The sequence below is a fragment of the Megascapheus bottae genome, chromosome 1, assembly GCF_031878675.1.
Source record: "Megascapheus bottae isolate mThoBot1 chromosome 1, mThoBot2.hap1, whole genome shotgun sequence".
NCBI classification, from domain to species: domain Eukaryota; kingdom Metazoa; phylum Chordata; class Mammalia; order Rodentia; family Geomyidae; genus Megascapheus; species Megascapheus bottae.
The window spans coordinates 29473583-29744059 of record NC_143509.1 but is presented as its reverse complement, the minus strand read 5'-3'; the positions used below and the strand labels follow the sequence as shown (position 1 = coordinate 29744059).

General features: G+C 58.9%; 17 protein-coding genes across 23 annotated transcripts in view; 10 read left to right on the top strand and 7 right to left on the bottom strand.

Annotated features, from left to right (window-relative positions):
* Zfr2 (zinc finger RNA binding protein 2) overlaps window positions 1-28266 on the top strand; it is a 31535-nt gene extending 3269 nt beyond the window's left edge. The window contains exons 3-18 of the mRNA XM_090341561.1: window positions 11025-11120; window positions 11625-11947; window positions 14453-14626; window positions 15713-15950; window positions 17445-17689; window positions 18727-18846; window positions 19808-19950; window positions 20437-20569; window positions 20775-20965; window positions 21747-21906; window positions 22846-22984; window positions 23266-23363; window positions 23690-23785; window positions 24482-24593; window positions 25236-25333; window positions 27844-28266. Of these exons, the coding sequence (XP_090197687.1) occupies window positions 11048-11120; window positions 11625-11947; window positions 14453-14626; window positions 15713-15950; window positions 17445-17689; window positions 18727-18846; window positions 19808-19950; window positions 20437-20569; window positions 20775-20965; window positions 21747-21906; window positions 22846-22984; window positions 23266-23363; window positions 23690-23785; window positions 24482-24593; window positions 25236-25333; window positions 27844-28041 (2541 nt within the window). The 5' untranslated portion in view covers window positions 11025-11047 and the 3' untranslated portion in view covers window positions 28042-28266. The remainder of the gene's footprint in view (window positions 1-11024; window positions 11121-11624; window positions 11948-14452; window positions 14627-15712; window positions 15951-17444; window positions 17690-18726; window positions 18847-19807; window positions 19951-20436; window positions 20570-20774; window positions 20966-21746; window positions 21907-22845; window positions 22985-23265; window positions 23364-23689; window positions 23786-24481; window positions 24594-25235; window positions 25334-27843) is intronic.
* A 5756-nt stretch (window positions 28267-34022) lies between these two features.
* On the top strand, window positions 34023-41657 carry Matk (megakaryocyte-associated tyrosine kinase). Its single transcript, XM_090341547.1, has 13 exons — window positions 34023-34221; window positions 35243-35301; window positions 35576-35689; window positions 35799-35914; window positions 36007-36226; window positions 36502-36595; window positions 37581-37646; window positions 39183-39282; window positions 39370-39454; window positions 40367-40440; window positions 40543-40738; window positions 41057-41143; window positions 41223-41657. Exons 2-13 carry the CDS (start codon window positions 35293-35295, stop codon window positions 41460-41462), a joined length of 1401 nt encoding a protein of 466 aa, XP_090197673.1. The 5' UTR covers window positions 34023-34221; window positions 35243-35292; the 3' UTR covers window positions 41463-41657.
* Window positions 41658-47525: 5868 nt separating this feature from the next.
* On the bottom strand, window positions 47526-49830 carry Mrpl54 (mitochondrial ribosomal protein L54). Its single transcript, XM_090329604.1, has 3 exons — window positions 49677-49830; window positions 48436-48598; window positions 47526-47800 (listed from the first exon to the last, which is right to left on the bottom strand). The coding sequence occupies exons 1-3, from the start codon at window positions 49792-49794 to the stop codon at window positions 47668-47670; spliced, it is 414 nt and encodes a 137-aa protein (XP_090185730.1). The 5' UTR covers window positions 49795-49830; the 3' UTR covers window positions 47526-47667.
* A 1118-nt stretch (window positions 49831-50948) lies between these two features.
* Apba3 (amyloid beta precursor protein binding family A member 3) lies at window positions 50949-56205 on the top strand. Its single transcript, XM_090341521.1, has 11 exons — window positions 50949-51069; window positions 51433-51963; window positions 52054-52093; window positions 53344-53489; window positions 53571-53657; window positions 53735-53896; window positions 54365-54538; window positions 54633-54845; window positions 54928-55047; window positions 55138-55278; window positions 56036-56205. The coding sequence occupies exons 2-11, from the start codon at window positions 51460-51462 to the stop codon at window positions 56105-56107; spliced, it is 1659 nt and encodes a 552-aa protein (XP_090197647.1). The 5' UTR covers window positions 50949-51069; window positions 51433-51459; the 3' UTR covers window positions 56108-56205.
* Window positions 56206-56551: 346 nt separating this feature from the next.
* On the bottom strand, window positions 56552-76689 carry Tjp3 (tight junction protein 3). The gene is made up of 21 exons (XM_090341532.1): window positions 76637-76689; window positions 68458-68514; window positions 68256-68365; window positions 67379-67481; window positions 66503-66830; window positions 65307-65410; window positions 63817-63976; window positions 63565-63676; window positions 62421-62479; window positions 62179-62245; window positions 61787-61943; window positions 61145-61253; window positions 60802-61033; window positions 60257-60468; window positions 59272-59367; window positions 58633-58703; window positions 58089-58299; window positions 57916-58016; window positions 57171-57401; window positions 57009-57055; window positions 56552-56672 (listed from the first exon to the last, which is right to left on the bottom strand). Exons 2-21 carry the CDS (start codon window positions 68503-68505, stop codon window positions 56570-56572), a joined length of 2661 nt encoding a protein of 886 aa, XP_090197658.1. The 5' UTR covers window positions 68506-68514; window positions 76637-76689; the 3' UTR covers window positions 56552-56569.
* A 4620-nt stretch (window positions 76690-81309) lies between these two features.
* Window positions 81310-115489, top strand: Pip5k1c (phosphatidylinositol-4-phosphate 5-kinase type 1 gamma). 3 transcript variants are annotated; one of them, XM_090341487.1, is made up of 19 exons: window positions 81310-81482; window positions 94844-94875; window positions 95627-95719; window positions 97501-97631; window positions 98474-98591; window positions 100371-100523; window positions 100781-101080; window positions 102295-102500; window positions 103649-103732; window positions 103977-104025; window positions 106204-106288; window positions 106664-106825; window positions 106973-107111; window positions 107378-107410; window positions 107736-107840; window positions 109206-109308; window positions 110117-110194; window positions 112759-112842; window positions 113072-115489. In XM_090341487.1, the coding sequence occupies exons 1-19, from the start codon at window positions 81389-81391 to the stop codon at window positions 113072-113074; spliced, it is 2052 nt and encodes a 683-aa protein (XP_090197613.1). In that variant the 5' UTR covers window positions 81310-81388; the 3' UTR covers window positions 113075-115489. The 3 variants fall into 3 exon arrangements, with proteins under 3 accessions (XP_090197613.1, XP_090197624.1, XP_090197633.1); XM_090341498.1 differs by lacking the exon at window positions 110117-110194; XM_090341507.1 differs by lacking the exons at window positions 110117-110194; window positions 112759-112842.
* Window positions 115490-119873: 4384 nt separating this feature from the next.
* On the top strand, window positions 119874-127165 carry Cactin (cactin, spliceosome C complex subunit). The gene is made up of 9 exons (XM_090341476.1): window positions 119874-120082; window positions 121952-122420; window positions 123350-123445; window positions 123694-123839; window positions 124151-124313; window positions 124415-124529; window positions 125044-125236; window positions 125840-125962; window positions 126039-127165. Exons 1-9 carry the CDS (start codon window positions 119910-119912, stop codon window positions 126829-126831), a joined length of 2271 nt encoding a protein of 756 aa, XP_090197602.1. The 5' UTR covers window positions 119874-119909; the 3' UTR covers window positions 126832-127165.
* A 1764-nt stretch (window positions 127166-128929) lies between these two features.
* Window positions 128930-135619, top strand: Tbxa2r (thromboxane A2 receptor). The gene is made up of 3 exons (XM_090329484.1): window positions 128930-129111; window positions 132681-133546; window positions 135135-135619. Exons 2-3 carry the CDS (start codon window positions 132767-132769, stop codon window positions 135387-135389), a joined length of 1035 nt encoding a protein of 344 aa, XP_090185610.1. The 5' UTR covers window positions 128930-129111; window positions 132681-132766; the 3' UTR covers window positions 135390-135619.
* A 2659-nt stretch (window positions 135620-138278) lies between these two features.
* On the bottom strand, window positions 138279-141403 carry Gipc3 (GIPC PDZ domain containing family member 3). The gene is made up of 6 exons (XM_090329037.1): window positions 141194-141403; window positions 140896-141081; window positions 140537-140717; window positions 139057-139199; window positions 138621-138702; window positions 138279-138509 (listed from the first exon to the last, which is right to left on the bottom strand). The coding sequence occupies exons 1-6, from the start codon at window positions 141401-141403 to the stop codon at window positions 138358-138360; spliced, it is 954 nt and encodes a 317-aa protein (XP_090185163.1). The 3' UTR covers window positions 138279-138357.
* Window positions 141404-145841: 4438 nt separating this feature from the next.
* On the bottom strand, window positions 145842-150584 carry Hmg20b (high mobility group 20B). Of its 2 annotated transcripts, none has more exons than XM_090341455.1 (10): window positions 150511-150584; window positions 150160-150216; window positions 149736-149844; window positions 148882-149085; window positions 147724-147844; window positions 147512-147558; window positions 147252-147324; window positions 146892-147107; window positions 146382-146514; window positions 145842-146251 (listed from the first exon to the last, which is right to left on the bottom strand). In XM_090341455.1, the coding sequence occupies exons 2-10, from the start codon at window positions 150195-150197 to the stop codon at window positions 146239-146241; spliced, it is 954 nt and encodes a 317-aa protein (XP_090197581.1). In that variant the 5' UTR covers window positions 150198-150216; window positions 150511-150584; the 3' UTR covers window positions 145842-146238. The 2 variants fall into 2 exon arrangements, with proteins under 2 accessions (XP_090197581.1, XP_090197590.1); XM_090341464.1 differs by having other exon boundaries at window positions 150533-150567.
* Window positions 150585-161526: 10942 nt separating this feature from the next.
* On the top strand, window positions 161527-167091 carry Mfsd12 (major facilitator superfamily domain containing 12). The gene is made up of 10 exons (XM_090341429.1): window positions 161527-161929; window positions 163635-163845; window positions 164744-164891; window positions 164976-165155; window positions 165356-165448; window positions 165530-165622; window positions 165881-166051; window positions 166144-166238; window positions 166778-166908; window positions 166998-167091. The coding sequence occupies exons 1-10, from the start codon at window positions 161629-161631 to the stop codon at window positions 167018-167020; spliced, it is 1446 nt and encodes a 481-aa protein (XP_090197555.1). The 5' UTR covers window positions 161527-161628; the 3' UTR covers window positions 167021-167091.
* A 10-nt stretch (window positions 167092-167101) lies between these two features.
* On the bottom strand, window positions 167102-171335 carry Tektip1 (tektin bundle interacting protein 1). Its single transcript, XM_090341441.1, has 4 exons — window positions 168890-171335; window positions 167659-167897; window positions 167418-167543; window positions 167102-167301 (listed from the first exon to the last, which is right to left on the bottom strand). Exons 1-4 carry the CDS (start codon window positions 168970-168972, stop codon window positions 167123-167125), a joined length of 627 nt encoding a protein of 208 aa, XP_090197567.1. The 5' UTR covers window positions 168973-171335; the 3' UTR covers window positions 167102-167122.
* Fzr1 (fizzy and cell division cycle 20 related 1) lies at window positions 171335-185759 on the bottom strand. The gene is made up of 13 exons (XM_090341419.1): window positions 185538-185759; window positions 174956-175062; window positions 174606-174731; window positions 174460-174523; window positions 174248-174375; window positions 173981-174063; window positions 173574-173757; window positions 173140-173205; window positions 172579-172681; window positions 172302-172486; window positions 171968-172201; window positions 171782-171886; window positions 171335-171544 (listed from the first exon to the last, which is right to left on the bottom strand). Exons 2-13 carry the CDS (start codon window positions 175022-175024, stop codon window positions 171335-171337), a joined length of 1557 nt encoding a protein of 518 aa, XP_090197545.1. The 5' UTR covers window positions 175025-175062; window positions 185538-185759.
* Window positions 185760-193551: 7792 nt separating this feature from the next.
* Window positions 193552-199384, top strand: Dohh (deoxyhypusine hydroxylase). Its single transcript, XM_090341407.1, has 5 exons — window positions 193552-193722; window positions 194647-194962; window positions 197338-197414; window positions 198659-198899; window positions 199015-199384. Exons 2-5 carry the CDS (start codon window positions 194689-194691, stop codon window positions 199350-199352), a joined length of 930 nt encoding a protein of 309 aa, XP_090197533.1. The 5' UTR covers window positions 193552-193722; window positions 194647-194688; the 3' UTR covers window positions 199353-199384.
* Window positions 199385-201154: 1770 nt separating this feature from the next.
* Window positions 201155-202539, top strand: Smim44 (small integral membrane protein 44). Its single transcript, XM_090341393.1, has 2 exons — window positions 201155-202001; window positions 202140-202539. The coding sequence occupies exons 1-2, from the start codon at window positions 201707-201709 to the stop codon at window positions 202376-202378; spliced, it is 534 nt and encodes a 177-aa protein (XP_090197519.1). The 5' UTR covers window positions 201155-201706; the 3' UTR covers window positions 202379-202539.
* Window positions 202540-204114: 1575 nt separating this feature from the next.
* On the top strand, window positions 204115-206564 carry Smim24 (small integral membrane protein 24). The gene is made up of 4 exons (XM_090329384.1): window positions 204115-204253; window positions 204761-204872; window positions 205175-205234; window positions 206322-206564. Exons 1-4 carry the CDS (start codon window positions 204187-204189, stop codon window positions 206455-206457), a joined length of 375 nt encoding a protein of 124 aa, XP_090185510.1. The 5' UTR covers window positions 204115-204186; the 3' UTR covers window positions 206458-206564.
* Window positions 206565-215821: 9257 nt separating this feature from the next.
* Window positions 215822-260146, bottom strand: Nfic (nuclear factor I C). 4 transcript variants are annotated; one of them, XM_090341371.1, is made up of 10 exons: window positions 260090-260146; window positions 247717-248248; window positions 229471-229542; window positions 227014-227088; window positions 225858-225981; window positions 225182-225306; window positions 222059-222184; window positions 220905-221089; window positions 218829-218895; window positions 215851-215937 (listed from the first exon to the last, which is right to left on the bottom strand). In XM_090341371.1, exons 1-9 carry the CDS (start codon window positions 260090-260092, stop codon window positions 218845-218847), a joined length of 1293 nt encoding a protein of 430 aa, XP_090197497.1. In that variant the 5' UTR covers window positions 260093-260146; the 3' UTR covers window positions 215851-215937; window positions 218829-218844. The 4 variants fall into 4 exon arrangements, with proteins under 4 accessions (XP_090197505.1, XP_090197497.1, XP_090197478.1 ...); XM_090341352.1 differs by lacking the exon at window positions 260090-260146 and adding an exon at window positions 254847-254955; XM_090341362.1 differs by lacking the exon at window positions 260090-260146 and adding an exon at window positions 254847-254955 and having other exon boundaries at window positions 225182-225303.
* Between the last annotated feature and the right edge of the window lie 10331 nt (window positions 260147-270477).

The window sequence follows — 270477 nt, the reverse complement described above, 5'->3', positions numbered from 1 at the left end:
GCAGAGGCTTCTTTTGGTACTGAAAGATAGGTGATCTTTTGATACTTAGATTTCCAGCTGACATTGTGATCTGGCCTGCCTCTGGATGAAGGGTAGTGGGTAGATAAGTAGCTGAAGGAAGGTTCCTGAAGGAAGGAGTTGTTAGTTTGAAAAGATCTGGTTGAGATTTCTCTCGTTCCTGAGATTCCTGGGGGGAAAAAATCTTGTTTTCACCTGAATTTTTTTCTTGGACTCAATGTTTGTGAGTGTGAATGTGTGTATGTGTGTGTGTGTGTGTGTGTGCATGCATTCCTGTTATTTTTTGAAAGCAGTATCCAGTTGAAGTCAGTTATAATCCAGGTATGTGTAAAACCAAAGAGAAGAAAGAAACCTTTGTTCTATGCAAATGAGTGCCTGTCGTTCTTCCTGGCCTTGTCTAAGGCATCTCGCTGCCCATCTGCCCCTGAGACTCCACACTTGGTTTCCTTCCAAGCCTTGTCCACAGTCCAGGTGTGACAGGCCCTCTGGGGGCAGGTGATGGCTTATCCCCCCAAAACAGCCCTCCCTACCCCCTCCCCAGGGGCGACCCTCCCTAAAGGAGTCTTTCTTCCCTGGGCCTCCATGTTCTAGGAATTGGAGGACTATGTGAACCTGATGTCCTACCACCTTTACAATCTAACCTAGATGATGTGCCCAGGAAAGCCTGACTCCCTCTCATCCATTCTGACCAAAAACCCATCCAGAACCTTCCAGAACCGGGCCCAAAGCCAAGGACACAGGTAGGACAAGTGAGTGCGCATGCGCAGGGACAGTGCAGAGTGCGCCTCTCCTCAGCCAATAGGAGTTGCAGGTCCCCAGCTCCCTCCCCCGTGGGGCCCCAACCAGGCTCTTGTTGCCATGGAGACAGCAGCCTCCTCACTGACGCAGTGCAGCGCTGCCCACTCCCTAGCAACAAGTTTGCGCAGCCTCAGGCGCTCGCTCATTGGCTGGGAGGTTTGCAGAGGAGGGCCAGCTCCCCCGCCAGCCAAATGCAGTGATGACATCGCAGATGCAGCTATGCTAAGATGGACATGGAGACCCTCCCCATGCCCCTCCGCCCCCCAGGGAGGGATGTGGAGTCTCCTCTGGGGGGCGAATGACTCACACACTAGAGGATAGATGTTAAGGTGTGAGGCTTGTACAGCAATCCACAGTTGTCCCCCAGGCCCGGGGCATCTGACTGGACTCCAGGCCCTCTCCTGCCCTTCCTTGTCCTTGAAGACTGGGGGGGGGGGGACGACTCTGCCTCGGGGTGGCAGCTGGCCTTCCAGATCCGAGGCTCCTGACCTTGTCTCCCCAGCTAACCCCAGACCCATGCTCCTACCACCCATCTTGGGCAGCCCACAAAGCCTGAAACACTTGCTCTGGGGACAGCTTCCTCCGGCCAGTGACATTCCCTCCCCCTCCCTCCTCCCCCACCCCCTCCTTCCTCCCCCACCACCTCCTTCTTCCCTCCCTCAGGGCAACTCCCATCATACTCTCCATATTCAGAACTCTCCCGGCTCCTCCCGTAGTTCCTGCAGTCTGCCCCACCCCACCCCACCACCTGCCTCTAATCTCCACACCTTCAGACCGACGGACACAGACGGACGCCATCTACACACCAGATGCAGAAGGCAAGGCGTTCTGTGACTTCCTAGAGAGAAACCATCCAGAAAAGATTAACCCGTAAGCTAGTAGCATAGTTTTAGATCCCAGGGGAGAGAGACAAATGCCAGGAAGCATGATTTGGGGGAGGGGGGGCAGACTTTGTCTCTCTCTTCAGCTGGCCTGAGGCAAGCAGGACCCCCCATAGCACTGGGCACGGTGGAGCAGAGCTGTTTGCCTCAGGGTAGCCAGAAAGCAGAGAGACAAAAATGCCAGGGACCAGATAGACTCTCAGCATCCTGCCCCAAGGAAATCCATCCAGCTGGACCCCACACCTGAGTCAGCACGACCTCCTAACAGCCGCCAGGTGACATCCCAGCAGCCTGTCCATCAGCCAACTCCCAGCCCTGGGGGTGCATGGCTGCCTCAGCTGCCAGCCACACCCTGTCCCTTGTGAGGCTCCAGCTCAGATGTAGCAAAGGGACCCAGGGGTCAGGGCAACTTGAAAGAGCAGACATTTCTTTCCTGGCATCTCTGAAAGCTGAGGCCCAAGGTCAGGGTGTGGCTGGAGCTAGTTTCTCTGGCAGCTGCTCTCTAGGGTTTGCAAATGGCCCCTGGGGATTGGTGAGAGGCCAGCCCCTGCAAAAGTCCTCCACTGGACAGAAACCGCAGGCCTTCTTGCCGTGTGCAACAGCCTGGGGCCAGCCCCCAGCCCATGAGCTCATTTGTCCCCCACCCCCTCCTTTGTAGACCCGGTCTAGCTAGACGTAATGGCACCTACGTCATCCCAGCCCTTGGGAGGCAGAGGCGAAGGGACCTAGAGTTCCAGGCCGGCTGGGGTACCACAGTGAGACCCTGCCACAAACCAAGCAGGTGTGGCTCACACCTGTAATCCTAGCTACTGAAAAGGCTGAGAGCAGGGTTTGAAACCATCCTGGTTAGGAAAAACTAAGACTCTCTACAATAAAGCACCAAAACAAAGAAAAAAGCACTAGCCTTGAGGAAAGAAGCTCAGGGACAGTACCCAGACCCTGAGTTCAAGCTCCAGGACTGATACCCATCTCCAGATGCACTCACCCTGGGGTGAGTATACCAATATGTGACTTTATGAGGGACATAACTCAGTGAACACAGCACCCTAGAACGGACCACGTCTTCTCCCACACACCCACATGGCCTCCACTTACTGGGAAAAAGTCCGGATCTGAGCCACACCCTGCCCACAGACTTGGCCGTAGGAGGGCCACACGAGTTGCGTCCTTCTGCCTTTTGGCTGGTGTGAACCGTGCTGCCGTGACGTGGAATGCGTGGGCTGCCACGCCCTGGTTGTCAGTGTCCCTCCGTAGAAACCGGGGTCACTGGTTCACCACTGATCTCCTGAGGAACTGCCAGGCGGAACCACAGCTGCTGGACCATTTTACATCGCTGGGGGTTTCTTTCTGAGGTGATGACTGTTCCAAAATGACTGTGACTGTGATTGTACCACTCGGCAAATGTACTCAACTCCTTGTCACGCCTTAAGTAGTTGAATTGATGGGGTGTAAATTAGATCTCAATAAAAATGTTAGGGACCAGATTTGGTGTGTACCCCTGTGATCCCAGCAATCCAGGCAGAAGCAGGAGGAGAGCATGTGTAAGGGCAGCATGGGCTGTATAGGGAGACCCTGCCTTGAAAATAAAGAGAGAAGCCGGGCATGGTGGCTCACGCCTGTAATCCTAGCTACTCAGGATCTGAGGATCACTGTTCAAAGCCAGCCCGAGCACTAAAGTCCATGAGACACCTCCAATTAACCACTAGAAAACCAGCAGTGGCACCGTGGCTCAAGGGGTAGGGTGGTAGCCTTAAGCTGAAGAGCTCAGGGACAACACCCAGGCCCAGAGTTCAAGCCCCATGACCAATAACAAGAAAAAAAAATACAATAATGCCTATAAAATCCTTCCACTGAAATCACTTAAGGCTGTATTTTTCTATGAAGTTGGATTGTTCTCAGGCAGTGGTGGCTCATGCCTGCAATCCTAGCTGAATGGGAGATTGGAGGATTGTGATTTGAAGCCAGCTAGGGGGCAGAGGACTTTATGACTCCATCTCAACCATTAATTGGGCAAGCATTAATTGGTGCATCACTGTTAATTGGTGATGCATACCTGCCATTCCAGCTCTTAAGATAAAATATAAATAGAAGGATGGTGGCCCAGGAGCACACCCAAGTTGGAGAAGGGTGAAGGCAACCTATCTTAATAAGGGCCGGGAGTTTGGCCTAGTGGTAGAGTGCTCACCTAGCTTGCATGAAGCCCTGGGTTCAATTCCAGGTACCACATACATAGAAAAAGCCAGAAGTGGTGCTGTGTCTCAAGTGGCAGAGTGCTAGCCTTGAGCAAAATAAAGTCCAAGGACAGTGCCCAGGCCCTGAGTTCAAGCCCCAGGACTAGCAAAAAAAAAAAAATTCAGGGGCTGGGAGTTTGGCCTAGTGATAGAGTGCTTGCCTAGCATGCACAAATACCCAGGTTCGATTCCTCAGTACCACATACGTAGAAAAAAGCCGGAAGTAGTGGCTCAAGTGGTAGAGCACTAGCCTTGAGAAAAGCCCAAGGACAGTGCTCAGGCCCTGAGATCATGCCCAGGACTGGCAAGAAAAAAAAAATCAGCAATACAGAGCTGGATTTGCTTAGCAAATGTGAAGCCTATTACTACCAATCAGGAAAAAAGGAGGAGGCTGGGTGCCAATGGCTCATGCCTATAACCTCAAGAGGCTGAGATCTGGGGATCCTAGTTCAAAACCAGCCCAAGCAAAGAAGTCCCCGAGACTCTTATCTCCAGTGAACCATCAAAAACCCAATAATAGAGCTGTGGCTCAAAGTGGTAGCTAGCCTTGGGGGGGGGGGGAACCCTGGGGACAGTGGACAGTGCTCAGGCCCTGAGTTCAATCCCCAGTACTGGCAAAATAGGAGGAAGAAGAGGAACTAGATGAGAGTTTCTCTGAGACTGGAGGCTGCTCAGTGGTGAGCACTTGCCCTGCATTCCATCCCCAGCACTGAAAAAATCATTCATTCGTGTCAAGCCTGGCCAATGAGGCATGCAAATGCAAGAGTGCTGGGAGTTGTCTCCTGTTTTCTGCAGGAAGAAAGACTTAGGGTGCAGCTGGTCTCCCCCAAGTTGCCATGGTTGTCATTGTGTTCCTTCCAGTGCTTGGGAGTCTCCATCCTTGAAGCTAACCCCAAGATGGACAGGGTGAGCCACAGACTCCCCCCCAAAAAAAATTTTTCACAGTCACTTTTGCCCACCAGAAAACCTGAAGTAGCGCGGTGGCTCAAAGTGGTAGAGTATCATCCTTGAGTGAAAAAGCTCGGGGACAGTGCCCAGGCCCTGAGTTCAAGCCATGTTCAACAAAAAGAAAAGGAAAACTCTCAAACCGGTTGAAATTATGTTTTAGAAAATAGAAGCCGGGCGAGGTGGCTCACGCCTGTCATCCTAGCTTCTCAGGAGGCTGAGATCTGAGGATTGTGGTTCAAAGCCAGCCCGGGCACTAAAGTCTGTAAGACTTTTATCTCCAATCAACCACCAGAAAATGGGATGTGGGGCTGTGGCTCAAGTGGTAGGATGATAGCCTTGAGCTGAAGAGCTCAGGGACAGCACCCAAGCCCAGAGTTCCAGCCCCATGACTGATCCAGGCATTTGTGGCTCACACTTGGTCATCTTGGTGCTCAGGATGCTGACATCTGAGGATCAAGGTTCGAAACCACTTTTGGTAGGAAGGTCTGTGAGACTTATCTCCAGTAAATCACCAAAAGGCTGGAAATGGGAGCATGGTTCAAGTGGTAGAGCACCAGCCGTGAGCAGGAGAACACAAGGTAAAAATGGGGAGGCCCTGAGTTCAGAGCACCACAAAGCCAGTAGTCCTGGCTACTTGAAAGGCAAAGAGCAAGGATCAAAGTTCAAAGCTAATCCGGGCACAGTGGTTTACGACTCCCAGGCCCAGAGTTCAAGCCTCACAACCAACAGAAAAAGTTCAAAGCTAGCCTGGACAGAAAAGTTTGTGAGACTCCATCTCAACTTATGGCTGGGCTTTGATACCTGCACCTTTACATCCCAGCTACAGAAGAAGCACGGGGAGAAAGATGAAACTCCAGCCTGGCCTAGGAATAAGGCTAGATGAAAATAACAAATATAAGGCAGGTACTGGTGGTTCACAGCTACTCGGGAAGCTGAGATCTGAGGATCCCAGTTGAAAGCCAGCCAGGCAGGAAAGCCTATGTCTTTGTCTTATCTCCATTAACCACCAGGGGGAAAATGAAAACAAAAAGTGGCACTGTGGCTCAAATGGCAGAGCGCTAGCCTTGAGGAAAAAGAGCTCAGGGACAGCCCCCAAGCCGTGAGTTCAAGCCCCACAACTACCACCACCACCAGCAACAAAAAAAAAGTATAGCAGGCTCTTTTTTGAGGGGAAGCGAACAGTGAATAAAGGTGAATATAATCCAAATTAGCTGGTTTGCATCAATCAAAGCAATGAAACCGGTCGAAACTGTATTTTAGGAAGTAGAAGCCGGGTGTGGTAGCTCACGCCTCTCACCCTAGCTACCCAAGAGGCTGAGATCTGAGGATCATTGTTCGAAGCCAGCCCGGGCACTAAAAACCGTGAGACTCTGATCTCCAGTTAACCACTAGAAAACCAGAAGTGGTGCTGTGGCTCAGGGGTTGAGCGGTAGCCTTGAGCTGAAGAGCTCAGGGACAGCGCCCAGGCCCAGAGGTAGGGCAGAAGCCTTGAGCTGAAGAGCTCAGGGACAGTGCCCAGGCCCAGAGATCAAGCCCCATGACCAACACAGAGAGAGAATAGAGACAGTAAGAGAGAGATGGAGGGGGGAATTGACCCAGATACATTGTCCGCACACCGGGAATTGTCACAATACAGCCCCTCTTATACAATTAATGTATATTAGTAAAGCATTTTAATTAACATAATCCAAAACTGAAAAGCGTGGCAGAATGCGTTCAAACTGCAGTACCACCAAAAATAAAATACTTGTGTCCCCTGCCTCTGTGTCGGCTGCAGCAGCCGTGGAGAACCAATGTGACAATCAGAATTAAACTTTTTTTTTTCCCCCAAATGTATTGGCTGTGGCTGTCCCGTCCTCCACCCCACCCCCAGTGCTGGAGATGAGCCAAAGACATCCATGCACTAGCAAAAGCTCACCCTTGAGGCACACCTAAGCCTCCAACCATTTCCTTTGTAATTTTTTTTTGTTTATTGAGATAGATCTATGTAGCCCAGGCTGGTCTGGGACTCACAGTCTCTATGTTTGTGGAGGATGACAGGTACACACACACACACACACACACACACAAAGCCTTGAGTCTATCAGACTGACACTTTTGAGGAGCAGAGCATAAATCTCAGCCATGGCTGACCAGAGGATTTCCGCCTCTGCAGCAGGCAGGCACCTATTTTCCCTGGGTAAAAAAATTAACCATCTTGGCCCTGTACCAATGATTCACGCCTGTCATCCTAGCTACTCAGAAGGCTGAGATCTGAGGATTACAGTTCAAAGCCAGCTCAGGCAGGAAAGCCCATGCAAGTCTTATCTCCAGTGAACCCCTAGAAAACCAGAAGTGGCGCTGTGGCTCAAGTGGTAGAGCGGTAGCCTTGAGCTGAAGAGCTCGGGGACAGCGCCCAGGCCCAGAGTTCAAGCCTCATGACCATCCAAAAATAATAACCATCTTAATGCCACAGGGTGGCCTCCGGGGTATATGTCCCTCACCCCCAACCACACACTCATGCACGCACGCACGCACGCACGCACGCACGCACGGTCACCTCAGAGCTGCTGGCTCCGTGAGTGGCCTGAGGCTGACTGTGAAACAGGTACACCTCCACATGCACACGTGCACGCGCACACACGCCAGGGCCTGGCAAGTGACCAGGGAGCCAAGGCCACTGGGAGACGGGGAGGGGACTGTGGTTCTCCCAGCTGGGCCGTGGGAGGGTTGTGAGCAGGAAGAAGACAGGGAGGCTCTGGCTTCCGGAGGACTTCCTGTGGCTGCCAGAAGGATGTAGGGATGCCAGTGAGGAGAACGGGAGTCCAGCCTGGCCCCTAGCCAGGGAGAGTGGTGTTCCATGGGTGGCTCTACCCGGGTTCCTCCATGGCCTGTCTGTCCATGGTGGTCCCCTGCCCGGCATAGCACTAGCCAGATGGCCTGCCATTTTCCAGCTCTTCCTCACTGGGGTGGAGCAATAGCACTGTGGCCACTGAAGTTCCCAGGTGTCTCAAGTGTGCCAAGGACAAACAGGTGGCTATCTAGGGCCCAGCCACAATGTCACCCCTGTAATCAGCCTCCACTGCCCCAGATTCCCACCTATCCATTCAGCCCACCCGAGATCCAAAATAGTCCTACAGCGAGGAGCAGATGGCTCATGCCTGTAATCCCAGCTACACAGGAGACGGAAGTAGACGTGTCTCAGTCCCAGTCCGGCCCCAAGAGAAAATGTGAGAACCCAATCTGGGGTGGGGGATTAAAAAAAAAAAAGCAAAATGGGGGCTTAGGGTCATGGTTCAAGTGGGAGAGTGCCTGCCTGAGGCCCTGAGTTCTAACCATAGTACCACCAAAAAAAAGAAAATGTGTTTTAAGTTACAGGTGTGCTGAGTGTACAGTTTGCATCCTTGTTCCCTACATGCTACAATGTAGCAGCTATTTCCATAGCACTGACTTTGTATCAGGATTCTCCTGGTCTAGAGATGGAAGACTCTTGGCAAGCCATGTTGGAGGGGGGACTGGAGTACCTTTGTATCCCAATTCCACTGCCATGGCACACACACACACACACACACACACACACACACACACACACACACACACACACACGGGGGGGGGGGGGTGCTGTCCCCATGATCCAGATTGGTAATGATAATCTTTTCTCATGCTTTTCTTGGCGAGTGTTCTGTCCAGTGCTACCACTGGGGTGGCCAACAGCCAATCCAGCCATGCCGAAGTCAAAAGATCCGGGTCTGAATCGGCCCCTCCATGGGACTTGAATCTCAGGTCTTCCGGGGAGGGCCTTGTGTTTCGGGCAGTGGGATGGGAAGTCTGGTGCCTGCTGTCCAGATGATGAAGGTGATGGGGACAAAGGTGTCACACTGGACCAGACAGGCCTGGCTCAGAGCCAGCTGATCTCCTGGAAATACTGACAATTGGGTGTACCAATTTTTTTCTTTAAGAAAAAAGAAATTGTCGGGCCGGGAGTTTGGCCTAGTGGTTAAAGTGCTTGCCTAGCATGCATGAAGACCAAAGTGCTTGCCTAGCATGCATGAAGACCCGGGTTCGATTCCTCGGTACCACATACATAGAAAAAAGCCAGAAGTGGTGCTGAGGCTCAAGTGGTAGAGCTCTAGCCTTGAGAAAGTCCAAGGACAGTGCTCAGGCCCTGAGCTCAAGCCCAGGACTGGCAATAAAAAAAAAAAAGAAAAAGAAATTGTCAGGTGCTGCTGGCTCACGCCTGTCATCCTAGCTACTCCAGAGGCTAAGATCTGAGGATTGCGGTTCAAAGCCAGCCTGGGCACTAAAGTCTGTGAGATTCTTGTGTCTAATGAACCACCAGAAAACCAGAAGTGGTGCTATGGCTCCAGGGGTAGAGCGCTAGCCTTGAGCAAAGGAGCTCAGGGACAGCACCCAGGCCCCAAGTTCAAGCCCCACAACCAACCAAAAAAATGCCAGCTGTGTATATTTGGCATAGCTCAGATGGTAGACCACAAGCCAGGCAGCTGCGCAAGCACAAAGCTGCCACTTTCGACCCAGATACCGGGGGGAGAGAGGAATCTGACTGGAAAGGGTGGTCATGCCTGTCATATCCACATGGAAGCACGAGGATCAACAGTTCTAAACCTGCCTGCGCTTCATAGAGAGACCTTGTCCCCAAAACAGACAAACTCACTGATAATCCCTGCAACTGAGACAATTCAAGCTGAGATTTTTTTTTTTGACTTAGGATGGTATGGAAGCAGATCCAAACAACCATTCTGGTTTTCATGTTCCTGACAGCAAACTCAGTAGATTCTGTTCCACACTGGGTTATAAAAGAGGCTTTGCGGGGATTTGCCTCTCTCAGGGCTAACGTGCTCCCAGCTCTGTTCAGGCATGTCTAAACAAGCTAGAACGCTCAACCGATTAGCTGGAATTAATGCCATTTTTTTTCTTTTTTTCGTTTTCTTTGGTGCCAGTCCTGGGACTTGAACTCAGGGTCTGAGTATTTTTAACTTACGATGGGTTTGTTGATAAGCATATCTCCTGGTACATCAAAAATCACCTGTGTCCATAAACTTCATCCTTCTTGGCAGAATCCAGGTGTTGGAAGGAAAGGTTTGGTGCACACGCGGATTATCTGAGTGGTGGTTGAATGGTTGGCGCTCACGGTGCCCGTCTGACCACAGCCCCACCTCACAGGACTGTTGTAGGGTCGCATTTGTTGGTGGGAAGTCCTGGAAGCTGTGCCTGAGTGGCCGGGGGAGCCACCCTGAGTGCCAGTGGCTAACAGAAGGGCTGGCCGGTGTCCAGAGCTGCTGGCACTGGCCCATTCCAATCTGTCTTGGGCGCTCGCGTTTATCCACGGCTTCAGCAACCCGCCGGCCTTGGCCTTGCTCCAGCCTGCTTCTTGGGTGGACTCCGCCGTGAGCCTTGTGTCTGTCCCCACTGCTCAGCCACCCGGCTGGGTATGGGGGCTTCTAGCCAGGACTGGACTGCAGTTTCAGCACTCTGCTCCCCTAGATCTTTCCGGATACCCTGGCCCTAGAGAGCAGGAGCCCTAGAGAGCTGGGCCCCGTGCTTATACCCATAGTCCTAGCTACTCAAGAGGCGGAGGCTCGAGGTCTCCAGCCCAGGCTGGAAAGTCTGTCCAACTCTGAATCTCCACCAAAAACCCAGGTGTGGCGCCGTGGCTCAAGTGATAGAGCACCAGCTCTTGAGTAAAAGAAAAAGTTCAAGGACAGCACCCAGGCCCCGAGTTCGAGCCTCAGGACCAGCACATGCATGCGCGCTCCTACCCGTAGAGAACCTAAAGTGGCTCCTTAAGGAAGTCCAGTGGGGCTTCAGTGACAGTGGCAAACGCGGGGCTCTGTCCCGATGGCTTTCCAACCGGGACTTGCCAAGATGTCCTACGTGAACCAGGTCCCCTCCAGCTCCTGCAACTACCTGCCCTTTGCCTAGTCTACCGTCCACCTACACGACCTGCACCCCAGGACCCACTGTAAACTCCAGCAGGCTCATCCCGATTGCTGTCTGGCCAGCCCGGCCCCTCACCGGGTTCCCCAGCTCTGGTCCACATGCAGACCCAAGCTCAGGACAGTGGGGAGCATGCATGGCCTCGGAGAGTGGGGTGGGCCCTGCTCTCCCAGACCCTCATTGGCCTGCTGTCTTTCTCCGATCCCTCATGCAGGACGGTTACAGCGAGGGACAGCCATGTCCAGCCGGAAGTACAAGGACAGACCGGACGACCAGCCTGGTGCCCGTGGAGACCCGTACTCCCAGCCAGGTGGGTGTCCACAGAGCCGTGGTGACAGGGGAGGTGAGGAATGTGACTCCTGACCCAGGGCTCAACTCTTCGCTCTGTGGGGTTTTCCAGAGATGTCTGTGGGAGCCCTGGGGTCAGAGGGAGACACAGGGGCTGACTGAGGACATGTGGGGGGGGTACACACAAGGTCACAGCGGGTCATCAGCAGGCACTAGGCCCAGACTTAAATATCTCCTGAGTTTCAGGCGCCTGAGCCCCGGCCTGGCCGCAGGTCTTTGGGTGTAGGCTGAGCATCCAAAAGAAAATGGGGGGCGGGAGGGGGTGCAGTCAAGTGGCTGGTGCCCTAGATTTGAGCCAGCACCTTGGTCTCAAGTCCACACCTCAAAGGCCCAGCCACGCCCCCCATTAAACCAAGTGAGGCGCCATTTCCTCCCCCCAAGGACTCTGTTAGAGCAGGCCGCCCTGCAAGGAACTTGCTAGAAATCCAAGCCACACCCACACCCCCTTCCATCCTCTCCTCCACAGGGCCGAGTCACCGGAGTCACGACACCCCCATGTACCCATCAACTAGTTCCCACCATTCTCCACCGCCGCGTCCCAAGACGCAGTCCCCGTCTCCCCCAGGACCCTCTCGGCGGCCGCCTCCACCACCAGCACGCCCGGGCGCAGCCCCGTGGAACGGCTCCGGAAACGGTGCCGCCCGGGACAACTCCGCCCGGGACAACTCCGCCCGCGGCTTCCACGAGAAGCCATCATTCTCAGGCAGGGGACCGAAGGCCAGCACCGGACCCAGACCCGCGCCCCTGCACTACTGCGAAGTCTGCAAGATCAGCTGCGGGGGCCTCCAGGTTAGCCACGCGTGGGGACCCCCCAGGCTGGGCAGAGATCAGGCCTGCAGCCCTGGGGGTGGCACCTGGTAGGGGTAGACAAGGTACTCACCATCCAGTGTGGGGTGGCAGGGCCAGTGAGGCACACAGAGCCGGGAGGTTGACTCAGTTTCCAACCGGGGGGTCTGTCATGCTGTCCCCAGGCAGCTCCCAGGCTCCCTGAGCCTGTGGAAGGCTCTAGAAGTCTCAGCCTGGGTCTGGTGCCTACTGGTGAGGGGCGGCTTGCTCCAGGCCTCCCCCACACACACTTTACCTCCTTCCATTTCCAGCTGGTTATGGGGTTGTCATAGAGGGTCACGGAAGCAGAAAGACACTGCTGAACTGGCACGTGCAGACACGTGTGTGGAGGTGCATCCTATATGTGCCTTCACGTGTGGGCGCCTTGGGTTGTGTGTGCACGTGCACATGTGCGTGATTGTGTGTATGCATGGGTGTGTAGACAACGTGCACCTGTGACACTCAAGATTTCCCGGGGAAGGATTCCTAGTGAGACACAGCTTGAGGCCAGCTGATCCTCAGAACTGTCATTCCACATCCGAGCTCCAACGTAGCGAAACACACATCCTGACTGTCGTCGAATCCTCTGAAAGGACGCTCTGTGTAGAGACACAGAGACCACAGTCACGGCCTCTGCAGACCCATGAGCTCCCCCACCCTCCACAGGACCCCCCCTGAGTCCCCTGAGAATTGCTGAGGACAGAGCCCCACCAGTTCCTATCCCCATTTGTGTATGTGCTTTTATCTTTCATTTCAGGACTCTTGATATGGGAATACACACCAAGCTGGGTGACGGTGGCTCACGCCTGTCATCCTAGCTACTCAGGAAGCTGAGATCTGATTTTGTTTGGTTGGTTTTTGTTGTTACTGTTTTTTGCCAATCCTAGGCTTGAGCTCAGGGCCTGAGCACTGTCCTTGGGCTTTCTCAAGCCTAGGGCTCTACCACTTGAGCCACAGCACTTCTGACTTTTTCTGTGTTTTTGGTACCAAGGTATTGAACCCAGGGCTTCATGCATGCTAGGCAAGCACTCTACCACTAGGCCATGCTCCTGGCCCCTAGGAAGCTGAGAGCTGAGGATCGAGGTTCAAAGTCAGCGTGGACAGGAAAATCCTTGAGACTCTTATCACCAGGAACCACCCGAAAACCCGAGTTAGTATTTTTGCTCAAAGTAGTAGAGCATTAGCCTTGAGCTGAAGAGCTAAGGGATAGCACCCAGGCCCTGAGTTCACCACCACCAAAAGTTAATTAATTAAAGGTTTGCCCTCTGCCCCACTCCCTGCCCTAAGCTCTGCCTCCAGAACCTACTGTGGGCACAGATCTCCTGCCTGTACCTGGGATAAGGTTCTCTCTAGAGTCCACTCAGGGCCTGATAAGAACATGATGGGTGGGGGCCCAGTGTGAGGTGTGTGGACTGCCACTCATCTTTCTCCAGGGTTGTAAAAAGAAAAAAGAAATAGATCCCGGAGCTGGGATTCCGCCAGAGCTGGGCCAGCAGATATTTTGAGCCCAGCAGATATTTTCAGCCCAGCAGATATTTTGAGCCCAGCCGATGGGGCCTGTGGGGGCTGTAGCAGCCCATGGTTCTCACGTGGAATCCTTCCATGTATTGGCAGCTGTCTAGAAAGCGCAGGGGCAGCGCCCATGTCTGTAGGCAGCTGAGATCTGAGGTCCTGTAAGAGAAAGCCAGACGTGTTGTTACCACTGCCTCCTGTTGCTGATGGTTTCTTAAGATAGGGCTCTATTTTTAGAAGAGAGGAAACCTGAGCCAGGAATTTGGCCTAGTGGTAGAGTGCTTGCCAAGCATGCACAAAGACCAGGGTTCGATTTCTCAGTATCAGATATACAGAAAAAGCCGGAAGTGGTGCTGTGGCTCAAGTGGTAGAGCGCTGGCCTTGAGAAAGCCCAAGGATAGTGCTCAGGCTTGAGTTCAGGTCCCAGGACTGGCAAAGAAAGAAAGAGAGAAAGAAAGAAAGGAAGGAAGGAAGGAAGGAAGGAAGGAAGGAAGGAAGGAAGGAGAAGGGGAAGGGAAGAGAAAGAAAGGAAGCCTGATTTATGACTTTCAGCCTCAGCTTCTGAGTCTAATAAAGTGACAGTCACAGCCAGGCACTGGTGGCTCACGCCTGTCATCCTAGCTACTCAGGAGGCTGAGATGTGAGGATCACAGTTCAAAGCCAGCCCAGAGATGGGAAAGTCTATGAGACTTTTTATCTCTGATTAGCCAGCAAAAAGCCAAAAGCAGGGCTGGCTCAAGTGGTAGAGCACCAACCTTGAGAAAAAAAAAATTTTTAAAGCACAAAGAGGGCCCCTAAACCCCAGGACCAACTCTCAAAGGAAAAAAGACAGTCACACTTGTCCAGCACCAGCAGGTGAACGGGGGGGAGGGAGGCAGCTGTCCCCCATCTCCCTCCATGCCCCTGCGCAGAGGTGGGTGACACATGGCTCAGGCCACCTCCTTTCCTCTACTGCAGACCTACCGGGACCACCTGGAAGGGCAGAGGCACCGGAAGAAGGAGGCGGCTCAGCGGTCGGGCACGCAATCCGGCGGGGCTGGGCAGGGCCAGCTGCACTGTGACCTGTGCTCTGTGTCCTGCACCGGGGCGGACGCCTACGCCGCCCACATCCGGGGAGCCAAGCACAAGAAGGTAGGAGGGAACCCGGGGGGGGCACCCTGGAAAACGGCAGCGGCACAGCGCCCCATGGCGGCGGTGCTGTGGAGGGGTGGGCATGGCCTGCTCACCTGTGAGGTGAAGGACAGGACTCTCCCCACCACACACACACTTGGGACACCTGCCTAGGCACAGCTGCTCAGGGACCAGCGGGCGCTGTCCCACTGCACAGCCACCAACACGCAGGTAGGTGTTCGAGCCAGCCTACCTCATGTCCTCCTGCCCGCTGGGACATGTTCTGGAAGTAACTGGGGACGGGGGGCAGTGACACAGCCTCTGTGACGTGGGGTTGAGGACAGGAGACTCAGTTGGCAGTCAGGTCAGACCAGGTGGCTGGTGTGGATAGGGGAGGACAGAACAGGCCCCTGTGTGCCTTCAACCAGAAGTGTATGAGGGTCGAGGCCAGCACCTGGGCAGATGTACCCAGGCTTGTGCACGTGTGTGTGTGTGTGCGTGTCAGGCCCTCGGCACCGAGGTGCTGTCCCTTAGCTTTTTTCTTTTTTGGCTGAAGGCTGGTGCTCTACCACTTGAGCCAAAGCTCCACTTCTCACTTTTTGCTGGTGCATGGGAGATAAAGATCTCGCAGACTTTTTCGGCCCCCAGGCTGGCTTCAAACAGCGATCCTCAAATCTCAGCCTCCCGTGGAGCTGGGATGACAGGCGCCAGCCATGCTGTTGTTGTTGCGAGACACACGGGTGGAGACAGGGTCTGACTCTGTATCCCAGGCCCGTCTGTAGAGACCAGGCTAAGCCTCAACCCTGCGGTCCCCACGCCCCCACCTCCTTCAGGGCTGGGGTTATAGGTGTGCCCCAGCATACCCGGATGCCGCGCATGCGCCCTCACTCCGCCTCACTCCACACCACAGGCCTCTCTGGGCCTGGGCCCTGGGCGACAGAGCCGGGTGGCTGTCAGCTGTGGGGGGCGGGAGGGGACGCTGGAGAAGGGGTGTGGGCAGAGAGAGTGGGGAGGGTGGGAACTCCCCCCCTCCCGGCCAGGGCCGCCCCCCTCCGCCCTCTCGCGGGGTTCGGAGCGTGGCCCTGACAGGCGTGTCGTCCGTGGCAGGTCTACAAGCTGCACACCAGGCTGGGGAAGCCGATTCCCGCCCTTGAGCCGGTGCCGAGGGGCTCCGCCGCCGCCGCCGCCGCCGCCGCCCGCGACCCGGCCGCCCCCGCCGCCGCCGCCGCCGCCCGCGACCCGGCCGCCGCCGCCGCCGCCCGCAACCCGGGCGGCCCTGCCGAGGCCCACTCCAGGCGGCTCGGGGCCGGCAGGCCAGGCAGGGCCCAGGCGCCTCGCCGCCATGGTACGCGAGTCCCTCCTCCCGCGCGTGGACTGGAGGGGACCTCAGGCTGGAAGTTAAGATCCAGGCGGCCTGAGAGGCTAGGGCGCGTGCGCGTGTCCGTGTGGGCATGCATGGAGTGTGCGCATGCGTGCGTCCGCGCACGCGTGCTAGAGCTTGAACGCAGGGCCTAGGCCCTGTTCCTGAGTTCTTGTGCTCAAGGGTGGTGCTCTACCGCTTGAGCCGCAGCTCCACTGATGGCTTTCTACTGGAACACTGGCAGTAAGAGTCTGACAGACTCTTCTGCCCAGGCTGGCTTTGAACCTGGATCCGCGGAAATCAGCCTCCTGGGTATCTGGAATGATAGGCAGGAGCCAGTGCTTACCCCTCCCCACCACCACCACCACCCCAGCTGACAGCTGCCCTGGTGACAGAACCCAGGGCCTCACACATGCTAAGCAAGCAGTCATCATCTCTGAATCTCCACACACACACACACACACACACACACACACACACACACATCTGCCGTGCACCCCAGCCCTTGGTTGGTTGGTCTGAAGACAGGCTATGACAACGGAGCCTAGCTAACCCCAAACTTTCCATCCTCCTGCCTCCGTGTCCCAATGGCTAGGATTACAGATATGGCCACCTCACCCGGCAGGGAACTTTGATAAAGAAATTTCTCTCTCCAGAGGCCACATAAATTTGCCTGATTTGTAAGGTGTGGTATGCCCTTTGGTCTATCCACTATCTCCTAGTGGATTAACTCAGAACTAGAGAGACCTTCTATCCTGGGTAGCTTCTCCAACCCAGCTACCCAAACCCAGGGCTCAGAGTGGCCTCTCTGCTTTCCCAGCTGTCATGAAATTAAGTCCAAGCTAAGCACAAACGTACAAGGGGAGACATGGTGCCTCACGCCTGTAATCCCAGCACTTGGGAGGCAGAGTTCCAAACCTGCCTAGGTTGTATAGTGAGACATATTTATCTCAAATCAAAACACCAACAAAAATCAAGTCAAGTAAATAAACAGAAGAATATGCAGTAAATATAAACTTGTATTTGTGGATAAACAGTCAATAAGACAGACCTGTGCAATCACCCTGTACTAGGCCTGGTGTCGGGACATGTGGGAACAAAGGAAAAGTTAGAGTTTTCCTCTGAGCCAAGAACCTCATGAAAGTTGTTTTGAAGCCTGGCACCGGTGGCTCACACCTATAATCCTAATTACTCAGGAGGCCCAGGCAGGAAATTTGGTGAGACTCTTATCTCCAGTGAACCACCAGAAAACCAGAAGCCACCACTGTGTCTCCAGTGGTAGAGTGCCAGTCCAGAGCATAAGAGCTCAGGGACAGAGTCCAGGACTGGTATGCGCACACACACACACACATACACAAAATGAAATAATAATAAGCCCAGCTAACTCCTAGTGCTGTGCCAAGGAGAGGGGGATAAGGAGAGCCAGCTTGCATCTGCCTGGCTTGTTTCTTGCTGGAGTCACACAACTGTCCCTTCTAGGATCTGACTCGCACTCCCAGGCGGGGAGACCCAACGCTGAGAGACTCAACGCTGAGAGAGCTAACGCAGCAGAGAGACCCAACGCTGAGAGACCTAACGCAGAGAGAGCCAACGCGCAGAGAGCCAACGCGCAGAGAGCCGATGCGGAGAGAGCCGATGCGGAGAGAGCTGATGGGGAATACCCCGACGAAGCTACGAGGAACTGTTGGGAGGCAGAACCAGTAGGCACGGACTTCGTGGAGGAGGTAGGCCGAGGCTGTGGGCCGCAGAGCTCCCATGCCACAGGACCTGCCTGAGAGCTTCCAGGGTCCCCACCCCGAGGGGAGACTTCCAGACCTGGAGCTCGTGACTGCCCAGCGGCAGCACCTTTGCTCGCATCCATGTGCGCCTGCGCTTGCACACATAGTCAGTGTGGGAAAAGAGAAGGTGGGAAAAGTCCAGCCAAGGCTTGGCAATCCAGCCGTGCAACCCCACGTTGGCCCTGAGGGAGGTAGAGCCATGCTGCCTACTATTCTGTAGGTCTCCAGACCCTGGCCAGCCTCTCCCAAAAGAAACAGTGTCAGTTCCTGCAATCTGGTACCAAGGCACAAGGTTCTGTATTCTGGTCCAAGATGAGTTCTTGGGAAGCACCATGATGCACCCAGCCCAGCAGCAGCTAGCCTGCCCACCCGCCAGGCTTGTATCTCCAAAACCTCATCCCTCAGTGGCCAGCTCTGGGGCTCCTGGCCTCCCCACTCACCACCAGGGGCTCGCAGACACCAGCTCCACGGCTGGGATGAGCAGAGGACACTGCTGACAAGTGTCCTGTCCCCGTGATCACATTCTGCTCCAGCCAATAGCACATCCGGTATTGTGTCCAGAAGCAGAGTTACGACCAGGCAGCCAGGGGAGCTTATGGCAGATTAGACACAGGGAAACGGTAGGGACCACAGAGGGCGAATGGTGTGCTGAGGCGGGGCCCCAGGACAACGTCATGGGACAATGAATATTCCCTCTAGGTAGAGGGAACACAGAGTGTGGCCTAGTCGTAGAGTACTCGCCTAGCATGCACGAAGACCCGGGTTCCATCCTCAGTGCAATACACAGAAAAGGCCAGGAGTGGTGCTGCGGCTCAAGTGGTAGAGTTCTATCCTCGAGAAAAGCCCAAGGACAGTGCTCAGGCCCTGAGTTCAAGCCCCAGGACTGGAAAAAACACTCACACATACACACACCCAAGAGGAGGAGGAGTGAGCTGAGGTAGAATGCCACCTGGCCAATGCCCCCGCCCTGTGCTGTTTCCTAGGTATGCAATGATGAAGGAAAGTTGATCCGCTTCCGCTGCACGCTGTGCGAATGCAACTTCAATGATCTCAATGCCAAGGACATGCACGTGACCGGACGGCGACACCGCCTGCAGTACAGGGTGCGTCCAGTGGGGTTGCAGGGCGCCATGGCTGAGGGGGACAGACACCTCGCCTCTGTGGCTGAGTCTCTTCGACCCCCATGGGGTCTGGGGACCCGCAGGGGTCTGAGAGCATCTTCATATGAGCAGAGCGCTGGGTAGCCACCATGCTCCAGCCTCTCTAGTCGAGCCACTCAGTGCTCAGGAGCTGGCCCTGCCCCAGGCCCACCTGCTCTTTCCCCATGTGCTGTTCTGCTAAGTGCCATGGCTCAGCTGGACACCAGGAAGGGAAGGAAGAGCAGAGGGAGGGAGGGAGGGAGGGAGGGAGGGAGGGAGGGAAGGGAGAGCAGAGGGAGGGAAGGAGGGAGGAGCAGGTACATGGGTGGTGAATGGTTGCATGTGAATCAGTGGTATGTTTTATGTTATTGGTGATGGTGGTGGTGGTAGTCAGTTGTGGGGCTCAAACTCAAGGCCCAGGCACTGTCCCTGAGTTCTTTTTGCTCACGCCTAGTGCTCTACCACTTTGAGCCACAACGCCACTTCTGGTTTTCTGGTGGTTCATTGGAGATTAGAGTCTCGTGGGGAATTTTCTAGCAGGGCTGGCTCAGATCTCAGCCTCCTGAGTAGCTGGGGGTTAGAGGCGTGAGCCACCAGCGTCCGGCTGGTGTCTTTTATTTTGGAACACATTTTCAATCGCTATCGCTGGGTTTCATCCCTTGCTGTGTAATTTGGGGGGCCGCTATGTTGTTGGCGAGTCAGTGAGCACCCTTGCATTGAGTTTTCAACAGGTGGCCATAACCAGAACACTCTTCCCCAACCCTGCGGGGCCATCCTGTCCCCGTGGCCAGAAACAGAGACCTTCCCAGTTCCATCCTCACACTGCTCCCCTGAGCACCCGTTGTCCCCCCTGCTCCCTTGTGGGGCGCCAACCAAGGGGCTGTCCTGGGTGGCTCTGTGCAACCCCACCTGTCTGCCTTTGCAGAAGAAAGTGGACCCCAGCCTTCCCATCGCCTCGGGGCCCAATGTCCGCCTGCAGAAGGCACTGGCTGAGCAGCTGCACCGGCAGAGGCAGGTGGCCCAGAAGAAACTGGAGGACATGCGCCTGCGCTGGCGCGCCAACCTGAGGTACCCACTGCCTTCCCACATCCGGGCCCAGCACCTGCACGTCTGTGGGGTGGGGCCACTCCCCTCCCCCACATCACTCAGATACAAGTCCATCTGGGGGAGGGGGGGAAGACAGGGCTGGGAACCTGGGGTTCCATGTCTCCTCCCCTCCCCCATGTCCCCTAACTGCCACGTACTTTGCCACCTCCCTTCTTCGCCCTTCAGGCGCCCCACCACGTTTTCCTAGGCAGTGTCTGCATTCCCAGTACCCAGCCCGAGCCAACCCACGCAGGGCAGGTGACAGAATGGTCCCCGGACACCATGGCCCAGCCCGAGGCCTCTTCCCTACCCCCAATGCCTATCGGCCAACCTCCCGGCCTTCCTGCCTCAGTCTCCCTGTGCCCACAAGCAGGCACCAAGCGGGGCACCCCCAGTGCCAGGCCCTGCCTGCCACAGCGATGGCTCTGAGGCAGCGTCTCAGCCCTCTGTGCCCTCTGGTCCATGCAGGGAGCATGAAGCTCGCTGCAAGCGTGTGGAGGAAGAGCCGCAGGCCGTGGAGCAGGAACAGCCCATGGGGACGCCATCCTGGGCCCCAGGGCCCAGCACAAGCAGTCAGGGGATACCGGCCACCCCGCGCCAGGTGGGTGCTGCTTCTCCAGAGCCCACCTGCCCTGCAGCCTCACATCCTCCACTCCCATCCCAGCTGGCCTCTGTGGTGGTCCCCCATGACAGCCTGTCCCCAGGGCCCCTTCCATGTCCTCTGATTGCTGTCCACCGCCAAGACACAGCCTCGCCCCCTTATCCCCTGTCCCCTGGGTCTGACAAAAGCCTCCCCTCCCCGACAGCCCAAGCGGCGGCCAGAGTCAAGCGACGACCGTCACGTCATGGGCAAGCACGCCACGATCTACCCCACGGAGGAGGAGCTGGAGGCCATCCAAAAGACCGTGTCCCATGTGGAACGCGCTCTCCGCATGGTGTCTGATATGCTGGCCGAGGAGGAGCAGGAGAGGGCAGAAGAGGAGGGCTACGAGCACAGGTAATGGCGGGCCAGGTGGCCCAACACACGAGCACACAGCCCCAAGCATCAGGGTGCCAGTCAGGCCTCCGTGAGCCAGGGTCCCCGAGCCACAGGTTCCCCAGAGACATGTGGTGTCCTCAGTCTCCATCTCTTGGGAGGCTGATGGAGGGGATGGCGAGAGCAAGGTGTTTAAGACCAGCCTGGACAGCTCCCTGGGACCCCACCCTCAGAAAAGTAAATACAACGCACTGGAGGTGAAGCTGCTGCTCAAGCAGCCTTGAGAAAAAAAGCCAAAGGAAAGCATCGGGCCCCGGGTTCAAACCCCGGTACTGGCACTGAAGAATAAAAAAAAGAGGAGGCCAAGAGTTTGGCCCTAAGTGGTGCTGTGGCTCAAGTGGTAGAGCTCTAGGTCTTGAGAAAACCCAAGGACAGTGCTCAGGCCCTGAGTTCAAGCCCCAGGACTGGGGGTGGGGGAAATGAACCCTCAAGTGGGACACTGGTTGCTCATACCTGTCACCCTGGCTCCTTGGGAGGCTGAGGTCTGAGAATCAACAGTTCAAAGCCAGCCCAGGGAAGTAAATCCTTATCTCTAAGAAATTACCCAAGAAAGACAGAAGTGGAGCTGTGGCTCAAGTCCCCCACAGGTGTTGTACGGACCACAGAGCATGCTCAGGGTCTCAGTTGACAGATGAGGAAACCGAGGCTCACTGCCAGGGTTCCTGCAGTTCACAAGGGGGCAGGCGGGATGGGGTCCCTGCACCCCTGCCCTAAGGGCACATCTGTGGCTCTGCCTCCACAGCGGCCCACGGGCTCTGAAGGGCGTCATGCGTGTTGGCATCCTGGCGAAAGGCCTCGTGCTTCGTGGGGACCGGTGCGTGAAGCTGGCCCTTCTCTGCTCCCAGAAGCCCACACGAGCCCTGGTGCAAGACATCACAGACCGGCTGCCCGAGCAGCTCCTGGTAAGGCTGATCATCTAACAAGACCCAGCGTCCCTCACTTCCTGTGGGACTTTGCTGAGGAAAACCACAACCACACATCCAGCTTGTCCCAGGCCCCGGGACCCCCTCCCTTCACCGCAGAAAGAGAAACGAAACGCACCACACAAGTCTCACTATTAGAAACTCACCGGATACCGGGTGTCGTGAGACTCTCATCTCCAATGAACCACCGGAAACCCGGAAGTGGTGCTGTGGTTCAAGTGGTAGAGCGCCAGTCTTGAGCTGAAGCTCTCAGGGGCAGAACCCAGACCCAGAGTTCAAGCCCCAGAGTGTGGCACGAATAACAATAATAATGTTAAGTAATAATAGCAATCGAGGCATTGGGGCCTGTAATCACAGCTGCTCAGAAGCCTGAGAGCAGCAGTTCGAAGCCAGCCTGGACAGCAGAGTCCACGAGACTCTTCTCTCCTATTAACTGTCAAATCGTCAGAAGTGGTGCCGTGGGAGAAAGACCTCACTGAGGTTTGAGTGCAGGCAGCGTAGAGGGTTCCAACAGGGAACTAGAGGCCAGACAGCACACAGCTGGATTCATTACACGAGTGACAAGGGCAGCTCGCTCTTGATCTAATTCCCTTCTCTCCAGCCTTGGGAGTCATTCGTCTGTGAAAGGCTACACGGGTCACTGTGTCTTTTCCTGACAGCTGTGCATGTGCCTGTATGTGTATCACTGGATTTCTTAGCTTGTGGAGTTATCAGCACTCTACCTGTGAAGGCTCCTGATGCCGCCCTGCATTCCTGGAGGCCTGGGCCTGAGTCACACAGGAGTCTCTGGTGCTAGGGACAGGGCTGGGCACCCAGCAGCAAGTGGGGAAAGGCAGACAGGTGGATGTGCACCCCCTCTCCCCCCGCACGGGGACCCTGAGCTGAAGTCACACTGCCTGGTGTTGCGTTGACACCTAGATTTTGGCTGAGGACAAGTATGAGATTTCCTCCGACCCGGAAGACAACGTGATCATCTCCTCCTGCGAGGAGCCCAGGATTCAAGTCACTGTGTCCATCACTTCGACTCTGATGCGTGAAGACCCCTCTGCCAACCGAGGTACGCTCTGCGGTCACCCGTGTCCTCCATCGGGTGCCAGGATGCTCTTGGAACTTTCTAGAAGCCAGGCCACATCCAGAGCTTTCAAACGTCCATATTCCCTGCACTGTAGGGGTTCCCCTCCCAATTCTCCTTCTATCAGAAGCTGGGGTCCATGAGGTCAGGGAGAGAGCGATCAGGGGTCCCCAGATCCCAGAGCTGCCCCCTCCCCCAGGCTAGAGCAGAGAGGGGCGGGGTGCCCTCCCCCCTGCACCTCCTTACCTACTCCCTTCCGCTTCTAGAAGGAGGTGAGGAGCCTCAGGATGAGCCGGACGACGTCCTGAGTCAGGAGAGGTGCCTGGAGTCTCTGGCCGCCCTTCGCCACGCCAAGTGGTTCCAGGTGAGAAGCTTGAGACAGAAGGAAAACCACCCCCCACCCACCACCCCACCCCCCACACAGCAGGCGGCCTCCACCTTGGCCTGGCCGGCCAGCCACTGGTCTCTGCTCATTGGGCTAGAAGCCATTGTCCAGAGCAATCACCTGACTTTGGCTCTTGCCCAGTTACCTGGCAGACAAAGTAGACAGGGCTCTGGCCTCCTGTGTGGCCTGGTCCTCTCTTGTCCTCTCACCCTCAGCTAAGATCGGGCCACCCCCTCAAGGGAGCTCCGGGCCCTCCCCACCTGGCCTCCATCCCCAGCAGCTAACCCTGAGCTCCCTCCCTGCAGGCGCGAGCCAGCGGCCTGCAGCCCTGCGTCATTGTCATCCGTGTCCTGCGGGACCTGTGCCGGCGCCTGCCCACCTGGGCGGCCCTGCCATCCTGGGTAAGGCAGCCAGAGAGCCTCAGGACCCAGCACCCCCCCCCAAAAAAAGAGGAAGAGAACCCCCTCAGGGGACGGCCAGGCTGAGCTTCTCGGCCTTCTTGACCTGTAGCAGGGAAGGTGGCTGAGGCTGGGGGAGTCCTGAGGACTCTGGGGGAGTGGGGACAGAGTCAGCCTTGGACCCCGGCCTGTGGGACCATCACTGTCCAAGCCCCAAACTTGTGATGAGCCTAGGTCACCATGTAAATAGACAGATGAGAGCAGGGAGGGGACCAGCAAACGTCACCCAGACCCGCTGGCACCAGGGAGGCACGGGGCCTCATGGGAGTCCACTGGCCGGGGTCACAAGAGTGGCCTGCAGCCCCAGCACCCCCATACTAAATGCAGCGGGGGCCGGCATCCATCTCTTGCCCAAAGCCTAGCTGTCAGGCCAAGGGTGGGAGAGACTGTCCAGGGTGGGAAGCCGCATCTAGCCCACCCTCCAGGGCACAGTGGCCAGGTCATGTTCTATGGCCTGCGTCTGGGGCACCTCCACACCCATCCCCACACCCCAACAGTGGGGACCTCTGAGGGTGACAAGAAAGAGGAGAGCGGCCCAAAGGGGCCTGCGGTCTTCCCCACCCACTGCTGGCCAGTGAGAGAAGGCTGGTGCCCCCCACAAGCCCAGCATCTCCCCACGTGTCCCCTGCCCCCTGCCAGGCCATGGAACTGCTGGTTGAGAAGGCACTGAGCAGCGCCTCCAAGCCCCTGAGCCCCGGGGACGCTGTGCGTCGGGTCCTGGAATGTGTGGCCACAGGCACGCTCCTGCCAGGTCAGTGCCAGACCAAAGGGGGGAGGGGCTGGGGGCGGGGCCCTGTGGTGGACACACCCACTGTGGAGGTGAATGGACACACCATTCCTGGTGTGGGCGTGGCCTTGTGGGGTGGAGCTCTCTGTGGACACACCCACTGCTGGTGTGGGGTGGAGCCTCCTGGTGGACACACCCACTGCTGGTGTGGGCAGGGCCTTGTGGGGGCGGGGCTCTGTTGACACACCCACTGCTGGGGAGAGGAACTGTGGGTGGCCTGAATAGGCCTCTACCCCATGCTCCCCCACACCCCACCCCTAAACCCCACCCCACACCCCCCTGCCCACAGCCCTAAGCACCTGCCTTTCTGGACAGTGGCCAGCTAGTGGCCCTATTCAAATTTATTTGAATAAATAGGCTGTTCATTCCATGGAAATAAGCAGAAGTCAGATGTGGGGTGGGTCCAGTGGATTGGGGAGGGAGGGGGAGGAGAGACACTGAGGAAAGGGGTCACAGGTCACAGGTGCCCTGGGCAGAGTGCAAAACCCCCTTCCCTCCCCCCAGGCCTAGATCTGAGCTCCCCTGGTAGGGAAGGAAGGCCTAGTCCCACCACCCAGCACCCCAGAAGGCGTCCTCCAGTTCCGAGCTCACTCTTTCCTCCCACAGGTGGGCCGGGGATCCAGGACCCCTGTGAGAAAGACCAAACGGATGTCCTGGAGGTCATGACTCCCCAGCAGCGGGAAGATGTGACGGCCAGTGCCCAGGTACGAGCACCGGGCTGGGGCAGGGCGGGTGATGCTGCAGCCCTCCGGGGTCAGCTACCAGCCCAGGGCCACGGCTGGCCATCATGGGGTTCTGCTAGTGTGACTGTCCCAGTTGACCTCCCACCCTCCGTGGCTTCCAAACTGGGCCCGGGAGGCCCACCTGTAATCCCAGGCTTCCCAGAGGCCGACTCAGGGGGTCCTTAGATGGGGAGACTCTCTCCCAGCCACACACACACACTACCCCACCCCTGCACTCTCATGAGACCCCGCGAGCGTCTCCTGTGCAGGGTTCAGGGCCTCCTGTGAGGAGACAAAGAGCCTGGGGTGAGGAGAGGGCAGCAGTATTCCCCTGGGGCCCTGGGGCCGGTCCCAGAATGCCCCTGCGGCTAGCTTCATCTTCACGAGCGCTCAGGCAGTACGTGGACTATACTGAGAGCCAAGTGTTAGACTAGAAAGGTGCTTCAGAGGAAGTGTGGGTGATCTCAGAAAGAGGGGTTCACAATACATCCACCGAGCACAAATATGCGCACACAAACATATACTAGGACTTGAACTCATAGCCTGTCCTTTGAGTACTGTCCTTGAGCTTTTTTTTTTTTTCCCATGCTGGCTCTCTACCACTTGAACCACACTTTCACCAGCTTTTTGACAGGTAATTAGAAATGAGTCTCCCTTACGTTCCTGCCCGGCCTGGCTTTGAATCTCCATCCTCTAGGTCTCAGCCTCCTTCCTAGCTAGGATTACAAGTGTAAGCCACCAGCGCCCGGTTCCAGCACATATTGTCTTGAGCTTTAGAGGACCTAGAGCCTCAAGTCTCCCCAGGACCAGCCAAAGGGCTAGTGTTTCTGGGCGTGTTACCAGTGGTCAGTAAAGAAAAACTCATAGAGAGAAGGGACATTTAAAAATATAATGGGGCCAGGCACACGCTTCAGGAGGATTGAGTTAGAAGTCCAGCCAGTGAAAAAGTTGACAAGATCTCATCGCAACCAACAAGCTGTGCTTGCTAGCATGCTGGCACATGCCAGTGATCCATGCATGCAGGAGTAGAAATAGGAGTATGGCAGTCCAGTCCAGCTCAGGCAAGAACTTGAGACGACTCCAAAAACTACATAAAAACATAAAAGGCAGCCGGGCACAGTGGCTCATGCCTAGCTACTCAAGAGGCTGAGATCTGAGGATCGTGGTTCGAAGCCAGCCCAGGCACTAAAATCTGTGAGACTCTTATCTCCAGTTAACCACTAGAAAACTGGAAGTGGTCCTGTGGTTCAAGGAGTGGTAGTCTTGAGCCGAAGAGCTCAAGGACAATGTCCAGGCCCAGAGTTCAAGTCCCACGACCAAACACTGCCACCACCAAAAATGGACTGATGGATTTTTGCCAGTCCTGGGGTTTGAACTCTAGACCTGGGCGCTGACCCTGAGCTTCTTTGGCTCAAGCTTAGCCATTCTACCGCTTGAGATCCGTGTTGAGGGGACTTTCCTTCCCCAGGCTGGCTTTGAACTTCAGTCCTTCTGCCTCAGCCTCCTGAGTAGCTAGGATGACAGATGTGAGCCACCGGTGTCCGACTTCGGGAAGATTTGAATGCTGTGCTTATGAGCAAAGGCAGCAGCCGGTGAAGGAGGCGCTGAGCCCCTGTATCTGAAGGAGGGTGGGGTTCATGACCCCTTCTCCTTGTGGGGTCTCAGCCTGCCAGCTCTGCCCTCTCTGCCAGTGAGGTGGAGACAGAGGCCTGAGTCTAGAAAAGCAAGCTGACATTTGTAAGCGGGCATGGGCGAGGGTACAGAGAGAGGCACACACACAAAGCCGAAGAGAAAACAGAGGGTGGGGAGCGTGGCCTAACGGTACAGTGCTCGCCCAGCAGGTCCAACTTCTTGGTACCACATACATAGAAAAATCCACAAGTGGTGCTGTGGCTCAAGTGGTAGAGCTTAGCCTTGAGAAAGCCCAAGAACAGTGCTCAGGCCCTGAGCTCAAGCCCAAAGCGGGGTTGGAGAGGGAGAGAGAGCAACAGAGTGAAACAAAGCCCGAGGCAGGGAATATCAGACAGACAGACAGACAAGATGGACAAGAGTGCCCAATGCAGGGAATGAGGTGAGATGAGAGAATGGGAGATGTCATGGCTGGCAGGATGGGGAGGACCCTCCACTCGGGGTTCCCTTTGTACCCCACTCGCACACCCCGTCCCCACTTGTATCTCCCACCCCATGTCCCACGTCCCTGTCCCCCGCCCAGTGTCTCCCCATCCCATGTCTGTCATCCCATATCTCCCTCCCCGTGTCCCCCTCCCCGTGTCCCCCTCCCCGTGTCCTCTCCCCGTGTCCCCTGCCCCGTGTCCCCTGCCCCGTGTCCTCTCCCCGTGTCCCCTCCCCGTGTCCCACCCCGTGTCCCCCTCCCCGTGTCCCCGTCCCCGTGTCCCCCTCCCCGTGTCCCCTCCCCGTGTCCCCTCCCCCTTCCCCCTCCCCGTGCCCTCCCCCTCCCCCGCCCGGCTCACGCCCGCGTCTGTCTCCCGCAGCACGCGCTGCGCATGGTGGCCTTCCGGCAGATCCACAAGGTGCTGGGCATGGAGCGGCTGCCGGCGCGCGGGCGGCTCGGGGCCCGCGGGCGGAAGCGGCAGCGGGAGGCGGCGTTGGCGGCGGCGGCGGCGGCGCAGGCCCCGGGCGGCTCGGGCGAGCGCAAGCGGGGCCGCAAGGGCGGCGAGGGGCCCGCGTGAGCCCGGCCCGCGGCGGCGTCTCACCCCGGCATCGAGCGGTGGCCATCGTCCTCGCAGTCGTGTTCCGTAGATTCACCCATCGTGCTTCCCCTGCTCGACAGCCCCGCCCCGCCGGCCGCGTGGCCGCCCCGCCCGGACCCCACCCGACGCCGGCCCTGCAGGGCCTGGAGGGGCCCGGGCCACCCGGGCCCGCCGAGCGCGGGGACACCGTCCCCACCGCGCCCACGCGGGGCCGGCGGGAGAGCCCGCCGGGCAGGGCCCCCCTCCCCAGGTCCACGCCGGCCGTCGCCTCCCCCAGTGCCGTGACCCCATCGTGGAACCCCAGCCCGAGACCCCCGACCCCCACCCCACACCTGGGCGCCCTCCTCGGAGAGGCCCGCCCGGTGGTTGTGTGCTGTGCCGGGCTGGGGCAAGTGACCCCCTCCTCCCCGTCCCCACCGTCCCCTCGCAGAAGCAGGGCCTGGCCCCTCCCCAACCCCTGTACCCCCTTCGGGCCGTGGGGCGCGCGGAGGCCCTGGCCCTCCTGCCCCTCGAGCTCCGACGCTGCTGACTCCATTGCTCTGGATCTAAAGGCTGGCTTGTGTGGTGTCGCATCCCGTCATCTGTGTAAAGCCACCCCACACAAAGGAAGCACGGGGAAATAAAAGGAGAGGCGCTTGTACGCCGTGTGGCCCCCGTGTGCTCTGTTCTCCGCCTCCTTCGCCCCCCCCGGGGTGGGGTGGGGGGAGCTGGCTGGGACCCCCCCCCCCGGGCTCCACCACCCCACCCCAGCCTTCCCTCAGGACCCCCTGAGCACCCCCAAGAAGCCATCTCAGCCCCGCCACGGAGGGCCCACACCTGTCCTGAACCTGCTCAGGAGGCTGAGATGGGAGGATCGGGGTTCAAAGCCAGCCCGGGCAGGAAAGTTCATGAGACGTGATCTCCCGTGAACCACTAGAAAACCAGGAGTGGAGAAGAGGAGGGTGGGGAGGAGGAGGAGGAGGAGGGGGAATCATCTCTGAACATCATGCACCTGGGAGTGTTCAATCTTAAGGACTTAGTCGGGGAGAAAGGAGGTGATGGTGGCGACACAGCCACAATCTAATGTGGGTCACAGGTCCCCAGAGGCTCCCTGCAGGCTCAGATCATGGCAGGGAGGTCGTGATGCCATGTTCAGGACACAGTCAAGCCTCAGACAGTGGCCAAAGGGCTGAGACGGCACAGCAAGCAGGCGAGGGGATAAAGAGGGCCACACACAGGTCCTGGGCAAAGAGCCCAACCTCTCCTCACCCACAGGGGCCACGGGCCACCCACCTGCCACCCGGCTGAATCCCCACCCCCCAGGGGCCTCAGGGCACCCCCAAGTTCCTGTCTCCACCCTGTTCTACCCCCCTGGGGCACCCGGTGCACCCAGGATTAGGGGGCCCCTCTCCAGTGGGAGCCACCCTATCCCTCAATCACTCTACCACCAGCCTACAGCTCTTTGCCAGTCTTGAATGAGCCACAGCCAGGCCTAGCCCCAGGGCCTTTGCACCTGCTGTTTCTTTGTACTGGTCAGCTTCTCCCTTCTACACACACACACACACACACACACTGCTGCTTTTGCCCATCCTCCCTCCAGTGTCACCTGCTCAGAAAGGCCTCCTGGACACCCCCACCCTTCATGTGACCCTGTGGGCTGCCTTAATACCAGACACAAACGGAAGAGCTCTGTGGTGGGAAGTGCTTCTGCCTGCCTGACCCTCACAAGCCCAGAACAGATGAATAACAGAATGATTAAATCTCCAATCAGGGCTTGAGCAGCCAGAGAAGCCTCTCCCCACCCCTCCCGCCCTACCCCCACAATTCTGTGATCTTCTCTCTTTGGTGGGGGGTATCATGTGGTGGGGGGCAGTCACAGTGGTGAGTTTAGGAGGAGCTCGTGGCTACTAGACCAGAGGCCACCCCTGCCTTTCCAGGAAGCCAGGCCTAGCGCCACCTCCCCCCTCCCCAAGATGGTTGCGAAGCCTCCCTAGTGACCAAGGGTGACAAAGAGTTAACCATCCAGCCCCTCCCAGCAACACCTAGCTTGGGCTTTGCACACTCTGGCAGTTGGTTAGTGAGGGCTTCCTTCCAGACTGGCACCTGGCCTGGCAGTGGGGCTTGCTGAAGCCTAAAGCACCATTGCATCTGACCTAACCCCCCCCCCGGCCCCCGGAGTCCTCACTCTCAGGGCAGCCCCCCCCCCCCCCAAGCAGGCAGGACCAGCAGCAGCGGCGCATCCTGCAGGAGGAGCCTGGACCGGGGCTGCTACGGCTACGGATGCAGGCGGCGCGTTGCTAGGCGACGGGATGACGTGTGTGGGCGGGGCTGTGGCCAAGGATGGGGAGGGAAGGAAGGACCAGGCTGAGGCTCCAGCTCCAAGGTCACCCACGGCACAGGAAGGAGCCGGACCCACCCACCCCTCCCTGCGTCCATTCTCTCCCCACCCCTGTGGTTTAAGTTTGTGCCCCCCCCAGCTGAGATTTCAGTGAAGCCTCAGAGGAAGGCTGTGTTCCACTCACAGCATCTCCATGGAAACGGAGATGAACTCTGGGACCTCAGCATCTACCACACGTTTGCAAACACGAACGTAGTGGGACACGGACCCTTGCACACCCCACAGCCACAGAGTGGGAATAGTCTCAGTGGCCCTCATGGGTGGATGGATGCTAATACAGTGGCCTGTCCACATGGTGGAATATTAGGCAGCCATGCAAAAGGGGCTCTGACACCTGCCGAAACATGGAGGGACGTTGAGGACATGGGGCTCCGAGAAAGAGCAGAGACAGGACGTGCACTGAAGGACGACACTGGCAGAAGCTTCCAGAAGGCCTGGGGTCACAGATACAGGAAGGAGGGCACTGAGGAGTTGACGGTAGTGCGGGAGGTGGAAGGTTCTCAGGGGGTGACCACAACATGGCCGTGCGAATGGGTTTTCTATTCCTGAACTGCAGAACATTTAAACACGGGCACGGGCCCAGGCGCGTGGTCTAGTGGTAGAGCGCTTGCCTAGCATGCACGAGGCCCTGGGTTCAATTCCTCAGGACCACATACACAGAAAAAGCCTGCTGAGGCTCAAGCGGTAGAGCTCTCTCGCCTTGAACCTTGAGAAAGCCCAAGGACACTGCTCAGGCCCTGAGCTCAGGACTGGCAAAAAGAAATTTAAAAAAATATATAAGAAAAAGGCAGCTGGGCACAGTGGCTCACGCCTGTCAGCCTAGCTACTCAGGGCTGAGATCTGAGGATCACAGTTCAAAGCCAGCCCGGGATGGGAAAGTCTACAAGACGTTTTATCTCCAATTAAATACTAAAAAGCCAGAAGTAGAGATGTTGCTCAGGTAGTACAATGCCAGCCTTAAGGAAAAGCCAAGTGAAGTTCAAGCCCTAGATTCAACACACACACACACACACACACACACACACACACACACACGTCCAAAGAAGAACTGGAAGAAAAAAGAAATGTCACCAAACATCAAATGAAAAGACAAAAACAAAACAAGATTTATTTTTCTCAAGTATTCCAACACACAAGAAACTTTTACAGGGGCCAGGAATTTAGCCTAGTGGTAGAGTGCTTGCCTAGCATGCATGAAGACCCGGGTTCGATTCCTTGGTACCACATACATAGAAAAAAGCCGGAAGTGGTGCTGAGGCTCAAGTGGTAGAGCTCTAGCCTTGAGAAAGTCCAAGGACAGTGCTCAGGCCCTCAGCTCAAGCCCAGGACTGGCAAAAAAAAAAAAAAAACTTTCACAAGCCAGGCGCTGATGGCGCATGCTTGTAATCCTAGCTGCTCAGGAGGCTGAGGATAACGGTTCAAAGCCAGCCCAGGCCAAAAAGTCTGTGAGACTCTTATCTCCAATAAACTACTCAGAAAAAGGAAGAAGTTGTGCTGTGACTCAAGTGATGGAGCACAAGGATCAGAAACAGCACTCGGGCCTTGAATACAAGCACCCCTGACCAACAAAAAAAATTTAAAAAAAATAGATGTCAGGCAATGACTCCAGTGACAGTGAGCGGTGAGCACTGGATGGTCAGGAAAGATGTCTTGAAGAAGCTGAGACCATGGAGAAGAAGCTGGCTTTGAGAAGGGCTGGGGCAAGTACACAGGGGAGGAAGGCTCAGCATGTGCAAAGGCCCCGGGGCTGAGCCATACCTAGAGCTGACGAGGATGTGCAAGATGGAAATGTGCGAGGAAAGAGCAAAGGAGAGAAGGGAAGAAGTGGGGGGCGGGCAAGGTGCATGGCGAGCTCCAGGAGTTGTCACAGCCTCCCATCAAAAAAAAAAAATCCTCAGCCCACAGCGGGGTTGCAAACAAACAAGGCTGCATTTTCCTGGAAAGAGCTGCCTGCTTGCCACTTCCTGGATTGGGGAGTCCCCTGGCCTGGGAAAAGCAGCTAAATTTAAAGGCGTGCTAACTGGGGCACACGGAGATGGAGAAGGGGACGCCCTCTGGCTCCCTGAGGGCTTAGCTTCCATCAAACCACCCCCCACCCCCGTGCCCTCCAGGATCAGAAAGCTTCCTCTGCCCCGGGCTCCCTTCTGAAATCCCAGCCATTCAAGATCTGAGGATCACCTGGCTAGAGGAGAAGACTGGGGCAGTGGGTCACATACACACACACACACACACACACACACACACACACACACACACACACACACACACTACGCTCTGTGGCAAATGTAGAGAGGGCCAGCCATCACCACCAGGGCCACCTGACTGGGCACACAGAGAAGCACTTTCCACCCGAAGACATCCAGGCAGGCCTCCTCCTGGGCCAGGTCTGGAGCCACCCCCTTGGTGGTTGTTTTCTGATATTTTTTTTCTTTTCTCCTGGTGTGCTTTTTTGAGCCACAGCACCATTTCTGACTTTTTGGAGGTACGTGGTTCCGAGGAATGGAACCCAGGTCTTCGTGCATGCTAGCCTAGCACTCTACCATTGGGCCAAACTCCCACCCCTCCTGCTGTACTTTGATTTGAACCCAGGACCCTGCACTTGCAAGAGAAAGCGCTGTCCTCTTGAGCCAGGCCCTCAGCCCTTTCTTTCCCTTTCCTGTGTGTTTCTTTGTTTTCCCCAAGTCAGGTCTCACTCTTTCGCCTGGTACCAAAAATATTGAGGGTCTTCCGATTCCCAGAGTCCCAGCACGACTCCAGGCCTGAAAAGGATCAAACTACAAGAATGGTTCCCTCGCCCCCCTGGAGGGCCCAGGGTGAGGCTGTTACCCTCCATTCTGCAGGCACTGGGGAGCGGGTGTGGAAGGATCTAGAATGGGCTGCAGTCCCACCCCGTCTCTCCAGTTCAGAGCCAGGGGTCCAGGGGTGCGAGGTGGCCAGCCTGCCATGCGGCTCGGGCTGCGTCGTGTCCCCTCGTCCCACCTGGCCCGCGTCCACAAGTCCAGCCATGGGGGAAGGACGGCGCAGGGGGAGCAGCGCGCGCCCCAGGCCTGGGCCTCGAACTTGCAGCCTGGGCGCTCTCCCGGTCGAGCCGCAGCTCCAGTTCCAGCTCTTCGCCGGCTCGCTGGAGGTGAGAGTCTCAGGGACTTGGCGGCCTGCGCTGGCTCGGAGCCGCCATGCTCCCATCCCCGGGTCCCCGTGGCCGGGACCGCGGGTGGGACCCACGAGGGCCCACATTTTTGAACTTGCGTGCTTGGGTGTCGAACCCCACCGCCTGATCTCTGCAGCAGGAAGCAAGAGGGGAGGGGGACAGGGATGGCGGGAGGGGGCTCCCTCCCCCCCTCTCTCCCCCGCTCCTTGTTCACCTCCCGGGATGGGCGGCTCACTCCCACTCTGACCCCGCATGCGTGCGCGCCCCCGGCCCTGTTTCCCAGCTGGGGCGACAAGCGGCACCCCAGATCCGCCATCCGTGTGGCGGACGCCCAGGCCCCCGCCCGGGCTGCGGGAGGCGCGGGGCCCGCGGGGGCGGAGGCGGGGCTGGCGGCGGGCGCGCGCACGGAGCTCGCCGCAGTGCGGCCGGCGCTAGGACCGGGTTTGGGGGTGCTCCCGGGGCGGCCGCGCCGGCCTCTCCCCGTCTGCCGCTATCCCCCCCACCCCCAAAATGAGGAAACGGAGCAACTTGCTCCGAGTTGCGCTGCCCCCGCCGCCTCGGGGTGCGCAGCCGGGTCGCGGGGTCCCTCCTGGGGGCAGGCGCGGGGCGCAGCCCGGGGGCGCGCCCTGAGCAGGTAAGCGCGCCGGCAGGGATGGGATGGAGGACCCCCCATGCACCCGGGTATGGACTCCGGAAGGGGGGAGCCCCAAGACGTGCGCAAGAGGGCCGGGTGCGTGCGCGCGGGAGGGGAACGCGCCTGGGGTTGGGGGCGGCAGGACGGGCGCGCGCGATCGCGGGGTGCGGGGCGGGGGGAGCATTTTTCTGGGTGCGGCGCGCCCGGCTCGGAGCCCTGGGAGGGGGCGGGCGCAGCCCGGGGGTCGCCGCGCGCCCGGGTGGGGTCCCCGCATCTGTGCCCAGGTGTGCCGCGTGGGTCCGTGTGCGTGGCGCGGGCGGGGGCGGGCGCCGAGCGCGCGCGCACACGTGTGGACGCCGCGCACCTGTCCCCAGGTGGCCGCGGGGACTGTCTGGGCTTCCTGCGGGTGCTGCGTGGACCATACCCGTGGGGGGAACCTCGAAACTCACCCCCCAGTCTCCACCGCCCAGACCCCCAGCGCCAGGGACAGGCGGCCAGCCGGGCCCCCACCCCGGCAGCAATGAAGGACTCGGGGTGTCTGTCCCCGGCCCTGGTTGGGTAATGGGAAGGGATCCAGGCTCTTGGGGTGCCACCTTCGGGGTCACCCCCCCCCCCGGCCACCCCAGGGGCAGATTCCAGGGAAGGACTGACTCATCGGTGGCCCTGCCCCTCTGTCTCTGCCCTGGGAACAGAAAAAGAGGAAGAGGCCAGGCCCAGTGACGCTTCACTCTTCACACACGCTGCCTAGGCTGTGTGGCCTCAGCCACTCCGTGTCTTCCCTGTGCCTCAGTTTCCCTTCGGGGTAATGGCGGAGGGGGGGGAACACGGTGGCTGGCATTTTTAAAGCTGACACTTTAGAGACGGTTCTTCCCGGGGTACAGATGATTCCTCCATAGGAGCTGCGGGAGCCAGCCCCTGGGTCCCCCCACACCCCACGGCTTGGAGGGGGCGGGGGCTCTCGGCCCCCTGACTGGGCTGGGCTGGAATGAGCTGGATTCTAGACTAACGGTGTCCTCTCCAGGTGAGCCCTCGTTTGCGTCCAGCCTGGCGCCCCTGCCCACCACAATCAGGATGCCAACGGTGAGTAGCCGCAGCGTGGGTGCATCCTACCCTGGCCCCGCCTCACCCCGGTCCCCACGGACCCCCGACCTGACCCACGCTGGAAGTCAGCCGAGCTCCCAGGGCCCGGGCAGCTCGGCTGCTCACTGACCTGAAGTCGCCCTTGTCCCTGCACCCCTTCCTGTCCCCGGCCCGCCCCCTGGCTTCCGCACTGCCTCCAGTTCTCCTGTCCTTCCCCAGTGTCCCCTCTCCCCCAGTGCTCTCCCCACTTCTCCCCTGATGCCCCCCTCCCCAGAGGCGCTGGGCCCCGGGCACCCAGTGTATCACCAAGTGTGAGCACACGCGGCCCAAGCCCGGGGAGCTGGCCTTCCACAAGGGCGACGTGGTCACCATCCTGGAGGCCTGCGAGGTGAGCCAGGCTGAGGGGCGCCTGTGGGGTGCAGGGAGGGAGGAGATATGGGGTCCTCGGCCAGGCCCAGCTTCCACCGGCCCACTCTGCCCTTCCCCCTGCCGGACAGAGCAAGAGCTGGTACCGAGCTAAGCACCATGCCAGCGGGCAGGAGGGGCTGCTGGCGGCCGGGGCGCTGCGGGAGCGCGAGGCCCTCTCGGCGGACCCCAAGCTCAGCCTCATGCCGTGAGTGATGGCTGCCCCCCCGTGGGGGGTCGTGTCCCCCCATCCAGGCCCACGCAGCCCCTCCTGTCCCTCCCCCACGCACACCCCGGCAGGTGGTTCCACGGGAAGATCTCCGGCCAGGAGGCCGTGCAGCAGCTGCAGCCGCCCGAGGACGGGCTGTTCCTGGTGCGGGAGTCGGCGCGCCACCCCGGGGACTACGTGCTGTGCGTGAGCTTCGCCCGCGACGTCATCCACTACCGCGTGCTGCACCGCGACGGCCACCTCACCATCGACGAGGCCGTGTGCTTCTGCAACCTCATGGACATGGTGGAGGTGGCCTGGCGGGGACGCGGGGAGGGGCGGGGGGGGGCAGAGCGGCATCCGCGGTGAGCAGTGGCCTGAGCCATCCCTCTGGGGACCTCCAGACACTCCCAGTTGACAGCAATCCCAAGTCCGCCCAGTCCTCCCCACAGCTTCCTGCGTCCTTCCTGTTTCCATAGAAACCAGCCCACCCCGGCAGGGTCACCACCGGAAGGGAACAGGGTTAGGGAGACCAAGGGGGGGAAGTGGTCCCTGAGCTTGGATCGGGACTCCTGCCTGTGCTACAGCATTACAGCAAGGACAAGGGACCCATCTGCACGAAGCTCGTCAAGCCCAAGAGGAAGCAGGGCACCAAGTCGGCCGAGGAGGAGCTGGCTAAGGGTAGAGTCTGACCCGCCCCCAGCCCTGGCCAGGCCCCGCCCCCAACCTGCCCTGTCCCTGGCCCGGCCACGCCCCCAGCCTGCCCCGTGCCTGGCCCGGCCACGCCCCTAGCCCGCCTCCTCCCTGGCCCGGCCACGCCCCCAGCCAACCCCGGCCACACCCCTTACCTCTGTCCTGTCAGCTCAGTCCGTGACCACGCCCCCACCCCGCCTCGAATCTGCCCCCATCCATGGCCCCGCCCCAGACACGCCACCATTCTCAGCCCCGCCCACCCCCAGCTCAACTATGTGCCTGGCCAAAGTGCTCGTCTCGCCGCCAGCCACGCCCAGCTCAGCTGTCCCTAGCCACGCCCTAGTCCCACCCAGACCACGCCCCTCCCTTGCCTAGCCCCGCCCCTGCCCGGCCCCTCCCCCATCCGGCCCTGCTCCATCCCAGGCCCAGCCTCCCAGGTTTGAGCCCAGCTTGGCTCCTTGGCTGGCCCTATGTAGGGGACACACAGGGAGTTCAGGATAGCCGTGGTCCAGGATGCCCACACCTCGCTCGTCCACCCCCCACTCCCATAAACACCAGAGTCCGAAAATATGGATGGGGATCCTCCACCCACTTCCTTCTCGCACTTTCCTTCCAAGGCCAAGTTCCCAATGCGTGAGGAAAGTTCCAGAATCCCTCACCTTCTCAGGCCCAAGCCTGTCCAGCCCAGCCTAGCCCAGCCCCTCCGTGGTCCCCAGACACCGTTCTTTTGTAAAAGTACACACGTGTCATTCCGTCCTCCGCACTCTTGGGTGTCAGTAGGGAGACCAGCCGGGAACCTTCCAGGGCCTTCCCCCTCGGTCCAGGCTGGTCCCAGAAGCCTTTCGTCCACATACTGTCTCATACATATGGGGGGGAGGCCTTTGGGGTAATCACCTGATCATTCACCTGGTGCCTCCTAGTGGGAGGAACTGGGGCGCAGGTCCCCCTCACTGGATCCCCACTCTCCCTGCAGCTGGCTGGCTACTGGACCTGCAGCACCTCACGCTGGGAGCGCAGATTGGAGAAGGCGAGTTTGGAGGTGAGGTGTCAGAGCTTCCTCCCAGGGGTGGGTCAGAGGACCAGCATGTGCCTTCCCCGAGCCTCAGTTTCCCTCTCTGTTACGAAGGCTCAGATGGGCCACCCCACATTTGGGGTCCCTCTCCTTGGAAAACTGGTACCTGACATCTAGAAGGCTTCAGGCTTGAGTTCAAGGGTCAGCCGGTTTTGTCAACAAGCAGAGTGGAGTGCTTTTCTGGTTATGTGGTTGGTCCCTGTCACAACCACAGGCAGTATGGGTATGGCCCTGGGAGATTGGGATTTGTTTTGTTTTGTTTTTGTTTGTTTGTGTCAGTCGTGGGGCTTAAACTCTGGGCCTGGGCCCTGTCCCTGAGCTCTTCAGCTCAAGGCTAGCACTCTACCCCTTGAGCCACAGTGCTACTTCAGGTTTTCTGGTGATTAATTGGAGATGAGAGTCTCATGGACTAAAGGATAGTTTCCAGGCCTTATGTTCAAGCCTCATGACTGACAAAAGAGAAAAGAAAAGCTTTAGTTAATTTGGAGTTTAAACTCAGGGGCTCTTTGTTTTTTCTTTTTTTTCATTTTTTAATAACTTCCTTTTTATTTTGTGCTGGTTCTAGGGCTTAAACTTAGGGTCTGGGTACTGTCCCTTAGCTTTTTCTCTCTAGGTTGGTACTCTGCCACTTGAGCCACAGCTCCACTTCGGACTTTTTTCTGTTAACTGGAGATAAGAGCTTCCTGGAGTTTCCTTTCTGGGCTGGCTTTGAACTGGGATTCTCAGATCTCAGCCTCCTGAGTAGCTAGTGGCCTGTGCCACTAGCACTAAACTCTGAACACTGGCTCAGAACTCAGGGGTTCTTGTTTGCTAGGCAGATATCCTACCCCTAATTTAGTTCTTCTCTTGAACTGGGTTTTATTTCCTGGCTACTCTGGGCCACCATCCTCCCTCCCTCACTTCTATGTAGCTGGGTGGCAGGCATACCACAGCATGCTCCACTTTACACTAGTTGTACATTAGGTTGCCTTCCAACTACAGTCTTCCCCATTTCATCCTGCCAAGTAGATGGGATTACAGGGGAGTGCCAACTCCACTGGGTTTTTGGTTTGTTTTTTTTTGGGGGGGGGAGTCATGTTGAGACAAGGTCTCACTAGCTTAAGACTCTGAATCCTTCTTTCTCCTCCAGCTGAGTGCTAAGATCATAAATTTGCACTACCACACCCACTCGGGCTCCTTAAAGCTTTTTTTTTTTTTAATGGCATAGGTATTTGAATTCCAAATAAAGATCCGGTAACATGATATAGTCTTTATCTCTTGCGGTATTGTTTTCTAGGTCTTTCTTTTTTGGGTAGGGGTGGAACCCAGGGCTGGCTCTGCAGGCAAGCCCCCACATCCAGCCACACACCCCCACCCCCTCTGGATCTTGTGAGCCAACCAAAAGCACACTAACCCTCGCGAGCTCCAGGGCTGCGGGTGGCCTGGGGCCCAGCCAGGCTGACCCGCGCAGGCATGGGTGTGAGCGGGCACGCCCGCGTGCTGACGTGCGCGCCCGCGTCCTAGCCGTCCTGCAGGGCGAGTACCTGGGGCAGAAGGTGGCGGTGAAGAACATCAAGTGTGACGTGACAGCCCAGGCCTTCCTGGACGAGACTGCCGTGATGACGTGAGTTGGGGTGCAGGGCCCAGGCTGGGGTTCCCGACGCATCCTCAACACCCCTCGCACGCACACCGCTTGCGCACCCCTCCCCAGGAAGCTGCAGCACCGGAACTTGGTGCGGCTCCTGGGAGTGATCCTTCATCAAGGGCTTTACATCGTCATGGAGCACGTGAGCAAGGTGTGCAGGGGGGGGAAGGGACGGGAGGGGGATGGGTGCGGGGGGAGGTGGTCGAACGGGGCGGGGCATCGATGGCTCAAATCCTGCCTGGGAGGGCGTGGCCAGAGGGGTATGGAGGATTGGAGCCGGGTGTGGGCGTGGTCAGATGAGGAGGGGCGGGGCATTGCGTGAGGTTGTGTCCAGAGGGGCATGGCATGGATTTGGGGCGGAGGTGTGGGCGTGGCCAAATGGGGACGGGCCTGAAGTGAATGGGCGTGGGCGTGGTCAGGTGAGGGCATGGGTGAGGCACTGTGGGCGTGGCCGGATGATAGCGTGGGTGGGGCACTGTGGGCGTGGTCAGGTGAGGGCATGGGTGGTGCACTGTGGGCGTGGTCAGGTGAGGGCATGGGTGGGGCACTGTGGGCGTGGTCAGGTGAGGGCATGGGTGGTGCACTGTGGGTGTGGTCAGGTGGGGGCATGGGTGGGGCACTGTGGGCGTGGCCGGATGATAGCGTGGGTGTGGCGCTGTGGGCGTGGCCATGTGACGGCATGGGTGGTGCACTGTGGGCGTGGTCAGGTGAGGGCATGGGTGGTGCACTGTGGGCGTGGTCAGGTGAGGGCATGGGTGTGGCGCTGTGGGCGTGGCCATGTGACAGCACGGGTGGTGCGCTGTGGGCGTGGTCTGATGGGGCGTGGGTGGGGCAGTGTAGGCGTGGCCGGGTGAGGGGCGGGGCATTTGTGTGGTGGATTGGGGCGAGGGGGATATGGACGTGGTCAGATGGGGCAGGGCAGGATTGGGGCAGTGCCTGGGAGGGGCGGGGCCAGGGGCGGACATTGTGTGGGGCAGCGTGGCTGTTCTGGAGGGGTGGGGTTTAGGGGGTAAGGCGGAGTGGCAGGGCAGTCTGGAGCCCCTCTCATTGTTCACCCCAACAGGGCAACCTGGTAAACTTCCTGCGCACCCGAGGCCGGGCCCTTGTGAACACCACGCAGCTCTTGCAGTTTTCTCTGTGAGTGGGGCTGCCAGCAGGGATGGGCTCCATGATCCAAAGGGAAACTGAGACACGGATCTGGCCTGATGGAGAGCACTGGATCCCTGTGCGCCTCCCCAGGCACGTGGCCGAGGGCATGGAGTACCTGGAGAGCAAGAAGCTGGTGCACCGGGACCTGGCCGCGCGCAACGTCCTGGTCTCCGAGGACCTGGTGGCCAAGGTCAGCGACTTTGGCCTGGCCAAGGCGGAACGGAAAGGGCTGGACTCGAGCCGGCTGCCGGTCAAGTGGACAGCGCCTGAGGCACTCAAACATGGGGTGAGTCCCCACTCCGCACTCAGAACTCTGGGAATCCCCAAAGCAAGCTTGGTGTTCCAGCTGTGCCGCGTGACCCTAGCCATGCCACTCAGCCCCTCTCAATCTCCACTACCACTCCAGGAAGCCTGAGGCCCTCTCTTCCTCAGTTTCCCCATCTCTGAAACAGGCAATGGCTCCCAGAGAAGGGAGAGACTAATGCATTCTCCCGGTGGTGGGACTCACGTGGACCAGGGCGAGGCTTAGGAAGGAGTCTCGGGAGATCAGGGAGTGGGGGTGAGCCAGGAGGGCTCTTTTTCACCCCAACCTTGGGCCCCACAGAAATTCTCCAGCAAATCAGACGTCTGGAGTTTCGGGGTGCTGCTGTGGGAGGTCTTCTCTTATGGTCGAGCTCCATATCCCAAGATGGTAAGCGGGGCTTAGAGGACGGCACCGGGTCACCTCTCAGTCCAGGCCCTGACCCACACCACACCCCTTCCATCCACAGTCCCTCAAGGAGGTGTCAGAGGCTGTGGAGAAGGGGTACCGTATGGAGCCCCCCGAGGGCTGCCCAGGCCCCGTGCATGCTCTCATGGGCAGCTGCTGGGAGGTGGAGCCCGCCCGCCGGCCGCCCTTCCGCAAAGTGGCTGAGAAGCTGGCCCGGGAGCTGCGGGGCACAGGGGCCACGGCCACAGGCACAGGCCAGGACTCTGACAGCTCTGCTGCCACCCGGAGCCAGGAGCCCTGACCCCCGCCCTGTGGTACCAAGGGGACCGAGAATGTGGAGGCCACAGGATGGGGGTGTGGGCCAGGCCAAAGCAGCGTCGGGGCCAGAGCTGCCATCCCAACCCCAGGCAGAGCGGACCTGGCCTGGGGGACTCTGGGCAGCAGCTAGGCACCAGAGACCAGGAAGTGGGCGCCACTGCCTCTATAAAGACCCATTCTGAGGACTCTGATGTTTGCGTCTCTGTGATCCCTGAGAACCCTACCAGGAGACCTCTGTGTCCCCTCTCCTGTCACCTCCCCACCCGGGCTTCCTGCCTCCCACCCCACAGGAGTCCACCCCGCCAGGGACACAGTTCCTTAAGCTGGGGACCCCTTGTGGGACCACCCTGCTCACCCCTGGAGCCCTGGCTCAGGTGGTCTAGACAAGCCCCTCAGGGGCTGTGTCTCCTCCTCCTATACTGCCTGTCCCGTGTCCTGGGCAGAGACAAGGTTCTGTCGTGGTCTGTCTCCATCTGGGGACCTCTCCCCCATCCTCCGCCTTGCACACGAGGTGGGCACCTCACTCAGTCCTCCCAGATCAGATCCAGGAGGTGAGGGATTGCGGGGGGAGCGCAGTCAACCAGCTCAGGGTGATTCCCCAGGGTGTCAGGCTGCAGGGGGGGGGAAACAAGATGAAAGGGAGCTTGACCTATATATAGGGGTCCAGGGCTAAGAAGTCCTCACTTTCTACTCCAGCCTCCCCCCTTCATCCCCAACTTAGCCTGTGGAATGAGGACACATTTCCACAGGGAGAGCCACCCACCCGACCCACCCCTTCACACACTTCACCCACCCATCATCTGTCAGTCCGTCCATCCACCCACCCTCTTTATTCCACAGACCTTAACCAACACATGCCCTGCCAGGCTCTCTTACACTGGACAACCCACAGACTCTGCTATGGTAACTTGCAGGTGACACTATCCTTGAACAAATGCTGCCAATTACCCAGGGACCTGACACCTAGCAAGAGCTTGGGGCCAGCCCCCGAGGGCCAGCCAGATGGCCTGGGTTCTGCCCTCCTGTCTACTGCTCACAGCGGCTGCTTCCACGCTAACACACCCAGCCCATGCAGCGCAACTCTCCGCATGTGACCTGGGGTCAGAGGCTATTTCTGGCACATGGGACTTTGGTGTTCAAAGCAGGAAAGTCCTGGCTGACCTGGTCATGTGGCTTTGACTGGAAAAGCCAGCCTGACTCAGGCCTCAGGAGCCTGTACCCTGACCCAGAGCCTGGCTCACCAGTGTGGGCCCAGCTGTCTGGTGCTGGGCATCAGGGCTGCCCTCCCTGCTCTGCCCTTTGTCTCTAAGCCCCCTGCCCTCCTAGCCTCACCCCCCAACCCTGAGATATTGGAGCTGCAGCAGGTTCCTGGTCTCTGGTCACTTGGAACTGAACTGGTGGTGGGTGTACATCCTGGCCCCATGCTGTGTGTTTAGATATGGCTCCACCCACCTGTGTCTGTCTCTCTGTCCTGTCTCTGTCCCTGTCTGTCCTGTTTGTCTGTCTCCATCCATGGCCTGGACCCTACCATCTTCTCCCAGCATTACTAAATCCAGGCGCCCCCCCCCCCGGAAGTGGGCCCCATCTCCATGCCTCTGCTCTCCCCCCCCCGCCCCTCTAGACTCTCTCCCTGGAAGTGCTCCCCATTCCTGCTGGCCTTGCCCTGTCCCCCACATGCACTGACCAGGCCTCTCTCATTTTGCCCACATAGCCAAGATGTCACTGTGTCCCTCATTCTAGAGCCTCCCATAGCTCCCCAATATTCTCATATGAACTTCAGATCTTATCTAAGGTTCACACCCTCACACCCTCCCTTCCATTTCTCAAACCCCCGTGGTGCCCTGCCCTGCCCTGCTCTGCCTGAGTTTTCTCACTGGGTAAATGACATGTGACATGAAAGCCAGCTCCATGACTTACTCATGCTCTGTGCACTGCTGTGAGTGCCACTGGGGATGTGCCAGCTCAATGAATGCCTAGTGAATAAATGGGGAACTCCTATTCATACATCAAGACACAGAAAAAAAAAATGCCCCTAGTATTTGCCCTGGTAGAAGGAGCTACTGGAGAACCGTCCCCAGCTTCCTTGACTCTCGGAAACTTGAAGCCAGTCTTTTTCTTGCCCCAGCTGATGAAAATAGAAACCGTGGACATTCACTGCATTGTGCTTTCTCCATCTCACTACGAGACCCTGAGACCGCACCAGCTCAGTGTCACCATTCACAGCCAGCACCAGAATGGTGGCCCTTGGTGGCTCTCAGCCCCTCCCCAGCCTACCCTCTCAGTCAGCCCTGAACAGCCTGCACCCCAAGGACAGAATGGGAGAGGAGCGGAGGCAGAGATAAGCCACAGCAGACACCAGAGGCATGTGGGTGGGACCTGGGGTGCCATCCCCTGGCTGGCAGTGCTTTCAGCTATCTTACCACAGTCTATCCTGCTGTTATCGGCCAAGTGAGGGGCTGGCTAGGTTCCTGAGTCAGGGAAATAGCTGGGAGGTGTGAGGGGATGAGGGAGGGTATCTAGGGGCGGGGAGCCCCAAGAAGCATTAGAGGAAGTGCACGACCTCCATCATAGACCACCTGTCTCACTACAGCAGGCTTCCAAGACCTCCCACTATCCAGATGTGTTCAGCAGGGAGCTGGCAGCCAGGGCACCCCTGCCCGGGCCTGTACGGAACAGGGGAAGGCGCTGCTTCTCATGAGGGGGAAGGGAGGCAGTCAGACATGGGCCTTCCCAGAGAACCAGCAGAAGAGAAACTGTCCCTCCCGAAGCACAGGAGAAGCCAGCTGGGGCCCTGATGTAACAGTAGGAGTTTGATGGCTGGGAAGGAGAAAGGGGACGTAGAGATGTGGTCAGGGTACAGGTGCTTTCTTGGGGCTGAGTGTGAGGGGGTGAAGGGAGGCAGAGAACAGGGTTGCAGAGAACTGAGGAGGGCGGGCTGGGAGTTTGGCCTAGTGGTAGAGTGCTTGCCTACCATGCACAAAGACCCGGGTTCGATTCCTCGGTACCACATACATAGAAAAAAGCCGGAAGTGGTGCTGAGGCTCAAGTGGTAGAGCTCTAGCCTTGAGAAAGTCCAAAAACAGTGCCCAAGGCCTGAGCTCAAGCCCAAGACTGGCAAAAAAAAAAAAAAAAAAACCCTGAGGGCCCCGAATTCCGAGCTGAGCTCAACTCCATGCCAGGAACCAGGAAGCAGGAAGAGTGGTGAGGATGGATGCAGGGGGAATGGAGGGCTGCATGGCATGCAGGGATTCTCACACACGGTGCCTTGTGGGAGCAGGCCTGCAGGAGCTGGGGACTGTAAAGGCGCTGTGGCTTGATTGTTTGCCTCCTCGTTCCAGAGCTGTGGCAGCCTTAGACTCCCCGAGGCACTGACTCTGCCGTTCACCCACCTTCCAGCCACACAGCTATCCCGGAGCCGTGGCTGGGCACTGGTCCCCTATGGCACCAGGCCTCCCCCACCCCCTGGGGCCAGGCCTGGGGTTCAGGTGTCCCTGGGACCCTTGGCTTCCTGTCCCCATGGCAGCTGGGCACGCCCACGGCCAAGGCCCAGAGCCCGTTTCCTGAGTCATCCACCACTGTCCACATCAGACCGTGACTCTGGGTGCTAGGACAGAGAGAGGTGGCTGTGGCTGGCAGCCAAGAGGCAGATGAGGACAAATGTTGACGTTGTCTGTGGCCCTCTGACTCCAGGCTGTGTGTGTGTCCCTGCCCGGCAAGGGCAGGGTTGACCTCTGCCCTGGTCCAGTGTGCCATGTGGCCATGTCTCCTTGGGGCTCAGCAGAACTTACGTGGGCGCCACCCGCCCAGAACAGGGCTGGGCCTGGCCCGTGATGGCCCAAAGCAGGCCGAGCAGTGTCGGAGCCAGGGCCCAGAGCCTGGATAGGAACAAAGCTGCAGGGGGGTCAGGCTCCTGCAGCCAGGTGCCCCCCTCAGGTCCCCACACTGGCCCATTCCCAGGTGTCCCTCACAACCTGCGGATCCCTGGGCCTAGAGCATCCTAAATCACTCTCCTGGGGAGCCTCTGAATCTGAATGATGAGACACACCTGGGTCTCCCTCGGCTGAGGAGTTTCATTCTGCAGGCCCCACTCAGCCCAGTGTTCTTGGATCTCAGCCAGGATGATCAGTGGCTGCGTGCAGGGACCAGGCCCCGCCCTGAGATGTCAACACCCAGCCTGGGTTTCCTGGTCCTCAAGCCTCAGCCCTAGAGGGGTGCCAGGTCCCTCCCCACCCATGTGCCTGCCCTGCTGTGCACAGCATGCCAGACACAAAGAACTTTCCCACACCACTACCACTGGGGCCACTGACCTTCCCACCCACCCAGCCATCCATTCACCCATCCACCATCCACCCACCCAGCCATCCATTCACCCACCCACCATCCACCCACCCACCCATCCATTCACCCATCCACCATCCACCCATCCATTCACCCATCCACCATCCACCCACCCACCCATCCACCCACCCATCCACCATCCACCCACCCAGCCATCCATTCACCCATCCACCATCCACCCACCCACCCATCCACCATCCACCCATCCACCCATCCATTCACCCATCCACCATCCACCCACCCACCATCCATTCACCCATCTACCATCCACCCATCCACCCACCCACCCATCCATTCACCCATCCACCATCTACCCATCCACCCACCCACCCATCCATTCACCCATCCACCATCTACCCATCCACCCATCCATTCACCCATCCACCATCTACCCACCCACCCATCCATTCACCCATCCACCATTTACCCATCCACCCATCATCTACCCACCCAACTACCCATCCACCCATCCACTCATCCACCATCCATCCATCCACCCACCTACCCATCTACCAATCCACACATTCACTCACATACTGATGCATCCATCTACCCACCCACCCACCTACCCATCCATCCAGTAATCCACCCACATACTGATGCATCCATCTATCCATCCACCCACCATCCATCCATCTACCCACCCACCAACTCATCCATCTACCCACCCACCAACCCATCCACCCATCCACTCATCCACCATCCATCTACCACCCATCCATCCATCCACCACCCATCCATCCATCCACCAATCCACCCACATACTAATGCATCCATCCATCTACCATCCATCCACCCATCCGCCCCCACACCCATCCACCCACCCATTCACCATCTACCCATCTGTCAAGCCATCCACCCATTCATGAAATGTGTCCCCAGGCACTAGGCAGAAGAGACATGGCAGCGAAGATGACAGCAGTCTACAGGGATAAAAGAGTGAGAAAAGTGTGGTGAGTGGCAAAGGGTGACAGCTGGGCAGAACCCAAATGAGGGGCAGCAAGTGACCAAAGAAGAGAGGTGGCAGTGGGTGGGGCCTGGTCACCCTGCTCCTCCCTCAGGTGCCAGGGCGGCTGGAGGACAGGTGTGGTGCTCCCTCTCCTTGCAGCCCCGCTCTCCTCTCTCAGGAGGGCCCTGCCCATGAGGCCTTGGTACTGGCCCTAACTGGACCCTCACCACAGAACCCAGGGGCCAGGCTGAGCCAGAGGAGGCTGGAAGCAGGGCAGGGTTCTCAGGTGTCTGTGGCGCAAGTTCCTAAGTCAGCACACCCCAGGATGCAACTGGGGAGTGGAAGGAAGGCCCAGTGGACTTGGGTGGGAGAAGCAACCGTGAGCTCTGGCTTGGTGATCCTGCGAGGCCCACTGGCAATCCCAGCAGGCAGGCCGTGGCTGGGTCGAGTTCCCAAGTGGAGCAGAGGTGCTGGCTGGCACCTCCCACTGGGGACAGAAGACCCAGCAGACAGAGCCACGCTGCTGGCTCTTCCGTCATGCCTGAAGCTAGTTACCAACCAGAGCTCACAGACAGCCCAGGCTGGGCTGAAGGCCCTTGCCACGGGGAAACGGGGTTTCTGGTTGGCCTGGACAGCCCGTGCAGGAGACTGAGGCCTGAGCAGGACTTAGGAATCCCAGAGCAGGGGAGGGCTATGGATGGGGGTTGAGGGGTCCAGTTCCCTTAGGCTGTCAGCAGACAGTGCCGAGGACCCAGGAGCACCAGAGTGAGCAGGGCATGTTTATTATCATGGGCAGGGCTGGCCGGGGCTCACCCTGTCCACACGGGGCCGCCCCACCCCCCGTGGAAAAGTCCATTCTCCTGAAGGGCCAGGCCACCTGGGCCCCCCTCCAGCCCCTTGGCTAGAACTTTTGGTTCTTGCTCAGCCGATTGTGTCTCCAGATGTTCTGTTTGCGCAGGAGGCGCCAGTACTCCCGGCTCTCTGGGTCCAGCTCTTCCAGGGTCTTTGGGGGGCCCACGTTCATCTGGAACAACCTAGTAGAGAAAATGTTTGCAGGGTCCCTTCTGACCCAAGGACCTTGCTCTCTGGGCTTTCCAGGCACTGCTACTGCTCAGCACTGCACAAAAGCTTCCTGGCAATCCATAGGGTCTTGAACAATCTGCCCAGTCTCCTCCCTCACTCCCAGCATTCCCTCTGCTCCAGGCCCAAGGTCCTCCATGCTGCTCCCCCAAATCCACCAGGCTCAGTCCTGCACAGGCTGCACTGGCTACCTCTGAGATCCCTTCCAGGCATGTTTCACCTCCCAGACATTCCTAACATGATTAGCTACGCCACTCACTCTGCTCTCACTCACCCTCCCGGCCTTTCCAGTGACGACCGTCTCCATTTCTACCCCATTCTTTCCTATGCTGGCTCCATGAAGGTGACATCTTCCCTTTTTAAAAAATGTACTTTTGAGTCCCTAAAGCTTAGGACAGGGCCTGAACTAGTCAGCCCAATACATGTTTCTTAAGGGGGGTGGGGGGAAGACATTCCAGGTACTTGGTATGGGTCTGAATCTGACTGTCAAGTCATCTGATAGCCGGGGGAACCACTGGGAAGGTGACCTTGACCTTCAAGGGACAGAGGAGATGTCTGGCCCCAGGAAACCACAGCTGAACGCACTCACCACTCAGGATACTCGGCATCCGGCTTCAGGACCACATCCTGACCCTCCTTGTAGATGTTGACACCCATAGCGTGTGTGGTGAGCTTGACGGGGTCTTTGCACACGTCCGGATCCTTCAGCTCCTGGCTGACCACACCTTTGGCCCCCTTGGCGCCCTTCATGACTGGGGGAAGGACAGGGGAGTCTATTCAGGCCAGCTCTCTAGGCCTCCTCAGCCCAAGCTGGAAGCTTCTTCACTTAAAGAGGGTAGCGTGAGGACTCCAAAATTAAACCCCAACACCCCAAGGAGCCAAGTCATTTCCTTTCTTATTTTCTTTTTGCTGTGTGTGTGTGTGTGTGTGTGTGCGCGCGTGCCAATACCAGGGCCTCAGATTTTTCACTCAAGGCTGGAGCTCTACTACTTGAGCCACAGCTCCACTTTCAGCTTTATGCTGGTTAACTGGAGATTTAAAAAAAAAAATTCAGGCTGGGAGTGTGACCTCGAGGTTCAGTGCTTGCCTAGCATGCACGATGACTGGAGTTCTATTCCTCAGTACCACATACATGGAAAAAGCCAGCCCGAAAGCCCAAGGGCAGTTCCCAGGACCTGAGCTCAAGCCCCAGGACTGGCAATAAATAATGTCTCACAGACCCCAGTGCCCTGACTGACCTCAAACCTCATTCCTCAGATCTCAGCTTCCTGAGTCTTGAGGATGACAGGCTTTGAGCCACCAACACCCAGTTTTCATTTCTTGTTAGTGCTAGTTTTACTTTCTCAAGAAATTCACCAGCTTGATGTGTCTTTAACAGTCTAACATTTGCCACTTCCTCCCTCCAGCGAAAGGGAGCAGGCAAGGTGGAATCCAGGTGAAAGTGAATAACATCCACGAATTAAAGGCTTTGCATTTGGATCATCTTTACAATTCTTGGTGTCGGCGGGGCTGCTTCAGTTCACACATAGCAATTTGGAGTCAGAAACCAGATAGGAATCCGAGTTCATGACCCTTGGTCACCCACATAACCCCTGGTCCACCCCCTGCCCTCGTCACGCGTGCGCCTGCGCACTGAGTGCAAGCACGCCCAAGGTAAGACAGATGCTAGAGGCCCAATCACTCAGAAGAATCCCTCTCACACTGCGCGTGCGCACACCGCAGCCGTGGCTGCCTCTACGCTTGCGCAGCAGTTCTCAGACGGCGCCTGCGCACTGCCTATTCCCCGGAAGACTCATCATGACAGTCACGGTCCCCCGTAACGCAGCTCACCCGGTTTTTTGGCATACTCCCGGATCAGCAGTTTTCTGGGAGCAGTGAGGTCTAGATGCTCCCGAGCCGCCCAACCGGCCCACGTCCGCGTAGCCCCGAAAAGACGTCCGGCCGCCATGACCTATGCAAGCTGCGGGCACGTGCACGCTTCCGGGAGACGTCAGCGGTCAGTGGGTGCTTGGGAGTTGTAGGCCCTCAAGGACTTCTGGGAATTGTAGTCCTCTGGATTTTAGGCGTTACATAGTTTATCTAACTTTTGTAGCCCTACTTAGTTCCTGTGTAAGAGTCTACTCAAAGAATATTCCATTAACCTCTTTGGCTTTCTTCAGTTGCATGTGTACACCAAATGTCACACCTTACATATTTCTAAGTAAAATGAGCGATTCTATTTGTTATTCAATGAGCAGTTCTTTAAAGCCTAAATATAAGAAAAGCAAACACTTTGATAGATTGTATTACAGACCCAGTCTAAATCTTAAATCTAACCCGATCGATCTCATTCAATCCTCACAACTAGGATTTAGGTACTATTATAATCTCCCATTTGTAACCTAGGAACTGAGCAGGGCAACGGTGGCTCACGCCTGTAATCCCAGATACTCAGCAAGCTGAGATCTGAGGATCACAGTTCACAGGAAAGTCCATGAGACGCTTATCTCCCATAAACTACTCAGAAAAAGCTAGAAGTGGTGCTGCGGTTCAGGTGGTAAAAGGAGTTCAGGGACAGCACCCCAGGCCCAGAGAGCCTCAGGACCAGCAGAAAAATAAGTAAATAAATAAATAAATGAGGAACTGAGGCCTAAAGAGATAAAATAAAAATCCACCCTGTAGCTGGAGCATACCATAGTGTGTCGTCCTGCTATGAGCCAAACCGAAAATCCATTTTTAACAAGGTTCCTCCCACAAGTTTATGGTGTTCCCAAACCCCAAAGACTATCTGTCTCTGTCTCTGTCTCTGTCTCTCTGTCTCTGTCTCTGTCTCTCTCTCTGTCTCTCTCTCTCTCTCTCTCTTTTTAATTTTCTCTCTTTTTTAATGTGTCCCTTATGAATAGCCTTACTATTTTTTTTTTCAATACGTAGGTCAATCCAGGCTACCTCTGCGGTAATGGAAGCCTGGGATTCGAACCCGGGTTCCCAGACCAACTGGACTCCTAGCGCCGCCCTGTCTACCCGACGAGGCAATTTAGGCTTCAAGAACTACATTTCCCAGTGGGCGCCGCGCCGATGCGCATGCGCCGTGGGTCGACGCGCAGTGGCGACAGCTGAGCGGGGGCGGCGGGGATCCGGGAGCACCCGGCGTCCGCTGGATGAGCTGCGGGGCTATGCAGGACCTGGCCCGTCTGCGCGGGGGTCTCGAGGGCCGCGCGAAGCGGAGACGACCTCAGTTTGAGAAGTGAGCGTCTCTCTCGGGGCCGCGCGGTGGGGTCTGGGGCCGGCGCTGGGCGTGGGGCCGATTTGGGGGTGACCTGGGCGGCTGGGCGCGGGGTCCGCGGGCTGGGGCTGTAGACCGAGAGGCCGCGTCCCCCTCCTGGGTCCGGGTCGCGGGGCAGCACGAGTCGAGCGCAGCGGTCAGGAGGGTTCGGGGCGACCGGGCTCCGGGACCGCCGCGCGCGTCCTCCCCGCTGCCCGCAGCGTGCGGGGCCGGTGGAAGGGGGACCCTGGCGTCCCCACAGGGTGCAGGGAGTGCGGCCCCCGAGTCTACCTGCTGCAGGACCGTCCCTGGCCGAGAACCCCCCGCCTCCATCCTCTCTTTCAGCCGTATGAAGACGCCAGGGACCCCCCCATGGAGTTCCTAGCCACCCCGCAGCCTTCCTCGGGGCCTCCAGCCATGGATTTGGGGGGATCCAGGGACTCCCTCGTGCCCTCTGAGTCTGGAGGCCCAGGCCTGAGCCCTATGGAACTGGACAAGTCGGGCGTTCAGGATCTGGTGGAGCGGTTGGAAAATCTGCCTGGCAACCTAGTGGGCCTAGCCCAGGATGGAGCTCCCTGCCCTCTGCACATTGCCACTGGACATGGCTTGGCCTCCCAGGACAAGGAGGACGACCATGGGCTCTTGTCGGCTGAGGCTGGCCGAGAGGACCTGCTGGACCTCCTGCAGTGTGAGGCCGGCTCCTCTTCCCAGCCTGCTCCCCACCTGCTGCAGCCTCCAGGGGATCCCAGTGGGAAAGCTGGTCCCCCAGAGTGGACAGAACAAGAGGACAGCAGAAGCTCAAGCAGTTCCCCAGAGCTCTGGCCCGAGACAACACCTCTGGTCACCCCCAAAGAACTGCCTGCTGCCAGTGCTCAGGTAGTATCCGGGCATTTCTCCATCAGGTTCCTGGTTGCTGCTGAAGAGGAGGGAGCTAAGTCCTACCTTTCTTTCTCTCTCTTCTTCCAGAGCCCTGAGACCCTGGCCTCATGCCCTGCTCTCCAAGACGGTGAGTATCCTAAGTTGGCACAAAGTTTGCCAATAATGGTAAGATCTAGTCTGGGTACCAGTGGCTCACACCTATCATTCTAGCTACTCCAGAAGTTGAGATCTGAGGATTGTGGTTTGAAGCCAGCCTGGTCAAGAAAGTTCCATGGCACTCTTGTTTTTGTTTTGCCAGTCCTGGGGCTTGAATTCAGGACTTGGGCACTGTCCCTGAGCTTTCCCAAGGCTAGCACTCAACCACTTAAGCCACAGCACCACTTCCAGCTTTTTGTGTGTATGTGGTACTGAGGAATAGAACCCAGGACTTCACGTTTGCTTTTACCACTAGGTCACACTCCCAGCCCCACTCTTGTTTTTGTTTTCCAGTTGTGGGGCTTGAACTCTGGACCTGAGTGTTGTCTTTGAGCTCTTCAGCTCAAGGCAAGTGCTCTATCACTTTGAACCACAGAGCTACTTCCTATTTTCTGGTGGTTGATTGGAGATAAGATTCTCAAGGACTTTCTGCTGGCCTGACCCTTGATCCTCAGATCTCAGCCTCCTGAGTCGCTAGGATGACAGGCGTGAGCCACCAGCGCCCTGACCTAGACATTCTTATCTCCAAAGAATCACCAGAAAACCAGAAGTGCACCTATGGCTCTAAATAGTTGAGCTCTAGCCTTGGGGGGGGAGCCGGGCGCAGGAAGCTCAGGGACAGCACCCAGGCTCTGAGTTCAAGCCCCATGACCAGCCAAAAAAAGATGTGGTCTAGAAGCCCCCTGGGGTGGTTTTCAGAAGTCAGGAAAAGGCCAAGGAGCGACTGAGCACCCATGTTGAGCCGCAGCAAGCACTGGGTAGCAGAGCAGTTATGCCCCACTGGCAGCACTTGGCTTTGGATGAGAAGTTGGCACATGACCATCTGCTGACCGAGTCCAGCCTTGGTCTGTTCTGGTGGCTCTCATGCTTTTGACATTATTGGGGTTTGAACTTGAGGCTTCACATCGTCTGGGCAGGTGCTCTACCACTGAGCCACACCTCTCCTTTGGCCTTGGCATCTTTGTGGCTGACATGTGGCTCTGGACCCGCACAGTGGACGTTTACCAGTGGGGGCTCTGTCTAGGAATGGGGGGGGGACAGGAGGGGCTGGCTCAAGACTTAACTGCCCTCTGGACCTGAGAGAACCCAGCCCCATGGATGGTTCTGGAACAGTGGGCAGAACCCCAGGATTGGCAGGACTGACCGTGGCTTCCAAGGCTGACCCTCCCCCCACTGCCCCAGCTCCGGGGCCCTGTGACCACGAGGACCTCATGGACGGCGTCATCTTCGATGCCAAATACTTGGGGTCCACGCAGCTCCTGTCGGATCGGAACCCGCCCCCGAGCATGCGCATGGCGCAGGCGCAGGAGGCCGTGGACCGGGTCAAGGTGAGGGGGCGGGTGCAGGTGGGGAGCCCAGCGCGCTGCGCGGTGCAGTGTCGAGGCCTCCACGTCCATGCCTCCTGGCAGGCCCCGGATGGAGAAAGCCAGCCCATGACAGAGGTGGACCTGTTCGTCTCCACCAAGAGGGTCAAGGTCCTCACCGCCGACTCCCAGGTACCGGGCGGCGCGGGGAGGGCGGCAGGGCGCCGAGGCCCGGCCGGGAGGCCCCCGCCCACCGCGCGTCTCTCCAGGAGGCCATGATGGACCACGCACTACAGACCATCTCCTACATCGCTGACATCGGCCCTGTGCTGGTTCTCATGGTGCGGCGGCGGCTGGCCCGGAGGTCCGGGGCCCAGGACCAGGACTGCCGCCTGTACAAGATGATCTGCCATGTGTTCCACTCTGAGGACGTGAGCAGCCTCCGTCATGGCGGGGGGGGGGGGGGGGGGGGGTTTCCTGGTCTGGTCCCTGCTACTTCCCAACCTTCTGGGTACATCCGAGTCCTGACAGCCACTCTAAGCCCCCTGCAGTCAGGGCTGAGGGATAGGTACTGCTCCGCTGGAGGACTGTGTAACCTTACTGAAGAAGTAGACACCCCAGCTGGGGCTTTGAAGTATGTGTAGGAGTCGGTTCCCAAGTCTTTACCCTTGAATGCCTGGGCTTACCAGTGTTCGCCTGGCACAGACACAGCTTTGGTTAATGATAGGTAAAGCCCCACACCGGGGCCTCTGATTAGGTCTCCCAATAAACTGTAGACAGCTCCCCCAAAAGACTGCAGCGCAGGAAGCTGAAGATCTTAGCCCAGGTCGGGCCAGAGGATGTTGTGGACCTGAAGGGCGGTGGGTGGCACGGCCCAGGACCCGCCACGCCTCCCGCAGGCCCAGCTCATTGCTCAGGCCATTGGCCAGGCCTTCGCCGTGGCCTACAGCCAGTTCCTGAAGGAAAGCGGCATTGACCCCAGCCAAGTGGGCACGCGGCCAAGCCAGGGCGGCCCCGGCCACCTGCACAACGGGGACCTGGACCATTTCTCCAACAGCGAGAACTGTAGGGAGGTGAGGGACCGCCCGCCCTCCCTGCTCTGCCCCCCCTCCCCCCCCCCCACGCTGCCCGAGCACTGAGCCTCCCCGCCCGATCCCGTCCTGCCAGGTGTGCATCGAGAAGCTCCGCGGCGAGGGCCTGGGCGTGGCCCTGGTGGAGTCCGGCTGGGGCTCCCTGCTGCCCACCGCGGTCATCGCCAACCTGATGCACGGGGGCCCCGCGGAGCGCTCGGGCGCCCTCAGCATCGGGGACCGCCTCACCGCCGTCAACGGGGCCAGCCTGGTGGGGCTGCCCCTGGCCGCCTGCCAGGCCGCCGTGCGCGTGAGTGGAGTGGCGGGAGGGGGACGCGGGGGCCCCCCCGCACGCACCCGCGCCGGCCAACCAGCCCCTCCGCCGTCCCCAGGAGCTGAGGCCGCACACGTCGGTGCGGCTCAGCATCGTGCACTGCCCGCCCGTCACCACGGCCATCATCCGGCGGCCGCACTCGCGCGAGCAGCTCGGCTTCTGCGTGGAAGACGGCGTCGTGAGCGCCCGGGAGGCCCGGGGAGCGGGGCGGCGCCGCCCGCCCGCCTCGACCGGGCCCTGAGCCCCGCGCTCTCGTCCTCCTCCCCAGATCTGCAGCCTCCTGCGCGGGGGCATCGCCGAGCGCGGCGGCGTGCGCGTGGGCCACCGCATCATCGAGATCAACGGGCAGAGCGTGGTGGCCACGCCGCACGAGCGCATCATCCAGCTGCTCACCGAGGCCCACAACGAGGTCCCCGCCGCGCCGCCACGCCCACGGGGCTGGACGGCTGTCCCGGCCCCGCCCTGCATCCTAACCCCCGCCCTCCTGTCCCGGCCCTGCCCTGTGCCCTAACCCCGCTCTCCAGCTCTGGCCCCGCCCTCCTGTCCCGGCCCTGCCCTGTATCCTAGCCCCGCCCCCCAGCTCCGGCCCCGCCCTCCTGCCCTGTATCCTAGCCCCGCCCCCAGCTCCGGCCCCGCCCTCCTGCCCTGTATCCTAGCCCCGCCCCCCAGCTCCGGCCCCGCCCTCCTGTCCCTGCCCTGTGCCCTAACCCCGCTCTTCAGCTCTGGCCCCGCCCTCCTGCCCTGTATCCTAGCCCCGCCCCCCAGCTCCGGCCCCGCCCTCCTGTCCCTGCCCTGTGCCCTAACCCCGCTCTCCAGCTCTGGCCCCGCTCTCCTGCCCTGTATCCTAACCCCGCCCCCCAGCTCCGGCCCCGCCCTCCTGTCCCGGCCCTGCCCTGTGCCCTAACACCCCCCCCTCCTCCCCCCCTCCAGCTCCGGCCCCGCCCTCCTGCCCTGTGCCCTAACCCCGCCCCCCAGCTCTGGCCCCGCCCTCCTGCCCTGTATCCTAACCCCGCTCTCCAGCTCCGGCCCCGCCCGTCCACCCCTTGCCTCTGCCTTCCACTTTCTGTCAGTTCTGATTCAGCCTTCCCCATCCGGGACCCACTCCCCTCCCCCTCCCTTCTTGACCTCACCCCACACCCCACTCCTGACCTCAGCTTCCTCCACAGGTGCACATCAAGACGATGCCCGCAGCCACCTACCGACTGCTCACAGGCCAGGAGCAACCTGTCTACCTGTGATGACCCTGCCACCCACCCCCACCACAGTGCCTTAGTCCCCACTGGCTACAGCCCTCTCTCAGCCAGCAGGGACCCCAACAGATTCTCCACGCTGTATTATTTTTTAATATAAAAAAATTAAAAGTTTTCTGGGCACAGAGGCTCACATCTGTCATCCTAGCTAGTCAGGAGACTGAGATCTCAGTTCAAAACCAGCCTGGGGCACTAAAGTCTGTGAGACTCTTCTCTCCAATTAATCACCAGCAAAGGGAAGTAGGGCGGTAGCCTAGAGCTGAAGAGCTCAGGGACAGCGCCCAGGTCCAGAATTCAAGCCCGATGACCAGAAAAAAAAAAAAGTTTATTGAGTGGACAGTCTCAGTTTGGGGTCTAAGAGGCCTCTTGGGTCCCCTCAGCTTCCCTGGAAGCAGCTGAAGCCAGCTCAGTGAGATCCTCCATCCTCTAGCCGAGAGGAGCGGGGAGGGGTCACAGGTCAGTGGCTGGGCCCCAGTCATAACCCTCCTCATCAGAAGACTCCACATCTCGGGCACGGGTAAACTTCCTCCTCAGAGCTTCTCGTTCATAGGTCCTGCCAACCCAAAAGGAGTAGAGAAACCTTGGTGGAAGGTGTGAGCTTCCCTACCCCTCCCAGAGCTTAACACTAGGCACGTTGATGTCAACTGGGATGAGGGGAGTGCCTGCTGGACAAACTCCTGTGCATCCTTCAAAGCCCCAGCTCCAGTGTCTGTTCCCTCAGTTGTTCACACTTCTCCCACAAAGAAGGGCCCCATCAGGCAGCATGAAGCCATAGCCTGGTTCTAGGTCTCTTTCTCAGCTGGAGTTTGGGTCTGAGGGAAGGGGTTGGCTGGCTCCCCCCTCCCCCGCCCTCATCCCCGTTACTATGGGGGAGCAGGAGGGTTCTTACCGCATGCTGTCTTGGCGCCACTGAACCTGGGAATGACGGCTGTCCACCTGGAGGGAGAGTAACCAAGTCCACACTAGCCCAGAGCCGTGAGTAACCCAGGGGTACAGAGGAGGGGGTACAGCCCGGTCTGCCCCTGAAAGACCACCCCGAGACCCTCCCCACCTGGGTCTCCTCCTGAGCCCTCGAGCTCGGGGGCTCATCCACGCGCACTGGTTCCGAGGACCGGGCCAGGGCCGGTGCAGGGGGCCCCTCGTCCACGTCAGTGTGGGGCCCACCCTCGCCGTCCGTCTCCTCATAGTCACTGTTGGCTCTGCTGTCACAGCTGAGGTCGGCGTTGCTGTCCCCGAGGTCCCGGTGGGGCAGGTCAAGGCTGTCCTCCAGCGAGTCATCCAGCTGCGGGCAGGCACAGACGCTGTGGTCACCCACCCACAACCTGGCCCACCCTGGCCTGACCCTGGGCTGTGTGCTTAACCTTTGGCCCCAGATTGCCCGACCAGTGACCACTGCCCTAGACCGAAGAACCCAAGCCCCAAGCCTGCGGCAGTGGCTGGCACCTGTCACCCTAGCTGCTCAGGAGGCTGAGGTCAGAGGATTGCGGTTCAAAACCCAGCCCGGGTAACAAAGTCTGTGAGAACCACCAAAAACCCGGATTGGAGCAGTGGCTCAAGCAGTAGAGCGCTTGCACTTAAGCACAAAAGATCAGAAACAGTGCCTAGGTCCTGAGTTCAAACCCCAGTACCCCCCCACACACTTAAAGACAAACCCCAAATCCCAGCTGCACCCCAATGCCTACCTCCAGCCTTGGAATGAACCCTGTTCCCTAACCTAAGCCCCAAGCTAATCTCACACCAGCCCCCAACCCTCCATGGCCTCCCAAGACCTGCGGGACCCCAGACCCAGCCCCTACCTGGTCCTCAGCTGTCCAGATAGGCCGGGTCTGCTGTTCCCTGATGACAGCTTTGACCTCCTGGTACCAGGCATCGCTGGTGCCATGCAGGGAGACGGTGGCTGTGGGGGACAGAGGACATGAGCCCCATTCAGGCCCCGCTCTGGGCCACCTCCCCTCCAGCCCCCACCCACCTGTGAAGAGATGGCCGCTGTGCTTCTGCAGCTTCTGTGCCTGCCCATAGAGGCGGCGGGCGCTGCGGCGGGAGGCGGGGGCCAGCCACTCGCGCAGCGTCTTGAGGGCAGAGCGGCTCTCGGGCCTGCAGAAGATGACGATGGGATAGTACTGCACGTAATTGAGGCGCTCGATGGCCGATGGGGTCACATCCAGGAGTGCATGCTTGTCCTGGGCGAATGCAAGAGAGGGGGGTCAAGAAAGACAGAAGAAAAAGAGGGGGGGGAAAGAAACAAAAAACAAACAAGACAACACAGTCCAGGGAGCAGGAGAATGGAGAGCCAGAGAGAGAGAGAAAGAAGAAAAGGTGACAATTCGGAGTTCAAAGTGGAGCCCAGCAGCTCACACCCTCAGGCAGGCAGATGGGGTGCCAAAGGCCAGTGCCTTGTCTGCCTTGGGGCCCCGCCCTACTTCACAAACCATCCAAAAGGGCAGTGAGAGAACAGACCATGTGGTTGGATGCCCGGGACTCAGTTTCCCCTTCCTGCGCAGGGCTGTACTTACTCTCTCGGCAATCATCCGCACTGTGTCCAGTTTGATGATCTTGGATGGGCTGTCTGTCCTCAACACACTCTCTGTGGGAGGGGAGGCAACCCTTAACCCCCCACATTCACCTCTAACCTGACCAGCCTTACTCCACCCCACCCCCAGTGCCCTGCCGGTTGTGCTCAAGAAGTTCCAGCAGCATCAAGAGCTCGTACTAGCTGCAACCCAGCCAACGGGCTCCGGGCAACAGGGCTGGCACTGGCCCAGCTGGCCAGATGGAGACTGTGAGCCACAGAATTAAGGTGCAGCTTCTCTCACGGAAACACTGCATTCCCTTCAGGAGATGGCTGAGTGCTTCACACCTCCCCCCTCCCCCACCATCCTACTCCTTAATCTTCATGCGTGCGTTGTGTGCTGGCCCTGGGGCTTGAACTCAGGGCCTAGGCACTGGTTCCCTGAGATTGTTTTGCTCAAGGCTGGTACTCAGTCATACCTCCACTTCTGGCTTCCGCCCCCTCCACCCCCTAACTGGTTCATTGGAGAAAAGAGTCTCAGATTTTCCTGCCCAGGCTGGCTTCACACTGTGATCCTCAGAGCTCTGCCTCTGTAGCAGCTGGAATTACAGGCGTCCCTGCTGGACCTGGTTGTCTGTTTTACCTGCGATTTCGAACTGGTCCGGCATCTCGGCTGTCAGCTTCTGCATGGCAATGTCAGCCACAGGACCCAGGATCACCACCGGGCGCTTGAAGCTGGCTGAGCAGCAGAGAAATGCAGACAAGAATCAGAATCCTGTGTTTAGCAAGAGACTGCTAGTGTCCATGTGCTGAGCTCCCCTCGTCCACATCCTCTGTCTTCAACTGCCTGATAGGAAAAACTATGTCTCCTGCAGGCCCAGCTACTCAGGAGGCTGAGATCTGACCATCACAGTGGGAAACCAGCCCTGGCACTGGCAGGACAGTACAGGAAACTGTGGTTCGAACAATAGAGGGCTAGCCTTGAGCAAAAAGCCTCAGGGACAGTGGCCCAGGCCCTGAGTTCAAGCCCCAGGACAGGCACCAAAACAACAACAACAAAAACCTAATTTGCATAGGCTCCGCCCACCTCCTCTGGGCCTCTCACATCATTAGATGATCCCACCACACCGTGATTAGGAGACACCGACCCGCCCACAAGCAGTATACACACCATCATCCCTAGAATATTTTCAATTCACACACACGTGTATAGATGGGAGTGTGGCCTAGTGATAGAGTGCTTGCCTAGCATGCATGAAGACCCGGGTTCAATTCCTTGGTACCATATACATAGAAAAAAGCCGGAAGTGGTGCTGAGGCTCAAGTGGTAGAGCTCCAGCCTTGAGAAAGTCCAAGGACAGTGCTCAGGCCCGAGCTCAAGGCCAGGACTGGCAAATAAATAAATCATATATATAGATCTATATAGATATATGCATCACTTAATAAGCTTTATGCTCTAGAAATAGAACATATCTTAAACACCTCTCTTTGGACCCCTTCAATAACTATAAGCAAGTCTTTCAAGGCAGGATGGTATGAAGATGGCAGCCTGGGGGTGGATGTGGGGGACCCCCTCCCCAGCCCAGCTCCCTCCGCGTGGGTACCCACACACGGCCCAGCCGGCTCACCTTCTCGCAGCACCACGCGCTCGTAGGGTGGGTAGTGGCCCTGCTTGGTGAGCACAGACAGGTCCTCCCGGCTCTGCTGAGTGGTCCTCTTGGCCCCCCGCCGAAGTCCCCGAAGCCTCCAGAACTCGGCCCTGGCATTGGTACCTGAAAATGATCCAGGCCCCAAGCCCGCGGCTCGCTGGGCGGCCTCCAGGCTGGCCAGCTGCTCAGCCCTGGGAAGGAGAGGGTGAGAGATGGTGGGCCAGGTGGCACAAAAGCACCCCCCGCGATGTTACACACAAGCTGGGCATGGCTGGCGCAGCTACTCAGGAGGCTGACATCTGAGAGTTCAAAGCCAGCCTGGGCAAAGAAGTCTACGAGACTACCAAAAAGCCACAAGTGGGAGGTGTGGCTCAAGTGGTACAGCGCTCAGGGCCCAGGATGTGGAAATGTTCATCCCAGGCCAGCGAATGACCCAACAGGTAAGAAGGTAAGAACTGGGGAGGCAGGGGACGTGACTTCACCCCTGGTCACCCACGGCCCAGCACCCGCTCAGGAGGGCCCACCTGCTCTGGTTGGGAATGATGCCTCGCTCCTGCTCCCGGAGGTCTCGGCCCACGCGGGCAGCCAGCCAGTAGCCCCCTCGGTTCTGCCCAGCGCCCGGGTACAACGTATCCACCACGTGGAAGACGTCGCCACGGGTGAAGCCCAGGCCGGAGGGCGGGCTGGCCTCCAGCTCGAAATGCGTGCGGATGTAGAAGGAATCACCCACGCGGGACTGCACCATCTTTTTGAAGACTAAAGGCAGAAAGGGTCCTGCGTGACCCCCTCGTCCCTGCCTGGAACCCAGTCCTGAGGCTGACACACACAGGCCACACACACACACACACAGGGACCCGCCACACTCACTGTCCTGCTTCCGCTGGGTCACCAGCTCAATGTCCTCGCCTGCTGGAAGCCCCATCAAGAACTGCACGGCCTCTTCCCGCGTCAGGTTCCGGAAAGCTGTATCATTCACCTGCCAGGACGGGGACCAGATGAGGTGCCCACAGTGGTGGGTGCCACCTGTCACACCCCAGACTCAAAGGTCCTCTGGGCCTGGGGTGGTGGCTCTCGCCTGTTATCCTAGCTACTCAGGAGGCTGAGGTCTGAGGATCTTGGTTCAAAGCCAGCCCGGGCACTAAAGACCAAGAGACTCTTATCTCCAATGGATCACTAGAAAATGGGAAGTGGTGCTGTAGTTCAAGGGGTAGGGTGGTAGCCTTGAGCTGAAGAGCTCAGGAACAGTGTCCAGGCCCAGAGTTCAAGCCCCATGACCAACAAAAAGAAAAAGAAAGGGGTTGGCGCTGTGGCTCAACATAGTAGAGCCCCTAGCCTTGAGCACAAGAATGTGAGGATAGCACCCAGGCCCTGAGTTCAAGCCCTAGGACTGACTTTTTAATAAATGTCCCCAAGAGGTCAGTGTCCCCAGGGAGACACACAGGTGCAGCCATAAGCAAGACCCATCACCTCCCCCCATATCCCAAAGTGGGGCTGGCCGGGCCCTGTCACCTGCAGGATCTCGTCCCCCTCCTGGATGCCCTGGCCGTCGGCTGGGCTGCCCGGCTGCACTCCGGATACGAAGATGCCCACGTCATTTCCCCCAGCCAGCCGCAGCCCGATGTGTGCACCCTTAGGAAAACGGACAACCCGTGTGTCAGGGCTGTACCTGCGAGGGGGACAGGGGGATAGGTCAGGCCAGGGAACCGTGGGGCAGGGCGGTGGGCAGGCCTGGCAGCCTGAGAGAGCCCTTGCCCACACACCCCGGGCCTCAGTTTCCCGAGCTATCCACATAGTGGCTGCTTGCACAGGGGAAGTAGGGTTATGGAAATAGGGAGAGGCAGACCCAGGATGTGGGCGTGGTGGGGTGTCTCGGGCCAGTAGACTGTTTCTAGGGTACACACCCACGATCCTCCAAGCTCTGGCGACTGGGTACCCTGTAAATGTCATAGCTGCTTTCTCTGGGTGAATCTAGAAAGAGAAAAAAAAAATCCAGTTTCTTCCCCAAGATGCCTTCTGGCCTTCACTCTAAGAAATCCTACCCCTCTCCCTCACTCCCTTGGCACTGCCTGGAATTTGCCAGTAGGCATCAGAAAAAACAAGGGGCCGAGTGCTCAGCCTCACAACCCACCTCCCCGCAGCTCACCTGGTTCTGAGATAATTCTGGAATCCACTGATCTCTCCCGCCGAAACTGGGGGCTCTCACTGAGGGAGAGACAGGTTCAGGGTCAGGCAGGAACAAAGGTCAAAGGTCCTGAGCTCTTTTGCTCAAGGCTAGTGTTTTACCACTTTGAGCCACAGCACCAGTTCTGGTTTTGTGGTGGTTAATTGGAGATGAGAAAAACTCACCTTCCTACATGGGCGGGCTTTGATCTGTGATCCTCAGATCTCAGCTTCCTGAATGGCTAGGATTATAGACATGACCCACCAGTAACCAACTTCTTTTTCTTTATTTGAGACAGGGCCTCACTGTGTAGCCCAGGCTGTCCTGGAACTCTAGATCTTACCGTCTCTGCCTCCAAGGGGCTTGGATAACAGGTGTGTGCCATCACATCCATAGTTTTATTGTCAAGACTAAAAAAGCCGGGCATTAGTGGCTCATGCCTAGAATCCTCAAAAAGCTGAGATCTCAATTTAGGTTTGACACCAACCTGGGTAGAAAAGTCTATGAGACTTTTTTTTTTTCCTGTCCTGGGGCTTGAACTCAGGGCCTGAGCACTGTCCTTAGGCTTTCTCAAGGCTAAAGCTCTCCACTTGAGCCACAGCACCACTTCTGGCTTTTTCTATGTATGTAGTATTGAGGAATTGAACCCAGAACTTCATGCATGCATGCTAGGCAAGCACTCTACCTCTAGGCCAAACTCCCACCCCAGTATTTTTTAAATAAAAACGTGAAATATATTTTCTAAGCTAAAGGATCATACTCAGGGCTGAGTTCAAACCCCCAGGACCTGCACACACACACACACACACACACACACACACACACACACACACACACGGTGTGGCTCCAGTGGTCAAACATCACCAGCTGTGGGCAAAAAAGCTCTCAAGGCCCTGCGTTCGAATTCAAATGCTGACCCAAGTGGGGGGGGTCTGCACTGGAAACCACGCCCCTGGGCTGAAACCCACGCCCATTCTGTGGAAGCCACGCCCACAGACCCAAAGTCACGCCCCTTCTGCGGAAGCCACGCCCCGGGCTGAAACCCACGCCCATTCTGTGGAAGCCACGCCCACAGGCCCAAAGTCCCGCCCATCCCGCTGAAGCCACGCCCCTTCCCCGTACGCACGCAAGCGAGTCCGGCGGCGGGCTGGCCTCTACCTTCGGCTGCCTCTGTCGCGGTGGTGGCGGGATGTGGCGTGGTGGCGCCTGCGACAGTTCCGAGTTGAGGTCGGAGATGTCTGCAGAGAAGGGAAGCCCGTCAGCCAGGGCCAGGCCTGCCAGTCCGGACCGCCTCTCCGAGGGAGGGTCACATCCGGACCCCGCCAGGTCAGATCCCGCGTGGACCGGCTATGTGACCGGGCGCCGTCCCGGCACTCACCGTCCAGGACGGAGCTGTCACTGTCGCTGACGGCCGGGGGGATGTTCACCAAGAACTGCCCTCGGTCCCTGAGCACCAGCAGAGTCAGCTTGCCCTCCGCCTTCTCGATGAGCCGCCGCGTGTCACTCAGGGACAGGTTCTCGCTGGACACGCCGTTGATCTGAAGGGACAGCATGGGAGGGCGGTGAAAGAAGGGAAGCCAGAGAATGGGAGATGGGGATACTGGAAACAGACAGCTTGGTTGGAAGGAAGAGGGGGTGGGGGAATAGAAACAGACCATCGCCAGGGGTGGCCACCACAGGTACTTCCTGGGGACAAAAGGGAGCGCTGCAACTTTGCTGTGGGGTCCATCCAGTTCCAGAAACGGACAGTTTTCAACCGGGGTCGTGGGGGGAGAGAGGGCTGGAGGTGGGAGGAATGAGTGGGCCTCTCCTTCTAAGAGGGGACCCTGTCTAGGGGAGATGGGAGGGTGACAATAGAAAACTGCTTCCGAAGGAAAGCGGGTGAGCACGAAGGCCCTAGAAACAGACACAGGGAGGTGGGGGGCGGCTGGGCTCCAGCAGCGGGGGCGGGGCTCCAATTATGGGGCAGCGCTGAAACAGGGAGTGATTGACACCAAAGGGGTGTGGGCAGCGGGCGGGGCTACGCCATGGGGGCGTGGCTCGAGTGCCAGCTTTGGGCTCAAATTACAGAGACTTAGGATGCGCGGTGGGCGTGGCTGCCGGGTGGGTGTGGTTCGTGGTGGGCGGGGCTCGCGTGGTGGCGTATTAGTCTAGCCTATGTCAGGGCCTGGGTTCATCCTCAACGACAAAAGTGAGGATTCCAAAACAAGAAAGAAAAAAAAAGTGAGAATTCCTAGAAAGAATTTAATGGAAATACTTCTCTGGCAGGAACTTGAAATAGACAGCAAAAGTGGGGACTGGACACAGCGAATCCTGAGAAAGGGGTTTTAGAAAGGACTTGTTGCCTCCTCTGTGAGCAGAGGATCCATTTCTGACATTTCCTCCTGGGAGTCTGTCTTCAGGGGCCCTATGGATGGGGAGGGACTAGGGTGTGTGTCCCAAATCACCAGGAATGAACTCTTCAGGGTCCCCACTAAGAGAGCAACCCAAGGAGACACTAAAAAATAGTTGCATGTATGCTGGAAATCAAACCCTGGGAATCCAGCCATAGAGGCAGGACAGTTCTTCTGAGTCAGGTCCAGGGCCACTAGGCCTGGAGAGAGTCCAGAGTCCAGGAATCCACATGGGAGCCAACTGGCTACAGAATTCCAATATGCAAAAAAAAAAAACAAAAAAAAAAAAAAACAAGGATACCAGAAACTGACCACCCCATGGGGATACTGGAAACCGACATTAGATCGTGGATTCTCACAATCTGGACAGAAATGGCTATCAAACCTGGCTGTGCCAACCTCACTGAGTGACAGATGGCATTGCCCATGCCCTGCCTCAGTTTCCCAACTCACAGGACAAGAAGGCGAGGCTCACCTGCAGGATGAGGTCACCCTCCTGCAGCCCGCGGTTCCGGGCAGCGAGGCCTGAGTCAGTGATGTGCTTGATGTAGATCTGACTGCCGAGCTTCACCCCAAACTCTGTCGGGTAAGGAGGGAAACTGAGGCAGGGCTCCAGATCATCCAGGGCTTATAGACTAGGCCCTCCCATCCCATCACCTGAAGACAGATAGCATCACAAGGGCTATGATGCCCCCATCCCTACCAGTGAAGCCCTGGAGAACAGGGGTGACATCACGGTGCCATCACATGTCATCCTGAGGCCTTGGTGACCTCGATTAGGGCAGGTCACCACCTCATCTCAATAACAGTTCTCAGGATGTGAGTGGTTCCCGTTAAAATCAGGACGTGGGGGCTCACGCCATCGTCCTGGCTACTCAGGAGACTAAGATCTGGAGGGTCACAGTTGGAAGCCAGCCTGGGCAGAGAAGTCTGTGAGCCTCTTCTCTCTGATTCATGAGCAAAAGGCAGTGCTGGAGGCATGGCTCATGTGGTAGAACACCAAGTCATGAGCAAGGAAGCTAAGCAGGAGGACCTGAGTTCAAACACCAGTACTTCCAAAACAAATAAATAAAAATCCTGGTGCTGTGATCGATATCCCAGAATCATTTATCATCTCAGTGCTCAGACCCCTGGGGTTACTACTAACTCTAGAGCCACAAGAAGGCCAAGAGTCACAGGCCTGTTATACACCCTGAGCGGGGAATTCCATACTATTTGAATACAATGTATAACGAATTCTACTATCACTCACTGTTCCATACAATGTATGGCCTGAAACTGACAGCCAGGAAGCCCCACTAGAAAACTGGAAAAGGTGTTATGGCTCAAGTGGTAGAGCGCTAACCTTGAGTAAAAGAGCTCAGGGATAGCACCCAGGCCCAGAGTTCAAGTCTCACGACGGACAAAAAATAAATAAATAAATAAATATGACAAAATAAACAATAGAGCTGCTTGGATGCAGACACCATGGTAACACTGGGCCCCACTACGCCCCAGGGGTCCCAGCATGTCCCCCTCAGGACCTCAAGCCCCTTCTGCCCTGGGGATTATACTCTGGATCTTTGGGCCCATCCTTTGGCAGACCATGCACAACAAAGGGCCAGACATGGCACAGTAGCAACAGCATTTTCCCTTTGGGGTGAACACTGGCCCCCACCCCCCACCCCTCACCTTCACTGTCTCTTCTTTTCACCAGCACCGATGTCACAGGCTTCATGAGGACATCCTGCCTCGGTAGCCGCTTGTAGCCAGACACCAGGGCCAGCCCGTTGGCCTCTGAGCCACCACCCGGGCTCCGACGCCCATGGCTACCAGCCCGGCTCCGGCGCCCAGCCTTGGGCCGGCGGGATCGCTGACCCCAGGAGTGCCCCGAGCCGCTGGACGAGCCCCCCTCATAGCCCCGGCCATGCCCGTCGTCCTCATCCGATTCCTGGCGTCCTGGGCCGGGCAGGCTGGCCTTGGTGGATGGCAGCTGGACCTTGCGTGGCCGCTTGACTGTCTGGGAGGGAAGGGGGCAGTTGAGTCACCTCAAAACAACACCATCTGCTGGGTGGCATGGTGGGGGGGAGGGGGCACTGGGGACCCCAGGCACTCTCTGGGCCTCAACATTTGATCTCTGTGGTGGGCACTTGCCTGGCACGCGCACGCACACGCGCACACACACACACACACACACACACAGTCAGACACCAGTGACTCACGCCTGTGATCCCAAAAACGCAGGAGGCTGAGATCTGAGGACCATAGTTCAAAGCCAACCTGTATGAGAAAGTCTGTGAGACTCATCTCTCCAAGTACCCATCAAAAAGCTGAAGAGGCAGAGCTGTGGCTCAAGTAGTAGAGTGCCAGCCTTGGGTAGAAAAAGTTCAGGAATAGCACCAAAGCCCTGAATTCAAAGTCCCAGGACCAATATGGAGGTGGAGGGGGGGAGGCAGAGGGGAGGAGGTTCCACCCCACAAAACAGGACAAGGACAGGGTAGAGCTGGGGTCTGGGGTCTCAGACCCTGTAAACCTGGGGTCCTCCCTGCCACCTCAGCAACTACTTACGATGTTGGCCAATTTGGAGCAGGTCTTGAGAATCTGAATGGCAAATGTGGAGGTGACATTCTCCATGGAGACACCGTTTACCATGACAATGTGGTCCCCAGTTCTGGGGGAGGAGAAGGGTCTCAGGCAGGGGCTCCCCACGTCCAGTCACCCTAGCCCACCCTGTCCCCTCCCCCAAAAAAGTCCTAAGAAACCCCAGGTCTATAAAGTCTGTGTGGTGGTGGTGTGGATTATTGTCTGAGCTTTTGTGCTCCAGGCTCTCACTCTACCACCGTGAGCCAAGGCTCCACTTCCGGTTTTCTGGTGGTGCATTGGAGATTTGTCCTACCCAGGTTGGCTGGGAAGCTCGATCTTCAGATGTCAGAGATCTCCAGAGTAAGGCTGGCTCTAACTCACAGGGATCCCTGGGCTCACAAACACATTTTTCCTTCCTGCCCTCAGCCTTCCCATCTATGAAATGGGGACAATCTAATCACAAGAAGGGAAGGTGGGGTGTTTTTTTCGTGTTTTGGGTTGGTTTGTTGTTTTTTTTTTTACCTTCTCTGATCTAAAACATGGTCTCCGAGTCTGGACTCAGCCCCCTCTGTATCACCCATCTGTCACTAGGGGCCCAGAGCCATTTGAATCCATAATTCCCAAGGGCACAGAACTAGAGGCCTCCCTTTCCTGTTTTCCAGGAATCTGTTCTAGGAGGGCCCTGGGGTCACCATGACCAGGAAATGCCTTAGGGACATGGCACTGCCCAGACTGGCTCTGCCCAGCTGCCCTTGCCAAGGCAGTGTTGACAGAGCAGCCAGGTACCCACTCCCCAGCCTCCCGGCACTGACCATGCCAGCCCGCCCGCCCCTGAGTCCTGGTAGGCTCCCACGGTCCTCACTGGAGTCTGCCCTCCGCAGGGCCTCCAGGCACCACATCAGACACCACCACTGATTCGCTGGACCGGTCCCGGCCTCCAGAGACGGCAATGCCGAAGCCACGGCGGGGATCCTGAGGGACAAGGAGGCAAGAAGGGCTCGACTTCCTCCCCCAGCCTGGGGCAAGGCCACCAGGGCCCTAGCACCTGAGCGGGGGCAGCTCACCTTGCAAAGTGTAGCTGTGTGCTGCTCCCAGATTGTCAGTGACTCCATGGTGGCCACCTGAAGTGGGGGACAGGGAAGGGGCTGTCAGGACACATGGGCCCCTGGGAGGAGCTGGAGGCTGCTGCTCTCCAGAGGTTCTCTCTGTTGGCCTGGGACCCGTACTCCTGTCCAAGGACCATGGAGGCCACCAGCCATCTCTTCTCCCTGAAGCGGCCACCAGAGGATGTCCCTGAGTGCTGGGTCAGGTCTTCCCTGCCTCCCTTAATCTCACTCCCTCTCCTTCCTGCTCCTCAAACACACCAGGTCCTGCCCCAGGACCTTTGCACAGACTAGACCGTGTCTCCACTTGAATTGCTCCTCCCCTAGTCTCTCACATCCTTTTAAGGTCTTTGCTTATCTTCCAGGTGAGATAACACTGCTCACCCTGGCAACAGGTCACCTTTGCCTGTTCTAAGTCAGCACTCAGAATATGCAGAATTTAAACATTCTCAACGTTTTTAAATCTAATAGGTGTCCATTTCCTTCAGAGAATATTTACTCCTAGGGAAGAGATATGTGTCTCTCTCATTCACAAAGGAGTCCTGGGTTCCTCAAACGACATCTGAGTACAGCAGAGGTTCCATAAATATTTACTAGATACATGGATAGATGAGTGGGTAGGTGGGTGAGTGGGTGGATGGATGGATGGATGGATGAGTGGGTGGATGGATGGATGGATGGATGGATGAGTGGGTGGATGGATGGACAGATGGATGATAGGTAGATGGGTGGTGAATGTTAATGGATGGGTGACAGATGGACAGATGGATGGATGAGTGGATGGGGGTGGATGGATGGATGAGTAGATGCGTGGATGGGTAGATGAGTAGATGGTGGGTGGGGGGATGGATTGGTAGATAAGTAGATGGGTGGGTAGGTAGATGGATGGATTTACAGATGAGCCACTTCCTTGGTACAGAACACTGTCCAACCTCTCTGGCCCCATGGTGGAATCACTGACTGTCCCCACATCATAGTTGAGGAAACCAAGGCAAAGAAGCCTCGCGGGCAGGACTGAGTTTGAGTTTGCATGCTACCTGGACTACCTAGTCAAATCCTGTCTCAAGAAAAGCCAGCTATGCCAGATCCAACCTCCAAGAGATCCAGCAGCCATTGTGAGAAGTCACAAACCAGGCACAGCAGTGGTTGAGGATGAAAGCCTAACCACTCAAGAGGCAGACATCTAGAGGATCGAGATTTGAGGCCCGCCCAGTCAGAAAAGCCTTCCTCCAGATGCCGTCTCCAAAATAAGAGGCAAAAATCTGGGCTGGAGGCCTGGCTCGAGTGGTAGAGCACCAGCCATGCAAGCGTGAGGCCCTGAGTTCAAACCCTGGCTGGAACTGCCAAAAAAGTAAAAATAAATAAATAAAAACACAATATTTACTTTTGCCGAATATAAGCACACCCCACTATTCCACACAGCCTGTAAGAATAAGGCTGTTCCATCCATGGAACTGCCAGAAACCCCAGGAAGTAACCATGATACAATGGCTGCTTCAAGGGAGGGGACTGGGATGCCCGGAGAGGTTCAGCATTCACCCCAGGTCACACAGCAGCAAAGGGAGGGTTCCCCTGCTCTCTCCATTAACCCTGACTCCTAACTGCTGGCCCCAACTCCTAGCTTTTTATTTATTTTTCCTTCTAAGCTTATTTCTTTTTCTTTCTTTCTTTGTGCCAGTCCCAGGGCTTGAACTCAGGGCCTGCGCGATCACTGCCCCTGGGCTTTTCTCAAGGCTAGAGCTCTTGAGCCTCAGCACCACTTCCAGTTTTTTCCTACGCACGCGGTGCTGAGGAATCGAACCCGGGTCTTTGTGCACGCTGGGCAAGCGCGCTGCCACGAGGCCACACTCCGGGCCCAGCTTCTTTCTTTCTTTTTTTCCCCAAACCCAATCTCTCTGGGGCTTTGATGGGTACCTGGCATGGCTAAATGCCACCCTGGAGCCTGTTGATTGCTTGGCTCTCCTTAGAGACCCGGAGCGGGGAGGGCGGCAGGGACACGGGCGGCGGCCTGCCTCTGCTTGTGCCCTGGGGAGGAAGTCTGGGCCTGGCCTACCTCCCCCCCTTCCTGGTCCTCTCCTAACCTCGGACCTGGCTGTCGCCCCGGGGAAGCCCCCCATGCTTGGGGTGCAGGGGTCAGGCTCCAGCTGCCTCCCTCATGCCCCTGGGCCGGGCGTCCCCGCCCCTGCACCTGCGGCTGCCGGCGGGGGAGGGGGAGGGGGAGGGGAGGGGGAGGGGCCGGGCGGGCTGGGGGCGGGCGGGGCGGGGAGGGTGCAGCAGGTGCGGCCCCACCCCACCCCGCCGCCGCCCGTGGGCGCCCGGCCCCGGGGCCCGGGAGGGACGCGGGACCCGAACCCCGGTGCGCAACCCCGGGAGGACGTGGGGCGCAGGCGCGTGCGCAGCCCCGGCCTCAGTTTCCCCGCCACCTCGGGGCTGGAGGCCGCCTGCCCTGCCCGCCCCGCCCTCCTCCTCCCCCTCGGTCCACTCGCCTGGAATCTCACCGCCATGGTCCACCCCGGGCTGCGGGCGGCCCGGCCCCGCCACTCGCCCGACCCCGGTGCGGGGAAGTAGCCGCGAGGGTCGTAGCGGGGCGGGGGTTCTGGCCGAGCTCCGCCGCACCTGCCCGCTCTCCTCCTCCTCCCCTTCTTCCTCCTCCTCCTCCTCCGCCCGCCACGCCCCACCCCGCCCGCCACGCCCCCGGGGAAGCCGAGCGCCCGCCCGGCCCGCGCGGCCCCTGTCCGAGGCTCCAGGCTCCGGGAGACACCGCGATCCGCTCCGGGTCTTCCCGGCAGCCTGGCCTGCGCCGCGGGCCCGGACGGCGGAGCCGCGCGGCGGGGCCGCCGGGAAGACCCGGGGTGGATCGCGCCCTGGCGGAGCGGATCGCGCCCTGGAGGAGCCGGGGGGGGGGGGGGGGGGGAGGGGGGGCGGGGTCCGCGGACGCGGCTCACCCCAGGGCTCGGCGGGGAGGCCGCCTCGGACCCGGACCCTGGCAGGGCCGGAACCCTCACACTCAGCACCCATCTCCAGCCGGGGAAGGCCGAGACTCCCAGCAAGTCAGGCAGGGGAAACTGAGGCCCCCCTGCCCAGGGCTGCCCCGCCTCAGTCCACACGCTGGGTGGGGCTGGGGACTGAACAGGGTGGGGAGGAGCGGAGGGGAGGAGGGAATTCTGGAGTCTCAAAGGGCGAAGGTCAGGCCTCTTTCTCTTCTCCCCCCCCAGGCCTGACCCCCCCAGGGCCTGAGATTCAGGTTAGACTCTGGGAGGACTGCACCTGGGCTTGGAGGGCTGGGGAGGGGCGTCTGGCTGGGCGGGGCTGGCAGCGGCCCCACCCACACATTCCTTCCCGGCCTACAAAAATAAAAATAAAACATAACTCGCTCAACCCAGCTAGGCCGGTGCCCCACCCCAGCCCAAGGTCGAAGAGGCAAACGTGGACATAAACAGCCTTTCTCTCTTTTGTCTAAGGTCAGGGTTGCCCAGCCAGATGAAGCCACAAAACAGGCCATCACCGAGATGACACTTAGGAGTTCTTGCAAGAGATGAGGGGCATTTCTGCTGGGGTTTTAAAGGTTGGTTAGGAGTTGGCCAAGTAAAGGAGACAGATTAGAAACCTAAATCTTTGCATGGATCTCAACGCTCTCAACTCTTGACTGTGAGACCTCAGAGAAGTTGGTCACCCTCTCTATACATCCATTTCTTCATCAATTATGGAAGGAAATGACATCCCAGAGTGAGCCAGAGGATGAGAGGTACTTGGATTAAGACCTTACTGTGATGCTTAGCCCCGGTTGTGTGTGTGATCTTGGCAAGCCATTTAATGGACTGGGGCCTTCCGTTTCCTCTTCTGCTGATGGGGATCATCCTATCTGCCTCCAAGAACCAAAAGTGATTACGTTCAAACCGGCTTGGAAAGCCTGACGTGCAAGCTACTTTGCGTCTGCGTTTTCTGTTGTTTTTGAGACCGTCTTGCTATTTAGATCAAGCCTCAAACTCACAACTCTGCTGCCTCAGCCTTCAGAGTTGGGAGCACAGGTGTTTTGGGTTTTTCGTGTGTTTGTAGGTATGAGTACCTTGACTTGAACTCAGGGCCCGGGTACTGTCCCTTCGCTATTTGTGCTCAAGCTTGGAGCCAACAACAGCTCCACGTCTGGCTTTTCTCCTGGACTTTCCTATGAGGGCTTGCCTTTGAACGGGATCCTCAGGTCTCAGTCTCCTGAGAAGCTAGGATAACAGGTGTGAGCCATGGGTGCCCGGACCCACAGGTGGTATTTTTTTTATCAGTAAATCTAATGCATATATTTTATGCGTGATGAAGAGGAGAGACGGTCCACGGCCCTGCAGGGTTGTGCGTTGAGGACTGGTGTGTGAAGCCAGCCAAGGAAACACCAGTAACTGCAACTCACAGTGACTGGGTATGTCTACTGTCCACCTACAGGTAGCTTCCTGGGCTCTCTGCCCATGACAGGCAGGAACCAGAAGAGAGCACAAGAAAAAAAGTATTCTAGGTAGAGCAAGATTTGTGATCATGAGTCACAAGGTGTGGGGGGAGGTCTCCTGAGACCCCCTTCCTTCCCAGGAATCCTGGCTGGGACTGTTCAGAACCAGTTACTCCCTGGGTCTGGCAGGCAGACACAAGGAGGTGGCCTGCAGGTGACACAAGGGGGTGAACAATCCAATATGGCTGTCCTGATCACTCCGCACATTATTACCAAGGAGGGAGCTCAACCCTGGAGTCCCAGCTTCAAGGAGAGAAAGACATAAGGCCAGAAGGATGGTGATTCCAGATCAGTCCAGGCAAAACCTCTGCTAGACGCCCCCCCTCAGCCATTAAGTGCGGGTGCTGCTGAACACCTGACCATCCAGGCCTGACAGGACACACAAATAGGAGAATCCTGGTCCAGGCAGGCCTGGGCAAAGCGTGGGACTTCATCCCCAAAGTGACCAGTGGGATAAGGCAGATGGGGCAGGGCAGGGGCGTGGCTCACATCGTGGGGGCGTGGTCCCGGCAGGGCGGGGCCAGGAAGGTGGGGCGTGGCTCCGCCGCTGGGGTGTGGCCCAAGCAGTAGAGGGCGTGGCTCAAATAACAGCGGCATAGCCCAAGGGATGAGTGTCTAGCGGAAGCACTGGGGCGTGGCCAATTGATAGAGGAGTGGTTCAGGCATTCGAGGCGTGGCCCACGCGGAGGGGCGTGGCTTGCTGCTGGGGGCGGGGCTCCAGCGGTAGGGGTTCGGCCTAAAGCAGAGGCGTGGCCCGAGCGATGGGGTTGTAGCTCAAACATTAGGGCGGGGCCCACACGGAGGGGTGGGGCTTGCATGCTGGGGGGCGGGGCTTCAGCGGAAGAGGCGGGGCTCCAACCCTGGCACGAGGGCGGTCCCAGTGAGGGCGTGGACCGATCTTCAGGGGGCGTGGCCACACGACGGAGGGGTGGTTCGGGCTTGGGGGCGTGGCTCGCGCGGCGGGGGCGTGGCTCTGGCGTGGGGGCGTGGCCCTGGCAAGCCGAGCTCTCCAGCAGGAGGCCCTGGACGGCTCTCCGGGCTGAGGTCACGTCGGCCCGGCCCGTGGTCGAGCCGGTCTGACCGGAACCTAAGCGAAGCCTGCCGAGGAAGTTGCACCTCACCCCACCCCGACCCCCACTCCTCCGTCCACCCAGGGCCGCGGTTTTGGCAGACGTCGGGGTGGGGGCCGTGAGGACACAGGCTCCCGATCCTCCAGAGGCGAGGATTCATTCACCGAGGTACAAAGTCCCGGAAGCTTCTGAGAGCACCCAGCGGGGAGCCGCGCCAGCCCGGGAGCCCGGGGGAACCCGCCTGGAGTGGGGGCGGGGCTCGGGTCTTCCAGGTGGGGTGGGCAAAGGCCCTGGGGCAGGATGGAGCCTGGCGCTTTGGAGGAGCCACGAGTAGGGGCGGAGAGGGAGAAGGAGGCCCGAAGGGGTCGGGTGGGCTTTGCCCCGCCCCCTCCCCAGGGAGGTGGGAGCCGGGGAGGCTGCGGGCAGAGGAGGGAGGGACTGGGCTGGGTGTCCGCGGGCACCCTCTGGCGGCTGCCATAGGGAGGACAGGGCGGGGGATTGAATCCATCCAGACCCAAGTTCAAGCCCCACCACCCCCTCCATTGCTCCTTCTTAACCCCTCCTGTCTCCGCACCGCCTTGGGGATCTAACTGAATCTACCCACCTCTCCTCATCCCTTGTGTCCTCCTAGGCTCCTCTACCCCAACCCCTCTCCCTCTTCCAGTTCTCTGCCCACAGCCCTCCCTGGCTCCCCCCTCCTTTGGGGTCAAAGCCCAAGTCCTCCCTGCAGCCCCCAGGGCCCTGCACGACGACCCACCCCAGCCCCTCCAGGCCTCTGCTGCAACCACACTGACGTCCTTGCTTCTCCAACTCACCCTATTCAGTCTGCCCCAGGACCTTTGCACAGGCTGATATTTAAAATGATATATTAAAAAAAAACTCTCACCCGTGCCACCATATGTGATGATATAAATGACTAATTTATTCGATTTTTTCCTTTTTTCCTTTCTTCTCTGACTCCCTGCCCCCTCCTCCACACACACCCCACCTCCAGAACACATGTCCCACCAGAACAAAGTCTAAACAATAGGTGTGAAATAAATGCTCACTCACTTCCTGGGTCGCCCTTCCCCACCACTCTGTCTTCACGAGCCTAGGTCCATTCCAAAGGGTGTCAGGCTCCACCCTGTACAAACACAGCTCCCTGGCATCCAGCCAGGCCTGGAGGAAGCCTGTGGGCCAGAAATCCCCGCCGGGGACCTTTCCCCGAACTCAGGGCCACCCGGAAGCACAAGCCAGGCGAGTCAGGGCCTGTGCAGATGTCCAGTGGGGTAAAACCAGCCTCTGAGGTTCAGTCTGCCTCTATCTGCACTGCTCTGCAGCCTAAGGTAAGGGGCCGAGTCTCTCTGAGCTTGGGTGGGTTCTATACCAGGTCAGCAATCAGACAGAGCCCTGAGAGCAGCTTTGCATCCTGCACTCTGGTTTGGGGACAGTCAGCTGACCCCCTCCCAAGCCAGCATGACCCCTCACCCATGACACTGTCCCTGCCCATGGCCATTTGTGGGTACCAGTGGCTCACACCTACCGTCCCAGATACTCAGAGGCTGAGATCTGAGGATCACGGTTCAAAGCCAGCCCCGGCACTAAAGTCCATGAGATTCTTATCTGCAGTGAACCATCAGAAAACCGGAAATGGAGCTGTGGCTCAAGGAGTAGAACGCCAGCCTTGACAGGCATAAGAAAAGAAAGAGAGAGAAGGGAGGAAGGAAGGAAGGTGAGAGAGAAGGAAGATCCAAGCATACACAGATGGCAAAGGAAGGAGTGACATTGTCCCCCCAAAAAAGAAATGTGCCCATCCTCTGACTTTTGACACGGTAACCCCACCATTCTACACCTTAATAACAACAATAAAATCATCTATTAAAAAGTACGCAGCTGGGGAGCCGGGCTGTCCCCCTCCCCCAGCGCCCCCTCCCCCCGCTCGGCCCCCAGTCCCGGGCCTCCTGTAATCCAAGTGCCAGGCGCCTCTGGTGGCCTCAGGGCCCCAGGGACCTGGACAAAGAGCCGGCGCTGCCACCTGACCCCGCTCTCCCAGGACCTTCTCTCCTTCCTCCATGGTGCCAATCAGTGACCCAGAAAATCCTGTCACCCCAGGTCCTGACCCCTCCAAACCCGGCCTTCCCCCCTCACCCAGACTGCATTTCTCATTTTAGGGGAACCACGCCTGCCATCCCCCACTGTGTCTGCAGTGAGGGGGGGTCTGGGGCAGGCCAGCAGCTGGACCCCACTTCACCCCACCAAAACTCGCCCAGCTCATCTGCTGGGGTGAGTGGGGAGCGCTTGGGGGGAACCCCTCTCTAGTTTGGGGGTATCAGAGACTCCACCTGCACCCCCCACCCCCCTCATCACCTGTCCCAACAAGGATCGCATCAAGGCTGGGCCCCGGCGTCCTGGGCGGGGAGCCAAGGCAGAAACGAGAGCCAGTAATCCGGAGGAACTGTGTCAGATGCCCATGCTCGAGCTGGGTGCCCGCTTCCGGCTGGCTGGGGCACCGCACAGACAATGTGGGGTCCCCAGCCCCCCACAAAGGCTGGTGCCAGGCTCCCTGTGGGGTGCGCAGACAGGATTGGGGGCTTACCTCTCCTGTGAGCTGGACACAGGGGCACACAGACTCCACAGGCGCCCGGCCCTGGGTGCCCAGCTGGCACGGGCGGGAGGCGGGGAGGGGACCGGCTCACCCCGCAGCTCCTCCCTTGCAGAGCCACCCGCGAGGCCCGGCCTCCTCCTCAGGTGCAGCCAGTAGGAAACCTGGGCAGGCAGCTGGGTCAGCCACAGGGACAGGACAGTGAGGTGACTGTGGCTCTGTCGCAAGGCCAGGCCAGCAAGTGTGGTAACAGCTGGCCTTAACCCCTGCATGCCCAGAAGCCAGGACTCCTGGGTTCCTCCCTGCACTAGCGGAGGGAGCACAGAGTAGGTGCTCAGGACACACTTGGGGGCAGGGGCAGAGGCGGGGAGACGATGTGAAGGAATGAGCAGTTTGATCCCTCCAGGCTCCTTGTTTCCGGGACTGTCTTCCTGGAGTCTGAGGCCACAGGGCCTTTGCACCTGCTGTATGGCTCCCACAAGCCACACCCAGAAACCCAACCAACACTACAATCGGAAAGTAGGCGGTTCCTTCCCATCCCACACATTTGCCGGGAATGTTTGCTTCTTAGCACTTCTTAGCAGGACACTCCCCCATCTGAACCTCCAAGCCAGGTGTGCTGGTGTGTGTCCATTGTCCCATCCACACCAGACGCAGAGAAAGGGGAATCCTGGTCCTCAGGTGACCAGCAAAGAGAGATTCTATCAGCAACAATGGCTGAAGCAAGAGAAGTGGGGGGTGTGGCTCTCAAGTGGTGGAACACACCTGGAGGACACCCAGGTTCAAACCCCAGCACTGCTCTAACACAATGATGGATGGATGGATAGATGGACAGATGGATGGGTGGGTGGATGGATGGATGGATGAATGGATAGATGGATGGGTGGATGGATGGGTGGATGGATGGATGGATGGATGGGTGGATGGATGGATGGAAAGATGGACAGATGGATGGGTGGGTGGATGGATGGATGGATGGATGGATGAATGGATAGATGGATGGGTGGATGGATGGATGGATGGATGAATGGATAGATGGATGGGTGGATGAATGGGTGGATGGATGGATGGAAGGATGGATAGATGGATGGGTGGATGGATGGATGGATGGATGGATGAATGGATAGATGCATGGGTGGATGAATGGGTGGATGGATGGGTGGATGAATGGGTGGATGGATGGATGGAAGGATGGATAGATGGATGGATGGATGGATGGATGGATGAATGGATAGATGCATGGGTGGATGAATGGGTGGATGGATGGATGGAAGGATGGATAGATGGATGGGTGGATGGATGGATGGATGGATGGATGGATGGAAGGATGGATAGATGGATGGGTGGATGGATGGATGGATGAATGGATGGATGGATGGGTGGATGGATGGATGTAAGGCTGGAAGGATGGTGGAGGGTGGATAGAAGGATGGGTGGATGTGTGGATGGATGGATGGGTGGGTGGATGGATGGGCAGAAGGATGAATGGAAGGAAGGATAGATGAAAAGAAAGATGAATGGATGGATGGATGGATGGATGGACAGATGGATGGAAGGAAGGACAGATGGAAGGATAGGTGGATGGATGGTTGGATGAGTGGAAGGATGGAAGGATGATGGATGGGTGGGTGGAAAATGGATGCATGGAGGGATAGATAGGTGGATAGATGGAAGACTGGAAGGATGGGTGGATGGAGGGATGGGTGGATGAATGAATGGATAAATGCATGGAAGGCTGGAAGGATGTGTGGATGGATGGAGGGCAGGAAGGATGGAGGGATGGATGGATAGATGAATGGATGGATGGAAGGAAGGATGGGTAGGTGGATAAATGGATGGGTGGATGGAGGGATAAATGGATGGATGGAAGGATGGATGGATGAATGGAAGGGAGGAGGATAGATGAATAGAAAGCTAGGTGAATGGATGGATAGATGGGTGGATGGATGGATGCATGGATGGAAAGGAGGGAGGGAGGGAGGGAGAGAGGAAGGGATAGAGGGAGAGCCATCAAAACCAATTATCTTGCACTTCCTGCAGCCCGTGGCCACGAGGGGGCACCAGGAACCAGGCCGCCTGTAGCTGACTTGGTTTCCCAGGCTACAAAACAGAGCAGACCCACCGGCAGGGGCCTGGGAAGGAAGAAGGCCAGGCCACTGACCGGGCCCTATCCCCAGCTCCTGCTCCCCGTCGCCAGCTCCTGGCTGGCCCTCTCCACCCTGGCATTTCTATTATCATTCATTCTTTTATTATTATTTATTATTCTTGGTGGGGTAGAACTAGAGCCCAGGGCGCCCCCCCCACACCATGCAGGTAAACCCCACTGAGCCACGTTTATCTTATGTCTTGACTTTTGGTGCTGGCCCTGGGGTTTGAACTCAGGGTCACTGCTTTTTATCCCAGAGCTGCCGCTGCTCCTTCTCCTCCTCCTCCTCCTCCTCCTCCTCATCCTCCTCCTCCTCCTTCTTCTTCTTCTTCTTCCTCTTTCTCCTCCTTCTTCTCCTCCCCCTTTCTCCCCCCCCATCTTGCTCTACCACTTGAGCCCCAGCTCCACCTCCAGCTTTTGGGTGGTTTAGGAGATAGGAGGCTCATGGACTTTCCTGTCTAAGCTGGCTTTGAACTTCTGTCCTCACATCTCAGCCTCCTGAGTAGCTAGGGTGACAGGCCAGAGCTGGCGATCTGTATTTGTTTTAAATTAATGTTAGGCGTGCATATAGTTTAATTGAGTCACCATTCTGGTTTGAGATAACCAGTGCTTTGTCCCCTTCCCCAGGGCTTATGGGCCTTCATTTCCTTTAACTAATTACTTAGACCAGGGCTTCTTGGTCTCTAAATTACATACCTTCCAGGCCACTCTTGATTTTCAGTTTTAACTTCTTGGTTTCCTTCTTTCTTTCTTTCTTTCTTTCTTTCTTTCTTTCTTTCTTTCTTTTTTTCTTTCTTTCTTTCTTTCTTTCTTTCTTTGCCAGTCCTGGGCTTGGGCTCAGGGCCTGAGCACTGTCCCTGGATTTTCTCAAGGCTAGGGCTCTACCACTTGAGCCACAGCACCACTTCTGGCTTTTTGCTATGTATGTGGTACCAAGGAATCAAACCCAGGTCTTCGTGCATGCTAGGCAGGCACTCTACCACTAGGCCAAACTCCCGGCCCCTCTTTCTTTATTTTTAATTTGCTTTCTTATTGCTGGGCGTATGTAGGCAGCCTGTAATTTTAGCTAATCAAGAGGCTGAGATTGTATTTCAAAACCAATCCCAGGCAGCAAAGTGTGAGATCACATCTCTAACCAGCAGAAAAGCAGGACTGGAGGTGTGGCTCAACTAGTAGAGTATCAACCTTGAGGAAAAATACTCAGGGCCAGACCCTGAGCTCCACCCCTAGTATTAACATAAAAAATAAGGACAATATCAATTGTAATGCTGGTGCACTACATGTTAACACTTACAAGATGCTAATTTTAAAGATATTTATGTCCTGATATTATACTTTATATGTTGTACCTAACAACATACAGCTGATGCACATTGCATTACATTTTTATATGATTTTTTTTGTCAGTCCTGGAGCTTGAACTCAGGGCCTGAGCACTGTCCTTGGGTTTTCTCAAGGCTAGAGCTCCGCCATTTGAGCCACAGCACCACTTCCGACTTTTCTATGTATGTGGTACTGAAGAATCAAATCCCGGTCTTCGCGCATGCTAAGCAAGCACTGATACCATTAGGCCAGACTCCTGGCCCTACATTTTTATATTTATTTATTTATTTTTGTTGGTACTGGGACTTGAACTCTGGGCCTGGGCCCTGTCTCTGAGCTCTTCAGCTAAAAGTTAACAGCACTCCTTGAGCTGCAGCGCCATTTTCAGTTTCCTGATGGTTAACTGGAGACAGGAGTCTCACAGACTGTTTTAGTGCCCAGGCTGGCTTTGAACTGCGATCCTCAGATCTCAGCCTCCTGAGTAGCTAGGATGACAGGCGTGAGCCCCGTGTGCCTGGCTCATTCACGTATCATGTTTCCATTAAATAATCCAAGTGTAGTTACACATGTGACCTAATTCAATTATACATGAATATAATATACAAATGAATATGTATGGATTTTATGTTCATATTATTATTATATTCATATTGTAGTTCTCATTATATTTAATTTGTAAAAATTAAACACATGCGAATACTATTCAACTATTTTTCATTAACGAGCCTAATGCAAAAACATAAACGTATTTCCGTGTGTTCATGTCACATTGGCGTCATTTATGTAGCTGTCAACATGCAAAGGTGTATAATGCTGTGGCAGGAATGCATCATTTATGCAGGAGGGATGTCACGTTTCCTGTGCACTATTAATGTTGTCATAAAGGTGATCATGAATGGAAACACAAATGCCACTGGTTCTTGTTAGTGGTCATGCGAATTAATCATAGCAATAAAATACGAAAAAGTAATACAGCGTGTGTTGATGGTCCTCGTGCAAGGTTCGGGTTGGGGTAGCCACGCCAGGCCGTTCTCCCACCCCTGGACGCGCGGGGGCGCTCGCGGCATCCCGAGCGTGACGGCGCCCTAGGCCCCGCCCCCGACGCATCCCATTGGCTGCTCGGTGCGCGTCGTCTCCAGGCCCCGCCCTTTCCCCGCCCCCGCGCGCCGGCGCCCCCTCCTCCCTCCAAGCCCGGGCCGGCGGCGCTTGTTGTTCAGCGGCGGCGGCCGAGCTCGGGTGCAGCAGCCTCGGGCCCGCCGCCGCCGGTGTGCGCGGCCATGGAGCTGGAGGTTCCGGACGAGGCCGAGAGTGCCGAGGCGGGGGCCGTGACGGCGGAGGCGGCCTGGGCGGCGGAGAGCGGAGCGGCAGCAGGTAACGGTGCGGCCTGCAGCGCCCCCCCCTCGCGCGCGTGGACCCGGCCGGCCCCCCCCGCCGCGGCGCAGTGGACCCGCCCGGGAAGCGCGCGGACCCGCGGCGGGCCGCCGGAGCGTTCCACTCGGGCGAGCGCGCGGGGGGCGCCGGCGCGGTCCACGTCGGGCCCGGGGGTGCCGCCCGGAGGCTGCGATGCCCCGCCCGGGACTGGGGGCTCGCGGCAGCCTGGCTGTCCCCGGGGTCTGGTGGGGCGGAGGGGCTGCAGGGCTTCGTCTTGGGGTCCGTCGGAGGAGCGGGGGAGCCCCTCCGGGGAGGGGGCCGCGGGCGTGGGGTGATAGAGGAGCACCCCCATTCTAGAGGGGACACCCTGTATGCCGGGTGCTGCATGGCCGGGATGGGTGACAGCGCCCCAGGGGTCCGGAGCCTGTCACCTTCTGTCCCGCTGCAGGAGGGCGGGGGGGTGTCGTTGGTTGGGGTCAGCCCCCCTGGGTCGTGACATCCTGTCTCGAGGCCCCAGACTTGGCTGGGGAGGGGTGGTGTGCTGACGGGGCCTGGTTTTTCTGGGCCTCAGTTTACCTCCCGGCAGGGCCAGCAGGTTGGAGAGGAGACTGATGCCCAGCCTGCCCTCCCACCCTGCGCTCCGGCCTCCGGTGAGGGCCACTCTGCGCCCCCTCTTGGGCTGCCATCCTGGCCTGCTCTCTGAAGGGTGCTGTGCAGAGCCCGGGAAGGGAGCACTTCCTTTGAGCTCACCAGCTCCCGAATAGGAACTTTCCTAATTTGCAGAACCCTAGGCTTCCCCCTGCAGCCCACAGCGAAGGCGTCTGGGGCCATGATGTCTCTGTAGACATCCCCCCTGGCCACGGCATCCATCTCTACCGGGGCACCCTGCCCTTGGCAGGTGGGGGAGAAGGTGCCCAGCTGAGGGGGGCGGGGAGGAGTGTGTGGAGACAGAGAGAGGAGGGCAAGGAGCACGGCTGGGGGGGCACTCCCCTCCCTGCTGTCATCCAGAGCCACGTGCTGTATGACCCTGTTTATTCCCATGAATCACCCATCCTCCCATTACTGTCACCCATACTCTGGCCCAGGCCCTATTGGACCCCAGAGGGACAACCAGCCCTGGCCTTGAGACCCTTTCTCAGCCTCCCCACTGAGCTGCTCTGGGGACAAAGTAGTCCCAAGACTCGCCCAGCTGCCAGAAAGCCTCAGCGCAAACATTTGTCATCTGATTAGGAGCTGATTGAGGAGCTGGGAGATAAGGAGGCCTGGACCCCACCGGAACATAGGGTCTTCCCAGCCCAGCTCTCCTCCCAGAAGTCCTGGTCTGCATGTGGCTGACCGACTGACCTGGGCTGGGAAGGTCCATACTGTGGGGTCTAGTCGCCATCTCCTCCATCCCTGGATCTCTGTGATTGTAACAGTCACAGACTGTCCCCAGTGCTGGGGTTTGAACTCAGGGCCTGAGCACTGTCCTTGGACTTTTCCCAAGGCTACGGCTCTACCACCTGAGCCACAGCACCACTTGCGGTTTTCTGGTGGTTAATGGAGATGAGTCTCATACACTTTTGTGCCTGGGCTGGCTTTGAACTGCGATCCTCAGATCTCCGCTTCCTGAGTAGCTGGGGTGATGGGGTGAGACACCAGCACCTGGCTTGGTCCTCTCTCTTCTCCCAGGGTCTCCAGCTGACCGGATCTCCTTGAGTGAGGACCAGCTGGCAACAGTGATCATTCTGTGACTCACTGGCTTTCCATCTCGAATCATCTAGCAGTCTCGTCCCACCTGTGCCTTGGCTTGCTTCCTCTCTTTCTCTCTGTCTCTTTCTCTCTCTCTCTCTCTTTTTCTTCCTCCTTCTTTTGGTGGTCCTGGCGTTTGAACTTGCAGTCGTGTGCTTCCCCACCAAGCCCCACCCCCAGCCTCTGCCTGAGCCTTAAATGCCTTCAGTGAGTCAACAGCGGTGCTCAACAACTGCTAGCAGCCATTTACCGCCCACTGCAGCCCCTCTCTGAGGCTCAACTTTGGGTTCTGATTGCTAGAAAGATTGGGGGGGGGGCAGGCGGTTGGTTTCCTGGACTCAGGGACAATGGAGAGTGAAAAACCGCCCCATACTTCCCTGCAAGGCTCCTTCTTATAGCCATCAAATTGCCACCTGCATCTCCAGGAGACACTGCCAGCCCCGATCTTATCAACCTACACTGCAGGGCCCATCTGATAGGAAGCAAATCTGGTGACTGCCTGGCTCTTGGCTGAAAAAGCTACTGGGCTGGAGACTGGGAGCGGGGATGGGGGGGCATGGAGCCACTGCAGCCCGCTGGGAACACCTGCTGGGCAGGCTGTGTGGGGCTGAGGATCCACATAGGTTTCCAGGCCTGACCTGAGCTCTGGTCTGAGGATCCCTCTGCTGTCCCCCACTATCTTGTGGGGCCTTGGAGGCGTGGCCTGGCTCCTGACCCCACCCCGCCAACACTTGCCGTGTCTCATCTGGTGGCACATCACCTCAGCTTTGCCTTGGAAATGAACCCCGCTCTGCCCGCGGCTCCCTCCTCCATCTCCACCTGGCTCAGCCCCTCCAGCTGACATTGGGCCATCCTGCTCCTTCCAGAAGGATCACAGGGCCCTCCACCTCTACCTCCAGCCCTCCCATCTCTCTCAGGGTCGGAGCCACCCGCCTGTCTCCTGCCTGCCTCCGTTTCCCTCTCTGCCCCTTGCTCCTCCATGCTCCTGGAGCTCTCCAGGCCTGGTCCCAGCCAGGCACATAGAAGAGGTGACACTGGGGAGAGCCGAGGGCTCCAGTGGGAGCGATGAGAAGGCGGTGGACTCACCCTGCCTCCTCCACAGGAGGAGCTCAGGGATTGTGACCCCCAAAGCCCAGGCCAAGGTTTTGTAATAAGGAGGCAGAAAACTCTCTACCTGGCCCCTCCTGGTCACTCCCTGTTGACAGTGACATCAGGCCCGGGACCCTGGGCTCGGGGTCCCCTCTCGAGAGGGTAACCTGACCCTGACCCCTTCCAGTGGCCTGGCAGGGACACGTGGGTGCCTGCTTAGACCTCCACTGTGCTGACTGCATGCATCAACCACACGCCATGGCCCCTGGGGCTCTAGGAACTAGGGCCACACCAGGGAATGTGGGGACCTCCTCTGTGTCCCCCACGGAGCTCCACCACTGGCCAGGCAGCCGGGGTACAGATGGGCCTGCACCCCTCCCGATCACGTCCATGCCAGCATTTGTCAATGAAGTTTTATCGGCAACTCAGTCATGCCCTCATTCTCGCCAGCCTCCTCTGTCAACCATAGAGCCAAGTGGGGGAGAGTGAGGCAGAGGCCCCCACCCCCTGCCCCAAGCCAGAGGATTCCTGGCCCGCCCCTTGTGTGTCCTACTGAGTGGCTGTGACTGCAGAGATGGGAGTGAAACAGGTCATTTTACTGCCAGCAGCTCATCAAGTGGCCCAAGGCAGGAGGTGACCATCAAGCCAAACCTGTAGTTGAAGTATCCCCGGGCAGAGGGGCGTGGCTGTGCAAAGACCCTGGGGTAGAAATGAACTTGGGTTGTGGTGAGAGCAGTCACTGTAGATTCAGTGGGTGACTGTGGGGTGGGGGGGAGCAGTCAGTGACCCCCCCCCCCAGGATGCTGTGTGACCTGCTCACGTACAAATGGGGAAATGAGGCTGGGAAAGACTGGAGGGCTACACAGATCAGGTGCTCCGTGCTCAGGCAGCTTGAGACCCCGCTGAGGACTTGAAGGCTGCGAGCCAGCTGGACAGACGCTGGGTGATTATGGAGCTCAAGATTAGGCAGAGCCCCCACATCCACCTCACCTGAGCGAGCGTGTGAGCGAGGACAGGCTGTGTTCCTCCGTTTCCCCGGGCTCCAGGCTGTGGGATGGCCTTGGCCTTGGTGACAGTACAGGGGGACGTTGACCTGACCTCCAGAACGGTCTGACTCTCAGGAGCGGGCCCCCTCCCCTGGCCCACCGGGCCCCAAGGTGTCACAGATCAGGACACAGCAGGGTGTGTGCCAGGCCTCGAGGTCTTCTCTGCCGGCAAGTGCTGGTCCTAGGGGCAGAGTGACTGCACGTCGGGTTTGCGTTTGTGTTTGCTCTTTTGTTCCGAGATGAAGTCTTGCCAGGTAGCCCAGCTGACCTCGAACTCAGGATCCTTTGGATTCCCAAGTGCTGTGTGCAGTCGGAAGCCCACGCTTGTCATGGCAATCTGTACTTTTTTGTGTTTTGTTTTTTTGAAAAGGAGAAGGCTGAGATCTGAGGATAAGCATTCGAAGCCCACCAGGGCAGGAAAGTCCTCGAGACTCTTATCTCCAAGGAACCACCACAAAACAGGCAGTGGCACTGTGGCTCAAAGTAGTGGGGCGCTAGCCTTGAGCTGAAGAGCTCAGGGACAGCGCCCAGGCCCAGAGTTCAAGACTGACGAAGAGAGCGAGAGTGGAGGGGCTGGGGGGGAGGCAGGTCAGCAGGGAGACAGGCAGGCCCACGGCCACGCCTCCACACACTGTCCAGAAGGCTGGCATTTTCTTAGACCTGTACAATAGTAACCTTGCCCTCCTTCAATGAAGCCGTCTTCTTACTGAGGTGCAGGCGCTCTCTATGTAGTGTGGACACTTCTCGCATCTGATACAAACATGGGAATTCTTTCTCTGTGTTCTCTTTGATTGTTCATGCTACCATAGCAACTTTCACTTTTAGACGATCAGCGTCACTCTCATTTCCCCTCCAGTTTGGCGCTGTGGATGGGAACTTCTTGCCTGGCTGAGGTTATCATTGAACTCTTCCGGGACGTGTGTAGTTCCACTTTATTTTGACCTGTGAACCGGTCCTGGAGGGAGGTGGTCCTGGCATAGATGTGTGAGATGTGGTTAGTGGACGTTTTACCAGGTGTTGTCTCCTCCCTGTCCTAGCCGGATGGAGGATCCACTCTGATTACTTTCTGAGCACCTGCGGGTGGCTGGTCTGTTCCCGGACTTTTGATTCTGTTCCTTTCCCCTGACTCCTGCCTGTGACTTCATGCAGCAAGCATGTCTCGAGGTACAAGTAATAACATGTTTACAGTGAAAGGGAAAAAAAAGCAAGCAAGCAATCTAACCTGCAGCCGGGAGCTTGTGAACTTTCCACCCCCCCCAACCTCTCTGCAAGCTAATGACTGTTGTTCCAGACGCTTCTCTGGGCCCCTGCACCCCTTACTCACTGTCTACTCCCTCTCGGTATATTTTTCTATTTATTTTTTTTAGTTTGTCTTGTGGGGCGTGCAACCCAGGACTCTGCCACAGAGCCACATGCCTGCCACAGGGCCACCCACTTGTCCTGCTCTTCTTTCTTACTCTTAACATTTGCTTTGCAAGTTTTGTTTGTTTGTTTGTTTTGCCAGTCCTGCGTTTGAACTCAGGGCCTGAGCACTGTCCTTGGACTTTCTCAAAGCTAGTATTCTACCACTTGAGCCTCAGCACCACTTCCGTGTATGAGGTACCGAGGAATGGAACCCAGGGCTTCATGCATGCTGGGCAAGCACTCTACCACTAGGCCACACTCCCAGCCCTGCAATCTTGTGTGTGTGTGTGAATGTCATGGGGCTGGAACTCAGGGCCTGGATGCTGTCCCTGCTAGAGTGCTAAGTCAAAGTTGACATTCTACCTACTTGAGCCACAGCTCCACTTTTGCACTTTTGGCTTTTTTTTTTTTCTTTTTTGGTGGTTGATTGGAGATAAGTGTCTCAGAGACTTTCTTGTCTGAGCTGGCTTTCTCAGATCTCAACTTCCTGAGTAGCTAGCTAGGTACCTAGGACTATAAGCATGAGCGCCCAACTTGCTTTGCAAAGTTTTTTTTTTTTTCTTTTGTTGGCTGTAGGGCTTGAACTCGGCCTGGGCACTATCTCTGAGCTCTTCAGGTCAATGCTAGCGCTCTTATTGCTTGAGCCACAGCGCCACTTCCAGTTTTCTGGTGTTTAATTGGAAGTAAGAGTCTCACAGACTTTTGTGCCTAGACTGGCTTTGAACTATGATCTTCAGATCTCAGCCTCCTGAGTAGTTAGTTACAGGTGTGAGCCCCCAGTGTCCAGCTCTGCTTTGCAAGCTTTTAAGCCTATAGAATAACGGAGAAGAATGTTAAAGCAAGCACAAGTACAGCATCCTTACTGGAATACACCAGCAATTCGGGCACTGTCATGTTAACTCATCCTTTCCCTCCAGCGGACTGGCGGGAGGTTGAGGGACAGATTTGAGCCGTGGAGTTCGTGAGGTCATCCAAGGAGTTACTCGCAGGCCTGGTGCCTCCTTACCTAGGACATAAACGCAGTCGGCTAATGAGTACTGCAGACTGGGAGACGGAGATTGGAAGGATGGTACTTTGAGCTTCTCCCCCGAGCTGGAATGTCAGCGAGACCCCAACTCAGTCAATAAAAACTGGATGTGGTGGCACACACCTATTACCCCAGGTGTTTGGGGTTTTTTGTTTTGTTTTGTTTTTTGGGTTTTGTTTTTTGTTTTTTTTTTGCCAGTCCTGGGGCTTGAGCTCAGGGCCTGAGCACTGTCCTTGGACTTTCTCAAGGCTAGAGCTCTACCACTTGAGCCTCAGCACCACTTCTGGCTTTGTTCCATATATGTGGTACCGAGTAATCGAACTTGGATCTTCGTGCATGCTAGGCAAGCACTTTTACCACTCGGCCAAACTCCCGGCCCTCTTTACCCCAGTTTTTATGGGAAATGTAGCTCGGATGATGGAGTCCAGGCTCTCCCAGGCTTAAATTCAAGGCCCTGTCTGCAAAATAACCAAGGCAAAAAGAGTTGGCTTACATGTGTCTGCCTAGCAAGCGTAATGTACTGACTAGAAACCCCAGTACTGCCACACAAAAAAAAGAAAAAATGCTGAAAACACCGAGTTAACAAACACTAGGCCTTGCTCACTCCCACAGGAGATGTGCTGTTAGGTTCCTGCTGGCCTCGAGGGAGAGTGGTTAACTCTGCCCATCAGATCACAGTGTGCGTGTGACAGCCAGTCAGATTACTGGATGCAACAGCCAGTCAGCTCACAGTTTGTGCAGTAGCCAATCAGGTTGCAGAGGTTGTACCAGCCAGCCAGCTTGCAGCTTGTCTACCACCCCCACAGCCTTGCTCACTCATCTTTGTGTATGTGTGTGTGTGTCTGTCTGTCTGTGTCAGTGGAAAGACCCTGTGGCACTTGCACCCAAGCTGAGGTGACAGGTGCCAGCTTCTACATGCAGGACTCCAGACCGCATTGCCCTACTCTTGGGGCTGGCAAGGGGGGTTATTTAGCTGAGAGTCTGGAAGGCTACCAGCCTAAGATCCGGGCTCGTGAAGCACGTGAGGAGGGGTCAGGTCTTGTGGTGACCCAGTTAGGGTTCCTCCAATGCTGAGCTCTAACCTGGCTTCGTGAGAAGGATGTCAGTCCTTTCCCAGAGCCGCGCTGCTGGTGATAGCCGCGTCCCCTAGGCCGTACCTCTAAAAGAACCCACCACCTCTCTCTTGCTTCTCACCCAAGACCAGGCTTCTGGCACGTGAACTCCACTGGAGACTCACCCTTCGCCACCCACGACACCAGCCCGCTGTGGGAGCCTGCCCAGCTCTCCCCATGCTTCATGGCCCACTCGATAGTGCACCCCAAAGTCTCTTGTCACAGAATGGCCTGTCACCTGCACGTGTGACACTCTGTTTCCCCCAGGACCACTGTGGAGTCTCTGCTGTGTTGGCTGTCGGGGCCTCCTGGGGACAGGAGTGCTGGAGGGGACAGCCTTGCCCCCAGCTGGGCCATGTTTGAGGACACAGGACCTTGGGTGCCAGAACCTGTACCAGGTGGAGACTGCCTTTAGGGAACTCAGGCAGCAGGCCTGCCTCCCTGCTGCAGGGCTGGGGGTCTGTGAGTTGTGGTGGGGGGAGCCCTTAGCTCTGGCGAGCTTCCTGTTTACACCCAAAGCCTGTGGGAAAGCTGGTCTGTCCTGTGGCCTGTGCAGCGGGGTCAGAAGGAGGGACACTTGATCGTGCTTGCGGCAGGTGGAGGCCTCACTCCATATTCCCCACCTGTGCAGCCAGCTCTCCTGCCATCCTTGCCCACGGGTCTGGCTCCAGCCCTCTCCTCTGCTTGGAGGGGCGGCCAGGGTGCTGGCAGAAACACACCTCACTGCTGGGTGCATACACACACAGACACAGACACACACGCTGCTGAGCCAGGGTCACCACCGCTGGCAGACTTTTCTGGACTGGAGCTCTGGCCTCCTGGCCCTGGCTGTGTGGTGCTCCCGCAGGGGACGGCTGCTGGGCTGGGCTGGAATCGAGTACCCACCATCCATGTGCAGGAGCTTCACTGGCTGGGGGTCAGCATGGGTGCCTGGTCCTTTGGAAACTCCATAGCAAGGGTTGGGAGCGTGGCCAGTGGTAGAGTGCTCGCCTAGCATGCACAAAGCCCTGGGTTCGATTCCCCAGAACCCCATATATAGAAAAAGCCAGAAATGGTGCTGGGGCTCAAGTGGTAGAGCGCTAGCTTTGAGAAAACCCAAGGACAGTGCTCAGGCCCTGAGTTCAAGCCCAGGACAGGCAAAAAAAAAAAAAAAAAAAAAGGAAGGAGGAACTGCCAAGCCCTTTCCCAGAATCTCTGAGTCATTTCCCTCCTTGTAGGGGGCCTAGAATCCCGGAGATGCTCAGAGTTTGGGATGGCTGCTGGGTGGATGGATGGATGGACAGTTAGATGGTGGATGGATGGGTGGATGGATGGGTGGATGGAGGGATGGTTAGACAGTGGATGGATGGATGGTTAGATGGAGGATGGAGGATGGAGGGATGGTTACATGGCTGACTAGGGATTGATTATACAAAGGATTTATATTCCTACCTGGCACCATCAACCCATTTAGTGTCAGCTGATGAAAAAACGGCTCCAAGGAGCAGCTGCCCAGGGGCAGGGCAGGTCCAGCCAAGCACCCTGGTCCTAGCAGCCTGGCCTGGTCCCTCCTCTGCATCCCAGCAGCTTGCCATGTGCCAGGCCCTGGGCTGGGTCCCTGAGGGAGCAGCCAGGACCAGCCCCAAGTCTCTCCTCTCACAAACATGACCCCAGTGAAGAACACGCCATGCGGATGAGTCAGTCACAAATGCCCCAAGGGAGGAGACGGGCCTGGCCAGAGTGGACAGGGGCTGGCCGCACAAGCTGTGGGAATAGTGTGTCTCAGACATGGGGCCTGACTGTGCAAAGGCCCTGAGGAAGGGCCACTCCTGCCTGATGGTGCAGTGAATAAAAAAGCCTCAGCCCAGGGCTGTGTCCAGGAAGGCGTGGGAGAACCCCTGCACACACCACACCCCTCACACACCTTTCACCTGAAGACAAGAGTCAGAGAAAAATCCCTTTCATGTGTGTGTGTGTGGGGGGGGTACTGTGCCTTGGCCCTTAGCTTTTTCACTCAAGGCTAGCACTCTGCCACTTGAGCCACAGTTCCACTTTTTGGCTTCTTTGGGGTGCTTCGTTGTAGATAATCTCATGGATTTCTTTCCTGCTTGGGTTGGCTTTGAACTGGGATCTTCAGATCTCAGCCACCTGAGTAGCTGGGATTACAGGCGTGAGCCACCAGTGCCCAGTACGTACTAAACTATTAAACGATTGGATGGTGGGCCCCCATCGCTCAGGCTGGCCCCAAGGCGGTCACTATCCTCTGGTCTTTTCCCACCCACCCATCCACTGGATGTCACATGTCCTCTGACTCCTCCCGCACTTTCTGCAGACCTTGTGAACTAAGATTTGCTGCGTCCTCACGTTGCAGGGCTTGGGATGGACTCTGGGGTGTCCACAGGCTAGACAGGTCTGTGTCTAGTTGGATCAGGCCTGCTACTTTTTGAAACATTAACTTCTATAATCTGCTGTGACCCCCCCCACCCCCCACATCCCTGCCCTCCAGAATCCCTAGGCTGTTCAGTCTTAATCCTGGGGACAAAGTCCCTGAGCAGGCTGAGAGACACTGTTCTTCTGTCCTTTGTTCTCCCAGCCAGGGTCTCACGGTGGGGCCCCAGGGGGCCTGGAACTCCTGAGCCACCTGGCTGAGGTCCCCTACTGTCACTTCTGTTGAGAATGACACAGGTAGGGACAGCTTGTAGGGGATCCCAGAAATCTCCATGTCGGGCTCCTCCAGGGTGCCAGGTGGTAGGAGTCATTTGCCCTTTACACAGCACACTGGGCGCGGCGGGCTCACACCTGTCACCCTAGAGGCCGAGGGCTGAGGATCGCAGTTCGAAGCCGGCTCAGGCAGGAGAGGTGTCTTCAGAGCAGCTGGCAGGTGACGTGAACGGATTTCCCGGAGTGTCTGCTGGCACATCTCCATCAACACAGGCTCTGTCCCCACAGCCCTCTTCCTTTCGCTGGGCTTGCACTCAGCTTGGGCGCTGTCCCTGAGCTCTTTTACTCAAGACAAGCACTCTACCACGTGAGCCACGGCGCCACTTGCAGTCTTCGGGTGATTCACTGCAGATAAGAGTCTCGCACTTTTTTTTGCCTGGGCTGGCTTTGAACTACGATCCTCACATCTCAGCCTTCTGAGTAGCTGGGATGACAGGCGTGGTCCCCTCCTGGCTGTTTTGAATGCTGGGATTGAATCCAGCATCTGCCCCCGACTTCCACCTCTGGGCAGGTTTTTGTTGGTCTGTTTTGGGTGTCTGCTTCACGCTGGACTTTTGCATACATCTTCATCTCCTACAGGGTCACAAAACCATGTCGTCATGACACCCCATGCCGATGGTGACCAGGTGACTGGATGGGTGGCTACAGTCTCCCCGGCCGACGGGCTAGCTTTCAGCTCTGGGCCTGCTTGTTTTTCAGGAAAGCCGGGTTTCTGTCCAGAGCCCTGTGGCTTTTTACTATTGACTCAGCTTAAGCGTTGGCTGCCAGGAGACGCCAGTGCCCGCTCTGTGGACCAGAGGGGCAGGGGGAGGGCTGGGCCGGCAGGCCTCAGTGGCCCGGAGTGTGGGGCAGGGCGGGACCCATTGCATGGCTGCACAGCCTGAGGGTGGCATCTGCAGGTGCTCTTTTATTAGTGAGCAAAAGCAGCTTCTTCAGTGTAGCTAGGGAACATAGCATCCAACCTGGGGTGTCCGGAGTCAGTGATGGGCACAGCCAAAGAGGCCAAAGGCCAGGTGGTCACCCAGTGAGCCTGTGCAAAGGTCCTGGGGCCGATGGCCTGAGGCGCTGGTGGAGCAGGGGCCGGGGACACAGGAGTCGAGAGGACTGGGAGGTGGGTTCTTGTAAGGGAAATGGCGTGAATGGACAAGGCTGGAGAGAGGGGCATGGCAGGAACCGCCATGCCTTCCACTGGGCCTGGCCGGCCACCTCCACTTCCCACACGCCCCAGCACTTCCTCCACCTGGGCGGTGGCTTCCTGAAAGAACCCCCCCCACCACCACTGCCGCTCCCAGCCCCCACTCACCATAGCCTGTCCTAGCATGTCACGTGCAAGCCCAGCTTGCAGTTTCTGCTTCCTCTGAATCCCAGCTCCTTCCACTTCCCCTCCGCCGGCTCGGCTCTGCCTCCTCCACCAGCTACACTGCTGGGAACGGGGGTGCGGCTCCAGTTCTGTGGCTCCCAGCCTCAGTTTCCCCATTCAGCAAGTGGGGGAGAGGCAGGCCTGGCTGAAGTCTGTGGTACAGAGGAAGGGCAATAACTGACTAGGGGCTGCAGGCAGGGGGTGGCCTTGATGACAAGTGACAGGCAGGGGCCCGTAACGGGAGGCTTTGCCAGGAACCACCTGGGCCTTCTAGAATCTTCTTATGGCCGGTAGAGAAACTGAGGCTCAGAACAGCAGGTGAGGGTGACTCTGAGGTTGGCCAGTGACCTGGCCGCGTCCCTGTGGGGTCCTCTAGGGGGCTGGGTATCGAGCCTCCCCGACCCATGTCCAGGCTCAGGCCCCATGGGTAACCAGAGCAGCAGGCCTGGCCTTGATTCTTCCAGAGAGGAGGGGAACCGAGGCCTCACCCCTTTTCCCTGGACAGGCCTTCCCGTCGTACTGTGTCCCCTGTCTACCCAGGCCCGGCCAGCAGAGTTGGGGTATCGTGCCAGCTGCCTTTCCTTCTCCCCAACCATCTTTAAACCTTATTTCCTCAAAAACAAGGCCATGCACTCAGAAGCTCCTGGGCCCTAGCACCTGGGGACAGCTGGTGCCGGGGCCACCAAGCTCCATGCTCTAGAGGACACAGGATCAGGCCACTGGGTGGGACCTGTGGTCCCCAGAGCCACCAAGCGCCCAGTGGGAGTCCCTGACCTGCCGAGAAGGGCATATGAGGGACAGCGGCCCCCAGACCCTCCCAGTGCCCCAGTCCTGGCCCACAAGGCCCAGAAACACGCAAGCCCTACACTCAGGACACCCCAAGAATCGTTTGTGAGGGTGTCAGAGCCAATGCCCTCAGCTTCTGGCTCCTTCTACCGCCTGGGGGCCCAGGGCCCCCCTAGCCCAAGGCTGGAGGACCAGGGGACCCTGGAGCAGTGGGCTGGACTGGGAAGGGTGTTCCAAATGGACTGAGCTTCAGACTTGGGGTCCAGCAGCCCCAGACGTCTCACGAGGGACGCATAGGGTGTGACGTTCAACTCAGCCAGGCCATCCTCCCGTGCCCAGAATCTCGGGGGTGTGGGGGGAGGCTGGTGCTCTTGTCACCCCCTCTTCTGCCTGGGGACAGCCCATGAGCCATGGCAGACACCCTCCTTGCTGGGAAGGGATTGGGGGCCCGTACACAGGCTGGCTGCTCCTGAGGTCCCCCCCACCCTGTGTCTGGCGACACCCACAGCCCTTTGGCCCTGGCCCGGCCCTGTGTCACCCCATCCCACTTGGGGTTCATGTACCCACTTCCTACTTGTGATTCCTTTTTGGCAGTGCCTGTTCTGTATCGCAGGCAAACCGAGGGCCCCCCTGTAGCCCCACCCCTTTCCTTCCACGAGCAGTGGGGTGGACGTGACCCACTAGGCACCCACAGCGTCTGGGCAGGAGGGGACACGATGTGAGCACTGCCCATGCTTGTGGCAGAAACTGTGGGGAAGCAGGGCAGGGCAGCCACGGACTTCTCTCTGGAGAAGAGCCATAGGTGGGCACGGTCACCCCCACAGGGCTCCGGTCACTCCCCACAGCCACGATGTCCTCCGTGGTCAGTGATGGCCTGTGGCTGGAGGGCTAGAGTCCAGTCACCCTGGCATGAGCCCAGGGCCTGATGTCAGGACACTGTGGCACAGAGGTTAGGCCTGGCCGGGTGGCCCTGGGCCTCTCTATACACCAGTGGCCTGCGGGCAGGGCCCTCCCAGGGACACAGGAGGGTCAGGGGAGGGACAGGCCCCCAGGCTGGGTCACCACAGAGGCTTCTCCACCCTGAAAAACTCTGTTCTCTCTCCCAGGTCTGGCTCAGAAGAAGACGGCCCTGACTGAGGTGAGCCTGGGGTGGCGGGCTGGGTCCCACGCTGACCAGCCGCGGGGAGAAGCCGAGCCAGGCCAGAGGCGTCCTAGCTGCCCAGCTTGTGGGGGGAATTCAGCAGTATGAGGGGGGGTTGGCAGATGCCCAGAGTCTGGGGGTGCCAGGAGGGGAGGGTGCCGTCCACACCCAGGGCTGTGGATTTCTGCTGGAGCTCAGCCCCTCGGGGTCACCTCAGGGAAACCAACAGCAGCTGATACCCCTAAGAGGCCCAGGAGTGTTTGGGGTACAGCTGGAAAGGCCAGTGGCCAGGCTCCGCCCCGGTGCTATCCTGTCCACCGAGGGCGGCTGAGCGGCATGGCTTCTGGTCATTGCTGGCCATCACCAAGGGGCATTAGAGCCTCGGGGGCAGGACAGTGCCACGCCTCTGGGGTGGGGCAGGCTGGGGACTGCCCTGTGTCCACAGAGCCGGGGACACCTTGTCTGCCCTGAGCCAGCAGAGAGGCAGGAAGTGGAACCCCAAGATGCCAGGCACAAAGTGGCCGGCATGGGACAAGCCCGCCCCCTGGTGGCTGCTGCTGTGAACGCCCTGAACTGGCACAGAGGCCAGGGTGGCTGTGCTGTGGTCAGATCCTTCCATCTGAGAACACTTCCCCGACACAGGCCCTACAGCCCTCTCAGGGCCCAGTGACTCAGACCCTTTCCTGTCGGCTTCCAGCCCATTCTGGCCTCTTCCCTGACCTACAGCTTCCCGTCTCCTTGTCCCCAGGCCCCGTCGGTGACTGGACAACCAGGCCCTGGCCATGGGAAGAAGCTGGGCCACCGAGGCGTGGATGCATCGGGCGAGACCACTTACAAAAAGGTCCCTTGGCCGGGAGTGTGGCCTAGTGGTTAAAGTGCTTGCCTAGTATGCACGAAGACCTGGGTTTGATTCCTCGGTACCACATATAGAAAAAAAAAAGCCAGAAGTGGAGCTGAGGCTCCAGTGGTAGAGCTCTAGCCTTGAGAAAGTCCAAGGACAGTGCTCAGGCCCTGAGCTCAAGCCCAGGACTGGCAAAAAAAAAAAAAAAAGTCCCTTGTTGTCCCCTTATCTGCCGTGTGGATGGCGTGGGGAGCTCCAGGGGTCATGGCTATGTTCCCAGGACAGTAATCAGGGGTCATGTGGCAACTGCATAGTTGGGGCTGTGAGAAGCTCCCTGGAGGGTTGTGTGACCCGAGCAGGAGAGAGACTGGGTACAGACCTGTGAGGGACGGCCCCTGCCTCTGGGGACTGAGTGTGCCTCCCCCCCCCCCCCCCCGGCAGTGCTCAGGGACCAAAGCACCTCCCTTCCCCTGTGGCAGGGATAAAACACGAGTAATAGGTGCTGCTCAGCAAGGCAGCTTCTCCAGGAGGGGAAACTGAGGCTGGGGCAGTGCCGTTCACCTGACATGGTAGAAACAAGTGGAAATCTGGTGGAAGGGCTGGGCTCCTGCGTCATCCCAGTACTCTGGAGACGGGGGATCAGCAGATGCATGGCTTGAAGCCAGCCCAGGCCAGAAAAACCCCAAACAAACAAAAACAGATTCATAAGACCTCATTTCAACCAACAAGCCAGGGACGGTGGTACCCACCTGTGATCTCAGCTAGCAAGGGAAGCGTGATAGGAATATGGTTGGAGGATGTTTTGTGCAAAAGCAAAACAAACAAAAACAAATTCTATAGATAGATCCTACCAGAAAAATGACTAGCTAGGGGCCTAGAATCCAGCTACTCAGGGGGTTGAGATCTGAGGATCGAGGTTCAGAGCCAGCCTGGGCAGGAAAGGCTGTGAGACTCTTATCCCCAAGGAACCACCAGAAAACCAGAAATGGTGCTGTGGCTGGAAGTGGTAGAGCACTAGCCTTACACAAAAGACAGCAAAGGAGAGCTGAGAGACACTGCCCAGTCCCTGAGTTCAGGTCCCACTACTGACAACAAACAAAAGAAGAACTAAATCAAAACTTCTCAAGCTTGGGGGGTGTGGCTTAAGAAGGAAAGCACCTGCCCAGCAAACACAAGGACCTGAATTTTCCCCTCACCCCCCCCAACCCCCCCCAAAAAAAGACAAAGGAACTGGGCATGGTGGCTCGCACCTGTCATCCTAGCTACTCAGGAGGCTGAGATCTGAGGATCAAGGTTCAAAGCCAGCCCAGGCACAAAAGGACCTGAGACTCTTATCTCCAATTAACCTCTAGAAAATGGGAAGTGGAGCTTGGCTCAAGGGTAGGGTGGTAGCCTTGAGCTGAAGAGCTCAGGGACAAGTTCAAGTCCCATGACCCACAAAAAAAAGGACAAAGGAGGGGCCAGGAGTTTGGCCTAGTGGTAGAGTGCTTGCCTAGCATGCACAAAGACCCAGGTTCCATTCCTCGGTACCACATGCATAAAAAAAGCCAAAGGTGGTACCACGGCTCTTGTGGTGCTGGAACCTGCTAGACAAAAACAAGTCAGGCCAGGCTACGCCCTGTGCTGTGGCCAGGGCATCACCTCCTCCTCTGCCCCTCCTCCTGCTAGGACCCCTGTCCTGCGGCCCATGGTGGGGTGGGTGGCAGCTGGGGTCAGGGGCCTGGGACAGGAAGGAGCAAGCAGGCCGAGGGTGTTGACGCCATCCCCCTTACCTCCCGCAGACCACCTCGTCCACCCTGAAGGGCGCCATCCAGCTCGGCATCGGCTACACCGTGGGCAACCTGAGCTCCAAGCCTGAGCGCGATGTGCTCATGCAGGACTTCTACGTGGTTGAGAGCATCTTCTTCCCCAGGTAGGCCCGGAGAGGCGGCTGCCCCTCCCCCACACTTGGGCTTTGGGGGAGCGAGGAAGGGGGTTCTCACCTCAAAGTAACCAGCCAGAGCACCTCCGGGTAGTGTGAGGTCTTGAGTCCAAACTCCAGTACTCCCAAAGTAAGTGACTGTGAGTAAGCTGGGTGTGAGATGGAGGCAGAAGGATCAAGATTTGAGGCCAGCTGGGTGCCTGTGGCCCACACCTGGAGTCCTAGCTACTCAAGGGGCCAAGATCTGAGGATTATGGATGAAGCCAGCCTGGGCACAGAGAAGCCCCTGTGAGACTCTTATCTACAATTAACCACTTAGAAGCCAGAGTGGTGCTCTTTCTCAAATGGTAGAGCGTTAGCCTTGAGCACAAAGAGGCTCAGGGACAGCACCCAGGCCCCGAGTCACACCCACCACCACCACCAACAAAAAGGACTGGGGCTATTGCATAGGAAATAACGGTGGTCATCCACGGCTGGCAGGTTGGGTCTACAATGTTGGGGTTCCCAGATCCTTCTTGTTGTTCAGTTCTGCCATTCTCAAGAAGAGACTTCCGTAACACAAGCTCCTGCCATCACGTCTGCATTCCAGCAGCAGGAGAAAGGCAGAACCAGTCTGCCTGCGTGTCATTGGCCCCTCACCTGGGCCCTGTGTGCTGTGCTCCACTGCCATGAGGGAGGGGACAGAATGGTGGTGACGGTGGTGGTGGTGATTGGGATTCAGCACAGGGCTGGCCACAGTGCCTTTGTGTGGCCCGGAGTTGGGACACATGGGGAGAGGCGCCCCCAAAACCCACCGCTCCTCACAGACATCCCCCCTGCGTCCTCCTCCGCAGTGAAGGCAGCAACCTCACCCCTGCCCACCACTTCCAGGACTTCCGGTTCAAGACCTACGCCCCCGTGGCTTTCCGCTACTTCCGGGAGCTCTTCGGGATCCGGCCAGACGACTACTTGGTGAGCTGTCACCCCAGCAGGAGGGGCTGAGCGCGGCTGGGGGTGGCGGGGAGAAGAGGGCGCCCAGAGACCAGGAAGTTTTTGTGTCAGAACTCAGGGCCTCTTTATTTCATTTTTTCTGTTGGTTGGTCTTGGGGTTTGAACTCAGGGTCTGGGCGCTGTCCCTAAGCTTCTCTATGCTCAAGGCTGGCTCTCTACCACTTCAGCCTTTTCGGTAATCAATTGGAGATGAGTCTCCGGGGCTTTCCCACCGGGGATGGCTTCTAACCTCGATCCTCAGATCTCAGCCTCCTGAGTAGCTGGGACTACAGGTGTGAGCCACCACGCCCAGCTCAGGGCCTCTTGACACCCAGGTCCTCTCATATGAGCCCTGCCTGGACCCCTTAGCATCCACCTCTTAAAGGTGCCAGCTGAGGGGGCTGGGAGTTTGGCCTAGTGGTACAGTGCTTGCCTAGCATGCACGAAGACCTGGGTTCAATCCTCGGTACCACATCCATAGAAAAAGCCAGAAGTAGGGGCCAAGAGTTTGGCCTAGTGGAAGAGTGCTTATCTAGCATGCACAAAGGCCCGGGTTCAATTCCTTGGTACCACATACATAGAAAAAAGCCGGAAGTGGTACTGAGGCTGAAGTTGTAGAACTGTAGCCTTGAGAATGTTCAGGGGCAGTGCTCAGGCCCAGAGTTCAAGCCCAGGACTGGCAAAAAAAAAAAAAGAGGCAGAAGTGGGACTGGTAGTTTAGCCTAATGGTAGAGTGCTTGCCTAGCATGCACGAAGACCCTGGTATGATTCTTCGGTACCACATACATAGAAAAAAAGCCAAAAATGGTGCTGTGGCTCAAGTGGTAGAGTTGTGCCTTGATAAAGCCCAAGGACAGTGCCCAGGCCCTGAGTTCAAGCCCCAAGACTGGCAAATAAATAAATAGGTGCCAGCTGGGGAGGGACCGAGCCTTCTACCCACTCGGGAGCTTTTGTGCATTTCTCTCCCTGAGGGTACTGCTCCCCACAGATCAGGCCCTGTCATGGGCCCCCAAGTTCTGTCCCACCACCATGACAGCATCTACTCTTTGCTGTGTCACTGCACTCTGGTGTCTTCAGTCTTTCCTGGGAACTCTGCGGGACAGTTAGTGAGACGGCCTTGGGTGCACCTGGGCTTTGAGATGGCAGCCGAGTCAGGTGGTGGTCCAGGCGCCATGGCCTCCCTAAAAGCAGTGGAGAAATAGGCCCCAGGTCTTCCTCACTGCCGTGTGCCACCATTGGGGGAAGGGGAGCACAAGGCTTGTGTCCTCGGGAGAGGGTGGAGCTGGACTCTGTCTCCCATGGGTATTTGTGGCTTATGGCTGTGGGCGGAGGAAGGACAGACATATGGCCAGGCCTGGCAGTGCCTGCCACTGGGACGTGCCTCATCAGCCGTCAGCGTCCACCCCCGGTGTGTGGGGAAGACAGAGAAGGTGACATATAAATGTCAGTGATGAGACATAGGGGTGAGGCCAGGGATGTATGGGTATGAGCTGCCCATTCCCCTTCTCTCTCTGCTGTCACTGGTGAACTTCCATCCAGAAAGTCCCCTCTGTGGCCCAGCGTGGCTTCTGGAGTTCCTGCTGTCACATCAAGGTTTCAGGTGGGAGGGCAGAAAAGCTTTCTGGAACTCATCAGACATGGGTTACAGGCAGAGAGGGAAGGCCACCGCAGCTCAGCACCCAGGTCCTCGCCAAGTGTCCCGTCCCCCCCCTCCTTACCCTCTGTTTCTGGGCTGCTCACCACCCCGCCCCTGTCTCCCAGTACTCTCTGTGCAACGAGCCCCTGATTGAGCTGTCCAACCCGGGTGCCAGCGGCTCGCTGTTCTACGTCACCAGCGACGACGAGTTCATCATCAAGACCGTCATGCACAAGGAGGCCGAGTTCCTGCAGAAGCTGCTGCCCGGCTACTACATGGTACGTGGGGGGCCGGGGTGGCAGGAGGGTCCCTGAGGGCAGGGGGGGGGGGACACGGCCCTGGGTGGCCTGGGCCCGCCGGCCTCATGTCCCCGAAAGTGTGGGCCGCCGAGCCTGGCCACCGTCCAGCCTTCCCCTGTTCCCGGCCAGGGTTGGTATCCGGGCCCTCTGGGGTGCTGTGCAGGGTGATGGGGTGGGGCAGGGTGGACCGGCCCCTCCCCGTGACGGCGCCCCGCCACCCCCACCCCGGCCGGCAGAACCTGAACCAGAACCCGCGCACGCTGCTGCCCAAGTTCTACGGGCTGTACTGCGTGCAGTCGGGCGGCAAGAACATCCGCGTGGTGGTGATGAACAACGTGCTGCCGCGCGTCGTCAAGATGCACCTCAAGTTCGACCTCAAGGGCTCCACGTACAAGCGGCGGGCCAGCAAGAAGGAGAAGGAGAAGAGCATGCCCACCTACAAGGACCTGGACTTCATGCAGGACATGCCCGAGGGGCTGCTGCTGGACGCTGACACCTTCAGCGCCCTGGTCAAGACCCTGCAGAGAGACTGCCTGGTGAGGCCCCGCCCACCGCCCCGCCCGGCCCCGCCCACCGCCCTGCCCGCAGCCAGGCAAAGCCACGCCCCATACCCCTCTGTCAAGCCCCACCCATGCACTCCGTAGCCACGCCCCCACCCCGCTAGTTCTCTTTTTCTTTCTTTTTTATTTTTTTTTTCCCAGTCCTGGGCTTGAGCTCAGGGCCTGAGCACTGTCCTTGGACTTTCTCAAGGCTAGAACTCTACCACTTGAGCCTCAGCACCATTTTTCTGGCCCAGCTTGTTCTCAGCCAGCCCCCTGCTGAACCCCAAGGCCTTTCCTAGTGCATTTTGTCCTAGGCTAGAAGGAGGAGCTGCACTTCAGGGAGTCCCATCAGCCCAGTTCTAGGCATTCATCCCAAAACAACAGAAAAAGGGCTTGGGCATGCCTCAGGTGATAGAGCACCCATCTAGCAAGCACAAGGCCAAGTTCAAACTCCAATACTGAGGCACACAAGGCCAGACCCTGTGGCTCATACCTGTCATCCTAGCCACATGAGAGGCCAGGTGTGAGGAGGATGGCGGCTTGGCAGCAGCCTGGAAATGGGGCACTCCATCTCCACTTCACCTAGCAAGCCAGGCATGGCAGTGTGTACCTGTGATCCAGCCATACTGGAAGGCACAAATGGAAGGGTCTCCATGTGGCTGCATAGAGCCTACCTGAAAAGTAAAGCTGAAGGGGCTAGGGGCTTAGCGGGGGTGAGATGCTGAGCCCAGAGTATTAAATTATCTAAATAGACTCATTCATTTGTATATACCCTTATTGTATATTGTGTAATAGATACTGTTGTTATTACTGTGCAAAGAAGGGAAGGCATGGGCCGGGAGTTTGGCCTAGTGGTTGAGTGCTTGCCTAGCATGCACGAAGACCCACGTTCCATTCCTCAGTACCACATACATAGAAAAAACTGGAAGGGGTGCTGTGGTTCAAGTGGTGGAATGCCAGCCTGGAGCCAAAGAAGCTAAGGGATAGTGCCCAGGCCCTAAGTTCAAGCTCCAGGACTGGACAAAAAAAATCACCCAAGCCTGCCAGGGTGCCCTGCCTTCTCCATCCCCGAGCCTGAATTTCCTAGCCTGGCTCATGGAGGGCTGGCCCCAGGTTGTGGCACCTTCTGGTCCCTTGCGATGGTGAGACCCCCGTGGTTGGGCGGAGGGCACTGGGGTCCCTCCCACATGACTTGTGCCTCCCCACAGGTGCTAGAGAGCTTCAAGATTATGGACTACAGCCTACTGCTGGGCGTCCACAACATCGACCAGCAGGAGCGAGAGCGGCAGGCCGAGGGCGCCCAGAGCACCTCGGACGAGAAGAGGCCCGTGGGCCAGAAGGCGCTCTACTCCACCGCCATGGAGTCCATCCAGGGTGGGGCGGCCCGCGGGGAGGCCATTGAGACAGACGACACGTAGGTGGGGGAGGGGGGCCCTCCCGAGCCACCCATCCCCACCCTGCCCAGCCCTGCTCGTCCCCACAGATGCACAGAGGGAGCGGGGGAGGTGGGGGCCTTGGGGTCACCTCAGTGATGACAGCCACGTGTCCCCAGACACTCTAGAATGTGCCCTGGGGAGAAAAGGATGAGTGGCCCTGGTCATACCTGGTCACTTTGCACTGGCCAGGCCAGTGACCAAACGGTGCCTCTGGCTTCTTTCTTCCCCTGCCCAACATGTACTCAGGCCTGGTCTGTGCAGGTGAGCACAGCGAGCCTGGTGTGTAGGGAGCTGAGTCTGCTGGGAGTGGCACACCCAGGGCTCAGGACTGAAGTGGCCTTGAGACAGCTGCTGTATCGTGGAGTGTCACTAACCGTGCTGGGCTGGGATGCATGGGGACACTGTGTCACCTAATGTGATTAATGCCACAGACTGTCCGAGACCCACAGTACCTTTCTGGCCACGCAGGAAGGTGTGTGTGTGTGTGTGTGTGTGTATGCAAATGCGGGTACATGTGCACCCAGCCACATAGGTGTGTGAGCGCATGTGCAGGTACAGCAGTATGTGCGTGGGCACATGTGTGTGTGCACCATGGAGACTTGTGAATACATGAGTATCCATTAGTGTACGTCAGGTGTGTATGAATAGATATGTAGCCATGGAGGTATGTGCCTGTGTGTGCAGATGTGGAGGCAGGGATGTGTGCATGTGTGTAAGTATGGAAGTATGTTGTGTGTGTGCAAGCCTGGCTGTGTGTGAGCACATGTGTGCAGCCATGGAGGCTTGTGCATGCATGAAAATCCATTGTGTATGCCAGGTGTGTGTGTGTGCACGCGTGCGCGTGTGTGTATGTGCATATATGTGTAGCCATGGAGATATGTGTGTGCAAATATGGAGGCAGGGATGTGTGCATGTGAGTATGGAAGTGTGATGTGTGCGTGTGTGTGAGGAGCTCTGGGCGGGTCTGCACTCCCAGCCCCCTCCGGAAACCCTAGAAACACTCGCCTGCCCGCCTTGGGAATGGGTTGGAGGTGTTGGCCCAGGGCCACCTGACTGCAGTGGCCTTGCCTGTCCCCGGTCCTGCCCAGTCCACAATGCTGACACTGCCCTGCGGTTCCCTCCACAGAATGGGAGGGATCCCGGCCGTGAACGGGCGTGGGGAGCGGCTGCTGCTACACATTGGCATCATCGACATCCTGCAGTCTTACAGGTGTGGCGCCTGGCCCACGGCCTGGTATAACCCCGCCCTCCCCACGTAGCCCCACCCTCCTAGCCTAGCCCCGCCCTGACACAGCCCCCCTCCCAACAGCTACACCCTTCAAATGTAGCCCCTGGCCCCTGACACACCTCCTGACCTGGTCTTGCCCCAGGCCCTCCACGCCACCTCCTGCTCACCTCCCAGTCCAGGGATGGCATCTGGGTCCAGTGCGCTGAGCCCCTGGTCCTCTCCACAGGTTCATCAAGAAGCTAGAGCACACGTGGAAGGCCCTGGTCCATGATGGCGTGAGTGTCCTTCCTTCCTGGCCCCTTCTGCCCAACAGTCCTCACTTGCTGTGACTGCTGGGCCCTTTCCTGGGTTGCTCAGCCCAGAAGGGACATCCCTGGCCGCCTGTCCAGGCCAGGGAGGCAGAGGAAGTACGGGAAGCCTCAGAGGCCCCACTAGGGTCCCGACAGGGTGGGGACCTGCTGGCTCCCTGGAGCTGGACTCCCCACTGGGTGGGTGGGGCTCCACAGCTGAGCCCCAATGCCAAAAAGGCCTGGAAATATGCAGTGTGCCCACCTTCCCGCAGCTGGCTCAGTTCTCACCCCTTCTTCCCCCATGACCGTGGGGCTTGAACTTGGGGCCTGGGCGCTGTCCCTGAGCTCTACCACTGGAGCCACAGCACCATTTTCTGGCTTTCTCTATTATGTGGTACCAAGGAATCAAACCCAGGTCTTCATGCATGCTAGGCCAGCACTCTACCACTAGGCCATGCTGCCAGCCCCAACTTTTCATTTTTATATTCTTTTTGTGCTGGTACTGGGGCTTGGATTCAGTGGCTTAGGCGCTTTTTTACTCAAGGTTGGTACTCTACCACTTGAGCTCCATTTCCACATCTGGCTTTTTTGACTGGGAATGAACTGTGATCCTCAGGTTTAAGCCTCTCAAGTAGCTAGGATGACCGGTATGAGCCGCCAGCACCCAGCTCATATGTGAGTTTCCTTAAATGAAAGACTGTGGGAGGTCGAGCTCAGTTCCCTGGTCTATGGATGATGAGCTGGAGTCTTTTATTTTTTTTTTTAAGATTTTATTAACACTGATTTTTTTTACATCATATTTCAAACGTCAACTTTAACAAACAAGTATCCAAGAATGGAATCTCTGTATGCAATCACTGGCACATAAATTTAAGGACAAAATTAAAATTAAGCCGAGAGTTTTTATGTCATAGATACATATCAGTCTATGTAATAATATATCAATATGTCTACAGAATATATATCCCATCATAGATTTATATGTATAGTTATATTTATATCTCCAAGTTCATGTCAGTGACCTTGAGTACCCAGCTATTGAATCCTCGCTCTTATACTGTTTGGATCTAATATCCACATGTTAAGGATCCCATGGGCCTTTTGTTCCATTGGTCTTGGCTTATCTCACCCAACATGATTCACTCTAATTTCATCAACTTCTCATCAAATGCCATTATTTTGTCTGGTGGCCACAGTAGAATTCCCCTGTATAAGCCAGGCATGGTGGCTCACACCTATAATCCTAGCTACTTAGGAAGCTGAGATCTGAGGATCAAGGTTCAAATCCAGCCCGACACTCTTATCTCCAGTTAACCTCTAGAAAATGGGAAGTGGGGCCTGGCTCAAGGGTAGGGCAGTAGCCTTGAGCTGAAGAGCTCAGGGACAGCACCCAGGCTGAGTTCAAGCCCCATGACCCACAAAAAAAAAAAAAAAAAAAAAAAAAGAAAGAAAGAATTCCCCTGTATATACATATCACATTTTTTGTATACATTCACCCACAGTAGGGCATCTGGGTTGTTTCCATGGCTTGGTTATTGTGAATAGTACAGAGATGAACATAGCTGAACAAGTGTCCTTATCATATCCTGGGTTATGATGCTCGGGGTAAATGCCCAGGAGTAGAATGGCTGGGTCGTAGGGAAGATCTGTTTTTAGTGTTTTCAGGAACCTCCGAACTGCCTTGCACAACTTTACCTTCCCACTGGGCTGGCTGGAGTCTTGATGAAAGCCTTACACCATGTAGAGTCTGCTAGGCAGACGCTGTCTTCCCACCATCCTTGCTTTACCCTGATAATGGGGGAACGTCTTAGGGACTGCCGTTGAGTCCACACCATGAACAGTGTTGGGGGACATTTAGGACTGGGGGGGTACCTGGCAGGGACCGGTGGAGGCCAGAGGCAAAGCAGCAGAGGCCCAACAGAGGGAAGGGTGCAGCTCCGTATCAATAAACTAAATTTTACTAAGCTGGCCCTGCTTGGCCCACGAGGTTTGAGAGTCTCTCTCAGGTTCGATGGCTTGATGGAGTCCTGACTCTGTTCACTCAGTTCAAGGAATTCAGAGAGCACATGGCCTTATCCGCCCGTCATGGCATCAGCTGTCTCTGTCCCAGGCTGACATGTTCCCTCTGCCCTCCGCCATTCCCCTCCACCCCTTCTCTTCCAGGACACGGTCTCTGTCCACCGCCCCAGCTTCTACGCCGAGCGGTTTTTCAAGTTCATGAGTAACACGGTCTTCAGGAAGAATTCCTGTGAGCCCCTAGGGCCTGGTGGGGAGGGAGGGACTAGGAGCAGGAGGAAAAGGGCGGGGGGACAGTGGACCCCAGAGCATGGTTGGGACATAATGCTGGGCCACTGGGGTGGAAGCTGGGCTGTCAGCTGTCAGTCACAGTCTCTCCCTAGCCACCCCCCCAACTCCTGCAGTTCCTAGAGCTGCCAGGAGGGGGCAGGCCCAGGTCAGAAGATGAGTGGGGGGCAAGCGCCCCTGAGGCAGGGCTGGGCTTTTTTGCCCCAGCTTGGGACTCCCTTCCCCTGCAATGGATGCAGCTCAGCCACGTGGGACCCTCAAGACCCTGCCCCCGGGGGAGGCTGCAGGAGTGTCACAATCTCATGTCCTCCCTCCACAGCCCTCAAGTCCTCCCCCTCCAAGAAGGGGCGTGGCGCCCTGCTGGCTGTGAAGCCCCTGGGGCCTACGGCTGCCTTCTCAGCCAGCCAGATCCCCAGCGAGCGGGAGGAGGCTCAGTACGACCTTCGAGGGGCCCGGAGCTACCCCACACTGGAGGATGAAGGTGACGGGCACGTCCCAGATGGAGTGGTGGCAGCCGAGGGATGGGGAGGTTGGAGCTGGGTGGCAGGTTCAGGAGGACATGGGGGGAGGGCGAGGGGGGTGGGTCCACCCCGGGGTCTGAGCGTCCATGGGCCCACTCCACCCACAGGCCGGCCTGACCTCCTGCCCTGCACGCCCCCTTCTTTTGAGGAAGCCACCACCGCCTCCATCGCCACGACGCTCTCGTCCACCTCCCTCTCCATTCCGGAGCGGTCTCCATCAGAGACCTCAGAGCAGCCGCGGTACAGGTGAGCAGGTGGTGTGGGCAGGTGAGAGGTGCCTGAGGGGCAGACCATAAGGCTTCACTGGCCCTGGGGGAGGGGGCCGCAGTGGGTGGGCTATGCAGTGGGCAGAGCTTCCATGCTGGGCTGCAGTGGTGGGCGGGGCTTCGATCGTGTGGGCGGGGCTTCCACACCACGTGGGAGCTGCAGGGGACTGAATGCACAGAGAGCAGCTGTCCACCCCTGCTCTAACTGGGTCATGGCCTCACGTCCACTTCATCTACCATCTCCAGGCGACGCACACAGTCCTCAGGACAGGATGGTCGGTAAGCCCCTGCCCCTCCTCTCACTCCTAAGTACTTGACCTTAGCCAGCAGAGCTGCTGCACTTGATTGCTGCAAGCCCAGCCTGACTTCTAGCATGGGAAGGCAAGATAGGTGATATCCTAGCATGTGGGACTACCATCCACCCGTCCCCTAAATATGAAGGTCCAGAGGGATCCAGATGGGGTGAGGCGGGGGGGGGGGGGCGGGGGGGTCTGGCCCCATGGCAGCCCCCTGCAAACATGACTGCCAGATGCTGGGGCCGGGGTGGGGGGAAAGCTGCACCCGCACCTGCAGGGGGAGCTGAGGCTGGGCTCCCACCTCTCAGGCCCCAGGAGGAGCCTCGGGCAGATGAGGACCTGCAGCAGATCACTGTGCAGGTGGAGCCGGCGTGCAAGGTGGAGATCGTGGTCCCCAAGGAGGAGGATGCGGGGTGAGTGCAGCCCCCCTACTCCCCCTCCGTCCCTGCTGTGGCAGGGGCTGGCACTAGAAAAAGCTGGCTGTGTCCAGTGCTGGCCACCAAAATGGCCCTTTCTTCCCAACCTGCGGGTAGTCAGTGGCTTTGCTTTTATATTAGATCATAGCCAGAAAGCTAATGGTGGATGCACTTTTGCTGGTAGTACAGACAGTGGTCTATAGCTACCTTGGGTCCTGCAGCCCCAGGACATGTGGACAGTGGAGGCCAGACAGGGTCTGTGTGGCTGGAACTCCGGGCACGGAACAGCAGAAGTCGGGGGGCTATTCAGCCCCCCTACAAGGGCCTGAAACATTCCACAGAGAACTAGCGCTTCGTATGTGCAATGCCAAGGAGACCCTAGCTGAGACTTATTTAGGAGTCCCTGATGTCAGAATTGAAGGGTTTAAAGAGGAGCACAGCCCATAAAAAGTTTTTTCTCTTAGCCAGGCACAGTGGTTCACGCCTGTAATCCTAAATTCTCAGAGGCTGAGATCTGAGGATCACAGTTCAAAGCCAGTCTGGGCATGAAAGTCCATGAGACTCTTATCTCCAATTAGCCACTAGAAAACTAGAAGTGGGGCTGTGGCTCAAGGAGTAGGGTGGTCGCCTTGAACTGAAGAGCTCAGGGACAGCGCCCAGGCCCAGAGTTTAAGCCCCATGACCAACCCCCCCACAAAAACCTTTTCTCTTGTAAACTTTCATCTTTGCTGCTGGAAATGGAACCCCGGACTTTAGGTTCACCATTAAACTACATTCCCAGCCTTGGGGATTTTAAGATTTTTGTTATCATCTAGTAGTTACACAGGAGAGATGTCCACACATACAATACAATGTAACCCACTGAACTTGGCCCCCAGTTCCCTGACCCCAAGCTTTCTTTTAATTTGTTTAGGCAATTTTGACTTAAACTTAGGGCCTGGGAGCTGTCCCTGGTCCTTCTTGCTTAATTAAAGCTAGTGCTCTACCACTTGAGCCACATCTCCATTTCTTGCCATTGGGTGGTGAATTGGAAGTAAGGGTCTCACCGGCTTTCCTGCCGGAGCTGGCTTCAAATCTCAGTCCTCAGATGACTGACAGGCATCAGCCACTGGGCCTAGCCCTGCACCTGTTTATTCCCCAGACTTTTGCAAGCTCATCTGCCATCGATTGGTTCCACCATGCCTTTTACCAGATCTGGCTGTTATTCAGGGTTTTTGTTTGCCAAAACTACCATGAACTCCAACCTTACGGAGCCAGTCCCCACCTCAAGCGTTGGTCTCAGGGGGACGGAGGAGGGTGGGGACACGGGCTGGGAAGGTGGGAGCTGTCAGGAGCCCCCCCACGACCCCCCCACCTCCCCAGGGTGGAGGGCACCCCAGCAGGAGCATCGGCCATCACCGTGGATGCGGACACGGCCAGCCAGGCCTCCGACGAAGAGGACACGCCTGCCACCGACATCTACTTTGTAAGTCCCCCAGAGCCATGCGCGCCATACGTACCTCTACGGCGCCCTCGTGCCTGGCGCTCTGGTGTGTGCCCACGGTGCTCGGGCACTGGAGGGGCGCCCCTCCACACTCACCCTCGCACACTTCCTGGCTTTCGCCACCACCCTCCCCCTAGGCAGCACCACGGCCTGGCCATGCCACCCTACTTCAAGCTTGCCCTGGGAGACCTAGGCTGCCCGGGAGACCGGGGCTGGAGCCGGGTCGGCCTGGCCTTGACCTCCACAACCAGAATCCTGGGGCCAGCACCCCTCAGAGGTCAAATGGCTACATTGTAGCCCGGACAGGCTGTGCCCCACCCCCACCCCTCCTCTGTCCTCCAAATCCCAGAGCGTCAGCGTCACTGGGGGTCCAGGGCTCAGCCTAGGCACCCTGCCTCACCCCTGCACCTGAGGCCAGCGTGGCTTCCTCACTAACACCCCACTGTCTCAGCCCTGCTGTGAGCCCCAGAGTCGGAGCCAGCCCTGAGTGGGCAGAGCCAGTAGGCGCCTGACCTGTGGGGGGGGGGGGCTGGGAGGTGCTGGTGTGTGTGGTGTGGGGCAGCTGGGGCCATGTCCTGTCGGAGGTGCCCGTGTCCCTGCAGAGCGGACAGCAGGTCTGTGAGTCCCTCATTCTCCCTGCACACGCCACCCCCCCACCTCCTGCTTCAGCCGGCATGCCCCCACCCCCAGCCTGCCAGCCCTGCTCTTCTCCACCTCTTCCTACCTGGTTCCTGTCCCTCATCCTGTCTACCCTCTCTTCCTTCCTCCCGCCGGGCCCGCACCCAACCAGTTCGCCGATGGGAGGTACTGGATTTTCTCTCCCCGTCATCGCCGACTGCGGGCTGTGACGCCCAGCGCCTCGGCCACTGTAAGTGACCGCAGCCGGCCGCCCTGGGAGAGGGGGCCTTGCCCACCTCGGCCCAGCAGGGGAGCTGCGGGACCCTGGCATTTTACAGTGTCCAGCATCTCTTCTCGGAGGACACTAGGGAGGTGACTAGTTGAGGCTGGCCTGGACATGGAGCCCCAGGTTGAAGCAGGCTCTGACTGCCATGGTGGGGTCCACGCTGACCCCCCTTCCTCAGCCACTTTCACCCCAGCCTCCATGTGTCCAGAGTTGAACGGACACTTGCTGCCATTCAGTGTGGGGCAGAGCAGGCCACATGGTCACCGCCAGCACCACCACAGATGAAGTGTAGCCAGATCTTTTTTCTATGTTTTTTTCCCAGTCCTGGGGCTTGAACTCAGGGCCTGAGCACTGCCCTTGGGCTTTTTCCTCAAGGCTAGCACTCTGCCACTTGAGCCACTGCACCACTTCTGGCATTTTCTCTATATGTGGTAGCGGGGAATTGAATCCAGGTCGTCATGCATGCTAGGCAAGCGCTCTGCTACTAGGCCAAACTCCAGGCCCCAAGTGTAAGCCCACAAGCACCTAGAGAGGCTGCATAACCTGTCCAGAGCTACACAGCACTGCAGCAGAGGCAGGGCTCTCTATTCTTAAGACGGAAGGTAGCCCCAGTCCCATCAGCAAACCTCTCAGGAAGGCTTTGTGCCTGGAATCACGAGGTGACCAGTCCCTCGGCCCCTGCAGGCCTGTGTGTCTGGCATAAACAGCAGGCAGTACTGCAAAAGGTGGCTGCCCCCCTAATCTCAGAGTTTTCTTGGGCAGCTCTGGCTGTGGACTGGGGCGGGGGGCAGTTTGTTTGCCTTCACCCAGGACCTTGGGTCCCCTTGCAGGGGACCTCTGCAGGGCCCAGCTGAAACTGAAGCAGGGAAGGAAGGAGGAGGGCTAGATAGAGGCTAGCTCCAGGCAATGTCCCCGTGACCTTGATCTGGGGTCCTGCATCCAGGCACTGTGCAGCCTGATGGTCCTGCTGGAGGACAGGGTCCTGCCACCCCATGGTGGCCTCATTGTCCAGTCCTTCCCACCCAGGGACAGTGGGTCCTCCTAGAGCCCACTCTGACACGGCCCTCAGAGCTGCTGCCAGCTCCTCCTCCCAGGGCTGGCTTTCCTGGGGTTTGAGGGGACCTCCAGTCCCGCCTTTCTGAACTCTGGCTCGAGGTCACAGAGCTAGGCTGCCCAATATGAAGCAGCTGTGCTGGGCACCCTGTCCAGCCACCCGGGCCAGGCAGGGGCTGCCCTCCACCTCCCGGGCTCACCGTGGTGTTACCTTTGTGCCCACTGCTATCTCCTGCGGGTCTAGGGTGGAACTCCCTGGGCAGAGATCAGGATGTGGAGCTCCTGGGGGGTGGGGTGACCCAGCAGGTGAGGATTTGTCCACCACAGGAGGTCACGGCAAGGAGGAGTTCTGGGTTTGCCAAAGGCTGGTCCATGCCGTGGTCAGTGGGAGCTGGAGGAGGGATGGGGTGGCTCAGGTTCCCCACAGGCTTCCCAGTGACCAGGAGCAATGATATGCCTCCAGAGGCACCCCACAAAGGGCAGGAGCCAGCTCAGAGGGGCAAGACTGCCCAGCACTGGTGGTTCACGCCTGTCATCCCAGCCACTCAGGAGGCTGAGATCTGAGGATCAAGGTTCAAAGCCAGCCCGGACAGGAAAGTCCATGACCATCAGAAAGCCGGAAGTGGCGCTATGATTCAGGGGGTAGAGCACTAGCCTTGAGCTGAAGAGCTGAGGGACAGTGCCCAGGCCCAGGGGTAGGGCCGTAGCCTTGAGCTTACCCCATGACCAGAGCAAAAGGATCAGGGTCAGCAGAGGGGAGGAGGACCCAATAGAGGGAGGAGGCAGGGGTCATTGATTGGAGAAGCTGGAAGGGTAGGGCCAACAGAGAAGGGGCCTGGGCCCAAAGGTGGGGAAAAGTCGGGGGGCGGGGGGAGGGGGGGAGCACAGGTAGGGCGAGGCCTGAAGGTGGTCACAGAAGAGTAGGCCCTGTTGGTGGAGGGACGGGGACTGAAGGTGGGCAGAGTTAGAGTGGGTCCTGTTGGTGGGTGGGCGGGGCCTCCTGGTGGGCGGAGCTAGGAGATGGGGCCCTGCTAGTGGCAGGGCTGGGTCTTGGGTGGGCGGGGCTAGGAGATGGGGCCCTGCTGTCGCGGGGCGGGGCCTGGGTGGGCGGAAGTAGAGGAGTGGGCCCAGCAGCTGGAGGCGCAGGGCCTGTGAAAGCTCTGAGGAACTGCCGTGGGGAGTGGATCCGCAGTCTGGGCGGATGCGCGGCGGGGCCGGGTCCCACGGCAGAGCGTCCCCACGCACCCCCTCCTTCTGTCCTTCCCTCTTGTCCTGCGCCTGGACCACACTAACCGCCGCCCGCTGCCCCCCTGCGCCGCGCCCAGGGTCTGGGTCGGGGCCGGTGCCCGGCCCGGAGGGCTCGCCCGCGCGGGTCCCCTCTTTTTATTTTCTCCTGTCTCTTCCTTCTGCCTCCGCTGTCTCGCCTCCTCCTCCCTGCTGCGCCCCTCCTGCACGCCCCCCGGCCGGCCGCGCAGCCCACGGATGAGAGGAGCTGGGTGTACTCCCCGCTTCACTATTGCGCGCAGGGCCAGCCCGCCTCCGACGGCGAGAGCGACACAGTAAGTGCGGAGGGCCAGGGACCCGGAGGGACCCGCGTCCGGCGGGGAGACCGAGGCGGGAGGGCGGGCGCAGGCAGCACAGCCGCCCCCTGGCGTCGGTCCAGTGGCCCTGGAAGCCCGGCGCTGGCACGCAGCTCGGTCAGGCAAGGTCAGGCTGGCCACGGGAGGCCTGGCAGGGGGTCCTCGAGCCCCCAGCCGCCCCCCTCACCCGCCCCTCTCGCCCCTGCAGTAATGTCTATGCAGTCCCCAGCCGAGCCCAGCGCCCGCCTCGCCCCGGCTGCTTCCTGGAGGCGCCGCCCGGGGCCGCCCCTGGCCGGACCTCGTCCCCGTCCTCCCCTGATGGATGCTGACGGCGAGCCGTCCCCACCGACAGCTCCAGGGACTGCGGGGTCCACCCACGTATCTAGGCCGTGGAGCAGCAATCGTGTATTTATTTGGGGGGGTCCTTCCTTTGCCAAGACTCAAGCACGAGTGTGCGTTTCTGCAAAAGTGACAGAAGACACGCAGAAGCCCGGGAGAGCTCCCCCGCCCCCGCCGTCTCCGGGGCATTTGCATGTGCCCCGGCGCCAGGGGCCTGGTGCCCCGCGGGAAGCCTGCACCCTCGAGTCTCACCGGCCGGGATCTGAGAGCGAGGAGGGCAGCGGCCAGCCTGGCCCATGACCTGAGTCCGTCCTCCACCCTCCCCTGAAGCAGCGCCTCCCTCCCTCCACTCAGGTTCGGGGGCTTCTGTGCAAGAACCACATCCCCCGTGGTGGCTGTGGCTGTGGGTGTCCTGCGCAGCCCCCTCCCCCCGCCCCTGCACCTACTTCTTGCCTCCAGGAGGGACACCCTACAACCCACACGTACTGTGGGAAAGGATGGCCAAGGCCTGAACAATCAGACCTGCGCAGGGGGGAGCCCTGCGCCGGTCCACTCCATCTTGGTGCAGCTTGGGACTGTGGATCCCGTGGTGCCCAGAAAGGTCCCCGTGGGGGCAAGGCCCCTTCCAGTAAGATGTCCTTGGGCGGGAGACCCTGGCCTCAGCACAGGGCTATGGACAGCGGGGTCCTCAAGATGACCAGGACTGATCTTCAACCATTCCACCCCATGATGGCTGCCCGTGGCAACTGTCCTCGGGCTGGGACAGGCAATGTCTGCCCAGTGACAGGCAGGTGAGAGTTAAGGTGGTGGTGGCTCCAGCCCTCCCCCACCCCACCCAGGAAGCCCTGGCAGAAGACACACCTTCTGAAGAACCTTCACCCCAGGGCATGGGAGAATCAGGTTTCTTTAGGCTGTGGAAGGAAGTGCGGGTGTGGGTCAAGTGTTAGAGCACACACACACACACACACACACACACACACACACACACGTCAGAAGCTCCAGGCTGGGCAGCTGTGGTCTGTCCAGCTCCTGGTTTCCATCTCACCTTGGAGAAAGCCCCTTGCCTGCCCCTCCAGCCCAGCTGCTGGGACCAACCCCACACTCCATTACTCCACCCGGGACCCCAGAGGCCAGGCCTCAGGTGGCCTAAGAGGGGACACAGGGATGTTCCCCCTTCCCAACTGGGGGAGGGTGTGTCCAGACCCAAGAAGTGGCCTTGGCCCCAACTCACAGACATCTGGTCAGCCATGAATGGCCTCTTGTCCAGCCGCCCTTCCACCAGAGGATGCTGGGGGGCCGCTCAACAGAGATCTAGAAAGGTTCTCCCAGATCCCAGTGAGTCGCCAGGCCGGCTTTGTCATTGCCTCTCCCAGGCCCCTGGGAGCCAAGGTCCCCACCCACCTCCAGGTCACCAGGCAAGGATGGCTCCAGCCCTGGATATCCTGATGTCTTTGTGCTAAGTTCCTGAGCCCCTTAGGAGACCTGTGTTTGTGTGGCTGCGCTCTTTGACCCTTTTGTGTCCAGGGACCACATTCTTAATTGGGAGACATGGAGTGGAAAGACAAGACCTATTTATACTGTTTGGCAACTCCTAACCCTTCTCCTGCCCCCAGGAGGAAGGTTCTGGACTCTTCCCCCTCCCCATAGGAATCTGTAAATACCCTCATGGCTGCCTCTACCCTGTACCCCACCCCCCAAGTCCTCCAATGGCTGCTACCACCCCAGTCAGGGACAGTGTCCAAAATCCTGTACTGTAAGACCAGGGAGACATTCCCTCTTCTCTGATTGACAAGGTGGAATCTCCAGGGGTCCTTTTCCGGCCTCTGTCCCTACCCACCCCACACCTGGTTCCCCAGTTCAGTGCAATACTTAACTCCTGTCCCCTGGGGGTCCGCCCCATCCCCATCTCCACCCCTACCCCACCCCAGGACATGTGTCCACCAACCTTCTTTTCTCTGGTGGTTAAAGTTTGCATTTCCCAATCTCATTTTTAATGGCCGAATTGATTCTTAAAACTGCAAACCTCGTGTGTCTTAACTCTCACTGGCGGGGTGGGGGTTGGGGGCGTCCCTGGTCCTCAGCCCCTGGGGTCTGGTATGTGACAATCCAGAGCACGGCTGCCCTGGCTCCCTCACTCGGAAGCCGTGACCCCCCCCAACCCAGAACCATGGGCACCTCCAACAGTCGAGCTACTGCTGGCTCTAGATGACACTGTATGCAGCCCGCCCTCCCCTGCCACAATCCTTTTTACGTTGAAGAGATCTCTAATAAATCGGGTATAAACATCTGTTTGTCTGCTCACCTCTCAAGGGGTTCCTAGGGTCTGAGATTGGAGGATGGGCTGAATTCCAGGCAGGCACTTGGGGAGGCTGAGGCAAGAGGGTCACTTGAGCCTAGGAGTCTGGGGTAGCCTGTGTAGCAGTGGACCCCCATCTCAAAAGATAGACACCGGGGCCGGGAGTTTGGCCTAGTGGTTAAAGTGCTTGCCTAGCATGCATGAAGACCCGGGTTCGATTCCTCGGTACCACATATAGAAAAAAAACTGGAAGTGGTGCTGAGGCTCAAGTGGTAGAGCTCTGGCCTTGAGAAAGTCCAAGGACAGTGCTCAGGCCCTGAACTCAAGCCCAGAACTGGCAAAAAATAAAAAAGATAGACACCAAGCCGGGCACAGTGGCTCATGCGTCATCCTAGCTACTCAGGAGGCTGAGATCTGAGGATTGTAGTTCAAAGCCAGCTCACGCACGAAAGTCCACGAGACTCATCCTCAACCACCAGAAAACCGAAAGTGACACTGTGGCTTGAGAAATAGGGTGGTAGCCTTGAGCTGCTAAGGAGGCGGAGATGAGAGGGTCAATTTAGAGATCTCAGCTGGAGAAAAAAAAAAAGGCTGGGAGCATGGCTCATGTAGAACACCTGCCTAGAACCTGTGAAGTCCTGAGTTCAAATCCAGTGCTGGGGCAAAGAAGGCCCAAGCATGTTCAGAAGAGCCGTGGCTTCTGGGGGATCTTGTTCAACTCAGAAAATATCTCAAATGGGACGTGGTGCAATCAGACTGCAAGAAATAACCCATCACACAGAGTGCATTCTTTCTTCTGGGGGGTCTCATAATCCTGGGACATGGTTCCAGCCTGGGGCAGCATGATCCAGTATTTAGGGAGTGTTACAAAGTTGTAATGTATTTTTACTCTATTTATTTATTTATTTAGTGTTTCTTCTTCCCAGTAGCTTGAACTCTGGGCCTAAGCACTGTCCCTGAGCTTTTGTGCGCAAAGGCTAGCGCTCAATCGCTTTCACCACAGCTCCACTTCTGGCTTCTTACTGTGGTTTACTGGAGATGACAGTCTTGTGGACTCTCCTGCCCCGGCTGGCTTCAAGCCTCAAGCCTCATATCTCAGCCTCCTGAAATAGCTAGGATGATAGGCGTGAGCCACAAGCACCTGGCTTGCAAAGTTCTAATTTAAGATACATGTTTAGGTACCTGATGTATTAGTTATGTTAAGCCAGTGTTTAATATTAAGCTCACTCCTACCCCAAACCTGGTTAAAATTGGAATTGGTGGAGTAGGGGTAAGGGTAGCTACCACACCCTGGTGGGAGGGTGTCAGAGCCGAGTTGCCATCTTCACTGCAAGTCAGCCCTTGGTCATCTCTCCCCAGATCCAAACCCTCCCACAGACAGACTTGGGTAGCTCATGCCTGGAATCCTAGCTACTCAGGAGGCTGAGAGCTGAGGATCAACTCAGTCAGTAGAGTCTAGAAGACTCATATCCCCAACTAAGCACTAAAAAAGCCAGAAGTGGAGCTGTGGCTCAAGTGGTAGAGTGCTAGCCCTGAATAAAAAAAGCACAGGGACAAGCACGTGGGCTCAGAGTTCAAGCCCCAGTCCGGAGACGGGGAAAAGAAAAAGGAAAATGTCCAATGTCCAATATCCAGACAGCAAATGCCAGCTCCTCAGAACTGGGGAAGTGTTGACTCCACAATTTCCCTACCATACAGCAGATTGGGGATGGGGGATCAAGGAAGTTGAATTCAAGGTTTTGTTTGTGTTTGTGCCAGTAGTGGGTAGGGCTTGAACTTCTTCTTTTCTTTTCTTTTTTTTTTAAGTAAACGACTACAAATGGCCACAGTACTTTTATTTATTTATTTATTTATTTTTGCCAGTCCTGGGCTTGAGCTCAGGGCCTGAGCACTGTCCTTGGACTTTCCCAAGGCTAGAGCTCTACAACTTGAGCCTCAGCACCACTTCCAGCTTTTTTTTTTCTATGTATGTGGTACCAAGGAATCAAACCCGGGTCTTCATGCATGCTAGGCAAGCACTTTAACCACTAGGCCAAACTCCCGGTCTCGGGCTTGAACTTCTTTACTCAAGGCTGGTGCTCTGCCACTTGAGCCACAGCCCCACATCCATTATTCAAGTTTTCTTTTTTCTTTTTTGCCAGTCCTGGGGCTTGAACTCTGGGCCTGGGCACTGTCCTTGGGCTTTCTCAAAGCTAGAGCTCTACCACTTGAGCAACAGTGCCACTTCCGGCTTTTTCTTTTTTCTTTGTTGGTTGTGGGGCTTGAACTCTGGGTCTGGACGCCATCCCTGAGCTCTTCAGCTCAAGGCTACTGCCCTAACCTTTGAAACACAGGGCTCAAGGTTTTCTAGTGGTTAACTGGAGAAGAGTCTCATGGACTTCAGTGCCCAGGTTGGCTTTGAACCATGATTCTTGGTATGTGGTACCAAGGACTCAAACCCTGATCTTCATGCATGCTAGGCAAGCACTGTACCACTAGGCCAAACTGCTGGCTCCTCACCACACATTTTTTTTTGTCAGTCCTGGGCTTGAGTTCAGGGCCTGAGCACTGTCCTTGGACTTTCTCAAGGCTAGAGCTCTACCACTTGAGCCTCAGCACCACTTCCAGCTTTTTTCTGTGTATGTGGTACCAAGGAATTGAGCCTTGGTCTTTGTACATGCTAGGCAAGCACTCTACCACTAGGCTATGCTAATTTGTTTTGTTTTTATTTTTTAAAGCTCAACAAGATTCACCGGTAAATAGTGGGACAGGATGTAAAACTATTATTATTATTATTATTATTATTATTATTATTATTATTATACTGATGCTTAAACTAGCAACTAATTTAGATGTACAAGTGTTGGGGACCAAGTATGGGGTCAGAGTGACCTTGGACCTGCACAATTGAGTACACAAGGAATAAGCTGTTATCATGATGACTTTGGGCTATGTCAATCTTTTCTCACTTAACCTATTTGAGACTTGATTGCTACTTTGTACGAATGTAACCCCTGGCAGTTTCCTGGTTTTAAGAAAAGTATTTAAGGTTGGAACTTGAAATAAACGGCTACTTAAGCTCGCCTTAGGCTGGAGTCTTGGACTACTGACTTAGGCTGTAGTCCTCCCGACCCCATGTTTTTCTTGTCTTTTTCCCAGTTTTCACCCCAAAAGTCAGGAATCCCAGTTCGCTGCCGGCTGGCTCCGGCATACAAGGAGTGGTTCCCTAGGTGACAATTCTCTACATGGAACCCCGTGGATCTTAATCAGCTTCTTCCTGTATCCCATTCCAACTTCAAAAAAGTTCCAAGCCAGGCGCTGTTGGTTCACACCTGTGAGTCTAAGTACACAAGAGGATCATGATTTGAAACCAGCCTGGGCAAAAAAAAAAATACTGGAAGAGGAGCTGTGGTCCAAGAGGTAGAGTCTAACCCTTGAGTGCAAAAGGTCAGGGACAGAGCCAGGACAAAGTAAGTTTTTTTCAACAGGCTTCAGGTTTCTATTTCTATACATGCAAGTAAACATGGGTCATCCTCATCCTCATTCACCCTCTCCATGACCCCCTCTCCCCCCTCCTCTAAACCTATTTTACTTTCTTGTATCTAAAACCTTTTTTCTTTTTTTTTTCTTTTGCCTCTTCGGGGGCTTGAACTAAGTGCCGGTTCTGTCCGCCTGGCTGGCTGGTGCTCCACCACTTGAACCACAGCTTCACTTCTGGCAGTATGGTTGTTTACTGAGAGATAAAAGTGTCGCGCAGTTTCCAGCCAGGCTGGGTTTGAACTTCGATCCTCAGAGCTGTCTCCTGATGACAGGCGTGAGCCACCAGCTACCAGCTCCATGGACTTATCAAACTCTTCGGAACAGTCTGTGTGCCAGGAGGAGGGGCCTTGGATTCGAAACCCCGCCCGCCCACTCGCACCTCATTGGTCACGCCTTCATGGCCACGCCCACACACGCATGCGTAACCCCGCCTCCTGGCCACGCCCACACCGCCAGACCTTGGTGATCACGCCCCCACAGACCACACCTCTCTGTCCCCGCCCCCTTAGGCCCCGCCTTCTTTCGGTTCCTCCTACAACGTCTCTCGGGCCCCTCGGACCCTCCTCCTCTGAGTTTCGCGTTAACAAGCCCCGCCCCATTCAAGGCAAGAGGACCCTTGCGGGACTTCCTTTAGCACTGCCTGAAGAATAATTCAAACCATTCCCGCTTGCCACCGTCCGGGGTGACTCTTATCACGCGAGTCACATACGCAGAGGTACAGAAGACTCTGGGTGGCCGACTTCCTGCGGTCGGGGAGGCGGGAAGGGCTCATTTCCCGGATCAGGCGCCACTCAGGCAGCCCTTCGGGCGCCGCGGCCGAGAAAGGCCCCGCAGCCCCGCAGCCCGGCCGTCGGGGTCTGCGCCGCCGCCGCCGCCGCCGCCGTCGCTCCGGATGGGTGGCGACACACGCTCGCGCTCGCGGTCGGCGGGTCGCCGGGGCCGGAGGCAGCGGACTCAGAGTGCCAGTCGCAGCCGGAGTCGGAGCGGGAGCCATGGCCGGCGGCGCCCGCGGCGCCGGGAGGACGAGGGTCGGCGCGGGCGCAGGCGGCGGAGCCGGGAGCGCAGGTGGGCGGCGTCGGGAGTCCTAGGGTCACCCCGCACCCCGGCGACGTGGTCGGGAGGGCTTCCTGGAGGAGGAGACGCCGTAGCCCGCGTCGAGAGGGGCCTGGCGGGGAGAGCAGAGCGGCGGGCGTCCCGGGCCGGCCGCTGACTGGCTGGAGGAACCGAGAAGAGCAGGGGCGCGCGGGGACGGTGAGGCCGCAGCGGCTCCGGGGAGCCGGCGTGAGAGATTTGCTTTTTTAAATCCTTTTTCTAGACAGGAGTCGTGGCTGACCGATAGAGCCCCCCTACCCACCCAGGGCCATGCCCTGAGTTTAAAGCCAGAGTCGCCATATGAGTATTAACAGTTAAAAAGAAAACAGCTTCCCTGGTGTGGAGCAAGTCTGGAGGGCACCGAGGGAGGACCGGGCGGTACGGTTGTCCGCGCTGTCCACCATGGCCAGGATGAGCCGCGTTAGTGAGGAAGTGGGTTGATTGGAAAGGGATTCGCCAATGGTGGTGGGATATGGGATGGAAAGAGAGGTGGTGAGTGGTGGCAAGACCTGAGTGAGTGTCAGCCTCCAGCTATCTTCCTCCCCACGCCCCTCAGTCCATGACCCGGGCTTGAACTGGGTTTCTGACGCTCCTTGGCTAGCGCTCTACCAACTAAGCCACGCCTCTAGCTCCCATTCCTCCTACCCGGCCCTCCCCAATTCCTGGAGGTTGAGCTCAGGGCTTGATGCTTGCCAATCAGGTTCACTACTGCTCGAGCCACGCCCCCTCCCTAGGGCCACGCCTCCTATCGGGAACACCTGCTGTCCAAACAGGTCTCCGCTGGTGCCTCATCGCTGGGGAGGACAGGCAGGCCCAGGCCACCATTAGAGCTGATGTTTATGAAAATCGGATCAAGTTTGCAGCCAATATTTAAGGAATCTGAACTTGTGAAGAGGTGGCAGTGGGCCTTGAACTCATGACCTGGACGTTGTCTCTTAGTTTTCTTCTATCAAGGCTGGTGCTCTACTACTTGAGCCACAGCTCCACTTTCTGACTTTTTGCTGGCTAATTGGAGACAACAGCTGGACTTTTCTTTCCAGGCTGGCTTTGAACCTCAATCTTCAAACTTCAGCTAGGTAGCTGGGGTTACAGGCATTCGTCTTACTCATTTATTTAGATCGTGTGTGTATCTCCCCGTCTCTGTGTGTCTCCCCGTGTCTGTCCGTCCTAGAGCTGGAACTCTGGGTCTGGGGCACTGTCCCTGAGCTCTTCACTGTAGGCTAGCGCTCTACCACTAGAGCCACAACACCACTTCCAGTTTTCTGGTGGATAATTGGAGATGAACGTCTCATGGACTTTTTGTACCTGGGCTGGCTTTGAACCTCGATCCTCAGATCTCAGCCTCCTGAGTAGCTAGGATGACAGGCGTGAGCCACCGTGCCGGCTTGTTTAGGTCTCTTTATCTGAGTGGAATGGCAGCCTACCCTCTCCGCGGTAGAACCGCGGAGACGGACCGAATCCAAGCCTGGTTTCGAGGACGCCGCCTTCCCCTGCTCTAAGCTTACGGGCCCCCGGGCCAGGTCCTCTACCCTTGCTGGGGCCCGGGGCCTCCTTCTGAGCAGCTGGGCTCTTCCCTGCCCAGGGCCTTTGCTTCAGCCCGGCCCGCGGCCCCAGCTTCCCACGCCCCCTTAGCGAGTCTGGCGGTCTGCCCTGCACCCGGCACCCGGCGGCACCCTAGATCCCGTATTGGGGCGTGGCCACGTGTAGGTTTCCTCGATGGCGGGCGGAGCGGGCGGTGGCGTCCCCGCGGGTCCCGTGGGCACGGACCGGGCTCAGGGAGCGAAGGCGGCGGCCAGGCGCCGTCCTGAGCCAGGCGGCCGTGCCGCGCTCTCCCCTCTGCAGGTCGGATTCGGAGGAAGAGCGGCGGCCTCGCCGATCTCGGAGGCGCAGCCGGAGCCCCCCGCCGCCGCGATGGCGCTCTCGGGACCCGGCCTCTTCTTCCGGCTCGGAGGAGGAGGCGGTGGCTGCGCGGGGCTGGGCCGGGCGCGGGCGCTCCTGGTCTCCGGGCTCGGCGGCCTCCAGCGCGGCTTCTCCGGGCCGCGGGCTGAGCCCCGTCGCAGCGGCGGTGCTGAGCCAGCAGCAGCGGCTGCAGGAGCGGCTGCGGCGGCGCGAGGAGCGGCGGCAGCAGGAGGAGCTACTCAAGGCCTTCGAGACGCCCGAGGAGAAGCGTGCGCGCCGCCTGGCCAAGAAGGAAGCCAAGGAACGCAAGAAGCGCGAGAAGATGGGCTGGGGCGAGGAGTACATGGGATACACCAACACCGACAACCCCTTCGGTGACAACAACCTGCTGGGCACCTTCATCTGGAACAAGGTGGGCCGCCGGCCAGCCGCTGACCCTGGCTCTCCATACCCGGAGGGAGTCCGGAGCTGGCCCTGCGCCACTGCGCATGCGCTCCCAAGTGGCTGTGGAGCTCCCAGAGGCCTGAATTCACATCCCTGCCGGCCAGGCATCAGGGAGCTCATGGTCCCTCCACCAAGCCCTGGAAGGCGCTTCCCTCCTCCTGGCCTCCTTTTCCAGCATACCCATCCATGGCTGGGGCCAATGTCCTCACACACCCTTCTCCAGCCCCCATCCATAACTCACCTTGGTGCCTTGAGTGAGGCCTGGCATGCATGGCCCACCATGGGAAGAGAGGAGGGTGGAGAGCTCTCGAGCTAGGAGGGCCCTGGCTCACCAGAGCTTAGCCCCCCAGGACCTCGGCTATGCTTTGTGTTCTTGACACGAGGCTGACCTGCCCCTCATCCCTCGGCCCCAGCCGCGTCTTTCTCAAGGCCAGGCTTGTCAGTGCTGCATTCCCAGACATGTCTTGGGCACTTGTGTGCTGCTGGGCACTGGGCCAGCCTCCACCGTCCCTGAGGGACCAGGAGGTAGTGGAATGGCAGGGGGTGCAGGGTGGCCAGGGTGGGGCTGGGCCTGTTCAGCCCCCGTCCCTCACACCTAACACCAGATGAGGTGACACCTAGATAGAGGCACATGGCGCCCTCGGGGGCTGAGTGGGAGATTCCCCACGTTGGGAACTCCAAGTGACTGTGGATTCCAAGTCTCGTATGTCCCTTGCTGTTCCTGGCCTCACCACAGAGTGGGGACTCAGGCTAAAGCCGCTGCTACTTTAGCCAGACTCGTGTAAAATGAGTCCGAGGACCGCCTGCTGAGGGCTGTCCCCGTGTGCTGTGTCCTGGGAGGGGACACTGGCTTCCCACGCCTGGCCTGCAGCCATGCTCAGGTGGACTGTCCCGCAGGCCCTGGAAAAGAAGGGCATCAGCCACCTGGAGGAGAAGGAGCTGAAGGAGCGCAACAAGCGGATCCAGGAGGACAACCGGCTGGAGCTGCAGAAGGTGAGGCCCGCCCGGCCTCCCCGGGCCTGCCCTGGGAGAACCAGCATCCTGCCTGGGGCATGGCTGGACCTGGGGCCCAGGTGGTGTCTCCCTCCCTGTGGGCTCTGCTTCCCCCTCCCCAAGCCTCCCCAGCGGCCTGCATGGCTGAGTCTCCCGCAGAAGGAGGGTGTCTGTCCCCCACGGCAGCACTCCTGTGCACAGGGCAGCAGGGTGCGCCCTCAGCCGCCCCTCACGCCTGCGGCCCTCAGGTGAAGCAGCTGCGGCTGGAGCGCGAGCGGGAGAAGGCCATGCGCGAGCAGGAGCTGGAGATGCTGCAGCGGGAGAAGGAGGCGGAGCACTTCAAGACCTGGGAGGAGCAGGAGGACCACTTCCACCTGCAGCAGGCCAAGCTGCGGTGAGCCCTCGCCTGCCCTCCTCGGAGCCCACGCACCGCTTCCCTTCCCTGCTCTGGGCTGCCTTGAGTACCTCCACTTCCCCCACTCCCATGGCTCACGCGCTCTGCCCTCCTTCACCCCTCCTCACCTCTGAGGCCTCTCCTTCACCTGTGTGGGCACCTCACCCCATGCGGCCCTCCCCACAGTGCCCCCAGCCCCGTCCCCTCCCCATGCTCAGGTCCGTGTCCCTCCGAAAGCTTTCCTCACTACCCACGCTGTCCTGCCCTGTCCCGGTGCCACCCTCCTGACAGTGCCACCCTGTGCCTGGCAGCTCCAAGATCCGCATCCGGGACGGGCGGGCAAAGCCCATCGACCTGCTGGCCAAGTACATCAGCGCAGAGGACGACGACCTGGCTGTGGAGATGCACGAGCCCTACACCTTCCTCAACGGCCTCACCGTGGCCGACATGGAGGACCTGCTGGAGGACATACAGGTGCGGCCAGCCCCGCCCCGGGCCTCAGCCTTCCACCCGCTTCCCACCCACCTCTGTTACCTCCCCCAGCCCTCCCCCCTCACCCTCCCCCACCTACCCAGGTGTACATGGAGCTGGAGCAGGGCAAGAACGTGGATTTCTGGCGGGACATGACCATCATCACAGAGGATGAGATCTCCAAGCTCCGCAAGCTGGAGGCCTCGGGCAAGGGGCCAGGTAGCGCAGAGTCCCGACCCCTCCCCACTGCACCTCGGGCTGGCAGACGCCGCCTGGGGCTAGGCGCTCCTCAGTGTTTCTGTCGGCGGGCCACTAGAGGTCAGCGGTGAGCCACGGCCGCCGCGGGTTCAACACACCCCTGGCTTGGGGCCAACAGTGACTGATAACCCACCATATCCGACTTCACCAGAGCAGGAAGGAGTGTTCCAGCCGGTTCTGGTGGGGGGTTGAGGCCACCCAGGACCCCTGCATAGCCAAGGGGACACTGGGCTCCCTGCTATCCCTGCTTCCACAGCCACCACTCGGGAAGGGAGTTCCAGTGAGCCCAGGGGGCCTTCCAGCCATGTCACATGCATGTGGAGAGGGTCCCAGAGCCAGCCCTCCTTCCCAGACCCCTGCATTTGACCTGGGTCTGAGCCTGGGTCTGGGCTGTCTCCAGAATAAAGGCCCAGGTGGGGATAGTCTGAGGGGAGACAGGGGGAGCCCCTGTGCTGAGCGGCCCCACTCCATGCAGGCGAGCACCGGGAGGGGGTGAACGCCTCGGTGAGTTCAGACGTGCAGTCGGTGTTCAAGGGCAAGACGTACAACCAGCTGCAGGTGATCTTCCAGGGCATCGAGGGCAAGATCCGCGCGGGCGGCCCCAACCTGGACATGGGCTACTGGGAGAGCCTGCTCCAGCAGCTGCGCGCGCACATGGCCCGCGCCAGGTGAACCAGGCACACTGGGCCCCGCCCACACGATGCCAGTCCCCGCCCCTGGGTCCCGCCCACAGGATGCTTGAGCCCCACCTATGGGGTACCAGGCCCCGCCCCTGGGCCCTGCCCATTGGATGCTTGAGCCCCACCTACAGGGTACTGGGTCCCGCCCACAGGATGCTTGGGCCCCACCTACAGGGTGCCAGGCCCCTCCCCCATTCCCTGGCTCACCCACACACACCCCTACACCCCCGCCTCGCAGGGGCCCAGGCTCCCTCGCCTGGCTGCTGCGGCTGCTGCGGCTGCGGCTGTGGCTGTGTACAGATTCTCTGCATGCTTGGCACCAGCCTGTAAACGTTGTCTAAACAGTGTGGAGCCCTGCCCAGTCCCCATTGTCCTTTCCTACATGCCTCTGAGTTTGTCCTGTCTGCTTCGTGTCCCACTGGGGGCCGTCCTGGAGACAGGCCCAGGCACTTGGGGCTGGGCCCCCACCCCCACGGTGCCCGGTCCCGTGGTCTCCCTATCACAGCCCGGGGGGTTGGGCGGGTTGCAGGCCGGGCCGGGGTCCGGGCGCGGAGGTGGGCCCCCTCGAGCCGAGGCCGTGCGTCCCCGCAGGCTCCGCGAGCGCCACCAGGACGTGCTGCGGCAGAAGCTGTACAAGCTGAAGCAGGAGCAGGGCGTGGAGAGCGAGCCGCTCTTCCCCATCCTCAAGCAGGAGCCCGCCTCCCCGGGCCAGAGGTGCGGGCGCGGGCAGGGCGGGGCAGGGCAGGGGGGGGCGGCGGACCCCAGCCCGCTCACCCCGCCTCTCCCGCAGCCTGGAGCCTGAGGACCCCACCGCCCCTTCGTCGCCCGGGCCCTCGGCCGAGGGCACCGCGGAGCCCGCCGAGGACGGGGCGGCGGCGGCGGCGGCGGGGGCAGGCGAGGCGGAGGGCGAGGAGGGCGAGGCGGTGCTCATGGAGGAGGACCTGATCCAGCAGAGCCTGGACGACTACGACGCCGGCCGCTACAGCCCGCGCCTGCTCACGGCGCACGAGCTGCCGCTCGACGCGCACGTGCTGGAGCCCGACGAGGACCTGCAGCGCCTGCAGCTGTCGCGCCAGCAGCTCCAGGTCACAGGGGACGCCAGCGAGAGCGCCGAGGACATCTTCTTCCGGCGGGCCAAGGAGGGCATGGGGCAGGACGAGGCGCAGTTCAGCGTGGAGATGCCGCTCACCGGCAAGGCCTACCTGTGGGCCGACAAGTACCGGCCGCGCAAGCCGCGCTTCTTCAACCGCGTGCACACGGGCTTCGAGTGGAACAAGTACAACCAGACCCACTACGACTTCGACAACCCGCCGCCCAAGATCGTGCAGGGCTACAAGTTCAACATCTTCTACCCCGACCTCATCGACAAGCGCTCCACGCCCGAGTACTTCCTGGAGGCCTGCGCCGACAACAAGGACTTCGCCATCCTGCGCTTCCACGCGGGCCCGCCCTACGAGGACATCGCCTTCAAGATCGTCAACCGCGAGTGGGAGTACTCGCACCGCCATGGCTTCCGCTGCCAGTTCGCCAACGGCATCTTCCAGCTCTGGTTCCACTTCAAGCGCTACCGCTACCGCCGGTGACGCGCGTGCGCCCGCCTCGGTTTCCCCACCGGACCCTACGGTGGGCTGTCGAGGGGACTCGAGCCCCCGGGCAGAGCCCTGGGCCCCACAGCAAGACCCGGGGCCTGGGCTGCCCCCGCGGCCGCGCACTTGCCTGGAGACCCCAGCGGGTTGGGCTGTCAGTCCTCCAGTCCTCCCCAGTGGCCTTGGAGCCGCAGTTGTTACCCCGGGGCCACAGGAGTTGGGGACAGTGGGGCCTCAGGCCCACCCCAGTCCGCCACACCCCTGCACCTCCAGACTGTTTGTCTAGAAAGACTTCTTTTTTTGGTGGAGAAAACTCTTGTATTTTCACAGCTCGGTGGCTCCTGTTTCTGTTAAAGAGTTTCTTGCCCACCTCCCCTGGTCACCCCTCCTATCCCTGCCTGGCCACGGAGCAGAGGAAGCCTAGCCCGGACGCCCGCATGCCTCCAAACCCCTGTCCCTGAGCCTGGCAGGCTCCCCCGATTGCCCACAGGCTGGCTGAGCAGCCTTGCGCTAGATGCGACCTGACCCACCGGCCACCAAGGGCCGCTGAAGGCCAGCCGAGGGCTGGGTCAGGCACACGGGGGAGGCGCTTGAGTCCATCTTTGAGCCCCATACCCAAACATGCCCACATGTGGGCCTCGGTTTCCCCACCTTCCCAGAAGAGATGGTCCCTGTTCTGTCTGCAGTCCTGACTCAAGGCACCTGATGAAGAGTCCCAGGGGACACAGGCTCCCTGAGGAGTGGTGTGGACCCTGTGGGGGGGGCACAGGTGTGTCCACTACAGGACAGCAGGCAGGTCTCTCCCAGAGCCCGGAGGGTGAGAGCCTGGGCAGGAAGCGGGGGTTCCAGCTACAGGCAGGCCTGGGTGGCCACCAGCTATCCAGCAGCCCCCCTCCACTGGCCACCGCCCCTACTACATCCTGGATACTTCCCAGTCCCAGCCTCTTCCTTCCTTGGCTGTCCAGAGCTAAGAATAGCTGCCCCCTGCCTGGCCTGGCGGAAGCCACCGCCACGGGGTACAGCCTGAGCCGGCCTCCATCCCACTGGGGGCTGGGCCCATTCTACACCTGGGCAGGGGCAGGGGTGGGGGAGGGCATGGGGAGAGGAAGACAGCTGGAGACCAATTGTCCTCCAGGCCTTTCCCAGAAGTGGTATCTGGGGCTGAGGACAGAGGAAGGCCACTCAGTGACCTCCAGCCACCCCCCACGGCCTGCCTGCCCCTCTTCTGGAACCCTGCCCCACACACCAGGGAACTCCTACTCATCCTACAAAGCCCATTTCTACACTCACCCTCTGAGATCCCAGGGACAGACACTTCCTTTGCCTAGGTACTGACCTAGTGGTTGTCTCCTGCTAGGAGGTGGAGAAGGCATTACACAGGAGGGGGACTTGGAGGCTGGGCTCTGCAGGATGAAGACTTGGGCAGCTCCTTCCTGAGGAAGAGAGGACCTTAGGGTTACAGGCTCAGGGGCCTCAGATAAGGGGACACCACAGCAGAGGGGCCTTTGGACGGAGGCGGCCCTAGTGCAGCCAGGGGGAAAGGCTGGTGGGCGGGGTCTCGGGAGGGCTTCCTGGCGGCCCTGCTGACGCCACTGAGCGCCTGGCCCAGGGACTGGGCAGGGTGGGGCGGGTTCAAGGCCACGCCAGGACTCTAGGCCCCTACTTGGGCCCAGGCAGGGCCTGCCTTGTGTGGGCACTATGGGTGCAGAGGCCCGAGGTCCTTGCCCACACGGGCCAGGCTCTCTCCCCTCCCCGGGGAGCGGGGCCCAACCCCCACGCTTAGCTGCCCGGCCCCGGGAAACCGAGGCTCTTAGGATCACTGCTCTGCCTGTGTGTCCCCAGCTGTCTCCCGCCGTCTGGGTCACAGCCGCAGAGTCCGGCCTGGGGGCGGGGGACCGCGGGCAGCCTCAGTCCTCACCGGCCCGCCCCCCCGCCGGGGCGCCCCTGCCCAGGACGACCCCCAGGCCCCGGGAGCCGCCGGTGGGGGCGTGGCCGCGGGGGCGGTGGGCGTGGCGTGGCCGCGAGGGGCGTGGCGTGGTCGCGGTGGGCGTGGCAGGGGCGGGGCCTCCGCGGGCCGGGCGGGCGGCCAGGCGCGGAGGGGCGGAGGGCGGCGGCGCGGTCCTGGCTCTCCGGTCCGGGGAACCCCCATCCCCACGCCCCGGTCCGCCTCCGTGGGAACCGTCCCGCCGCGACTCAGTTTTCCCAGCGGTCTCCCGATCGTCCGCTCCATCCCTGCCGCCTCACCGGGGACGCGTGGCCCGCGCGCGGCGTGGACAGGTGAGGCCCGGCGGGCGGGTTCCCCTCCCGCTCCTGAGGGGCCATGGGGTCGGCGGGGCGTGACGGCGGGGCCCAGTGTGACTCGATGGCCCTCACGCCTGGCCCGGGGCCCATCCCCACCCCACCCCGGCCTACCCATCCTACCCCACTCATCCCCACCCCACCCCACCCGCCCCACCCCGGCCTACCCATCCTACCCCACTCATCCCCACCCCACCCCACCCACCCCACCCCGGCCTACCCATCCTACCCCACTCATCCCCTCCCACCCCTCCCACCCCACCCCGGCCTACCCATCCTACCCCAGGCTCATCCCCACCCCACCCCACCCGCCCCACCCCGGCCTACCCATCCTACCCCACTCATCCCCACCCCACCCCACCCACCCCACCCCGGCCTACCCATCCTACCCCACTCATCCCCTCCCACCCCTCCCACCCCACCCCGGCCTACCCATCCTACCCCAGGCTCATCCCCACCCCACCCCACCCGCCCCACCCCGGCCTACCCATCCTACCCCAGGCTCATCCCCACCCCACCCCACCCACCTCACCCCAGCCTACCCATCCTACCCCACTCATCCCCTCCCACCCCTCCCACCCCACCCCACCCCGGCCCACCCATCCTACCCCACTCATCCCCACCCCACCCCACCCACCCCAGCCGACCCATCCCCACACCATCCACCCCACCCCACCAATCCCCACCCATCTCCACCCCAGTCCTGGTGTGACCGACAGGGGCACTGGCTGTGCGGACCCCACCACCTGTGTGGGTCCCCTGGGTGGGCAGGGCAGACCCAGGCCAGCGGTCAAGGAGACCCCAGCCAGCCCCAGCCCCTCCGTCGGCGCCCTCCCCTAGACTGCCCTGCCCAGGGCAAAGCAGGGGCCATGGTGGGGGGCGGGCAACCCCCAGCGCTGTCCAGGCCTGCCCCCCCCCCAGCACCTCCTCACTCCCCCCCCAGATCCCAGCCACACAGGTCGGTGAGACTCTCAGCTGCAGGTAGTCAGCAAAAAGCCCGAAATGGAAGTGTGGCTGGGGTGGTAGGGCACCAGCCTCGAGCGAAGAAAAGCTCGGGGACTGCGCAGAAGGAGGCCAGGGTTCTGGATGGCAGACAGGAGCAGGGGTGCTTCCCAGCCCACAGCCACCCTGATTGCCCCACCCCTGTGCTGGCCCGCTGGCCTAGGGAACTTGAAACGTCTCCTCTCATCTGAACCCAGGCTGGGGAGGAGGGGGAGCAGGGGTGGGGCTGGAAACTGCCAGCTGTGGCCAAAGAGGGGTGCCAGTTTCCAGTCTCCCCCTGGCCAAGAGCTCTGGGTCATGGATTTGTCCCCAGACAGGTGTGTATGTGTATGTATGTGTGTGCACAAGTGCAAGAGTCCTGGGTGTGTGTCCTTGGCCAGTGGGGCTCCCACGAGGGTGGGGACGAGGGACCTGTGAGACCCAGATGGGACAGGCCTTCACACCAGGCCAAGGCTTAGGCACAGGCCCACTTCGGGGAATGTTTGAGACATTGCATACCAGCTGGGGGAGGAGGGAAGGGGAGGAAGGAGGGAGGGAGAGAGGGAGGGAGCGCTCTGTCCCCAGGGGGAGCCCAGTAAGGCCTAAGATGAGGGCTGCAATCAAGATCTATGGCCCAGCTCCCAGCCTTCCTGCAGTCTGTCAGTCCCTCTCCCCATCCCACCACACTGAGACAGAGACCCAGACACCCTGGCTGCAGGCCTGCCTGGGGGAGGGGGGGCTCGGGGCCTCCATCTGGGGCTGGAGAAGTAGGGAGCCAGCCAAGCCAACTCAGTTACCCCATTGGGGAGCCAGGCCGGAGGAGGGAAACTGAGGCAATTCAAGGCCAGCAAGAGGGGCCATGCCCCGCGCCCCACAGGAAATGTGTGGATCCAAACTGTGGTTCCCGTATGCAAGGGGAGGCTACCCCTCCATTAGAAAGCATGGAGGAGCCTGGTGCCAGGCTCAGGACTGGCACCCCGGCCACTCAGGGGAGTGAGAGCTGAGCACCGCGGTGCGGAGCCAGCCAAGGCACTGAAGTCCCCGAGACTCCTATCTCCAGTTAACCACCAGAAAACCGGAAGTGGCGCTGTGGCTCAAGCAAGGGGTAGGGCGGTAGCCTTGAGCCGAAGAGCTCAGGGACAACACCCAGGCCCAGAGTTCAAGCCCCAGGACCAAAACACAGAACAGAACAAAACAAACAGAGAGATGGGGCCCGGAGTGTGGCCTAGTGGTAGAGGGCTTGCCCCGCATGCATGAAGACCCGGGTTTGATTCTTTCATACCCCATACATGGAAGAGCCGGAAGTGGTGCTGAGGCTCAAGGGGTGGAGCTCTAGCCTTGAGAAAACCCAAGGACAGTGCTCAGGTCCTGAGTTCAAGCCCAGGACTGGGGGAAAAAAATTAGTGAGAACTCCCTCCCCCGAATCTCAACTAATAGCCTCGCATGGAGATTCACACGGCTAATCCTAAACTCCGTGGGAGCTATTGGAGAAGAGGCAAGATGGAAGGTCAGCCGTGAGCTAGAAAAAGAAGACAGAAGTGAAAAGAACATAAAGGAAGATTCCAGCATGGAAGTGAGGGAAAAGGCGGGAGGGTGAGATTGGGCCTCAGTGCTGCTGGAAAGGCCGCTGTGCCCAGCCTGCGTCTCTGTGCCCGTGTGCGTGTGTGTGTGTGTGTGTCTGTCTGTCTGTCTGTCTGTCTGTGCTGAGGCTTGAGCTCTGGGCCTGGGCGCCATCCCTGAGCCTTTCAGTTCAAGGTTACTCCTCTACTGCGTGAGCCACCTCACGGGTTCTGGTGGTTCACTGGAGATGAGAGTCTCACAGACTTCCCTGCCTTGGAACTGCGATCCTCAGCTCTCAGCCCCTGAGCAGCTGGGGTCCCAGGCCTGACTCACCAGTACCCGCAGCAGCCGTTGTTTCTGACCAGGGCACATCTGGCTCCACTTAGCTGTCCACCTCCCCCCCACCCCGTCTGCCCGCCCTTTCCCACAGCCCCACCCCAGCCCACCCGCGCTCGGCTAACCTGTCCCCGGGGAAGCTGTGGCTGCAGATGAGCTGCGTTTTGCTTCCTAAATTGGAACCGGGAGTTCAGAGCTCCTTGATTATTATGAGTGCTCTGGCACACGTGAGGAGGGTGGAAGGACCCCTAAGCTCCCCAATTCCCTGCATCCCCCCCAAAAAAATAAACCAGAGATGGCAAGAGTGGAGCATGAGATGGAGCTGAGGGTGGGGAGGGGGTAAGAGGTAAACTGAGGCTCAGGAGGGGAAACCACTTGCCTAGAGTCACATAGCATCTAGAATGGAGTTCTAAGCCAGGGTCTTTCTGTGAGACCCACAAAATATGTCCTGGTATCTTTCTAGGGGTGCCTGGTGTTTGTCCCTTGTGTGGGGGGAGGGGCAGAGCTGGAAGGCATAACAGCCCCGAGAGCCATCACGCAAGCGGTGTGAGGATGAAAACAAATCCTTCCTCAAGAAGGGGCATTCGCGCTGGGACACTGAAGGCTGCGTAGGAGTTCACCTCTCCCCGCCGGGCACGGATGACAAACCAAGTCTTCTCTGTGCTTTCCAGGTGTTCCCAGCCTGCCCCTCGGCCTCTCCCGGATGGACTGGTGACCCGGCTGCAGCAGCCAGGGCTGCGGGGGGCTCGGGGCAGCCATGTGGTTGAATGCCAGCCTGCGCCTGTGTTTCCGCCCCATCAACATCACACTGGAAGAGCGGGGCCTGATCGCCTCACCCTGGTTCCCGGTGTCATTCTGCGTGGTGGGGCTGTCCTCGAACCTGGTGGCCCTGGGCGTGCTGGCCGGCTCCCAGCAGGGCGGCCTGTGCCCACGCTCCCCCTTCCTCACCCTGCTGTGCGGCCTGGTTCTGACGGATCTGCTGGGGCTGCTGGTGACGGGCGCCGTGGTGGGGGCCCAGCACGCGGCCCGGCTGGACTGGGAGGCCGGGGACCCCGGCTGCCACCTCTGCCACTTCATGGGCGTGGCCATGGTGTTCTTCGGGCTGTGTCCCCTGCTGCTGGGCGCGGCCATGGCCTCCGAGCGCTTCCTGGGCATCGTGCGACCGCTCTCCCGGTCCTGGGCCGCGCCACGCCGCGCGTGGGCCACCGTGGGGCTGCTGTGGGGGCTGGCGCTGGGCCTGGCGCTGCTCCCCCTGCTGGGCCTGGGCCGCTACTCCGTGCAGTACCCCGGCTCCTGGTGCTTCCTCACGCTGGCCGCCCGGCCCGGCGATGCTGCCTTCGGCCTGCTCTTCGCCCTGCTCGGTGGCCTCTCGGTGGCCCTGTCCTTCCTGCTCAACACCATCAGCGTGGCCACGCTGTGCCGTGTCTACCACGGCGGTCAGGCCGCCCAGCAGAGGCCCCGGGACTGCGAGGTGGAGATGATGGTCCAGCTTCTGGGTATCATGGTCGTGGCCTCCGTGTGCTGGATACCCCTGCTGGTGAGTGTGTGGGCTGCACGGCAGCAGTCCCCAGCTTCTTGGAGAAAGTGGAAGTCCCCGGAGGTGGGCATCCAAGCTGGGGTGCTGAAGGATGAATAGGAGTTCGCCTGCAGAGCAAAATGTGCTGGGAGGGATATATTTTAAGGCCTCTTTGGGCCCAGCGCTTGGGTGGAAGATGGAATCGCTGTGCAGAAGGTTGGTGATGGAGGATGAGCGGGGTGGAGTGAGCGGGGGAAATTCTCACGATGGTCGTTGGTGTGCGTGAGCGTCTCAGCTCAAGGCTGGAGCTCTACCACTTGAGCCACAGCTCTTTCTCGAGTGGTTCACTAGATAGGTGTCTCACGGGCTTTCCTGCCCAGGCTGGTTTTGAACCTCCACCCTCGGATCTCAGCCCCGTCAGTAGCTCGGATGACAGGTGTGGACCCCACACAGGGCCCAGAATTCAGCCTCCCGGCTCCTGGACGCAGCGTGGAGGTGAGGGCAGAGCGGCGTGGGCAGCGCAGGGTCCAGCCCAGCACGGTCCCGTGCGGTTGGAAGCGGCACAGTGTGGTTGAGGGTGTGTTACACTACTCCTCGTATTGGCGCTGTTTCCCTCGGCCACCCGAGAGTGGAGGGGGAGGAGGCCATTTATAACAGCTTGCTGGGCCAGGTCCCGGGACCCTGGGCTCACCTCCAACAGCCACAAAAGTGAAGAAAGGCCAGAGAAACACTGCATCCAACCAGTGGTTCTAACTAGGTGAACTCCTACTCATCCTTCAGAACCCCAGACTCCATGCTTTAGAGCAGGGCAGAGCTCAGGAAGGAAAGGACTGCCCGGCCTCAGGAGGAACTCTCTTTTAAACAGAGGACACACACACAAAAAGCCTTCTAGGCAGAGCACACAGCCTGTGCAAAGGCTCTGGGGCAGGCCCCTCCCCATGCAGTAGTAGCATTCATTAGAACCCGGGAGCCTGGGCCCGAGCCTGGCCTGGTAGCAGACTGCTGGCCTAGTATGCACAGAAACCCCGGTTCGATTCCTCCATACCACATACACAGAAAAAGTCAGAAGTGGTGCTGTGGCTCAAGTGGTAGAGCACCACCAGCCTTGAGCAAGCCCAAGGACAGAGCTCAGGCCCAGGACTGGCAAAAAAAGAAAAAGAAAAACCAGGAGCCTGGCCAGAGCCTGGCGGTGCTCCCGCCCGTCACCCAAGCCACGCAGGAGGCCCCATCCAAGGATCCAGGTTTGAGGCCAGCCCTGGCAGGAAAGAGGAAAAGCCAAGAGACTCTTGAACCCGCGGTTGGGGCGTGGTCTGACTCAGAGGGCGTGGCCAAGGGATGGAGGGCGGGGCCACGACGTAGAAGAGGCTGTGGGCGTGGCATGTGGGGGTGGGCGTGGTTGGATTCTGAGAGGGCGTGGCCGCAGGGAGCAGAGGCGTGGTGGGTGGAGGGACATGGGGGGAATGGGTGTGGACTAGGTAGTGTGGTTTCCGGTGGTGGGCGTGGTCTGGCAGGACAGATGGGGGCGTGGCTCCGTGTGGGCGTGGTCTGGCGGGGGCGGGGCTGTCGGGGCGGGGCCGGATACCACTGTAACCTGTGCTGGCTCCCGCAGGTCTTCATCGGACAGACCGTGCTGCGGACGCCGCCCGCCATGGGCCCCACGGACCAGCTATCCCAGGCCACCGAGCGCCAGCTGCTCATCTACCTGCGCGTGGCCACGTGGAATCAGATCCTGGACCCGTGGGTCTACATCCTGTTCCGCCGCGCCGTGCTGCGCCACCTGCACCCGCGCCTGAGCGCGCGCCCGCGGTCCCTGTCCCTGCGCCCCCGCCGGGCCTCGCGCCCCGCGGCGCTGGGGCCTCTGTGACCCCCGCCCTGTACTCGCCGAGCTCGGGGACCCCCCACCCCGTCCCGAGGCCGTGCCTCTGAAGCCTGGAGCTCGGGGGCCTGCCTAGAAACCAGTGCATGGCCTGGTTTTGTGCCAAAATGCACCCCCAGCGCCCGGGCTCCATCTCCCCCGGGGGCCGCGCTGGGCTGCCCTGGGCCCGAGTCACGGGGCCGCCAAGGATATCGGGAACCCCTGGTGCCGCTGCTCCTGTATGGAGCTCCTGGCCCACTGGGTTGATGAGGAAGAGGGAGACTTGGGGTGGGAAGGGGGCTGCCACCGCCTCTCCACTGCCCTCACCACGCTGGGCACCTGGGGTCCACACAACATGCGCAATAAATGCCTGTTATGTGGCCCGGGAACGGAGGATCAGCTCCTGGTGCAGGCCCCAGTGAGGCTCAATGCCCAACTCGCCAACTCGCTCAACTGCCCCAAACATGACACACAGGGCTTGCAGGGGTGCAAGCTGTTTATTCTCTGGAGCCCTGCCCGCTGGAGGGGAACTTTGCCCCCTGCTCTGCCACCAGGGAGACGCTGGGACCCTGAACTGGGGACCTAGGAGGCGGGAAGGGTAACACAGCTGCCCTGGGGCCTGGGCACGGAGAGACAGAGACCACAGGTGGGGTGGATTTCGGGGGTCCCAGCTGAGGTTTGGGGGACAGGGGTGGTTTTTGTGGGGTGAGTTGGCTCTGGGGCTGGGGGGCCAGGGAGGGGGCTGGGGAGCCTCTTCCTGAGCTGGAGCAAGCCTGGGCTTCATGAGCCTGAGGCGGAGGCACAGGGGTTTTGCCACCGGTGGGAGTTGGGGCTCTTGGGGCTGGGGCTGGGGCCTGCAGCCAGGCTGGAGCCAGGGGATCTGGCTGTGATCTCAGGTCAAGACTTAGAGCGGGAGAACTGAGCCTGTTTCTAGAACTGACCTGGGTTCGGGAACCCTCAAGGCTTGCGGAGCTGATCTGGTCTTGTGAGAAGGAGCTGGGCTCAGTCTCTATCCCGGGCTGGGGCTTGGGGCCCATCATAATTCTGGGGCTTTTCTGGGCTGCAGATATCGGCTGGGTGCTGGAACTCAAAGGAATTTCAGAGCCAAGCTGCTTCTCCTCGCCCTGCGGGGTCTCTGAGCTGGCTCGGCGTTTGGGCCGGAGCTGGCCACGGGAGCTTACCTGGGGCTTAGAACCAAGCTGAGCCCCAGAGGCTGGCTGGGCTCCTGAGCAGCGTTGGGCTCTGCTGGCAGGTAGACCTTCAGAACGGGACAGAGCTTCCGAGCGTGGCTCTGTCACAGCATGGGCCTGTACCCCAGAGCTGGCCTGACATCCAGCGCCTAGCTGCATTCCAGAACTTGCCTGGGTCTCAGCTGGCTGGGTCTCAGAACAGGGCTGGGCTCTAGAGGAGGGAAGGACAGCTGAGCTGGACTGGACTCTAGGTGGTGGCCAGGCCAAGTCTGTCTGGGTCCCAGAAGTGGAGAATGTCCTGAAGCCTGTGTGAGATCTGCGGTGCCAATGAGACTCCGTACCAAGCCATGTTCTGAAGCTGGACTTGGTACCAGGGCTCCATGGGGTTCCAGAGCTGGAGTAGATTCTGGTGGTGAGCCCGGCTGTAGCAGAAGGCTGCGTTCTAGAGCTGGGCTCTGTCTCCAAGCTGGACCCAGCGCTGGAGCGGGATGGGTCCTGGAAAGATGTACTTGAGCACAGCGGAATTCTTGAGCCTGGCTGGAGTCTGGATCGGTTCTGGGCAGAAAGGAGATGCTGGCTTCCTGAGCTAGTCTGGCTTCTAGAATATAGTTGGGCCTGGGAACTGTCTTTGAATCCTGAGCTGGTTGGAGCATCAGAACTGCACTGTTTAACTTCCCCTTGGGTTCCAGGGCTGAGGGCTTCTGCAGGGCTTGCCTGAGTGAGCAGGGCAGCCGTGGAGGAAGCTGGATGTCCAGAATCATGTTGAGCTTGATGGCTGAGCTTGGTGTTGTGGCTGGACTGGGTTCTAGAAGTGGGGATCATCTCTGGAGTTGTCTGGGTTCCAGAAGACAGCTTCATGCGAGGGCTGGGCTGGGTTCTGGAGGAGGACTTACTCTCAGAGCTGTGCTGAGTATTGGAGCCAGGCTGGGTCTCAGAGCTGGCTTGAGTTTTGGAGCAGGGCTTGATCTTGGAGCTGAGCTGGGTTCCAGAGCTGGGTTTGATCTCTGAGCTAAGTTGAGTTTTAGAACAAGTCTTAGACTCAGAACTGAGCTCAGTTTTGGAGCTGGACTTGGTCTCTGAGCTGCACTGGGTTCCAGATGTAGGCTCACTCTCGGAGCTGAGCTCAATTCTAGAGCTAGATTGTGTGTCCACGCTGAGCTGATTTTCAGAGCTAGATTTGGTCCCAGAGCTGAGTTGAGCTCTAGAACAGGGTTTGGTTTCAGAGCTGAGTTCAATCCTCAAGCTGTGTTTGGTCTCAGAGCTGGCTTGAGTTCTGGAGCTGGGTTTGGTCTCCAGGCTGAGTTCAGTTCTAGAGCTGGGTCTGGTGTGAGAGCTGCTCTGGGTTCTGGAGCTGGGTTTGGTCTCAGAGCTGAACTGAGCTCTATAACTGGTTTTGGCCTTGGGGCCGGCTTGAGTTCTGGAGCACAGCTTGGTCTCAGAGATGTGCTGGGTTCCAGATCTAGGATTGGTCTCCAAGCTGAAGTCAGCTCTAGAGCTGGATGGGATGTCAGAGCTGAGCTGGGTTTTGGAGCTGGGTTTGGCTTCAGAGCTGGCCTCAGTTCTGGAGCTGGGTTTGGTCTCTGGGCTTTCAGTTCTGGAGCTGGGTCTGGTGTGAGTGCTGGCCAGGGCTCTAGAGCAGGGCTTGGACTCGGGGCTGGCTTGAGTTCTGGAGCAGGGCTTGGTCCTGGATTCTGGCTCGCCTCCAGGCCTGGGCATCTGGGCTCTGGAGCAGGGCTGGGGCAGGGGGCTGGGCTCCGGGCTGGGGCTGGGCTCTGCCACCCGGCACACTAGCCACAGGCCTCCCTGGCCTCGCCGATGGCGGCCCACACTTCCACCACAAACTCGTCCGGGAAGGCAAACTCGCCCAAGACGGAGTCCAAACAGCGAGCAAACTCCTGCACACTCGCTGTCTTCTTGGACGTTTCCACCATGGTGGACGCTGTCAGGGAGGAGACGGGTGAGGGCCCTGAGGCCCCCAACTCCCCCAGACGCCCATCTCCTCCCCCAGCTGCCCTCCCCCAGGGACCCCCAGCTTACCCTGGCCCCTTACCCAGCTCGGGGTCCCGAATGCCCATGTAGCTCTCCAGCAGGTCATCCACCTTCCCAGAGGCCTCCTCCTCAAAGTCACTGGGCTGGAGGGAGGGGGGGGGGAAGCAGAGGTGAGAGGTCAGATCCCCCAGCCAGGTCCCTCCTGACCCCAGGGCAGGGTCACCCTGCCCCATCACACAGTCAGGGAAACTGAGGCTCCCAAAAGAAGTGGGTCTTGCCATGATGCTGGTGGTTCACGCCCATCAATCCAGCTACTGGGAAAGGCTGAGATCTGAGGATCTCGGTTCAAAGCCAGCCCAGGCAGGAAAGTCCCTGAGAGTCTTATCTCCAGTGTGCCACTGAAGAGGCGCTGTGGCTCAAGGGGTAGAGCACCAGTCATCCCTGAGTGACAGCGCCCAGGCCAGGGGCGGCCCGCGCGCATGCGCACGCCCACTCACGGCCTCCTCCACGGCGGCGGCGGCGCCCGCGCGCAGCCGCAGAGTCTCCCTTCCGCTGCTCAGCCTGGACTCCAGCTGACATTTGCTGCTGCTGCTGCTGCTGCTGCTGCTGCTGCTGCTGCGGCCTCTCTGGCCGATCATATCTGCAGGGGAGAGGCAAGATCTGAGAGGAACCTCAGAACCTCAGAACCCACTAACCTAGCGGCCCAGGACCCCTGCCCCGGCCCTCCTCTCCAGACCATTCTGGAAATCAGCCTGCAGAGCAATCCAGAGGGCCTGCCCTGTCCAATGCACGCTTCCTGCCTCTCAGACCCAGCTCAGGGCCCTGAGCCGGGGCAGGCAGGGACCCCGGGCTGCCCCTGCCTCCCTTCCTTCCCAGATTCACTGGGAACCTTCTAGAACTGCTTGCTGCGGACCAGCGACCCAAAGGGCTTATCCACGATGAGATAAGAAGACCACAGATGCCGGCGGCCCACGCCTGTCATCCCAGCTACTCAGGAGGCTGAGATGTAAGGATGGTGGTTCAAAGCCAGCCTGGGCCAGGAAAGCCTGTGAGACTGTCATCTCCAGTGAACCCCCAAAGTGGGAGAGCCCCAGCCTTGAACAAAAAGACTCAGGGACAGTGCCCAGTCCCCACAACCAAAGGAGGAGGAGGAGGAAAGAAGAGCCTGCCAGACACAAGGGAATGAAAGTAATGCTTCCTTGTGAAGAAATTCTTGCTATGAATAATGGAGCGCCAAGGGACTTGGTGGGATTCCTGTAACCAATCCCGGCTACTTAGGAGGTGGGGTAGGAAGACGAGAGTCTGAGCCCCGCCCTAAACAAAATCTTATCTGAAACAAGACCTTATCTGAAAAATGACAGACAAAAGCAAAAAAAAAAAAAAAAAGGGCTGGGGGCTCAACTCAGAGGTGGGGGTCACCTAGCAAACACGAGGTGCTGAGAGATCCCCCCAGATGTCAAAATAATGCCAGGCAGTGGTGGCTCACACTCAGCGCTGAATGCATACTCATTACCCCTACTCGGGAAGCTGAGATCTGAGGACCACAGTTCAAAGCTAGCCAAAAGCTTGGAAGTGGAGCAGTGGCTCAGGTGGTAGAACACTCAGCCTTGAGTGAAAAAGCCTTGAGTCTGAGCCCCAGGACCAGGATGTGTGTAAGGACACACACACACGCACACAGGCACACACAGGCACACACAGGCACACACACACACACACAGGCACACTCACGCCCTGCAGGCAGGGCACCCAGGCACACAGGATGACATCCGATCTAGAGCAGCCGCCCTGGCTGTGGGGGGCCCTGGCTCGGGGTGACCCTGAGCCAGGACTGGATATCAGGACCTCCTGATATCACCCCACTCCGCAGCCCCCAGGACACCCCACGAAAACACGGCTCAGCCCCAGGTAGCCACAGCCAGCTCCTGGCTGGCCTGCCCTCCCTTCCATGCGGCCTCCCCGCCCGGGCGGCGGCCTCACCGAAGGCCCGCTTGGGCTGCACCAGGCGCAGGGTGAACGGCTGGGCCTTGGGCAGCTCGCGAAGCATCTTGGCCACCTCGTAGTGGCGGCAGCCCACGATGGAGTGGTCGTTGATGGCCTCGATGCTGTCCCCCACGCGAACCGCCTGGATCCGGTTGATGATGCTCCCCTCCTTGATCCTCTGCAGGGACCTCGGGGTCACTCCTGGGGGGCGCTCCCCCTCCCACAGGAGGTCACGGGCGCGCGGGGGGAGGGGACCCCGGCTCCCCCCCGTCCCCACGGGGAGGTCGCGGGCGCGCGGGAAGGGGGGACCCCGGCTCCCCCCCATCCCCACGGGGAGGTCGCGGGCGCGCGGGCACCTTGATGAAGGCGCAGCCGGCCCCGTTGTCGGTGATGGTCAGCCCCAGCGCGTCCTCCGTCTTGGTGACCTCCACCTCCTTGGTCTCGCCGCGCACGTGCGCGAAGATGAAGTCCTCCAGGCCGATCTGGCCCCCCAGCAGCTTCTGCATGTCCACCTTGTGGCTGTTGAGGGTGCAGAACAGGATCTGTCCCCGGGAGGGGCGCTGCGGTCAGCGGGGCGGCCCGGCCGGGAGAGCCCCGACCACGCGCGGGAGCGGAGCCGCCGAGCCGGCGCCGGGGACCCCGGGCCCCGCTCACCTCGGTGGGCGCGATGCCGAAGGCCTCGGCGATCTTGGCGTAGAGCTCGCGGACGTTGGTGAAGCCCTCGATCTTGCCCGTCGGGCTGCCGTGCGCCAGCTGCGTGCGGAAGACCAGGCGCGGGCGCGCGCGGGGCGCGGCCGGGAGCTCCGCGGGGGCCGCGGGGGGCGCGGGGGGCGCGGGGGGCGCGGGGGGCGCGGGGCTGTCCATGGCCGCTCGAGCTCCGCCACCCGCCCGCCGGGGCCGCCGCCGCCGCCGCCGCCCGGTCCTCCGCTTCCTGCGGCCTCCCCTCCCCTCCCCCGGCCCCGGCCGCGACAGCCGAGCCGCCCCGGGAAAGGGGATCCGGGAACCCGAGCCGCCCGGGAAGGCGACACCGCGGGGCGCGGAGGGGGCGCGGGGCGCAGGTGTCCGGGCGCTGCCAGGGCCTGCTGGGCCCTCCCCGGGGACGTGGGGTCCTCAGGGGCCCGGGCTGGGGCCTGGGAATAACGCGGGGGGGGGAGGGGAAGGGTACGACAGACAGGCAGACAGACAGACAGAGGACAGACAGGAATAACAAGGAAACACACCGCACACACACTGGAAGTTGCCCAGGTTGGCTCTCACTACTAGGTTCAGCATTAAAGAAACCAAAACAATAACAAAAAGTGTGTGTGTGTGTGTGTGTGTGTGTGTGTGACATTGTGTGCCTGGGACTCAAACCCGGGGCCTGGGCTCTGTCTCTGAGCTTTGTGCTCAAAGCTGATGCGCTACCACTTTGAGATACAGTGCCACTTCTGGTGGGTTTTCTTTTTCTGGAGATAAAACTCATAGTCTCTCCTGCCCCAGGCTGGCTTTGAACCCTGATCCCTAGATCTCAGGCTTGTGAGTCTACAGAATTACAGGCATCACTCTGGCAGGCTCCATCATTTTTTTCCCCCCAGTCCTGGGGCTTGAACTCAGGGCCTGAGCACTGTCCTTGGGCTTTCTCTCAAGGTTAGAGCTCTACCATTTGAGCCACAACATCACTTCTGGCTTTTTCTATGTATATGGTACCAGGGAATCAAACCCTGGTCTTCCTGCATGCTAGGCCAGCACTCTACCACTAGGCCAAACTCCCAGCCCCAGGTTCCATCATTTTTAAGGGAACTGAGCAGAGTGGTTTGCAGTGGGTGGCACACAAACCACACAGAGTCCCTCCGCTGCCCAGAGCCCCAGTGGATCTCACTTCCCCAGAAAAAAACTCCCAGGCGTTCCCCAGAGCCCACCAGGCCCTGCTGGCCTTCCCCCTGCTTTCCCCTGCCTCCCCATACCTCCCACAAGCCTCTCTGCTTCTTTCAGTCTCTGCCCATTGCCTGCCTGCACCCCCTTCTTCTTCTTCTTCTTTTTTTTTTTTTTTTTTTTTTGCCAGGCCTGGGGCTTGAATTCAGAGCCTGAGCACTGTCCTTGGGCTTTCTCAAGGCTAGAGCTCTACCACTTGAGCCACAGCATCCTTCCAGCTTTTTCTGTGTATGAAGTATGGAGGAATTGAACTCAGGGCTTTGTGCATACTAGGGAAGCATTCTACTACCACTAGACCACACTTCCTGCCCGCTGCCTCCCCCTTCTGACACAATGGATGTTGGATTTCCAGCTGCCAAAACACTCTGAACTGAAGAGACAGAGGCAAGAGGGTCAGGAGTTGATCTCAAAACAAAAGGAAAGAAATGGGAGGGGCCGGAGCGTGGCCTAGCAGTCGAGTGCTTCCCCAGCATGCAGGAAGCCTAGAGTAGATGCCTCGGTACCACATACAAAGAAAAGGCCAAAAGTGGCGCTGTGTCTCAAGTGGTAGAGTGCTAATCATGAAAAAGCTCAAGGACAGTGCTCAGGCCCTGAATTCAAGCCCCAGGACTGACAAGAAAATCTTTCTTTCCTCTGGGCTTGGTGTGTCTGAAGCTACACTGTCAGCCACAGGCGAGCAGGATTTGTTTTCTCTTTCCCCCCTTGCTGTATGTGAGCTGTGTGCAGTGCCTGACACCGTGGAGACTGCCCAAGGCAGTCTTGGGGTACAGGGGAAGTGGATCCCCAGGTTCTAGGGGAAGAAGGATGCTCAGGGTGTCAGAAGCCACCTGTGAAAATCTCCCGTGCATTCAGTAGTGGATGTACCTGGCTCTGCATCCATCGCAGTTGCCAGGCTGGGTTCCCTACTCCATCCGCAGGGCTTCTGTCCCTTGGGGGTGTCCTGCTGTCCCATGCAGCTGAGCCCGGCCTTGTGTCTCATGGCAATCTTTGCAATCGACCCTTCCTGATGGAGAGCCAGGTCCCACGAGGTTTGGGGACATGAAGGGAAATTGACAGAAAGTTTCAACACCTGTTACCAGGTGGTGAGATGAAGGACACACAGGACGTGGTCCATTCACCCTGGAATAATATCACCTGGCCAAGAACAGGGCACGGCTGGGACCCACCACGTGGAGGGACCCTGAGAAGCAGACACAAAAGGCCCCACAGTGGGGTGGCACCATGGATGGTAAACAGCTGGATCCAGAGACAGGAAGGGGACTGCTGGAGACCAGGGACTGGGGGGGAGAGAGGAGTGATGGAATCAGGGAGAGACGATGTTTGCACAACGCTGTGAAAATGTATCAAGATTGACTCGTATACTCAAAACCTTTTGAAATAAACACATAAACCAGACTCACTCCACCTCTGGAAAATAAACCATCCCACTTGTGGGAGAAGATGGGAGGGGAAAAACTAGGAAAGAGCAAAAGAAGGGGTGACATTGTCCCAGAAGAAATGTACTCTTGAGGGCCGGGAGTTTGGCCTAGTGGTTAAAGTGCTTGCCTAGCATGCATGACGACCCGGGTTCGATTCCTTGGTACCACATACATAGAAAAAAGCCAGAAGTGGTGCTGAGGCTCAAGTGGTAGAGCTCTAGCCTTGAGAAAGTCCAAGGACAGTGCTCAGGCCCTGAGCTCAAGCCCAGGACTGGCAAAAAAAAAAAAAAAAAAAAAGAAATGTACTCTTGACATGCCCACGTGGCTCGCATCTATAATCCTAGCTACTCAGGAAGCTGAGCCGAGGATCCAGCGTGGCCAGGAAAGTGTATGAGATTCTCATCTCCAATAAACTACTCAGAAAAAGGCCAGAAGTGCTGTGGCTCAAGTAAGTGGTAGGCTGTTAGCCTTGTGCAAAAGCAGCTCAGGGACAGTACCCCGACCCTGAGTTCAAACCCCAGGACCACCACGACCAATGATAACAAAAAGAAGAAATCAATTCTTCCCACTTCAGGGTCTAGAATTCAGAAATCAAGGAGGTGCCAGCCGAGGCTACATCTGCACCTCTGTCCTGGAGTCCTGCAGGGGCCCTGGCAGCTTCCAGTGGCCGTGGCCGTCCCTGGGTTATCTGTGGCTCGGTCACTCTCCTCACTGCCCCCGCCACTAAAGGCCATCTTCTCTTTATTTGCCGCCAAGTTCTATCATCTTGTAAAGGCGCCAGTTCCTGGCTCGGGGCCCGCTCCTCGGCGATGGCCTCAACCATAGCCACCCTACTTCCAAATAAGGTCACTCCTGAGGGACTGAGGCAAGAATTGCACACACTTGGGAGGTGTGGCATAATCCAACTCCATCCCAGCAAAGAGCTGGTGGCTCAGCCTATAACCCCCACTATTCAGGAGGCTGTGGTGCGAGACTCACAACGGAAAGCCAGCATGGGCAGAAAAGTCCGAAAGACTCTTCTCTCCAATTAACTGGCAAAAGGTAGGGCTGAGATATGGCTCAAGTGGTAGATTGTCGGTGTACATGTCCCTGAGTTCAAATCCTAGTATGACCACCACAAGAACAAAAAAGCTCCATCAGTTCACCAGAGGTTTCTAAGAGCACATTCCAGCAGTGAAAGACACAATTACCTATGACCAGGCAACTTATAGACTCAAAAGAATGGAAAACAGCGGCCAGAAGTTTGGCCTAGTGGTAGAGTGCTTGCTTAATATGCACTGAAGACCCAGGTTCAATTCCTGTGTACCACATAATAGAAAAAGCCAAAAGTGGTGCTGTGCTGTGGCTCAAGTGGCAGAGCTCAAGCCTTGAGAAAGTGCTCAGGCCCTGAGCTCAAGCCCCAGGACTGGCAAAAAAAAAAAAAAAAAAGGAAACTAGGAAATGGTATTCACATGTTAGAGGCCACAAGTGAGAGAAGCAGACACAAAAGGCCCACAGTGTGTGACTCCATGGATACCAAAGACAGAGATTTGACTGAGAAGAGGGGGGAGGCAGGGCCTTCTTCTGGGGGTGATGAATGTTCTGGAACTATAATAATGGCTGCACAACCTTGTGAGCCACAACTCCACTTCTGGCTTTTCTGGTGCTTAATGTGGGGCACTTTCCTGCCTGGGTTGGTTTTGAACCCTCAGATCTTAACCTCCCGAACAGCTAGGATTTCAAGTGAAACCACCAGTGCCCCACGGGGATGTAGACTGTAAAATAGCTGCAGTGGTCTCAGCTGTGTGGGGGTGTCACCCTGACAAGAAGCAGCCAGAGCCCTAGTCAGGAGGAAGGGCTGAGGCGGGGTCTCATCAAGTCCCCTGTGCGTGGCAGGAAGGTAGTCTCAGGGGGGAGCCCCAGCAGGGGTACAGTTGGGTGGGGAGTCTGTGGGTGCACATTCTGGTCCTTCCCCCCAAATTACTCACAAACTTAGGACGCAAATCAATTTTTATTTAAAACGTTGCGATTGGGAGGTGGGACCGGGCACCTCCCCGAGAGCCCTGAGGCTGGACCGGAGGAGGAGTGGGTGCCAGCCTCACTGCCGGGAGGGCGCCGGGGCCCCTCCTCCGCTGGCGCTGTCACCGGAGCGCCCCGCCCCCGCCCAGCAGGGCAGCCCGGCCGGCGGCCTGGCACGCCAACGACGGTCAGTGCTTTCTCTGGTTCGGGGCTGGGGCGCGGTAGAAACTCCATTCTAGGGGTGGATCCCCGAGGTGCCGCGCGGGGCCTGGCCCCGGGGTTGGACCCCCGGCCTCTCCTCCATCTGGTGCGGGGGGCGGGGAGGGGCGCAGGCGCCGCCGGAGCTGCAGGGCCGGTGGGAGGGCTCGGCCCTCACAGGTGCTCGCTGTGACGGGGACAAGGCGACAGTCGGGCCCTGCGGTCCTCAGGCCGCCTGGCCGGGCCGGAGCAGGGGATCCGCCCCACCAGGAGCCTTCGGGAGACGCCAGGGGCAGCGGGGCCGGGGCGGCACGCACCTGGCGACCTGGGCCAGGATCTCCTTGATGCGGACGATGAGTCTCTCGTGCTGCGCCGGGTCGCGCTCGATGGCGCCGTGCAGCCGCGCCATGTAGAAGTCCAGGGTGCTGAGCGTCGGCGTCTCGCCGGTGCCTGCGGGGGTCAGGGGTGAAAGTGGAGAGGGGCGGAGGGGCGTGGCCTGGGTGGGCGTGGCCAGCACCGCAGCCAGGGGCCAAGACCCCGGATGGACCGGGACAGGACTCGGGGACCAGCCCGGAAATTTGGAGTCTGAGGGGCGAGCACGCGAGGAGCCGAGGTGGCGGGGGGCGGGAGGGCGGGTGGTCCCGAGAGGCGGGACGGCAGGGGCCAAGGGAGGACGGAGTGGGCAGGCGGCAGCGGGTGCAGCAGAGCGAGGCAGGGGGCGGGGCCTGACGGCGGCTGTGGGCGGGGCCTCGTGGGAGTGGGCGAATGGGAGCCGGCCGTGGGCGGGGCCTGACAGCCGCGGGCGAGACCGGGCGGGGACGGCTCACCCGGCACCGGCAGGGAGGCGAAGCTGGCGGTGAGCGCCTGGCGCACGGCCTGCAGCTGCTGCTGCAGCGCCAGCGTCCGGCGCTCCTCCAGCGCCAGCTCCTGCTCCAGGCGCTCACGCGCGCTGCTCATGCTCTGCGTGTGTCTCTGCAGGACGGCGTTCTGCTCCTCGAAGGCCACGTTCATCTTGCGCAGCCGCCGCAGCTCCGCCTCCCGCGCTGCAAGGGGCCGAGGGGGAGGGGGTCAGAGCCGGGCCCAGGCCCGCTACCGACCCCCCACCGGGGCCCCCACCCCTTCATCCAGCTGCCCGTCCTCCCTCCCTCCACCGCTGACCAGCTCCAGGGCCCCAGGTGGGCACTCACCTTTATTTTGGTCTAGGAACTCTTCCGTAAAGATGGGGACATCGAAGGTGGAGAAGCCATCGCAGTCCCCGCCCTGGGACAAAGAGACTCGTGTAGATGTTTGCAGGGGAGCAGCCTCAGGTCCCTAGAGGTGCCTCGAGGTCCCTGACCATTTACCATCCCCACGGGCAGGGACGGTCACTTCCTACCCCGAGCGTGGGTCACTCGGGATATAAACTTCCAGACCTTTCTGCCCTAGGAATTTCCTAAAGGATCCTTACCTTGTGTCCATTCAAGAGCGTGTTCATGAGTCCGGAGCCCGGGTCCTCTGGTGGGGAGGGAGGAGGGTAAGGTCAGCCTGGTCACTCAGCCTTCTAGTCCCGGGCCATGCCTCCCACAGGTGCACCAGGTCTGGCCCCTGGCTAGTTACATGATCACCTTGCTGGGAGATGGGTGGGGGTTTGCCACTCACAGGTGTTCCGGGCCTGCCCACCTTTTTTGATCTTCTTCTCTTGAATCTTCTCACTGCACACCTTGTAGGCCTCTGATTGCTGGTAGGCCCGCAGTTCTTTCAGATACTGCTGCTTCTCCTTCTCAGCCTCATCTAGGTACCTCTAGAAATGTGCCAGTATACAAACACTGGGCGAAGCCAGAAGGGGGAGAACCCCCCGGGGCCGGCCCCTTCATCCTGAGCTGTTGCCTCACCTCCCTCCACCCTAACTCCCTCCAATCAGCTCTTAGAAACCATCTCTAGCCCTCTGGTCCTTCCACATCTCCCTCAAGGCCTGGCTTGAGGCGTTGCCTGTCCACCTGGGCTATTTTTGCTGCCTGAAATCCCAGTTTTAGCAGGTGGTTTAAGTTACTTTTCCTCCTGTTGCTGAAAGTTTGTTTCTTTTGGTGCCAATCCTGAAGCATGAACTCTAGGTGGCCTGGGTGCTGTCCTTGACCTAGGCCACAGCTCCACTTCCAGCTTTTTTTTTTTTTTTTTGCCAGCCCTGGGGCTTGAACTCAGGTTCTGAGCACTGTCGTTGGGCTTTTCTCAAGGCTAGCACTCTACCACTTGAGTCACAGCACCACTTCCAGCTTTTTTCTGTGTATGTGATACTCAGGAATTGAACCCAGGGTTTCATGCATGCTAGGCAAGAACTACACTTCCTGGACCCCAGCTTTTTCTTTTAAGCTAACTGGACATAATAGTCTCATGGACTGGGCTGGCTTCAAACTGCTATCCACAGATCTCAGCCTTCGGAGCAACTACGATTACAGGAGTGAATGTTTTTAACTGCCAGAGCCCTGCACTGGTGGCTCATGCCTATAATCCTAGCTACTCAGGAGAGTGAGATCTGAGAATCAAATTCAAAGCCAGTTGGGGTAGAAAAGTCCACATGACTCATCTCCAATCAAAGCAAAAGCCCAAAACAGCTCAAGTGGTAGAGTGCTAGCCTTGAGCAAAAAAGCTAAAGAACAGTGCATAGGCTATGAGTATCGACACAAAAATAAGTCAGGATTTGAAAATTGGAAGTTTGCATTTTAAAAAGTGGCCCCATCGCTACATACTTAAACCTAACCTTGTTAGTTATTAAGTGTGGATTTATGCTTGTCTATTACTAAACATCGCTGACCCAGTCAGGAAACTTTAAGCGGTCCCCACCTGCTTCTCTGCAGGCTGCAGCTTGCTCCACTCAGCGCCCAGCATCTTGGTGATCTCAGGGAAGGGTAGGTCTGGGTGTCGCGTGCGGATCTGCTCCCTCCGCTCGTTCAGAAATCGCACGTAGCCAGTAACCGGTGCCTTGGGGCCATTAGGCAGAATCTTCTTCCGCTTCTTACCCTTGGGCCAGCCACGCTTCTTCACAGGCTACAGCACAGGACTGAGTTGTTGGGATGTGTGGAGAGCAGGGGCAGGGCCTGGCATGGCAGGAGTTGGGCCAGTAACAGGCAAGGACTGGGGAAAATGGGAGTCTGATTTACAGGAGACACTAGTCAGGCTTTGTAATCCTAGCTATTCAGGAGGCTGAGAGCGTGGTCCAAAAACAGACCAGGCAAACAAATCCAAGAAACGCCATCCTTGAGTGGAAACCTAAGCAGGAGCACAAGGCCCTGAGTCAAAGCCCCAGGGCCAGCACCATTAAATAAACATATATGAGGGCACACTCGTTGGCCAGGGATGAGGGATCCGAGATTAAGCTGAAGACCCAGGCTGGCTTGGATGTGGGCATGGCACCTGGTGTGTGTGGCTGTGACTGCGGGTGAGGAAGGTGCTGCCCACAGGGCTGCAGCCGTGGGCGGGGCCGCGAGGGCCCCGCAGAGCCGCACAGGGCAGGAGGCGGGGCCTCGGCCGTGGGGGCGGGGCTTCGAGGTGGGGTCTCGGCTCGCATCCGGAACCCAGGCTGCCGACCCAGCCACCAGGAATTCGAATCCCCTCTGGGGCGGGGCTTCGGGGCTGGGGCGGGGCTCGGGGGTAGGGGCGGGCCCGGGGGTGGGAGGGGGACCAGGGCCCGGACTCACCTCCTCCTCCGGCGACGCCTTCTCGCCGGCCCGGGGTCCCTCGCCGCGTTCCTGCTTGACAGCCACCACGAAGCCCCCGTGCTGGCCCGGAGCCTTGCCGCCAGCCGGCCTGGGGCCACGGGACACCGAGGTCGTACCGGTCCCGAGGGCTTCCCCACGCCCCCACCCCCTCCCCGGCGTTTACGGACCAAGTGATGGCAGAGGGGTGAGTTGAGGGAGGGAGGGGACACACCCGGGAGAGGCAGGTACGAGGGGGTGAGAACTTGGGGGTCAAGGGGCTGGAACGCTGAGGGGAGACGGGAGAGGGTCCTGCAAGCCCGGAGGGGGGGTTCGGGGAGAGGTCCCCGGGGGCGGAGGGCCCGTCTCGGGGCGCAGACCCTCGGGGAGCGCCTGGGCCGGGCGAGGGGAGGGGCGGCTCACTCACGCGGCGGCCGCGCCGGGCTGCTTGGGGCCGTGGGACATGGCCGCTCGGGGGCCGGATCTGGAACACACACGCGGGCCGAGGTGAGGGGCGCCCGAGCCCCGGATGGCGAGCTCCGCCCTCCGCCCCGACCCGGAGCCCGGGATGCCGGCGCCGTGGGGGGGGAGGAGGCCCGGATCCGGGGGCGGGGAAGTCACCGAGGGCGGGCGCCCCAGGAATCCTTTGTTGGGTGATCAACCCCTCCGGGAGGCTTGCGCCGGCGACTCCCCAGCCCGGAAAACACCCCATCCCGGACTCGGGACCCCCGCGCCCCCGCCCCACCGCCGGGCCCCCAAGTTCCGCGGCTGTTTTCACCTCCAAAGAAACTTTCCCGGACCTTTCGACTGCGGCGACGCTCCAACCAACCGCCCCGCGCCCGCCCCTGCCTGTCCGTCGCCCCGCCCAGCTCCGCCCCCCGGCATGCTAATAAAAAGCTTATCGGATGCTCTCATTGGCTGAGGCTTCGCCCTGGGGCGTGACCATACAGATGATGGCTGGCGCGCCCGTCTGTGATTGGCTGGAAAAGCGTTTGAGCCGCGTGGGAGGTGGGTAGGGAAAGCTGCGGGTGGTGCGTCAAGTTCGGCTGCGCTCGGCCCCGCTCGGGACCAATCGGAAGCGCGTGTGGGCGGGGCTTCTTAAAGCGCCAGGAGGCGCGACTCGGGCTCCTCCTCCCGGGTCCAGCCAGATCCGGGCAACTGTGGATCCGGGTCGGGCCCGCCTCTGTTGCCATGGGGACGGCCTTTGGTTACCAAGGAAGGAGCGAAGCTCCTAGGAGGCTGTATGTGTCCTGCTGTAGGGCAAGATGGACCAGTTCCTACCATCCTGCAAAAGCTCTGTGCGTGCGTGCGCGTGCGTGACCTCGTTCGTTCCCTCGGAGCCCTGCCCTGCTCTGACTCCACCCTTGACTTCTCTGCCTATTCAGTGGGTCCATTATATGATTGATGTTCAGGTCTCAAAACTTGGGATGCTATGACGCTAAGACCCGGATGTGGGCCAGGATGGAGCGAGAAATCAGGAGCCGGGTAGCTGGGGTGCATTTGGACTAGGAGGTATCAGGGACTCGAGGCCCTGTGCTCTTGTACCTGAATAACGCCTGAACTCCTTTTTAAATTTATTATTTTGTCAGTCCTGAGGCTTGAACTCAGGGCCTGGGCACTGTCCCTGAGCTTGGTTTGCTCAAGGCTGGCGCTCTACCACTTGAGTCACAGCACCACTTTTATGTGGTACTGAGGAATCGAACCCAGGCTTCACACATGCTAGGCAAGAACTCTACCACTGAGCCATACTCCCCAGCACCCCCCCCCCCACAAATCATTTCTGTTCACATCTGCTCCCTGTGGTCTCCGCAGGCTGAAGACCCCATTCGCCTCACAGTCCTCTGTGGTCAATTAACATCTCCTTTCTTGGTGTTTCTGGGCCTTTGCTGCTTCTTCCACATGGAATATTCTCTCCTCTCTCCTTGGCCATGGCTACGTATTAGCTCAAAGGCTCCTGCATCCTGGGCACATGGCTGACAGAATGTGTGTCATCATAGAACAGGACAGAACTATTACACTAGGCAAGCTTTAGAGTCAGCCTAGTGCCCATGCATGGAACAGTGAGCAAGACACAGTGGTGTATCCACACACAGAATTCTTCAGCCTTAAAGGAGATAGGAATCAGGTCATTTGTAGGGAAATGGATGGAAATGGATCCTTGCAATGAGTGAAATAAAGCAGACGGAGAAAAACAAAAATATCAGATGTTTTCATATGGAATCTAGACTTAACAAAAACAAAAACAAACAAACAAACAAAAAAACAGGCACCTATTCAGGAGGCTGAGCTCAGAGGATCACAGTTTGAAGCCATTCAGGGCAAGAAAGTTTTTGAGATTCCTATCTCCACTTAACTAAAAAATGTAAGTAGAACTGTGTTTCAAGTGGTAGAGTGCCATCTTTGTGCAAAAGTTGCTCAGAGACAGTGCCCCGGCCCTAAGTTCAATTCCTCAGTACCACATACACAGAAACAAAAAGCCAAAAGTGTTGCTGTGGATCATGTGGTAGAATTTTAGCCTTGAGAAAGCCCAAGCACAGCGCCCAGGCCCTGAGTTCAAGCCCCAGGACTGTCCCCTCCCCCCCAACCCCCCCCCCAAAATGATAATAGGCGGGGCACCAGTGGCTCACACCTGTAATCCTAGCTACTCAGCTATTCAGGAGGCTGAGATCTGAGAACAGCAGTTCAAGGCCAGTCCAGGCAGGAAAGTCTATGAGACTCATCCCCAATTAAGTCACAGAAAAAGCCAGAAGTGACGCTATTACTCAAGTGGTAGAGTGCTAGGCTTGAGCAAAAGGAGTTCAGAGACAGTACCCAGACCCTGAGTTCAAGCCCCAGGACTAGCAAAATCATCAAAAATCATACTAATAAGTAAAGAGGTTGAGCCTTGAGTATCAGTTTGAAGCCATGTCAGGGAAGAAAATCGGTGAGACTTACCTCCAGGTGAGTAGCTGTGACTCAAGTGGTAGAGCGCCAAGCCACCCTTGAGCATAAAAAAGCAAAGTGAGAGCATAAGGCAGGGGAGGGGCTCCTATGTTGAAGGCTTGATGAAACTCCCCCACCCCCGTAGCTGGTAGCTGAAATGACACAGCAGGGAGGTCAGGGCCTGAGTGCTGTTCTTGAGCCTTTTCACTCTAGGCTAGGGTTCTACCATTTGAGTTCTTGGGCTTTCCTCAAGACTAGTGCTCTACCACTTGAGCCACAGCACCATTTCTGACTTTTCAATGTATGTGGTACCAAAGAATCAAACCTGGGTCTTCCTGCATGCGAGGCAAGCGCTCTACCACTAGGCCAAACTCCTGACCCCCCTCAACATTTTTTAAAATTTTCCTTCTAGATGCAAGAGGTGAGCAGCCTCTTGCCACTTGCTGTGGCCATTTAGCCAGTATTGTGGGATGAACCAGGAGAGAAGCTGAGCATTTCCGCCTCCATTTTGTTCGTTCTCTCTGCAATCACTTTTGCTATCACCTTGGAATCCAGGAAGGGCGAGGCGGAGGTTAACACTTGGACTTTATTGTAAATACTTGCACAGAAGGGTTTCCATGTGCACTGTTAGATGATGAGGACAATGACCCTGGCTGTAGACCCATCTTTATGATAAAGAGAAGGCAACTGAAGGTCCTGAGAGCTCATTCAGTCCCAGACAAATGAGTACTTCTCCTGAGGGGGGAGGCGGTGATACGGGCCTCTTCCCAACCCTTCCCCAAATAAAGACCGACCTATGACCTGCCAGACCACCCTTTTAGCAGCCTGTTTAATCATTATGCTTCCCCCTCCCCCCAACCCCTCTTTATTATTTAGTTTTTGGTCCATCTTGGGGCTTGAACTCAGGGCCTGGGCACTGTTGCTGAGCTCTTCTTTTTCTTTTTTTTGCTAGTCAGGGTCTGAGCACTATCTTCGGGTTTTCTCAAGGCTAGAGCTCTCCTACTTGAGTGGCAGCATCACTTCTGGCTTTTTTCTATGTATATGGTGCTGAGGTATTTCAATACCTCGGGTCTTCACGCATGCTAGGCAAGCACTCTATCACTAGGCCAAACTCCCAGCCCAGCTTTTTTGCTGTTGTTATGGCTGTTGTTCAGCTCTAGCCCTGAGCCACATCTCCACTTCTGGCTTTCTGGTGGTTAATTAGAGATCAGAGTCTCCCAGAGTTGCGTGCCTGGGCTGGCTTTGAATTACAATCCCCAGCCCTCGAGTACCTCAGACGGCCACCTGTGTTCTTCTCCCCATATTTGGCATAGAGGGGAAGTGGGCAGACCTGCTATGGAGTCTTAAACTCCAGATTCATCCTGATTCACTGTGTACACATTCATTAAATAATCTCCTGAGTCAATGGTAAATTCCTCCCTCACTGCTTCCACTGCCTGGGCATTCATTTTGCAGAGGTGTGCAAATTCCTGAAAGGAACAAATAAAGACAGAGTTAATGGTGGACAATTCAGCATTTCCTTCTAGGAATAAACCCAGGAGCCTGGGAGCCAAGTGATCCCAAATAGAACGGGAAAATAACAAATGAAGGACTTACTAATGGAAGGGTCCAAGAAATGGACTGTGTCTGTACAAGAAAATATCATTCGGCCAGGAACAAGACGAAGCTACACCACGATTACCCTGAGGCCAGCCAAGCTTGGTGAGAGAAGCAGAAACTGAGATTCCCATCTCGTGTGGCACCATTGATGCATCTAGAACGGTGGGATCCAGTGACAGGAAGGAGACTTTTTGGGCAATGGAATGTCCTGGAATCCATGATGTGGTGGCTGCATGCCTTGGACATTGTACCCCTTCCATTGCAAACTCCAGATGTGTTCCACAGCATGTGACAACCTCAGCCTGTTTCCTAACATGCAGCCCAGGGCTGAGAAACAGGACTTTAGCCTGAAGCAGGAAACGCCTGGATTCCAGACATTTCTCTGTTGTTCCATGGGCAGTGAAGTCCCTGGAGTCTGCCACATCTCACCACTCTGGCTCAAAACCAGCTAGGTTTTGGGGAGGCTGAGGGTGGAGGGCCACAGGCTTCAGGCCAGCCAGGACTGGACAGACAGGGAGACTCTGTCTCAAAAACCAACCAAGCGAGCTAACAATAAGTAACCTAGAAGCCGGTGCCAGTGGTTCCCGTCTGTGATCCCAGTGACACAGGAGGTGAGATCTGAGGGTTATGGTTCGAAGTCAGCCACAAATGGGAAAGTCCAGGTGACTCTTATCTCCAGTAAACCACCCAAAATCCGGAAGTGGTGCTTTGTTTCAAGAAGAAGAGTGCTAGCCTTGACAAAATCCAAGAAAATCCAAGTGCTCAGGCTCTGAGTTCAAGCCCCAGAACTGACAAGAAAAAGAAAGAAAGAAAGAAAGAAAGAAAGAAAGAAAGAAAGAAAGAAAGAAAGAAAGAAAGAAAGAGGGGCCGGGAGTTTGGCCTAGTGGTTAAAGTGCTTGCCTAGCATGCACAAAGACCTGGTTCGATTCCATGGTACCACATACATGGAAAAAGCCAGAAATGGTGCTGTGGCTCAAGTGGTAGAGCTCTAGCCTTGAGAAAGTCCAAGGACAGTGCTCAGGCCCTGAGCTCAAGCCCAGGACTGGTTAAAAAAAAAAAAGAAAAAAGAAAGGAAGAAAGAGACTGCAAATCCTTTGCTGGGTTCTGGTGGGCTCACACCTGTAATCCTAGCCACTCAGAAGGCTGAGATCTGAGGATCATGGTTCAAAACCAGCCCTGGCAGAAAAGTTCCCAAGAGACTCTTATCTCCAATGAACAACCAGAAAACCAGAAATGGAACTGTGGGTCAAAGTGGTAGAGGGCCAGGCTTTTGTAGAAGAGCTCAGGGACCGCATTCAGGACTTGAGCTCATGCCCTATGACCAACAAACAACAACAAAACCTTAGGCACAGTGCACAGGCCCCGAGTTCACAAAAAAAGAAAAACAAAAACAAAAAGAGGGCCAGGAGTGTGGCCCAGTTGTAGAGTGCTTGCCTAGCATGTATGAAGCTCTGGGCTCCATTCCTGTGTACCACATACACAGAAAAAGCTGGAAGTGGTGCTGAGGCTCAAGTGGTAGAGCTCTAGCCTTGAGAAAGTCCAAGGACAGTGCTCAGACCCTGAGCTCAAGGCCAGGACTGGCAGAGAGAGAAAGAAAGAGAGGGGTGGGGGGAAGGGGAGAAGAAAAAGAAAAGGAAAAGTAGAAAGGAAACAACCTTCCTCATTTTTTCTGCACCCCAGGTTTGTGAGAGTGAACCCCAAAGGCTAGGGCATCTCTGGGACTCAGATGAGGTGTAGGTGTGGCCTGTCCCCACCCTGGCCATCCTGTCCCCAACATCTGCTCCAGGGGTTACCACCCCACCATAGCCCTGCGTCCAAATTTCCCCTTTCCGTAAGGACACATGTCCCAGTGGACAAGGCTCAGGCTGGGTGATGTCATCTTAACCAGTTCCCTCTGCATCCACCCTCTTGCCAAATAAGGTCCCTTTCTGAGGTCCCTGGAGCTGGGACTGGAGGCCCAACACTGGGGAGACAGAGCCCCCCACCCCCCCCAACCAATGCAAATGCAACACAGTGCTCCCCAGGACAGGACTGTGTTCACAGGAAAATGCCCAGGGGGTGGGGGCGGGCTGTCCCTGAACTCTAACTCAAGGCTGGCATTCTATGACTTGAGCCACAGCCCCACTTCCAGCTTTTTTTTTGTTTTTAAAACCAGTCGTGGGGACAGAACTCGGGTCCTTAGCACTGGTACTGGACTTTCTTGAGGCTAGAACTCTACTACTTGAGCCACAGCACCACTTCCTGCTTTTTGCTATATGTGTGGTACTGAGGAATCGAACCTGAGTCTTCATGTATGCTAGGCAAGCGCTCTTACTACTAGGCCAAACTCCCAGCCCCGCACTTCCAGCTTTTTGGTGGTTCATTGGAGAGAAGAATTTCATGGAGAGGCCGGGAGTTTGGCCTAGTGGTTAAAGTGCTTGCCTAGCATGCTTGAAGACCCGGGTTCGATTCCTCAGTACCACATACATAGAAAAAAGCCGGAAGTGGTGCTGAGGCTCAAGTGGTGGAGCTCTAGCCTTGAGAAAGTCCAAGGACAGTGCTCAGGCCCTGAGCTCAAGCCCAGGACTGGCAAAAAAAAAAAAAAAAAAAGAATTTCATGGACTTGGGGCCAGGAGTTTAGCCTGGTAGAGTGCTTGCCTAGCATGCATGAAGACCTGGGTTCAATTCCTTAGTACTACATACATAGAAAAGTGTTGCTGAGGCGCTAGCCTTGAGAAAGGCCAAGGACAGCGTCCAGGCCCTGAGTTCAAGGCCCAGGACCGGCAGAAAAAAAAAAAAAAAGAATTTCCTGGATCTTCCTGCCTGGGCCTGGCTTTGAACCATGATCCTCAGGTCTCAGCCTCCTGAGTAGCTAGGATGACCAGCGTGTGTCATCGGCATCCCACTTATAGACAGCTTACTAGCTCAGAGATTCTCACCCCAGACGATTCTGCCTTCAAGTGTGCATGTAGAGGGGTTTGTAGTGGTCAGGAAGGGGGCACTGGGCCTGCCACTTCGGGACAGAGCCCACAGCTCCACAGTGCACACGAGGGGCTCCAGGGCCTCACGTGTCACAAAGGCTGGCTTTGGGAGACCCCACGTCTAGAACTAAGAAGTCATCTAGCAGGCCAGGTGCCATGTCCTAGAATCCCAGCTCCTCAGAGAGGGAGATTGGGACAATCGGGTCCAAAGCGAGGGCGGATGTGTACATCAGTCGTTCCAGCCATGAGGAGACAGAAGTGGGGGGGGGGGGGGGACCCAAGTCGGAGCTAGCCAGGGAAGTATCCGAGGCCCTGTCTGAAAGAAGTTCCAGTAGGAGAGCACCAGCCTTTAGCAGAAAGAGCTCCAGGACAGTGCCTAGCCCTGAGTTCAAGCCCCAGGACAGGCACCATAAAACCAAAACCAAAACCAAATTCCCCCCAGCCTCCCATTTCCCCTTTCTCTTTCCTTCCTTTTTTATTTTTTTGTCAGTTGGGGGGCTTGAACCCAGGGCCTGGGTGTGTCTATTTGGCTTAGGAGATAAGGTCTTCCTGGCAGGAGGCAGAGATCCTTCTGCCTCTACCTCTTCTTTGAGAAGCTGGGACTATGGGCATGACCTGCTCTACACAAGAAGTGATTTTCAGTTCTGTCCTACAGAGAGGGAAACTGAGGCCCAGCCTGGGCCTGGGCTAGCTAAGGCAAAGTAAGCTCCCATCCCCACAGCTGGACCACAGTCCGCAGGACATCTGATCGCTGGCCAGGGAAGCAGGGACGCAGGCCTGGCAGGGAGTGAGGACGCGCTGGAGACTTCCTAACTTTCCAAGATTTCCCCCCCCCCCCCCCCCCCCCCCCCCGCTCCCGCTTCTCTGCCCAACCCCCAGGCCTGGGCACACCTTCTTCCTGGCCCTCTCAGATCTTTACCCCTAAATCCGGCTCTCCTCTGATCATCACCCCTAAATCTCCCTGCCCCTCTCTTGCGGGGCATGTGGCTCTTTTCAGTGGTTTCCAATTTCCCCAGTCCTATTGAACTTTTTATTTTTTTTTTAAATTTGCCTGTCTCTCCTTCCTGGGCCGGCCTGGCTCCTGCCTTGGGGGTGAGTGGGGTGGTAGTGTCAGACACAGAGGCTTGCTTTGATCCTGGGTGACCCAGGCCCAGGAGGATGGGATGTGGGAGTGCTTGCATAGCTCTGTCTTGACTCCCCAGAGATGGGGGAGGGGGCGCAGTTCCACTCTTTGCCTCCCCTCCCCCAGTCTCTGGCTGACTTCCAATCCAGGGAGGCTGCAGAGAGAAGGTGGCTCAGCATCCAAGCAGACTCTTTCCATTTCCCACACATACTCTATAACCCCAGAAGCACAAGTGTTAACAACTCACCCCTATAATCCCAGCCACTCAGGAGATTGGTTTGAAGTAACTCCAGACAGATAGTCTGTAAGACTCTAATCTCCCATTAATCAGAAAGAGACAGAGACAGACAGAGAGGGGAAGAGAAAAGAAAAAAAGAAAAAAAACTCCAGTGACATAGGTGGCTCAAGAAGAGCACTAGCCTTGAGGGAAAAAGCCCATGGTCACTGCCTATGTCCTGAGTTTAAGCCCCAGGACTGGTGCAAGCACATGCACACGTGCACGCACGTGCACACTCACTCACACACACGAAATAAAGGGAATATAAACTAGTACAAGTACACTGGAGGTTCCTCACAAAAAATATTGAGACCAGGAGTGTGGCCTTGTGGAAGAGTGCTTGCCTACCATGCACAAAGCCCTGGTTTCAATGCCTCAGAACCACATGCATAGAAAAGCCAGAAGTGGTGCTGTGGCTCAAGTGGTAGAGCTCTAGCCTTGAGAAAGTCCAAGGACAGTGCTCAGGCCTTGAGTTCAAATCCCAGGACTGGCAAAAAAAACAAATAAACATAAACCTTCCTGACAACCCAGCAATTTCACTCCAGGGCATCTACCCTGAGCATCATGGGCCAGAATATGACAAAGACACCTGCACACTCAAGTTCACTGCTGCACTATTCACAACAGCCAAGGTGTGGAAACAGCTCACATGCCCCACAGCTGAGCGGATCCAAAAAAGTGTGGCACGTGTACCCCATGGAATTTTACACAGCCATTAGAAAGAATAAAATAATGCAGGTAAATGGATAAGTGAGATAAGCCACACTCAGAGATACAAACTGTGTGTGTTCTCTCTGATGTGTGGAAGTTAGCTCTAAAAGACACTGGGATGAGTCAAATGGCACAGCATTCACATTGTAGATACTCACAAAGGTGCAAAGCCTAAGTGACTCTTCCTATATACATAAAATACTGCACATGCTGAAACCACCTCCAAGACGTGGAAACAAGAGACCTGTCATATAGAAATGAGACGGGAGGGTGGGACTAGAAGAGAATGAGGGAATGGAAGACACGAAATGAAATGGACACCTCACCTGAAGCAGGTGATGGTAATTTCTCTGTACATCACCTCTATATAATAACAGAAAAGTAAATTAATTTTTTTTGGTGCATCATAGGGCTTGAACTCGGCCTGGATGCTGTCCCTGAGCTCTTTAGCTCAAGGCTACAGCCCTACCCTTGAGCCAAGCCCACTTCCATTTTCTAGAGGTTAATTGGAGATAGGAGTCTCAGGTCCTTTTGTGCGCGGGCTGGCTTTGAACCTTGATCCTCAGATCTCAGCCTCCTGAGTAGCTAGGATTACAGGTGAGAACCACCATGCCCGGCTAAATTAATTTTTTTTTTTTTTTAAGTAAGCTGGGTGCCGGTAGCTCACGCCTGTTATCCTAGCTCCTTGCGAGGCTGCTATCTGAGGTTTGTGGTTTGAAGCCAGTGGGGGCAGAAAAGTCCCAGTGAGACTCTTATCTCCAATGAGCCACTCAAAAACTGGAAGTGGTGCTGTGGCTCAGGTGGTAGAGCGCTAGCCCTGAGGATAAGCTCAGGGACCAGCACTCAGCACACGCGGGCACACACACACACCAAGTGGAATAAAAGGGCCGCAACTCAGCTGACTAAACCGAAAGCAGCTGTGACAACACCTGGCCACCTGCACGTCCAGCTTTTAAGGGCACACATCTGGGGCCGACCTCTGCCAGCTCTTGACAGAGTACAGAGCTTTGGCTAAGTGCAAATTTGCCTATGGAGGTTCTTACCACCTCCTACCCCTTCCTCTCCCCACAAAAATCCACCTCATCTCCAAGACTATTTTTCTTTTTTTTTTCTTTGTCAGTCCTGGGGCTTGAACTCAAGGCCTAGATGCCGTGCCTACGCTAGCACTCTCATCACTTGGAGCCCCAGTGCCACTTCTGCTTTTGTGGTAGTTCATTCACGGATCCTCCTGCCCGTGCTGGTTCTCCACGGCCACCCTCCGATGTCAGGATCTCAAGCGGAGGAGCAGGGCTGAGCCACAGGCCCCTGCTCTGTGAGACTGTGCGTGCGAGGCAAGCGCCCACCACTGGACCGCACTCCCGGCCCTGGGCTTCCCAGGCTGGGTTTGAACTCCGGTCCTCCCGTGTCAGCCTCCTGCCTGCAGTCCCGTGTGTGGAAGGCTGCCACGTCCGTAACCTCCAGTTAACCGCTTAGGAACCGCTGTGCAGCTGCGCTGGCCTGGAGGGCAGAGTTCAAGGTCGCAACCAAGAAGACGAGGAAGATCCCCGCGGGGCTGAGATCTGGGATTCCGACCCGGGGTGCGGGGTCTCGGCGCCGCCCCGGGCGGCAGCCAGGCCGGAGGCCCGCACCCCCGGGCCCGGCCCCCGACGCCGACCTCCCCGCGGTGCCGCCCGCGGGCCCTGACTCACCGGGGCGGCCCGGCTCCCGGCGTCTGCCACGTGGGGCCTGGGCACCGCAGCGCTCGTTCAACGCCCGCTGGCGCTTCCATGCTGGGCGCCCTTATTATCCGCAATTAGGAATTAATTAGCGCTAATGCGTCCGTCGTCCGCCCCATCCCAACGGGCCGCTCCGGGAAGCCGGCCGCAGGGCGGGGGGGAGAGCGTGGTCCATCCGCGCCCGCCCCGTCCTGCCCGAGCGGACCCAGCGTCCCAGCTCACCTGCGGGTGGCGGCGGGCACCGCTCGGCTGACGCCCGTCAATCAACGTCCAGAGGGTCCCCGGCACACCCGGTACCGCGCTCCGGGCGCTAGGGCCGCGCGGACGCCGCCACCCCCGAGGCTCCGCCCTTCTCCTCCGTGATTGGCTGCGCGTCCCCAGAGTGCGGATCCGATTGGTGCATCTGGCCGCCGCTCCCGGAGATTGCCCCGCCCGGTTAGCCAACCTCCCCGCCCGCAGGCCCGGCGGCCGCAGAGGGGCTCGCGGTCGAGGGCGGCGGCCGGGGCGACGGCCGTCACCGCGCGGGGGGTTCCAGAGCCCGGGAGCCGGCGAGGGTCGCGTCGGCCCCGGCGTCCGCAGGCCGGCCGCCATGGGTCCCGGGCCGCCGCCACCGCCGCCACCGCCGGCGGCGGCGGGACCGCTGTCGGCGGGCGCGCGGCTGAGCTTCGCGGTGGGCCACTTCCTGAACGACCTAAGCGCCGCCATGTGGTTCTCGTACCTGCTGCTCTACCTGCGCGCCGTGCGCGCCTACGGCTCCCGCGGCGCCGGCGCGCTGCTGCTGCTCGGCCAGGCCGCCGACGGGCTCTGCACGCCGCTGGTGGGCTACGAGGCCGCGCGCATGCGCGCCCGCTGCGCGCGCTACGGCCCGCGCCGCGCCTGGCACCTGGCGGGTGAGTGCGGGGCCCCCGACGGCGCCCGGCCCCTCCCAGCGGCCCCGGGGGCCCCTCTGCCCTCGAGGCCCGGGTCCGCACCCTCCCTCCACTCGTGATTCATCCCGCAAGCTGCAGTGACCCTTGAGACGTCTGGGTGAAGGCGGCGGACCGCGGGGCCGGGGAAAGGGAGGGATTCCCGGGATTCCCGGGCGAGGACCCTGCCTGTGCAAAGGCCCTGAGGTCTGATCTACGTCGTAGGGCTCTGGGGCGGCTCCCATTGGCCCCAGAGGATGCAGGAGAGCTGGAGGCTATGGATGTCCAGGCTTATGTGTGTGGGAAACGCCTGGCCAATGACCCTGAAGGCCCTGGCCTGTACCCCTTCCCCACCGGCCCACTCGAGTTGTGAGAGGAAGACAGGAAAGTATCTCCTAATATTTGATAAGGTCATGAGTGAGTGACAGTCACCCTCACAGCGGTGCCCACTTCTCTATTTTACTCCTGAGTCTGGATGGTAGAGATTGGGGGTGGGGTGGGGACTGGACGTTAGCTATGGGGTTTTGACTGGTGAGTAGGAGTGTAGGGAGAGGGGCAGCTGAGGGACAGTATGAAAAGTGCCCAGTCTGGCTGGGCCTGGTGGCTCACGCCTGTCATCCTGGCTACTCAGGGAGCCCTAATCTGAGGATCGAGGTCCAAAGCCAGCTGGGGCACCAAAGAGCGAGACTCTTATCTCCAATCAATAGAAAAGGGGAAGTGGGGCTATGGCTCCCGAGGTAGGGTGGTAGTCTTGAGCTGAAGAGCTCAGAGACGGCGCCCAGGCCCAGAGTTCAAGACCAACAGAAAAATAAAGTACCCGATCTGGAAGTGAGCCCGGGTTATGAGGAAGGGACCTGCCAGCTTTGAAGGTCAGTCCTCCAAGTCACAAACTGCCTTGACCTCCGTATGTTGGAAAGGAAGCCCAGAGTCGCCTGCCCCGTAGGACAACCAGTCCCGGGGGCAGAGGGAGGCTCCGTCCTGGGGCTGCCTGGGGCCTCTGGCGGCTGGCTGCTTCCTGGCTCCAGGATGATGAGTGGCTTTGGGGTGGTCTGGTGTGAGGAAGGAGGGAAGGGTAGGCCGGGCGGGGGAGGTGGCCGAAAAGCAAGAGGAAGGCTGGGGTTTGGAATAGAGGCCGTTTTATTATTATTGGACCCATCCTTGTGGCCCAATGGACCCTGGGTTCCTCGGGCATGGAGGGGACTTGTAGGACAGTGTCCACCCTGTGGGGTTGGGCTCTGGTGGGGAAGGATGGCCAGAAGACAGACAGGCCAAGGAATTCCCAGGGCATGAGGAGAGCTGGGCTGCTGTGGGGTGTGAGGGGTGGAGAAGGGGCTGCTCAGGGAGGGCTTCCCGGGGGAAGGTGACCCTGGACACAGCATGTGCAGACGCCCTGAGGTTCACTGGAGGAGGGAGAGGGGCGGGCGATCCTGGCCCACAGCTCCTGGAGAGGCTGAAGTGTTAGCATCTCTACCCAAGACTCGGGGCCCGGGCCCTGTCCCTGAGCTGCTTTTGCTCTAGCACTTGAGCCAAGGCTCCATTTCTGGATTTTTCCGAGGAGTTTTGTGCATGCTCGGCAAGCACTTTACCACTAGGTCACCCATTTTATGAGCCGCCCCCCAAGGCCTGGCCGTCCCCCTGGGCTGGTGCAGGAAGAGCCGGGAGGGACGCGGTGTCACCTCTGCCTCCACAGGCACCATCTGCGTCCTGCTGTCCTTCCCCTTCATCTTTAGCCCGTGCCTGGGCTGCGGTGACGCCACGCCCGAGTGGGTGGGCCTGCTCTACTACGCGCCCTTTATCGTCATCTTCCAGTTCGGCTGGGCCGCCACGCAGGTCGCACATCTCAGCCTCATTCCCGTGCTGGCCACCAGTGACCACGAGAAAGTGGAGCTCACCGCCCTCAGGTAGCCCCCAGCAGCCCCCGCGTGAACAGCCCTGTGGTCCCAGGACGGAGGTGCTGGCTGGGGCCCAGTCTCCTGGGGACCCCCCCTCCTCTCTTCCCGTGACCCTCCTGCCTCAGGGTGGAGGGGTGTGGGGGCCCACGGTGAGTCCCCTGATCAGGCCAGCCCACCCCCTCCTAGGTGGCCTTGTGAAGTCCTTTTCTTGTCCCGTCCTGGCTTGCAGTGGTGGGAGGGGGGGAGGCAGGGAGGCAGGGAGGCCCCCCCCGGGGGGAGGGAGAGGTGTCCCCTTGGCCTGCCACACACGGCTACAGCTGGCTTCCTGCTTTTCTGGTGTCCAGTGCTTGCTATGTGCCATGCTCAGCTGAGGGGGGTGTTAGGGGGTGGGGTGAGGCTGTGCCCCCACTTCTGCATTCCACAAGAGGAAATGATACGTTGCTTGGTGTGTGTGTGTGGCACTGGCAGGGAAGCCTCGCCTCCCCATGCAGTAGACGCTTTACCACTGGGCCTCAGGCCGAGCTGCAGTGGAAACCCCATCCTGGGTTCCCCCAAAACACCTTGCGCCACCCCTCAGCTTCCTCCCAGCCCTGCCTTCCAATTTCCCTTTGAGGGTCCTTCTGGAGGGCTGCCTGCAGGAAGAGGCAGGGGCTGTCTGTGCTAGACCCTGGGCTGGAGGGAGGGAGCTCCAGGTCTGGGGACATTCCAGAGTCACGCCTTGGGTGCTTGGTGTAGACATGGGGGAGCTCGGCTTCTAGGTCTGGCCCTAAGGCAGGTGACTAGGCTCTGTGGGAGGGGGTATTGTGTAGGCTGGGGAAACTGAGGCAGCCTGTGCACCGCAGCGGCTGCATTCACTGACGGCTGTGGGGAGCAGTCCCTGAGGCCCCGCTCCGCTCCCTGTTCCCAGGTATGCCTTCACCGTGGTGGCCAACATCACGGTGTTCGGGGCTGCCTGGCTCCTGCTGCACCTGCAGGGCTCCCCCAGGGCTGGGCCCTCCGCCCAGGATGTGGATGTAGCTGACCAGCTCGGGGTTCAGGATGTGCCCGTGTTCCAGGTGAGGGGGGGGGTTCACCAGGCCGCTCCGGGGACCCCCAGCCTGAGCGTGCGGCCGCCTCTGACCCCGCTCCTGCCCTCCCAGAAACTGGCCCTGCTGGTGGTGGGCGTGGGCGCGGCCTCCTCCCTGCTCTTCCACCTGGGCACCAGGGAGGGGCGCCAGCGCAGGGCCGAGGGTCCCGACGAGCACAGCCCGCTGCTGGCCCCCGCCGCCCGGCCCTCGCTGCTCTGGAAGCACTGGCTGCAGGAGCCGGCCTTCTACCAGGTAGGACATGGGGGGGGAGAGGGCTGGGCCATGTCCACATCCCTACACCCAGGGCAGGCATCATCAATCCATCTTCCATCCCACACCTGCGGCAGACATTACCAGTTGATCAAGTCTCATGTTCCCATTGGCCCCTGCTGGTGGGGCGCGGGAGGCCTCGCTGACCCTTCCCTGGCTGTCCTCTGCTGATCTGCCCACAGGTAGGCGTGCTGTACATGAGCACCAGGCTCATCGTGAACCTGTCCCAGGCCTACATGGCCATGTATCTCACCTACTCCCTCCACCTGCCCAAGGTGAGCCCGGTGGGGTGGGGTGGGGGGTGGCAGCGCCCCCCCTCCCCGGGAGCCCGGTCAGGACCGCTGTGGCTCCCACAGAAATTCATCGCGACCATCCCCCTGGTGGTGTACCTCAGCAGCTTCTGCGCCTCCTTCCTCATGAAGCCCGTCAACAAGTGCATGGGGCGGAATGTGAGTGAGTGGGCCCTGCAGACATGGGGAGGGCCCCTCCAGCATGGGGGGGTCTGCTGCCCCCGCCCCCACACCCAGTGCCTGGCAAAGCTCTCTCTCCTGTCAGTGGGCCTTGTGAGGCTGCAGTTGTCTCAGTCCCTCCTTCCCCGGCTGGTGGCAGGGGCGGGGACTGACCACCAGAGGGGGCCAGTGCCAGGCGCGGACTCCCAGCTGCACAGGCCTGACTCAGCTGGGCCTGGGCCGCCGCCTCCTCCTCAGCTGACGTACTTCTCGGGCCTCCTGGTGATCCTGGCCTTTGCAGCCTGGGTGGCGCTCGCAGAGACGCTGGGTGTGGCTGTGTACGCGGCCGCGGTGCTGCTGGGTGCTGGTGGTGCCACCATCCTTGTCACCTCCCTGGCCATGACAGCTGACCTCATTGGCCCCCATACGGTAGGATGGGTGGACAGGACCCTGGAGGCCAGGGACCCAAACCCACAGGTCTGGGCACTGACACCCGTGGCTTCTGTCTGTCCGTCCCACAGGACAGTGGAGCATTTGTGTATGGTGCCATGAGCTTCTCAGACAAGGTGGCCAATGGGCTAGCCATCATGGCTGTGCAAAGCCTGCACCCCTGCCCGTGAGTCCTTTCACCCCTTCCTTCCCACCAGCTCTGCCATGCAGGGCTCTGGGTAAAAGGCAGCTTATTCATTTGTTCAACAAACACTGGGTGTGTTGAGTCAGGTGCCAAGGCAGATACCTCACAGGTGTATGGGCCAGGCTGGGGGGGGCGGATGGGGTGCAGGCTCATGTGGTTCCAGGGTAGGCACTGCTGTTGGCTCAGGACCCGACAGGGCTCTCTTGGTCCCAACCTCATGGGAACTGGGGAAATGTCAGCTGGCCAGCCATCGCAGTTACGTGTGTCTGTGTGACTGAAGCTGGCAGTGGTGATGTAGAAAACGGAGGAGTGGGACAGGTCTAGGCCAGTGGGGTGGACCTAGCACACGAGTCGGGCTAGCTGGGGGAGCATCGAGGTAGCCCTAGTACGGTTGGTGCACCAGGATGGCCTCCGGTGGCCCCTCGGGGTGGGATAAGCAGGTGGACTGGTGGGTGCAGGCTGGGGGTGGAGCTGCCCCGTGGGCCCAGCCTGCGCCCAGCGGCCCCTGTGTGCGTCCCCAGCTCGGAGCTGTGCTGCGCGGCCTGCGTGGGCTTCTTCCGCTGGGTGATGGTGACGGTGACGGGCGGCGTCGGTGTGGCCGCCGCGCTGGCGCTCTGCAGCCTCTTCGTGTGGCCCATCCGCCTGCGGACGCGTGAGTGGGGGCGCGCGGCCGAGCCGGGCGGGCCGGGCCAGGCGGGCGCACGCGGGGGCCCCCCACCAACACCGCTCGCTTCCTTCCAGGTGACCCCGGGGACCGGCCCTGACCCGGCACCCCGAGCACCCGCGCGGCGGACTGGGCTCACGGCCCCGGGACGACGCGGAACGAGGCCGGGTGGCGGCGCAGGTGGATGGCGACAGCAGGAGCTTTATCGGAACGCGGGCGCGCGCGCAGAGGGGGACCGCGGCGGCGGCGTCAGGCAGCAGGGCTCCGGGCCCCAGGCCCCGGGGGCCCGCGAGGCGTAGCGCGGCCGCTGCGGCGCCGACAGGCACGGCACATAGCCCCACGTCCCACGCGGCTCCTCCCCGAACCGGTTCCGATTCACCACTGCGGGGCCGGGCGGGGCGGGGGAGGACCCGGTCACCACCGTGCGGGCCCCGCCCCGCGGTCCCCGGAGGACCCCCGCGCCCCGCCCCGCTCCGGGCCGGCACCGTCCGGCTCACCGTATTCCTTGCCGCGCAGGGGCCGGTCCCTCCACAGCGCGGTCCCCCAGCGTGTGTTCGGGTTCTTGTACTGGGCGGGAAGCACGGGGTCGTACCACGCGGTGTCCCGCACGTGCTGCGTGTAGGCTGCGGGGGATGGGGCCGGTCAGGGCGGGGCGCCTCGGGGGCGGGGCCTCCCCGGGCGGGGCGGGGCTTCTCCGGGGGCGGGGCCTCCCCAGGCGGGGCGGGGCGGGGCGCTCACCGGAGGGCAGGCCCCGCTGACGGTGGTCGAAGCAGCCGTGCCAACGAGCGTAGGCCTCGCGGTAGGGGCTATCCAGGGCCCGGGGCAGGTTGTACCAGGCTTCGCGGGGATCCGAGTTGGTCAGGCCGGTGTACAGCACTTGGCCGGCTGCGTCGCGTCCCATGGGCGAGTACTTCCAGCGCGTCCCATGTTTGATGGCCGGTGTCCAGCGAGGCCCCTCCGTGGACAGGTAGTCATCGCTGAGGGTGAGGCCGAGGCTGAGCGGGGCTGGCCCTGGCCTGCTGCAGCCTCACCTCGCCCGAATCAAGAATGGGAAACGCCCCAAACTTGTCCCCTTTAAAAGTTTAAAAGCTTGTCTTGCCAGGAGACAAAACACCTGACCAGGAAAGTGACGGGAGTGCGACCTTGTCAGGTCTGAGTCACTTCCCCCCGGAAGACCCCCCACCTCCCTCCTAAGAGCACACCAGCAAGCTATTGGTGGACACAGATAAGATGACTACAGATCTGAGTGCCAGGCAGAACCTCTGCAGCACATGCAAAGGTCCTGGGACGATGGAAGGGTTAAACAGAATCTGTAGTGGACACAGGCCAGACACGCCTCAGGGTTACTCAAAGCTGGGGCATGGTCATGGCTCTGATGGCACTGGCCTAGCATGGGCAAGGTCCTGGGTGAAATCCAGCACCCAGTATGAACTTCCCTGCCAGGCATGGTGGTTGAGGAGGCAGGACAAAGATCCTGGCTAGCCCCAACTTGATAGCAACCTTCTGTCTCCCCTTGTCTTGCCCTGGCTGTGCCCCTTCCCAGGGTGCTCTGCCACCTCTCGGGGTCGGCAGATGGGGGCTGACTTGCTGCCCAGCTCTGGCTTGGTTTAGAACTGACCCTCCCCGCAGCACCCCCAGCTGCAGTCAGATACCCCCCATGTCCAGCTGCCGGGTTTTGAGCTGGTCTTGGACACCGGACCTTACACACTCAGCATTTTTTGCCAGTGCTTTACCATGTTGAATCACAGCACCCCCCCCTGGCATTTTGCTAGTTCACTGACTGAGCCTGGACTTTTCCTGCCCATGTTAGCTTCCAGCCAGGTCTCAGATCTCAGCCTGAGTGGGCTTGGATGCTGGGCCAGGCCAGTCTAGGGCTCGGGCTGTGAATGGCTCCCGGCCACAGGGTGGCGCCCGTGTGCTGCCCACTGCGGGATCCCAACAGGCCGCCCTGGTTTTGCTGAGGACCCACCTGGAGCGAGGGGCAGGGAAGTCAACTTCAAGGGTGCCCAAAGGGACGTAGGGCCGGGCAGCCTCCCGCCTCAGGGTCTGCATGTCTGCCTCTGCATCCAGAGGGCTCCGGGCAGGAAAGTGGACAGGACCATTGTTGACAGGGACAAAGGCCACCCATCTGGTGTCCTGGCAACGGGCAGGTGGTCAGCTCTGGGCCCCACCCTGCCTTGCTCTCCCCTCACCTGCAGTGGGGAGCCCTCCAATGACTGGGGACAATGGGCCCCACCCTACTTTTGGTACCTTGATGTCCCCCATGCCCTCTCCCTAACACACATGAACAGCTGGGGGCCCAGCAGTGAGGTGGCACTGGACGGGCACACACGCTCCAATCCCACAAGGGAGCATCACATACCCAGGAACAAGAGGCAGCTGGAGATGTGGGCACAAAAGGCCACACCTGGCTCCAAGGGTGGGCAACGTGCAGAAGGGGGTCTGGACAGGAAGTGGGCGGGCAGGAGGTGGCAGCTGCTGGGATCAGCTTCCTTTGGTGACCAAAAGAGGCTCTGAATTATTGATGGTTATAAAACTGAATATACTAACTCCACTGAACCGTTTTATGGCAGTGTATTGTTATGCGTATCACCACAACAAGAGAATGTAAACACAACGCCCTGGCCTGGGACCCAAGTCTCCCAGGCTCCCACCTAGGCACACCAGTCCTGCCCCAGGGCCTTGGCATGGGCAATGGCTTTGTCCCTCCTAAGCCACCTATTCCAGTGTGAGCCTCAGGCACAGGGGTGTCCTGATCAGCCATGTCCCTCCCTAGCGCACGGTTGCACCTCATCTCTGCTCCCCTTCCATACCACCACTACTCACCAGCCAACACACCAAGCACCTGCACGCCTCCTCATCTCCCACCCTGCCTGGATGCTGCACCCACTAGCCAAGTGCCCTCCGCCACACTTCCTCTACGCCAACAGCTACCTTCCAGGACCAGCACCCCTACACAGGAGCCCTTCTGCCCCTCATGGGGGTTAGGCCCCTTCCCACCACCTCCCTGCCCTGCCATGCTCACAGACTACCTGGTGCCACCCTGGCGCAAAGACCCAGCAGGGGAGGTGTCTGCTCACCACCTCCCTCGACGCCCAAGGACAAGGGGCCTGTGGACAGGGTGGCCCAGCTGCACTTTGTATTTTTTTGTGCCAGTCCTGGGGCTTGAACTCAGGGCCTAGCACTGTCCCTGAGCTTTAGTGTTCAAGGCTGATACTTGTGGCTTTATGCTGGTCAGTTAGTTTATATAGTTCATGAACTTTGCTGCCTGGCTGGCTTTGAACCTTCACCCTGGGATCTAAGCCTCCTGCGTGGCTGGGATTACAGCTGAGCCGCCAGCACCTAGAAGGCACCTCGCAGACGAGTAAGATGTTAGAACACTTAGAGAGCCCAGTTCAGCCATGCCCTGTGGCCCAGCACATGGTGGACACTGCTGTGGGCAGGCCAGGGGTTGCTGTGACCCAGGGCAGCCACTCAGCCCTGCTCGTGCCACCAGAATCCCAGGACTGGCAACAAAACACAGAAACAAGTGAGGGAGTCACAAATACATATATACACATGCGCACAGGCGCTAGCCAGCAGGCCCCGCCCCGGCAGGAGGGGCTGAGAGTGGGCACTGCTGGCTGCTCAGGGGGCAGAAGACACAGGATCTGAGGTCAGGGAAGCCCAGGAAGCTTCCAGAGGACTGAGTGCCCTTCCCACGCAGGCGACCAGGTGGAGACAGGCAGGTGGCCCGTACGCCGGGCAAGGCAGAGGGACACACCTGATGCCCCGCAGGTGTTCAGGGTCCCCTCGCCCACAGCAGACGCCAAGTCATACAGGCAGGGGAAGCAGGGAGGCGAACTCGGGATACATGATGGTCAGGATCAGCAAGTCTTTCGATGACAGGTCCACAGCAGCAGGTACCTGTGCGGTCCCCAGCTGGCACCGCTGCTGCTACCTAGCAGGTGGAGCCATGGCGCCGCAGGTGCCCTTGGTCCATGGCTGGCCCCCTGGCTGGTGGCAACTAACCCATGGTCTCAGGCCAGCCTGGTGTCCAGCTGTCTGTCCGACATAGCCATGGGCAGTGGTGGCAGTGGCCCGAGCTCCAGGCAGCCCCTGGCAGCACTGTGGGTCCCTGGCGTCCATTGTGCTGAGTGCGGATGGCTGGCACGGGCCAAGGCCATTGAGGACATGGGGGATTCAGCCCTCCAGGAAGGGTGGCACCAGAGCCTGTGCGGAGGGTCCCATGTCCCCGCCCCAGACACGGGTGGACATGGCTCACAATCAGGCATTTAATGAGACTCTCTGGGGTCTCCAGGCCCCGAGCCCGCCCGCCTGCCCGCTGTCTCCTCCAGGGACTGTGCGGGGCGGGGACGCAGGGTCCGTGCAAGTGGGCAGGCGGTCTCCACGGGGACGCGCTCCGCCCGTGGGCCTATCGGATCCGGGTGAAGAGGTTGAGCACCGACACAGACTCCTGCGGACATGGGTGCTGTGAGCAGCCAGTGGGGTGGAGGGGGGCGCGCGTGGGGCTGGGGCAGGCCCGCCTTACCTTTGTTGATCGAGTTTTGCTAAAGACGTTCCAGAACCTCAGGGTTTCATCCCCAGCCCCAGTGACAATGGCCTCCCCGTCAGGGGACATTGCCTGCAAAGAGGACAGGACAGCTGGCAGGCAGCTCTGGGGACAGTGTGGGGACACAGGTAGAAGGCAGCTGGCTACAGGGCCCATGGAAAACAGAATGGGATGCCTGGCCGGGAGAGGCCAAAGGCTGTGGGGTGACACCTGACTTCTCCCCCACCTTCACGGGAGGTGCACTGGGATTGGTGGTGGGTGGAGGGGTGAGGGTCCCCGCCAGGCTGAGGACAGCAGTGCAGCACTCACCAGGTAGAGGACACGGTAGGAGTGGCCGGTGAGCTTGGCCACCTGGGTGAGGGACGGGTACTTCCACACGAGGATCTGGTTCTGCGAGTAGCCGTGCGTGCTCACCTGCAGACAGCGCTGGGTCAAGCGGGGAGTCTGGGGAGTAGCAGGGCAGGTGTGGCGACTCCCCAGCCGGTTGGCACTCACCAGCTCATTGGCATGCTTGGACCAGGCGAGGTTGCACACTTGGGAGCCGGTGTCGATGCACTGCAGCGGCTGGCCCGTCAGCGTGTTCCAGAAGCGGATGCAGCGGTCAGCCGTGCCGCCGCCCGACGCCAGCAGACCGTGCTGGTGCGGGGACCAGGCGATGGCCTTCACGGCGGCCAGGTGCTCGGTGTACTGCTGCACGGGGCTCAGGCTCGAGTGGTTCCAGACCAGGAGCTGCAGGCACAGGCAGTGAGCGCCAGCCTGGGGAGAGGTGCGAGCCCCCAGGCCGCCCCATGCACCCCACGCGCCTGCGGCCCCAGGCTCAGGGCCATACCTTATTGTCATTGCCCCCTGAGGCGAGGAGCTGGTGGTCCGTGGACCACTTGAGGCCGCACACCTCCTGGCGGTGGCCCTGCAGCCGCCGCTCCGATTGCAGGGGCGGGGTGCGGATGTCCCGCTGCAGGATCATGCGGTCTCGGCTGCCTGATGACAGCTGCTCCGCGTTCCAGGCCAGAGCCCCTGCAGTGGAGGTGGGAGGCGGGGGCACGTGAGGGGGGCCGGGCCCGGGCTCACCCTGCAGCCCACCGCCCCACGCCAGGCGCCTGCCTCACCAACGCGGGCCGTGTGGCCCTCCAGCATGGACAGCTTCTTCCCAGCCGCTGCGTCCCAGATCTGCACGAAGCCCTTGTGCGTGCCCACAGCCACCAGGTTCCCCTACGGTGACACAGGTGGGCATGAGGCTGCGGTGCCAGCCAGCACCCACCCCTGTGGACTGTGGTCAACCACACAGGTCCTGTGGCGGCAGGGGTGAAAAGGCAGGACCATGGCGAGGGCATGGGTGGCGAGGGCATGGGCGGCGAGGGGCAGAATGCAGGCTGGTGGCAGGCAGCTGCTCTGCGCAGGGTGTGTGCTCGGTGGGCCAGCTGAGTTCAAGGCCCTGGCAGCCATTCCAGCACCGCACACACCCAGCCGGCCTAAACCACAGCACACAGTAAGGCAGGGCAGCCTTCCTGAAAGGGCACAGCAAGGCCAGTGCCCCACTGAGGACCCAGGCACTGCCCCGCCCCGGCTCAACTGCAGGCCTGCCATAGATTGCAGCACCCTACAACTAGAACCCTGCGCCAAAGCTTGGGGGGTGAGGACCCCCAAGGAGGGCTTCAGGTGACACTCACCCGTTCAGACCAGCCCACCGACGTCACTGAGTCCCCCTCCACAGACAGGTCGCAAAGCCGGGTCACCTGGGGACACAGGGCAGTGAGATATGTGGTACCCACGAGTCACAGGTGCCGCGGCTGGGTGTCTGCCGGCGTGTGATTCTTGGGGGTGGATGGAGTGGTGGAAGACACAGGTCAGCATGGGAGGAGAATGGAGAGGAGTCCCTCACTTTATCTCAAAGGCCAGGTTTTAAGGCGGGGCACCTGCCAAGGTGAGCCCCAAACAAGTATGGTGGCACATGGGGCAAGCGCAGGAAGGCCCACCATGGCTGCCAGCCCGGCTGGAACACAGTGGATGCTGAGCACCCCCAGAGGGCAACAGGGGTCTGCCGTGGCCTAGCGCTGGGCTCCAGAAAAGCTGACCCCACCCAGGGCCCGTGGCAGGCGCCCACCTGGCTGGTGCAGGCACTCCACAGGTACACGCAGGTTCCCAGCCCCACGCTGAGCACGTTGAGGGATGACCAGTCCACCAGGTTCAGGTAGAAGTCGTCCTGCAGCTCGGGCGCGTCCAGCACCTTGAAGGGGATCTTGGAGATCTTGCGCGTGGGCTTCCGGGGGGAGCGCAGCAGCTTCTGACTGTGGAGCAGTGGCCTGCAGCTTTCTGCCCGTGTGCAGAGGCACCGCCCCTGCCTGGCGTCTCTGCCCCCCGTCCCTGCTCATCTCCGTCTCATCCCCAGTCTGGAGCTGGCTGTCCTGGGCTTCCAGAGTCTGCCTGACAGCATGGCTGCAGAGGTGGGCTTCTCAGCCCGCGCAGGGACTGCCCTGCCTGAGGGCCGCCACGGCCCAGGCCCCGACTCACCTCTTGTTACTGACAGGGGACAAGGAGTATGGGGACACGTCGTTTCCATCATCAGGGCTGGAACGCTTGGCGCTGAGGGAATACTGGGGGACAGAGGACATGCTGCTGGGTGGATACCAGGGCTCGAGGGGAGGGGGGGGGTCCACAAAGCCAAACCCAGAAGCCCCGAAAGTGTGGAGCCGGGAGGAGACTGTGCAGGGACAGCCAGGTCGTCCCATGGCTTCTCAGCAGCTGTGGCCCTGGCCACAGGGCCCAGGCGCAGCTCACCGTGAACAGGCCCTTCCTCTCGGGCGTGGACGGCTGCAGCCGCCGGTCCTCGGTCTGCGGGTCCTGCACCTTCTCGATGCCGGCGCCCAGCAGCTCATTCTTCAACAGGGCCGAGTAGGCCAGGCCATCTGCAGGCGACAGTGTGTGAGCCAGGGGGACACCCCAGGACTGTGGGGTGGGGCGTAGAGTGGGCAGCTAGCGCGGCAGCTTACCCTTGCCGTTGTCTGAGGTGGCGTCCTTGGCTTTCCGGTTCTGGCTGGGAGACTTGTCGTTTTCCTGCAGGGAGGAGACAGCAGGTAAGGCTCAAAGGGGCGATGGCCCCAGACCCGCTCCCCCCACCCCCGTGGCTGCCACTCACATTGATCCTGTGGAAGTTCACGCTCCAGTTGGCCCCGGCGCGTGAGGGGATGAAGCGGTCCCCGTGCTTGCTGGGGGACGACACTGGGGAGTTGGCTGGCGTCAGCGTCCTCCGCATCTCCGACACCTGAACAGGACATGCTGGCTTCAGTCCCTGCCAGGGCAAGGGATGGGGTGGGGAGGGATTGGGCGGGGGGGAGGGGTTGGGCCAGACTTGCCACCCCTGCTGCCACCATTCCTTCCACCAGTGCAGGTGCAGGGCTCACCCAAGCCAGGCCACAGTGGGCGCCCACTGGGTCACCCCACAGCAGGGTCACATGGGGCATGACCCCCCCCCCCCCCGAGGCTCACGCAGGGCATGGTGTTCTCATTCTGGATGACAATCTGCCGGAGCAGCCGCCGCTCGTAGTCCTGGTCCATGGCGGGGCGGGGCGGGGCGGGACCCCAGCCAGGACAGCCTAGGAGAAAGGGCGGGGGGTCAGTGGGTGGCCTGGGGACAGAGGAACCAGCTCTGAACCTCCAGGAGACACTGGAGAGGGACAAGTGGCAGTCCTGTAGCTGTGAGCCGCGGTCCCTGACCCACGTGTGCCGTACATGCGTGGGGTGGACACGCCTCACGTCACATCTGAGGGCGGGCGTGAGGGGGAGGGGAGGAGGCTGGGGGGCACCAGCAGCGGGAGGACCACTGGAGAGCCAGGAGCACTGGTCCAGGCGCAGGGCGGGTGGACGGTGCTCAGGGACGGTACTGCCATGCCAGCAAGCGTGGCACAGGGCCACAGCAGACACCTGCTTCCGAAGAGCGCCCGTGGCTCCCATGTCCACCAAACGCAGGTGTGGGGCAGACACCCAGCCCACTCCCAATGTGAGAATAACAGCTGCTGACCACGGCTCTCCCCACACAATGTCCTCACAGAGCTGGGGCGCTGCGCACCCCGTTGCCCCTTCAACCTCACCCCCTCCAGCAGCCTCTCGCGCTCCGTGGCCGTGGTCTCCGCTGGCTAGAGCTTGGGACCCCCATGGACTGAAGCAGACCTCCTCCCAGCCTCCATACTGAGCCCGGAGACAGAAAAAAGAGGCTATCCTGTGACCACCCCACCACTGCCCCCTTCCCAGACGGCAGCCCCGCGCTGGCGCCCACTCCTCAATCACAGACCCAGACACCAGGCCACACTGCAGGACACGCCACGAGACACATGCCACTGTCCATCCCTGAACTCCATCTGGAGGTCCACAGGGAGAGGCGTGTAAGGCACAGGGACCCAGCCCTGGGTCACCCAGATGGACAGCCCAGGAAGCCCATCTCTGTCTATCGCCTTGGAGCAACATGGCATCTGAGACACTGGGCAGACCCACTGGCCCTTCCCACCCAGCTGGCCTCCGCCGAGTGCCAGGGCCATGGCTGAGTCCCGTCAGGGCAGAGGGAGGGGATGAGACCTGCAGGACAGCAGCCACGCTCACCTCCCCTCGCACAGCCTCACGGAGTGGAACGGGGCTCCGGCCTGAGACCACCCCGGTGGACTGTTCCACAACTGCTGCTGGGGCAGGTCCACTCAGCCTGTGCCTGCTCAGTGTCCCCGAGTCCCGAGCTTGCCCTGGGCGGGGACGCTGAAGGGAACCCCCCCACCCCTCTGTCAGCACACACCCAGCTTCTGGAAGTGGTGATGGCCATTCAGCCTTCGCAGTCTCTGCCCAGCCAGGCTGCCTCGCACCCGCAGCTCCCCCCCCACACCACTCTAGGTCCCCAGTGCACCCCACGGAACCGACTACACACAAAGGCATGGAGATGGCTGTATCTGCCCTGGCACACACCAGATCAGGGGCAGCATCCTGAGAGCTCAATGCCAGGGCCAGTGGTAAATGCCCACCTGGCCACATACCTGTGCACCTGCTGGGCAGCAGAGCAAGATTCACTATTTGAGAAGTTCCCTCCTCCCCTCCAGGGCACTCTCCTGGGCCTGCTGCCAGCAGGGCAGGCTCAGATGCCAGAAGCCCCTGGTGCAGAGCTGCTGATGGAGCCGCACACACCAACCACAGCCTCTGTGGCTTGACCACAGGGGAGAGCGAAGGGTCTCTCAGGTGACATGGGGACCTCACGCCAGCACTCATGGGGAACAAACTAGAGCACATGCCAAGTCCGAAAGCAGTCCCAAGGCCAAACAAGACACCACAACTGTGAGCCCAGCACACAGGAGGCTCAAACCCTGGCTCACAAACCACACAACCAACTAACGCTAGAATCAGCCACTGAGGAGTGGGGGCTCCTCTAGAAACAGGGCAGGGCAGGAGACCTCCAGATGGGGTCTCCTGTCCAAGACACAGGGCCCGTGGGGGTCCCCAGTTGTTACCACAGGCACTGTCCCATAGGGGCTCAGGTGAGGCCACAGGGAGGGTGTACCTCTCCTTTCTGCATCCTTTGGAGGCACCCCTAAATCACACACCCCTAGACACTGGGCCAGGCCTTCTCAGTCAATGGAAAATGTCTGTAATGCAAATTTAGGTCCTGAGCTGGAAACGTGGCTTAAGAGGTAAAGCACCTACCACACAAGAGGCTCTAAGTTCAAAAGTTCAAACCACAGTACTATCAAAATAGAAGGAAAAAAGGCAGGGGTGGGTGGGGAGGGAGGGGAGGGAGGGAGGGAGGCAGGAGCCAGGCCTACGAGTAGCTTTCCTGCTCAAGATTAGTACTCTACCACTTACGCTGCTGCTGCTGCGGCGTCACTTCTGGCTTTTTACAGTTAACAGTTGCTGCCTGGGCTGGCTTCAAACCAAGACCCTCAGATCTCAGCCTGTGGAATAGCTAGGATTATAGGCGTGAGCCACTGGTGCCTAGCTGCTCACATACTTATCGATAATCTAATTACTTGTGGGAGGTGTCAAGCGAGGGTCAGGGCCTGACACGTACTCGGCAAGCACTCACCACTGAACTTCCGGCTCTGACAGTGTCTTTTTTTTCTAACAAGACTTTAATGCTGAGCTGGTCGGAGGAGGGTGTAGGGGTCCCCACAGTTAGTCTAGCTGGTACAATCTACAACTGGGAGCAGGCACCTCTCTGCCTCTGAGCAGCAGGGCCCCAGGCTTCTCCTGGCCAGCCAGTGGTGATCAAGGGCCAGGAACACGGCCAGTGCAGGTGGAACAGAAGGCACAGCAGACCACCAACATCCAAAATAAGCCAGAGCTGGGAAAACACTTGTTGCCCACAGGACAGGAGGACAAACTGGCCAAAGGCATTACCCTGGTCCTCAGCAGGGCCGGCCACAAAGCCCAGGCAAGGGCAGAACGCCTTCACACAGGGGTGCAGCAGTCATCATGGATGTATGGTGTCCTACAGGGGATGCCACAGGAGACAATCTGGCAACTGCTTTCCAAATTCAGAGGTGGGAGTCCTTTTGGGGACAGGTTTGGTGTTTCCACCTCTAAGAAGCGGGAACTGTGGGCACGGTGCATAGATACCATGGGCAGTCTGCAGGAGCTGAGGGCGGGCACAGGAGGCCCAGGGAGCCTGCCTTCCCTCGGGGAGGCCTCAATTTGCTATCTGCAGGTAGAGCAGGGGGACATGTGGACAGGGTCAGCTCTGGGGAGGGGACAGAGAGGAAGACCATTCATTTACTTGAGTCTGTCAGAGTCATCTTAGCCCTTCACACAAACCCCAGGGCAGCGAGTGTGTGGCTCTGCTCCCCAGCGATAAAGGGACCACAGAGACCCCATCATACCAGGTGGCTAAAGGCCAGCAGGACCCAGCCTCAGGAATGACCCAAGCTCTGGGGTTCAGGGCAGGCCTTCTGGGTTCAAGCTTTCTTTGGGAATGGGTACCATAGGTACCTGACAGATGGGCAGGCCTGGGTGAGGACTACTGCACACCCCGCCTTCAGGAGTAAGGCCCACTGAGGAGGACTCTGCAGGCCTGGCATCTGGCACGCCCATCAACCGTGGCTGCTGTGCTGGGCCCTGGGCCGAGCTCCCCAATTTTGTGGGCTCTCTCTCACCAGACACAGCCATTCACCCCACTGCTGGGTCCCAGGCAATGCTGGCCATGTGTGCAAGGCCTGGCTGGCCCTATGGCCTCTGGGGGTGAGAGTGGAGCTCTGCAGAGATGGGGTGCAGGGGAGACTGGGTCCAGGGCGAGGTGGAGGTACACTGCCCGACTGAAAACAGGGAGCGAGACAGAACATGGCTTTCCACCCCTAGGGGTCTCATGCCAAGCCCCCAGATCAGATGTGGGCGGGAGCCCGCCCTACAGTCTCAGAAGCCAGCTAAGAGGAGTGGCTGTTCGCACAGGGCCAGGCCATTAGCAGCTTCCCAGTGGAGTTGGGAGGCGTCCAGGTGCTGTCTGGGGCCTGAGTGCCCCCCACCCCCACCCCGTGCCCTATTCCTCAGGCTCTGGGTACACTTCCTCCTCATCGCTGCTCATCCTGAAAAACTGGTCCCAGCCACTCTGGGTCCAGGCTTCGAGGAACAAGAGGAAATGACACATGGCAGCACAGGCCTGCAGTGACTCACCAGAGGCGGCTGGGGCCTGGTGGGCATCCTGGGACTGGCGGACACAGGGAGACTCCCTGGCCTCCCAGCCTCAAGCCAGGGCTTCTGGGACAGCCCCACACCCCAGACATTGCTGGGGTCCTGTGGAGGCAGGGTCATGCCCAGGTGACGGGGGACAGCAGGCACACTGGAGGCACCCAGGTCCTGCAGCACCTGTGTGGCCTGGGCAGCCCAGGCCCGGGCAGAACAAGCGCCGGGCTTCACTGCACTCCTTCTTCTGTGTGGTCCTTGTCACAGGCCTGCAGGCAGACTTGGTCCTAGCTCAGCACCCACACAAGGAGGCCACTCCAGATCCCAGCTCTCCAGGGGCAGTGTGATCTGCTTCCAGCTGGGATCGTCCGTCCAGTAAAGGACTAGGTGACCAACGGCTGTGGACAGACTCAGGAACTTAGTGCTGAGAAGACACCAGGCGTGGTGTCGGGATGAGCCACCCGAGGATGTCCCCTTCAGGGACAGGGGAGGGGATCGCACTGAGTGGTCCCAGCCTGCGACCTATCCCCAGCCATTGCCTAGGGCCTGGGGGGTTGGTTCCTGATAACAAGGGTCCAACAGAAAAGGAGGAGTCACCTAACCTGCTGTACACATGGGCACAGGGGTATGGTTTCTAGGCTAGGAAAACTCTTCCACTGAGCCACAACCCCTGGTCACAGCACCATTTCCAGTTTTCTGGCGGATCACTGGAGATAAGAGTCACATGAACTTTCCTGCCCAGGCTGGCTTTGAACCACCATCCTCAGATCTCAGCCTCCAGAGTAGCTAGGATGACAGGTATGAGCCACTGGCGCCTGGCATTTGCTTTTATATTTTGTTTTTGACAGAGCCAAAGATCTCCTGCCTCTGTCTCCCCAGTATTGGAACATGTGTGCGCTATCACACATAGATTTTGGGGGAACTTTCCCATCTTGCTCTACCACCTGAACCCTGAATGTGCTGTCAGAGACACTATCGTTGGCAGCACTTCAGCAGCTAGCAGACCCCAGTCCTCAACTGGCTCAGTATGGTATCTAGTCCATGCCTTCCTCGGAGCCACAGCCACACCATGCCATCCAGACCACGCACGACTCCCCTCCTTCCTTCCCTTCCCGTATGAGTGTTCACCAGTGCATGGCAGAGGGGCCATGGCTGGCACTGGACACACTCCGCCTCTCCCTGGCAGCCGCCTCATGCCCTGTGCCCTCCTGCCCGTTAGTCACCATTCCTTTGTCTTGCTCAAAGTCCAGAGGTGAGGTAAGCTTCATGACCACGGCCTTCCTGCTGAGTTAGCGACTCCCACCTATAGCCCCTAGGGACAGAATGGCTGCTCTAACCCCAAACACTGACCCTAACACTAGGGAAACGCTAAGTTTCTGTCCCCAGTCTGCAAGGGTGCCTCAGTCTGAAGCAGACTGCACAGACACAGCCACACAGGCAGGGGGCGCTCACCAGGGCTGACAGGCCTCAGAAAGATGAGGCAACCTGGGGGTCCCTGGCATCATAGGGACTGTGTACCCCTGACCATGGAGCACAGGTGGACACAAGGAGATCTCACATACTCAAGACTGCACTCTCCACCCAGCCATGGGGGCTCCTGAGCCCTGCAAGGGGGCTACTAGTAGCACCCCGGGTGTCCACACATTCCTAGGTGCCGGGGCTGGAGGACAGAAGATGGGCCTGATCAGAGGACTCTTAGGGCGGACCACCGTCCAGGGAATGAGGCTATGGCACTTACACCCTCCCGAGCACTAGCCTTGGTACTGGCTGGGGACCAGCCCCGTGCCCAGGGCCACACACAGCCCTACCTTGGGGAACCAGCCCAGGCCTCCTGAGCCAGCGGCAGCCAAGGTGGTGGGCAAGGCCAGGAGGGGCTGTGAGCAAGTGTAAGCCCCAGGGATGGACGCTTCCCCGCCTGGGTCCTATAATGCACTGGGGCAGGGAGAGATGGGGAGGAAGGACAGACAAGACTTCTGTTGTGGGGCTTGGCGGGCAGTGAAGGGAATAGGCTGAGCTGCAGCCAACTGTACTGAAGTCCCCCAAACAGGGTCATGGCTCAGACACCTGCACCCAACTGTCTCTAGCAGCTGTGCTCACCACAGCCAGGGCGAAACCGCCCAGTGCGCATAGATGAACATGCACATGGTTCACTCCCGTGCTGGAGCACTATGCAGCCAGGAACAGGAAGACCATGAAGCCACCGTACTCAGGAAAGACACAAAGGCCCACTGATAGGAAATCTCCAGAGACAGGAAATGAATTCACTGAGACCAGGTGCTGGGAGGAGACAATGTGACTGCTCATGGGGACAGGGCTTCCTTTGGGGTCTGGAAGTGGATAATGGTGAGAGTAGCATAACTGTGACTACAGGTGTGCCCAGATGCAATGACTCAGCTACTCAGGAGGCAGAGACTGGAGAATCCCAGTTTAGATCAGCCAGGGCAAAAGATTTACAAGAGGGCTGGGAATGTGGCTTAGTGGTAGCATGTAGGAAGCCCTGGGTCAATGCCTACCCCCCACACACACCCAGAAGTGGAGCTATGGCTCAAGTAATACAGTGCTAGTCTTGAGTGAAAGAAGCTCAGGGATGGGGCCAGGAGTTTGGCTTAGTAGTAAAGTGCTTGCCTAGCATGCACAAAGATCCTAGTTCAATTCCTCAGTATCACATACATAGAAAAAACTAGAAGTGGTGTTGTGTGGCTCAAGAGGTAGGGGTGTAGCCTTGAGAAAGCCTAAGGACAGTGCTCAGGCCCTGAATTCAAGCCCCAGTATTGGCAAAAAAAAAAAAAAAAAAAAAAGTTTACACGACCCTATCTCAACTAGACAGAGTATTGAGTGCCTATCACCCCAGCAAGGTGGAAGCAGTAACTATGACTGAGGTCTATGCTGGCCAAGGTTAAAAAAAAAACAAGACCCCAGGAGCCGGGAGTTTGGCCTAGTGATAGAATGCTTGCCTAACATGCACAGCGACCCTGGCTGGATTCCTCGGTACTACATCATAGAAAAATCGGGACATGGGCTAGGAGTTTGGCCTAGTAGTAGAGTGCTTGCCTTGCATGTGCCAAGAACTAGGTTCAATTCCTCAGTACCACATACATAGAAAAAAGGCAGAAGTGGTGCTGTGGTTCAAATGGTAGTGCTCTAGCCTTGAGAAAATGCAAGGACAGTGCTTAGGCCCTGAGTTCAAGCTCCAGAACTGTCAAAACAACAACAAGGGGCTGGAGTTTGGCCTAGTGGTAGAGTGCTTGTCTAGCATGCACAAAGACCTAGGTTCAATTCCTCAATTACCACATACATAGAAAAAAGCCGGAAGTTGTGATGAGGCTCAAGTGGTAGAATTCTAGCCTTGAAAAAGCCCCAGGTCAGTGCTCAGGCCCTGAGCTCAAGCCTAGGATTGGCAAAAGAAAAAAAAAAGACCCTTTCCAAAAAATGAGAAAAGCAGAAAGGGCTAAAGTGTAACTCAAGTGGTAAAGCACTTACCCAGGAGCGTGAGGCCATGAGTTCAAACTTCAGTACCACACAAACAAACGAAAAACCCAACCTGGAGCTAGGAGTATGGCCTAGTGATAGAATGCTTGCCTAGCAAGCATGAAGCCCCAGATTGGATTCCTTGGTACCACATGCACAGAAAACGCTGAAATGATGAGAAAGCCCAAGGACAGTGCCCAGGCCCTGAGTTCAAGCCCCAGAACTAGCAGAAAAAAAGAAAGAAACCCTGACCTGTACATTTTTATGTGGCCATGGGAATTCCATCTGCCTAATGCTCTTGGCAAAGAAAATCTAGAAAGTCAACTGAAGAGGTGGGGGAATCAAGGAGGAAGCACTGTAGAGGCTGGCTGAGGCCACGCAGAGCTCAACACCCAGAGGCTGCAGACCAGGGACAAGGTGGAGGCTGTAAGAACTGCAGCCCATGGCACCCCCCACCCCTGGCACAGCCCTGGGCCTCCAGGTAGGCAATGCTGGCAGAAGTGATGAGTGGAGGTCACAGACAGGTGCAAGGAGAAGCCAAACACTCCCCTTCCGTCTGTCCATCCACAGCAGAGGGCCCGGTGTGTCCTGTCCCTGTCCCTCAGGTACAAGTGATGTGGAGGCCTGGAGGCACTGGCTGACATTGGGCACAGTGGGGTATGGGTGGCCAGGGTGGGCACCCTTGCAGGCTCTCAGCCTGGGGTCTAGAGCAGCTCCCGGCCTCAGGCACCGTAGACACCAGGCTGGCTGTGGTCACTGACCATCCTGAGCCCTACAGGGTCCTGAGCAGTGTCCCTGGCCTCCACCCGCTCCAGGCCAGGGTTCCCTGGCTGTGACAACCACACATATAAGTCCCCCGGCATAGCCTCAGGTGCCCTGGGGGCAGAATTGGCCCAATTCTAGGGGAAAGGCCTAACCGGTGTACCATGTGGTAGTGTGGTTTGACCAGTTCCTAAAAGAACAAGTTCCTGGGCCCAGAAATGTGGCCCAGTGGTAGAGTGCTTGCCTAGTACGGGCAAAGCCCTAGGTTCAATTCCTTGGTACCACATACACAGAAAAAGCCTGAAGTGGTACTTTGGCTTAAGCAGTAGAGCTCCAAACCCTGCATTCAATGCCCCCCCCAACCTCCTCACCCCTGCCCAAAAGGAAAATCTTTGTGTTCTGTGTCTTTCCACATGACTCCAACCAATCCCTCCAGAAGTCCTCAGGACCGACCCCCCCCACACACACACAGCCCAGCCAGGGGCCCAGCACTCTTACCAGCTCAAGAGGATCTAGTGAAAGACAGACGTGCAGGGAACACTCTCCAGCCCACCTGGAAGACCTGCCAGGCTTTGCCTTTGCCTGTTTTTGAGCCCTGACCTCTGGATCCTCCTGCCTCAGCCTCCCGAGGGCTAGGTGACAGGCATGTGCTTTTATCTGCTCTGTGGTACCCCCATCTCTACACCCAAACAAACCCAGCCCCAGACAGGGCGGGTCCAAGTCCCTGGAGCACAACAACATGGGAGGACACCCCTCCACACTGCAGAGGGACAAGCCTCTCTACCAGAGCTGGAAGACTAGAACCCCAACTTGGGAGGGAGAGCCAGAGGCATTCCTGCAGCGTGGCGCCTGCCCTTTGCCCCCCTTCATCCACTGCAGAGCCTGGCACACCTGCTCCCTTTTCTCAGTCCAGCATAAACAACATACACAGCACCTTGGGGGGGGGGGGGTAGGCACTGGCCACCCTGCCAGGAAGCTATACACAAACAGCCATACAAGGTACATGCCCAAGTCCTAGGCAGACTTCATCAGGATCCACCAGGGACTCCCCAGTCTTTTCACTAAGCCCTGATTCCAAACACATCCTGACATCTCCCCTTAATTCTTCATTAGGCAAATCACCCTTATTTACTCAAAGCACAGGCAGAAGTTGGGGAGGGAGCGGCCTCACCAGCCAGAGGTATGAGGTCATCACTAGACAGGTACCCCAAACCAAGGAAACTGGGAGCATGGTTGGGTCATAAGCACTGGGTTAGGAATGGGGTGGGAGGTGGGCACCAAGGACACATTTTACCTGCAGAGAAATTCTATGGTGTGTGTCTGTAATACACACAGAACAGAGATTCAGATCGGAAGGGAAGAGGATTGGGTACCTAACAGGCCATCTCAGATTTGAGTGGGCCACTGAACAAATGGGAGAGCTGGATATTGCAGGGGGCGGGGGGGGGGGGGGGGGGGGGGGGGGGGGGAGCAGTGGGGTGGTTGAGGTGGGCTGGCGTAGCCAGGAGAGTAAGGGAGCAGAAATCCGAGGTGCAGGAAGGATGGGGGTGGGACACAAATGTTAATTCATTCACACCTTGGGGAGGGTCACTCTGTGGCCTTGGGTCAGGCCCGGTCCATACCCAGGACTGCTGATGCTTCTGATCTCTGGGGTTCGGATTGTATTTTATCGGGGACACTCAGGTCTAGGGGTGAGATTTCACTGTGGGGAAGAGGGTCTGGGCTGGAAGTGTGGGAATCTGCAAGTCCACTATAAGCTTCACAGATAGAGAGAAATAACCGGGGTTACGAGTACGGGTCTGACGGTCTACATTTTCTTGGGGGGAGGGGGGAAACCGGACGGGGTCCCCGGGTTTTATTTCGGGAGGGGTGTGACCTTTTCTAAAGGATGCTTGGGTGCCCGGAACGGAGGAGGAGGTTTCTGTAGGGGAGACTCAAGGTTGGGGAGCTGTAATGGGCCTGACTTGAGGGAGGGGGGCGTTCGAATTCGGGGGTCAGGACCAGAGATGCTGAGGTCACCGGGCCTGGCGCGGCCTGAGGGGGTGTGGGGTGACATCCAGGGGCCTGGCCGCTGAGGGCTGGGGTCACGGCGCAGCCGGTCGGCTGGGTTTGGGGGGGGGGTCGCCCGGCCGACCCGGCGGCCGCCGCTACCCCGGGCCCCGGGGGGGGCGGGTCCCACCATTCCCGGCCGCCTCACCTGGCTCGCTCCCGTCGCCCGCTGGCTCCCGCCGGCCCCGCCTCTCCCGGCGCCGCGCCGCACCTGCCTTGAGCTCCCGCAGTTCCAACCGGAGCCGGCAGCCGCCACCACTGACGGGATTCCCGGGGCTCCGCGGTTCCTAATATGGCGGCGCTCGCTAGTCCGCGGCCTCCCGGCTCCCTCCTCCGGCCGCGCGCGCCCGGCCCGCCGAACGAGCGCGTTCCCGAGCGCCGGCCACGCCCCCACGCCGGCACGCCGCGGGCCGCGGCTCGGCCCGGCCCCGCCCCCTCGCGCGCCTCAGGCGGCGTCCGCCCCGCCTACTCCCCACTCCTGCGCCTGCGCGCGCGGGGCATCTCGGGAGGACGTGACGCCGCCGAGGATTCGAATCAATACAGGAAGAGCGGCACCACGCGTTGCCAAGGGCAACCGCGGGCGGAAACGACTGGAGGAGGGCGCTGGCTGCGGGTAGCATGGGGAAAACAGCGCTGTGGCTTGGAGGGAGTGGCTCCCAGTAATTCCGGGACGTGGAGGTGCGTGCACCCCCGAGGGGGAGCCCACGGGGCAGGCCGGAGCCTGCCACCCCGAAAGATGCACGCTGATGGACTCCAACACGATACTGCTGAGCCGTCCATCCAGCCACCCATCCATCCATTCATTCGGCCTCCCAGCCCTCAAGATGACGCCCAAACCACTCAGATTAAAGAACCCCGCTTAAAAAGTGCGGAAGTTTGGACTGGGGATGTAGGTCAGCGTGTTTTTAAAAAAAAAAAAAAAATATATATATATATATATATATATATATATATATATATATATATATATATAGGAAAAGGATCCCAGCCACCCAGGAGGCTGCTGTCTGAGGATCAGGGATTGAAGCCAGGGCCAGCAAAGTGCCCTTCTCTCCAAGTAACTAGCAAAAGAGCTGTTCAAAGCGTAGAGAGAGAGAAAAAAATCAGGAATAGTCCTCAGGCCCTGGGTTCAAACCCCAGGATCTGTACCAGTATCACCCCCCCAAAAAGAAAATTATCTGAATAGACATTTGGGGGGGGATATGCAAAGTAGCCTACTCACACAAGCCATTCGACTTCATTCATATTTACAGAAATGCAAATTAAAAAACACCAGGAGATAACTGGCTCAAGTCCTAGTGGGATGGCTTTGATTTAAAACAAGTCAGAACAAACAGAAAAAAAGAAAACAAGGAGGGAGGGGGGGGGCAGATGAGTTCCTACAAAGATGTGGGTGGAAATAGGAACTGTCCTACCCTGCTGTAAAATGGTGTAGATTTTGAGAAAAACAGCCTGGCGGTTCCTCAAAAAGTTAAATATAGAACTACCATATGACACAGCTGTAATAGGCTAGGTATTCTGAGAGGAAGAAACAGATAAATTCCTCCACAGTGCAGCTGGCTGAGGGAGCCCAAAAGCCCAAAGAACTCAAACTCAATCAGGGGTGAATGGGTAGAGTTTTGTTCATACAATGGAATTTTATTTCACAATATAAAGGAATGAGGTTCTGATATAGGCTTCAACATAGATGTACCTTGAAGACATGGCTTTCAGAAAGCCAGTTGTAAAAGGCTGAAAACTGAACGAAGCCATTAGTGAGTCTGATGAGATAGGACTGGAGAGTAGAAACTATCTTGGATGGTGACAACGAAGAGGATGTTAGGCTGGTGCTGGTGGCGCCAGCTACTCAGGAGGCAGAGATCTGAGGATAATGATTTGAAGCCAGCCAGGAAATATCAGGAGACTCTTATCCCCAATAAACTGCTAAAAAGTTAGAAGTAGAGTTATGGTTTAAGTCACAGAGTGCCAGCTTTGAGTGAAAAACTTCAGGGACAATGCCTAGGCCATGAGTTCATGCCCTAGAATCTAGACCCCCCCCCACACACACACAAATTCAGAAAGTGGTGCTGTGTCTCAAGTGGTAGAATGTTAGCCTTGAACCCAAAGAGGCTCAGGGACAAAGCCCAGGCCCTGAGTTCAAGTCCTAGAACTGACAAAATTCAGCCATCATGGGCAATTCTATGACATAAATATGGCCCAGAATATTTCCAGGAATAGGGGAAAGCAAAAATGGAGCCAAGGATGAAGTTTAATGGCAAAACACTAGATGCTTAGTCTGAGAGAGACCCGGGGATCCATCACTAGCATTAAAGAAAAAGAAAAGAAAAGGAGAAACTTCTTTGAGAAGTCCTATGCTAGGTCTTTCTGATTTTCGTTGTTTTGTTTTGGGGGATGAGCCCAAGGTTTGGCCACACCCTCATTTTCATGTCTGATTTCTCTCCCCCTCCAGCCAGATACCTGACTCTGTATGTTTGTAACGTGGGTGGCTTCTGCTACAAACCAAGCTAATATTACATGTGATCTGCACAACTACTTAAAAACCAAAAAACAAACAAAAAATAACCAGGTCTTAGGCACAGTAGCCATACCTGTAATCACAGCTATTCCAAAATCTGAAGCAAGAGGACTGAGAGTTCTAAATCAGGCTGAACGTCACAGAACGTTGACTCTGTCTGAAGCAACAAGAAATAGCAACAAGAAAAAAATACATATATATGAAACTCACTGGGAAGCTGGCACAGTGGCTCACGCCTGTAATCCCATCTACTCAGGAGGTTGAGATCTGAGGATCACCACTGGAGGCCAGCCTGGGCAAAAAGCTTGAGAGACCTCATTTTAATAAGCTAGGAGCACACATGGGTCATCTCAATTGTGTCACTAGTATAAATAGGAGGATCACAGTTCAGGCTGACCCAGGCAAGTTGTGAGATCCTAGCTGAAAAAGGACTAAACCAGAAAGTGCTGGAGATGTGACCCAATGGTGGAGCACCTGCTTCAGAAGAATGAGGTCCTGAGTTCAAAACCCTTCAACTAGTCTGGAGACTGAAGTGTGAGGGTTGCCGGCCTCCTCAGCTCCTGGAAGAGGCACAAAGAGTACTTCCAGAATGTGTGTCTGTCTATACCTCCATTCCAGACTTGGAGCCTTTGGGGTCTTATGGCAAAGTATAGGACCCAGGGGAAGCCTGCCGGGGCCAACCGGCAGCAAACCAGGGTTTGCAGATTGGGGTTCCTGAAATAGGGGACAAGGACTAGGAAGAAAAAGAAGAGAGACAGACACACCTGGTCCGGGATGTCCGCAGTCCAGGCAAAGACTGCCTAGACTGCCGCGTTTATTTTTTCCTTCCCCTTCTTCCCTCCTCCTCTCCCAGGGAACCTCCAGGTGTTACATTCATATGGTAATTCTCAGGTCATTTACATAAAATAGGGCCAGAAAACAATAAGACAATATAGCCATCGTCTAATACAAGTCAAGGTACAGTTTAATTTCACTCTGGCTCCCAACAGAAGCCATGACTCAGGTGCCTGTCACTGGCATCCTTGCTCTCCTGCTATCAGCGTCTCCCAGTTCAGCTGGGGCCACATGCCAAGAGCTCAGACTTTCTCCAGCCTTGGTTTGGGTGTGTCTTCCAGTATCTGCTTCCTGCACCCCTAAGCTTATCTGCTCCCCCAGAATATCCTAGGGCATGATCCCACGAGGCACCCTGCACTGTGACCTTCAGAGGCCGCATAGGGAAAACTGAAAACATCACCCAGAGCCAGGAACACAGCTGAGTCTCCAATAAATCACTTATAAAAAGTGGAAACTGGGCAGGGAGCATGGCCTAGGGGTATAGTGCTTGACCCGCAGGGATAAAGCCTTGGGTTGGATTCCTAGGTACCACATACCACAGAAAAAGCCAGAAGTGGTGCTGTGGCTCAAGCAGTAAAGCGCGAGGCTTGAAAAAGCCAAAGGACAGCGTTCAGGTGCTGAGTTCAAGCCTCAGGAACAGAAAGAAAATAAAAAATCCTCAGAAACCATAGGCTGGATGTGTTTTGGTGCCTGTTATAGTGGCAGAACACAGGTCCTCAATAGAGTTTGTGCAATGAGTGAATCAATGAATGAAAAATTAAACTAGAAACTGATTTTTAAATTTTTTAACTTTTTTCTTTCTGTTGATTGTAGTGCTACAAACTCAGGGTTTGGGCACTGTCCATGAGCTATCTCACTCAAGGCTAGTGCCCTACCACTTTCAGCCACAGTGCAACTTTGAGTTTTCTGATGGTCTGCTGGAAATAAGAGTCTCACAGATTTTTCATGCCCAGGATGGCTTTGAACTCTAATCCTCAGATATCAGCCTCCTGAGTAGGCAGGATTACAGGACTGAGCTACCAGTGTCTAGACAGAAATTTATTTTTCAAAAAGACTTCTAGGTCTGGGAGTTTAGCCTAGTGGTAGAGTGCTTCCCTAGCATGTACCAAGTCTTGGGGTCAATTCCTTAGTACCACATAGAAAAAGCCAGAAGTGGTGCTGTGGCTCAAGTGGTAGAGCTCTAGCTTTGAGAAAGCCCAAGGACAGTGCTCAGGCCCTGAGCTCAAGCCCCAGGACTGGCAAAAAGAAAAGAAAAGAAAAGGTTTCTAATCAGAGCAGGTAGGATGAGAGAGGTCTGGTCCCCTGATGCCTGGCTTTAATTTATTAATTTATTTATTTATCTAGCCAGTCCAGGGGCTTGAGCTCAGGGCCTGAGCTCTACCTCTTGAGCAGTAGCACCACTTCCAGCCTTTTTTCTATGCATGTAGTACTGAGGAATTGAACCCAGGTTTTCATGCAGGCTAGGCAAGCACTCTACTACTAGGCCGAACTCCCAGTCCTTGGCTTGAATTTTTTTGCTACTGGGGTTTGACCTCAGGGTCTTGTGCCCCATACACTCAGCCCGACGGCTCATTTTGTCAGGAAAAACGGCAAGTCCTCCATGGTTCTGGATAGTTCTTCCTGCAAAGTGAAGTCCTCCCCCCCATACCACTTTTCAAGTTTTATTATGTTTGTCTCCCTCAATGCCACAATCGGAAACCTGAAAATTGTACCCTCAAGCCACAAGTGTGAACCCTCAAAAGCAGCAAAAAGAAACAAGCCTCTTATACAAACTTACACATCTTTCTTCTTTTTTTTTTTTTTTTTTGCCAGTCCTGGGCTCGAGCTCAGGGCCTGAGCCCTGTTCTTGGACTTTCTCAAGGCTAGAGCTCTACCACTTGAGCCTCAGCACCACTTCCGGCTTTTTTTCTATGTATGTGGTAGCGAGGAATGGAACCCGGGTCTTCATGCATGCTAGGCAAGCACTTTAACCACTAGGCCAAACTCCCGGCCCCCACATCTTTGTTCTTTCTCATCCAAATCATTTTTTTTTTGCAAGTCATGAGACTTGAACTCAGGGCCTGGACACAGCGCCACTTCTGGCTTTTTCTGTGTATACAGTACTGCAGAATTGAACCCAGGGCTTCATGCATGGTGGCAAACACTATCACTAAGCTACCTTCCCAGCTCCCACATGATTTTTTTTTTTTTTGTCGGTAGTGGGGCTTGAACTCTGGTCTTGGGAGCTGTCCCTGAGCTCTTCAGCTCAAGGCTACCTCCCTACCCCTTGAGCCACAGCACCACTTCCCGTTTTCTGGTGGTTCATTAGAGATAAGAACCTCACGGACTTTAGTTCGCGGGCTGGCGTTGAACCGAGATCCTCAGATCTCAGCCTCCTGAGTAGCTAGGATGACAGGCGTGAGGCCTGGGCGACCGGCTATCATTTTCCTTTTTAGAATCACCTCTCTCTGTTGCCTCTGAGGCCATTGGCCACGCCCCCGAGGCCATTGGCCACGCCCCCCGGAGCCAGGCCCCGCCCCAGAAGCGCCGCGCATGCTCTGTCGTTCGCCGTGCCTGCACTTTCTCCGCTCCCCCCTCCTCCCGCTTCGCAGGGAATCGGTTCAAACCATTTCCACTTGTTCCTGGGGGGGAACCGGAGTGACTTCTCCCGGAAGAAGGGTGGCAGCGACCACTTCCATTCTCTAAGGAGTTTTGCTGACTTCCTGATACTGTAGAGGTTTGTTTTTTCACGTCGCCGACGCTGCCCGTGACATCGGGGGCTCCCTTCGCCGTGGGGGAGATTCCACCGCTACCCCCCCCACCCCGCGGCAGTCTTGGTACCGTCCGGCCTGGTCACGTGGGTGGCAAGATGGCGGCCCCCGGGGCGCTCCGCGAGCGTCTGGTCAGCTGGAGCTGAGCTAAGGTAACCAGCGGCCCTGCTGCTTCTCCGGAGCACGCTGTGAACTTGGGGCGGACGGGCGGGCACGGGGAGGCCGCCCCGGGGGGTGGACATGAGGCCTCCGGGACTCGAGGGCCGGGCGGCTGGAGGCCCAGGCGCTGAGAGGGAGCCCGGGTTCCCGCCCCGGCTTCCCCGGGGCTTCCGGGCGTCCCTGCGCATCCGGCGAGCCCTGGGGGTCGGGTCCGGGCGGCCGCGTCGGCGGGGTTGGCATGCGCACTTCCGGCGCTGGGGCGGGGGGCGTGGGTCCCGGGGGCCCCTGGGCCGGGGCCCGCTGCGGGGAGCCCTTCCTGGGGCCGTGCCTAGGTCCAGGAGCGAGAGCCTTGTGTAGCGAGGTCTCCAGCAGGCGAAGGGCCCCCCCGTGCCCCGCAGGCTTCCACCCGGCTAATTCTTCCTGTCAAGTCGCGGGACTTGAACTCCGGGCCTCGGCGTTGTCCACCGGTGCCCGGCCTGTCTGCACGTTAGACCCTAACTGAGCAATCTTCTGCTTAGCTCCAGGCTGATTTACTGAGCCTCAGGGCCTCGCCCTTCCTCCACTGCCCACTCGGATCTGCTGTAAAGCGTGAATTTCAGGACCACAGGTGGCTTGAAAATACTGAGCTGGGAGAGGGATGAGAGGGATGTCTCACCGGCTGGCCTTGAACTCACAAGTCTTGATGTCCAGGACTTGCTAGCACTGGGATTACAGGTGTGCCACCGTCACACCTGACTTGAACTTGAAGGATATTTGTCCCAGCTCAGGGCTTGCTCAAGACCTGTTATACCCTCTTTGCCCTTCTCAGTGTTCTGCAGCCAGGGCCTGTCCTAGCCCTAGATAATTCTGTTCTTTCTGGGAGATTCAGGTCTCTGGCCATGAGAAGGCAGTCCCAGTCTTTCTGACCCGTTTTGAGGGAGGCTCTCTATAGAACAGGAGATGGGGTTCCCATCTGCCTCTTAGTGACAGAGGGTGCTTCGGACAAAACAAGGAGTCAGACCTTCCCGCTGCCACAGTATGCCCTTCTAGTCACCTGAGCCCTTTTAATAAAAAATGTCGCTCCCTGATTGATGGCCGCCATGCCAAGGCAGCCAGCCATCCATCCCTCCCATCCCTCATTAACCCTACCGACGCCGCTGGAGAGTGACTCAGGCACGCCTCAGCCTGCTAGTTACGACCAAAGAACCTGCCAGCTCCTCCATTTGTCAGGAAGTTGGTGAGGCAAGGGACGTCTCTGAGGCAGGTGTGGTAGCATCCCTTAGTGATCGCAGCATTCAGGAGCACTCGGGATAAGACCCTGTTGTAAAATAAATAAGGAGGGGCTGGGAACATAGTCTAGTGGGAGAGTGTTTGCCTAGCATGAACAAAGCCCTGGATTCGATTCCTCAGTACCACATATACAGAAAGAAAAGTGGTGGTTGGCGCAGTGGCTCATGCCTGGCATCCTAGCTACTCGGGAGGCTGAGAATCGAGGTTCAAAGCCAGCCTGGGCTCAAAAGGACCTGAGACTCTTCTCTCCAATTAACCTCTAGAAAGGGGAAAGTGGGGCTTGGCACAAGGGTAGAGCCGTAGCCTTGAGCTGAAGAGCTCAGGGACAGCGCCCAGGCCAAGTTCAAGCCCCATGACCCAAAAAAGAAAAAGAAAAAAAAAAAAAAAAAAGAGAGAAGTGGTGCTGTGGCCAAGTGGCAGAGTTCTAGTGTTGGGGAAAATGTGCCTAAGGATAGGGCTCAGGCCCTGAATTTAAGCCCCAGGACTGGCTAAATAAATTAAATAAGTAGATTTGAAACAACAGCAGCAAAGACTTGTCAAGAGCTGAGCTGCTGAGATTGCTAAGTGCAGGTTGGCTGTCAATATGCCTTTGCTTTCCTGTAAAGTAGATAGGCCTCCCGTGTGTGTTACTGGGCCAAAGTGAGGTTTGACAGACCCCATGTGGCTGAGGGTCATTCACAGTGAGTGCTCTGGAAAAGCCAGATGCTATTGTTACTGTGTTTGCTTTCCCTTAGCCTTATTCTTTTTTCCCTCAAAGCTGGTGCTGTACCCATTGAGGCACACCTCCACTTCCTGGTTCATTGGAGGTAAGAGACTCACTCGCTTTTCTTTTCTTGCCTGGGCTGGTTTTGAGCTGCACTTTTCAGATCTCAGCCTCCTGACAAGGATTACAGGCATGAACCACCGAAACACAGCCTTGTTAGGGTTCTTGTTTTCATCATGGACCTAGTGTGTTTGCATCCTTGTGCTCAGTGTTGGGTACACAGCAGGGACAGAGATCTACAGTTCTTGTCTTCACAGTTTTAATTCTAGCCAGGGTTAGGACTAACCATAAGCCAGGCTGGTGGCTCACGCCTGTAATCCTAGCTACTCTTGGAGGCTAAGATCTAAGGATCATGGTTCAAAGCCATCCCAGGCACAAAAGACTGAGAAACTCTTATCTCCAATTAATAAATAGAAAATAGGAAGTGGGGCTGAGGCTCCAGGGGTAGGGTGGTAGCCTTGAGCTGATGAGCTCAGGGACAACACCCAGGCCCAGAGTTCAAGCCCCATGACCCACAAAATTAAAAAAAAATTTAACCATAAGTAAGTCAGTTAATACGTATTTTAGTAACAGCACTTTGAATAAAAACAAGGAAAAGAGGGATAGAAGCAGAAGGGGTAGTAATGCAGACTGTGATAGGGAAGGCTCCTCAGAGGAGATGATGGTTGAGACCCGGGGAAAATAGCATGTACAAATATCCTGGGGCCTTGGCCTGAATGCCAATTCTCCCCTGTGTGTCAGTGATGGCCTCCGCTGGTCACCTCTGCTCACCTTCAGCAGACCAGCAGAGGCCATCACTGAGGAGGAGCTGGTGTAGAGGCTGAGGCCCAGAAAGGGAGGGCAGCTTTAGGAAGTTACACAGCAAGCTGTAGCACGTAGAGCTCCTGGGCAGGACATCCTGCTGGGCAGTCCCTAACTATGTCAGCCAAACTAACTTTTAACCTAGGCTCTCATTTTTCTGCTATAGACAAGAACCAGATCAGAGGGCCTGTGGGAAGAGGCAGGCACCATGGTGACCGGGCAGGAGGTGGATGCGATCGGCCAGAGGCTGGTGGACCCCTTGCAGCCCCTGCAGGCCCGCTTCCGGGCGCTCTTCACGCTGCGGGGGATCGGGGGCCCGAGTGCCATTGCCTGGATCAGCCGTGCCTTCAAGGACGATTCTGCCCTGCTCAAGCATGAGCTGGCCTACTGCCTGGGCCAGATGCAGGACTCCCGCGCCATCCCTGTGCTGGTGGACGTGCTGCGCGACACTGGCCAGGAGCCCATGGTGCGCCACGAGGCAGGTGAGGGGCCCGGGCTCTGCCACATCCAGGCTCCCACAAGGGCAGCCTGCCTGGGGCAGCAGGGAACTCAGGGAGTGTGGGGGGAGTTTTCTTAATTCACCTGTCAGCACCTGTCAGTGAATGGTGTGGCTATTTGTCAGTAAAACTTTATGTGTACATGGAACTCCTACATCAGGGAATCTTCCACTTGGTTTAGAGTTAGTTCCTCTTTGTGGGGCCCTGGCTGGTCTGGAACTTGTGATCCTCTGTTACCATTTTCCGTGCAATCACAGGTCTGTGTCACATATGGCTGGGCTTTGTTTCTTTAAAATTTTCATCTGGGCTCTGGTAGCCCATACCTGTAATATATATGTAATATATATTATATATATATATATATAATATATATATATATAGGTCATGGGACTTTAACTCTGGGCCTGGGGATTGCCCCTGAGCTCTTCAGCTTAAGGCTATTGCCCTACCCACAGCCCTACTTCCCATTTTCTAGTAGTTAATTGGAGATAAGAGTCTCTTGTTCTTTTTTCTTTTTTTTTTTTTGCCAGTCCTGGGCTTAAGCTCAGGTCCTGAGCACTGTCCTTGGCTTTTTCTCAAGGCTAGAGCTCTACCACTTGAGTCTCAGCACCACTTCTGGCTTTTTCTAAGTATGTGGTACCAAGGAATCGAACCCAGGTCTTCGTGCATGCTAGGCAAGCACTCTTCCCCTAGGCCAAACTCCCGGCCCGAGTCTCTTGTTCTTGCTGGGCACAGTGACTGACACCTGTAATCCTCGCTACTCTGGAGGCTGATATCTGAGGATCGCAGTTCAAGGCCAACCCAAAGCTAGCTCGCAGTTCAAAGCCAGCCCTAGCAGACTCTTATCTCCAATTAATAACCCTAGAAAACCAGGTGTGGGGCTGTGGTTCCAGGGGTAGGGTGGTAGCCTTGAGCTGAAGAGCTCAGGGACAGCGCCCAGCCCAGAGTTCAGCCCCATGAACCTACCCCCCACCCACCCCTAAAAAAAAGAAGAAAAGACTCTCATGTTCTTTGGTGTCCGTGCTGGCTTTGAACCATGATGCTCAAATCTTCAAATCTTAGCATCCTGAGTAGCTAGGATTATAGGCATGAGCCACCGCACACCCAGCCATCTGGAGAATTGTGGCTGGAGGCTGGCCTGACCAGAGAAGTCCAAGACCGGGGCTGGAAGCGTGGCCTAATGGTAGAATACTTGCAGGAAGAGTGCATGCACAAAGCCCTGGATTCAGTTCTTCAGTTGCACGTACACAGAAAAAGCTGGAAGTGGTACTGTGGCTCAAGTGGTAGAGCGCTAGCCTTGAGACAGCCCAAAGATAATGCCCAGTCCCTGAGTTCAAGCCCCAGGACTGGCAAAAGAAACAAAAGTCTTGAGACTTCATCTCCAGCTAACAGCTGAGCTAGAAGCTGAGCTAGAAGCATGGTTCAAGTGGAAGAACAGCAGCCAGGAACAAGCTGATAAAGTGCAAAATCCTGAGTTCAAACCTCAGTACAAAAGAAAAAACTTATTAAGAAAAAAAATGGTTCCAGCAGGTGTGATGACTCACGCCTGTAATCCTAGCTCCTCAGGAGGCTGAGATCTGAGGATTGCAGTTCAAAGCCAGCCCCGGCTCAAGAAGTAGGGCAGTAGCCTTGAGCTGAAGAGTTCAGGGACAGCACCCAGGCCCAGAGGCCACACCCACGACCGAGAAAAACAAACCACTGCCCCCTTCCATCCCAGCAGTCGACGGTAGCTGTAGATTGCCAGCCTGACGTGCACAGTCGGCCTGCAGCACCCCTTGACTTCAACAGATGCGCCCTGATAACCGTACATGTGCATGATGAGCCGAGCTGGACTCGAGTCACCTGTGTCTGTAATCCCAGCTGCCTGGGTGGTTTTAGAGCAGCCCACCTAGAAAAGTTGATGAGCCTCTCCTCGACCCGTAGCTGGGATCAGGAGGGCATGTGTCCATTACAGTTAACTGGGAGGCTGAAACTAGAGGATCTCCATTGCAGGCCGGAACACCCAGAAAACTTTGAGGGATTCCATCGCTCTCCTAGGAGGGAAGCTGGGTGTGGCAGGCAAACCTGTGGCCCCAAGATGACAGAAAGCTGAAAGCAGGCGGGTCATGGCTTAGTCCCTCGATTAGGTAGGAAGCCAGTGAAAAACAGGGCTGAAACCATGGCCCAGCCATGTCCTGCCAGTCTAGGAAGTGCAAAAGCCCAGGGTTCAAACTCCACTACCACCCAAAAAACAAAAACTAGAGTGTGTGCTACCTGAACAGGCAGCTTGCGGGGAGGGCTGACAGCTGGTTGACAGTTGCAAGGGAGCTCTGTTTGCTAGCTCACTAATCAACCTAGGCGCTCCGGCTTGCTCTTCTCAGGGGAGGCGCTAGGGGCCATCGGGAACCCCGAAGTCTTGGAACTCTTGAAGCAGTATTCCACTGACCCTGTGGTTGAGGTAAGGGGGCCTCCCCGACCCCAGTGCCCTTCCTGCCCTTCCCTGGCTTGGACTGGCTTCAGGACCAGCTTTGGTTGCCAGGCCAACCCCTTGGCCAAGGATGCTACAGGACCGAGCAACCAGCCAGCAAGACTTTAGCTGCTGTCCCTAGCTGCCCACCCCAGCCTGGAGCCAGGGAAACCCGCCCGGCTCAGGCATGGCCCCTCTGCCAGCACCCCACACTCCCCTCAGCCCCCAGGTTCCTTCAAGCTTCCCTGCACCGGTCAGCATGTTGAAATAGCACATTTGCTGCCATCACTCACTGCAAGTAGTTCCTCCTCTGGAGCACGTGCAGCTAGCCATCCATCTAGTTCTGGAAGGTTGTCCTCACCTCAGAAAGTCTCCACCCGGGCCTGGAGTGTGGCCTAGTGGTTAAAGTGCTTGCCTAGCATGCATGAAGACCCGGGTTCGATTCCTTGGTACCACATACATAGAAAAAAGCGGGAAGTGGTGCTGAGGCTCAAGTGGTAGAGCTCTAGCCTTGAGAAAGTCCAAGGACAGTGCTCAGGCCTTGAGCTCAAGCCCAGGACTGGCAAAAAAAAAAAAAAAAAGTCTCCACCCCCACCCCACGAGCAGAGACCTGTCCCTGGATCCACACACACACACACACACACACACCTGTGAGGCCTTTCGTGTCCATCTGTTACACACAGCTGTGAGGCCTTTCGTGTCTGCTTCCCTCACTTAGCACAGTGGACTTGGGTCCCAGCCAAGTCTTGTGTGGAGGACCAGGCTGTGTCTATTTGTGGGCACTTCAGTTGTTCCTCCCTTTTGGCCCCCAGCTGCTGTGGGCTTGTGTGTGTGTGCATCTTTGTGTCCATCTGTCACTTGACTTTTCTGTCTGCTCTCCTGGCAGCCACAGGTGAAGGTACCAGCCACGCTTGAGTACTTAAGGCCTCCCATTGCTGTCCCTGGTCGGGACAGAACCCGGCCCTCCCCTCCGGCCCGTCATCCCTGCTGCTCACTGCCACCCCCGCACAGTGCTCCTGCCCCAGGGCCTTTGCCCTGCCTGTCCCCCCCCCCTTGAGCCCTTCCCTTGGTTTCCTCGAGGTCACCCATTAAGACCCTCCCTGTCACCTCCATTTCTCTGGCCTCATCCACCCCTGCCGGGCTGCCAGGATTTGAGGGACCTCCCGTGGGCGGTGGGACCAGAGTCTGTCTCCACCTCTGGGACGCGATGGCTGCCCTGGTCCCTCGTCCCGCAGGTGGCCGAGACGTGCCAGCTGGCCGTGCGGCGGCTGGAGTGGCTGCAGCAGCACCCCGGGGAGCCAGCGACCTCGGGACCCTACCTGTCCGTGGACCCCGCGCCCCCCGCGGAGGAGCGGGACGTGGGGCGCCTGCGGGAGGCGCTGCTGGACGAGGCCCGGCCGCTCTTCGACCGCTACCGCGCCATGTTCGCCCTGCGCAACGCAGGCAGCGAGGAGGCCGCGCTGGCGCTGGCTGAGGGTGAGCGGGGCCCCGGGGGGGGGGGGGTGTCTGGGTCCCCATCCATCCCGCAGCCCCGGGGATCCGTCCCGCGTCCGCGGCCCCGGCCCGCCTGACCCTGCGCCCCTGCCCGCAGGCCTGCGCTGCGGCAGCGCTCTGTTCCGGCACGAGGTGGGCTACGTCCTGGGGCAGCTGCAGCATGAGGCGGCCGTGCCGGGCCTGGCCGCCGCGCTCGCCCGCCGCGCCGAGAGCCCCATGGTGCGGCACGAGTGCGCCGAGGCGCTGGGCGCCATCGCTCGTCCCGCCTGCCTGGCCGCGCTGCAGGCCCACGCGGCCGACCCCGAGCGCGTGGTGCGGGAGAGCTGCGAGGTGGCCCTCGACATGTACGAGCACCAGAGCGCCGCTGCCTTCCAGTACGCCGATGGCCTGGAGCGCCTGCGCGCGCCGCCCCAGCCGGCCACGCCCCCGCGATAGGCCACGCCCCCGTGCTGCCCTGCTCCCACCTCCTGCCGCGGAGGCGCCTGGACTCCGGGTGGGTGTCATGGGATTGAGGGTTTTAAGGGGACCCAGGGGGCAGAGCTGGGGTTCTTGAAAAGGGTCACCACGAAAATGACTCCCGTTTTACCAGGACGAAGGGAGAGTCTACCAATGCCCCCCTCCCCTCCTCCCCTCCCATGGGCTTGGGGCAAAGCAGATCCCAGGACCTGGCCCAGTAGAATATTAAATTATTTTTGCCTGGTGACACTAGCTTGTGTGTGTGTACACGAGACCTGCTGCCACTGACCGCCATCTGAGCCCAGCTCCCTCCATAACATCATGGGAGGTAGCTGGCTCTCACTGAGGACACGGAGAAAGGGGGTCAGTGGTACAGCCAAGAGCACAGGCTGGGGGCTCCCCTGCAACTCCACACTCACTGCTTTGCTCTCCCTGAGTGGGTAGGAGTGTGGCCTGCAAGCCTGAGGGAATTCCAGTGTCCATAGGGGGTAACTGAGATCTGGGTTACCGGTCCATCTTTCTGTGTGTCTTTCACATGAAGTACCTGTGGACCTGCTCCTCCTCCTCCCAGTCCTCCTCACACAAGGTTGTGCTCCTGCCCACAGCCACTCCCAGAGTAGCAATTCCAGCAGCAGCAGCAGCAGCAGCACTTGGGTTAAACTGTGTCCCCCACAGCACATGGCCCGTCCTATCCCTAGTACCTGGGAACAGGACTTCATTGTAAATTAGCCTTAGGAACTTGGCATGTGGCCCAAGGGATTTGAGGCCAGCCTGCCTGAGACCCTGTGCTACAAGGAAAGTGGGCTGGGAGCTTGCATTGGTGGTTCACATTTGCAGTCCCCAGCTACTCAGGAGTCTGAGATCTGAGAATCCTGGTTCAAAGCCAGCCCAGGCAGCCAGATCTGTGAGGTCTTCCTTTAAGCACCAAAAGAACCAGAAGTGAAGCTCAGGGACAGAACCCTGTCCCTGAGTTCAAACCCCAGGACTGGCAAAAAAAATAAAGATAAAAAGAAGGTGTCAGTGCTGGGATTTGAACTCGGATCTTTCTGGCCACTGCCACTGGCTCCTGATGCCTTCCAGTGATCCATGTCAGTGAGTGGAAACCTTGCCATGCCACATGCTCACACTGAATGCACCTCATTTTCCTCCTTTTACAATTTTTCCCACCTCCTCCCCTTGGCCCTCCCCTTGCCCATCCTCCCTGCTGTCACCAGAGGGCGCACTTGAGCACCACGTCCAATCTCCTGTCTGCCCACGGCCTTCCCTTCTCCCAGGATGGGCACCCGAGTCCTCCTCCGACCCACAGGGCTCTGCATGACCTAAACAATCCCCTCCCTGCCTCCTCCTCTGCCCTCAGCCCGCTTCCACTGCCCTGGGACTCACCAGGCTGGGCTCGGCCCCAGGGCCTTGGCTCAGTCTGTAACCTCTGTCGGGTTGCTTCTCTTGGTCCCCACAGCCAGTTCTCTTCTTCTTATTATTTTTTTTAAACCTAGGTCTTCAGAGCCCGGGCACTGTCCTTAGCCTTCTCATTCAAGGCTGGCACTTGAATCACAGCTGCAATTCTGGCTCTTGGGTGGTTAGTTGGAGATAAGTGTCTCAGGACTTTCTTCTTTCCTTCCTTTCTTTTCTTTTCTTTTCTTTCTTTCTCCAGTCATGGGTCTTGAACTCTGAGCCTGGGCGCTGTCTCTGAGCTCTTCAGCTCAAGGCTACCATCCTACCCTTGAGCCACAGCCCCACTTCCAGTTTTCTAGTGGTTAATTGGAGATAAAAGTCTCACAGACTTTAGTGCCTGGGCTTGCTTTGAACTGAGATCCTCAGACCTCAGCCTCCTGAGTAGCTGGGATTTCAGGCATGAGCCACAGCGCCCAGCTTCTCAGGACTTATCTAGTTGGCCTCAAATCTTGATCCTCGGATCTCTGCCTCCTGAGTAGCTGGGATGACAGGTGTGAGCCACTGGAGCCTGGCTGCCTGCCCTACTTACTGACCTGGCCCCATTACCCAACATTATTCAAGGTTGTTCCCCAGTCATCTGGCTTTTCCACTGAGACCCCAGCTCTTCAAGGCAGGGGTTCGGGCTATGTGTTTCTAGCTCTAATCTAGACTCAAAGACCGCTCAGCCACTGCAGATGCTTAGCAGATATGAAGTTGAGGTGACCACAGGAGGCAGCTACAGGAAAGCCTCAGTGCAGGACCTCCTCTTCTCCCCTTCCCCCCTGCACGTGCTAAGGCCCTGTGGTCAGGACAGGTGCATAGTCAAATCTAGTATGGCTGAAGCCAAGTGAGGGAGGAGGCTGGTGGGCGGAAGTGATTTCCAGTGCGATTCATCTGGGCAGATGGTGGCCCAGGGGGAGCCGCCCAATCCTCTTAGCCCAAAACCCTTTAATACTTCCGCTATGCTGGTCACCTCTGGGCCTCTCCTGCTGTCAGTGACCGCCATGCCTGATGAGGAGGAGGCCGAGGGCTGGAGCCCGGCTGCTCCACTGTACGAGGAGTACCAGCCTCCCCCACTGGACTCCATCCAGCTTCCCCGGTACGTGCTGTATCTGATGATGGCCATGCTCTTGGTGGTGGTCGTGGCATATGCCATCGTGGGCCACCTCATCAAAGATCTTGCCCACGACCTGGCTGGTGAGCCGCTCCCTGCTGCCCATCTGCCTTAGGCTGGGGTGCCCGGGGTGGGGGGGATTGTTGGGAGGTGGGGGGACTCTCCTAGTTAGGGAGGGGGTGGAGGATGGCCGGTGGGGCCTCAGCAATTGCCCTGCACAGATTGGGCCTTTGGTCCGAAGCCGGACCAGGAGGACGCCCCCCGGGAGCTGCGTGCCAGCCTGGAGGGCGAGGATCTGGAGGAGTTAGATCTGCAGCTGGCCCTGGCCTGGCGAGGAGAGGAGGACGCCCGTGGGGGTGGGGAGGAGGCCGGGCCAGAAGGTCCTGCCTGGGGTCCCCGCCGTCCCTCCATCTCCTTCAAGGACCCGGAAGTGCAAAGCTCCTTCTGGAAGCTTCACTGAGCGGGGACCCTGTGCCCCGCGAGACCTGCATGCCAGGAGGACAGTGCTCACTCAGTGGACTGGGTACTCAGCCCTTCCCCCATCCTGCACCCTTAGCCTCCACTACACTGAGCCAAAGCCAAGTGATTGACCATCTGTAAACTTGAAACAATTAAAAGAGTTACTTGCCTGCTACCATGTTGGTCAAGTCTACACGCGTGTCACTTCTCCCCAAGCCGCGCACCGTGCTTCCTGCCTGTCATCCTGGCCACTCGAGAGGCTTGAGGTCAGGATCGCCATTCAAAGCCAGCCTCGGGTAGGAAAAATCAGAGATTTTTGTCTCCAGTGAACCCTCTCAGAACTGGAAGTGGAGCTGTAGCTCAAGTGGTAGAGGGCCTTGAGTGGAAAAGCTAAGGGATAGCAGCCAGGTCATGAGTTCAAACCCCACCCAGTCCCAACACACACACAGCCTCCTATTGCTTAATATTCCGTTGAGCAGATGGAAACACTGAGTTTCCAATTCTGAAATGGTCTGAGAGCCACAGGGTCAAGTGATTGAGAGAATCCACCAGGTTGACTTCCTTCAGCCTCATGCTTGCCAAGCGGGTGCTCTACCATTTGAGCCATGCCTCTTGCTCAGGCTGGCTTTGGAAGCAGAGGCTCCCAGGTGGGCCTTGCCTTTGTCTACCCTACAGGGCTCCAAATTTCCTCTAACCCCCACCTCAGCTTTTGGAATCCTGACTCCCCAACAAGGCTGGGGGGGCGGGGCATAACGTATATATGGCAGGTTGGATCAGACCAATGGCATCTGCCCATGACCGGAACCTGGGAACCCTTGAGCATGCAGTAGGTGCTTCATAAGCACTTGAGCCCTTCTTTCACGTGCCTGTGCCATGGCTGCTCCCAGGCCATCTGGGTGAGGTCCCCGCCTTTGCCCAGGCAGGGCTCCCTATCTGATCAGCGTAAAGGGCCAAGGTCAACAGCAGGACAGGAAGGAACTCACGTGCATCTTCTGTTCCCTGGCACCCCTGTTCCTCAGCCACCATGGCTCATCCAGATGTGGAGATGGTTTGGGACACCTGGCTGAGACTGAGCTGGTGCAGGCAGAACAGGTCTGTATCTAGCCTCTGATTCAAGGTGCAAGACAAGAGTTGGGCGGAGTAATGTGAGGGTGCCCAGAGAAGCAGCTACTGTGTGTCAAATCACTGAGCCTTGTGCATTGCATGGGCAAGCCAGCAAGGGTGCAACTGTCAGATCACACCTGTGTGCCCACACAGAGGCAGAGGGGATGAGGGACCTGTGCTTTTGAGGGGAGGGAGGGCAGGGAAGAAGAGTGAGAACTAAGTCCTTCTCTGGACCAGGCAGAAGAGACTGAGCCTTGAGGTAGCTGGTCCCCAGGGGGAGTGCGGGGGGGGGGGGGATGACGCCCTGAGTTAATGTTATACCAGGTACAGACTCTGCCCTCTTTAGCGGGGACGCGGAGGCAGGAGCCATGGATGCGAAGGGCAAAAGGTCCAGGGGGCAAGGAGGCCACGCTCACACCAGACCACGCCCACGACTGTCCCCGCCCCACTCCATACAGGCCAACCTGCGCTAGGCCCCTCCCGCCCCAGGTCCGTACGGCCCGCCCAGGCCCCGCCCCCCGTCCAGTCCAAGCCATCCTGCACTCTAGGCCCCGCCCCGTTCCGCTAGGCCCCGCCCCACCACGGCCCCGCCCCTCTCGCCCAGTTCCTCCGGCGCTCAGGCCACGCCCCCGCGGTGTTCAGGTCGGGCAGGGGCTGCTCGCTTGCCAGGTGAAGACCGACCTGGGCTCTGGCTCCGGGACCGCCATGCGCACCCTGGGGACACTCCTCGTCCTAGGCACCCTCCTCCTGTCGCCTGCCGACGCCCAGCAGGGTAGGACTCGGGTTAAGGGGTAGGGTCGGGCCCGGGCTGTCCGCCTCCCCATTGCCCATTAGGAGAAACTGAGGCCTTGTTGGTGCTCAGCCTCTCCCCGCCCCCCCCCCCCCACAGCGTCCTGGTCTCGCACTACCCCATCTCGGCCAGGGCTCTCCCTCCTCGCCGGATCCCCCACCTCTCCGCGTCCCCCACTCTCTTAGCTAACTCCCTGTCTCCAGGACTACATAAGCCCCTCGTGGAGCCCCTTCCTCACCTATCATCCGGGGTCTTTACCCCTCGTGGAGCCCGAGCCCCCTCCTCCTTTGTAAGCCTCTACCCGGCCAGGCCGGGGCTCCCTCCTCCTCCCAGGAGAACCCCTTTGCCTCTCCATACCCTCTGAGGCTCATTTCCTTCGCCAAGAAGGCTCCTGCTCCTAAGCACCCCAGGGCCCTGTTTCCTCTGCTGCTTCCTCCACCCCAGCCCTGCCTTCCTCAGTCTCTGAGCTCCCTCCCCACCCTCTGACAGCCACGGAGCGACGCCTGAAGCCGTGGCTCACCGGCCTGGCAGCGGTCGTCGGGTTCCTGTTCATTGTCTTCGTGCTCATGCTGGCCAATCGCATATGGTGCTCCAAAACGAGGTGGGGATCCCCTGCTCCCCCAGGCCCAAAGCCCTCCCCTCCCCCTGCGCCTGGTGCAGGCGCTGTCCAAATATCATCCCCCTCCCCCCCTCCCAATCAGTCCCTTCTCCCTCCAGGGTTTCTAGCTCATGCATTTACCTGGTCCTCCTTGGGCCCCACTCAGCCCTGACTCTGTGCCCCAATCTGCCCCACTCCCCCTGGCCCAGCAGTGGGGGAGCCCATGCCCTCCGGGAGACTGAGGCAGAGGCAAAACCCACCTCCAGCTCCTCTCCCAGACTCACACCCGCTCTTCATCTCTGCAGAGCTGAGGATGAAGAGGAGCAGACTATGAGAGCAGAACCCACGACGAGCACAGACTTGAGGTAGTGTGTGAGCGCCTCCAGGGGTAGGGACAGGTGACCTTCCTGCCCTTCAGTACCTCAGCAAATTCCTGCCCCTGGACCTTTGCACATACTGTACCCTTTCAAGATAACTCGTTTCCCTTCATTCCAAACCCAGGAGTTTGGCCTCCTCAGAGATTCATTATGTATGGCCAGCAGCCTTCCTTCGGTGTCCCCCAGTCCTGCCTCTTGTCTACCCTTTACCTAACCAACAGAGTTATGGCATAGACAGCAGCTCCCAGAAGGCAGGAACTTACCTTTGACCTTATCTGTCCAACCCAGCTCAGGGCCTGGTATGCTGCACTCACTTAATTGGTGTGGACAAGTGTGGGTGCAGGGAGACCTCCAGGCTTTGGTCTTTCCTATAGTTCTAGCTTCTTCTAGACATGACAGTTTGGAGAGAGGGCTGGGGGCTGGGGAGGGGACTGAGCCCAGTGTGAGCCATGGTTGGGGACAGCTAGCGAGGCTAGCCTGACTGGAGGTGCTCAGAGTGACCCAGGGGTCACTCTGTCTGTAACCTCCATCTGGTAGACAGCATTCTCATCCTCAGGAGGCCGGAAAGGACCCCAGCTCTCCTGATCTCCCTGCTTTCCTCCGGCCAGTTCCACTTGCCATTCTTGTACCCTCTACACACTCACCCAGCCACCCATCCATCATCTTTTAACCATTTAGCATCCATCCATCCACCCATCTATCCATCCACACATCTATCATCCACCCATCCACCCACCCACCCACTCATGCACCATCTTTCTATCCACCCACCCACCCATCCATCTGTCCATCCATTCATCCAACCATCCATCCATCCATCTATCTATCCACTCGCCCACCCATTCATCCATCCATTCACCATTCACCCATCCAGCCACCCAACCACCTGCCTAGCCCTCCATCCACTCATCCACCCAGCCATCACCATTCATCCACCCAGCCATCCATCACCATCTGTGCGATGGGCTGGGGACCTCTCCCCTGTAGCCCTGTAGGGTGACAGTATGACGAGGGCTGGGAGCACGGGTTCCAAGGACTTGTTTCTGATGAGATCTGCTGTCTCTGCACCCTACAGTAAAGAGGACCAGAAAGAAAGGAAAAAGAAGCAGAAAAAGGCCCAGAAGAAAGGCATGAGCAACTTGGGATTGGAGTTGGAGGAGAAGGAGCCTACGGAAGAGGAAGAGGAGAAAGTGAGGAAGACGGCCTTGTGAGGTGCCCTGCTGCCTCCTCCAGGCAGCCCCCCTCCATGCCCCCTCGGGGGGCGGGGGTGAGGCAGCACCCTGAGCCTGGGCTCCGAAATACAATGTCCGAGGAAAGGCCTTCGGGGAGTCGTCTGATGGTGTGGGGTCCCCTTCCTGATCTTGGACCCCCCCCACCCGGGGAGTCCTTTCCTACTCAGAGCCCAAGGAGCAACTTCCAGGCCTGCAAGGTCATGACTCTCTCACGTCTCTCCCGGTGCCTCATTTCTTTTCCCTCTGCCTGGTTTCTGTTGAGCACCCGAAAACCAAAACCCCGAACAAGCATAGCTAGCCGCTCTGGAGGATCAGTCCCCCACGTCCACACGCACGCCGCGCCGCGGCCGGGGGTGGGCGGTGGAGGCGTCGGCTGTGATCTCGGTTTTCCTCCCGGAACCCTGGACTTTGAGCCCGGTCTCCCGGGGAAATCCTCCCCCCCGCCCCCCGCCCCGCCGGGGTCACCTGACCCTCCCGCACCCCCGCGTCCCCGGATGGGCGACTCTCCTGTCGCGCTCTGTTCCCCATTTCTCACGCTTCCGCGCCCCGCCCTTTGCCCCGGACCTTGATGCAGGCGGGGTGCGGGATGTGGGGTTGGGTTGGGGTTCAGGCTCCCCACGGCCATCGTCCAGCCCAGGCGCAGTGCCGAGCCCGTCCACCAGGGGGCGGGGGCACCCCAAAAACCGCCATGAAGGGGGGGCGGGAAAGTCGCCCTCTGCCCCTCCCTCTCCCCCTGGGTGCTTTCCCTCAGCTTTTCCACTCTAGACTGGTGCTCCACCACTCGAGCCAGAGCTCCCCTGGTGGCTTTTGGCTGGTGTGGTAGAGCTAAGCGTCCCGCGGGCCCCGCCCCTCCCCGCGGCCCCTGACCCCCACCAGGGACGAGCCTGTGGCCCACGTGGGAGGAAGGACCGTGGCTTTGGGGCCACGGCTGGGGAGGGGGCGCACAGGAGGCCCCGCCCTCCGCTTCCCGGAGCCTGTCTGGAGCCCCCTTCCCTGCTCCAGCTCCGCGGAGAGGGGCAGGAGGGGGCGGCCCACCCTTCCATCCAGGCTGCTGCTTGGCCCAGACCCGGCCCTCACCCATCTGCCGTGATGTCTCCGCTGAGGGGTCTTGCTGTCGTGGGGTGTTCTCACGGGGGGGAGACCCCTCCCCTCCCCTGCCCTGCCCAAGCCCTGACGCTGCAGCCCCTCCCCTGGGAGCTCCGCCTCACAGACCACGCCCACCAGAACAGCCACGCCCACCAGAACAGCACAGCCGGCCACGCCCCCTCCCGGAGCCACGCCCCTCTCGCGAGCCACGCCCCTTCCCGGGCCCCTGGTCATCCTGACCCAGGGCGTCCCAGCCCGGGGAGCAGCGCGGGTCAGCGGGGGAAGATGACGCCATTCTTAAGTCTTCATTCTAGAGCTACAGAAATCTGTAACTCACCGCCATTCCTTCCCCTCCGCTTACTTCCCTGAGGGCGCCCGCCCCACTCCCTCTGCACCCAGCCGTCCTCCTTCCCTCCCTGCCTCCACCCACGGGGTGCACATCCGGTGTCCAGCCCTTAGCTGCCCGCTATCCACCCACCCGTCACCCTCCTAGCCAGCCAGCCCGGTCCACCTGTCCATCCTTCACTTCTGTCAAGCCAGCCAGCCAGCCAGCCAGCCTGGTATCTGTCCATCCCTCCCTCCATGCAAATGACATGGCCTCCTCTCATTCCTTCTACCATTCACCAGCCTGCGTTCTGCCCACCCACCTGTACATCCACAAACTCTTCCCACCACCTACCCTAGACTTGTCTATTCACTCCCCCATTGTCTGTCCACCCACCCATCCATCCACTCATCCACCTATCCAGCCACCTACCTATTCATCCATCCATCCACCTACCCATCCATCCACCCACCCACTTACCCATCCACCCACCCACCCATTCATCCAATCACCCACCTATCCACCCACCTACCTATTCATCCATCCATCCTTCCACCTACCCATCCATCCACCCACCCACTTACCCATCCACCCACCCACCCATTCATCCATCCACCCACCCTTCCGTCCATCTACCCACCCACCCACCCATTCACCTACCCACCCATCCACTCACCCACGCACCCATCCATCCATCCACCCACCCATCCATCCATCCATTTATCCATCCATCCATCCATCCATCTACTTACCTACGCATCTATCCACTCACTTACCCAGCCATCTACCTATCACTCACCCACCCATCAGCCATCCACCCACCCACCCACCCATCCATCTACCCATCCACCCACCTATCCATCTATCCACCCATCCATTATCCATCTACCTAACCCATTATCCATTCATCAACTATCTTCCACTTGTTTTATTTTGGCCAGTCCTGGGGCTTGAGCTCAGGGTCTGGGCATTGTCTCTCCGTTTCTTTTGTTCAAGGCTAGCACTTTACCACTTAAGCCACATTCCCAGCCCCCTCTTCCACTCTCCTCTCACCTCCTCAACTGTCTGCCCACCCTGCAATCCGTCCTCTTTCCCACTCACACCTTATTGGGACCCAAGAGGCCAAAAGGGCTGCAGGTAATGGACTCAAGTGTGGTGCCTATCTTCCCCTCGGCAGGGGGCAGGCATTCCATGCTGTCCAACCTCCACATCCACTTCTGTAGCATGGGAACCAAGAAGCATGGAGTTTGGTGAGCTTTGTGGGGCCTGGAACCTGAAATCTCCCTTAACATGAATGATTGAAGCTTTCCCCTGAGCCGGGTCTCACATCAGTAGGACAAGAAGGGGAAGGATGGAGAGGGCGCCAGGGATGGAGCTGCAGGAGAAGGAGAAGAGAGATTGTGTCTGCCTGGAGCCCTCCAGAGATGCCTGCCCCAGCTTCATCCTATCTCGAAGGACCTGACCCTGGGACAGCAACACATTTCTCTGGGGCCCTGGAAAAATAAGCATCCAAGATCAGCTTGATCTCATCTTATAATTTCTGTCCTGAAGGGGCCCCCGGGCTCCCAAGCATTTCTACCACCCTACTCCTGGGCCTGGGCGCTATCCCTGAGCACTTCAGCTCAAGGCTCTACCCCTTGAGTCATAGCCTCACGTCTGGTTTTCTGGTGGTTAATTGGAGATAAGAGTCTCATGGTCTTTAGTGCCCGGGCTGGCTTTGAACCTTGATCCTCACATCTCAGCCTCCTGAGTAGCTAGGATTACAGGCATGAGCCACCACACCTGGCTTTTTTCCTTTTTAGTTACTTGGAGATGAGTGTCTCACAGACTTTCCTGTCTGGGTTGGCTTCAAACCTCAATTTTCAGGTCTCAGCCTTCTGAGTAGCCATAAACGACCACTCAGTGGCAGGTGTGAGCCAACAGCTGCCTTCTTTTTCGATAGCGGGACCTGATCCTTAGGCCTGAGCGAAGTCCCTGAGCTCTTCAGCTCAAGGCTAGCTCTCTACCACTTTGAGCTACAGCACTACTTCCAGTTTTCTGGAAGTTAATTGGAGATAAGAATCTCACAGACTTTTTTGCCCGGGCTGGCTTTGAACTGTGATCCTCAGATCTCAGCCTCCTGAGTAGCTAGGCGTGAGCCACTGCACTCTGCTCCTCCCTTTGTGTCTGAGGGGACAGGGTTTTGCATTGTTGTCTCCAGAACTTTCTACATCCCTCTTCAGGGGCCCACAGGCCCCTCTGCCAGCATCTGGGTCACAAGGGGACAAGGAGGTGGGTCCGTTGGCCCCCCCCCAGCCTGCTGCATCCCAGGGTTGGGATGTGGGTGTCACAATGGCTCTGTCCTATCCTCTCCCAATACGTTGAATCCCCATCGGCTACTCCCAGAGTTATGGTCGTGATGTGACCTCAGGCCAGGTCCTTAACCTCTTGGTACCTCAGTGTCCTGAGAACTAATTGAAAAAATAAAATAAATAATGGCCAGGTGGAGGGGTTCACCACTGCCACCCTTGCTGCTTGGGAAGATGGCATCTGGGAGACTGCAGCTCCAAGCCAGCCTGGTCAGAAAAATCTGAGCATTTCCATCTCAAATGAAGGACTGAGTTGATGACTAGTTATTTATTTATGCCCAGTCCTGGGCTTGAGCTCAGGGCCTGAGCACTGCCCTTGGACTTTCTCAAGGCTAGAGCTCTACCACTTGAGCCACAGCACCACCTCTGCCTTTTCCACGCATGTGCTATGGAGGAATGGAGCTCTGGTCTCTGTGCTTGCTAGGCCAGCACTCTACCAGTAGGCCACACTCCTGGCCCTGGGCCAGTCTTTCTGGACTTCTTCCTCCAGCGCCCAGCATGGCAACTAACGGTCCAGCCACAGGTGTCAGCCACCAGCTGATTTCTTTTTCGTCGGTAAAGTGGGACTGAGTAGAGGGTCCCTTTGTGCTTTGCTCAGAGCAGGTACCTCAAAGGGGTGTATGTGTGTGTGTGTATGCACTTCACTGAAACCTCAGGGGTGGGGTGGGCGTCGGTACATGGCAGGGAAGCTGGATGGGCTTCCTGGAGGTGGCAGCAGCTGGAGTGAAGGCCCAGAATGAAGGCATGGCAGGGACAGGGGGTGGGGGTCCTTTTCTTGGGGTGTCCTAGGCCCCCTAAAACTATTTCAGAGGCTCACAGAGCCCCAAGGATCCCCAGACCCCTGGCGCACAAAGGAGAGCCGAGACTGCCAGCAAGAGTCAAAGCATAGCTTGTTTAATTTTTATACATTTTCTCTTTTTTCCTTTTTTTTTGTTTTTTGCCTTTTATTGAGTCTTTACGGAACCCCTTTTCACTGTTTTTTGTTTTTTGTTTTTTTTTTGCATAGGGAAAACAAAGTAACATCAGCCAAAGTCACATTCTATAAATGATACTCAGCGCGTCTGCGCAGACTGAACCGGATGGACAGGGCGATGGTGGGGCCAGGCCGGGGGGCAACGGCCAGGCCCAGGTGAGCAGGGGCCTGGCTTCCCCCGAGGGCCAGTGAACTGTCCCCGACAGGGGTTCTGAGCACAGGTGTGTGTGTGTGTGTGTGTGTGTGTGTGTGTGTGTGCGCGCGTGCGTATGTGTGAACATGTATGGTCTGTTGTGTGACGCAAGCAGAAAAGCGAGAAATAAAATGATCTATCCTGTAATATGAGTAAAATACAAAATGGAAACAAAAAAAAAATCTCAAAAAAAAAAGTCTCAGAATGTGTGGGAGCCTCAACACCCAAACACGGGAGGGGGAACAAGGGAAAGAGGAAAAAGAAACTCCAGAGAAATTCAGAAAGGCCGGGGTGGGGGAGGGAATCAGAGAATCCAGAGAAACCCAGAAAGAATCCAGAAAATTCCAGAGGAACATGAATGGATCTGCCCGCCCTCTACCCCACAGCTCAGCACCCCTCCTAATCCCTCACCTTGGTGGGCAGGGAATGGGGGGGGGGGACTCAGGCTGGGGTCCCCAGACTTGAAGGGGTTTTGTTTTTAGGGGACAGCGGCCTGGCTGAGACCTGCGGCGAGACGATGAGTGGGTGTGTTTTGAGAAGAGGGCCTGGGGGCCCCTTTTACGCAGGTGTCGTCTTGGGGTACATGGCTTTCCCCATTTCTGGAGCTCTCATCCCTAAAGTGACCCCCACCTCCCTCCTAGCACATTCTGGGGGGCCAAGATCACCAGGAGGAGGCTGCGGCAGGGGGACCCCAAAACTGCACCAGCAGATATGAGGCACTGCTTGGGAATGAGTGTTTTGGTATAGCTGGCGAGTTCTGCTGGCCTTGCTTCGGGGTGCACCCTGCCTTGCCCTTTCGGGGAGCTGGGGTCCCCCTTCCCGGCTCTGGGCTGCCTGGGGGGCTGTGGACTCGGAGGAGGGGCAGCTCAGGAAGTGAACCAAGGGGCAGAGAGGGGGGAGGGAGGAAGCTGAATCTGAGGGAAGAAACAACTGGGGTGTCTGAGGGAGAATCTAGGCTGAGACCCCCCCAAGTTACACATGCACAGCTTACATGTATGTACAGATGCACAGACCTGGCGGGGTCTGGGGGACGTTCACTGTCCACTCCCCTCCTCACACCTGTGGCCGCCAGTGGCCCCACAGCCCTGCCCCGCCCCGTGGGGGGCGGCCCTGCTGGGGACAGAAGTCCCCGAGGCCCGGGAGTGCAGGGGCTCTAGACGGCCGAATTAAGTGCCATGGCTCTCTGTTCCCCTGCCCTGGGCCTCCAGGGGGCCGGTGGGTTCTGAACCCGTGTGGGGTACACCCCTCCTTGCAGTCCTTTAGGGCTGTGCCATTTGACCTTTCTTGTTGTGTGGACTGAACCCCAGAGGTCAGCTGGGAGAAGGGGCTCTGAGGATGGGGACGGGAGGTTTGAACATGTCAAGAGAAAGAGAGCCCCAACTGTGCCTCCTGGCCCGGACGCCAAGGCCACAGCCGGTGATGGGGCCTGGGAGGGGGGACACCTCACCTAGACAGGCCGCCACCGACCAACTGTCCCCAACAGAGAGGGCGTGCGGCCCTCAGGGCCTTCCCTGCCTGGGGTACCCAGCCAGGGACTGGCTGTGCCAGGGAGGTCTTTTTGGCATAACAATTGGGATGAGGAAAATTCTGGTGGCTTGAGACAACCCTACACCCCGGGGCGACAGAAGGACAATGGGTGACCCACACAGGGTGCCCAAGTGTGTGTGGGGGGGTGGCTGGCCACAGCTCCCCCAGCCCATCTTAGCTTTGGTCAAGGAAAAGGTGAAGGAAATTGCAGAGACAGTGAAAGCGGGGTGCAGCGGGGAAGGATGGAAGAGAGAACCAGAGAAACCAAAACCAAGGACAAGACAGGCTCCAAAGGCCAGCAGGCCGGCGTCGCCCCGAGCTGTCCCCCCACAGCCGGCCGGAGTAGGGTGCAGAGGACAGGTATTGCATATATCGAGTTTTGTGGGGTTCCCGTTTCGTTCCTTCGTGTCAATAGCTGGAAGACGGAAGATGGGACACTAGGGTAGGGTGTGGAGGGGACAGGGGTCACCCCAGGCTGGTCTCCAGCTTGAGAAAAATGGGTCCTTTGGTGACAAAGCTGGGGTGCACAGGGGCGGTCTGGGTCATGGCAGGGGGGGAGGCGGTGCCCAGAGGAGATGGAAGGGCTGAGCAGGCCGGTGAGGTCCTCGGTCCCCAGGGCGGGGGGTGGGGGGGGGAGGGGGCCCGCGGTCCAGGATGAGCACCAGGGAAGCGCCCCCCCACTGTGGGAGGGGGCCGAGGAGACAGAATGGAGGTGTAGCGGGGAGGGGCCGGGGCCCGGGGGTGTGATTCTGTGGCTCCCTCTCGAGCCTTTTTTGTCTGAATGGTCACTTCCTTCCGGTCTGGTGGTGGTGGTGGTGGTGGTGAATTTGTTTTTACAACTAGAAATCCATCCCTTTGCGCGCGGTGCGTTGTGTTTCGTGGCATGGTCTACGTCTGTCTGTCTGTCTGTCTGTCTGGGACTACGCGTGCGGACATGCAGCCGCCTGCTGACGGAGGGAGGCAAGGCACATCATGTGATAGAAAATTCTCGTGCAAATCAGGAAACGTGGAATCGGTGGGATTTTTTTTGGTAGAGTTTTTTCTGGTTTTTGTGTGTTTTTTTTTCTTTTCTTTCGTATTTCTGTAAAGAGGCGGTGCGGGCGCGGGGGGCGGGACTTCCGCCATGCATACAGGTCTCGCGGGTTTGTAAGCACCATGCAAGTCAGGTAAAGAGTTGCTTCTCGCAGGCCCGGACCCCACGGGAAGTGTGGGGGGGTGGGGGGCTTCCGGGTGTACCCCAAGTCCGGCCTGTCCCCCACCCCCAATCACCACCCTGGCAGAGAAGTGTCCGGCAGCTGGGTGGCACGACACTCGCCCCTGCTGGAGTGGCCCCAGCTTCAGTCCCCAGAGACCCCCTCCACACCCCCCCCCCCGCCGTGGAGGGGCCCTGAGGACGGACAGATGGACGGACAGACACTCTCCCCCACGCTCTGGGCCACGGGGATTGGAGATGGAGGGTAGGGAAGGGTCTTGGGTCTTTCTATGTGAGGTCGAGGGGGTTTGCCAAGCCCCTTCCCCAGGCTACTTTGGGGAAACAGAGTCCAGCCCCCCCGAAAGAAGGGGTTGGCCAGGGTGAACGGATGATGGCTTTGGCCGAGGAGGGGTACAGGAGGATGGACGGGAGGGCTGGGGGGGTCCTTGTGTTTACAACACCTAACACCTCACCCTAGCCCCCACCACAGAAGGGGTCCGGGAGGGTGGGTGGACGGAGCCGGCTGGGGGGCACCTGGCGCCCCCAGCTTAGTGTTTTTGGAGCAGGTCAACGGAAAACACGTAGCGGCTGAGCCCGTCTGCCCCTCCGCCAGGGCCTGTGGTGGGGCTCCCTCCCGCCCCACGTGGGGGAGATGAAAGTGCAAAGGGTGCCCGGGGGGGGGGGGGGGGCACTGGGAGGGGCTGGCCTCGTTCCAGCATGTAAGGCACTGGCTGGGGGGGCGGCGGGACCCCCTGACCCGGCCCCAGGCCCCACAGGGCGAGGGCACAGGGGCCCCGCTTGCTGACCTTTGAGGTCCCGTCTCTCTAGCTTGGAGGGGGCACGGCAATGAGGGGCCGGGTTGGGGGGGAGGGTGGGGCGCATCCGGCCACTCTGTGTCCGGTGGACGACGGCAGGGGTCAGGCACTTAAAACCACTCGCGGCTCCCACCTCCAGGGCTCCCCGGCTGGGCCTCAGAGGCCCAGATAGGATCTGGACTGCAGGGTCCCCACAAAAGTGCATTGTTTCCATGTGCGCAACAGGCTGGCTGCCGTGCCAGGGGCTTGGGGTCACTTGCATAGACATCCTCCCCCCTCGTCCCCTCCCCTGGGGCTGGCCTGCCCCCCCTCAGACCATGTCCCCCAGGGGCCAGAGCCAGTCCTGGGGGCTCGCAGATCCCCGCTGGGGCAGACCCCCAAAGTACTGGCAAGGCGTCCATCCCCCCAGCGGCGTGGGGGTGGGGCACCCCCTCTTCTGCCCACCCTGCCTCTTGGGGGTCTGCCACCGGAAGCTGGGCTCCCCTTCCCCACTGCAGCCTGTGTCCTTCCCTTCTTTGGCAAACGCCACTGGTGGGATGGGGTCGGGGTGGGGGGGACCGGCCCCAGCCCGGCCACGGGCTCACCTGGTCTGCGGGGTGGCCTTGCTGTCCTCTGGGGCAGCAGGCAAAGCGGAGATGAAGGGTACGGGAGGCGTCCCCGGTGGCGGCGGGTGGCGGCAGTCCCGGGCCTGGCGTCCAGGCTGTCTTTACCTTTCGTCACACTGCCGTCCATGGTGGGGCTCTCCTCACGGGGCCTTCTTCCTCTTCTTCCTGTTTTTGTTTTGTTTTGCCTTCTTGGGGGGGTGTTGTTTGTCCTTTTCCTCCCGCTGGATCCGTCTGGGGTTTTGTCTTTCCAGCCGGGCCGGGCGTCGATGGGGTGTTCTTGCTCGCTCTTAACTTTCCACCGCAAACGTGGGTTGGGGGGCACTGCTGCCCCCGGGATCCCTGGGCGATGGAGAGGAGGCGGGGGGCGCAGAACTTTGCTATCCCAGGTACCAGGACTGAATGGCCGACAGGAACGGAGACAGACAGGGGCGGGGGGGAGAGAAGGCATCAAGCTCCACTACTGACCGCTGTCACACCCCTCCACCCGCTGCCCCATCCTCCATCCCTGTGACCTGGGGTCCCAGCCACTGTGGGATCCCAGGAAAGAGCCTCAGGCTGCCAACAAGGCTGCTGAGTGGAAGCCAGGTAGCCAGTGAGGTTTCTATCCCAGACAAGCAGTGTGGGATTGTGGGACCGCTCTTGGTGTGGAGGGTAGACTTATCTAGAACTTTCTGAGTTCCCACAGCAGCATCAGCAGGGCCCACCAAGTCTGGGGCTGCATGTGGTATGACCGCACCCAGAGCGACGTGGGGGAACTGAGGCAAGGATATTTGGGGTACCCCAGCCACCCCACCCCTGCACAATGTGAGTCCCAGCTGGCTTGGGGGTGGACTCATTCCCTGGAGCTTGCGCAGACTGTCCTGTGTTTATTTATTTATTTTTTTTGCCAGTCCTGGGCTTGAGCTCAGGGCCTGAGCTCTGTCCTTGGACTTTCTCAAGGCTAGAGCTCTACCACTTGAGCCACAGCACCACTTCCGGCTTTTTTCTATGTATGTGGTACCAAAGAATCGAACCTGGGTCTTCGTGCATGCTAGGCAAACACTTTAACCACTAGGCCAAACTCCCGGCCCCTGTCCTGTGTTTATTTACCAATGCATTCCCCCCCCCCCCCGCCCTCCAGTGTAAAGGGGGTGAGAGGTTTCTGGAGAACATGTTGTGGCTTTTGCTCTCAACTCTCAACTGCAGCACAAGGACAAAATGAGTGGTGTCTGAGCAGCACCCGTGCCCAGCATCACTGCCTTCTTATTCGTATTTATTTTTCTTTTTGTTGGTTTTGGGCCTTGAACTCTAGGCCTGGGCACTGTCCCTAAGTTCTTTAGCTCAAGGCTACTGCCCTACCCCTTGAGCCACAGCCCCACTTCCGGTTTTCTAGTGGTTAATAGATAAGAGCCTCACGGACTTTAGTGCCCTAGCTGGCTTTGAACCCAGATCCCCAGATCTCAGCCTCCTGAGTAGCTAGGTTGACAGGTGTGAGCCACCGTGCCCTGCAGTCATTGCCTTCTTACACCAACATTTCCCCATTTATCGCCCCCGGCCCCCGCCACACAGCACGGCATGGCCGCAGTCCTCTCTCTACCTGCTTTACCATCGGACAAAGGCACAACGAGGCCAGGCGTGCCCACAGCCCTGACTGCTCTGTGCGGTGCTGGGGGAGCCAGAGAAGCCCCCACAGCGAGCCACCCCCCCCTGGCCCGGCCAGGCCCCACCAAGGAGCCCAAGCTTCCGCCCCAGCCCCGCCTCCAGCCAAGTTCAAGTTCATCATCTTGGCCATTACCTCATGTCTGGTTTCCGTTGGCAACCAGACAGGCTCTGGGCGTGACCTTCCAGTGTGGACACCCAGCCTGGCCGGCCGTGGTGGCCTCTCCTCCCTCCTCCCTCCCCTGGGGGACCATGGCTGGACACCCCACACCGCCAAGGGGGTGGCGGGAGCCCCGGGAGCCCCTTGCTGCCGTCTGGGAGCACTGGGGAGTAGCTGGGATGGGGGAGTCCTGGGGTGACCACCAGGGCCGGCCTCCTGGCGGGGAGGGGAGGTGGCGTCCGGAGCAACAGTGAGAAGTGCTGACCAAGCAGGAGGCCAGCCCAGCGCTGCCCGCTCCCCATCGGCTGACCCCGCCGCGGGGCTGCCTCTCCCCCTCCCCAGCCTGCTGTCCCCCGAGTTCCCCAGCAATCTATCTCCTCCCTTCCCGGCTGTAGAACGTTCTCCTGGCTCTGAGGCCTGGCTGTGTTCCTCCCACAGCCCCGCAGAGACCCGACCCCGCTCCCCATCCTCCCTGCTCCCCTGGCAGCGGGCCTGGGGAGGGGGCCAGGGCGTCCGCCTGCCCGTTTCCTCCCCCTCAGGTGGACCAGGTGCGGGCACAGCCCTGTGGGTGTGGGGGGGAACAAGAACGCTGGGTGTGGCTTGCTGTTGGCCCTGGGGAAGGTGCCATGGAGGGAGGCTGGGGGCACCCCTCCTTACCCCTGGGGCCACAGTGGTCCTGGCCATATCTGGGGGAGATGTGACCTTTGGGGGCCCTTGGCAGACTGCGGTGGGGGAGGGAGGGAAGAGGCTGAGATGGGGGGTGGGGGAGGTGAAGGGGGGCTGACCCCAGCCCCGGCTAGGCCAGGAGGAGGGGACCGCGTGTCCCCTCACACACTGGGGGCCCTCCAGCCTCCCACAGCAACCTGACAGCACAGAGTGCCCCCAGGACAGACGACACAGCTGCCTGTGGCCTCCACAGAGGCTGAGGACCCCCCTCCCGGCCCCGGGGACCCCACTGCTGCAAGGCCCTGGGCTGGTCTCCATCTCTGAGTCCCCCAGACAGTCCTTGCCTGTTCACCCTCTTCCCCTGGGGCCAGGGACCTGAGAGGGGGGAGTAGGTGGTTCTAGCAGGAGGGCGGGCCTGGACCAGGGTCTCTACTATGCAGTCTGGGCAGCTGGCTGTCCCTCTCTGAGCCTGCCCCTGGGGTATGCGCTCCTTCCCCGCTGCCTGCTCTCCTCAAAGCTGTTGCTTGCTGGGGCCGGGACACTTTCCTGGGCCCACCCCTGCCCCGGGCTGCCCCTCCTCCCTCCAGGTCCTCTGCTCTGCCTCTCTGGGCCTCGGGCCTACCATCTGAACCCATGGCATCTCCCGAGGCCAGGGTGGATCTAAGGAAAGGACAGGCGGCGCTGGGGCCACCTCAGAGGAAACACTGCCATACAGGAGGGGCCCTGAAGCCTGGGGGAGACCCAGCTAGGGTGTCAAGGTCCGGGATGCCCCAGGCTGGTGCCCTGCCCTGCCCTGCCCCCCCGCCAGCCCCTCTGCCCTACCTGTGATCCCTCGGCTCTAGTCCCACAGAGGAACGGTTTGCAGGGGGCGCGCCGGGCGCAGAGTAGGCTGCGGGGAGAGAGACCGAGAGCCTGTTAGCGTCGGCGTGGGCCCAGGAGCGGGCCCCTCGCCCCCAGCTCCCCGCCCTGCAGCCTGGCCGCTCCCTGGGATCCTGGGAGGGGTCCCGCTGCCTGGAAGGGGGGGGGCACACAGAGACCCTGAGTGCCAAAGCCTCAGTGAATTATTAGAGACCCTCTGGGCGCCTGTCCTGAGCCTCTGGGTAATAAACTACTGATGCGGATCATATATACAGAGCTTACTGTGCAGCAGGCAGGCGTGAGCTTTTTGGATGGACCCTAGGACCTTGTGCATGCCAGGCTCACCCTGTGAGCAGCACCCCACCTCCACAGGGTACCCCATTTGCCTGCTAACATATTCCTGTCCCCTAGATGCACAAATGGAGTTCGCAACCCATGTCCTGCACCCATGTCCTGGCTTCTCCCCGCCGCCGCCTAGCCTGCAGGGTAGACCTGGACCCCTTCTGCAGCTGAGAGGACTGAGGCTCAGAGAGGGCAGGCCCGGCCTGAGAACACACAGGGCGGAGCGACTGGGGTTTAAGCCCTTCCCTGCACCCCAAGACTGCCAGAGCGGGGGGGCGGGGGGGACGCAGGCTCAGCCCAGGTGGCTGATGGTGGCAGGGAGTTGAGAGTGACAGCCCAGGCCACCATGGAGGAGCCTGTGGGGACCCACATGGAGTCTCAGCAGCCAGTGTGCTGTAATCCAAAGCTCAGAAAAGTCCAGAAGGTGGGGGCTCCTGGGTCCAGGTGGGTGCCGTCCTCTCTAAAGACATGGCCCATTCCACCCCAAATAAGCAGCCGCCTGTCACGGGCTCCTTCCCTCCCAAAACAGTCACACCCACCACCAACTGGGCCTTGAACTCAGAGCTTGGGCGTTGTCCTTGGATACTTTCTGCTCAAGGCTAAGCTCTACCACTTGAGTCACAGCACTACTTCTGGCTTTTTCTATGTACATGGTACCGAGAAATAGAACCTGGGTTTTCCTGCATGCTAGGCAAGCACTCCACCACTAGGCCACACTCTTGGCCTCTCAACATTCTTTTCTTATCTACTGGTCATGGGGTTTGAACTCTGGACCTGGGCGCTGTCCCTGTTCTTCAGCTCAAGGCTACCACCCTACCCCTTGAGCCACAGTGTTACTTCAGTTTTCAGGTAGTTAACTGGAGATAAGAGTCTCTTGGACATTCCTGCCCTGGTTGGCTTTGAACCACAATCCTCAGATCTCAGCCTCCTGAGTAGCTAGGATGACAGGCGTGAGCCCCTGGCACCCGGCCTCGTCCTTGGATCTTACTTTCTACTAAGACGGAGTGCCCCAGCTGCTCCCATGGGCCAGAGCCACCCATGGGGGACTGGGTGTCCTGCAGGTGCTTGTGGCATGGGGAGGCAGACCCTGGCCTGTCACCCTGGCAGGGCTCCGAGCCACCTACCACATAGGCACCCACAGGAGAGGCCTGGGGATGGGCCATGTTCCCCTGCACACAGTGAAGCTATTCTGTGGGTTTGGTGATGGGGAGATGGTGGCTGGGGCGCCCCAGGGTGGAGCTGCCAGCCTGGGTATGGGAAGACAGGCACTGGACATCCTGAGGAGACTGCTTCCATCTCACTGGGGAACAGAGGTTGGTTGTGTCCACACTGAGTCTGGGGTGCCAGGCAGGGGCACAGAGTGGTTGGGGTCGAGAGCTGCCGGAGGCCAACCTTGAACCCTGGCCGGGCATGGATCATGCATGACCCTCAGCTCCTCTCTGCGCCCCCCCCCCACAAGCACGGTACCTGTGACCTGGCCCGCCTGTTTCTGTGCGCCTTTAGCCCGGGCTCGCTGCCCCATCAGTTTTTGCCCCACCAGGGCGGCGGGGGCTGGGCAGGGCCAGGGACCCCATGGTCCCCAAGTGTCACACACACACACACACACACACACACACACACGTTCCCCAGACCCAATGCAGATAAGGCCTCCAGACCCCACCGACAAACTGAGAGCCACCCCGCGCTACGCCCACTCACCGGTCCAGGCTGCTGGCTGGCTGGGTCGCAGGCCAGCGACACAAGATCTTTGAGCGGGTCCTGGGGGTTGAGGTGCGGCGGGTACCGGATGGCCGTGTGCGGGAAGTAGGTGGACGCGGTCTGCGGCAGGATGGACGTGGTGGGGAAGTGCAGAGCCGAGGACGGGTGCGGGCTGCGGGCAATCCCTGGGGGGTGGGCACGGAAGGGTGGTGGGCAGACTCCACACTCGCCCCCACTCGCCCCTCCCTCCCCGCAGGGTGACTGCCCCGCAGCTGGAACTCAGGGCCTGCACACCATCTCTGAGCTCTTTCTCTCAAGGCTGGCACGCTACCACTTGAGCCACAGCTCTGCTTGCAGCTTTTGGCTGGTTTACTTGGAAATACTGAGTCTCACAGACTTTCCTGCCTAGGCTGGCTTTGAACTGGGATCCTTCCATCTCAACCTCCTGAGTAGCTGGGGTGACAGGTGTGAGCCACCAGCGCTCATCCAGTTTTTGCTTCAGGGTCTGCCTCAGACTTCAGTCCTCCTCATCCTCCTCCTTCTCCTCCTCCTCCTCCTCTCCCTCCTCCTCCTCCTCCTCTCCCTCCTCCTCCTCCTCCTCTCTCCCTCCATCCACAGAGCCCTAGTGACAGGCAGACCCCAGCATGCCAGTCCTATTGCATGCCACAAGGGGACAAACTCACTCTCTTTCCTAGCCAGACCAGCCCTGAACTACAATCCTCCCATTCCTGGCCCCCCTGAGTGGCTGGGAATACAGGGCACCACCCACGGTGTCCAGCTGCATGGACACAGATTCGGCTGGCCACATCTGTAGAGTCTACATCTTAGATGGTATGTCAAGTTCCAGAATGTTCCATGCATTTCAGAAGCAACCCCCCTGTTCTGTCCGCTCCCCTCGCCCAGCATGGTGGCTGCAGTGTCCTTTTAAAGCTGCAGCGTGGGTCACAACCTCGTCCTGTTGTTTCCCCTCATCTCTGAGACTCAGTCTTGTACAGATAGGGAAACTGAGGCTCAAGCAGACTGAGTCACCGAGCTGAGAGCAGGTCATGTTTTCTCTTTTTTTTTTTGCCTAGCCGGAGGACTGGTAGTCAGCCGCGTATCAGGACTTTCCCAGCCGCGGGGCGCGGTGACAGGGGCCGCGGGGTGGCACTCACCGCTGTGCACGGCGATGACAGGCCGGTGGTGCTGGGTGAAGCTGGAGAGGCGGGGGGAGTCCTGGGGGGACGGGCTGTGGAACGGCGACTTGTCCATTTCCGTCTTCTTCACTGGGGACGAGATGCCTGGGCGGGGCACAGTGTCAGACGGTCACCCCAGGATCCCCCGCGGCCTTCAGCCCCCCAGCTCTCCCCAATCCCGGGCCTGCCAGCCCATTCCACAGAGGGGCAAACAGCATGGAGAAGGGGCTCAGCCTGGACACCCGAGTGCCCTGGGGGGGGGTGGAGCAGGCGTCCAGGCCTGGGCGGCCCGGGGGGCAGCATGCGCTGAGGCTCAGGGGCCAGGGGGTTGCTGGCAGCCTTGGCTGGCATCCTGGGGGGCACTGGTGAGTACTGTGGGCTGTTTACATCTCCGGCTTCCATTTTTATCCCGAGCACACTGGGGAAACGGGGGTCTCAGCCATTTGGAGGGCTGAGGGGCTTCCCAGAGCCGTGCCGTGAGGACAGACCCTCACTGCAGGCCTGCAGTGCCAGCCTGTCACAGGGACACTTGGGGGGCTCGGAGCTTCCAGCTTGGCAGCAGGGCTGGGAGACAGAGCCAGGGCCCCAGCGCTAGGCACAGGGGACCCCGGCTCCCCCAGGACCCAACGCCTGGAGGGCATTAACTTCAGAAGAGGGCATGGTGGCACCTGCCTGCAATTCCAGCCCACTCCCCCCATGCTGCTGCCACCTGCCTGTCAGCTGCAGTGGCCAGGGCGGGGGGAGGGGATCCCGGGGCAGGAGAGCCAGCCGGGCAGCCTGTCTGTGTCCAAGCGAACGCATCCCCCCACGAGCCAGAACCCCAGCCAGTGCCTGGCATGGACACAGAGCCAGCAGGCCCCTGTTGGCCCCACCCAGACCCTCCACATGCCCGGGCCCTCCACACGCCTGCACCCCTCTTCCATCAGTGTGACTCCTTGAACTGACTTCTCCCACCCGGGCTGTGCCCCACTGGATGCACAGAAGAGTTCCCCCACCCAGGTCTAAGGGCTCCCCAGTCCTTGCAGCCACACAGGGCCCCAGACACGGCACAGCCCCCCCTCCCTCCAGGCAGCCCCAGGGTGGCCTCCTCCGTCCCCTTCCCAGCTTCCTGTCTAGACAGTCCCCCAATTAACTGCTCACGAAGGCCTGGGTTCATCATGAAGTCCTCTTCCTCCGGGTGCTCAGAGGTCCCCGCCCCCTGGCGCCTCCATTTGCCTGTCAGGTTTCTGCCAGGCCAGGCGAGCAGGCCAGCACCTCCCTCCTTGAACCATAGCACCCCAGGTGTCGACTGCTGGGTTCCAACCACATTACCACAAAACAAACAAACAAAAAAACCTTCAAAGACGAGGATGTGCCCTCATTTGCTTCTCTTTTGTTGGCTGGAATGCCAACTTGATGGCTGGAGTTCCAGCAGTTGCCTTGGCCCAAGAGGCTCAAGTCTTTTACACTGCATTTGCTCAGAGATGATCATGGCTGACCCTTGACCATCTCTGACATGCAAACCAGCTTACTGACCACAGGCCCTTGACCTGAATGGAGCTCACAGGGATGGAGATTTAAGCTGCGGCCTGTGAATACGAAAGAACATGGAAGAGACAAACACTCTCTGAATGAGAGGTCCTTGGGGAGTGCCTGGGGGCTGCTGTGGCTGTGTAGAGCCTGAAATACCAGCTGGCTGCATCCTAGACCAATGCAGAGAAAAGAACACAAAATAAACTGCTATCCTGGCACTTCCTTTGTGTCAGAGCTTGCTTTAAGAAATCCTGTTCTTAGCCAGGCATGGTGGCTCATGCCTGTAATCCTAGCTACTCAGGTGGCTGAGATCTGAGGATCAAGGTTCAAAGCCAGCCCAGACACAAAAGGACCTGAGACACTTATCTCCAGTTAACCTCTAGAAAATGGGAAGTGGGGTTTGGCTTCAGGGTAGGGTGGTGGCCTCGAGCTGAAGAGCTCAGGGACAGCACCCAGGCTGAGTTTAAGCCCCATGACCCACCAAAAAAATAAAAGAAAAAAGAAAAAAAAAGAAGAAAGAAAAAGAAAAAAAGAAACCCTGCTCTTGTTGCCTTGTCTCAGAGACATCGAATCGGGCCAGGGTGACACAAGCACGCATGGCCACCGAGCTGAGATTTGAACCCTGACCTTTCCGATGCTTGGGCTAGTGCAGTCTTCCCCCCGCCCCCAGCCCCCATACCATTTCTTTTTGCTCCTAGAACTAAACCAGCAAGTGGTCTCAGCAAGTGGATTATCATCTGAGTCACATGCTCTTGGTCTTGGTATATGGTATTTTGAGGGGTCAGTACCTGGGTTTGAACTCGGGGCTCCATACTTGCTTGGTTGGAGCTCTACCCCCTGAGCCAAGCCTCCATCCCAGCTTTTACTGGTTAATTGGAGATAAGAGTCTCATGGACTTTTCTGCCTGGGCTGGCAGGAAACGGGGGTCTGAGATGGAAAACCTGAGGTGCAGGGGGTGGGCTACCAGCGGTTAAGCACTGGGCTGTGCCCTCCTCCCGTGCCCCCCACCTCGCAGCCCAGGGAGAGGGCTGGGGAGTCCCTTCAGGACCCTGGGCCCCCATGCAAGAAGAGAAGTGTTCAGGGAAAATATTCCGGGGGGAGATGCGATGCACACCAAGGAGGAGGCGCGGGCACCCCACAGCAGTGGCACCCTCTCCCTCCAAGCAGCGCCCAGCCCCGGGGTCAGGAACCCACACAAGAGACACCCCAGTCCCTCCCGTGGGCAGGAGGACGGTGGGGTCCTTACAGACCCGGGAGTCCACAGAAGAAGCTAGCACCCTGACCATCAGAGCCGCTCAGTCAGCCCTGTAGCTGAGGAACCCCAAAGACCTGGGGCTTTACCACCCTCCTCCCCGCAACCCGACTAAACGGAACCAAAGTGCTGCGGGAACAAGTGCGGACTCGACTTCCCAAAGCACGCAGCCAGCGAGACTACAACTCCCAAGAGGCAACGAGGCTTCAGGCTCACTTCCCGCCCTCCAGCGCACACGCAGGGCCTGCTGGGACACGTAGTCCCGGCTACAGTTCCTCTCCTCCAACACCCCCCCCCATCCACACCGGAAGGCCGTCTGTCTCTGCCTCCAAGCTTACCTCCTTCCATGTCCTCCGTCCAGTTGCGGCTACTACTCGTGGGAGAGCTGGGCGAGGTGTAGTAGTCGCCGCCGGGGCTCGTGTCCACGTCCTCCTCCATCGAGCCCGATTTGTGCCGCTTGCTTCTAACGGGGGGGGGGCCGGGGAAAAGGCCGGTTACCATGGAGACGCGGGGTGGTGGTGGAAATGGCCATCGCTGACTTCCGGTTTGTAAGGGGCGGGGAGCGAAGAAGCTATTATCGCGAGATTCCACGGGACCTGCCTAAGTTCAGTTTGTCCTTCCTTCCATTCAAGATGGGGGGTGGGGGGAGGCGGGGGGGGGGGGGGGGGGGGGTGGAGGGCTGCACCCAGATCCTCCTGCCACAGGCCAGCAGGGTCGAGACTGAAAGCCACCCTGACCCTGTTTTCCAGATGGGGAAGTCGAGGCACAAATGAGAGGTCACTGCCACCCATCATATCTCAGCCAGAACCTGCCTATGTCTTCACAGGGCCCAAGGGCTTAGGATTTGAGGCTGGGCAGTTCTCTCCATAGAGCTGCAAGTAGAGGCACTCATGGTTGGGTTCTGCAGGGTGAGTAAGAGTTCACTCTACTTGATGTGTTGTACTCCAGGAATCAGAATGGAGCGGCTGGAACTACAGGGGGATGTGTCAGCAGGTACAGGGCCTAGGCACATACCCACTGGAGGACGTGCTGGGTAGCGTCCTCCTCATTCCGGTGCTGGCGGGATTCAGGTCGTAGGCCAGGTGCCCCTGCAGCTCTCCCAGAGAGAAGTTGGGTCCTGTGCTAGTCACCACAGGTGCTGCGTGGAGCAAAGTGGGGGGGGGGCATGAGGATGATGGGGGCCCAGACACGCAATCACCCCTGGAAGCTTGGGTCAGCGTCCTAGAGGCAGTGTGGTGGAGTGGGGGTGAGGGGAGAGAGGAAGGCTTCCCAAACTGGCTGATAAGGAAGCAGGTAAATTGGCTGTTGTTTGGAGGTACTGGGGTTCAAACACTGCTTAGGCAGGTGCTCTACCACTTGTGGCATGCCCCCCTCCCCAATCCTTTTTGCTTTCCTACTTTTCAATTAAAATCTTACATCTAGGCCTGGACTGGCCTGAACCTCAGACCACCTACTCACACTTGTTGCATAGCCCAGGTAGCAGGCATGTGCTTCGGCACCCAGACTTTTATTGGTTGAAAGTGGGGGGGGGGTGTTCTCATACTGCCTGGCATGGCTGGCTTTTAATCTTCAGCCTCCTGATGTTAGATTCCCAAGTAGCTGGGATCACAGGTTAGAGCTTGGTCGTGTGTGTGTGTGTGTGTGTGTGTGTGTGTGTGTGTGTACATGCATACATGTGCTCTGCTAGTCCTGGGTCTGAACTCAGGGCCTGGGCACTGAGCTTTTAGGCTCAAGGCTGAGTGCGTTCTACCACTTGAGGCCACGCCTGGCTGTTTTGGTTGCTAATTGGAGATAAGAGTCTTGTGGGCTTTGCTGCCTGGGCTGGCTTTGAACTGGGGTCCTCAGATCTCAGCCTCCTGAGTAGCTGGGATGACAGGTGTGTGTCACTGGCGCCCCACAGCCATTGCTTGGTTCTGAGTCCAATGCAGATCTGAAGAGTGAGGCCTGTGGGAGAGGCCAAGGCTGCGCGGTAAGGCGGAGGCACAGCCCCAGCGGAGGCCAGGCGCTGGGAATGTAGACAGGAAGTTCCTGCTCAGGGCTGCCCTGTGAGGCGAAGGCCGGGGAGGGCAGGTCTCCGAGGACCGGGCCCGTGAGCCTCCCGGGTCACTGGGTGTGTGGGGGGGAGTTGAGGGAGATGGGGGGGGGGGAGGTTCCAAGCCATGACACTCACTGCGGGACACTTGGATCAACTCCGTGACGCTGAACACGCCAGAGGTGACAAAGCTCTCCTGGAATTCCGTCGTGTCTGAAACAGGGGCAGAGTCAGGGTCAGAGTGGGGCCACCACACCCCACTCCCTCCAGCCTGGTCCCCCCCACCTTGCTGCACACAGCCAGCGCTGAGCTCCCACCTCCAGGTAGACGCCCCGGCTGTGTGACCTTGGCCAGGTTGCCGGCCCTCTCTGCGCCTCTCCAGGGCCTGCTGCGTGGCCCTGACATCTGAGAATCTGTCACCCACAGAGACGCCCTGCTGTCTGCCCTCCTGCCCAGTCTAGGGTTCTATGGGGACACACGCATTTGTCTGCCTGCCTGCCTGTCTGTCTGTCTGTCTGTGTGTCGTGGAGCCCCAGGTCCAGCAGGGGCCAGAAAGGAGGCACCGCTGGCAGTGAGTCTCAGGGCTCTGAAAGCTGGGCCCATTTTACAGATGTGGACGCTGAGGGGAGTGTGAGGAGAAGCCCCGCACAGCTGGCCACGGGCGCGTCGTGCCCGGGCTTCTCCCGACGGGCATCCATCCACACAGCCGGGGCTCACAGGAGCCGCTGGGTGCAGTTCTGGGCTGGGCTGGCCACGTGCGACTCGCCCCCACCCCCGGTGAGTGACAACCATCAAGTTCCCCCGCGGAGCCCCAAGCTGCACCCCACAGGTGTGAGCGGGCAGCCGTGCACGGCCAGTGAGACACCCAGCCTGGTGTCCACTCTCGGAGTGTTATTCAGCCTGGAACAGGACGAGGCTGAGCAGGCTCCATCCACACTGTGGACCCCATTGGCCGGAAACATCCAGAGCCGGGGGCTGGGAGAAGGGCAGGGTGGCCAGCGTCTGGGCCCCACTGGACTACACATGGGAGCTACTCTGGGCATAAATAATCCTCATCTCAGGCCTGGTGGATGGAAGTGGAGTTAATGGTGATTGGAAGTGAAGCTCCCAGCAGGCAGTGGGGCAGCCTGTGCAAAGGCCCAGGGCTTGGAGCAAGGGTGGTGGTGCAGGAGCTGGGGAAAGGGGGGAGAGGTGGACTTGGCAGGCAGCACTTGCCTGCGGTGGTGCTGTCGACAGTCCCTCTCCCGGCCCCCAGGGGGCAGCATTGGCCGCAGGCTCCCCAGCTGTCCCCGCTTTGAAGGGGACAGTCAGCCTCCAGAATGGCTTGAGCAGTGGCCCCCGGCCTGACTTGGTGCTGGACGGCTGGGGGCCATGACATCTGGGGAGGGCAGGGCGGTGGCCCCAAGTGTCCAGGGGAAGTGGCCGTGGCCGCTTCCTGCTGACCCAGCTGGCCGGTTGCTGTCAGCCCGCGCCTCCCCCCCAGCCGGGATTTCCTGTTTGTGCAGCCACAGCCCAGCTCCGTCTCCCGGGGACTCCCCGGCGGGAGGGGGGCAGGCTCCGCCAGCAGACGCCCCAGGTCCCCCCTCGGTCAGGGCCAGCGCCAGGCCTGCACCCCGCCTCCCTCCAGCCTCTGGCTCCCGGGGAGACAGGCGCCTGGAGATGGTGGGAGGACTGGGTCACACATGCTGGACGCGGGAGGCGTGGCCTGGGAGCCTTCTGGAACCATCTGTGTCCCCACGCCTGCCTGTGCTGACCCTCCAGGGAGTGGGGACCCCAGCCTCCTTCCTTCCTCCTCTCCCTTCTTCCCTCCCTCCTTCCTTTCCTCCCCCCTTCCTTCCTCCCTCCCTCCCTTTCTCCTTCCTCTCCCTGTCAGTTTTCTTTTATTTTCCTCTACTTGGTCCACCTCTTTGGTTTTCTTTGCACAGCTATTTACAGAGCTCCTAGGCTGCGGAGGCTGGAGGCAGATGGGACCTCTGCTCTTTGGGGACAGCATTCTTTGAGGGAGGGGGGAGATTAACAGACACCTATGTAATCACTAATACCTCTGCAGTCAAAAACTTCCTTGGGGAGGAAATAAAACTCAGGGCCAGTGGCCAAGAGTGGCTGGCGGCTGGGGCTGCAGGGCTGGGGGAAGACCTCTCTGAGAAGGGGCATTCGAGGTGAGCTCTGGGGCCATCTGGAGGAAGGAGACAGCTGTGAATTGTCCAGACAGAAGGACCTGCCTGTGCAAAGGCCCTGGGGTAGAGGACAGAGCCTGAAGTCTTGAAGCAGCAACAAGGTGGGCGGGCCAGTTGGCTGCAGCAGAGGAGGTGGGGGGATTGTGGGCAGAGGAGGGAGGGACTGGGAGCAGTGTCGAGGTGCCTTCTTGGCTGGTGCAGGGTGTCCCTTAGCCAGGACCTGGAGCCTCTTTGGCCTCAGTTTACCCACCTGTAAAATGGAACTGCAGTCCTTACTCCACGGCCCCTTACCATGAGGAATGAACAAGGCCAAGTGTGTGGCAGGCTGGCAGCTGCCCCCCTAAAAACCCTGCAGGTGGTGTGGAACCCCAAGAAGAGCGGTGAACCCACCATCGCTGGCTGCCCCCCACAGACTCACCCAGTGTGATGGGTTTGCTGTCCTCCTGCTCTGAGCTCAGCCCTGTTCGGGGGCTGGTGCCCTGCTCCGCTTCTGCAGAGACAAAGACAAAGAGGGGCCAGTGGGTGATGGCGCCAGGCCTTGGCCCCGGCCCCCCCACCCCCGGTGGCTCAGGCGCCGCCCCTCAGCTGCCAGGCTGGCTTCCTGGCCACCTGGGCGGACTGGGGTTCGAATCCCGGCTCGGGGATTGGGAAGCCCGGCGCTGTCAGTGTTTGCATCCCCGGCTCCCCCCCACCCCCCCGCCCCGTCACTGCACACGTGGGGAAACTGAGGCTAGGGCGGGGCGTTCCTGAGCCCTTCCAGGCTCCTCGGGCCCCCCCCAGCGCAGGGCTTCCTCCGCCCCGCTCCCCACCCCCACTCCATCTAAAAATAGCGCGGCTTCTTGGCAGGCGGAGGGGGCCGCGCAGCAGGCAGACGCTGAGGTCAGCGGGATCGGCTCCCGCAGCCGCGGCGGAGGGCGCATGCGCGGCCGCAGAGCCGGCGCAGGGGCGGGCCCGCGCAGGCCACGCCCACCGGGGGGGCGGACCCCCGCGCAGGCCACGCCCCGAGCCAAAGCTGAACCGAGCCTCCCTCAGCTCCCACCTCCAGACACAGAGCCCAGCCTCAGTTTCTTCCCAAACGGAGAATGCGCGCGCAGCCCCCCTGCTGGGGGCTCTGAGTACAGCTCTGCCCCCGGAGGCCCACACATGCGGGGTGCTTGGTGCTCTTATTCATTTTTAGTATTATTTTCATCGTTGTCGGTCGTGGGCCTTGAACTCGGGGCCTGGGCGCTGTCCCTGGGCTCTTCAGCTCAAGGCTGGCGCTCTCCCACTTGAGCCACGGCGCCACTTCCGGTTTTCTGGTGGATCCCCGGAGGTAAGAGTCTCATGGACTCCCGTGCCCGGGCCGGCTTTGAAGCTCGATCCTCAGATCTCAGCCTCCCGAGTATGGAATGATGACAGGCGAGAGCTTCCGCACCCAGCCTGTTATTTATTTGGTTTTTGTGTGATTCATCGGCTTGGCTTCCGGGGCTGGGCCGTGGCAGCGGGACAGCCCTGCTTGTTGGACCTCAGGCTGGGCAGCAGTGGCTCGGTTGGGAAGGGCCCAGCCCGGGCAGTCGGCCGCCAGGCTCCGGGCCTCGGCACGGGATCCTCTGATCGAGTGGTGTCCACATGCGGCGGGCACAGAGCCCGGCTGGCACTAGCTCGTCCAGCCTGGGGACGCCGAGAAGCCGGGCTCCTCAAGTGTCCTCTCCTGCTGTTTTTTTTTTTTTCTCTTTTGCAGTAGTGGGATTTGAACTCAGAGCCCTGAATCTTCCGCCAAGCCACGCCCACACCCAAGCCACGCCCACACCCGTAAACCACACCACGACCTGCACAGGCCACGCCCACCGTCGCAAATTGCGCTCGAGCCACGCCCCCATCCGCTAGGGTTACTTTGTAGCCTGAAGCCGTTGCCTCTAACTCCTCCGCTGTTACTGTTTAATTTTACATTGTTACTTTTGTTTCTTTCTTTCTGTGCGGGTCCAGGGCCCGGGTGTTAGCGCAAAGCCAGCAGTCTTACTATTTCAGCCGTCCAACTTTGGGGTGGTTAATTGAAGATAAGAAGGCAGTGGATTTTTTGTTTTCTTTTTTGCCAGTTCTGGGGCTTGAACTCAGGCCCTGGGCTTTCCCAAGGCCTGCGCTCTTTCTCTTGAGCCACAGCACCACTTCTGGCCTTTTGAGAAATCAAACCCAGGGCGAGCACTCTGCCACCAGGCCACGCTCCTGGCCGGTGTAATGGATTTTTTTTTCCCCCCTGTGAGGTCTGGCTTTGAACCACCACCTCAGCCTCCTAAGTGGCTGGGATTGTAGGCGTGAGACACCTGTCTCGGCCTGGGCAGCACAGCTTGCTAGGCCAGGCCCTCTGCGCGGAGCCGCGCCCCTTCCACACAAGCCACGCCCCTCACACCCAGGCCACGCCCTTGCCCATTGTGCCACGCCTCTAGTCCACTAGGGATCCTTCCAGATCCTTCACCTTCAGATACTTTGTATCTGTTTAGAGCCAGGCGACTCCACCCCGGCATGGTGAGGGCCTAGGCCTGTGACCCCAGCTCTCAGGAGGCCGAGCAAAAAAGTTCGAGGCCAGCCTGGACTACACACTGAGGTTTGTCTCAACAAACAACAGACGTCCACAATGACCCTCGGCTCTGTCTCATCCTCACTCCCTGAGAATGAGGCTGGCCTCGGCGTCCCTATCTGTAAGTCAGGACAGAATGTATTGTGTCCCCGTGTGGGGCAGTTAGTGTCCATTCACCTGCCACATGGGGTAGGTCTGGGAAGTTGTGTATATATATATATTTGCCAGTCCTGGCCCTTGAACTCAAGGTCTGGGCACTGTTGTTGGACTTTCTCAAGGCTAGAGCTCTACTACTTGAGCCACAGCACCATTTCTGGCTTTTTTTCTTTGTATGTGGTACCAAGGAATCAAACCCAGGTCTTTGTGCATGGTAGCAAGCACTCTACCACTAGGCTAAACTCCTAGCCCCTATTTTTTTTTTTTTTTGTCAGTCGTGGGGCTTGAACTCTGGACCAGGACGCTGTCCCTGAGCTCTTCAGTTCAATGCTACCACCCTTCCCCTGGGCCTGGGCATTGTCCCTGAGCTCTTCAGCTCAGGACCAGTGTTCTACCACCTGAGCCACAGCACCACTTATGGTTTTCTGGTGGTTAATGGAGATGAGTCTCATAGACTTTCATGCCCGGGCTGGCTTTGAACTTAGATCCTCAGATCTCAGCCTCCTGAGCAGCTAGGCGGGAGCCCCTGAGTTAAAAAAACAAACAAACCAACAAAAAACCTTGTAGGCTCAGGTGGTAAGGCGTGACTCCCAGATGAATGTGGAAGGTTGTGGTGGTGCCTGCCTACAACTCCAGCAATGAGAAGGCATCTCAGATTCAAGGCTAGTCTGGGATACAGAGAGAGCTCTTGTCTCAAAAACAAAAACTTTAGAAAAAGGCTGCGATGTGGCTGTGGCGGCGGAGCTCCTGCCTGGCCTGCCCCAGCCCCTACTTCCATCCTCAGTGCTGAAAACAAGAAAAATGAAGCCCTGCCCCGATGGCTCACATCTACAATCCCAGCTGCTCAGGTGCCTGAGACCTGAGGACCATGGTTCAAAGCCAGACCCGGGGAAAGTTCCGTGAGACTCTTAGCTCCAAGGATCCACTAAAAAACCAGACGTGGAGCTGTGGATCAAGTGGTAGAGCACCAGGGAGAGAGCCAAGAGACAGAGGCCAGGTCACTGAGTTTAAGCCCAGGGCTGGAAATCACAACACATCTGCCCGAATTTTTATACGGTGCCAATCACAACAGTTTTTCATGCCTCAAACCTATCATTTCTGCATTCCATTTGTACAGCTCAAAATACATCGCTTATTTAGAGACGATAGCTGGCATGAGCCTGAAATTTTCAATCCTCCTACCTTAGCCTCCCAAAGGCCAGGATTACAGGCAGGAGACACCAAATACTATCTTGTTAAAAATGTTTTGCCAAAAAAAAAAAAAAAAAAGTTTTGCCATACTGAGGAGGGAGGTAAATAAATACCCCCCTTCTCTGAAGGTCAAAGTACAATTCCTCCCTACAACCCACCCAATCCCCTCCCAGCTCTCTGCCTCCCTCCCTCATCCCTTCTATAGCAGCTACTCTGGGCTTCTTTGCTGTTCTGACAACACACCAGACTCTGTCCTGCCCCAGGACCTTTGCAAGGGTTTTTGCCTCTGCCTGATCCCTCAGCTGGGTCCACACGGAGTCCACGTGCATCCGGGAACACCCCCACCCCACCCCACCCCCTGCCTTACTCAAACAAACCCATGACCTCAGGCCACAACAGCCCTGCAAGCTGCAGACGGCCCTGTACAAAGTGTTCTTTCCTGTCTGTGGCCCGGAGCCCAAATTTGGTCCCAGCTCGGGACAAAGACATGGGGCACGGTGACCGCTGGCCCAGCCCTTCGTTCCCACCCCTGCCCTCCTCCATCTAACACTCAGCCCCCAGCTTTGGGCCACCTAACGGGTATTGGCTTGCTTTTTTGGCCAAAGAGGGAGGAGAGGACCTTTGGACCTGAGGCTTTGCTGGGCAGGTGCTCCACCAATGAGCCAGGCCCCAGCCGCCTTTGGCTTTCATCATTTCCTAGCTGGGGGTCTCAGAGTTTGTCTCAGGGTTGAGATAAAGGGCTGGGGTGGCTCAAGTCCTCCCCATCTTCTTTCCTGAGTTTCAGGGGTTACAGTCCAGACCCACCATGCCCAGCTATACCCTCTCCCTCAGTGGCCCTGGAGGAATGGCAGGGAAATCCAGAGGTAACCTCCACAGCTCCATGGGGTGCTAGGGATAAGGGGGTTCAGGCCGGCTGGATAGGAGGTCTCTGATGTGGCTAAGTTAGTGAGGAGGATGGGAAGGAATGAGAGGGGCCAGTCAAAGCAACCAGCATGTGCCAATGTCCTGGGGCTAGGATGAACGTGGGCTGTGTGAGGAACAAGGAGGAGGAAGAAGTGAGGACTTTTGGGGGGATGGGGAATCCCCCCACTCCCTCCCCCTACAGGAACATAGAGTTTTATTTCGAAACTCCCTGAGAAGCCAGGTGACCTGGCTTAAGTTCACAGCACGCCATGCGGACTTCACACTTGAAAAAATAGACTGAAATGGCCAAGTGCCTGTGGCTCACACCTGTCATCCCAGCTACTCCGGAAACTGAGATGGGTTCAAAGCCAGCCTGGACCGGAAGAAAAACAAAATAAAAAAAATCGGTGACACTCCTGTCTCCCAACTCCCCAGCAAAAAGCAGGAGCTGGAGGTGTGGCTCAAGTGGGAAGAGCAAATAAAAGCCCAGGGGTGGCGCCCAGGCCCTGAGTTCAAGCCCCAGGACCCGTGCACCCCCCCCAAACACACACACACGCACACACGCACTAACAGGTATGGCAGGACCTGTGTTCAGCTCCACTGAACACAACCACGGGAGCACCAGCTTGGGGGTTAGCAGGGGATTACAGCAGCTGCTGCCAATCCCACGTGGGTGTCCCCCTGCCCCTCGGTATTCCAGCCCTGACTGGGGCTGCCAAGCCTGGCAGGCTCTTCCCTGCCACGTCTGCCTCCCGCCGCCGCCACGGCCGGCCAAGGAAAAGCAGAAGCAAAGCCAGGCCCTGGAATTCCCAAGGCCCGGTGTCAGCGGCCAGGTTTAGATGGCAGTTACTCAGTCCGCTGGGGTTCAACGCTCTCTTTAACTTGGGCCTTGCACAACACGCCCAGTCCCCTCCCAGCCTCCTCTTCCTCTGCCCCCCCTCCACCGCTCTGGTGGCTCCATCTGGCCCCAGGGCCTTTGTACAGGCTTCATCCTTACACCAGTGCACCCCGCCTCCCCAGTAAACCTCATAGGATCCCCTGCTCAGGCTGTGTGCCCCAGGCAGGCTGTTTCCCTTGGCTGCCTGCCAGCTATGCACTGTCCTGTGCTGGCTGGCTGACATCTCGTGTCCAGCTGCGATTCTTCCTCTCCTCTCCATTACCATGTCTGTGTGGTTTTCTGGGCCGGAGCTGCATGCTCACGTCCCCGCATTTGCCTGTGGCTTTTGTGGCCTCCCCGGCACCCCACCCACCACACAACGAACAGGCTAGGATTTGAGGGTTCCCTTTCTTGTCTCTCAGAAATCAGTGTCTGTCTGTGCCCAACCTGCTTCCTACCCCAGGGCCCAGCACCTTTGCTCTGCACATGGCACCTTGCCTACTGTATACAATGGCCCGGCCTGGCGCAGACAGCCGTACTCACGCCCTGTAGCCAGCCAACCCAGGAAGCAGCGAGGGTGAAGGCCCCAGGCTAGACTCAAGGAGGAATGGCTACAAGATTATACTGGGGAGCCCCATTTTCCCGACCAAAGCCCCCAAGGCAGCCAGAGGCTGCCAGCCTCCGCTGTGCCCTGTGATTCCGGCCCAGGTGGGTTCCATCTCTGAGCCTCCCCACTTCCTCTGTGTCCCTGCCAGCTTTTCCCCAGGGACGGAGCTGGGGACTCCGTGGCCTGGGCAGTCCAGGCTTCCCATCTGACCCAAGCTTTCTAGGCCCCCCCAGGGCTGCAGCCTGGGCTGAAGGCCAACAGGACACGCCAGCCGCTGTCCCCAGCCATGCAGGGCCACAAGCACGGGAGGTCTTGGCGTGGCCTCCCCTCCTCCCCCCAGGTGTGGTGGCCCATGCCACCTGGTGGGACCGAGGGGCCTGGGATCCCAGGACGACGGGTGACCATGTGGTGACATTATGGTCCAGGCAGCCATTTCCTTCCCTGCCAGCTTCCAGATGCTTGGGGGGGGGGGGGGCTGGGCAGCCATTTTGTGGCCCGGGGGACAGCGGGGCGAGGTGGACTGAGAGCCATGGGAGGGGGGCAGAGGAGACAGGGCCTGGGGTGCTGCCCAGCTGACCATCTGCGGGTCTCCGGAGGATTAAAGAGCAGGTGGGTGTCAGGAGGTGACTGTGACCCGGGCAGCTGGGGGGGTGGCGATCTCAGCCAGGACTACCGTGCCCCAGAAGGTTAAAAATACTCGTGCCACCCCCGTCCCTCCCAATGTCAAGTGTCACTGGCCAGCACTGAAAATAACCTGCTGTTTACACGGCCACCCCGGAAGCCACCTGTGGCCAGGAGTGGCCAGGCCAGGAGAAAATGCCAGGGGGGCACCAATGGCAGCACAGGCCTTGGCGATGCCAGGCCAGTCTTGTCCCTCTCTGGGCCTCGGGTCCAGGGGAAACAATTTCATCCTCTCACTGGGTTCCAGTTTCTTCTGCTTTAACAGAGAGGGAAACTGAGGCTGGGCAGGGGGAGGGGAAGACGTCCCAGCTACCAAAGTGGGAATTCGAGGTAGGGACCAGTGCCAGAGGAGCCCAAAGGGCCACTCAGAAACCTGATCTAAGTAGTGAGGAGAGAACACGAGCTAGGGCCTTGATGTATGAGTAAGAGTTTGTCTGGCACAGACGGGACCATGCCTTTACTGCATGCTTATGGTTCAAGGCACGGTTCAGTCCCAGGAGGTAAATTCACAGGTCAAGGTTCAACAGAGAGGTGGCACAGGGCACCTGTCTGGGGCAATCCGCTGGGCTCTGCCTTTGATGGGCCTTGTTACTCTAGGCCAGCTCTTCCTTCTCACTGGGTCTCAGTTTCCTCAGCTATCCAAGGAGGTGGGACAAAGTAGCCCCCCAGGGGCCTGTGACCCCTGCTAGGCAGGGACAGGGTGGAGGAGCCTTGGCAGGGTCATGGGTGGCTCTGTGGCCCAGCTCTGTGTTGGGAAGCACTGAGTTGTCACCTACTGGGTACAGGCACTCACTGGGCCATTGGTAAGCTACAGGTTTGCAAGCCTACTGTGTAGAGGGGGAAACTGAGGCACAGAGTGAACTACAAAATGAAAACACTGCTGCCAGCCACCAGATGGGGGCCAGGAGCTCAGTAGGTGTCCCCCACAACCCCAAGGCCCTGGGGCTAATGCCCAGCTGGCCCCAGGACCCCACTGAGCTGAGCTCAGTGACCCCTCCTGTCTCCCCCAGCCCTTATATGCCCAGGCAGGGGGCAGCAAGGTAAGGGCCAGCTCCAGGTAGGGTCCACAGGGCCCAGACAGCAGCACAACCCAGGTCTCAGTGCCTGTCCTCACTCATCTGCCAGGGACGCCCATGAGCAGACTCCGGTCCCTCCCTCCTCTGCCCACAGCCCTCCCTGGCTCCCACCTCCTTCAGTGCCAAAGGCCAAGTCCTCCCTGCAGCCCCCAGGGCCCTGCATGGCCCACCCTGTCCCCTCTCTCCCCCCCTCATTTCTCCTCCAGCGTGCCAGGAGCAGTTTCCCCTTAGTCTTCACATGCTGGTTCTTCCTTCAGTCCCTCAGGCTCAGCTGTTCCCTCAAGCCCTCAGGCCTGGGTGGCCCCTAAAATGCCCACAGCTCTCTTTGATGTTAGCCCTTCTGATCTGATCACCAGCTGACAAACATCTTTCCTTCTCTTCCAAAATCTGGGTCTATTATTATTATTATTGCCAGTACTGGGGCTTGAACTCAGGGCCTGAGTACTGTCTGTGGGCGTTCTCAAGGCTAGAGTTCTGCCACTTGAGCCACAGCACCACTTCTGGCTTTTTCTATGTATATGGTACTGAGGAATGGTACCCCAGGCTTTGTGCATGCTAGGCCAGCACTCTACCACTAGGTCATACTCCTGGCCCCTGGGGTTGAATGTTTGTCTTGCCGCCTGCAAGCCTCCTTAGAGCTCTGTGCCTGGCACACAGTAGGTGCTCAGTTAAACACTTAGAGGGCAGCTGTAGAGGAGGCTGAGCCCTGAGTCCTCCCCAGTCCTCCATCCCTCCCCAGCCTGGGGAAACTGAGGCTGCCATTGGCCTGCAATCACAGTGGAACAGGCAGCAAGTGAGGAGGGGGCGGGACCATCCTCTACCCTCCTCCTTTTGCTCGCACATGGGGAAACTGAGACCATTCAGGGAAGGAGGGGAGAGGAAGAAGGAGGGGGCCATGCGTGGGAGGAGCCATTCACGGCGATCACAATCATCATCATCATAATATTATAATAATAGTGACTACCCCGGCCTTCAGTTGGGCTTGGGGACGCGGCCCCTTTAAGACCCCCCCCGCCCGCGCCCGACCACGCCCTTCCTGACCACGCCCCCGAGCAAGGCCACGCCCCCTTATGTAAGCGCGGCTGCCCCGGCCTAACCCGGTTACATAAGGCGCCGCGACCGGGGGGTGCGGGTGTCCGGAGCCCCAAGTCCCGACGGCCTCCGCCGCCGCCCCTCGCACCACCGTCCGCCCCAGCAGAGCACCGCGACGGGCTCCGACCGCGGGGTGCACGCGGGCCCAGTTCCCGCCGCTCCGAGGAGCGGACTCCGAGCCCAGAGGGCCCGGGCGGCACCGCGCATGCGCCAGGCCTGCTGCGGCGGCGCCTTCAAGGCCCTGGAGGGGACGGGGGGGGGGGGGGTCCCCTGGACTCCGCAGCAGCTGGAGGCCACGTCCAAGACCTTCTCCCCCCGCCCCGAGATAGTGTCCCCTCTGTCTTGCAGCTCACAGTGTGGGGGCACATGAGCCCCCCTCTCATGTGGATGGTGAAGCTGGGGGCCCAGGGTGCAGAACGGGGGTCCCCCTGAAGGCGCCCCACCGCCCTCGGGCCGGACCTGGGGTTGAGGTGTCTGGCTGAGGCTCCTCCCCCCCCCCCCGGCTTCCCCCCCCCAAGCTCTGTTTCTGGAAAGGGGGAAGGGCCCTGCTCTCAGGGCGCTGGCCCTTTAAGGCATCCCAGCCAGCTGGTGGCTTGGGTTTGTCCCAGGGTGACCCCAAGGGGAGGGTGTGGCCTGGAACAAGGGCCCCATTCAGCTGCCACCTCCACCGACGGGCAGCCCACGGGTCCGGCAGGGCTGGGGCGGGCACAGACTGGCAACCAACCCAGACCCAGAGGGCAGAGAGAGAGAGAGAGAGACCCAGAAGGGGGAGGGGGCTGGCTTTGGCAGCAGCACTTTCCTCCACCCCAGTTGCCAGGGTAAGTGTTTGAGGCTTGCCCTCTGCCACCACGCAGGGCCGCAATCCCCAATGCATGCCTTGATCCAGCCACACCTGCTGCCTGACCCCTAGGTTCCAAGGTGGGATTCCCAGGACATTGCACAACCCCTCCCCTTGTGAACCACAGCAGACCCTGGTTTGAATCCGGCTCTGTGCTCCTGGAAAAGTGACTCTGCCTCTCTGGGTCTCAAGCTCACAACCCCTGGGTAGCTGAGATTACAGTTACCACACCTGGCCCTGGCAGGTCCCTGCGAGGGTTAAATGAGATGGTGACACGACTTTGAATGTTAACTAAAGGGTTCAGCAGGCCAACCAGCTCCTTCCCCCCAAAACAAGACCAAACTCACACCCCAACACTGAAATCCACTGCCTCCTGTTGGGCACACATAATCATGGCCACAGCTAGGGACGGAAGTCCTGTGGGCTGGGAGCCTCTTGGGAAGTCCTGCCACAGATCTGCCCGCGAGAGGAAGCCCAGACCCTGAGCTCACAGGCAGGACTCCAGAGCCGAGCCAGGATCACCACCCACAGCAGGCTTTCCATGTAGCCTGCCAGCTCAGATGCTGCCTTGGGTTTTTGCTTCTGGCCCACCTGGCTCAAACTCAGGACCTGAGCACTGTCCCTGAGCCTTTTCCACTCAAGGCTGGTGCTGTAACCCTTTATTTATTTATTGGTGGCTCATTGGAGACAAGAGTCTCACAGACTTTCCTGCTCAGGCTGGCTTTCTTTTCCTTTTTTTTTTTTTGCCAGTCCTGTAGCTTGAACTCAGGGCCTGAGCACTGCCCTTGGGCTGTCTCAAGAGCCACAGCACCACTTCCGGCTTTTCCTACCTATGTGGTACCGAGGAATCGAACCTGGGTCTTTGTGCATGCTGGGCAAGGACTACCACTAGACCACACTCCCGACCCCCCCACCCCCAGGCTGGCTTTCTAACCATGATCCTCACCTCTCAGCCTCCTGCGTAACTGGGATTGCAGGCGTGAGCACAGGAGTCTGGCCACAGCCATCTTTCCTAGAACTGTAGCCTGAGCTTTCTGGATCCTAGCCAGAGTTCCAAAACCTGGGTTTGGGGGAGGGGATTTTGAAATCAGCCCCTGAAAGCCTGGAACCTGTCAAGGTGAAACCTACCATTTTTGGGGGGGTGGAGGGCATAGCCCCCCCACACACTTGTTCATTATTGGATAATTGCTAAGTTTGAGAATTCTAGGATCAAGATTCCCAACCAGGGATGACTCAAGGTCTGATCCCATTCATTCCAGGGAAACCTACCCCCAGAATGTTCTAGAAGCCAGCTCAGGCACTGTTTTGAGCCATATCCTGCACTGAGGGGAAAACAAGTTCAAACCCACAGCATTCTGCAACTTTTTGGCTTTCTAGAAATGCAGAAACCCTGAAGTGGGCAATTCAAGACCCAGGTTGGATGGCTGTGTTCTGGAACATTCCTGGCTTCAAAAAGGAATGTTTACCTCTCCCTCGGGACAGTGGTCCTCACCTGGGCTGCTCTGCCCCCAGGGGACCTCGGGTAATACCTGAGGATGCATGTGGCTGCCATAGCTGGGGGTGCGGGGGGGGGGCGGTCAGGGACGCTGCTCAGCCACTTGCGGAGGGAGAACTCCACATCCCGTGTCCTCAGGGCCCAGAGCGCACCCCGTGTTCCCCTAATTACTCCTATATGTATTTCCTGCTTAATTAGCTCGTAGTATCTCCAGTCTGGCCTGGACTATACTCCTTCCCATCTGGACCTCCTGAGTAGCTGGGGATTATAGGCGTGAACTACTGTACTCCACCAGTTCTTGCATTTCTCACCCAACCAGAGTTTTCTATGGGGTGGGGGGGGTGGTTCTAGAATCTTCCATTATGTCCTCCATACCCCAACTCAGAAGAGCAAAAGTCAGCTTCTCCATTCCCTAGCTCTGAAGGGTTGCAGCCTCGTTCTCTGGACATCATTAAGAGTGGATAGGAGGGGGCTAGGAGTCTGCCCTAGTGGTAGAGTGCTTGCCTAGCATGCACAAAGCCCTAGGTTCAATTCCTTGGTACCCCATACACAGAAAAGGCCAGAATTGATGCTGTGACTCAAGTGATAGAGTGCTAGCCTTGAGAAAGCCCAAGGACAGTGCCCAGGCCCTAAGCTCAAGCCCCAGGACTGACAAAAAAAAAAAAAGTGGATAAAAGAAAATCATCATCATCATCATCATCATCATCATCATCATCATCAGTATCCATGGTTCTTCCTACCAGGCCTGCCAGGGGCTGGGATCTGCCTGGGAGAGAATTCTAGAACCCCATAGATGGGGAAGGATATTCTAGAATTTGACCTTGAGACTCTAGATTTGTCCCCACCTGGTCTGGTAGAGTCTTTGACCCTTTTGCCATTGGATCCTCCCTCCACAGCCAGGGGGCTTCAAGACCGATGGGACAGCCTTCCTGGGCCTCAATTTCCCCCATGGAGACAGACCACTCGGGTCTCCGGCCCCTCCCACCCCACCCCATACTGCTGCTGCTTCTGGCTCACCCATCACTTCCTGCCCACACCAGCTGGAGGGCAGGGCTGGCCGCAGGGACAGCTGGCTGGAGGTGGGGGACAGAGATGTCCCTAGCTGCCCCGGGCCACTGGGCACTGGGCCAGAGTGGCAACTGCAGATCCGGCATGGTGGGCAGCGGGCACAAGTGTGGCAGTGCTGCATCCAGGCCTGCAGGCGAGGGGGCATCGGCCCTCGTCACCCTGTGTGCCACAGGCGGGCCTTCAGGGACAGCCACACCACCTCTCCCCTCGTGTCTAGAGGAATGGGTTCACATGGCTAAGCTCTGGCTTGGTCTCCACAGGAAGAAAGCAAGAGACCAGAGACATCCATGAGCCGCCCGGGGCTGCACAGTGCAGGCTACAGGGAGGGCAGTAGCTATGAGGATAAAGACAGCTATGACCAGGGTCACACTGTCGCCATCTCGCCATTACCCCAGCATGGCTAGGATCATACCACCACACCAGGGTTTATAACATTCAAACAAACAAACAAAAAACCACAAAACAAACAAGGACTGGTGCTGTGGCTCAAGGGGGAGCCTCGAGCTGAAGAGCTCAGAGACAGCGCCCAGGCCCAGAGTTCAAGTCCCACAACCAACCAAAAAATGTTTTTGAAAAGTTGTCAGGATGGGGCCGGGAGTTTAGCCTAGTGGTGGAATGCTTGCCTAGCACGCACGAAGACCCAGGTTCAATTCCTCGGCACCACACACATAGAAAAAAAAGCCAGAAGTGGTGCTGAGTCTGAAGTGCTAGAGCTCTAGTCTTGAAGAAATCCAAGGACAGTGCTCAGGCCCTGAGCTCAAGCCCAAGACTGGCAAAAATAAATAAATAAATAAAAACCAAAACTGCCAGGAATGTGGCCTAATGGTAGTTTGGGTGCTTGTGAAGACCAGGGTTCGATTCCTTGGTAGCACATACATAGAAAAGCTGGAAGTGGAGCTGTGGCTCAAGTGGTAGAGCTCTAGCCTTGAGAAAGTCCAAGGACAGTGCTCAGGCCCTGAGCTCAAGCCCAGGACTGGCAAAACAAACACAAAACTTGCACTTGATTGACAGCGTCAAGCCCCATCATGGAGCCCAACCCCAGTAGGAAGCCCCGCCCCCACAGACCACACACTGCTAGAGCCAGGTCCTTCCGTGGAGCCACGCCCGGGCCAGAAAGGATCACCCACTAGGAAACAGTGGCCACCCCAGGCCATGCTTCATTGGGAGCCACGCCCACCACCGGGAATAATGCCCACCGAGTGACCACGCCCACCACAAAATGTGCCCTAACCACGCCCCACCACACAGCCACGCCTCCTGCAAAGCCACACCCCCTCCTGGGGCTGCCATGGGGGGCAAACCATGAGGTCTGGGGGAATCACTGGACCCCAGGGAGGCCAAGAAAGGCAGGAGCTCGTCCTGCATGCTTTCCAGGGACCCTGACCCTCATCCTCAGGGTGCAGGGGCGGGGGACGGTTCTGTAAGTGGTACTGGGATTTGAACTCAGGCTTTTAAACTACCAAGGCTGGCGCTCTTCCGCTTGATCCATGCTTCTTTTTCTTCTTTTTATTTTGCCAGTCCTGGGGCTTGAACTCAGGGCCTGAGCACTGTCCTTGGACTTTCTCAAGGCTAGAGCTCTACCACTTGGGCCACAGTACCACTTCTGGCTTTTTCTATGTATGTGGTACCGAGGAATTGAACCTGGGTTTTTGCTACTTACTTTTCAGATAGGATATTGCACTTTTGCCCAGGAGGTGTGGACAGTGATCCCACTACCTATGCCTCTGGTGGACCTGGGATTACAGGAGCCAGCCACTGTGCCCAGTGTTTAAGTTAGGATCTCACTATATAGCCCAGGCTGACTTTGAACTCTGAATTCTCCTGGGCCCTTGATCTCCCAATACTTGCTTTATAAGCTCTCTTTCATCTCTCTTTTCTTTGTTTCTTTTTTTGGCCAGTCATGGGGCTTGAACTCAAGGCCTGGATGCTGTCCCTTAGCTTTTTCACTAGAGACTGGAGCTCTACTGCTTGAGCCACAGCTCCACTTCCCACTTTTTTGGGGGGTGGTTAATTGGAGATAAGAGCCTGACAGATTTTTCCTGTCCAGGCTGGCATTAAACTGTGATCCTCAGAGCTCCTGAGTGAGAAGCTGCCATTACAGGTGTGAGCTCCAGGCTTTTCTACCCTCCCTTAAGGGAAGCCTGAGCTCTGACTCCAGCTCTGTCTCCTAGGAGCTGGGTAGGGAGCTGACCTGCTCTGGGCCTCTGATGCCTTCTTTGAACCAAGGGAGAAGAAATGCTGTGGCCTAGAACGGTGGAAGCAGAGAGGGGGTACAGTGAATTTGGGAGGTGGTTTATGGACACAGCACTTGCTGCACATGCATCAGGGCCTGCAAGCCATTGCCAGCCCAGCCAAACAAAGATGGGCACGTGTTCAGTGGCTGGCACGTGGAGCCTCCCCCTCCACCCATGCATGGTATTGTTAGTATAAATTCTCCCTAGTTCCATGGGGGAAGTGTGTTGGGGAACCCTAAGTGTCTCCCATGACCCCCTCCAGGCCTCACCAGCACCCCTTTCCCGCCAGGGCGGCCCCACCCAGGGCACCTTGCCCACGGCTGGGTTAGGTTGGCAGCAGGCAAGGCGGGAAGAAGGGAGAGCTGGCCCATGGCGGCGTCAGCAAATGGTCACCATCTGGGCTGGCAGCCGGCGCGGGCGGGCCTGGCACCCCTCCCCCGGCCTGGCACGACGCCCGCCCGCGCTTCGGATTTCGCTGGCTGCCAGAAGAGGCGGGAGGCCTGGCTGGGCGGAGGCCCCGGGCAGGCAGGCAGGCCTCCACTCTGCCTTGATACACCTCTCTCTCTCTCTCTCTCTCTCTCTCTCTCTCTCTCTCTCTCTCTCTCTCTCTCTCTCTCTCTTCCCTGGCTTGTTAAGACAGAGTCTTTCTACATAGCCTGAAAACTTGCCATCTCCCCAGACTCGGATTCCAGGAGTGCAGGAATTACAGGAGTGAGCTACCAGGCCTGGCTGCACACTCTCCTCTAATCTCTCTCATTTTATCACCAGTGAAACACATAAAGGCTGGAAGTGGAGCTGTGGCTCCAGTGGCAGAGCACCAGCCTTGAGTGGAAAGGCTCAGGGACAGCGCCTAGGTCCTGAGTTCAAACCCCAGGACTGGAACAACACCAAAATGTCAATGGGTGGATTCTTTACTCCTGGTCAGACTGCACACAACCTGTCCGGAGGCGCCCACAGCCTCCAGGGGCTGCTTACCCAGCCGTCCCTTCTCCCTGCGCCTGGCTGCCCCAGGCACGTGCGGCGCCTGGCCCGGGCCATCCATCCCCTGAGGTCAGCCCCAGGAGATGCCCTGAGCTCTGCCCCTAGGTCTTTCCGAGGGCACCGAAGCCTGGGCCTCTACCAAGGGCACAGGCCCCCAGTTTTGGCAGAGCTGTTTGAAGCCAGGCTCTATGCTTAGGCTGGGCTGATGGGAAAGCTGGTCAGTCCCTCCTGTGGTCTGACTGACAGCTGCCAAGTTCACATCAGAGAATGAAGCCCAGACAAGCAGGGAAAAGGATGCTGGGATGCAGTGTTGGGCTTTGGGCTCAGCCTGGGGTCCAGATGGCATCCTGGGGAGTGGAGAGCTTAGTTCCCACTGACTTCATATCCGGAGGATTGGTGCCACAGCCTGCCCTCTGTTGCTGGACCTCAGGCCGGTCAGATCCCTTCTGTGGGCCTCAGTTTCCTCCTCTATAACTCAGGGATGGGCAAGGAGTCCTCCCTCTGAGAATGGGAGCTAAGAGCCTGGTAGTGCATGCCTATACTACTAGCCTTCAGGAAATGGAGACAGGAGGAGCTAAAGTTAAATGTGAGTTATATAGTGAGACCCCAGTCTCAAGAAGTAAAATAACGAAGAAGAAGAACAACAACAACAAAAAAAAATGGTTGAAGTCAGAAAAGGGCCTGGCAGACAGCCAGTGGAGCTAAGACCTGGGGTTTTGAAATACAAGTAGGAGTTTTCCATAGGAGAAAGGCCTTGCGGCTGAGCTTATGACCCGGGCAAAGCCTTGTGGGTGGGAATGGAGGGCAGTGCTGGTGGCCGCCTTGGTCTCGCTCTTTTCTTGGATCTGCACAGGATAGTAGGGGCTGAGTTCTGCAGCTGAGCCCGTGGTTAGAATGTTGGGCTTAGGGTATTGGAGTGTGTTGGGGGGGAGGGCAGGGGAGAGGGGGGAAGGAACAGGAGAGGGGAGGAGGCCTCAGAGATAGTGCCGAGTCAGCAGAAAGCTGGCCAGAATTTTATCAGCTGGGGTGGGGGCAGGGTGGGGGTGGGGAGGGAGGGCAAGTTCCTCATGGGGATGAAGGCCTCGCTCTCCCACCCCATGCTCACCAGATCTGGCTACCAGGTCCACCTCTGTGCCTGCCCTCCCCACACACACACCTATGGTGAGCCCTGGGGACTTTACTGTTCCCTGGGGACCATGCTGTTCCCTAGGGGATGCTCTGTGGTGGTTAAGAGTCAAGGTCAGGGATGAAGGTCATGGCTGGATTGCTCTCTCCTTGGGGGCTGGACTTCCTGCCAACCCTAGCAGGTGGCAGAGCTGCCCATTATGTTGAGAGGGAAACAGAGGCACAGAACATGGGGCCACTTATGGGGCCTGAACGCAGGGCCTGGGCACTGTCCCCTGAGCTCTTCAGTTCAAGGCTAGTGTTTTACCACTTCCGGTTTTCTGGTGGTTCATTAGAGATAAGAGTCTCAGGGGGCCGGGAGTGTGGCCTAGTGGTCAAGTACTCACCTAGCATGCACAAAGCCCTGAGTACAATTCCTCGATACCACCTACACAGAAAAAGCCCGAAGTGGGGCTGTGGCCCAAGTGGTAGAGCCCTAGCCTTGAGCAGAAGCAGCTCAGGGATAGTGCCCAGGGCCTGAGTTCAAACCTCAAGACTGGCCAAAGAAAATAAAAAGCTTCATGGACTTTCCTTGCTGGACTGGCTTTGAACTGTGATCCTCACATCTCAGCCTTCTGAGAAGCTAGGGTGACAGGCGTGAGGCCCCAATCCTTTCCTGTCTCCTGTGCAGGCCTGAATCTGGCTATCTGCCTGCCTCAGCCGCCCCAGAGCTGACACTACAGGTAGACGTGACCATACTCGGTCAACCTCTGGCCTTTCTTCCCTTCCTTTGTCCTGGGTGCCCAATGCGAGTTCTCCTGGGCTCCCCCTGGCTTGGGGGGGGGCGCAGCCAGTGTGGGCTGCAGGTACAGCAAAGTTGACCTGGCTGGGCACAGCAGTGCTGGGCTGGGCTATATGTCTTCCCCACCCACCCAAAGATGGTTCTGGAACACCTCCATGACACAGACCACACATGCACACTTCTGGTGGATTTCCTCCAGCCCAATCTAGTTGGGTACCCCAAGAACCCCTACCACGCTGGCCGCTGGCCACAGCCCTGCGCATGCCCAAGACCCAGCCCGCCAGCCTCTGTCCCCTCCCTACCATGGCCTCATAATGCCATGTCTTGTCACCTGGGACACGATCCTGGGGCCATCAGTGGGGGAGGTGACATCCAGCTTCCACCTTCAGACCCAGAAATGCACCTGCCTCCCTCCTCAGGTCTGCAGGCTGGCCTGGGCATCCCTGCAGCCCTCCTCTCTCAGACTGACACGTCCACCTCCATCTCCCCCCAAGGGGTTTGCCTGTCACCTTCATCTCCCCCCTCAGACTGGCACCTCACACCTACTCCCCCTCTCCGGGGGCCGGGCACACCGCCTCGTTCCTCAGATTCTCGCCTCACCTCTGCCTCTCACCTCAGATTTGCCCACCTGTATCCCCGCTCGGACTTACACAGCTGCCTCTGTCTCCTCCCTCCATCCCCAACACGAGCCTCCTGCTCAGACTTGCACGCGTCTTTCGGCCTCTTCTCTTGGACTGGCCCATTGGCTTCTCCGCCACCTCAGACTGGCACTTCTGCCTCCCCTCCTTGGACTGTACACTGGTCCTCTCCCCCCCCCCCGCCCCGCTCAGACTGGCGTTGCCCCCATCCCTCTTGGAGTGGCATCTCTGCTTCGCCGCCCTGCCGGCCCCGCCCCCTCGCAGACCAGCCACGCCCCCAGGCCCGCCCCTCGCAGCCCGACCACGCCCCTGGGCCCGCCCCTCGTAGCCCGGCCACGCCCCCAGCCGCGCAGGCGCAGGCGCTCACCTCGCTCGCGCACGAAGTAGGCCAGGTAGAGGTCGAGCTCCTTGACGGCCACGCCGATGTGGTGCGGCTGCACGCAGAGCACCGGGTGCCCGCACTGCGCCGCCTTCACCAGGCGCTCGCCGTCGGTGCTCTCGAGCGGCACGCCCTTGAAGAGGATGACCATGACCAGGTCCAGCCGCCACACCTTGTCGGCCTGGCGCAGGCAGTCGATGCGCCGCATCTTGCCCTTCTGGTCGGGGTTGGAGAGCACGCAGCCCGGCGCCTTCTTGCCGGTGACGGCCAGCACGAAGTCCTCGCGGCACTCGGGCCGGATGTCCTTGCGCAGCTTGGCCAGCAGCCGCGAGGCCCACTTCTGCTTCACCTCGGCCTTCTCGCCCAGCAGCTCGTCCTTCACGGCGCGCTCCTCCTCGCGCGACATGCGCTTCTCGTGCTTCTTGAAGTACTTGCGCTTGCGCGCCTGCAGGTTGAACCAGGTGTAGGCGAAGGCGCGCACGTGCGGCAGCAGCGCCTCGATGAATGGATGGAACTCATCCTGTGGGCGGGGGGAGCGGGTCAGCGAGCGGCGGGGGGCCGACACCCCAGACCCGCGCGCCCCGGGGTCCCAGACACCCGGGGACCCAGACACCCGGGGAGACCCGCGCGCCCCGGGAGACCCAGACACCCGGGGACCCAGACACCCGGGGACCCAGACATCCGGGGAGACCCGCACGCCCCGGGGGACCCAGACACCCGGGGACCCAGACACCCGGGAGACCCAGACACCGGGGACCCAGACACCCGGGGAGACTCACACGCCCCGGGGGACCCAGACACCCGGGGAGACCCGCGCGCCCCGGGAGACCCAGACACCCGGGGAGACCCACACGCCCCGGGGGACCCAGACACCCGGGGACCCAGACACCCGGGGAGACCCACACGCCCCGGGGGACCCAGATACCCGGGGACCCAGACACCCGGGGACCCAGACACCCGGGGAGACCCACACGTCCCGGGGGACCCAGACACCCGGGGACCCAGACACCTAGGGACCCAGACATCCGGGGAGACCCAGACACCTGGGGAGACCCGCGTGCCCCGGGGACCCAGACAGCCGGGGAGACCTACATGCCCCGGGGGACCCAGACACCTGGGGAGACCCGCACAGGAACCCACAAACCTACATGCCCTAGGGGTTACCCGCATGCCGGGTAGGCTTGGACATGTGGGGAGACTGAGGCCTCCTGGGCCCCAGGCACCTGGGTAGACTGAGCCTCCTGGGACCTGATTACCTGGGGAAACTGAAGCTAGGGTGGGACTAGTGTCATCTCGGACCCAACACATGTTGGGGAGAAAGCCTTTGGGGTCTCAGATACATGCAGCAAGCTGAGGGCAGATAAGGAAACTGAGGCTCTGGGACTGGAATACATCCCAGATGGCCACTCTGCCTGCTACCACCCAGGCCAGCAAACTCGGTCTAGAAAGGAGTGGGGGGAGAACACCCTAGGCTGTGTGAACCCCGAAGCCTCTCTAGGCCTCCCCTCAACTTGTCATCTAAACACAAAATTATCTAAAGTAGCTAGATGACAGGGGATCACACCCGCCACCCTAGCTACTCAAGAGGCGGAGACCTGGAGGAATCATGGTTAGAGACCAGAAAAAAAAATCCTTAAGACCAGCCAAAAGCTTGGATGAGGGAGTGGTTCAAGTAGCAGAGCACCAGCTGAGCACATGGGGAGGCCTTAAGTTCAAAATCTAGAACTACCAAGAAAAAAAATCAATCAATTAGAGAAAATGACCCCCCAACCCTGGCTGGAGGCCCCAGAACATGGCCCTTGTCCCCTATCTTGTCTCCTAGGTTGGGGAGGTGGGGTCAGACTTCCCCCATGCCTGGACACATGGCAGTGCCCCGCAGGGCGCCTGGCTCTTGGGGTGCTGGGGTGGGGACATGGCACCTCACCTCTTACTGAGGCTCTGAAAATAACCTGCTGGGTGGGGAGGGGCAGGCCACCGCCTTGTGCCAGCCCGGCTGGGCTGCCCACTTGCACTGTCATCAGGACAGCTGCAGCCTAGTTCACTACCCTCCCCCCAGCCCACCTGCTGAGGGAAAGGGGGGGTGTCCCATGCCAGGCCCAGCAGCAGGGCCTGGATTGATCATTGATAACACAAGACCCAGAAAGGGGAGCCGGGGGTGGCAGTGGATGCTGGACAGAGGCCAGGAACGCAGGACGGAGGTCCAGAGACGGGCGTTCTGGCACTTACAGTAAGGAGACACGACAAGCGGGACCTGGAGCCGGGCACCCACGGCTCCATCTGTGGCTCAAGTGGTAGAGCGCTAACTTGGAGCAGAAAAACCTCAGGGACAGCACCCAGGCCGTGAGGTCAAGCCCCAGTACTTGCACACATATTTTTAAAAAAGGGAGAGTTTGGCCTAGCGAGGTGCTTGCCCAGCATGCTCGGAGACCCAGGTTCGATTCCTCAGTACCATATATGCAGAAAAAAAGCTGAAAACAGTCCTGTGGCGCAAGTGGTAGAATGCTGGCCTTGAGAAAGCCCAGGGTCAGTGCGCAGGCCTGGAGCTCAAGCCCAGGACTGGCAAAAATAAATAAATAATTAAAGGGGTACAGGAGCATGGCCTAGTGGTAGAGTGCTCGCCTAGCATGCACGGAGCCCGGGTTCGATTCCTTGGTACCCTATATACAGAAAAAGCTGGAAGTGGTGCTGTGGCTCAAGTGGTAGAAAGCCCCAGGATAGTGCTCAGGCCCTGAGTTCAAGCCCCAGGACTGGAAAAAGAAAAAAAAGAAAACTGAAAAATAGATGGGGGGGGTGCCTAGAATTAGCAGGTGGGGTGCCAGCTGGTCAGAGAAGGGGGAACCCCTTTTTCTCCCTGAGGACCCCCCCCCCCTCTAGAATTCCTGGTCTGGTCATCTTTGAGCTCCCTGGAGCCCCTCCCCTCCAAGCCCCGCCCTTTCACTGAGCCCTGTCCCCTTAAGCCCCTCCCCTCCACTGTGAGGTCGGCCCCCTCCTGTGAGCCCAGCTCCCTTTAAGCCCGGGGTGAGGTGCCAGCAGGCCTGGCAGGGGTGGAAGCCCATGTCACTGGTGACCCCGGCTGTTCCGGAGACAACAGGACAAACAGCCTGTAACTAGGTCACAGACCTGCCGGCCGCCGGCCCCAGCCTCCCTCTTCCTCTCACCGAGGTCAGGCCAGGTGAGAGGCAGGGCAAGCCACTGGGTCTCACAGACTTGTAACAAGCACGACCTCTTCCCAGCGAGGGCAAGGCAGCAGCTGAAAAATCCTCCCCCAAACTCCTACTCATCCCTCAATGCCCTCTCTCCAATCCCCTCCCCTCAGGCAGCCTTTCCTGCCTCCTCACCTTGCCTGCGCCACACAAGCTGGGCTGGACAGTCTTGTGCCTCCCTGTGGCTTCCCCTCTACCTTCACGGTCCTGGGGCAGCCAATTAGGACATGAAAATGTGCTTTCTCCAGGTAAAAGTAACTCGACAGTCCCTCCTGAGAATCTGCCTTGACCTCCTCCTCTATCAACTCTTACCCCTAACTCAAAACCTGCACGCTCCAAAACCCTGGTTTCCAGTGTCCTTTTTCCCATGTTAGAAGACTCGCCCCAAGTCTGTGACTAGTGGAGGGCAAAAGTGCCTCTCTGAACTGAGGCCCATCTGGCACCAAAGACAGAGTTGGCAGCCTTGGCTAATTCCTTTGTTCAGCCTGGTGGCTCGCTCATATTTAACCCTGTGAAGGAGGGATCTCTCTGGTCATTCAGCATTTAGTGAGTGTCTACTGTGTGCCAGCCCCAGGGGGTCACCCTTCTCTCCTCAGGGTCCTAACAAGGGTGGGTCCCCAAGTCTACAGTGCCAATGTCAGGAGCTCTGAAGACATTGAGAAGAGGACCTCCGGCAACTGCTGGTGGTTCCGGGCCATCCCTGCACAGAGACTTGGACAAGGGCCTGCATCGTGCCAGTAGCTGTAAGGCTTGTGCAAAGGCCCTGGGGCAGCACCAAGATCCAAAGCACTGAGGAGCAGCAGGAGTAAACTGAGTGCAGAGTAGCTTCTTGGCAGAGCCCGCACCTTCTGGCTTCCTCCTTCCTGCCTCAGTGTCCCAGGAGGAGGAGGAGGAGGAGGAGGACCAAGCCAGAGTAAAGGTGGGGGGGAGTGCAGGCTTTGGCGGGGAGGGGTCACTGCTGTCCCTCAAGCCTAACCCTTGGCATATACTAAGCAAGGCAGGATAACATGAGCAAATACCAAAGAAATGTTTCATGTGGACAGATTTGGCACCTACTGCATACCAAGCTGGAGGCATGGTCCAGCCCTCCCCCCATTTTCTGTGGAGGTGAGGACATCCCCAGGACACCTGGCAAGACCTCAAGTCCCTTCCTGAAACCAGCAAAGTCCTGCCGGCCCAAGGGGGATTTATTATGTGCCTACTGCATGCCAAGCCCCTGCCCTGCAGAGCTGTGGGCTGGGTGGGGTACCCGAACTCTGAACCAACCATGAGTGGGCTTTCTGCAACTGTGCAGGATGTACTCCTTCAGGGGAACCCCCAGGTGAGGATGAGTGTGCAGGGGTGTGGGCAAGCTGAGGCACATGGACTGGAGTAGGGGGCAGTGGGGGGTAGCGGGGTGATCGGATCGGTGCTGTGGGGGGAAGCAGGGGCCACAATAATGGCTGCCACCTATTTGGGGGATAGGAGGGAGGGAGGTTCTGCTGGCAGGAAGGGGAGGGAAGGAGGGGGAGAGAGAGAGAGAGAGAGAGAGAGAGAGAGAGAGAGAGAGAGAGAGAGAGAGAGAGAGAGAGAGAGAGAGAGAGAATGCTGACTCTTTAGAATCTGGCTTGGTGATTTACAGGGTGCCTGGCCCTGACTGGCTGAGGCACCTCGGCCTCAGAGGGGGGATGGGGAGAGGGGAGAGGAAGAGGAGGAGGAGGAGGAGGAGGGAGAGACTGGAGTAATAGAGGCCAGAGGCCAGTTGGATCCATCAGATGGGACAAAATGGGGGACACAGGACCCCCCTGCCTGGTTTGGCCATCCACCCAGAGGGACAAGGCCCCCACAGCCCAGCCTCCCCACGCCGCGCTGTGCTGTGCCACCCTGGGTGTGGGCAAAGCCCTCTCTGATCCTCACCCCTCAGCTGGGCCTGAGCAGGTGGGATCCTCTCCCTTTCCCAAATCCCCCACTGACCTCTGCACACACACACACACACACACACACACACACACACACCCTGCCACGCAGGAAGAGCTGCAGATTCAAACTCAGCAGCAGCCTCCAGTATTCCCACAGGAGAAGAAATGAGGGGAGAATGAATGAAGGAGGGAAGGCGAGGGGAGGGAGGGAGGGAGAGGAGGGGGGCAGGCGTGGAGGCCGCCTTGCCAGGCCCGGGAATCCTGAATCAGCCGCCAGCTAGCTAGGGATTTGGCCCCGAACCCGGGAGTTACTAACGTGGCAGGCGGGGTGGTGGAAGTCACGGCCAGGCCGCTCGTCCTGAGAGTAAAAGTGACCCAGGGCTTTGAGTCACCGCCAAGGCGACCCAGACAGAGGACAGGCTCCCAGAATCCTCCAGGGCCCGGCCCGCTCCCCCTCCCTGCCTGGCCCCCCCTCGCCCCGGGTGGCACCCAGGCTGCCCCGCACCCCACCGGGCACCCTCTGGGCTCAGATCCGGGTCGAATCAGCTAAAAGGGAGAGGAGCTATTTTGGGTAGGACTCAGGTTGTAAAATTAGCTGGAGAAGAGAGACAGAGACCGGGAAGAGCTGGGGAGAGACAGGGTGGGGAGACAGCGTGGAGAGGTGGAGGGGACAGGAACGGGGACACTCGGATGGGACAGACAGAGGGTGCTGAGACACACACAGGAGAAAGGGGATCATGGGACCAAGGTTGGGGAAACTGAGGCAGGAGGCCCTATCCTCCCTCTCCTGTCCTTAACTGGTTTTGCACAAGCTTCAGAACATTCCTGAAGGGGTCCCCACCCCCCACCCCCCCACCCCCGCTGGGAGGGCAAGGGGCAAGTGAGAGACACAGAAAGGGGGGGCCTGGACTGGGGGACCCCACCTCCACCCCCAGCCCGGTCTCTTCTGGAAATCTTCCATCATTACATCTCCCCCACCCTGGCCCCAGCTCCCTGCCCCCTGGTCAGCTCTTGGGGAAACTGAGGCCAGGCCCACACAGCAAGTTCCTTGAGGGTAAAGCCAGAGCTGGGGCTCCCCACCCCGGGGAGGGGGGCCTCCCGCCTCCCTCAGCCTCCACTGCAGGAAGGGGCCCGGCATCTGGGGGCTGCCCCCCCTCAGGTAAGCAGACCCTCAGCAGGGGTCGCAGCAGAAGCCCGAGATGACCGCCCCCACCCCAGAACCTGCTCACAAGGGAAGCTGAGGTGCGGAGAGGCGCAGCGGCTGGGCCAAGGTCACCACGGGACCAGGGGTGGGACACTTCCCTGGGGGTGCCGGGGTCCCCAGACTCAGCCCCCCCCCCCGCGGGGCCCCCTCGCAGGCCCAGCGCGGGCTGGCGCGAGTCACATTACAGTTTGGCAGCACCTGCCATGGCGGGGAAACTGAGGCCGGCTGACGCCCAGCGACCCGGGGGAGGGGCCGGGGGAAGCGGCTCCTGCGGTCCTGGGTGAGTGTGGGGGGCCCTGGAGGGGACCCCGGAGCCCCCTCCCCGGCGCGCGGGGTCCTCCGAGGCCCCGGGGCGCGCGCGGCCAGGGCGGGGGCAGGTGCGGGGCCGCAGCGCCGCAGTGCCGGCCCCGCCACGCACCGGGGGCGCCGCCGTGGGGCCGGGGCCGGGGGTCCCCGGGGTCCCCGCCGCGCGCGGAGCCCGCGCCCCTCCCCCGCGCACACGTGGGCCGCGGACCGGGAGGCCCCGCAGGAGGCGGGGGTGCGTCCCGCGGAGCCCCTGAGCCCTGAGCCTGTCTGGGGTCCCCCCTCGCTGGCAGGGATGCAGGGCCCCCGCGTCCCGAGCCCGGAGGCCCCGCGGGGGCGCGCGGGGGCGGCGTGCGGGGCGGAGGCGGGCGGGTCGGGGTCCCCGCCCGGGCCGCGGAGGGGGCGGCGGGCGGCGCGCGCGCCTTTTCCTGTCCCGCCCGGCGGGGCTTCCCGACTCGGGGCCCGGGCGGCGGGGGGCGAGGTCGGGGGTCGGGGGCGCGGGGTCCGTACCTGGGTCAGGCAGAGCGGGGACGAATACATCCCGGGCGCGGGCGCGGGCGCGGCGGGAGGCGCAGGCCGGCCGGAGCGGGCGCGCCGAACTTACTGAGTCATTTTCCAGCCCCCCCCCCCCGCTCCCCTCCCTCCCGCCCTCCCTCCTCCTCCCCCCTCCCGCGCCCTCGCCAGCGCCCGCCTCCCCCGGCCTCCCCGGCTCCGGCCGCCTCTCCTCCTTTTCCTGCCCCTGCCCCGCTCCGTCCGTCCGTTCGTCCGTCCGTCCGTCCGTCTCCTCCCCTCTCCTTCCCCCCACTTCTCTCCCCTCCCACTGCGATCCTCCCACTTTTCAACATCCAACTTTCAAAGAAACGGAGGGGAATTAAAAAAGAAAAAAAAAAAAGGGCGCGCGAGGAAGGGAAGGAGGGAGGGCGGGAGGGAGGGCGCGCGGCCCCCCGCGTCTCACTCCGGGCGCCCCATCCCGGGCCCTGTCCCCCGCATCCCCCCGACATCCCCAGCCCGCACCGGGCGCCTTCCCCACCACCCCCGGTCAGGGCCGCAGCGCCCCCCCAGGCCAGGGGAGGGGAGTGGGGGGCCGGGCTGTCCCCCCCCAGCTGGCCGGGAAGCTGCAGGACCGCGCCAAGGCCGGGAGGGAGCGCGGTGACGTGGGCAGAGGCCGCGCGCCTTTCCCCTTAAAGATGCAGCGCAGCCGGGGTGCATGGCGGCTTGGGGGGGAATGGGGGGGTGGGAGGCACCGCGGTCCCCCCTCCTCACGCCCCACACCAGAGTCAGCAGGAGCTGCAGGCCCCCAACTCCACAGATCCTGCATCTGTGTGTGGGGGGGGTCTCTAGGTACAGTGGATGCCAAACGGGGGATGGCATGGACAGCAGGTCCCCCAGCACCCCAGATAAACCTCCATGGGTCTCTGGCACATAGATCCCTGCCCTCCCTCTTCTGCCCCTTCCCCCAGCGGGTACTTCTGGAAGCCCAGCAGTGTGCCCAGTTCACAGCTGTGAACACCGAGACACCCCACCACGCTGGCCCAGGCCCAGTGAGTGTGGCTTGGGGACCAGACTGGGGGTCAGCAGTCACCCCCCCCCTCAGTGCCCTCTCCCTGGGCTGGGCCCTCACAGGGCCCTGGCACCACTCATGGCCACAAGATGTTCTTAGAAAGTTAGTACGTGATTCCCAGTCCTCTCCTGTCCCCAAAGTGAGACAGCTCCCCTGTGAGGGGGGGAGGTTGCCACAGCCCTGACATTCTCCCACCACGGGGGGGGGGGGGGGGGGGGGACACTGGCTCAGAGCCAGCAGGGTGTCCCTGCCAGCTGAGTGACACTTACGGGTCAGTAAAGAGCACCTCACGTACACGTACAGTCTTCCAAAGCTGCTGCTGCTAAAGCTGTGTTTGTGTGTGTGTGTGTGTGTGTGTGTGTGTGTGTGTGTGTGTCCTGGGCTTGAACTCAGGGCCTCAAAACCTTACCCCCCCCCTTGCTGGTGTTCTGTACAAGGCTGGCACTCTGCCACTTGAGCCACAGCTCCACTGCCAGCTTTGTGCTGGCAATAAAGAGGCTCTGGAATTTGTCCACCTGGGCTGGTTTCGAACTGTGATCCTCAGATCTCAGCCTCCTGAATGAGTACCATTGTTTGTTGTTTTTTAAACACACTGTGTAGCTGGCGGGGAGAGGGGGAAGCTAAGAAACCCAGGGAGGGGGAGGGTGGGGAGGGGAGGCAGACTGGGGTGACCCTCAGTCCCCTGCCCCAGCCCCCGCTCTCATCTGGTAATTGAGGTCCTGTTCTCTGAAGGGAAACTGAGAAGCACAGATTGCAACTCTGGAAGCTTTGTGTCCCTGCAAAGGCTGGAGGGGGGAGGGGTGGCAGGAGGGTTTAGGGTGACAAATTGTGTTCATGGCACAGGGAGCAGATCCTTCTGTGGATGGGCACAAAGAACAGGTGTATGGCTGGTGTCTGCGGTGTGTTTCCTGAAGCTAGCGGAATTACTCAGTGCCTCAGTTTCCCTGGTGTGAAACGGGATGGGGACTCACAGCTCCTATCCCTCTGGGCTTGTGGATCTGCCTGGACACGGCAGATGTGGATCTGTTCAAGGATACAAGGCGGGTTTGGGGGGGGGGGTAACCTCACAGCACAACCTGGCTATTATTATTATTTACAGAAGTATTCTCCTCGACACTGTCCTAGAATTCTCTGGAGTTGTCCCAGATTCAGGTGCACACAGGGAGAACTGTCACAAGCAATGCCAAGGCCAACAACTGGGCAGCAGTCCTGTGTCCATCTGCAGCAGAGAGTTCTCGCTGGGGCCAGCTGGAATACTATGCAGCCTGGAAAAGCACAGAGCTCTCCACCAACAGGTGTCCACAGGCCTGCAGGACGAAGGAGGTCTGGGGACCGACAGTTGTGGCCCTTGGAGCTGTGCGCACTGGAGGTGGCCCGGAGAAACATCCTGTATCTCCTGACTAACAACACGCTAGACCACTCAAGCTTCTCGATTACAGCACAAGCGTGTGCCTGACCTACTGCAGTGAGCTCAAAGTCCATGCGCACACAGCCTCTGTGGTGGGTAGGGGTCTCGGGCAATAGCACATAACAGCCTTGCTCTAGAAGCCTCTCTTGGTGGGGGGGGCTGTCACTTGTGGGGCTGGGGTCCCCTGGTGGGACCAGGACCCTGAGCTGACATGCTAGCCAGCAAGCTCAGAGACAACGGTCACCATCACACACACACACACACACACACACACACACACACACACACTGAATAGGACACACCTTAGCCCAGGTGAGTGCTGGGTCCCGTACCTCCCTCCCAGGGCTCTCCCACTTTCCACAGGGGAAACTGAGGCTCGAGATTAGGGTGGGGTATAGGCTTGTCCACACACAGATATACACCACAGACACATGCACATGATGTAGCTACACAACACACACAGACACACAAATACAGGGGCATGCACATAACAGACACACCACACAGACACACAGAAATAACAGATACACTAATAATACACACACAACACAGACACACAGAAATAACACAGATGCACTAATAATACACACACACAACACAAATGACACACACACAAATCATATAGAGACACATTACACAGACATAAACATGCAGGCGATACGCAGACGCATATCAGAGACACACGACACAGACACGGAGACACACACACACAACCACATAGCTGGTAGTACTCAGTCACACATTTGTGGGTATGTCTCACACAATCACAACCACAATCACAGCCCCTGTTCCTTCCCATGACAGTCCCCACCACCTGCCCCCCAAAGCTGGTCAGGGGTAACAATGGGGACTGGATGGAAGCTGAGGCTCGGGTGCAGTTGTGTGTCATACACACACACAACTTTGGGTGCCTGTGTCCTTGTCTGTGTGTGTACAGGCATGTGTGCTGGGTGTAGCCTCTCTGCACCGGATTGCATTGAACACAGAATCTAGGGGGAGGAGAGTGGGACAGAACTGGGAGTGTGGGACCCCCAAATGTGTGTCATTTGTGGAACCCCCTTTTCTCTCTTTTCCAGACTCTCCAGTGGGATGGATAGATGGGAAGAAAGGCAGGGGGGAGGGGAACAGCAGAAGCTGGTGGCTGTCGTCTTAGCTATTCAGGACATTGAAATCTGAGGATCACGGTTCGAAACCAGCCTGGGCAGGAAAGTCTGTGAGACTTTTTAACCTCCAACTAATCAGCAAAAAGTCCGAAGTGGCACTGTGGCTCAAGTGGTAGAAGGCAGTTCAAGGACGGTACCCAAGTCCTGAGTTCATGCCCCAGAACTGCCAAAAAAACAAAACAAAAACAAAACAAAAAGCTGACAGTGTGGCCTGGCCTCGAGTGTCTATTTAGAGAAGTGTACATAACCGCAGAGGTGGCGGGGAGAGCCCCTTTCCCCCAGCCAGTGAAACTCAGGGCCCGCCCCTTCTGGCCTGGCCTGCCCCATTCGGGGCAGTGCTGGGCCCCTACACTTGGGTGTCCCCAAGACAGAGGCCGAGGGGTTCCCTGACCGTCCTTGCACCTCAGGACCTCCGGCCCGGCTCCTGGGGCGGTGCCCGCGCTCCAGCGTGGGGGTGAGCGAGCCGGGAAGAGGAGGGGGCCTGGCGGGACAGCGCTTGGCAAAGGCAAAGGAAAACCCTGTATCTACCATCCCCGTCACGGCCAAAGGACCAGGCGACGGGACAAGGGCCCGGGGACAGGGAGCCGTCCTCAGGGACACCCAAGTGTCCCCTGGGGCGCCGCCACACGACGCAGCTTCGCGCCCCGCCGCAACCCCCCAACAGCCGCCGCGCGCTCTCCCGGGAACCGCCGCGCCCCGCCGCGCGCGCCGTCCAGGCGGCCGCACAAAGCTGACACCCGCGCACGTGGGTGCGCGGACACCCGGAGACCCGAGCCCCCCACCAACAGGCACGGGACCACCGGCCCCGCCGCGACACGGACGCGGGATGAGCCCCTGGATGCGCGGGGTGACGGGTCTGGGGGAGTCCGGGAGATTTCCACCCCCCCACCGCGCACCCCTCGAGACCGGACGCGGAACCCCCTAAGTAGAGCCGCTGGTGCTCGGGGCCCGGGCCGTGACCTGGGGTCCCCCGGGAGCCGCAGCGGGAGCTGGGCGGCGGGAGTCCGGGGGGCGGGGGGCGGCGCCTCGGGCTCCGCACGGCGCCCCAGCTCCAAGTTCAAGGCACCCCGCGGCGGCCGCCGCGCTCTCCGCCCCTCTCCGCAGCGGCCATTTTCCGCTAGCTGGCGCGCCGAGCTCGCCGGGGCCAGGCCCGGGGCCGGGGCGCCCCGCCGGGTCTCCCCGCGATCCCCCGCGATCGCCGACCCCCTCCTCCGCCCAGGCGCCCGGCGGGCTGAGGGCTCGGGGTGGCGCTCCGGGGGCCGCGCCCTCCGCCGGGGATCCGGTCCCGGGGAGGGGGCGGGGAGCGGCGGGGAGAAGTGGGGGGGCTTCTCCCGGGAGCCCCGCCCTCCCCGCCAACTCCGCCGCACCCGCCGCCAGCCCCCCACTCGGGGTCCCCCACTGCGCCCCGTGCGCCAGCTCCGCCCCCAGATCCGCGGGTGTCGGTGCGGGGAGGGGGGTCCCCGCTACGGCGACAGGCAAGGAAGGGGGTCCCCGCCTCGATCGCCTCGTCCAGGCGGCCCGCGCCCCCTGCACCCCCCTACACCTCGTAACTTTCGCCTGGAGCCCACGCACCACCCCGAAAAGTCCCCGGGCGAAAGCGAAAGTGGGGGCGGCGACGTACCATGGCGCAGCGGAGAGGAGGCGAGGCCGGCGCCGGCGCCGGAGCGAGCGCGCTCGGTCCCGGCGGGCGGGGGGGCCGAAGGCGGCGGGAGGAGGCGGGGAGGGCGCGGGGAGGGGGAGGGGAGGGGGAGCGCCGCGCCCGCCCCCCCGGCCCGCAGGACCCTCCCCTCGGCCCGCCCTGCCCCCGGCCCCGCGCGCCGCCCGTGCTCAGCCTGCCGGGCGCCCTGGCTCGGGCTGCGGCTCGGTCCGCGGCCGCTCGGCGCGCGGGGAGCCGGGGAGGGCGGAGGAGGAGGCGGCGGCGGCGGCGGGTCGGGGCCCCGGCCGGGCTCCCCGCAGACCCCGGCGCGCGCGCACTCGTCCGCACGCGCGCAGGCGGCCGGGCCTCCCGGACGCACGGGGGGCTGCGGGTGTCGCCCGGCCCCCAGGGACGCCACGGACCCGCGCGCAACCTCCCGTAGGGGCCGCGGCCGCCCTGCGCGGTCTGCGGGCGGGGCTCCCCCCTCCCCGGGCTCGCGCGGGGGACCCCCGGGTCCCCGGGACTGACTCCGCCTCTCCCCGCGCCGCCCGCGAGTGCAGGTGTGCGGGAGACAGGGTTGCACACACGACCACGGCGGGCACAGACGGGACACGCGGGACGCAGAGACCTGGACACGGCGGGGGGGGGGGCACAGACCTGGGGTGGGAGTCGGGGAGCACGCGGCGGCCGGGTAGCTGTGGGTGGGGGGCGCGCGCCCCTCCCGGGCCGGGACTGGAGGCGCAACCTCCGCAGCGGGGGAGGGGCCGGGCGGTCGGCGCCCCCGCCTTGCGGTGCGGGGCGGGCTGGGATGCTGCCGCAGCCCCCCTCCCGCAGCACCCCCGCTCCGCAGCCCTCCCACCTCCGGCCTCGCCGCAGCGCAGGCGCCGCCCCCTCCCCTTGGCTCTGCGTCTGGCGCAGCTAGGGGATGGGGGGGGGGGCGGCTGGCTTAGGCCTGGAGAGAGTAGGGGTTCGGGTGTCATCTTTCTGGCGTGTTTCCCTTGCTGGGGCTCCGAGACCCCTTTGGGGAAGTGATTCCTGACTCTCCTCGGGAGGCTGCCAGGGTGAGGAAGAGGACAGGCGCACCCCAGAAGAGGAGCTAGGCCCTGAGCAGCCCCCCTGCCTGAGTGGGGGGTGGGGGGCGCACCCCTCCGGTCCTACACAGCCCATCGTGCCCACTGTCCGTGCGCTCTTCTCCAGTGTTCGGAAAAGGAGTAAATGAAGCTCAGAGAAGGAAATTCACCTCCCCGGGGGTGGACCAGCACAAGACCCCAGTGCAGGTGCTGTGGCGCACGGAGGCGGGCGCAGGCCAGGGCCCGCTGCCTGCGGGGGAGACACCCCACCTCTGCCCCGCTAGTCTGTAATCCCCTCTGCTAATCCCCAGGGCGAACCCCCAGTCCCCTCTGGCTCTGCTGTCAGGTAGGAGGATTAGGCAGGGATTAGGCCCCAGAGAGCCGTAACGGAGATGGGGGAGGGCGGGGGAGAGGCGGCCAACCCCGGGGCCCAGAGCCTGTCCAGCAGGGGGGTCCGAGCTCTACCACAGCCTGCTCTTTTGAGCCACGAGGGAACGGGCACAGAGCAGGGTAGACACCTGCCCAAGGTCACCCAGTTGGCAGGAGATGGTGGCCGGTCAGGAAGGCCAAACTAGCATCTTCAGGGCCTCCTGAGAAGCTGAGGACGTCCCAAGCCAAGTCCGGGCTTCACAGTTCCACCGGGTGGGGCGGGGCCAAGAGACGGGGCGGGGCCTATAGGGGCGGGGCTGCAGGGCAGGGGCGGGGCTCTGCATGAGAGTCCTTGCCTATAGCATTAAGATGGAGGCCCTCAGACCAAAACCCAGTAAAAACACCAAACCAAAACCAACCATCTGCTGTCCAATGAGTTATTTCTTCCCTTTGTATACCAAGCAGCATGACACCGGGTTGCACTTCCAACACTTTCCCAGAGAGTCTCTGCCATTAAATATTCAAATTCATCCCTTCCAAACTCTGCCTCTCCCATAAATCATGGGGCACAACTTAGTGTTTGGTTTGTTTGTTTGTTTTTTTTGAGGGAGTTGGAAAAAAAATTTCCCTCCCTCCCCGCTATCTCTTTCTCTTTATGCCTGGGCAGGGGTTTGGGGGCTATCAAGGAGCCTTTTTGCTCAAAGCCTCCAGCACCTGCTAAATTTCTCTTTCTCTCTATCTTTTCCTCTTCCTGTAGTACTGGAAATGCTAAACAAGCTTCCCATAGAACCACTACACACCTAAAAATCTTATTTTAGAAAAAAATCATGTATATATGATAAAGTACATATTTATAAATGTATTATATATTACTCATGGTTAAATAAATATTTACAAGTGTTATGATCATACATAGTAAGATGCAATCCCTTACATACATGATGTTATAAGTACATTTCATTTAACATATGTTGATATTATAATATATGTTTTTAGGGTCGGGAGTTTGGCCTAGTGGTAGAGTGCTTGCCTAGCATTCACAGAGACCCAGGTTCGATTCCTCAGTACCACATACATAGAAAAGAAAGCCAGAAATGGTATTGTGCCTCAAGTGGTAGATCTCTAGTCTTGAGAAAACCCAAGGACAGTGATTAGGCCCTGAGTTGAAGCCCCAGGACTGGCAAAAAAATAATAATGTATGTTTTCAATAATATTATAATAATGTGTTAGGTTGTGTGTGCCAGTCCTGAGGCTTGAACTCAGGGCCTTGTCTCTCCTGGCATTTTTGCTTCTGAGTAGCTAAGATTACACAACCAAATGGCACTGGCTATAACATATATGTGTAATATATATGTGAATCATATGCTCCCCCAGTGTAAACATATACAAACACCTTCCACACTGACTGCTTTGATATGAAGTGAAAAATAAAGAAAATTCAAATTGCTGCAACATAAAGACAAGCATTGACCTGAGAGAAAAGCAAGAATCTTGCAGGACACTGACTGCTCCCGCCTATAACCCTAGCTTCTCAGGAAGCTGAGACCTGAGGATCGTGGTTCAAAGTCAGCTTGGGAAGAAAGGTCCATGAGACTCTTTTCTTTTTTTATCTTTATTTCTTTTTTTTTTTTTCTTTCTTTCTTTTGTCTGTTCTGGGGCTTGAACCCAGGGCCTGGGCACTGTCCTTGGTCACTTTGCTCAAGGCTAGAGCTCTGCCACTTGAGCCACAAGGCCACTCCCAGCCTTTTTTGTGTATATGGTACTGAGGAATCATACCCAGGGCTTTGTGCATGGTAGGAGAGGAGCACTCTACCACTAGGGCACCCTCCCAGCCCCATGAGACTCTTATCTCCAAATAACCAGTGAAAAGTCAGAGATGGAGTTTTGACTTAAGTAGCAGAGTGCTATCCTTGAGCAAGAAGGCTCAGGGACAATGTGCAGGCCCTGACTTCAAGCCCTATGACTAGCATGAAAGAAGAGGAGGAGGAGGAGGAGGAGGAGAAGGAGAAGGAGGAGAAGGATAGAAAATGACAAGGAAAAATCAAGCCATACAGCCTGGACCGCAGTCCAGTTTCTCCTCCTGTGTACTTCACCTAGTTTTGCAGGTGTGGAAACTGAGGCCTGCAGTTACTTAGTAGTCAGTTGCATACCCAGCTCACCCTGCATTTGGGGTACCGAACAGCCCACAGGAGAGTCAGGAGTGGAGGTGGCTGGTGCCCATTCTGTGTATTCATTCAGCACAGGACACTGGATCACCCGCCCCCATGATGGCGTCTCCCTGCCTGGCTCTGCTGAATGTGTCTATTCTCAGGCCTGGCTGTCACAAGCACAGCCAGCATCCGTGGTAGGTGAGCGGTGCTTCGCAGGGGGTGCGCATGCACTTGGAGGTCTGTGCACTGACTGCACGCTTTCCGTTTCTTGTGGGTAAACATCTGGGGGTCAAATGCTGGTTCATGAGGTGTTAGGTGGATGTTTAACTTTTCAAGAAGCAGCCAGACTGTTTTCCAGAGTGGTGAGACCATCGCCATGGTCACCAGCAAGCACCAAGTTGTGGGGGTGGGCGAGGCCGAGACAGAACCAACCTCTCACAGGTAACATCATTTCAAAACCTGGGAGGATGGCAAGCCGAGAGCCAATCAGATCACAGCGGTGGAGGGCGTGGTCATTCGAGGAGGGGCGTGGCCAGGAGGAGCAAGCCAGCCAAGGGGTCAGGGTGTGGTCAGGGGAGAGCAAGGCCAGACGATAGAGGGCGTGGCCAGACAATAGAGGGCGTGGCCAGACGTTAAAAGGCCAGGTAAGTTAGGTGTGGGCGTGGCCAGGTGGGAGGGCATGGGTAGAGCAGAGCCGAGTAGTGGGCGTGGCCGGTCCCTGAGGGGCGTGGCCTTTTCAGGCTAGGGGGCGTGGTCATGAAGGACATAGCGCAATACTTCACTCGGTTTGTGCCCGGTGAGTTCAAAGAGCCTGTCGTCCATTAACCTATGGGTCAGCAAACCGTTTTTTTCTGGGAAGAGCGGGGCGTAAACATTTTCGCCGAGGCACGCGATGCCCGTCGGGCTTGCACAGCTCTGCCCGGCCGCACCTGCGAGCGCTCGGGGCAGAGAGCCAGTGGCCCTGCGGGGCCGCTCCGCGAGGGGAGCGCAGGCGCACGCGATGTCCACGAGGCACAGCAAACCCCCTGCATACTTGTAACTAAAACCCAATTCTCACTTCTGCCATTACAACCACAATAATACAGTTAGACGGGCGCCGTGGCTCACGCCTGGCATCCCAGCTGCTGAGAAGGTAGCAGTTCGAAGCCAGCCTGGGCAGGAAAGTCCGTGAGACCCTTATCTCCAATGAACCACCAAAAAGCTGAAGTGGCGCTGTGGCTCAGGTGGTAGAGCGCTTGCTACGAATGAGCAAAAGAGCTCAGGAACAGGGCCTAGGCCTTGTGGTCAGGCACCAGGACTGGCAGGCATGGGCACACACACACAAAGCTAGACCCTTGGACCAATCTTGTTTGTGTTGTGCGAATTAGAGGTGTGAGCCATGAATGGCTGGCTTGAACACACACACACACACACACACACACACACACACACACACACACACACACATATGGAGGGAAGGGGGTTTGGGTCTTGAACTAGAGCTTCCTATATGACCCCTTCCTTCCAGTTGAAGGTGCTGTACCACCTGAACCACACCTCCAGCCCCAAACACAGAGAGGTTGAGAGACCTGATCAATGGCCCATAGCCAGGGAGTGGAATGCCCAGGTTTGAGTCAGAGCAAACTGACTCAATAGTTTTCTTTATAATTCCACCCACCTCCAACCCCCAAATGGGCCTACTTTCTAGCTCTTAGTTTTAAAAAGTAAAAGGAAAGGGCTGGGATCTTAGCTTAGTGGTAGAGTGCTTGCCTAGCATGCACAAAGACCCGGGTTCGATTCCTCAGTACTACATATATAGAAAAAGCTGGAAGCAGCACTATGGCTCAAGTGGTTGAGGTCCAGCCTTGAGAAAGCCCAAGGACAGTGCTCAGGCCCTGAGTTCAAGCCCCAAGACTGGCAACAACAAAAATTACAGGGGGGAAAATATGGCGGATTGGGTAAGTGGTTAAAGCTGATGTCAGATAGTGGTAGTGGTGGCTGACTTTCAAATTTTTTGAATCTATATTTTTCCCTCCTCTACATATATTTATAAGAGTAATTATCATTGGAGCTGGGGGATGGGCAGTCCAGACAGAGTCATCCACTACCCTAACACACACACACACACACACACACACACACACACACACACACACACACACACACCAAGCATTTTGAGGCTTTTCTATGGCACAGCATCTCTCCCTAGCCTGGTGGCGCCGAGAGCTGGCAGGCAGCGGAAGTTATTATACCCATTTTACTAAGAGGAGGAAATTGAGGCCCAGGTGTTCCCAAAGCCCTAATAAACCGCTCCCAGTGTGTGGGCGAGTATCCTCAGTTACCTGAGGCCAAGTGTGTGTAGGGAGACAGAGAGCCGCCTGAGGGGAAGATCACACCTGCCCAGAGTCACCTGCTTCAGATCTGCTGGAGGGGGGGTCACTTCCGTGGGCCTCAGTTTCTCCAGCTCCTCCCTGCCTCTTCATCTCACACTTCGCCTCCATCCCTGCGGGCCAGCCACACTGGTTCCTCCCTGCTCCTCCAACCAGTCAGACCCAGGCCTGTCCCAGGGCCTTTGAATGGGCTTTGCCCTCCGCCCTGGCCACTCTCCCCTCCAGATGGCTTTCTCCCTCCCTACATTTGCCTCCTCCACCTTGGCATCCTCAGAGTCTAGCCTGTGTAACTAGTAACTTGGGCTTTTTTTTTTTTTTTTTTTTCAGAATAATTCCGGCTCTGACAGGGTGATCTGAAGTCCCCAAGGCAGGCGCGGAAGCGGGGAGCTGTCCCCAAGCCCACAGAGCTGGCGGGAACACAACTGGGACTTCTGCCACCAACAGACAAGTTTGGAAACCAAAACTCGCCCTCACCAGCCATTGGGGCTGGTAGGCTTCAGCTGGGGACGGGGCCTGACTCAACAGGGAACACTATTGGCTGAGATACCTATGTAGCTGCATTCTGATTGGTCGGAACCCAAGAGCCTGTCTCTGATTGGCCATTCCTTATCGCTGCCCCCTTCGCCCCGGGCTCCATCTTGGGTCCTGGCACTGGTTCCAGGCCATCCCTCCCTCCTCGGCGGCGGGGCCCTCGGGGCGCGGAGGTAGCGGGTGCCCGGGCATGCCAATGTGCATGCCCTCGGATTCCGCAACCATGCTGGGCCGCGGGCCCCGCCGCCCGTTCCCGGAACCCCGGCGGGCAGGCCCGACGCTGCGCGGCGCTGGCGGCAATCCCGGCCCAGGTGCGCTGCGCAGGCGCCGGCCCCGCCCGCCGCGCTGGGAGCGAGGGGGGGTGTGGGGGGGAACCGGCCGGGGCCTTCTCGAATGTTCCCGACGGCCCGGGGACCGTGCCGGCGCCGGGTGCCCGGAGTGCGCACTCGGGCGGGGAATCGTGACAGTCACCCAGAGGGAAGCGCCCGTGGGTGCCGGGGAAGTCCTTTGCACGCCCAGTGGCCATTACTGCGCCCATTCGACGGAGCGGAAAACAGAGGCCTGGGAGCTCCGGGAGCGCACACGGCCGCACACCTGCCCCTCTTTCGTGTGCCAACAGCGGGACAGGCCAGAGCTAGACAGCCGGTAGCACTTCCCAGCGCTGGAGCCCTCTGGAGGAGGAAATGCCAGGGTTCGGCGTCCAGCGGGGCCTCGACGTGGCCCCATGTGGGCCCGCTTGGGGACTCAGGCCAGCCCCGACCCCGCGGGCCCGGCGTGGGCGCCATGGGGTCCCCAACGTGGGAGCCGCCCCCGCGCACGCCAGCCCGGGGAAGGGGGCGCCAGGAGCTCCGGGACGGGCACCGCCGTCTCCAGAGGGGAAACTGAGGCCAGCCGCGCGGGATGGGGGCAGGCGGCAGGAAGCCGGCCGTTACCCCGCGGCTGTCGTTGGCACTGTGCCTTCCGGTGGGGCTGAGGTTGTGCAAGGAAGGAGTGGCCGGCGCCCGCCCCCGCCGGATGCAGCTGCTGCAGGAGGGGAAACTGAGGCTCAGAGCTTGGGCCTCCCCCACCCACCGCCCCCTGGCCCCGCGGCCCCGCCTCTCAACCCCAGCCCTGCACCCACGGCGTAGGTGGGGGCACCTGCCTCGACTTATCCAGATGTACAAGGCACCTCTCTCCCCCTCCCTCCTCTAACCCTGCCTGGGACTTGAACTCACGGACTGGGCGCTATCCCTGCCCTTTGGTGCTCAAGGCTGACGCTCCACCCCTGAGCCACAGCTCCCCTTCCGGCCTTTCGCCGGCCTTTGGCGCAAAGCATCTCATACCGAAGGCGCCAAAACTCATTTCCATACCGTTCAGAAATTTAAAACAGAGGCTCACACAGCCTCGCCCCCGCGATCCTCGCACCTCAGCCTCCGGAGCAGCTGTGATGCCAACGTGCGCGCCGCGCCCGGCTCCCGGACCCTCCTGTGCCGGGGGTGAGGGGCAGGCGGGCACGGCGTGGGGCCCGGCCTGGCTGGGGTCCGCCTCACTGCGCAGGCAGGGCTGTCGCCAGGACCCAGGCCCAGCGTCCCAGCGGGAACCGCCCGAGCCGGCCTGGGAAGCGGGATGGCGGGGCCGGGTGCGCGCAGGGGGCGCCCCGCAGTTCCCGGCCCTGCACTCCCCGCGCCCCCGGCCCCGCGGCTCTGGCTCCCCGGCCCTGCGCCCCCTCGCCCTGGCTCCCCGGCCCCCCCTACCCGCTCCCCGGTCCTGCGCCCCCCGGCTCCCCGGACCCGCCTTCCCCGCTCCCTGGCCCCGCGCCCCCAGCTCCCCGGCCCTGAGCTCCCCGCGCCCCCGGGTCCCGCGGCCCCGGCTCCCCGGCCCCGCGGCTCCCCGGCCCTGCGCCCCCGGCTACCCGGCTCTGTGCCCCCGAGGCTTCCCGGTCTTGCGCCGCCCTCTGGCGGCCGCCACAGGCACTGCGGCCCCCGGAAACCTCGAGCCTAAGAAGCCGGCCCCAGCCGCCACCACTGCCCTGGGGCCTTGAACTCGAGGCCCGGGCGCCGTCCTCGAGCTGCCAGCCCAAGGCTGGAGCGCTACCACCTGAGCCACTGCGCCACTTCGGGTTTTCTAGTGGTTCAATGGAGATAAGAATCTCCTAGGGGGGCCTGGAGTTTGGCCTAGTGGTAGAGTGCTCGCCTAGCATGCGCGATTCCTTAGTACGACATATGCAGAAAAAGCTGAAAGTGATGCTGTGGATCAAGTGGTAGAGCTCCAGCCTTGAGAAAGCCCAAGGACAGTGCTCAGGCCCTGAGAACAAGCCCCAGGACTGGCAAAAAAAAAAACAAACCCAAAACACCAAAAGTAAAGTCCCCTAGACTTTCCTGCCCGGCCTGGCCTCGAACCGTGATCCTCAGATTCCAGCCTCCTGAGTATCCGGAATGAGGCACGAGCCACGGGCAGCTGGCTTGATCTTTTTTTTTTTTTTTTTTTTTGCCAGTCCTGGGCTTGAGCTCAGGGCCTGAGCACTGTCCTTGGACTTTCTCAAGGCTAGAGCTCTACCATTTGAACCTCAGCACCACTTCCGGCTTTTTTGCTATGTATGTGGGGTACCGAAGAATCGAACCCGGGTCTTCATGCATGCTAGGCAAGCACTTTATCCACTAGGCCAAACTCCCGGCCCCCTGGCTTGATCTTTATAGGTGTGTGGGGGGTGTATTCATGCGTGTTTGCACACCTACATGTGTATGTGGATGTATGTCACTTACACTTCAATCGCTCATCCGCTCCTGATGGGCCATAGGGGAGAAACTGAAGTTTTTCTCAGATACCTCCATATGGTGTCCTACCTGCAAGAACTGCAAGAGCTCAACCCGGGAGGGGGAAAAAAAAGAGTAGAGCCAAAAATGAGCCGGGCAGCCCGGCTGGCGCCTCCTGCCTGTCATCCCAGCTGAGATCTGGGGCTGACATGTGGGCGGGGAGGTCGACGAGACTCCTGTGAGCCAATCCCCGGGTTGTGGCGGCACGTGCCTCTTACCCCAGCCGTGAGGCAGGAGGAGGAGGTTGGGTCTGACCAGGACCGGCCAAAGCCTGGAGCCGGGCCCTAGGAGAAAAATGAAGAAAAAAAATCCCCAACCGGCAGGGCGAGGGGCGGGGCTCGCACGTCAGTGGGCGTGGCCCGAGGCTGGGGGCGTGCCCAAGTGCTTGGAGGAGGGCCTCAGCGGGGCAGCTGGGCGGGGCGAGGGGCGAGGGGCGGGGCTTGAACGGTAAGGGCGGGGCTCAAGCGGAAGGGGCACGCCGGTGGGCGTGTCTGGCGCCGTGGTGGGCGTGGCTATGAGCTCGAACCGCAGCGCTTCCTCCAAACCGGATACAATCAGAGCATCAGATCCATACCGATGGATTATTGATAGATTATTAATACATAAGGTAGCGCACAGAGCAATCTTCCCTTGGCAAGGCCTGGCAACCCCAGCTGGACGCTCCCTTCCCTGAGCAGAGGGGTAGTCTGGGCCTCTGGAGTAGGCTTCCAGAAGACGAAGCAGCACTGGGGATCCCACCTGGGACCCCAACTTCCGCTACCGCTCCAGATCCCCAGACACCCCTGCCCTCCACAGCCCCCGCCCACAAGCTCGGTGGAGTTACCAGAAAATGTCAGAGGAACCCCCAAGTAAAGCACCAAGGCCCTGGCCAGAGGCCCCACGTGGACCAGGGCAGGCGCGCTGGGTCTGGGTTATGGACCCTGCATGGATTTCTCCCCTACTCCCGGGGTTCCAGAGCATCGGAGTTGGTTTTGGGGGATCAGGCATTTTTGATTTCTTGTTTTATTTGGTTTTTGGTGTTGGTCCTGGGGCTTAAACTCAGGGCCGGGCACTGCCCCTGGGCTTTTTCACTCAAGGCTGGCACTCTACCAC

What these genes read in the sequence shown, in the direction of transcription:
- Matk (XM_090341547.1), top strand. An exon ending in TGGAGAAGGCGAGTTTGGAG is followed by an intron (nt 37,647 to 39,182) that starts GTGAGGTGTCAG and finishes CCCGCGTCCTAG; the next exon opens with CCGTCCTGCAGGGCGAGTAC. An exon ending in CTGAGGCACTCAAACATGGG is followed by an intron (nt 40,739 to 41,056) that starts GTGAGTCCCCAC and finishes TGGGCCCCACAG; the next exon opens with AAATTCTCCAGCAAATCAGA.
- Mrpl54 (XM_090329604.1), bottom strand. Translation starts at nt 49,794, where the DNA reads ATGGCGGCCGGACGTCTTTTCGGGGCTACGCGGACGTGGGCCGGTTGG. An exon ending in GGAGTATGCCAAAAAACCGG is followed by an intron (nt 48,599 to 49,676) that starts GTGAGCTGCGTT and finishes TCCTTCCCCCAG; the next exon opens with TCATGAAGGGCGCCAAGGGG. An exon ending in GATGCCGAGTATCCTGAGTG is followed by an intron (nt 47,801 to 48,435) that starts GTGAGTGCGTTC and finishes TTTCTCTACTAG; the next exon opens with GTTGTTCCAGATGAACGTGG.
- Apba3 (XM_090341521.1), top strand. Translation starts at nt 51,460, where the DNA reads ATGGAGTTCCTAGCCACCCCGCAGCCTTCCTCGGGGCCTCCAGCCATG. An exon ending in TCCTCACCGCCGACTCCCAG is followed by an intron (nt 53,658 to 53,734) that starts GTACCGGGCGGC and finishes GCGTCTCTCCAG; the next exon opens with GAGGCCATGATGGACCACGC. An exon ending in ACAGCGAGAACTGTAGGGAG is followed by an intron (nt 54,539 to 54,632) that starts GTGAGGGACCGC and finishes CCGTCCTGCCAG; the next exon opens with GTGTGCATCGAGAAGCTCCG.
- Tjp3 (XM_090341532.1), bottom strand. Translation starts at nt 68,505, where the DNA reads ATGGAGTCACTGACAATCTGGGAGCAGCACACAGCTACACTTTGCAAG. An exon ending in GCGCGTGGTGCTGCGAGAAG is followed by an intron (nt 59,368 to 60,256) that starts GTGAGCCGGCTG and finishes TCTGCTGCTCAG; the next exon opens with CCAGCTTCAAGCGCCCGGTG. An exon ending in TGGCGCCAAGACAGCATGCG is followed by an intron (nt 56,673 to 57,008) that starts GTAAGAACCCTC and finishes TTGGGTTGGCAG; the next exon opens with GACCTATGAACGAGAAGCTC.
- Pip5k1c (XM_090341487.1), top strand. Translation starts at nt 81,389, where the DNA reads ATGGAGCTGGAGGTTCCGGACGAGGCCGAGAGTGCCGAGGCGGGGGCC. An exon ending in GCGAGACCACTTACAAAAAG is followed by an intron (nt 95,720 to 97,500) that starts GTCCCTTGGCCG and finishes TACCTCCCGCAG; the next exon opens with ACCACCTCGTCCACCCTGAA. An exon ending in GACATCCTGCAGTCTTACAG is followed by an intron (nt 103,733 to 103,976) that starts GTGTGGCGCCTG and finishes TCCTCTCCACAG; the next exon opens with GTTCATCAAGAAGCTAGAGC.
- Cactin (XM_090341476.1), top strand. Translation starts at nt 119,910, where the DNA reads ATGGGTGGCGACACACGCTCGCGCTCGCGGTCGGCGGGTCGCCGGGGC. An exon ending in GGCCTCGGGCAAGGGGCCAG is followed by an intron (nt 124,530 to 125,043) that starts GTAGCGCAGAGT and finishes CACTCCATGCAG; the next exon opens with GCGAGCACCGGGAGGGGGTG. An exon ending in GCGCACATGGCCCGCGCCAG is followed by an intron (nt 125,237 to 125,839) that starts GTGAACCAGGCA and finishes GCGTCCCCGCAG; the next exon opens with GCTCCGCGAGCGCCACCAGG.
- Tbxa2r (XM_090329484.1), top strand. Translation starts at nt 132,767, where the DNA reads ATGTGGTTGAATGCCAGCCTGCGCCTGTGTTTCCGCCCCATCAACATC. An exon ending in TGTGCTGGATACCCCTGCTG is followed by an intron (nt 133,547 to 135,134) that starts GTGAGTGTGTGG and finishes TGGCTCCCGCAG; the next exon opens with GTCTTCATCGGACAGACCGT.
- Gipc3 (XM_090329037.1), bottom strand. Translation starts at nt 141,403, where the DNA reads ATGGACAGCCCCGCGCCCCCCGCGCCCCCCGCGCCCCCCGCGCCCCCC. An exon ending in CCGGCTGCGCCTTCATCAAG is followed by an intron (nt 140,718 to 140,895) that starts GTGCCCGCGCGC and finishes AGGTCCCTGCAG; the next exon opens with AGGATCAAGGAGGGGAGCAT. An exon ending in CCGCCGCCGTGGAGGAGGCC is followed by an intron (nt 138,703 to 139,056) that starts GTGAGTGGGCGT and finishes CCCTCCCTCCAG; the next exon opens with CCCAGTGACTTTGAGGAGGA.
- Hmg20b (XM_090341455.1), bottom strand. Translation starts at nt 150,197, where the DNA reads ATGTCCCACGGCCCCAAGCAGCCCGGCGCGGCCGCCGC. An exon ending in AGGCGTCGCCGGAGGAGGAG is followed by an intron (nt 149,086 to 149,735) that starts GTGAGTCCGGGC and finishes CCTGTGCTGTAG; the next exon opens with CCTGTGAAGAAGCGTGGCTG. An exon ending in GTTCCTAGACCAAAATAAAG is followed by an intron (nt 147,108 to 147,251) that starts GTGAGTGCCCAC and finishes GGCCCCTTGCAG; the next exon opens with CGCGGGAGGCGGAGCTGCGG.
- Mfsd12 (XM_090341429.1), top strand. Translation starts at nt 161,629, where the DNA reads ATGGGTCCCGGGCCGCCGCCACCGCCGCCACCGCCGGCGGCGGCGGGA. An exon ending in AGGAGCCGGCCTTCTACCAG is followed by an intron (nt 165,156 to 165,355) that starts GTAGGACATGGG and finishes ATCTGCCCACAG; the next exon opens with GTAGGCGTGCTGTACATGAG. An exon ending in ACCTCATTGGCCCCCATACG is followed by an intron (nt 166,052 to 166,143) that starts GTAGGATGGGTG and finishes TCCGTCCCACAG; the next exon opens with GACAGTGGAGCATTTGTGTA.
- Tektip1 (XM_090341441.1), bottom strand. Translation starts at nt 168,972, where the DNA reads ATGCAGACCCTGAGGCGGGAGGCTGCCCGGCCCTACGTCCCTTTGGGC. An exon ending in TTCCCTGCCCCTCGCTCCAG is followed by an intron (nt 167,898 to 168,889) that starts GTGGGTCCTCAG and finishes CCTCACCCTCAG; the next exon opens with CGATGACTACCTGTCCACGG. An exon ending in CCTGCGCGGCAAGGAATACG is followed by an intron (nt 167,302 to 167,417) that starts GTGAGCCGGACG and finishes CCGGCCCCGCAG; the next exon opens with TGGTGAATCGGAACCGGTTC.
- Fzr1 (XM_090341419.1), bottom strand. Translation starts at nt 175,024, where the DNA reads ATGGACCAGGACTACGAGCGGCGGCTGCTCCGGCAGATTGTCATCCAG. An exon ending in ATGAGAACACCATGCCCTGC is followed by an intron (nt 174,732 to 174,955) that starts GTGAGCCTCGGG and finishes TGTCCTGTTCAG; the next exon opens with GTGTCGGAGATGCGGAGGAC. An exon ending in TCCCCTGTCAGTAACAAGAG is followed by an intron (nt 173,758 to 173,980) that starts GTGAGTCGGGGC and finishes ACTGCTCCACAG; the next exon opens with TCAGAAGCTGCTGCGCTCCC.
- Dohh (XM_090341407.1), top strand. Translation starts at nt 194,689, where the DNA reads ATGGTGACCGGGCAGGAGGTGGATGCGATCGGCCAGAGGCTGGTGGAC. An exon ending in CATGGTGCGCCACGAGGCAG is followed by an intron (nt 194,963 to 197,337) that starts GTGAGGGGCCCG and finishes TGCTCTTCTCAG; the next exon opens with GGGAGGCGCTAGGGGCCATC. An exon ending in CGCGCTGGCGCTGGCTGAGG is followed by an intron (nt 198,900 to 199,014) that starts GTGAGCGGGGCC and finishes CCCTGCCCGCAG; the next exon opens with GCCTGCGCTGCGGCAGCGCT.
- Smim44 (XM_090341393.1), top strand. Translation starts at nt 201,707, where the DNA reads ATGGTGGCCCAGGGGGAGCCGCCCAATCCTCTTAGCCCAAAACCCTTT. An exon ending in TCTTGCCCACGACCTGGCTG is followed by an intron (nt 202,002 to 202,139) that starts GTGAGCCGCTCC and finishes TGCCCTGCACAG; the next exon opens with ATTGGGCCTTTGGTCCGAAG.
- Smim24 (XM_090329384.1), top strand. Translation starts at nt 204,187, where the DNA reads ATGCGCACCCTGGGGACACTCCTCGTCCTAGGCACCCTCCTCCTGTCG. An exon ending in GCCTGCCGACGCCCAGCAGG is followed by an intron (nt 204,254 to 204,760) that starts GTAGGACTCGGG and finishes ACCCTCTGACAG; the next exon opens with CCACGGAGCGACGCCTGAAG. An exon ending in ATATGGTGCTCCAAAACGAG is followed by an intron (nt 204,873 to 205,174) that starts GTGGGGATCCCC and finishes TCATCTCTGCAG; the next exon opens with AGCTGAGGATGAAGAGGAGC.
- Nfic (XM_090341352.1), bottom strand. Translation starts at nt 254,876, where the DNA reads ATGTATTCGTCCCCGCTCTGCCTGACCCAG. An exon ending in CCCAGCACGTCCTCCAGTGG is followed by an intron (nt 225,307 to 225,857) that starts GTATGTGCCTAG and finishes CCCCCCCGTTAG; the next exon opens with AAGCAAGCGGCACAAATCGG. An exon ending in CCAGCCAGCAGCCTGGACCG is followed by an intron (nt 218,896 to 220,904) that starts GTGAGTGGGCGT and finishes CTCTCCCCGCAG; the next exon opens with CCTACTCTGCGCCCGGCGCG.